A 243,793-nucleotide genomic window follows, 5' to 3' on the forward strand; every position below is an offset into this window, starting at 1 on the left:
GGCTGACGGAGGGGCACAAGAGCAAGAAAGGCCCTACCCTCTAGGACCACCCCTGAAACTAATTAACCAATAACCACTGATCGTATTCCTTCAGCAAAGGTATCAATTTAATCAGGATAACGGCGTCATTATGACTATGTCTTTACTTCATAGTGCTAAATCACGCTGACATGTTCTCTTTAAAAAATAACACAAGTCTACAAAAAATATTTTTTTGTAATCATCGCAGGTGACTTTGTTCTTTTCTAAATCATTTTTTTGTCCTATTTTCAAATATGTATATAGCTTTTCTGTAACACGTATAGTTTCCATGGAGCAGCATCATTATTATAAAGTATAGGAAATTGTCATGATCCAGGTTGGATATGACAGAGATAAAGCACAGGTAACCTTTTTTTCTGTGCTTAGGTTTGGTTTTTGCCCCCGGTGGCCATTAGGATTATTGCACTGTGGTGTCTTTTGTTCTAAATTTGCCCCCTGGTGGTGGTGAGCGTCATTGCACTCTGTTTCTTTAGTTTAGTGCACATGATTATAAAACAGGTGTGATTGCTCTATAAAAGAGTCAGGTGTGGTAATCACTGTTGGTGATAGTCCTCAGTTACAAGCAAGCCTGGGTGAAGGATGGAGCTGAAAGAGAGTCCCAAGCAGTCGTGGAGTAGCAGTTATGGTGTCTGCGAGGAGGGCTGGCAAGGCTTGGTGGAGTTGCAGCTATGGTGTCAGCAAGGAGTTCTTGCATGGCTTGGTGGAGTGGCAGCTATGATGCAGAGCTGCACTCATGATGTTGGACTCAGTTGCTGGAAAGCTGGACTCAAGATGCTGGACTCTTTTGCTGGAAAGCTGGACTCATATGCTGGACAGCTGCACGCAGGTGGTGGACTCTGTTTGCTCCAAGGCTGCACTATGGTGTTGGATCCGGTCGGAGGAAAAGATGCACAAAGGTGGTGGGCTCTGTTGCTGGGAACGTAAGCAACAGAGCAAAGCTAAGTGGTGTTTCCCTGTTTTGTCTCTTTTCCTTATGTGTGTTTTAGTGCAGTGGTGGGATTAGTTTCTGCACCGTCCACTTCACTAGTGAGGGTTTAGGTGCAGGGCGAGTCAGGGTTTTAGGTTCCTGATCGCTGCCCGGTGCAGAACCGGCCTAGGGAACGTTAGGAGTGTAGAGACACTGACTCAGGGGAGTGCAGGAGGTCTCCACCTCCCCGTTCCCTATCGCAGGGCCACTATTGTTATTGTTACCCAGGTTTTCCCTTTTATTGTTTAAGTTCGCCTTACTGGAGGCGGATTTCCGAAATTCGCCTGTTGGAGGCGGCGTATCCAGCTGCACGTTTTATTATTTAAATTCACCCAACTGGAGGCGGTGTATCCAGGGTCACGCGTGTCATCTAAATCTGCCCTGCTGGAGGCACTGTGTCCAGCCACGCGTGACCATGACATTATCACCAACCAATACATTTTTTTTCTGGTGAGCCTCAGGCCATGTTCAGACCTGTGAGCATTTGCTGCTGGGCATCACTGAGGTGAGTGAGGAACTGCATGGTGTGTAAGCAGTTCCAGCAGCAGTAATCAGGGTCTGGGGCCTTTCCTCTGACTCAACCGGAAAATCAAATAGCGGCTGGCAATGAAGCCCCCTAGAGTCGCTGCTGGGGAGCGGGACTTGCTCATACAGGCGGACGCACCCAGACAGGTGGGTGGAGTTGGTGTCCCCATGGTGCTGTCTGGGGTTCCCCGAGGTGAAGGGGTGCGTCCCGGTAGTGAGCAGACTGGTGTTATAGTCCATGGGGCTCACGCCAAATCTTCCATACCACCGAAGAAGCCGCCCCCTCCTGGTCGTGTGGAGGAAGGCGACCAGGGAGTCTATTTTTCCTCCATATCCCAGGCCCTTTCCTCTCCAGTGTGAGCAGCAGGTGCGCTGCGGGGGAGTAGGGGCAAATCTCAACCCTCGCCATTCGCCAACTCTGGGAGGTGCAGACCTCGTTGTGTAAAGGGTTGGAGGGTGGTGTTCCCTTGGTGAGTAGCGGGGGTGTGAGTGTGGTGACACAGGGGGACGCCTCTGCTGTCGATCCCAGAATGAGTTCACCGAATTATGATAAACGAATGTGTGGCAATAAACGTTCAGGTCCGGACCTGTGTGTGAACGAGCATGTATGGGTGGCCACCAAAAAACATCCTGTGGAAGTGTGTTGCAGAGTCTTACCAGCTCATACCGAACATGCACATACATAGCTCGTTCCCCAGGTCGACGCTTTGGAGATGTGTGATGCCTCCAGGACATACATTGCCTTTACCAGCGGTGCGTTTGTCATTAACCTGAAGTGTTATGAATGGGTCACCGAGGAGGAAAAAACAACACAAGCCAAGTCTCAGAAAACCAGAGAGGTTGATAACTATGCATATTGCAGATCCCTGATCTTACCACACAACTAGCAGCAGTCGTGGAGCGTACCTACGATGATCCTAGATGCCTCGTCACAACCGGAGAGCTACATAAGCCTAAAGCAGGAAAAGAGGAATACTAACTGCCCCAGAGCAGACCCCAAAGGAAAGACAGCCCCCCACATGTATTGACAGTGAAACAAGATGAAAACACAAACAAAGGCAGAAAAATAGGCTGAGCAAGCGATGGGGCCTGACTAACTAGAAAGGACAGGAAAGGAAAGACACTGTCTGCAATCTGCCAAAAACCCTACCAAAATAATGTCCAACCCTTCTGATAGCAAAATTAACCCTGAAGTCACTAGACTTCTCCCACTATATCAGCACTCTGAAATATTCTGAAACAGAGCAAAAAGAGGCCAATCTAATAAGGGACCAAAAGGCAAATACAGATAAATAGGAGTGGAAATTCAGCACAACCCCAGCAGTGGCTGGCTGACCACAAAAAAACTGAATTGACCAGCAAGAGCTAGTGTGAACAAAGGCAAAAACAAACTTAACTTGAGAAGACTGGAACAGAGCTGAAGTCCAAAACCTGAGAAGCAGACTGAATCACCAGCACCAGGATAGGGCGTTGGCTGTCTTATATCCAGTCTGAATCTCCAGAGATCCAATCGTTATCCTCCTCATCAGGTGGCAGATCACTATCAATTAAACCAACCTCACTACCTCCTGTCACCACCAGAGGGAGAATGGAAGGAGAACTCTCAACTGGAGGAGCAGAAAATTAGTTCACAACACTGAAGTGTCAGGTAGTGGTTGGGGTGGACTCTGGATCTGGGCATCCCCACTGTAGGTGGTTCCCTAATGAGGGTCCAGAGGCCCCTCATTAAGGGGAGGGTACTGTCATGATCCAGGTTGGATAAGACAGAGAAAAAGCACAGGTAACCTTTTTTTTCTGTGCTTAGGTTTGGTTTTTGCCCCCGTTGGCCATTAGGATTATTGCACTGTGGTGTCTTTTGTTCTAAATTTGCCCCCCCGGTGGTGGTGAGCGTCAATGCACTCTGTTTCTTTAGTTTAGTGCACATGATTATAAAACAGGTGTGATTGCTCTATAAAAGAATGTCAGGTGTGGTAATCACTGTTGGTGATAGTCCTCAGTTACAAGCAAGCCTGGGTGAAGGATGGAGCTGAAGTAGAGTCCCGGGCAGCTCAGTGAGAGTCCTGGAGTGGCAGCTATGGTGTCTGCGAGGAGGGCTGGCATGGCTTGGTGGAGTTGCAGCTATGGTATCAGCAAGGAGTTCTTGCATGGCTTGGTGGAGTGGCAGCTATGATGTAGAGATGCACTCATGATGCTGGACTCGGTTGCTGGAAAGCTGGACTCAAGATGCTGGACTCTTGCTGAAAAGCTGGACTCATATGCTGGACTCTGTTTATGGACAGCTGGACGCAGGTGGTGGACTCTGTTTGCTCCAAGGCTGCACTTTGGTGTTGGATCCGGTCGGAGGAAAAGATGCATACAGGTGGTGCGCTCTGTTGTTGGGAGCGTAAGCAACAGAGCAAAGCTAAGTGGTTTTTCCCTGTTTTCTCTCTTTTCCTTATGTGTGTTTTAGTGCAGTGGTGGGATTAGTTTCCGCACCGTCCACTTCACTAGTGAGGGTTTAGGTGCAGGGCGAGTCAGGGTTTTAGGTTCCTGATCGTCGCCCGGTGCGGAACCCCGATAGGGAACGTTAGGAGTGTAGAGACACTGACTCAGGGGAGTGCAGGAGGTCTCCACTTCCCCGTTCCCTATCGCAGGGCCACCATTGTTATTGTTACCCAGGTTTTCCCTTTTATTGTTTAAATTCGCCTTATTGGAGGCGGGGTTTCCAGACATACGTGTATTTCCGAAATTCGCCTGTTGGAGGCGGCGTATCCAGCTGCACGTTTTATTATTTAAATTCGCCCAACTGGAGGCGGTGTATCCAGGGTCACACGTGTCATCTAAATCCGCCCTGCTGGAGGCGCTGTGTCCAGTCACGCGTGACCATGACAGAAATATACTGAAGACATTAAGAAAACAGTAATCTACATATGAGAAAAAAAATGCTTTACATTACAAAATAGTTTTTATTGAACTAAAACAATTTCATATGCAAAATAGAAACCAAAATATGAGCAGATATTAGAAGTGCTTGACATTAGACTATCGTTGATACGATTTTTCAGGGTTGTCCCTATATACTGTAACATCCAACAGTAATCTGACATCATTGAGTCATTCCTAAAAGCCTGGTAGCGGTGTTCCATTACTTTAATGTCCTGGTGAAACCACTCGCCTTGTTCATCATTTACATCTCCAAGATATAGAGAGAAGAAATCTAAATGTGAATGCAAAGAGTTCATTTTCAGAGAAATACGACATCCAAGACACTGGTATGCACTTAACAGTTCCTCAACACCTTCAACATATTCTGGAGATTTTTGTTTTCACAGACCCACTTGAAGCTTTTCCAAGATCTCAATTCCTTATCCTTTAGCGTTCCTTCAAACACATCATCTCTCATAATGTTAGGCGTCAGGTTCCTGTCGCTGCACAGTAGGAATCCCAAACCTTGCATTCGGCAGTCTCCCATTCCCCTCTGGCCGCAGAGGAGGCTGTTTAGCAGACTCGTCGATCCAGGTGCTCTGCTCAAACCAGCTGTGTAGGTTTGGTTGCTGCTGCCACCTCGGGTCTAGCTATAGCAACGCATGCTGGTCAGCAGTTAGCTACTCCAGGGAGTAAGTCCTCCTTTCGGTCCACTGAGCATGCCCGTGGGATGATCTCTCTTGGAGATCGGAGGTCACATGCTCAGGTCCTTCTCCAGCTCAGATTTGACCATCTGGAAGGTCAGGAAGGTCCCGGAAGGACGCGGCTGTAAAAGGTTCGCATGGCCGCTCGGCCAAGTGCTAATATAGAAAAAGATTAGACCATGTGGAGTGAGTGTTGTATGCATGTATGAATGTCTCTGGTGAATGACTCATTATGAAACCCCTACCCTTGGTACGCATGTGTTGTGTAGCCTAGCCTGCTAGCGCCCAGGTTTAGGTCCAGGTAGACGCAGAGTCAGAGACTGGCATCAGCATCCACCGGTGGCTTTGTCTATACGCCACGGTGCACTTAGTCTGCACTCCATTGTGGTCAATGTTCATTAGAGGCGTCCGCAGGTGCGACGCCACATGCTCAGTATGTCTAGTGGGACTCAGACCTCGTGTCATTGGGGCTGAGTTCTGTGACCGTTTACTGAGCGCTCTCTTGCCGAGTGCTGTGTGTCTTAACAGGCTCTGCCATTTATGTTCCACGGTATGGCGGCTCTGTGACGCAACAGAGTCCGCTCCTGTTCACATCGGGTGACGCTAACCCACGTGTGACCTTTTGGATACCGCTATATCCATCCGCCATTACTAAGCAGCAGTTTACCACCTCTGCACGGTGGACCCCGGGCTGCGAATGCACCTTACCATTATTTTATTATTTGGTGCGTTCCGCCAGCCCTAAGGCTACGTGCACACACTGCAGATTCGTCTGCGGATTCATATCTGCGGAACCGCAGTTAAAACCGCAGGTAAAATGACCTGCGGTTTTTCCTGCGGATTGGCCTGCGGTTTTGCCCTGCGGTTTGCCACCTGGACAATGGAATAGGTGGCAAACCGCAGCAGAATCCGCAGAAACAATTGACATGCTGCGGAAAAAAAACGCAGCTTTTCCGAAGGTAAAAATCCGCAGCATGTGCACAGCAGAATGTTAATCCCATAGGATAATATGCTACTGTACACTGGCTGCAGAACTGCTGCAGTTCTGCTGCGGTCAAAACTACAGCAGAAACGCAGCAAAAACCGCAGCGTGTGCACATACCCTTACACATAAGTTTTTTGATCTGAGGACCAACAAATACCCCTTCCTTCAGTTTTTCTGGTGAAATGCTGGAGAATTTGGAACCCTGGTGAATGTGTCTTTGCCATGGCTTTAACAAGTTTTTGATCAATCCCAACTTTATATGTAGTGGAGGAAGAAAAATTTTTGTTGGAGCAACTAAAGAATTATGCTGAACATTGTCTCTACCTGGAGAATAGATGTTTCTCTGTCCCCAGTCACGCCGTACATAATGCTCTACTGTATTTCTACTGTCCCATAAACACAAGAAGCAACAATATTTTGTGAAACCTCCTTGCAATCCCATTAGCAGACCACTCACTTTCAAATCTCCACAGATATTCCATTGATGATGCTTATATTGTATAGCATCCAAAACAACTGACAGATTTTCACAGATTTTCATAACTTTCCTTTAGATGTCATGAGTGAGCAATAGGGATTGATGGTTTCATATTTCTATTGTGAAGCAACACTGCCTTCAGGCTGTGTGCCCACGTTGCATTTTTTTAAGCGTTTGTGCCGGATCAGACGTTGCATAAACTCTTAGCCGCTAAAAACGCAGCATGCTCATTATTTTCCGCTTCTGACTGCGTTTTTAGCTGGTTCCTATGAGTCCAGAAGACGCGCGGAAAAAACGCATCAAAAACGCGCGTTATTGGTGCAAAAAACAAGTGTTTTCTGGGAAGAAGTCCAGTTTTGTATCAGTTTTAAAACGCTAAGGCTATGTGCCCACGTAGCGTTTTTCATGCAGAATATTCCTGAGCGGAAACGCACACCCTCTTCCTGGGAAAACGCATGCGTTTTATGAAGCGTTTTTGTAAGTGTTTTTGACGCTTTTCTTAAGCGTTTTCGCATGCGTTTTCCTATACGTTTTTGCAATACAATTGAATGTACGCAGAAACGCGTACGTTTCCGCAAAATTAATAAACATGCTGCGTTTTTTTCCGCTTAGCGTTTCCGCAGCGGAAAAAAACGCACCATTAGCACAACATGTGCGGATTCCATTATTATTACATTGTATGCTTTTCTTAAGCGTTTCTGCAGCAGAAACGCTTGTCTAAAAGCACTGCGGAAACACTTAAAAAACGCAACGTGGGCACACAGCCTAATGTGGGCACATAGCCTCAAACTTCTCTGGGATGAGTCAATAAGCAATCGACAATCTGCAACAAAATAATCTTGATTCAGTTCTTCAAAGAGGCCATTCACATTGTTACAGTACACCATTGGTCCATCAACTGTGAAAAATTGTGTTAGGCTGTGTGCCCACGATGCGATTTTTAAGCGTTTTTGCCGCGATTTTCGGTGCGAAAACGCTGCGAAAACATTTAAAAATTGTGTACAGAACGCCCCTCATGCATTCCTATGGCATTCCGCACATGCTGTGCTAATGCTGTGCTTTTTTCCGCGGCAGAATCGCATCGCGGAAAAAATCGCAGCATGATCATTCTTTTGTGCGGAATCGCAAAGAATTGCCGCGAGTCCGCACCCATAGGAATGCATGAGAATCGCTTCCCGCATGTGGCTATGCCCACCATGCGGGAAGTTAAGCGTCTCATGTGCGGTTGGTACCCACGGTGTGGAGGAGAGGAGACAATCCTCCAGGCCCTGGGTACCATACTCTTGTTAAAAAAAGAATAAAAAATAAAAAATCAGGGTATATTTAACCTTCCGACGTCCCGTGCTGCATTCCCGGCCTAAGCGTTCCCAGTAATGCCTTGTGGCAAGGTCCTGTGATGACGTAGTCTCGCGTGACTCTAGCAGTCTCGTGAGATCGCTATAGCAACGCGAGACCAACGTCATCACAGGTCTCGCAAGGCATTACTGGGAACGCTGAGGCCCGGGATGGCAGCGCGGGACGTCGCAAGGTAAATATACACCGATTTTTTATTTTTTTATCATTTTTAACATTTTATCATTTACTATTGATGCCGCATAGGCGGCCTCAATAGTAAAAAGCTGCTCACACTTGTCAAACACTATGTTTGACGAGTGTGACCAACCTGTCAATCACTTTCCAAGCGATGCTTCAAATCGCTTGGAAAGTGCTTGAGAAAATCGCGGCAAAATCGCGAACAGAATCGTGGTAAAATTGCGTGGAAAAAGCTGCGCGATTTCTGGGAAGGAGTCCGGTTTTCAGTGTGCGTTTTAACACGCAACGTGGGCACATAGCCTTAAAGTGTTTCTTCTGTTTTAGTAATAACACACTTTCACATCATCAATCATGAAGAAGATTCTTCTATTTAAACCTAGATGCAAGAATTTCAGTTTTATCTTTTGACAATTAAAGATTTATCAAGCAGCATGAACCACTATGATGAACGAGATGATTTTAAGACAGTCTAGTCTAAGTTTGCACTAAGAATTAAAAAGTATTGATAAATATGCCCTGGTATATAAATCCAAGGCAGGTCATGTGTACTTAGACTGTGTGATGACATGTTGTACTGGGCACAGAATCAATTTCTGGAAGCAGAGGTGTGTTGCCATCCATTTTGGCATCGCAGCGGCAGCCAGTGACGTTCCAGTAAAGTATATGATGGCTCAGCTTAATTAAACATAACCTATAAGAGAACCCCAACACAAAGATTTGAAAAGTGGGTATATCACAATTTGCAATTTTTACGCATAAAAATATAAAATGGTCATTCTTATTTTCCAAAAAGTGTTAAAAACATCCAGTAAACTATATAAGGTGAACCCATATAAATTTTCTCTGTTTCCATCCTTGAAGTGACTAAAAATAAATGTAAAAAGTGAACACTACCTATATACTGTAGAAATGTGCAAGGATCAAAATCAATAGAACATATATTCTTTATTGGATAACATAACAATTAAAAACATAAAAAGAGACATACAAAGTCAGACATATAAAATACTAAAGGTAGGTAAGTGAAAATAACAAAACTCTTTGGTGTGAATACCACAAATATGTTCCTTAACAGTATTGAGGACAGATACTCATAAGGTAAAAGCAAAAATTGCAAGTGCTCTGTAAGGTAAGGAACTTTAAGGTACATACAAATAAACAGGAGAAAGTGATATCACATAATGATAGTAATACAAACTGGCATGACGTACATTTTACCTATCAAAGAAAATGCGCCCGATGCGTGTTTCGCATCAAGCTTCATCAAGGAGTGAAAAAGTAGTCAATCCTGGGTTTTAAAACTGCAGATATACTTCTTAAGATATTACATCAGCCTAAATGTTCCACTTCTCAATTTTTTGGCATAAGAAAGTCAATGGTACTTATTATGGTCTTAACTGTTTGGATCAAATATTGCAATGAGAATTTCCTCTGGCATTTTGCAATTATTAACTTAGAAATACGAATGGCTAAGAAAATAAAACTTGACAAACTTCTCAAACAAAGTAAATACGATTGCACAAAAAAGGAAGAATAAGATCCTCAAGGACTCAAAAGAAATAAGTTATGAATCATAGAATAAAGATTAAATGTCCTTGCTGTGCTCTCGCCCTTAGCTATAAATACTCCATCCATGGAAAAACTTTTCCTGTGTAGGCAATTTGCCTAAACAAAACATTTGATGAAAATATTAGTTGAACTGAAATAATAATTAATATGATTTTTTTGTTTAAATTGAAAATGAATTCTGGAGATATCTATAAATGGATTTACAAACTACGTACAACCGGGGAAGAGGGTTAAAAGGATATGGACTGTAGCTCACCTAGAGGTACCATGGCGAACTGACATATATACATGGAAGGCTTTAGAGAGGGGGCAAAATAAAACAAGAGAAAACTGTTATCCCCCCAAAAAGACAGCACACAATCTTCAAGCCACATAGGATACTGCAAAATACCTTCAGCCTATGTTATGTTTGCAACTGCATGATACCTTGAGTAGAAGAGGCCTGACACATAGGCATGCACGAGTGTCCATATGTATGTCTGTAAGGGCAGGGAATGTGTGAGGTCTATGATGGCATTGTAAGAAGTAATGCAATAGGGATACACTACCCCCATAGACGGAATATAGGGGTATTGGTTGGAGACTGCGGTTGTTTTAGTTCAGTACGTTTTTGTGGAATTTCTTGATCCAAATAAGGGTTCTTAATAATTATGGCACTAAGTAGTGAATTGAAGTGTTGCTTAGGTATTGTTGGTTGTAATGGTGACAATATACTGTAATATTTTTCTCATAAATTAAAGTACATATGATTTTTTTGATCATTGGTTAATGGAATCTGTCAGTAGGACCTGTAGCAGAGTGTATCTTTTGAGAATCCACCGGTACACAGGAGAACTTCACTAAGCAAGTTTTCTTCAATAAACAGTATTTACTTCTTATGGGTAAACATGAGATAAGAATTCAGAAGCACACAGCCCATGCTGCTGGTATAATACAGTCAAAAGCGAAAGTAAAACTAACATCAACAAGAGAGCTTCCCTCCCCACAATACAGCAAACATTTAACTTCACACTATCGCCATCTGCTGTCAGGCTAGTGTAAAGTCCTCCTTTACATAAACAATAAGTCTATTTCTGTTGCATATGCCAACACCCTTTCTCAACAGTAAGGACTTATTCAGTCAAACCCAACTTTTTTATTAGTCTCTGGTGTTTATCAGCATTCAACGCCTTCATGAAGATGTCTGCTGTCATTTCTTCAGTAGGATAATCCTTCAAGAAATTATACTTCACATTTCCCAAGTCTTTGATTTCGAAAGTCCATTTCTGTTGCATATGCCAACAGGACCAACCTCCTAAGCCATTTATATTGGCATGTGGGTCATAGAAGACTGAATAAAATGGTACCTTGATATGATGTCTTATTCCAGAGAAATCCACATTTTTCTTAATATGTAAATAAGCTGTTAAGGTCTATGGGCCGGACATAGATCTCCCAGATTATCTGCCTACAGGGCTTATTATAAATGAAAGGAGGCATTCCCAGTGTGAGCCATGTAATGATTAACAGTCTGCTCTCCTGATCTACATGTCTCACACTGGTAACTCCCCATTTCACATAAAATAAGCTCTGGTGATAGATTCTCTGGAACATCTGTATCTACAAATTAACAAATCAATTACCATATATACTCGTGTATAAGCCGACCCGTGTATAAGCCGACCCCGCTAATTTTGCCACAAAAAACTGGGAAAACGTATTGACTCACATATAAGCCTAGGGTGGAAAATGCAGCAGCTACTGGTAAATTTCAAAGATAAAAATAGATACCAATAAAAGTAAAATTAATTGAGACATCAGTAGGTTAAATGTTTTTGAATATCCATATTGAATCAGGAGCCCCATATAATGCTCCATACAGTTCATGATGGGCCCCATAAGATGCTCCATACAAAATACACCCCATATAATGCTGCACAAAGGTTAATAATGCCCCACAAGATGCTCCATAGAATAATATGCCCCATATAATGCTCCATAAAGGTTATGGCTCCATAAGATGCTCCATAGATTATGCCCCCATAAGATGCTCCATAGATTATTCCCCCATAAAATGCTCCATAGATTATGCCCCATAAGATGCTTCATAGATTATGCCCCCATAAACTGCTCCATAGATTATGCCCAATAAGATGCTCCATAGACTATGCGCCCATATGCTGCTCCATAGAATATGCCCCCATATGCTGCCCCATAGAATATGCCCCCATATGCTGCCCCATAGGATATGCCCCCATATGCTGCTCCATAGAATATGCCCCCATATGCTGCCCCATAGGATATGCCCCCATATGCTGCTCCATAAGATATGCCCCATATGCTGCCCATAGACTATGCTCCCATATGCTGCCCCATAGGAGATGCCCCCATATGCTGCTCCATAGAATATGCCCCCATATGCTGCTCCATAGGATATGCCCCCATATGCTGCCCCCATAAAATGCTCCACATATTATGCCCCCATATGCTGCTGCTGCAAAAAATGCCATATTCACCTCTCCTGCTCAGGACTTCACTTGTCTGGGGGCCATCGCTGCTCACCACTGTTTGCCATGTCGTCTGTCAGTGACGTTCAGGCAGCAGAGGGCACAGCACGCACTAACCACGTCACCGCACCACCTGCTGCCTAAACATCACAGACAGGATGCAGCAGACAGCGGTGAGCAGTGATGGACCGGGGGACAGGTGAATATCGCTATACTTACCTCCCCTGGCGCGGTGTCTGCACTGCAGCCTCGCTTCTCCACGGTCTCCCTTCCTGCCTTCAGCGGTCACGTGGTACCGCTCATTACACTCATGAATATGCGCATATTCATGAGTTTAATGAGCGGTACCATGTGACCGCTGAAGGCAGGAAGGGAGACCGTGGAGAAGCGGGGGAGCTGCAGAAACCGCACCAGGGGGGGTAAGTATGATCTGTGACACCCCCGGTCCCCCTCCCCCGCCGACCCCCAGGTATATGAATCATGTATAAGCCGAGAGGGGGACTTTCAGCCCAAAAAAATGGGCTGAAAATCTTGGCTTATACACGAGTATATACGGTATATATTAAGAAAAAGATGGATTTCTCTGGAATAAAACATCAGATCAAAGTAGGAGCATTGATCCTACTGACAGATTACCTTTAAAATTTTCTTAATAAAAGGAATGTCTAAATACAACCATAGAGTTATAATCTGTTGTGGCACGTTCTGCATGGCACAAGCATACTATTTCTAAACTGGTAGGGATACTGCTGTTAAAGCCTTAAACTCCACCTGTGCCATATCTGTAATGTTATTTGTAAAGCAAATATGGTATCAGACCAATCATGCAAACACTGCCAATGGTCCAGGTCTATGCTCTCCCACTGTGGACAAGAGTTGAGCAAGTTTCATGAGCTTCCAACATTTTATTCAAGGGCCAGTTGTGATGTCCTCTAAGCAGCTTGTGGTGGATAAGTGATGTCCGCCAGTCTGGCTAATCATAAGCCGAGCCTGGGATCCTGGAGGGTAAGGAAATTCGCACAGCCCTTGTCCACAGCCAGGGAGCACAGACCTGGATTATGGGCCAGGGTTGCATGAATTGATCCACTCATCTCTACTCCTAATAGCAATAGTTCCTTGGTACTTTGTTCCCTGCACTTTTAGGGGCAGCAAAATTGGACCATAGGTTTATCTGGAGAATGTCAAATTTTGCCGAGGTTGCAGCAATAAAAAGTTATGGACTCACCTGACAATTCAGCTACATTCGGTACTTTTTAACGCTCTGCTTGTTTAGTAAGCAGATCTCCAGTCTTTAAACACAATAGTCTTGCAAAGTATAGAGGCCGCTTTTCATCTTGCCTGTTGTTTGCTTTTACCCGAACTGATCATGTTCTCCTGTTCTACATTATATATTCATCCTGTGCAATTTTATAGTGTATCATCAGAAAGTGATCTCTTGTTTATATCAGGTTTTTTTGTGGCTTTTTCTCATATTATGATTGTTATCAAAAAAAAAGAAAAGTAAAGTTAGTAATCCTGCAATTTTCACATTGGCCACTAGGGCATTTTTAAACTTATAATTCCTGTTCTTTCAGGAAGCATTTACAGCAAGGCTCCTTTTTACTAAAGAGAGGATTGCAATGATGGGTAACACCTGTATACACAACTGATAGCACAGGATCCAGTAATCACAAAAGGTGCTGTCACAGCTCACCTGCTCCCCTCCCTATGCAATAATCTTTGCACACGCTCAGTAGATGTTTTAATATAAAAGATAGGGCCAGATTCTGAAATTGTGGCTATTCTGTTATTTCCTGAAACAATAGGAAGTTGAAGCCTAAAAAAGCTCCAGTGGTTAATGTTAAAATTAATGAATTATTTTCTCTCATTGTTAAAGGGGTTGTCCAGGACTTTAACATTGATGGCCTCCTTAAGACAGGTCATCAATGTCTGATTGGCGGGGAGTCTGATCCCTGTCATTCAGCTGTTCCCGGTGTCAGCAGAGGCTGCAAGTGATCAGTTACAAAACCACACAGCACAGCTCCGTCACCTGATTAGTGGCCATGGCTGAGTACTGCACATCTGACACTTATTCAAATCAATAGCGGGCGGATGTGCAGTACCTAACCGCGGCCATTATTCCGTTGACGGACCTGTGCTGTGTAGATTAGTAACTGTGCAGATCTGGCCGACACAGGGAGCAGCTGATCACAGGGATGCTGGGCATCGGACCCCCACGATCAGACATTGAACCAGTTGTTAAAAAAGCAGCTGGTTCCCCGAATCGGGGAGATCCAGAGCCGCGATCCGGCACTTTGTGCAGCGGCACCGGCGCGCAAGGGGAGAGGAGTACGAGGAGAACTCTCTGCTTCGGCTTCCTAGACGCTAGCCCCACCCGCTGGATACAGTGCGCGGCGCACTGATATGTCCGTGCACTCTGACTGAGCACACACCCTGCCGGACCCCAGCGGCCCCTAAGCACTGATACCCGGTGGCAGAGCTGTTCCGCTATTGGGTATCAGGAGGAGTCAACGTGTGGCGCTACCTACCCAGTGTGAGCTGTGCTGTGCGACCTGCGTGCCTCCATAATCCTCATCACCCCGGTCACCGGTGCAGTGGTAGTGTGCTGCCAGTGTGTGTGCAGCAGCACGGTGGAGCAGGACAGGCGGTGCGGGGCCTGGGGAACATCCAGGAGGCCTGGTCAATCGCGGGACTCACTTACTGCAGACGCGTCGTAGCCTGTCACTGTGTACTATACTCCAACGCCAGGTCAGTATGTCTGTGCTGCCTATTGGGGACCTGTGCTGCCTATTGGGGACCTGTGCTGCCTATAGGGAATAATGTTGCCTATTGTGGACCTGTGCTGTCTATTGGGGACCTGTGCTTCCTATTGGGGACCAATGCTGCCTATTGGGGACCTGTGCTGCCTATTGGGGACCTGTGCTGCCTATTGGGGACCTGTTCTGATTTCATTCCAATTTATTTTTTTTCAACTGATTGACTGCGCCTCTACTTGTATATGTTTGAGGAAAAGGTGTGTGCAAATGGGTGTGGCTTAATAATGGGTGTGGCTTAAAATGGGTGTGGCTTAAATGGGTGTGGTTTTCCTACACACAAACACAGAACCTGCTGTTAAAAATTTGAATCCCACCCCTGCAGGTACCATACCAAGGGTGCAGTCAGACGGCCATAAAACACGGACAACTATGGCATTGCAATGCTGGGACTGGACGGCGGCTCTACTGATCCAAGCATGTATTTCAATGCAGCTGTCACGCTTGGGTAAGGAGAGCCGCCGGCCAGTCCAAGCACTGTGATACAATTGTCATCCTTGTTATACGGCTGTCTGACTGCGCCCTAACATTATCTTTGCATTGCATGGTATTTTACTATTTTTATTTTAGGATTGTATTGTATTTTATTATTTTTAATAATTCTTGTTTTACGTTTTTTTTTTTTAATGTCATCTGTTTTTGCTTTAAAAAATATTACCAGGGACAAAATCTGGAATAGTCCCGTAAAAAGTACAATAGCCATGGAAATAGAAATGTTCTTTCTTGAAGTAAGTAGTTTCATGGCATGAATACAATTTGCTGGTTGAGGTCTATTTTACACCGTTCAGAAGTAAACATAGCTCCTAGTTTTTGTTTGCTCTGTTAGAAATGTTAGGATCTAGCGAGGAATCGGCATAAACACAACCCCAGACAGTGTTCATCTGCTATAAACAGTGGCTCCAGGTGCAGGGAACATGTTCACTACATGACAAAACAGACACATCTACAAGTAGAAAATATTGTATCTGTAGGGTACAAGTATATACTGCACCGATGATTGTTTTCTCCTACGGCCTGGAAACTACAATGGTGGAGCATCTACCGTGAGTCTTGCTAGGAGTCTTATTATGAGTCTTGCATGGATCTGCAGTAGAGGGAGTAGTACATAAGTTGTGACATAAAGCTCTTCTTTTCTACGAAAATGTGGGATCATAGTGGTCTAAAGAAAATTCATCAAATTTTGACATATGTTCAATATTCTAGCTAAATTACAAAGCAGGAAACACACAAGGCAGCTGTCCCAGGGCTGATACGCCGTCCAAGGACATGAAACCAGTCACTGACACTGGTCGGAAGTCATCTGAGACGTAGATAACACAAGAAGTACGGATGTTCCACTTGACATAGAAAGTTTTTGTCCAAACTGAAGATTTTCGTGTTAATTGGTGACTTATATGACTAAGTGAACACATCCAAACATGAACCATAGAGATGGGAAGATAAAGGCTGCTTATCAAAAGTGTTTAGGCCAAAAAACTAGAGTAAAAAACGTTGAAAAGACGCTAAATATTTGTGCAAGTTGCGTAAAAATGTTGCAACTTTTGGCATTTTCACACCAGTTCTTGGCATGGATGGGAGTAGTGGTGGCAATGCCCGCCTGTCAGATTCATGACCAGACATGGCGGGGACTGGAGTAAGATGTCTGGCGATGCGTAAAGAAGCACGTGCCACTTCTAAGATGTACCTGATTCATCAAAGGGGTTGTCCACTACTAGGACAACCCCTTCTCGATCTGAATGTTTGCCCCCGTTAAAATAAAAACTCTTATCCTCACCTCCCGTGCCAGCGCCGTTCCAACAGTGTTGACACTCACGCTCCTGGGGCTCACAAGGGATTGTTTTGTTTTGTCACAGGAGTCCAGCACCAAATGAGCACCAGTGTCACTGTCCCCACCTTCAGATGTATAAGTAATCAAGAGGAAAGGAGCGGACAGCCGCAGCCCTAACTTTTTCTTGAGTACTTATATATCCGAAGGTGGGGAGATTGGCGCCATCGCTGATTGGGTACATAACAACATCACGTGAGCCCAGAGAACACAAGTGCCGACACCACTGATACATGCCCCCAGTGCAAACTCTCTGATAATGTCCACTTGCACTTTAAATAAGTTAACTCATTAGGTGCTAAATATTCTCATTTCTAATATTTCCACAACGGAGAGGTGAAGTAAAAAAAAAAATGTTTTCGTCTTCTCTGTAGCCACTGTTATATCATGTATCCCGTTTAAGATGAAAAATCTGGTGAAAGGTCCTTAAGTGACATATATTTTCTCTAAAAAGTAATTTGTATTCTTCCACATTACCCATATACATGATATTTTCAAGTGAACATTCTCCTTTCAATATCAGTATAATGTAACCAAAATTTGCTAAAAAGTGTTTTCCCCCACTTTTTTCCTTTCACAAGATCTGTTAACCCCTTAACCCCCAAGGGTGATTTGCACGTTCATGACTGGGACAATTTTCACAATTCTGACCACTGTCCCATTATGAGGTAATAACTCTGAAACGCTTCCATGGATCCCACTGATTCTGACATTGTTTTCTCGTAACATATTGTACTTCATGTTAGTGGTAAAATTTCATTCAAATAACTTGCGTTTATTTGTGAAAAAAATGGAAATTTGGCAAAAATTTTGAAAATTTTGCAATTTTTCAACTTTGAATTTTTATGCCCTTAAATCACAGAGATATGGTACACAAAAAATTTAATAAGTAACATTTCACATATGTTTACTTTACATCAGCACAATTTTGGAACCAAAATTTTTTTTTGTTAGGAAGTTATAAGGGTTAAAAGTTGACCAGCGATTTCTCATTTTTGCAACATCAATTTATTTTTACGGACCACATCACATTTGAAGTCACTTTGAGAGGTCTATATGATAGAAAATACCCAAAAGTGACACCATTCTCAAAACTGCACCCCTCAAGGTACTCAAAACCAGATTCAAGAGGTTTATTAATCCTTCAGGTGCGTCATAGGAATTTTTTGAATGTTTAAAAAAATGAACATTTAACTTTTTTTCACAAAAAAATTAATTCAGGTCCAATTTTTTTTATTTTACCAAGAGTAACAGGAGAAATTGGACTGGAAAAGTTATTGTGAAATTTGTCCTGAGTCCGCTGATACCTGATATGTGGGGGGGAACTACTGTTTCGGCGCATGGCAGAGCTCAGAAGGGAAAGAGCGCAGTTTCACTTTTTCAATGCAAAATTGGCTGGAATTCAGATCGGACGCCATGTCACGTTTGGAGAGCCCCTGATGTACTTAAACAGTGGAAACCCCCCACAAGTGACCACATTTTGGAAACTAGACCCCCTCAAGGAACTTATCTAGATGTGTGGTGAGAACTTTGAACCCACAAGGGCTTCACAGAAGTTTATAACGTACAATTAAAAAATCATATTTTTTCCACAAAAATGATCTTTTCACCCCCAATTTTTATTTTCCCAAGGGTAACAGGACCCTAAAAGTTATTGTGCAATTTGTCCTGAGTATGCTGATACCCCATATGTGGGTGTAAACGACTATTTGGGCGCATGGCAGAGCTCAGAAGGGAAACAGCGCCATTTGACTTTTTTGGCTGGATTTGAGATCGGACACTATGTCGCGTTTGGAAAGCCCCTGATGTACCAAAATAGTGGAAATCCCCCACAAATGACACCATTTTGGAAACGAGAACCCCAATGACCTTATCTAGATGTGTGGTGAGAACTTTGAACCCCCAAGGGCTTCACAGAAGTTTATAACGTACAGCCATACAATTAAAAAATCATATTTTTTCCACAAAAATGATCTTTTCACCGTCAATTTTTATTTTTCCAAGGGTAACAGGACCCCAAAAGTTGTTTTCCAATTTGTCCTGAGTACGCTGATACCCCATATGTGGGAGAAAACTACTGTATGGGCACACGTTGGGGCTCGGAAGGGAAGTAGTCATGTTTTGGAATGCAGACTTTGATGGAATGGTCTGCGGGTGTCATGTCGCGTTTGGAGAGCCTCTGATGTGCCTAAACTGTTGAAACTCCCCACAAGTGACCCCATTTTGGAAACTAGACCCCCCACGGAACGTATCTAGATGTGTGGTGAGCACTTTGAACCCCCACGTGCTTAACAGAAGTTTATAACGCCCGGGCGTGAAAATAAAAAAAATCATATTTTTTCCACAAAAATGATATTTTTGCCCCCAATTTTTTATTTTCCTAAGGGTAGCAGGAGAAATTGGACTCCAAAAGTTGTTGTCCAATTTGTCTTGAGTATGCTGATACCCCAAATGAGGGAGAAAACTACTGTATGGGGACACGTCGGGGCTCGGAAGGGAAGTAGTGATGATTTGGAATGCAGACTTTGATGGAATGGTCTGCGGGTGTCATGTCGCGTTTGGAGAGCCTCTGATGTGCCTAAACTGTTGAAACTCCCCACAAGTGACCCCATTTTGGAAACTAGACCCCCCACGGAACTTATCTAGATGTGTGGTGAGCACGTTGAACCCCCAAGTGCTTCACAGAAGTTTATAACGCCCGGGCGTGAAAATAAAAAAATCATATTTTTTTCCACAAAAATGATATTTTTGCCCCCAATTTTTTATTTTCCTAAGGGTAACAGGAGAAATTAGACCCCAAAAGTTGTTTTGCAATTTGTCCTGAGTAGGCTGATACCTCATATGTGGGGGTAAAACACTGTTTGGGCGTATGGCAGAGCTTGGAAGGGAAGGAGCACCATTTGACTTTTTCAACACAGAATTGGCTGGAATTGAGATCAGACGCCATGTTGCGTTTGGAGAGCACCTGATGTGCCCAAACAGTGGAAACCCCCCATTTCTAATTCCAACCCTAACCGCAACACACCCCTAACCCTAATCTCAGCCCTAACCCTAACCCTAGCCCTGAAGCTAATGGGAAAATGGAAATAAATACTTTTTTTATGTTATTATTTTTCCCTAACTAAGGGGGTGATAACGGGGGGTTTGATTTACTATACATGGCGGGTTTTTACGTTTGGCAGCTGTCGCACGCTAAAAGACGCCTTTTGTTGTAAAAATAGTTTTTGCATCACCACATTTTGAGAGCTATAATTTTTCCATATTTTGGCCCACAGAGTCATGTGAAGGTCTTATTTTTTGCGGGATGAGTTGACGTTTTTATTGGTACCATTTTCGGGCATGTGACTTTTTTTATCGCTTTTTATTCCGATTTTTTTGGATGCAGAATGAACAGAAACTAGTATTTCAAGAATTTCTTTTGGGGGGGTGCGTTTACACCGTTCCGCGTGCGGTAAAATTGATAAGGCGGCTTTATTCTTCGGGTCAGTACAGTTACAGCGATACCTCATTTATGTCTTTTTTTATGTTTTGGCGCTTTTATGCAATGAACAATTTTATATAAAAAAGAATTATTTTTGCATCACTTTATTCTGCGAGCTATAACTTTTTTATTTTTTTGCTGATTATTCTCTATGGCGGCTCGTTTTTTGCGGGACAAGATGACGTTTTCAGCGTTACCATGTTTATTTATATCCGTCTTTTTGATCGCATGTTATTGCACTTTTTGTTCAGCAGTATGATAATAAAGCATTATTTTTTGCTTTGTTTTTATTTTTTAAGGGGTTTGCTAAGGGGGATAACTAATGGGACAGTTTTATAGGGCGGGTCGTTACGGAGGCGGCGATACCAAATATGTGTACTTTTATTGTTTTTTCTTTATTTCCAAAAAATGAATTTATTAGGGAATATTTTTTTTTTAATTTATTTGGCGATTTTTTATAAATTATTTTCACACTTTTTTTTTTAACTTTATTACATTGTCCCAGGGGGGACATCACTGTCATGTAACAGATCGCTGATCTGTCACATCACAGATCGCTGTGACAGATCAGCGATCTGACACAGGCACTTCACAGGCTTCCTCCCTCACGCCTGTGCTTTGCAGGCACTGAGGAAGCCAACTCTCTGCAGGCCCCCGAAGGTCCCCGCCGCCATATTGGATCAGGGGACCTGCAACGAAAAAGGCCCCCCGGAGCAGCGCAGCACATCGCGCTCCTCCGGGGGGCTCAGGGAAGCACGGAGGGAGCCCCCTCCCTGCTGATGCTTCCCTAAACCCCCGGTACACTGCGATCATGTTTGATCATGCCAGGAGTTAACATGCCGGGGGCGGTCCGTGACCGCCCCTGACACATAGTGCTGGGTGTCAGCTGTGATAATCAGCTGACACCCGGCCACGATCAGCGGCGCTCACCATGTGAGCGCCGCTGATCGCTATGACGTACTATCCCATCCCTTGGTATTAAGTCCCAGGGCACATGGACGGGATAGTGCGTCATATGGCAGAAAGGGGTTAAACCTGTTTGCTTAGGTTCTGTCCACAAAATACAGAAAGGATATCAGACACAAAAAAGAGGAAGCAAAAGTAAGATTATTAACCTGCTCTACTGAACCTGATAATGTCAGTTTACCTACAGTGTTCTCTGTTAGTTTCTTATATTCTGTTATTCAGTTAATAAAAAAAGACAATTTGTAAGCTTGTAAGGCAAGGGAATGTCAGTGGATGGCCAAAAATACCCTCCTGCGTAATTCCGTCTACCGGCCTGGGGGGAACAGATGAATGTCGGGGGCCTTGGGTGCACTCAGCCTGTGAAGCTAAAGGGAAAGATGGGCTCAGACTACATGGGGCAGAAGGTATTGCAGTCCGGGTGCACTGCTATTGGTGGAGAAGAATTCCTAGTGATACAGAAGATATCAAGAAGGACACTCTACCCATACCGAGAACCAGTGCTGAAGTTGTGTCCGGTACCCGTGGAAAGGCGACAACCCGTTGGGCCTTATCCTATATGCCTGTTTGTAAAGACTGTCAACTGTCGAGTAAAAGTTTGATTGTTTTTATAAAACCTATGTCCCCTTTATTGATTGCTGACAAGGTTCCAGAAGAGGAAAACCTGAAGCCAATGGAGGCCTGCAGGCCAAAAATAAGTGTGATGCACCCCACGCACAGCTGCACACCGGGACAGGGACATGCATTGTCTGTACACTGTCAGAATGAGTGGGATCAGCAACTCGCCCATGACTACCTCGCTTGGGTACTTTCCATGTGCATCTCCTTGATAGGTATATGTGCCTGAAAAGTCCTCCTACGGTGGCTGCTATAACAAGCCAATAGCAGCTTGTGAATAGGTGAAAAGTATTGGGAGTTTCCCCACCCGTAGAGCAGTTGAGCATATGCCCAAGAAGCAGTTGCAATATTTTGCCTCGGGTTATGAAATGTGACAGAACAGGAGGGAGATTAATAAGCACAGCTGCATACAGCATATTTGGTAGGTTAGTAAGAAGTAGGGGACTGATAGATGGGGCAGAGGAACATGAACAACCTTTATCAAAGCATAGGAGAATATATTTTGTGATGAAAGAACAATGTTTATCTTATACTTGTCTTTACATCTATTGTTATCTTCACTAATCTTTCCTATCACATTATCACTTTTTAACTCATTGCTCACTTCCTGGCACAAGTTCCCCTTTTACCTAATATTTATCAATATGGTTACTTTTTTAAAAAAATTTAGAATTTATAGTTTGTGACTTTCATTTTGGATATTATAGTTTTTTTTTTTGCATCAGAACGTAGGAGTCAGGAAAACTTTTTTTGCCTTTGTGGGTCTAAAAATTTATAGAAACACCTAAGCATATCCCTGAAGCAAAGCCATGAAGTAAACATAAACACATCAACACCAAACCACAAAATTTCAAACCAGGCAAAATGAGCTAAAAATAGTCTTTATTGAAAAAAAATTTCATAAAATGTAAAAACTAGGCAGGTACCACAGGTACAGGAAAAGAAGGTGGGTAACCCAAGGAGTGACCAGAAACACATATATACTGATGGTCATACATATGTATAACATACACATATAAATTTGAGAACCAATGTTGGTTCTATGTAACTATGCACAGAAGAAAGGGAACTGTCAACATACATCAAAAGATACCTTAAAAATATTATAATTAATATACGTTGTGACCCATTGTAAACCACCTAAGGACACATAGTGATAAATAAAGCATAAATTTGCCAAAATAAATATCAAATTACAAAAAACAACAATGTGTCCAAGGTAGCAGACAAATAGGTAAAGATATCATAACAGCACCAGGACCCTAACACCAACGCCAAAGGTACACATATATGTCAAGAGTACCAGTGTGTATACACATAAAGAAACATAGTTACATTTGAGGCCAAAAGTATTGACACCCCTGCAATTCTGTCAGATAATACTCAGTTTCTTCCTGAAAATGATTGCAAACACAAATTCTTTGGTATTATTATCTTCATTTAATTTGTCTTAAATTAAAAAACACAAAAAGAATTGTCCTAAAGCCAAATTGGATATAATTCCACACCAAACATAAAAAAGAGGGTGGACAAAAGTATTGGCACTGTTCGAAAAATCATGTGATGCTTCTCTAATTTGTGTAATTAACAGCACCTGTAACTTACCTGTGGCACCTAACAGGTGTTTGCAATAACTAAATCACACTTGCAGCCAGTTGACATGGATTAAAGTTGACTCAACCTCTGTCCTGTGTCCTTGTGTGTACCACATTGAGCATGGAGAAAATAAAGAAGACCAAAGAACTGTCTGAGGACTTGAGAAACCAAATTGTGAGGAAGCATGAGCAATCTCAAGGCTACAAGTCCATCTCCAAAGACCTGAATGTTCCTGTGTCTACCGTGCACAGTGTCATCAAGAAGTTTAAAGCCCATGGCACTGTGGCTAACCTCCCTAGATGTGGACGGAAAAGAAAAATTGACAAGAGATTTCAACGCAAGATTGTGCGGATGTTGGATAAAGAACCTCGACTAACATCCAAACAAGTTCAAGCTGCCCTGCAGTCCGAGGGTACTACAGTGTCAACCCGTACTATCCGTCGGCGTCGGAATGAAAAGGGACTGTATGGTAGGAGACCCAGGAAGACCCCACTTCTTACCCCGAGACATAAAAAAGCCAGGCTGGAGTTTGCCAAAACTTACCTGAAAAAGCCTAAAACGTTTTGGAAGAATGTTCTCTGATCAGATGAGACAAAAGTAGAGCTTTTTGGGCAAAGGCATCAACATAGAGTTTACAGGAGAAAAAAAGAGGCATTCAAAGAAAAGAACACGGTCCCTACAGTCAAACATGGCGGAGGTTCCCTGATGTTTTGGGGTTGCTTTGCTGCCTCTGGCACTGGACTGCTTGACCGTGTGCATGGCATTATGAAGTTAGAAGACTACCAACAAATTTTGCAGCATAATGTAGGGCCCAGTGTGAGAAAGCTGGGTCTCCCTCAGAGGTCATGGGTCTTCCAGCAGGACAATGACCCAAAACACACTTCAAAAAGCGCTAGAAAATGGTTTGAGAGAAAGCACTGGAGACTTCTAAGGTGGCCAGCAATGAGTCCAGACCTGAATCCTATAGAACACCTGTGGAGAGATCTAAAAATGGCAGTTTGGAGAAGGCACCCTTCAAATATCAGGGACCTGGAGCAGTTTGCCAAAGAAGAATGGTCTAAAATTCCAGCAGAGCATTGTAAGAAACTCATTGATGGTTACCGGAAGCGGTTGGTCGCAGTAATTTTGGCTAAAGGTTGTGCAACCAAGTATTAGGCTGAGGGTGCCAATACATTTGTCTGGCCCATTTTTGGAGTTTTGTGTGAAATGATCAATGTTTTGCTTTTTGCTTCATTCTCTTTTGTGTTTTTTCATTTAAGACAAATTAAAAGAAGATAATAATACCAAAGAATTTGTGTTTGCAATCATTTTCAGGAAGAAACTGAGTATTATCTGACAGAATTGCAGGGGTGTCAATACTTTTGGCCACAACTGTACCTAAGGAGCACTCCTGGGGAATCCACCACACCCAATGGGTCACAACGTATATTAATTATAATATTTTTAAGGTATCTTTTGATGTATGTTGACAGTTCCCTTTCTTCTGTGCATAGTTACATAGAACCAACACTGGTTTTCAAATGTATATGTGTGTGTTATACATATGTATGACCATCAGTATATATGTGTTTCTGGTCACTCCTTGGGTTACCCACCTTCTTTTCCTGTACCTGTGGTACCTGCCTAGTTTTTACATTTTATGAATTTTTTTTTCAATAAAGACAATTTTTAGCTTATTTTGCCTTTTTTGAAGTTTTGTGGATTGATGATGTCTAAAAATTTCTGGTGTATATTGGGTTTTGATGCTGCTTGCACAACAAGAACAGACATGCAATGATCCAGTGACGCCATTTACTCTCAGAGATTGATATATGTTGCTCATTGGGTACATGACAGAGAGCTATAAGGATAGATCGTACCCGGACTATAATATCAGGGCTCAGGTCCTCTAAGTGAGCCCACTAATAACCACCTCCCTCACAGGAAGCTAAGGATAGAAAAGCACATTAATAGAGGAGCATAATTATTTTTCGTTTTTCATAAATAAGATTTAGTTCTATAATTAGCATCTCTTAGACAGGGTTCACACGTTGCATATTTGGTGCAGAGTTTGCACGAAAAATACTCAATGTTACAATATGTTCAAAGTTGGATGAGTATTATCTTGATCTCTTCCACTTTGTTGAATTTTATTTTTGGTGCAGAAGACACATGGCTTTTGTTGTGGGTTTTTTTTAATTCGCATCATGTCAAATTCTGTTACAGAAATGCACCTTTTTGGTACGGATTTTACCCTTTTATATCAATAGATAGTGTAAATGCGCAAATTAAATAGCTGATCGAGTCTGGAATTGAGTTGCTGCCTTTTTGGTGCATTTCTTCAACAGAAAACACACATAAAAATGCATTAGGCTAGGTTCACATTTGCGGATGGCCGAGCTGCGGACGTCCTTCGTGAAGCTCCGCCCACTGCCTCACCTCTTCCGGTCAGCTCCACCTATGTTTGCATGCGGCTTGCGTACCTATCTTTAACATTGGGTACGCAGGTCGTGCGGATGTATGTGGATGCGTCCGCATGCGTCGTTTTGACGGTGCAGTGAAAAAAACAAATTCCAACACAAAGCATTCGACGTGGGTAGCCGCATCGTCAAAACAACGCATTCGGACGCATCCGCATACATCCGCATGGCCTGCGTACCTAATGTTAAAGATAGGTATGCAGGCCGCATGCAGACATAGGCGGAGCTGACCGGAGGAGGTGCGGCAGTGGGCGGAGCTGACCGGAGGCCGTCCGCAGCCCTCCGCAACTCTGAGGAATGCTAGTGTGAACCTAGCCTTAATATATGCGATAAATATAGTATGTGCCAGCTTTAGATGCAGAAATACTCCGGGTTTCAGTTTAGAACAATTTCATATAATTTGCGGATATAAAAAAACAGATGTAAGATCGCAAAAACAAGAGGGATTCTAGTCCTTATTTTTGTGTAGATTTAATAATTTCATAGGAATTGTTAATTATTTATTCTTTTTGTAATATTTTAATTATGGATATTAAAACTGGATGTCATATGGATGTAAAATAACACACATATGCACATATGGGTGACATGCGTACCACCAAAGAAATGAAAAATCATCCATTTTTTTTACAAAATACAGATGATATTTTAAAAATTTGTGTGAACTTAACCCAAGAACTCGTTCAGACAAGCGTACTGTACTGTTCATCCATGTGCTCTCCACATTTAAATTGGATAGCATATGGACAGCACAAAGAGCAATGCAAGTTAATGGTGTATTCCCATAAATATTTCTACAAACAGTCCAATTTCTTCAGAGTCTTCTCTGGGGCGTGGTCTTTCACCCCTCCCTCCTAGATGCTGCCAATCACAGCTCGGCAGCATCAAAGACTGAAAAGCTGCTAGATCAACTGCGGTGCTGCGATTGGCTGCGTCTGGGATAGAGGAGTGAAAGCGCAGGGAAGACTCTGAAGAAATGCATAAGCTGGACTGAAAGCAGATATTTTACATATTGAGCTGTAAAGGCAACAACAGCTGCATTAGAGTGACACAAAAAGGACAAAAGTGGAAGAATCAGGGGAGAAATTGATTTTTGCTACATATTTAGCTCAGTTTTTTATTAACAGATTTTCTTTAACACTTCAGAGAAACCTACATGAAACATGAAAGAGTCAAGAGACGAGGGTTGCATTGACAGTCCAACACAATGGGCAGCACTTTGAAGATTTTATAAGTGGTCATAAACTTGTAAATAACTCATGAAAGAAAAAAGTTACGTTAAAACCAAGCACATCATTGTTTTTCTTGTGCAATTCTCAATAAGTTTGATGTGTCACATAACCCTCTTCCCATTGGAAAAAATAAAGTTGGATCCAAAATGGCTGACTTCAAAATGGCCGCCATGGTCACCACCCATCTTGTAAAGTTTCCCCCCTCCCATATACTAATGTGCCACAAACAGGAAGTTTATATCACCAACCATTCCCATTTTATTCAGGTGTATCCACTCTCAAAATATGGTGATTGAAAAACTAGTTTTCACAATAAAAAGTGTCTTTTAGTGTGTGACAGCAGCAGAACATAAAAACCCGATATAAATCTGGTATCGCTGTAAACGCACCGACCCAAAGAATAAAGTTGCTAAATCACTTATACAGCATGAAGAATGGCGTAAAAAATAAATAAAACCAATTCTTCACATGTTGTTGAATTTTTTCATTCTGCCTCCCAAAGATCGCAGTAAGGCTTGGCGCACATTTATCCTGTGCTCTGCACTGAGCACTTACCCAGGGGTTTAAGTGTAAATCTCTGAAATATGTGATTTAGATAGAACACCCGGCAGAAGATTCCCTATAATGAGGCAGATGGAGGAACTGTGGACACCGTCTGACCTGTGATCCAGCGGTGTCTGTCTTTTTACGATTGCATAAAAGTGCCATAGGCCACAGTTTTGTGCTCTTCTGAAAAGGACACCGCTGAACAGAGGCCAGACGGAGTCCAGAGCAAATCTGCTACCTCATTATAGTGAATGGATCCCTCGGGGGTTTCATCTGTCACATCACTCGGAGATTTAGATGGAAACCCCAAAGTGCTCAGCGTAGAGCACTGGATAAAAGTGATCCCAAACGTTATGTAAAATGTTCCCAGTAAAAGCTTCAACTAAATCCCCCCAAAAAGCAAGCCCCCACTCAGATCTGTCATCTGTTAATGGAAATATAGGGGGCTTCCACACTACTGGTAGCACAAAGGCTCTGGAAAAGGTAAATGGCTTCACGCTCCCCAGAAGAAATTCAGCAAATTTTTTGCTCCCAAATCCAAATGCCTCCCTCCCTTCTGAGCCCCAGTGTGCCTAAACAACATATAGCGCCCACATGTTTGGCATTTCTGTAGTGATGAGAGGCCACCTAATTTACAGGTGCGTGTCTCCAGAAGCAGTTTGCAATTTTCACTCTGCAACATCCACTGCTGCCTGTTTCTTGAAAACATCCATGAAGTCAAAATCGTCACTACATGTGTAGATAAATTCCCCAAGGGTTATAATTTCCACTTGTGGGGGGTTTCCACTGTTGAGGCATATAACTGGGGCTCTCCAAATGCGACATGGCAACCGCTAATTATTCCAGCATATTTTACATTCAAAAAGTCAAAAGTCGCTCCTTTCCTTCCAAGCCCTGCCATGCACTCAAACAGTTGTTTTCCTCCATATATTGTGTATCAGCGCACTCAGGAAAAATTGCACAACAAATTGTATGGAGCAATTTCTCTTGTTACCCTTATGAAAATGCAAAATTTGGAGCTAAAAAGATTTACAGTATCTGGGAAAAATGTGATTTTTTTTTCACAGCTTATCATTATAAACTTCTGTGAAGCACCTGGGGTGTTCAAGGTGCTCAATACACATCTAGATAAGTTCCCTAAGGGGTCTAGTTTTAAAAATGGTGTCACTTGTTGGGGGTTTCCACTATTTAGGCATATCAGGGGTACTCCAAACGTGACATGGCGACTGCTAATTATGCCAGCAAATTTTACATTCAAAAAGTGAAATAGCGCTCCTTCCCTTCCGAGCCCTGCCATGCACCCAAACAGTAAATTTCCCCCACATATGGGGTATTGGCATGATCAGGAGAAATATATATGTATGGTCCAATTTCTCCTGCTACTTTTGCGAAAGTAAAAAAAAAATTATATCGAAAGGAAATTTTTTTGTGAAAGAAAAGTAAAAGTTTATTTTTTTCTTCCACATTCCAAAAATTCCTGTGAAGCACCTGAAGGTTTACTAAACTTTTTGAATGTGGTCTTGAGTACCTTGAGGGGTGCAGTTTTTAGAATGGTGTCATTTTGGGGTATTTTCTGTCATATAGACCCCTCAAAGTCACTTCAAATTTGATGTGGTCCCTAAAAAAATGGTTTTGCAAATTTTGTTGTAAAAATGAGAAATCGCTGGTCAACTTTTAACCCTTATAACTTCCTAACAAAAAAATTGTTTCCAAAATTGGGCTGATGTAAAGTAGACATGTGGGAAATGTTAATTATTAACTATTTTGTGCGATATGGCTCTCTGATTTAAGGGCATAACAATTAAAAGCTTGAAAATTGAGAAATTTTCAAAATTTTTGCCAAATTTTCATTTTTTTTTAACAAATAAACATGTCTTATCAAAGAAATTTTACCACTATCATAAAGTACAATATGTCATGACAAAACATTCTCAGATCCATTGAAGTGTTCTAGAGTACATCAAGCATCTCTGGGAATGTACCTCGATTAAAGAAACATGGAAAAAAGTGGAACAATTGATACTACGGATTACACACAATAATATAAGACTCTCTCCACAATTAACAATTCTAGCAAAAGGGATGAATGATATACCAAAAGAAAACATCTATATAGTCTCACGTATAATAATGGTAACAAAACTTTTAATTGCATCCCAGTGGAAAAGGAAAGACCCTCCAAAAGTAGAGGACATCATAAAAATAATGTGTACAAATTTAACCACGCCATAAATAGCAATAGATTACCCAAACACTCAAAAAATTGGGCCCCCTGGAATAAAGAATTCACAACGCCATTCACCTAGTCACCTCTAATCACCAGAGAGTAGAAAAAAGTAAGGGAAAAAGGAAAGAAAAATAAAAGAAAATCAGTATGAGAAGTCCTCAGGTGGCGGACATGGATCCCTCCTTTGCAATGAGAGAATTAGCAATTGTAAGGCTATGTGCACACGTATGCAGAAAATTTCTGCATGAAAACCTGACTCCTTCCCAGAAAACGCACGTTTTTTTCTGCGAGTTTTCCCACGCGTTTTCTGCACGTTTTTTGCGCAAAAAAGGCGCGTTTTTAATGCGTTTTTTTCCGGAGCGGTCCCAGCCTCAAAGAAAATAGCTAGAAATGCAGAATATTCCTCGAAATTAATGACCATGCCACGTTTTTTTCCGCGATGCGTTTTTTTTCGCAGAAAAAACGCATCAATATGCACAAAAAGTGCGGAATTCATTAAAATGAATGGGATGCTTCTTTTAAGTGTTTTTTAAGTGGTTTATTTGGTAAAACCACGAAAAAAAAACATATACGTGCGAACACAGCCTAAGAGAAATGTAGGCTTGGAACACAAGAATTTGTTTTACTAAGAGTAGAATTATTAGAAACGTAATTAGAAGTAAATATATTGTGTATTATTGGTGGATATAAAGTTGGTATAATTGTATTTTCTTTAATAATAGGTAACTAGCTTGGCCCGTGCGAAAATTTTGCACATTAGTCGTCGGGGGCGCAGGCAATTTCAGAAAAAGCAAGCTGGTCAAATGTAACTGTATTTCATGAGCTGATGAACACAGACAGGTATTTATATATCATACACCAAAAGACATGAGTCTAAATTGCCAAATGTACAAATTTTATTAAACACAATGACATAATATACATCACTAAATAAAGAACATGAATAAAATAGGAGTACTGCTATCCAAATAGGGAGCCTATATTGCACAATTGCCCAAAACAATATATGCTGGTAAGTGCATAAAGACTTCATACATATGTAGAACAGAGGTTATGACCATGAAAAATGCATCAAAACTAGAAAGAACCCTCCACAGTGGAAACAGGCATAGCCAATGAACAGGTTCATATAAATTCTAGGTATACATATTATACAACTCAGCTATCACTAAGTACTTCAACCATGTAGCATAGCGGTATGAGCCCTACCAAGGTTGCATGAATAAACGGTAATTATATCGAAGCACTTACATAATTAGAGTATGCAAACCGGTAGTCCTTTTGTTGCAGGAAGGTGACGTCAGCGGCACATGCGCCATAGGGCAGGAAGTGGTGACACGCATTTGGGATGCGCTTCGGCGCGACTTAGTGATGCGGACGGTTGTCCTCATATGATTGGCTGTCCACAGTATATAATGCCCGCTCTATAAGCCCATAAGACACGCCTCCTGACGAAGAAGCGAAACGCGCGTTGGGGCGACAGGGAAGCCAGTGCCACATACTCTAATTATGTAAGTGCTTCGATATAATTACCGTTTATTCATTCAACCTTGGTAGGGCTCATACCGCTATGCTACATGGTTGAAGTACTTAGTGATAGCTGAGTTGTATAATATGTATACCTAGAATTTATATGAACCTGTTCATTGGCTATGCCTGTTTCCACTGTGGAGGGTTCTTTCTAGTTTTGATTCATTTTTCATGGTCATAACCTCTGTTCTACATATGTATGAAGTCTTTATGCACTTACCAGCATATATTGTTTTGGGCAATTGTGCAATATAGGCTCCCTATTTGGATAGCAGTACTCCTATTTTATTCATGTTCTTTATTTAGTGATGTATATTATGTCATTGTGTTTAATAAAATTTGTACATTTGGCAATTTAGACTCATGTCTTTTGGTGTATGACTTGTATTCCGAGTTTTTGCCTTTATTATATTTACTGGGTTTGTTGGCTATTATAGGTATTTATATATGTAGGTTGGTAATACAATAAATTGGTTTGATAAGTAGAGGCCAAAAAATGTCTTCCGGTTGAGGTGCCACCTGCAGGTCATTGTGTCTTTCTGCTGGTTTATGAAAATGAATGTTTAAACTGTATTTAGTGATAAAATCATGGATGTGTGGTTTGCTTGACTGTTTTCTTGCTGAAGGGGGCAAGTTTACCTTTCAAATGGTGTATCGTGTGTGTGTGGGTGCAGTATGAACGGGAATACGGAGGAATCACTGAAAAACAGTGCTTAGAAATAATAGAATAGATTGTTTGTTTATACTTGTTTTTGTTTATTTGTTTTTTTGAGAAAATGAGTATTTACTCCTGCTTTTATCCTAGATTTTGGATATACCCATTCCTTTACCCTTCTAACCCCCTCTCCTTGCCCTTGCCCTTCCTATCTTTCCCATTACAAAAAAGGCAGCAATACGTGGTGAATTGAATCACAAATCTCAACGAAAATTAGAAGCCCTATTATGACCCTCTATCTTGAGGGTCAGATGTGGACTTCCCCTGTCAGGGCAGGAGTCATGAGGGTCAGAATATGGTAGCTCTTACAGGGCTGAATAGGGTGAATGTACTTCCCTTTTTCCTGACCACGCATGACTTTGATCGGACATCTGACGGGGGCGTCCTCCATATACACGTGGTGAGATCATTCCATTTTTTCATAATTGTGTTTATGGATCCTTTTGTACATGACGTTTCTATAAATATGCATGAACAGGCAATTTCCTTGATAACCTGAACACGGCAGAGGTATTTTTCTTTTCTTTATAGAAAACTTTTTAAATGCATAACCTTTAACAAGGAAGCTGTTCATTGGCAGTTTTTGGTCTTAAAGTTTTGTTGTCTCGGATCAATGGAATTTTGTCCAGTCTTCTCAAACTTTGGGACTGGGAATAGTCACATGTATATACGTTTTGTACTCTGTTTTGGGATTTATGCGGACACTCTCTATTATAGTCTGTGACATATAGATCTAGTGTGTTTTATCTTCACTACATCTTGTGGTAGCTTTTATCTTATTATATTAAAAGTTATGTTTTATGATTTTCTCAATTGCTGATTTTCTATCTTTCCAATTACACTAAATAATATATCTTAAGTATAGTAAAATACTGAAAGAAGATAAACTTGAAAGTTTTTTATTGGTAAAAAAAATTGTTTTAGTTTGAATTTTTATACTTTTTTGCTATACTTGTAAAAACATTTTTTTCACTTTTACTGTAATTTGTAGTCCCCTTAAGTGACTTAAACCTGCTATTGTCTGATCACTTGTACTTTATACAGCAATACCACAAAAAAAAATCAAAGTACGGTATCCAATGAAAATCAGCCATGGTCTGGATTTCATAGGCGTACTGTCATGACAGGCATGAGGTCATGGCAATCCATCGGCATCCAACGATAGTATAGCGGAGGTGCCGTTAGACTGTTAGAACTCCACTTGTGGCTGTTAGAGGTTGATGAAGGCTGAAAAATACAGCCAAGATATGCCGGCAAAGATAAGGGTTCTGGAACACATAATGTACCAAAGAAGGAGATCGAACATATGACGTACCATTACGTCGTACGCAGTGGCGGATTATAATGAGGTCAATTTGGGCAGTTGCCCCGGGCCCAGTGGGGTTAAGGGGCCCACAGCCCAGGCCAGTAAATTGCCCCATTATAATCCGCCACCGCGCAGGGCCGGATTATAGGCAGGGCAGGCGGGGCTTCAGCCCCGGGGCCCCCACCACAAGAGCTTCTAAGGGGGCCCCCACCACATTCCTGCTGGCTGCTGCAATGGCACTCCATCTTCTCCCCACCTAAAAGTGAGTGACCGTGGGGGCGGCATTATGTGCTCTGCTACCAGCAGCATCTACAAGTAGCGTGAACGCTGATGCTGCTGGTAGCGTGCAAAGGCTTGTGATGAGATCACAGGAGGTAAGGTGTCAGGGCCCCCGATCATGTGACCCCTGTCTCCTCCCCTCCTGTGACCTCATCACAGGTCCTGTGCGCACAGCACAGAGCACTGAGAGCAGCCATGTATGTGGAGTGCGGCTCTGCGGGTGGAGGTCGGTGCTGGAGGCTCCATTATTCTCTATGTGGAGTGCGGCTCTGCGGGTGGAGGTCGGTGCTGGAGGCCCCATTATTCTCTATGTGGAGTGCGGCTCTGCGGGTGGAGGTCGGTGCTGGAGGCTCCATTATTCTCTATGTGGAGTGGGGCTCTGCGGGTGGAGGTCGGTGCTGGAGGCTCCATTATTCTCTATGTGGAGTGCGGCTCTGCGGGTGGAGGTCGGTGCTGGAGGCTCCATTATTCTCTATGTGGAGTGCGGCTCTGCGGGTGGAGGTCGGTGCCGGAGACTCCATTATTCTCTATGTGGAGTGCGGCTCTGCGGGTGGAGGTCGGTGCTGGAGGCTCCATTATTCTCTATGTGGAGTGCGGCTCTGCGGGTGGAGGTCGGTGCTGGAGGCCCCATTATTCTCTATGTGGAGTGCGGCTCTGCGGGTGGAGGTCGGTGCTGGAGGCTCCATTATTCTCTATGTGGAGTGGGGCTCTGCGGGTGGAGGTCGGTGCCGGAGGCTCCATTATTCTCTATGTGGAGTGCGGCTCTGCGGGTGGAGGTCGGTGCTGGAGGCTCCATTATTCTCTATGTGGAGTGGGGCTCTGCGGGTGGAGGTCGGTGCCGGAGACTCCATTATTCTCTATGTGGAGTGCGGCTCTGCGGGTGGAGGTCGGTGCTGGAGGCTCCATTATTCTCTATGTGGAGTGCGGCTCTGCGGGTGGAGGTCGGTGCTGGAGGCCCCATTATTCTCTATGTGGAGTGCGGCTCTGCGGGTGGAGGTCGGTGCTGGAGGCTCCATTATTCTCTATGTGGAGTGCGGCTCTGCGGGTGGAGGTCGGTGCTGGAGGCTCCATTATTCTCTATGTGGAGTGGGGCTCTGCGGGTGGAGGTCGGTGCCGGAGGCTCCATTATTCTCTATGTGGAGTGCGGCTCTGCGGGTGGAGGTCGGTGCCGGAGGCTCCATTATTCTCTATGTGGAGTGGGGCTCTGCGGGTGGAGGTCGGTGCCGGAGGCCCCATTATTCTCTATGTGGAGTGCGGCTCTGCGGGTGGAGGTCGGTGCTGGAGGCCCCATTATTCTCTATGTGGAGTGCGGCTCTGCGGGTGGAGGTCGGTGCTGGAGGCCCCATTATTCTCTATGTGGAGTGTGGCTCTGCGGGTGGAGGTCGGTGCTGGAGGCTCCATTATTCTCTATGTGGAGTGCGGCTCTGCGGGTGGAGGTCGGTGCTGGAGGCTCCATTATTCTCTATGTGGAGTGGGGCTCTGCAGGTGGAGGTCGGTGCTGGAGGCTCCATTATTCTCTATGTGGAGTGGGGCTCTGCAGGTGGAGGTCGGTGCTGGAGGCTCCATTATTCTCTATGTGGAGTGGGGCTCTGCGGGTGGAGGTTGGTGCTGGAGGCCCCATTATTCTCTATGTAGAGTGTGGCTCTACGATTCGTGACCCCCGTCACGTGACGAGGGGGGCCCACAGAGTCTGAACTGCCCCGGGCCCTGGCTACCCTTAATCCACCCCTGGTCGTACATCAGTAGGGGGTTAATTTACCAATGGATGACGTTCACTAGATTCAGAGAGAAATTATGCAACTCCTATGTGGAGTCAGGAAGAAAGGAAAAATTTGCACGTGGTTTTATAGAGGCTGAACTTGATGTATATGTGTCAGTACTATGGACAAAGTGTTAATATTTTAATAATGCATTACAATAATTTTCAGTAACTCAGATATATGTAAACACATTTAATTTTTGGGGTACATAGGATGTTTAGACGGCTTCTCATTACATCCTTTTGCAGCAGCCAAAAACAACACCATTCTGGGGTTTTGAGATTTTTTTTCTTTTTAGACTTACTGTAGTTTGAATGCAAATACAGATGGATTTAAAGCTTTAAGGGCAGGTGCAGACGACCGTATTTTCAATCCAAGCGTTATCCAGCAAAACATCGGATCACGCTCGGACCAATGTTATTCTATGGGCCGAGCACATGTTCAATTTTTTCATTGGACAAAGTCTGTCCAAGGAACAAAAAATCGCATCATGCATGACTTGGATCCTATATTCGGATCGAACTCGGCCATGCAAGTCAATGAGTCCGCGGAAAAAAAATCGGACAACACTAGGATGGTTTTCACAGAATGGAGAAGATGGAGAATTTTTTTTCTCCATCTTCTCCTCAACTGAGAAACTCAGATCACACTACGATCAGAGTGTGAGTAGCATAATCGGACCGATATTCTCAGAGGAGAGAAAATACGATTGAGCGACCCTAGTCTAAAGAAGACCTGCCACCAGATCAAATGAAGTGAAAAGAGAAAGGGCTCTTCAAGTGTGTTACCCCTAATATAAGACACAGCGAGCAAGGGATTGTATATTTTCACCTGTCTGGGTCATGACCGGCACAACTCCGTAGCTGTAAGAATGAGGGGCTGCTGCCCCGACCTTTGACCCACAAACCGATCGGAAGAAATGTATTCAAACCAAACAAGAAAAAGAGCCGTGATTCCCGGGCGCTGCCTCAGAGTGAAGACAAGAGTGTATGTTCTCTGGCTCTTTATTCATACAACGCGTTTTGAAGATGGGTTGACTCCTTTTACTCTGTGGCAGCTCCCAGGAATCACCGCTCTTTTTCCTGTACTGTATGTCTTGAATACCAGGTCAAATGTGGCCAGAGTTTAGTCTTACTGTTTTCTCACTGCTCCCCTGAGTATTCATTTTATTGAGCCTTTTACATCTGCCATCCAGTTCCAGAGATATGGCACCTTTTATTTAGTTTGAATATTTTATCGTCTTTACAAAAGCAGCATTGCTCTCAGGGCAATAATTCAGAGCAGCCTAAAGACACAACCCCGGAGAATCCTATTAGTAACACCCCATTGGTAAAGACCATAAAAATTTGCACCAAATAAAAAGGTCCATATCTCTGGAACCATTTGACAGATTTTAGGAAAAAAATAGTTAGGACTAGGAGATCAGCTGCAATAAAATAAGAGCAAAAACTGGTCACTTTTGATCTGCTAACAGATCCTCTTTAAAGACAGCATGCAATAATTCTTAACACATATGAACACCATCACGTATTTACATTGTTACCGGACTGTGTGCCAGCATATAACAGCTTGTGTATCGATTGGGAATTAGAATGGCCTTCCTTTATCTCTGTAGTACCAGTCTCCACAATCGTGTCTCCATTTCTGGTTACAAGGCAGATGTTGACCAAACATAATCAGGACACTCCTAAAAATGATCAATAATTCTTAAAGAACATTTCCACGTAGAAGTAAAATGTCAGTGGTAAAGATATACCGGTTCCCAGAATGAAGATTTACTACAGGATATACAGTGGCATGTAAAAGTTTGTGCACCCCTGGTAAAAATTGTTTTTTTACTAGGAACAGTTAAGCAAGTTGAAGATGAAAAGATTTCTAAAAGGCCTAAAGTTAAAGATGACATGTTTCCTCTGTATTTTAGGCAAAAAAGAAAAATTATATATATATAAATAGTATTTTTTTAGAGTTTAAAAATTACAAAAAGGAAAATGGGTCAATGCAAACGTTGGAGATTTGTGTGCTCAGATATCTTTGACCAAGTTTTCAGACATTAGATTGTTTGGGTTATTGTTTGTTCACTATCATCGTTAGGAAAGTCCAGGTGATACAAATTTCCCAGCTATATAAAAACCCAGGATCCTCTAACCTTGTGCCAAAAAAACGCAGCCATGGGTTCTTCTAAGCAGCTGCCTAGCACTCTGAAAATGGTGGACACCCACAAAGCAAGAGAAGGTTATAAAAAGATGGCAAAGCGTTTTCAACTAAATAGTAAAGCCACTAAAGAAGACTCAGGTCTTCAAAAATTCATTTTTAAACAGCAAACAGAAAGGCAGCAACCCTTACCTGCCCAGGTCTAGGAACAAATGCACTGCAGGGTGCAGCCAGCCCATAAAGCAAGATGTTAGCAACACAGGTGCAAAATACCAGACTAAGCCCCCGTTACACACTGCGATATCGCTAGCAATATCGCTGTAAAGTCACCGATTTTGTGACGTTATAGCGATATTGCTAGCGATATCGCTGCATGCGATACTTACCTCCGACCGGCTCCCCGCTGGTTATCGCTGATCGCGCGAGAAGCTCCTGGATCATTCCTCGTCGTCAGCTTCCTGCTGCACTTCCTGTGGCGCCGATGAACGACGCGTGGAGCTGGGCGGGAAAATGCAGGATCGCCGCATCTGACAGGTAAGTAACGATCCCCGTCCCCAGCGATGTCACTGGTGAGATCTGCCTGTGTGGCAGCTCACTAGCGACCACCTAGCGATGCACCAGCGATCCTGACCACGTCATATCGCTGGTCAGGTTGGCTGGGGCATCGCTAGGTGTAACAGTACCCTAACATTCACTCTCCACCTACCCATTTCTGGAGGGGGTGACTGCCCAGTATACAATTGCACAATAAAGGCCCACATAGGGTGCTGTTCACACAAGGGAACTGCATGGTGTCTGGTTCACAGCCTATTAGTCACGCCCCTACTATTCGACTAGGCGGGCTGGCCAGCACACCCTCAATGCATCCCAATGTGAACACCCCTCACACGAGACCAAACGTGTCGGGGCTTGGATGCACCCCGAAAAATGTAGTGCAAAAAGTACACAATTAGTGAGGTATTAGCTAATATTTTGGCCAAAATACGTGAGCCCGTAAACTGCGCCAAAGTTCCCCACGCTTACGGGTCCCTACACTAAACTAAATAGCAAAGCCACTAAAGAAGACTCAGGTCTTCAAAAATTCATTTTTAAACAGCAAACAAAAAGGCAGCAATGCTTACCTGCCCAGGTCTAGGAACAAATGCACTGCAGGGTGCAGCCAGCCCATAAAGCAAGATGTTAGCAACATGTGTGAACAGCACGCTATGCGGGCCTTTATTGTGCAATTGTATACTGGACAGTCACCTCCTCCAGAAATGGGTAGGTGGAGAGTGCCTGTTAATCTGGTATTTTGCACCTGTGTTGCTAACATCTTGCTTTATGGGCTGGCTGCACCATGCAGTGCAAAGCGTTTTGAAGTTGCCATCAAATGTAATCAAGAAATGGCAGGTGAGGAAGAGTGGAGGTCAAGATAAGGTCTGGAAGACAAAGCAAAATTGCAGTGAGAGCTGCTCGTAAGATTGCTAGAGCAGCAAATCAGAGCCCCCACATGACTGCAAAAGACCTTCAGAAAGATTTAGCAAACTCTGGAGTTGTGGTACATTGTTCTACTGTTCAGAGACACCTGCACAAATATAGCCTTCATGGAAGAGTCATCAGAAGAAAACCTCTCATGAGTCCTCACCATAAAATTCAGCATCAGAAGTATGCAAAGTATGCAAAAGAACATCTAAACAAGCCTGATGCATTTAGGAAACAAGTCCTGTGGACCAAACAGAACTCTTTAGCCACAATGATCAAAGGTATGTGTGGAGAAAAAAGTGCACAAAATTTCAGGTAAAGAACAACTCGCCAACCATTAAGCATGTGGGTGGATCAATCCTGCTTTAGGGTTGTGTTACAACCAATGGTACGGGGGAACATTTCACAGGTAGTGGAAAGAATGGATTCAATGAAATTTCAGTAAACTATAGATGCAAACATAACACCAGCTGTAAAAAATCTGAAGTAGAAAAGAAGATGGCTTCTACAAAAATGGGTAATGATCCTAAACACAGGTCAAAATCCACAATAGACGGGATTTACAATGGCCCTCACAGTCCCCTGATCTGAACATCATTGAAAATCTTTGGCTAGACCACAAAATAGCAGAGTATGCAAGACGACCCAAGAATCTCACAGAACTAGAAGAATTTTCCTAGGAATAAATGAATGAAAATCCCTCAAACAGAATTGAAAGAATCTTGACTGGCTACAAAAAGCGTTTACAAGCTGTGACACATTCAAAAGGAGGCGCTACTAGGTGTCACGGCCGCCGCTGATACTCACCTGCAGGGTCCTGTGCGCACCTCCCGGCGCGCACCCGCTCCCCGGCGCGTCCCCGCTGCTGACCTCCGGCCTCCCCGACGTCGCTCCCACGCTCCTCTGGCCGGAGCTCTGACGGCGCCATGTGATGCGGTGGCTCCGCCCCCAACATGACGGCGCCCATCGCCTATTTCTGGCAGGCGTCTCCCCAGGTAAGACGCCTGTGTATCGTTCCCGGGCTGCTGTCCTTTTGGCCAGCGCTCTGTATGCTCTCAGGCCCTGCTTCGCTGCACCTCCTAGCCCCGCTTAGTTAGGTTTCTTCTGCTGTTCTCTCTCTGGGTTCGCCCCTCTGGCTGTTCTGTTTTTCCTGCCATCTTTCCGGTGTGCTTGCGCCCCTGTGAACTCCTTGTCCGTGCCCTCTCTTACCCTCTCTCTCTCTTGCAGCCTCCAGCCACTACCTGCTTTGAACCCTCCAAGTCTCTGCGTCCTTCTGGCTCCTACCACTGTTCTCCCGTGCCGCTGCTCCGCTGACTCTCCACCCTAGTTCCCCTGGTGCTCACCCAGTCGTCCCTTTGGCTCCGGCTGTCACGGTTCCATCCCTTGTGGGCCTGCCCCTAACACTCCCTGTATAGGGGGTGGCTCCACCTGGTCGAGCTCGTTCGCAGGGGCTCTGGAGCCGTGATCCAGAGGGTCCACTCCGTGTTGCTCTCCTTATTTTTGCCATCCGAAACACACTCCGTAACACTAGGTAGTAACCATGCAGGGTGTCCAAACTTTTGCATGGACCCATTTTCCTTTTTGTAATTTTAAAAATGTAAAAAATGAAAATATATATTTTTTTTGCCTAAAATAAAAAGGAAATTAGACCTTTTAGAGATCATTTCATCTTCAACTTGCTTAATTGTTCACAATAACAGTAATTTTGACCGGGGTGCCCAACCTCTTACATGCCACTGTACAGTCATGGTTAAAAGAGTTGCCACTCTTAAAATTGTTCTAGAAAATGAAGTATTTCTTCCAGAAAATTACTGCAATGACACGTTTTATTATACACATATTTATTTTCTTTGTGTGTATTAGAACACAAAAAGAGAAAAAAAAAAGGCAAATTGGACATTTCTCACAAAACCCCCAAAATAGGGCAGGAAAAATTGTTGGAACCGTTAACTTAATATTTGGTTGCGCACCCTTTGGAATAAATAACTCCAATCAATCGCTTCCTATAACCATCATGAAGCTTCTTACACCACTCAGCTAGAGGTTTGGACCACTCTTCTTTTGCAAATTGCTCCAGGTCTCTCAGATTTGAAGGCGCCTTCTCTCAACAGCAATTTTAAGATCTCTCCACAGGTGTTCAATGGGATTCAGATCCAGACTTAGGGTTTGTTCTATGGTCAGTATCCGGTAGTGCTTTGAACGCAGCACATGTCCGCTCCATCCAAAGCGCTGCTGACTTTTGAACGCTGGTGATTCCCCATGTGTTCATTGAACAGTGTGGAATCACCGCGTCCCATTACATTGTATGGGTGGCTTTATCTTACGGAGACTGAGCGTCTCCGCAAGATAAATAGACATACTGCGGTCGAGAAAGATGCGCCGCATGTCCGGTTACAAAGGGAAGCCGGGGTCGTCCCTGCACCCATATTGGAGATGGAATTTCATGAATTCCCATCCACTATGCTGTAACATCTGGTCGCTCCTGGTTGGACGCTGTGGATGTACGCAGCGTCCAACCCACAGTATTTACTGACCGTGGGAACATACCCTTATTGTTGGCCACTTCAGAACTCTCCAGCACTTTGTTTCTGTCCATTTCTGGGGGCTTCTTGAAGTATAGTTGCTGGTAATTGTGCTGTTATATATTATAAAACCTTTTCAGAGACGCTAGAACCCTATTTTCTTATTCTCTGTAATGAAATACTTCGAGGTAAACCCTTCCCTCCCCAATCCTTGGAAGCTCATATCTCTCTAATCCACAAGGAGGGCAAAGACCCAGACCCATATCATTACTGAACGTGGATCTAAAAATTTATGCCAGTATGCTTGCGAGGCGCATTGTGGAGTATTTACCTAAACTGATCTCCCCTGACCAGACCGGCTTCATTAGAGGTAGAGAAGGCAAAGAAAATGCATGGAGAGTTCTACATTTGATGCAATATTCTAGCTTACATAAGATACCCTTGGTGCTATTAGGCACAGACGCAGAGAAAGCTTTCGATAGAGTGGATTGGATCTTTTTGCCGGAAACCCTCCTTAATTTCAATTTTCCTCCTCTGTTGGAAGAGGCCATATTGCAAATGTATTCACACCCTTCAGCCAGAATTAAACTAAACAACTCCCTCACCAATTCCTTTGAGATTCATAACGGAACAAGACAGGGGTGCCCTCTCTCGCCATTACTATTCATAGCAGTGATGGAACCCCTCATCAAAGCTATAAAAATGTGTCAAGATATAGAGTGAGTGAACATTCAGGGTACTTCGCATAAAACTATGGCCTTCGCTGACGACTTATTAGTCACCATGACTTGCCCTCATAGAGGCATACCAGCTCTTATGTAGATCCTAGAGAGATATGGCTCTCTGTCCAATTTCAAAATTAACCCATCTAAGTCCGAAGCTCTGGGCATAAATAAACCTGTTAGCACTATAATTGACTTCAAATCTCAATTCCCCTTCCATTGGCCGGGCAATTATATAAAGTATTTGGGTATAAAAATTAGTTCGTCTTTTAAAGATTTATTCAGCTTGAATTATAAACCAATGCTTAACTTGGTTGCAGACCAGACTAAAAAATGGAGTCAGTTATTAACTAAAATTGACCAATTATACCATGCTGAAGAATTGGTACCACTTTCTACACATAACTTTTCCGCTTTCTTACATGTCTAGAGTCTTTGGGTATCGTACAGGAAATCAGAAAAACTCATTTCTTTGTATACACCTGACCCTACATCTTAAATCCTGGACTTGAGCATCATGTTTGCAGACCTCTCCCCCCCTCCCCTACCCAAATTGTTGATAGAACCCTATAGTTTACTCACTCCATTTTCTTGGGTCCTGACTGGGTTCTTACTAAGCTAATTGTTTCACTTGAAGGTTTATTATTTAACATTGGGCCCAAGTCATGTCCCAAATGTACGCGTATGTCTATTTTGTTAATGACAAGTAAGAATTAATCGTCGTTTTTTCATGGTAGCGATATTTCGACGACGAAGTGGGTGTTTACATCCCTGTAGACATGGACAACCTCTAGTTCTCATTTCCGTTCTTGAGACCAAAGCGTCCATTGAACACTGTATTGTTTTATTGTGCTGTAACATACCTGCATTGTTGGATCTGTTACGTTGCTGTCATGTTACCAAGACTGTTTTAATAAATAAAACATTGAAAACAAACAAAGCCCAGTTACTGGGATCACTGCTGGCCCCAGTGGTCGGACCCCAGCGATCAGTAAGTGGTCGGACCCCCAGTGATCACTAAGTGGTCAGACCCCCAGCGATCACTAAATAAGTGGTCAGACCCCCAGAGATGAGTAAGTGGTCACACCCCAGCGATCACTAAGTGGTCAGACCCCCAGAGATGAGTAAGTGGTCAGACTCCAGCGATCACTAAATAAGTGGTCACACCCCAGCGATCACTAAATAAGTGGTCAGACCCCCAGAGATGAGTAAGTGGTCACACCCCAGCGATCACTAAATAAGTGGACCCCCAGAGATCAGTAATTGTTGGACCCCCGCGATCAGTAATTGTTGGCCCCCCAGTGATCAGTAACTAATCCCCATACTATAAACTTCCCTATACTCCTCAATAACTCGGGGTTTTGTGTCCTCTGATTTATGGGCGTGGCCTGAGCGTGTGGGCGGGGTTATTCATAAATAAAAGTCCCCGAGACTGCCGGCTACTGTGTCAGGCTGCGGTCACACTACGGGGTGCGGCACTTTCTGCCGCAGTCACTGTCAGGTAACACAATACGTGACTCACAGCAAACACCCGAATACTCAGTGTTATTTGCTAAGAGCAGGCTATTAGGTGTGAGGCAGATAAGTCGCAGAGCCCGGAGTGAGGAGGCGCACAGGCTGCACGCCCTCATTACACAGCACGGACTCTGAGGGGAATCGTGGCCGCGCTCCCCGAGGACGAGCGCCCCTGTGTGACCCCCCCGCTCTGTGAGCCCGGGCGGGGGCGGGGCACACGGCCTCCCCGCCCCTTTCAGGTGTTGTTTCATATAATTCGGCCGTGCGGCGCCTGCGCACTGCGCTGCTCTCGGTGATGGCTCCGTAAGAAAAAGTTTTGCTGCAGTGAAACAAGTGATAGAAAAGCAGCGGGGGCGGGAAGCGGAAAAGACGCTTGGCCGGGGACGCGACACAAAGTGCGGGCCGAGAGACTGGACGAGCTCCCGGCGGCTGCATGGAGTGACTGACATGTGAGTGTCTGCCTGTGCTCGGCGATCCTTCCGCCGCTCCGGACCGAGCAGGGGGTCACGTCTGTCATTCCTCTGCCCGCACAGGTTGGTGGAGAGCTAAACGGCGACAAGGAAGAAGCCGGCGCTCGCCATGGATGAGGAGGCGCAGAACAGGGCGATGGTGACCGAGAGGAGGAAGGCCTGGGCGAAGAGCAGAGATTCCTGGCAAGCCTCGGAGGCAGAGGATGTCTCAGCGGAAGCCGGACACATCGCCCCGGCCGTGCAGGGGAAGCTGCAGCTGGGAGCGGGCTCCGGTCAGTACCCGCTCGTCCGCCACAACTTCTGCAAACTCTCCAGCCCCAGTCCTGTCAGAAGCGGTCAGGAGCCCGGCAGCCCCGGACTTCCACATTGTGAGGAGCCCCGGGTGCCGTCGGTGTGTGTCCCCCCCCCCCCCCCCCCACTGCCTTGCCCGGGTGCCGTCGGTGTGCCCCCCCCCCCCCCCCCACTGCCTTGTCCGGGTGCCGTCGGTGTGTGGCCCCCCCCCCCCCCCCCCACTGCCTTGTCCGGGTGCCGTCGGTGTGTGTCCCCCCCCCCCCCCCCCCCCCACTGCCTTGCCCGGGTGCCGTCGGTGTGTGTCCCCCCCCCCCCCCCCACTGGGTGCCGTCGGTGTGTGTCCCCCCCCCACTGCCTTGCCCGGGTGCCGTCGGTGTGTGTCCCCCCCCCCCCCCCCCACTGCCTTGCCCGGGTGCCGTCGGTGTGTGTCCCCCCCCCCCCCCCCCCCACTGCCTTGCCCGGGTGCCGTCGGTGTGTGTCCCCCCCCCCCCCCCACTGCCTTGCCCGGGTGCCGTCGGTGTGTGTGTCTCCCCCCCCCCCCCCCCCACTGCCTTGCCCGGGTGCCGTCGGTGTGTGTCCCCCCCCCCCCCCCCCCCCCACTGCCTTGCCCGGGTGCCGTCGGTGTGTGTGTCTCCCCCCCCCCCCCCCACTGCCTTGCCCGGGTGCCGTCGGTGTGTCTCCCCCCCCCCCCCCCCCCCCCCACTGCCTTGCCCGGGTGCCGTCGGTGTGTCTCCCCCCCCCCCCCCCCCCCACTGCCTTGCCCGGGTGCCGTCGGTGTGTGTCTCCCCCCCCCCCCCCCACTGCCTTGCCCGGGTGCCGTCGGTGTGTGTCTCCCCCCCCCCCCCCCCCCCCCACTGCCTTGCCCGGGTGCCGTCGGTGTGGGCCCCCCCCCCCCCCCCCCCCCACTGCCTTGCCCGGGTGCCGTCGGTGTGTGTCCCCCCCCCCCCCCCCCCCCCCACTGCCTTGCCCGGGTGCCGTCGGTGTCTCCCCCCCCCCCCCCCCCCCCACTGCCTTGCCCGGGTGCCGTCGGTGTGTCTCCCCCCACCCCCCCCCCCCCCCCACACCCTTGCCCGGGTGCCGTCGGTGTGTCTCCCCCCCCCCCCCCCCCCACTGCCTTGCCCGGGTGCCGTCGGTGTGTCTCCCCCCCCCCCCCCCCACTGCCTTGCCCGGGTGCCGTCGGTGTGTGTCTCCCCCCCCCCCCACTGCCTTGCCCGGGTGTCGTCGGAGTGTGTCCTCCACCCCCCCCCCCCCCCCACTGCCTTGCCCGGGTGTCGTCGGAGTGTGTCCTCCACCCCCCCCCCCCCCCCCACTGCCTTGCCCGGGTGCCGTCGGAGTGTGTCCTCCACCCCCCCCCCCCCCCCACTGCCTTGCCCGGGTGCCGTCGGAGTGTGTCCTCCACCCCCCCCCCCCCCCACTGCCTTGCCCGGGTGCCGTCGGAGTGTGTCCTCCACCCCCCCCCCCCCCACTGCCTTGCCCGGGTGCCGTCGGAGTGTGTCCTCCACCCCCCCCCCCCCCCACTGCCTTGCCCGGGTGCCGTCGGAGTGTGTCCTCCACCCCCCCCCCCCCACTGCCTTGCCCGGGTGCCGTCGGTGTGTGTCCTCCACCCCACCCCCCCCCCCCCCCCCCCCTGCCTTGCCCGGGTGCCGTCGGTGTGTGTCCTCCACCCCCCCCCCCCACTGCCTTGCCCGGGTGCCGTCGGTGTGTGTCCTCCACCCCCCCCCCCCCCCACTGCGTGTGTCCTCCACCCCCCCCCCCCCCACTGCCTTGCCCGGGTGCCGTCGGTGTGTGTCCTCCACCCCCCCTGCCTTGCCCGGGTGCCGTCGGTGTGTGTCCTCCACCCCCCCCCCCCCCCCACTGCCTTGCCCGGGTGCCGTCGGTGTGTGTCCTCCACCCCCCCCCCCCCCCCACTGCCTTGCCCGGGTGCCGTCGGTGTGTGTCCTCCACCCCCCCCCCCCCCCCCACTGCCTTGCCCGGGTGCCGTCGGTGTGTGTCCTCCACCCCCCCCCCCCCCCCACTGCCTTGCCCGGGTGCCGTCGGTGTGTGTCCTCCACCCCCCCCCCCCCCCCCACTGCCTTGCCCGGGTGCCGTCGGTGTGTGTCCTCCACCCACCCCCCCCCCCCACTGCCTTGCCCGGGTGCCGTCGGTGTGTGTCCTCCACCCCCCCCCCCCACTGCCTTGCCCGGGTGCCGTCGGTGTGTGTCCTCCACCCCCCCCCCCCCCACTGCCTTGCCCGGGTGCCGTCGGTGTGTGTCCTCCACCCCCCCACTGCCTTGCCCGGGTGTCGTCGGAGTGTGTCCTCCACCCCCCCCCCCCCCCCCACTGCCTTGCCCGGGTGCCGTCGGAGTGTGTCCTCCACCCCCCCCCCCCCCCCACTGCCTTGCCCGGGTGCCGTCGGAGTGTGTCCTCCACCCCCCCCCACTGCCTTGCCCGGGTGCCGTCGGAGTGTGTCCTCCACCCCCCCCCCCCCCACTGCCTTGCCCGGGTGCCGTCGGAGTGTGTCCTCCACCCCCCCCCCCCCCCCACTGCCTTGCCCGGGTGCCGTCGGAGTGTGTCCTCCACCCCCCCCCCCCACTGCCTTGCCCGGGTGCCGTCGGAGTGTGTCCTCCACCCCCCCCCCCCCCCCCACTGCCTTGCCCGGGTGCCGTCGGTGTGTGTCCTCCACCCCACCCCCCCCCCCCCCCCCCCCCACTGCCTTGCCCGGGTGCCGTCGGTGTGTGTCCTCCACCCCCCCCCCCCCCACTGCCTTGCCCGGGTGCCGTCGGTGTGTGTCCTCCACCCCCCCCCCCCCCCACTGCCTTGCCCGGGTGCCGTCGGTGTGTGTCCTCCACCCCCCCCCCCCCCCACTGCCTTGCCCGGGTGCCGTCGGTGTGTGTCCTCCACCCCCCCTGCCTTGCCCGGGTGCCGTCGGTGTGTGTCCTCCACCCCCCCCCCCCCCCCACTGCCTTGCCCGGGTGCCGTCGGTGTGTGTCCTCCACCCCCCCCCCCCCCCACTGCCTTGCCCGGGTGCCGTCGGTGTGTGTCCTCCACCCCCCCCCCCCCCCCACTGCCTTGCCCGGGTGCCGTCGGTGTGTGTCCTCCACCCCCCCCCCCCCCCCACTGCCTTGCCCGGGTGCCGTCGGTGTGTGTCCTCCACCCACCCCCCCCCCCCCACTGCCTTGCCCGGGTGCCGTCGGTGTGTGTCCTCCACCCACCCCCCCCCCCCCACTGCCTTGCCCGGGTGCCGTCGGTGTGTGTCCTCCACCCCCCCCCCCCCACTGCCTTGCCCGGGTGCCGTCGGTGTGTGTCCTCCACCCCCCCCCCCCCCACTGCCTTGCCCGGGTGCCGTCGGTGTGTGTCCTCCACCCCCCCCCCCCCCCACTGCCTTGCCCGGGTGCCGTCGGTGTGTGTCCTCCACCCCCCCCCCCCCCACTGCCTTGCCCGGGTGCCGTCGGTGTGTGTCCTCCACCCCCCCCCCCCCCCCCCCCACTGCCTTGCCCGGGTGCCGTCGGTGTGTGTCCTCCCCCCACCTCCCTTTCCCGGGTGCCGCGAGCGTGTCATCCCCCTCATTGCACGGGTGCTGTCAGCCTGTGACTACCGCCCCCCTGTCCCTTGCCCGGGTATCATCAGTCTGGCAACACATCCTCAATCTCTTGTCTGGGTACCATCTGTCCCCCCTGCCCTGTTATATTTGTCCTTTGTAGGTTTTGTATGCTTTATAGCCAATGTGAACATGTGTTTATATGCTGCATGTATAACAACTCAAACCAAGCTCCACTTTTTTTTGTTTTTCCTGTTATATGTAGCTTTTTTTTTTTTGTAAGTAGAAGGGAACATGTGAAACAGTATTTGTTGGTATTTGTAGCCCCGTAAATTGTTGCTTTTATACATAACGTGTGTGTGTATATATGTGTGTGTGTGTGTGTGTGTATATATGTGTGTATATATATATATATATATATATATATATATATATATATATATATATATATATATATATATATACACATGTATAAGCCAACCCCCCTAATTTTGCCACAAAAAACTGGGAAAACGTATTGACTCGCGTATAAGCCTAGGGTGGAAGATGCAGCAGCTACTGGTAAATTTCAAAAATAAAAAAAGATACCAATAAAAGTTAAATTAACTGAGACATCAGTAGGTTAAATGCCCCTATAAGATGCTCCATAGATTATGCCCCATATGCTGCCCCAATAAGATGCTCCATAGATTATGCCCCATATGCTGCCCCAATAAGATGCTCCATAGATTATGCCCCATATGCTGCCCCATGAGATGCTCCATAGATTATGCCCCCATATGCTGCTGCAGATAAAAAAAATAAACATGCCTCTTGTTGCTGGGGGGACAGGTGCTGATGTTGCCGCTGGCTCAGGGCCCTGGCACCTTAGATATTCACCTTTCCCCCGGTCCACCGCTGCTGCTCTGTCTTCTAGGTCCCTCTGTGAGTGACTGTTCAGGCAGAGGGCGCGGCGCGCACTAACTACGTTACCGTGCCCTCTGACCTGAACATCACAGCCAGAGGATGCGGAGGTCAGAGCGGTGGACCAGGGACAGGTGACTATGACATATACTTACCCCCACCTGGCGTGGTCTCTGCAGCCCCCCCGCTTCTCCTGGTCTCGGGCTCCTTCCTTCAGCGGTCATGTGGCACCGCTCATTAAAGTCATGACTATGTACCTATTCCGCCGACCCCCTGGCGTATGACTCGCGTGTAGGCTGAGAGGGAGACTTTCAGCCCAAAAAAATGGGCTGAAAATTATTTCGGCTTATACACGAGTATATACGGTATCTATATTATATCAATCTCACTAGCAAGGCAAAAAATAATGGGTGCAAAGCCTACCAGTCAAAATCAAACCTCAATATATGCAAAAAAGATGAAGGTAGCACAACAAAGCTCCAAAATAAATTGGTTTATTGACCCATCATGTCAGACGACGTTTCGTTCCAAATGTGGAACTTTTAAAAATGTTCACATTTGGAACGAAACGTCGTCTGACATGATGGGTCAATAAACCAATTTTTAATGGACCTTTGTTGTGCTGCCTTCATCTTTTCATACATGAATCCACATCCAGACCCCCAGTGCTGAATCTGTGACATTGTGCAGAGACCACTGACAACGACAAGCAGTTTTCAATAAATCTAAACCTGCGGGCTTTCTTTGCAGGTCGCAGCGGTTTCACATTGTTTCCTTACTGTATATACTGTACTTGTGCGGTGTAGGATCAGTGCAGTCCGGTTACCACCAGAAGGGCACAGTTTATATAAACGTGATTTAATAAACCCTGACCCCCCACCTATAGATGCAGTGATACAATATCTTACGTATATTTTTAGTTAAACTGGGCCTAAATAATGAGCTGATCAGCCCACATTGTATTGAAATGTCACTATCTAGGGATGCTGCTCTGCTCCTGGATGATGGGCAGTATGGATAATATATAGAAAAACAGAAAATCTGCTCTCCTGTTGATAAATTTGTCTTTCTGTAGATGAAGGTGTATAGAAATCAGAAATGCCATAATCATTCACCTGACATTTGTTTGACCCTCACAGGCACCAGTAATGAATTTGTGCTCATTTGCGCAGTCATTAGTCCATTATACCCCTTACATTCACAGCTTCTTGATGTTGTCCCCATACAAGTTGTTGTTGTTTCTCTCCTGGACTTGGTTTTGGTTGTGCTGCATCTTCTGTTTTGATGACAATGTATTAAGGTTGGCACAGCGTCCTGTAATCTGGATTAAACGACGCTTGTATAGTAGCAAAATGTCCCAATTTTTCTGCTGTTTGCAGTAAACCAATCAAACAAGAACAATACAAATGCCTCAACACAACTAATATAACAGGTGATTTCTGAAAATTCAACACAAAATGCCACTTTTACTGACTACTGCTATCTCTGAACTGGTCAGCCCCTTCATGGCGAGCGTTTTTAGTATTCAGTGGAGCCATGGCTGTTGTAACTTGATGCATAGACAGACTTTAGTTTCTGACAGCTTTCCTGAGGAATCTTAGCCCATTCCTCATAGGTTATGGCCTGTCTTGGATTTTGGGCATGGAGACCTTCAGTGTTTATGTACATTTGGACGTGTTCAGACTTCCAATGAGGTGGTGAGTGCATAATAAAAATATTTCTATAGCTCCAACATATTCTGCAGCACTTTACATTTTAGAGGGGACTTGTACAGACAATAAGACATTACAGAATAACCTGGTTCAGTCTAGACTTTCGTGGACCATGAAATTTGGCTGTCTGAACGCTGCCTTACTGTGGAAACCTAAATCTCCAACCCTGTTACCATTAAATCTCGCAGATCTTTTGCAGTTATTCATTGAGTCTGCTTCCTCAGGAATCTGGTGGCAGCCGGTGCTGGCTTCCTCTTTCTGCCACATCCAGGAAGTGTGACCGGTGTCCCTATAACGTTGAACTTGTGAATTATGTTTCCAACTGTATCTCCAGGTACACTCAATCACTTTCTGTCCTTGTTTGTACGGCGCAGTGATCTCGTCTCTTAATGTGCTGCACCCTCTCTTGATTTATGAAGCCCTCGCTTCGTTAAATCAGGTGAACTTAAGAAAACGTTTGGTTTACAAGTGTGTGCGCGCTCAGAAGTGCTTCCATCCCAAGGGGGGATTATTCCGAGACTGCAGCATCAGTATAAGTGGCACTATGTGCTGAATTTAAAGAAACCGCTTATGACATTAGTTGTGTTGAGCTATTAAAATTGTTCCCGCTTTACAGCAAACTGCAGAAAGTTTGTAAAAGCTGCAAATTTAATTTGCCATCGTGGCTGAATGACTGTCACTGTATTTGTGTCGCTTTAATTTATGGATCTTGTTGGTGAGCTCTTTAACCTTGACCATATCCCCAGCCCCTGGGGAAGATACATTTTGATACGTTACTATTTCTATATCTTTTGTTTTCTGCTATATACATGTACCCAAAGCATCACAGTAATTTATTTCCATAGCGCCAACATATTCCGCAGCACTTTACAATTAAGTGGGGACATGCACAGACCATATAGTTACAGAAGTGAAGGCCCTGCTTACAGTCTGCAACATCTTATGCCACAGTTGTGTTTTTTCTTGGAAGAAAAATTAACCGCTTCCTGACTAGATCCTCTGGATACCATGCAATGAAAAGATTTATTGACGTTTTAGGAAATGCCCCAATATTGACGGGATTGACTGACAGTTTGAGTACGGAGATCTCCCGACTCTCGGCGGTCTATCCTTTTATTCTACTTGGGGACAAGCTGCTGCCAGGTGATTGATTTGTAGAGATTACAGGAGTTCTCTGCCGAGCTTTATGTAAGGTCGAGTCGGCAGAAAATATGATGTCATGGGAGCTTGGAAGAAACTGATTATGGAAGGTGTATGATTCCTTCGATGAAGTGACGCCCACATGAAGCGTTGACATGCTGTCCTTTTTTTTTTTTTTTTTTTTTTTTTTTATCGGGTAGCACACAGATACATTGAGTCCTCCAAAATCTGATCCAAACAGGACATACTCTTGGTGCCATGGATCTTGTACTCAGATGTGTGAATAAATCAGGTCTTAGTGCTGTTTGGTCAGTTCACACAGTTGAGTGTAGCCTTGTGCCACGGTCAGTATTCGGTCAGTATTTTACATCAGTATTTGTAAGCCAAAATCAAGAGAGGAACAATCAGAGGAAAAGTATAATAGAAACCCGTCACCACTTCTGTATTTATCACCCACTCCTGGTTTTTGGCTGGCAAATACTGATTTAAAATACTGAACGTGGCCTAAGGCTGCTTAGTGTGCAGGTGGCATCCACAGACTTGATGGGCTTTTGCGTCTGGTCTAAAAAAGGACTACAGAGACTTGGTGATTGTGTACAGCAGAAGAATCTCATGGATCAGTTGCTTGACTGTAGGATGCAAGTGTCTCTCCTTAGACTTGTCCCCTGTGTTTCTGTACATAGGACATCTCAGCAGTGCTGGACAATAAGAGAAAGTCCTTATCTAAGATGACCAGAAATACAAGATTATATTCTTACTATTATTACTCATGGTAAAACTTTTGTGAGACATTTGCAAATCTTTGTCCTGCTTGTTTTTCCACAATTAAAATCTGGTTATAGTGTGGGAAAAGTTTGTAATGCCCACAAGTCTTTCACCAGACATTGACCTTGAGGCTGAGAATTTTTATTGCTAAGAGTTAAGCAAACAGTCATTTCTATGATCATCCACTGATCTGTTCTCATAAAATCACTTGTATTCTTAAGTCTGTCTGGTGTTCGGACATTTCCGTTTGCCTGTCTGCACAGACGCTGACGCACCTGACAAACTTCCTAGGGAAGCCACATCCTGCAAAAGCTGCTGGCCTTTTTTCTAAAGCGGTTTTTCCATTAGGCTGTGTTCACACCTTGCAGACTTGGTGCGTTTTTTTTTCCCTTGCATATTTTTTAGATAAACCTGAAACAATCCTGTTTGCCAGCAAAGGGAATGAGAAACCTGAAGTGTCAGGCACACGTTGCTTATTTGTGACTTGCAGATTTGGTGCAGAATATAATCTGCAGCATGTCAGTTCTGTGTGTCCTTGTTCTGCGACTTTCACCATTGACTTCAAAGTTATAGCCCAACTTTTTGTGATGACCTGATTTGAGATTTTATGTAAATAATGGGATCTTTATGGTCACAGCAGTTTTAACTCACAGGATTTTTTTTGCGACTCTCTAATGGGGTTGTATATTGATGACCTAACCTACTATGGGGTCAGACACCCAGCACCTCCATGTGCCACCTTTCAGTTCCTGCTGTGGCTGAATGTAGACAGTGCGGTGACCTAATGAGGTTGACCACTACAGTGTACAGAGCTGTGCTGTTCTGCCTCTCTACACTTTGTACACCTGACTGCAGCAGGAGCGGTAAACGGCTGATTTGTGGGTGTCGAACCCACCACAAACCAAAACTTTTGGCTCTGTTCATTACTGCATTTATACCTATTTTTGGCTCTTTTCAATTTTTTTTCCAAGTACTTCTAAGTTGCACCTAATTAGAAATTTACTTTGTACTTTTTTTTTTTTTTTTTTTTTTTTTACGCAAGAAAATTTTTGCACAAATGTTTGAGTTGTGAGCAGCGCTTTAACGGAGGATGAAAGCGTTAAAAATTAAAATAGAAATAAAGAGCATTGTTTTCCACAAAGTTCGAGCCTGCATGCCCCACTTTGTGCTAAAGCTGGCAATGATTACCAGAAAGGGGGGGGGGGGGGGGGAGTGGCTTAAACCCTACACATTATGAATTGAGCCATGTAGAGCTCATTTTGCAATCTGACTATTGCGATCTATCATATGCATATATGTTGGGCTATGTGTGCATTGAACTATTTGACAAAAGTCTGTCCTGAAACCTGCAGATTTTGATATGGAAATACTGTGTATTTACCACAAATGGCACACTTTAAGCAACACAACAATGTAATACATGCTAATTGCTAAGGATATACAGCTCTGGCAAAAATTAAGACAACTGCACAGTTTTATAAAAATCAGCTTCTATACAAGCCTGACAGCCATTCCATTCCAGTGTTAGTTGAATTCCAACCAGAGTACACCTCATTCTACTTAATGTGCTTCTGATTAGGTGTTCACCTGAACCAAATGTTTAACCAAGGAAAGTTTAAAAAAAACCCTGCTGTGGTGTTCACAATCCTCTTGCAATAGGACAAGCTGGAAGGTAATACAAGTGCTAATAATATCCCAAAAGTAATAGGAATGAAAAAATAACTTTTAACCATGCCAAAGGTGTTGAAAAGAAAAGTCTTGAATGAGAAAAGAAGGGCTCAATTCTGGCTTTACTAGCAGAGGGATACGATAAGCATCATGTTGCCTCCATTCTTAAAATTTCTAAGACTGCAGTCCATTACAACAAGGTCAAGCAGCAGACATTGGGGACAACAAAGCTACAGACTGGCAAAAGGCAAACACAGCTCTCCACTGACCGAGATGACCATCTTATTCGAATGTCACTCAGCAACCGCAGGATGACATCAAGTGACCTACAAAAGGAATGGCAAAAGGCTGCTGGGGTGAAGTCCCCAGCAAGAAGAGTTTGTAACTGGCTCCTAGAGGCAGGGCTCAAGTCATGTAAAGGTAGAAAAAAGCCTTTCATCAATGAGAAGCAAAGGAGAGCCAGGCTGAAGTTTGCTAAAGACCATAATGACTGGACCATAGAGGACTGGAGTAAAGTAATCTTCTGAGTCTAATTTTCAGCTTTGCCCAACACCTGGTCATCTTATGGTTAGACGGAGACCTGGAGAGGCGTACAAGCCACAGTGTCTTGCACCCATTGTGAAATTTGGTGGAGGATTGGTGATGATCTGGGGATTCTTCAGCAAGGCTGGAATTGGGCAGATTAATCTTGGCAAAGGACGTATGAATCAAGCTGCATACAAGGTTATCCTGGAAAAACAGTTGATTCCTTCTGCTCGGGCAATGTTCCCCAACTCTGAGGACTGGTTTTTCCATCAGGACAAAGCGAGGTCAGTTAATGTGTGGATGAAGGTCCACCACATCAAATCCCTGTCATGGCCTGCCCAATCTCCAGACCTGAACCCCATTGAAAATGTCTGGAATGTAATCAAGAAGAAGATGGATAGTCATAAGTCAACAAACAAAGTGCTTAAATGTTTGTACCAGGAGTGGCAGAAGGTCACCCTAAAGCAGTGTGAAAGACTGGTGGCAAGAATACCAAGACTCATGAAAGCTGTGATTAAAAATCATGGTTATTCCACAAATTACTGACTTCTGAACTCTTCCTGAGATAGAACATTAGTATTGCTGTTTCTAAATGATTATGAACTTGTTGCCTTAGCATTATTTGAGGTCTCAAGCACTGCATTTTATTTTTTTTTTAATTTATTTTGACCATTTCTCATTTTCTGAAAATAAATACAAAATGTATTGCTTGGAAATTCAGAGACGTGTTGTAAGTAGTTTATAGAAGAAAACGGCAATTTACATTTTACTCAAATATACCTATAAAGAAAAAAATCAGACAAACTGAAAATTTTGCAGTGGTCTCTTAATTTTTGCCAGAGCTGTATTTCTTATCGGCATCCTCAGCCCCAGACGGACCCAATTGACTTATCTTAGGGATGAAGGTACCTGTCATTTCAATTAAAAAAAAAAAAAAAAAAAAAAAAATCTGGAGCAGCAACCGAAGTAATTAGAATACATGCAGAAATGTTTTCCACCTCTCAAATGGTTAGTGTTTAAGCTGCTGATGAATGTGACCTTGTAGAAGTCATTGTAGTTTCCTTAAGGACCTCCACCCTGCTGAACAGTGTGCGTATAGTATAGGTTACACGGTGTGACTGATGTGGCACCATATTGTCTAAGCCTTGTATAAGCCTCTGTGTACAGTGTATCTGCATGGAGTCTGCTAATATTATTTAGGAATGCCTTTGCTGTGTTTTTTGCATGACCTGTGGGCAGAGCAACCACATTCCTTGTGGTGGTTCTCATATCATCTACAGACCTGTACAGAAGTCTCTCTAATGGATTTTTCTGGTTTTCTTTCTCAGTCCACTAACCGAAAATCACAAGATTAGCAGGTTTAAGGTGTCTGCAATCTGTATTCTTTAGTTATACGTCACAAATTTGTTTTTCTGGAAGGGCAAATATATAGTTGTGACAGTTTGTCCCCTTCATGATTTCCTATTCTTTTGCATGTTTGTCACAATTAAATTTGGTGATCGGAAACCTTTATTAGTCAATTATAACACAAAATGCAGTGTTTAAATAAAGGCCTTTATTAAGGGAAAGAGAAATCCAAACTTACAGGGCCCTGTGTGTGTGTGTAGGGGGGGAAGTGATTGGCTCCTAAACCTAATAACAGGTTGGGCCACCCTTGGTAGCAACAACTGCAACCAAGCGTTTGCGATAACTGTCAAGTCTCTTACAACACTCTGGAGGAATTTTGGCCTGCTCATCTTTGCAGAATTGTCGTAAGTCAGCCTCATTGGAGGGTTTCCAAGCATAAACCGCCTTTTTAAGGTCATGCCACAGCATCTGTCAGATTGAGGTCAGGACTTTAACTAGGCCACCCCAAAGTCTTCAGTTTTTCTTAAGCCATTCAGAGTTGGACTTGCTTGTGTGTTCTGGATTATTGTCCTATATTACCCAAGTGCGCTTCAGCTTGAGGTCATGAACAAATGGCCGGACATTCTCCTCAGGATTTTTTAGTTGACAGAATTCATGGTTGCATTTACCACAGAAAGTCTTCCAAGTCCTGAAGCAGCAAGACAGCCCCAGACCATCACTCTGCGACCACCATATTTTACTGTTCTTATTTATTATAGCGCCATTTATTCCATGGCGCTTTACATGTGAGGGGTATACATAATCAAAACAAGTACAGTAATCTTAAACGATACAAGTCACCTCAGGTACAGGAGGAGAGAGGACCCTGCCCCCGAGGGCTCACAATCTACAATTGGTATGATGTTCCTTTTCTGAAATGCTGTTACTTCTATGCCAAATGTAATGGGACACACACCGTCCAAAAACTTCACTTGTTCTCTCGTCAGTCCAGAGTATTCTCCCAAAAGTCTTGGGGATTATCAAGATGTTTTCTGTAAACTTGAGATGAGCTTTTATGTTATTGCTCAGCCGTGGTTTTCATCTTGGATATGTCATGCAGGCCATTTTTGCCCAGTCTGTTTCTTATGGTGGAGCCTTGAACACCTACCTTAAAGGGGTTGTCTGGACTTTTCACATAATCTCAGTGCATATCTGGGCTGCAGAATGCTGACAATAAGTAATTTACCTTCTGTGGCCAGTTTGCAGGGTTTCCAAGATATCATCTCTTGCTTCTTTGAAAAACGTCCAGGGGGGTGTGTTCTGGCATTGAAATGAGAACTGGTCGTTTCCTCCTACTCTACTAAAAGCATGCCCTCTTTAGCAACAACCCCACCCTCCATAGCAACAGGCCCTCCCCGACCACATGAACAAGCGTATCCCTCCTCACACAGTAACAGATCCTCCCCCTCTAGCAGCCTCAGTGCAGAGAGCAGAACCACCCAGCTGCTCCTCCCCCAGACACACGCTGAACAGTGATCTATGGAAAGTGAAACTATTGAGGAAACACCAGTTCTTATTTCAATGCCAGAACACACCCCCACTGGTTGTTTTTCTTACAAGCAAGAGATCATATCTTGGAAACCATGCAGACTGGCCACAGAAGGTAAATTACTTATTGTCAACGTTCTGCAGCCCAGATATGCACTGAGATTATGTGAAAAGCACGGACAACCCCTTTAAGTGAAGCCTGCAGTTCTTTGGATGCTGTTGTGGGGTCTTTTGTGACCTTTTGGATGAGAGTTTGCTGTGCTTTTGCGGTAATTTTAGCTGGCCTGCCACTCCTGGGAAGGTTCCCCACTGTTCCAAGCAGGGCTGTGGAGTTGGTAAGCCAAACCTCCCTCAATTTCCATGACACCGACTCCACCAAAATGGACTCTGACTCCAGGACTCCGACTCCACAGCCTTGGTTCCAAGTTTTCACCATTTGTGAATAATGGCTCACTGTGGATCGCTCCAGTCCATAGCTTTAGAAATGGCTTTATTACTAGAGATGGGTGACACCGAGTAAAGTTTGCCTTTGTACCGAACACGTATTGTTCGGGCATGGGACCGAACACTGACTTCACAAGGAAGTCAGTGTTGCTGTTCAGTTTTGCCCCCCAAACATCGGGTGATTGTCGCCCTGTCAAATGCCAGCGCGACTCTGCAGCTGTTATCGGAGTTAAAAAATTTTTTACCTCTGGTCACTGGCAGCTGATTGTACTACTGCTCCCATCAGCCTACTCTTCCGCTAATAACAGCAAGAGCAGGCAGCAGCTGATGGGAGTATTAATCAGCCTGCACTCTAAATAATAAATAAAAAAAGAAAAATCTGTGTGGGTTCCCCTGCATTTTTGATAACAATCTAAAGCAGACAGCTGGGGGCAGTTATTCTCGGACTGGTAAGGGGCCATGGATATTGCACCCCTCCCCCAGCCTAAATGGCAGCCTGCAGCTGTCCAGAAAAGGCACACTTATTAAATGCACCAATTCTGGTGCTTTGCCTGGCTCTTTCCACTTGGCCTGTAGCGGTGGCAAGTGTGGTACATATTTGTGTGGTTGATGTCACCGTTTGTATTGTCCAGTGACATCAAGCCAACGGGTTAGTTATGGAGAGGCATCTACAGCACACCTATCCATTACTAATCCTATAGTTGTATTTTAAATAGCCAGAATAAAGTTTTTTTTATTTTAAAGACAAAACACAGTTCATTTTTTATTTAAAAAAATAACAATTACTGTTAGGCGAGTATAACGCCCATTCCATTGAAGCCCTCGTCTGCAGTAATAAAATAAAAATAAGAAAAACAATATCCCTCACCTGCCCAACGTTCTATCCCACGCTATAAACCATGTCTGGGGATAAACTGTTTTAAACTTGGACAGTCCCAAAATGCCACTGTTCAGGTTGAGCACCACTGGGAGAATGAGCGGCTGCTTTAACTTGGCTGGATGTCAATAATGTGGGGGACCCCATGCCCATTTTTAAATTATCTAAATTTTAAAAAGCCTGAGGACCCCTCTCTTCTTGATAACCAGCCTTGCTAACGCTGACAGCTGAGTTGCAGCGCCAAACTGTTAGCTTTGCCTGGCTGGCTATTAAAAATAGAGGGGAACCTACGGTGTGGGGTTTTTTTTCCTCTTCGCCACGACAGCACCCACTGAGAGAGGGGATCCGCCCCCGGAACAGGAAACCTACAGAGAGATAAATGGGGCGGTCCCCCTCGCTCCCTCAGTTTGGTTTCCTGTTCCTGGAAAGGAACCCGCAGAAGAGGATACCTGGTCTGGTAGCCGCCTGCGTGCAGAATGAGCAGCAGGGGCCCCAGGACCGGAGGCAGCGTCGGGTGGAGAGGTATATTCCCCCCCCCCCCTAGAGCTGGTAATGCAGGTGAGGCCGGAGGTGAGACTGGTGCCAAGGCTCACTGGGGAGGACAGTGGAATAACCCCCCCCCCCCCCCCAAAGGGGGGCGCATTAGATACCAATGACCGGGGTTGATGGTGCCCCCCCCCCCCCCCAAAGGGCTCGAGCGTTTGTGCTGGGCAGCGCTACCGGGGGTCATACCTGCGGAGGGGAGAAGGACCCCGTGTGTTGGTGGCGGGGTGTAGATACCCGGGAGGCACAGCCGGACGGCCGCCGCATCAGTGCTCTGCTGTGAGCGAGCACTTCCCCAGGAGAGGCAACCCGGAAGTGGAGAGACTTCCGGGGTTAGGCAGGAGGCAGAGATCGCGGGAGAACGCATGCGCAGAAGCGCAAAAAAAAAAAAAGAGGGGAAGAGGAGCAGCTATAGCAGAGGCTATAAAAAGAAGCCACAGACGCAGCGCTGGTGCGCAGTCATGTCGTCCTTAGATGACCCAGCTTCGCTCCCGTTAGGTCAGCCAGTGCAATCCCCACATGGCAGTAGACAGAGCAGTGCTACAAGGAGAAGTAGTAGCACCAGGAAAAGTGGCAGCTCCAGGAAGGAATCTAGTGGACCTTCCAGGCAAGATGAGCCCTTGGAGAAAAAACGCAAAGAAAAGAAGTCGTCCCATGCCTCGCCTCAGCCTGGGTCGCGGACCCCGCAGCCGGTAGTTTACTGACGAAACTCACGGGTGAGTGTTTTGTGGTCAGAATATATAATTAATGGCCTTCTCTGTCTGGTCCATACCCCCTTTAGGCTAAAAGAACGGAGAAGGCGAAACATAGTGTGCCTTATGTTCTCAGCCCCTCCCAGATGGCCACCCTAAGAGATTATGCCAATCATGTATTGAGGAGGCCTTACAGGAGGAGTCCTCACGAAAGAAGGAGGATATCCGGGCAATGATAAGAGAAGAGCTACGGGCCTTAGGCGGTTCCAGTAGTTTGGGGGGTCACTCCTCCGCGAGAGAAATATGTTCGCCAAGAGGAGGAGCCTCGCTGGCGTCAAAGTCGCCATCTGAAACCGGGGAACTAGATTCCGACAAGTCCCAGGAATACCTTTCCTCAGAGGACGAGGACCAAACGTGTTTCCCCACGGACAGTGTCAGTAATTTAGTGAAGTCTGTCCGAAATACCATGGGGTTGCCAGAAAGTAAGGACCCCAAGACCCCACAGGACATGTTTGCAGGCATTTCCCGTAGAAAGGTCTGGGCATTCCCAGTGGTACCAGCTGTTAAAGAGCTAGTTAAAAGGGAGTGGGAAAAACAAGGTCAAAGAACCTTCCTCCCCTTAACGTCAAAGCGTAAGTACCCCTTTGACGATGAGGAGTTAATAGCCTGGTCGAGAGCCCCCCAAGGTGGATGCGGCAGTGGCCTCTACCTCTCGTAGATCCTCTCTGCCGGTAGAGGATTCGGGAACTTTGGCTGATTTTTTGGATCGTAAAACCGATACATTTCTTAAAAGATCTTGGGAAGCATGTACGGCAGCCTTTAAGCCCGCAATAGCAGCCACGTGTATGGCAAGATCAATGTTGGTGTGGCTGAATGACTTAGAGGACAATATTAAGAATGGAGTAGCTAGGAATAGACTCCTTTCCTCTATGCCCCTCATTAAGGGAGCAGCGGCCTTCCTCTCCGACTCCTCCGCAGACTCTCTCCGGTTATCGGCTAGAGCGGCAGGACTGACCAATGCAGGCAGGCGGGCCTTATGGTTGAAGGGATGGAAAGGAGACACACAAACAAAGACTAGACTGTGTGCTATACCCTGCCAGGGTAAGTACTTGTTTGGCACGGAACTGGATGAGATTTTGACAAAAGCGGGGGAGAGGAAGAAGGGTTTCCCTAACCCGTATGTTCCGTTTAACAGGAGGGCCTACAGGAAGCCGCCGTTTGGTAAAAAGGACTTTAGACCCCAGGACCGCTGGGGAAATAAGGACCCCAAACAAAGGGGCAACCTATTCGGGAAACGTCCCTTCAGGGGAGACAGATCCCGATAAAATCATTATACCGGTAGGTGGCAGGCTATTAAAATTCAGCCGCCAATGAGAGAAGGTGACATCTAATCCATGGGCCATGAATATTGTCATCAGGCCTGAAATTAGAATTTGTTCGGTATCCACCGAACTCCTTCCTATTGACTTCCATGAAGTCCCAGACACAGCAGGAAGCGCTGGAGATGGAGATTGCAGTACTGCTAACTAAACAGGTCCTAGTAGAGGTCCCAGAGGACGAAATAGGAATGGGCTTTTATTCTCTATTTTTGGTCCCAAAACCAGATGGCTCTTACAGGACTATAATAAATTTAAAGAAGCTTAATACCTTCTTAAATCAACAGCCGCGGAGACACCATCACATGTTTCTCAACGCAAGCAATGACTAGCCAGGTCTTTCCCCGGGAAGGAACAACCACAGGAAGGGCAGTCTCCAATGAAGGAAACCACCTATGCCAAAACATGGTATCCATCCACAGACAGCTGTTTCAGGGTATTGCCCCTCATCAGTGTGGAGTAGGAAACTGGCTAGTAGGAGCAATGCCTAGTGAAAGGCTATGAACATAAGGATGAGTGACCTCATGGAGATCAACATCCAACACTGCGGAGACACCATCACATAGGTGGCATAGGTGGTTTCCTTCATTGGAGACTGCCCTTCCCGTGGTTGTTCCTTCCCGGGGAAAGACCTGGCTAGTCATTGCTTGCGTTGAGAAACATGTGATGGTGTCTCCGCGGCTGTTGATTTACATGCTTTTGCATATTTCCCATACGGGATGGGGGCATTGCTCTAGATCACTGCGTTGAGAAACATGTGATGGTGTCTCCGCAGTGTTGGATGTTGATCTCCATGAGGTCACTCATCCTTATGTTCTTAATACCTTCTTAAGACTGAGGTCGTTTAAAATGGAGTCGATTAAGTCTGCAATAAAACTTTTGTTCCCCAGGTGTTATATGGCAGTCTTGGACCTAAAGGACGCCTATTACCATCTCCCCATATATCGAGGGCACCAGAGGTTCCTGCGGGTAGCAGTCTGGTTCAAAGGTCGGATTCAGCATTTCCAGTTTGCGGCAATGCCATTCGGGCTATCCATGGCTCCTCGGATATTTACAAAATTGATGCTGGAAGTGATGTCGTATGTAAGGCTGAATGACACCCTAGTTGTCCCTTACTTAGACGACCTACTCATATTGGGGAATTCTGTTTCACAGTGCGAAGCGAGAATAGCTAGGATTATCTCATCCCTACAAACACTGGGTTGGCTAATTAACTGGGAGAAGTCCAGACTAGAACCAGTGACCTGTCAGAGGTTTCTGGGCCTGCAAGTGGACTCCGTAACTGAGGAGTGCTTTCTGCCGAACGCCAATGTAATGGCCATAATCGATAAGATACAGAATACTACAGGAAGACCCGTAATATCATTGAGACATGGTATGTCCTTGCTGGGGTCTCTGATATCGTGCATTCCAGCGGTGCAATGGGCTCAGTTCCACTCCAGAGAACTGCAGTGGGCTATTCTGCAGGAGACAGACTGCAGGGGCGGCTGGAAGGGAAGATGTCCCTATCGCCCGAGGTGGTAAGATCCCTGAAATGGTGGTTAAATCCTTCCAATTTATTAAAGGGAGTGCAATGGTGGGTGACTCCCTCCAAGATACTCACTACCAGCCCCTTAGGTTGGGGAGCCCACCTAGAGGAGCACATGGTACAAGGCTGGTGGCGTAATGATGAAATAGAAACCTCCTCTAATGTAATGGAGCTAACAGTGATTTTCTATGCGATGTCTCACTTTCTTCCACAGTTAAGGGGCACCCATGTGGGAATTCAGACAGACAATACCACCGCAGTGGCCTATATAAACCGGCAAGGAGGCACGCGGTCAGGACCATTGATGTCTATTGCGGGAAAGATCCTAGAAATAGCCGAGGTACATCTTCTCTCCCTGTCAGCGCTCCATATAAGAGGAGTAGACAACTCCCAAGCAGACTATCTCAGTCGCCAGACCCTATATCAGGGCGAGTGGGTCCTCAGCAGGCACGTCTTCGAAATGATAGTATCAGAATGGGGCAGACCGGAGATAGACCTATTCGCGACCAGAGCCAACAGGCGTGTAAGAAGGTTTGCTTCGCTGTACAGGTCAGACAACCCAGACATTCTAGATGCCCTCCAAGCACCCTGGACTTTCCAGCTAGCCTATGCCTTCCCTCCAATGGTTCTACTACCAACAGTGGTCAGGAAGATAAGACAGGAGAGGGCGAGGGTCATCTTGATAGCCCTGTTTTGGCCAAAAAGACCGTGGTTTTCATGGCTGAGAGCCATGTCACTAACCGACCCATGGATCCTGCCGCTGCACCAGAATCTTCTCTCGCAGGGACCCTGCTACCATCCACAGGCCAAAGCCCTGCACCTAGCGGCCTGGAATTTGAAAGGGAGCTACTGAGGCAGAAGGGTTTCTCAAGGAACCTAATCAATACCCTGCTACAAAGTAGGAAAGAGTCCACAACAAAGATATATGCTAAGGTGTGGAGGAAGTTCCTGGCCTTTCACCCAGCAAAGCTAGCCGGTGAAGTACCCATTACGGCCATTCTAGAATTTCTACAAAGAGGCCGAGAATTGAGACTCTCAGTGAGCACTCTAAAGGTCCACGTATCAGCCCTAGGAGCCCTATTTAACTATAACGTGGCAGCAAATAAATGGGTGACTCGTTTTATCTCGGCTTGTCAACGATCAGAACCGGTGCATATGCCTCAGCTACCAGCGTGGAACCTTACTCTAGTTTTGGATGCCTTCACTCAGGCACTGTTTGAGCCCATAAGCTCAGCATCAGTAAAGTGCCTCTCATTGAAAACGGCTATGCTAGTGGCCTTAGTATCGGCTAGGAGGGTGAGTGATCGTCACGCTCTATCAGTAGACCCTCCGTTCCTATTAATAACACGAGACAGTCTAATTTTAAAGACGGACCCGTCCTACCTGCCCAAACGGGCAACTAAATTTCATAGATCTCAAGAGATATGCCTACCTTCATTCTATGAGAACCCGTCAACACAGGACGAGGAGAAATATCACACCTTAGATGTGAAGAGAGCTGTGCTAGCCTATCTAGATAGGACCAGTCCCTGGAGGCAGAGTAGGTCTCTTTTTGTCTCCTTCCAGGGCAGCAGAAAGGGGTCTGCAGTTACAACGGGCACGATATCCAGGTGGATAAGAGATGCGATCACGATGGCATATTTGGCAAAGGGAGAAGACCCTCCACTGGGGATTAAGGCGCACTCTACTAGAGCCATATCATCCTCCTGGGCCGAGAGAGCGAACGTCCCAATTGAACAAATATGTAAGGCTGCAACCTGGTCTTCTCCGTCTACCTTTTATAGTCACTATAGACTAGATTTATCCTCTACCGAGGATTTGACTTTTGGTAGATCAGTCCTTAACACGGTGTGCCCTCCCAAGTGATTATCTCTGGAAATCTCTCAGTGGGTGCTGTCGTGGCGAAGAGGAAAAACCGGATTACTTACCGGTAATACTCTTTTGTAGAGTCCACGACAGCACCCGCTCACTTCCCTCCCGTAAAGATTTTTTCACACATGGGTCTCCTTGGTGGTGGAGATTATGAGTTAAGTTAAATAGGTGATTAAACTTAGTAAACATAAAACTACATAGGGGTAAGATAAATGAATCGCCCAAACAAATTGACTAAAACATGTATGGCAGTTCCTCCGTTGTTCTCGGTAACACAAACTGAGGGAGCGAGGGGGGACCGCCCCATTTATCTCTCTGTAGGTTTCCTGTTCCAGGGACGGATCCCCTCTCTCAGTGGGTGCTGTCGTGGACTCTACAAAAGAGTATTACCGGTAAGTAATCCGTTTTTTTTTTTTTTTTTTGCCGGCTGATGAATACTCCCATTAGCCACCTCCTGCTCTTGCTGCTATTAGCGGCAGCAAGCGTAGACTGGGAGAAGTAGTCCAACCAGCTGTCGCCAGTGACTAGAAGTAAACTTTTTACCTCCGATCACAGCTGCTGGCTCACGCTATTGACGGCGTGGAAACCGCAGCTGTCTGACCGTCGGCAATGATTTATCCACCGAACATAAGTTGTGTTTGCCGCACTGTTATGCACATTGCAGCATGGTAAACACTAGATGTTCAGGCCCCCCCCATTCAAGTGAATCCCCATCAGGGTTCGTGTCGGGTACTGTTCTGGTTCCCGACCCAAACTTTTTTTTTTTTTTTTTTTCCTTTTAACTGTTCGGTCGAACCCACCGGGCCCGAATATCCAGGGGTCTGCCTATCTTTTATAACCTTTTCCAGACTGATAGATCTCAATTACTTTGTTTCTCATTTGTTCCAGCATTTCTTTGGATTGTGGCATAATGTCTAGTTTTTGAAGACTTTTTCTACTTTGTCATGCAGGTCCTATTTAAGTGATTTCTTGATTTGAGAACATTGGCAGTAATCAGACCCTGGGTGTGGCTAGGGAATTTGAACTCTGCTTCCCAAAGATGTGATAAACCACAGTTAACTAAAGGGGGTTTTACACTAGGCGATATCGCTAAAACGTCACCGGTTTTGTGACGTTATAGCGATATTGCTAGCGATATCGCTATGTGTGATACCTACCAACGACCGGCTCCCCTGCTGTCCATCGCTGATCGCGCGAGAATGTCCGGCTCCATTTCTCGTCGTCAGCTTCCTGCTGGGGCTTCCTTCTGTGATGACGAGCGATGTGTGGAGGCGGGCGGGAGGACGCCAGGATCGCTGTGTGTGAAAGGTGAGTATCGTGCGCTGTGTCGCTGCTGCATCGCTGTGAGATCTTTCTGTGTGAAAGCTCACTAGCGATCATTTAGCGATGCACCAGCGATCCTGACCGGGTCGGATCGCTCGTCGGATCGCTGGTGCATCGCTAAATGTAAAAGGGCCTTTAGGGTACTGTCACACTTAGCGATGCACCAGCGATCCCAACCAGCGATATGACGCTGTCAGGATCGCTGGTGCATCGCTAAGTGGTCACTAGTGAGCTGCCACACAGGCAGATCTCACCAGCGACATCGCTGGGGACGGGGGTCGCTACTTACCTGTCACACCAGGCGATCCTGCGTCCTCCCGCCCGGCTCCATGCGTCGCTCGTCGTCACAGCAGGAAGCGCCGCAGGAAGTGGACGACGAGAAACAGTCCAGCCTGTTCTCGCGTGATCAGCGATACCCACCGGGGGAGCGGATTGTAGGTAAGTATCACACACAGCGATATCGCTAGCAATATCGCTATAACGTCAAGTTATAGCGATATTGCTAGCGATATCTTGGTGTGACATGCCCTTTATGTTTTGGCAGTCACCTTTTTTCAAACAGGGCTCTCTAGGTTTGGTTTTCTATTTCCTGTAATAAGACCTTCGAAAACTGCGTTTTGTGTTATCTTTGTCTAATATTTAAATGTGTTTGATCTGAAACTTAAGTGTGACAGATGCAAAAGAATAAGAAATCAGGAATGGGGCAAACACTTTCTCACAACTGTATATTATTTTAGCCCTGTGTCAGATTTATTCTCTGGGGAAAATGCTAGAATTTTAAGACGCCCCTACAGTCCTTGAGGAATTGTGTGGGTCTCATTAATGTAATGTTTAGAATATTTGGTTTACAAAACTCCTATGCCAGATTACTGGTGTAATAAACATACAGTACATAGTCAGTTTGTAAGAAGTGGGGTGGACCCATGTTCTGGTGAAGAGATGTAACTTTTCAGATAAGTGCAACTTGCTGTTTTGTGGATATTTTAAAGCTGCAATTTTGCTGTAAGGCTACCTTCTCCTGATGAGCTTTTGATGCTGCACCATCTCTGCACCTCTTATTTAAATTGGGTTACTTGATTTTTTTTTTTTTTTTTTATTGCCATTTTTTTTTTCTTCATGCATTTTTATCTAGTTTGATACTTCCTGGTCGTTTACTTTGACAACTTTATTGACATTAGTGCTGATTACATACGTTTTTGATGCGTTTCTGCTGCGGAAACACTAAAAACACATGTTTTTTTTTTTAAACCTGCTAATGTTCCACGTCAATAGGGAAAATCCACACAACTCGCTGTACCTGCAAGAGAAATTGACACGTTGCAGGTTTCAGACACGCACCGTGGGTCAGTTTACGCTGCGTTAAAAAGACCCTACAAGCAGGATATTTCTATAAATCCCATCCACTTTGCTGGAACTGTAAGATGCTGTGTTTGACACAGCGAAAATATGCAGCATTAAGGCTAGTTTAACACTTGCGTTAGGAGGCACAGGGCATGGCCGCCGTGCAGCTCCGCCTCCTTCCACGCCCCCTCCTGTCAGCTCCTTCTATGGGCGCATAACGCTGCATGCGACCTGCGTACCCTATCTCTAGCATTGGGTACGCAGGCTGTGCGCTGGTATGGCTTTGCTGGCGCATGTGTCCTTTTGACGGTGCACCAAACGCACTGTTGCATTTTGGTGCGCTCGGCGCACCGTCAAAAGGGTGCATGCGCCTGCAAAACCATACCAGCGCATGGCCTGCGTACCCAATGCTAAAGATAGGGTACGCAGGTCGCATGCAGCGTCATGTGCCCATAGGGGGCGCGGCAGGAGGCAGAGCTGCACGGTGGCCTTGCCCTGCGCCTCCTAACGCAAGTGTGAAACTAGCTTTAAAAGGCAGCAAAAGCTCATCGTGGGAGCGTAGCCTAAAAGTTGCAGTTGAATGGGACTTGCATTAGTCTATGGCAGGGAAGTTGTGTGTGACTTGCCACCAGCCACAGAAAATGCAATGTATTTGGAAACCGTTGCAGTTGGACGTAGGTTAATTTTAACATTGTTTGTGACATTCCGTGTTTGTGAGACTTTTCATTGAACTCATTCAGTGATCAGGTTTGTAGGTGTTCCTTGGGGTGGATTACTGAAGGTCTGACGGAGATTATATATATATTTTCTATCCGTATATTTATTTTCCCTACGCTGATTTAATTTTGTACAATTAAACTAACGTGAGGATATGCAGTGGCGAAAAAAAAATGTCCTGGTTACATTAGCGACATCCTCCTGGTGGTCCTCGCCATTGGTTATCTTTTTCTGCAGTGACTTGGTGGCCTCGAGGCTACTGCTAGCTTGTATGGCATGTAACTGTCATGCCGCAGATAAGGGTATGTGCACGCAGTTTTTTTGTCTCTGCGGATTTTGTAGAGAAAACCGCAGGTAATCCACAGGACAAAAGTCCTGCGGTTTATCTGCAGTTTTTTCCTGTGGTTTTGCCCTGCGGTTTTACATCTCATAATGGATGAGGTGTAAAACTGCAGCGTTTCTGCACCAAACAATTGACATGCTGTGGTTTGTAAACCGCGGAAAAAACGCAGCATGTGCACAGCTTTTTTTTATTTCAATAGGAAATAAAGGTACTGTACAACGCAGTAGAATCTGCTGCGTTTCTGCAGAGGGCAAAACCGCTGCAGAAAAGCAGCAGTTTCCACTACCTGTGCACATACCCTAAAAGGTTCAGGCACTGGATATCTAAACACTCGCGCCTATCTATTTTCAGGGGTGATCAGCTGCTGCCAGACATCGCTGTTCTCCCATCCAATTGAAAATCCTTTACTTTTCATAACATGGGGTACTCTGGAAAGGTCCAGCTGATGTCTCTTTTGGGAATGGCTGGATTTATGCCTCTGTCTTATTCTGGTTGTAGTCATTTTGACTTTGTAATTTTGTAATGTTTTCCGCCAAGCACGTCTCAATCTCTAAAAGCAAGAAATGCAGCTTTAATGTTGTGTCTATTTATTTTTTTTTTTTTTGAACATTGAGCTTTCATCTTTGCAGTGTACATATGGTAATTAAATGCAGGAATTTGGTTCTGTTACACAAAATCTGCTCATCTGCGTCTAAAATACATTCCTGCCATACTGGTTTATCAACTAGGTGTCTGCCTTTTTTATTTTTATTTATTTTTTTTTCCTTGTCCATCCAGAATATAATATGCATATAAACATGCGAAGAACCTCAGAAATCCACTTATTAAGAAAATCCCATATTCATCACTTTTGTTGGGGTGGCGCAATGGAGCCACGTTTCATATACAGTGGGGGAAATAATTATTTGATCCCTTGCTGATTTTGTAAGTTTGCCCACTGACAAAGACAGGAACGATGTATAATTTTAAGGGTAGGTTAATTTTAACATTGAGAGAGAATATAAAAAAAAAAAATCCAGAAAATCACATTGTATAAATTCTATAAATTTATTTGCATTTTGCAGTGAGAAATAAGTATTTGATCCCTCTGGCAAACAAGATTTAATGGTGGCAAAACCCTTGTTGGCAAGCACAGCAGTCAGACGTTTCTTTGTAGTTGATGATGAGGCTTTCGCACATGTCAGGAGGAATTTTGGTCCACTCCTCTTTGCAGATCATCTCCAAATTAAGATTTTTAGGCTGTCGCTTGGCAACTCGGATCCTCAACTCGCTCATTACCCCCACTGTATAGTGTTCGTACACTTTATTAGGATGTCATCTCCATTCAACATGGCTAACGTTACATGGCACATCTGGTAGAATACTGCTCTAGGCGGCCTTTATTAAGAATATGGGCATAGGGTGTGGAAACCTCTCCAGTTTTAGCTTGTCATCTAATATTTTTGGCACATTCATAAAGAAACTGTAATAGTCTATGCCACTAAACTGCCAGCCAGTTTTACCCAGTGTACGATAAATAGAAGGATCGCAAAGAATATTAACTGTGCCAGATTCGCCATCTGCGTAGTATTGAGGGACAATCGATCAAGCTATATGATGAGAATCGTGTTTTGTTTACCTCAATCATTTATCATGTGTGTTAGACGCTGGGCTGGATTCACTGTTGCACACTACGGCCTACTGTCTCACAGGCATTACTCTTTCTCTTCCATAAAATCCCCATAAGCTAATCCTTGACAGAGATAAAGAAAAAAGATCAAAAATAAAATCTATATTCTCTTAAATCCATTTATATATTTTATTTTTATTTTGACATTGAAGGGAGGTGAGTTGAGTCTTGTGCTGTTTGCATGAATTTTGCATTTAAAAGTTGAAGGCAAAAATTAACCCCCCCCCCCCCCACCCCCATATGCGCAAAATTCACGAACAGTGTAGTGTGCGCACGTTTGAATAATACCAGTAGACAAAAAAATAGGTATTAGACCTACCGGTAATGATGTTTCCAGGAGTCCATCCTGACAGCACCATGGAGGACGTCCTCCTCCTCCTTACAGGGACAGGAAAGCACACGAGAGGTTAAAAGGCCATGTCCCACCCCCTTTCCCTCAGTGATTTGACAAGTACCACAAGGTGGATGATGCTAGTAACAGTTTACTGAAACAATCATATTACAGCATATGACATAACATAATACAACATAGTATAACAGGGAGGGAACTACCCGTGCTGTCAGGATGGACTCCTGGAAACATCATTACCGGTAGGTCTAATACCTATTTTCCAGGACGTCCACCTGACAGCACCATGGAGAGTACCAAAGCACCTCCTCAGGGTGGGATTACTGCCTGGAGAACTTTTCTCCCAAATGCGGTTTGTTGGCCAGCTAACACATCTAGTTTGTAGTGTTTGCAGAACGTATTAAGACTAGCCCAGGTTGCCGCTCGACAAATTTGATCAACTGACGCCCCCGCCCGCTCGGCCCATGAGGCCGATACCGCCCTCGTAGAGTGGGCTTTTAAGGAATCAGGCGGGCTGGCGCCTTCAGCCAGGTAGGCATCCGAGATTACCGAGGTAATCCAACGCGCGATGGACGCCTTAGAGGCCTTCTTCCCTTTATTCCTACCTCCAAAGAGAACGAACAGGTTCGGGTCGACACGCCAACTATTGGTGGCCTCTAGGTATTCTATAACTGCGTGCCTCACGTCTAGCGAGTGGAGCCGCTGCTCCTTCTCATTTCGGGGATTATCGCAGAAAGAGGGTAACACTACCTCCTGGTTCAGATTTCTTGTAGAGGCTACCTTCGGGGTAAATGCCGGGTCTAACCTTAGGATTATACTGTCCTCTTATCTGGAGGTATGGATCCTTAGTGGATAGGGCCTGGATCTCCCCTATTCTTTTGGCCATGGTAATGGCTGCTAGAAAGGCCGTTTTACGAGTGAGAGCAGGGATGGCTATCTTCTCACTAAGGGCGAAAGTGTCCGAGCAGAGGAACCGAAGCACCAGGCCCAGGTCCCAAGGCGGGGTGAGCTGCCTAATCGTGGGGCGCAGGCGCTGTGTGGCTTTTATAAACCTTATCACCCAGGGATGTGCAGCTAACTGATAATCGAAGAAGGCGCTGAAACCTTGACTTTTAGAGTGCTGGGCTTGAGGCCTTTATTAAAACCTGCCTGCAGGAACCCTAGTGTGTTAAGGAGATCAGGGGTGCCTGCCACGAGCTCGGACCTGCTACCCACCAGACAGAATCTTTTCCATATCTTCCGATAAACTGCCGACGTCACCGGCTTCCTGCTGGCCTGAAGGGTGGATATGACCTGCTCCGACAATCCTTTTGCCTTCAGGATGTCCCTCTCAGGATCCAAGCCGATAAATGTAGTCTTGCTGGGTCCGGGTGGTGGATCGGGCCCTGGTGGATGATGATCTCCCACAGGGGCAGTTCGACTGGATCTTCTACTGCCATGGCTCCCAGAAGGGAAAACCAGCTTCTCCTCGGCCAGTATGGCACTATCAATATCACTTTTGCGTGGTCCTCGCGTATCTTTCTGAGCACTGCCGGTATGAGGGCCAGTGGTGGGAACGCATAAGAGAGGGATTCTCCCCAAGTCTGACTCAGGGCGTCTACGCCTTCTGGAAGGTCCATCGGATTTAGGGAGTAGAATCTGGGAACCTTCGAGTTCTTCCGGCTTGCGAAGAGATCTATACTGGGGGTCCCCCAGCGCTGACAAAGCTGGTCGAAGATTTCTACGTTCAATTCCCACTGTCGGGTGGATCTGTTGTCTGCTCAGGTAGTCTGCCACTTCGTTTTGGGAACCCTCTAGATGTACCGCTGTCACGGATCGAACTGTCCGTTCTGCCCACGTGAATATCTTTTCCGCCAGTGCCTGTAGTGGTTGATGTCTGGTTCCTCCCTGGTGTTTCAGGAATGCCACTGTTGTATTGTCGGATAAAATGCGGACATGACGGCTCTTTAGTACCGACCGGTTTCTCCGCAACACTTCCCAGACCGCGAAGAGTTCCTTGAAATTGGAGGATCTGGCCTTGATGCTTGCTGGCCACTTCCCCTGGAAGATCTTCCCTTCTATGTGGGCTCCCCATCCCCACACACTTGCGTCTGTGGTGACTACCACGTATGGAGAGGTTGTCCAATGCACGCCCACCTGAAGGTTCCTGGACTGTAACCACCAGCGAAGGGACTCCTTTACTCGTCCTGAGAGCCTTAGGGGTTTGTCTAGCGACGCCTGACTCCTGTCCCACCTCGCGAGAATTTCTCTTTGTAACAACCGCGAGTGGAATTGGGCCCAACGGACGCACTGGATGCAGGCCGTCATGAGGCCCAGGACCTCCATTGCTTCCCTTATGGAGCATTGACGCTTCAACAGGCCTCTGGTTCTGGCCTGAATGGACTTCTGCTTCTGCCCGGGTAGCCAGGATATTCTGTCGGCTGAGTCTAGGAGGACTCCCAGGAATACCTTTCTGGTGTCTGGTGTGAGGTCCGACTTCTCCCAGTTGATCACCCAGCCTAGGAACTCCATCACAGTAGTTGTTCGGATCCTGTCTCGGATGAGCGCTTCTTTGGATCTTGCCACCAATAAGAAGTCGTCCAGGTACGGAACAATCACAATACCCTGATCTCTCAGGTAGGCCACCACCTCTACCACCAGTTTCGTAAAGATCCTGGGAGCTGAGGCCAACCCGAATGGAAGACCCTGGAACTGGAAATGGCAGGTCCGGGCTGGTGAGCTGATTGCGAACCTTAGTAGGCCTTGGGATGAGGGATGGATAGGAACCTGATAGTATGCCTTTTTTAGGTCTAGGGTGCGCATAACTGCGTCCCTGTCTAATGGAGGAATTGCGGATCGGATTGATTCCATCCGGAACCTCCTGTATTTGACCCAGGTATTTAGTGGCTTCAGGTTTATGATGGTGCGGGCCTCGCCGGATTTCTTTGTGATCGCAAACAGGGAAGAGTAGTGCCCTTTCCCTCTTTCTGACGGTGAAACTGGTATTATGACCCCTGAGTCTAACATGTCCTGAAGATCCGACCACATTGCGGAGTCCTCCCGGACGACAGTGGGGGTAATATATCTGTCGGGGGGAGGAGAATAGAGCTCTATCCTGTAACCTTCCCTGATGGTTCTGAGGACCCACTGATTGTTGGTGACTCGTGACCAGTTTGCTGCAAAGTGGCGAAGTCTCCCCCCAATGCCTATGGCGTCATTGTCTCCTCGATCTAGATGTCGATGCAAATGGGGGACCTCTGTTCCTCCCACTTTGGCTGAAGGAGCCTTTGTAGGAGCTTCTATTAGACCTCGCCCGACCCCTAAACTCCGACTGTCCTCTGAAGAAGGAGCCTCTCCGAAAGGACTGGGGCCGCCTGGGCTTTTCTTCCGGAAACCCCTTATTCTTATCGGACACCAGCTCAAAGATATTATCAAGGGCTGGCCCAAACACCCTCAGGCCCGAGAAAGGGATGGCACATAGCTTTGCTTTAGAAGGGTTATCCCCCGACCAGGATCTAAGCCAGACTGCTCTCCGGGCCGCATTAGAGAGGGAGCTGTTTCTGGCCGCAAACCTTACTGATTCCGCCGACGTATCCGACAGGAACGCCGTGGCTGATTTCAAGAGCGGAAGAGATGCTAGTATCTCAGACCTCGGGGTCTTGTTGGTTAGGTGTTCCTCCAACTGCCCCAACCACAGGAACATAGACCTAGCCACCGAGGTGGCTGCTATGTTGGCTCTAATCAGGGCCGCCGACGTCTCCCATGCTCTTTTTAACAAGACGTCCGCCTTTCTATCCATCGGGTCTCGAAGACCGGATGAGTCCTCGGCTGGGATAGCAGTCTTCTTAGTAACCTTGGCGACTGGGACGTCTATTTTAGGGATTTCTTCCCACGCCCGAGTTTCCTCGGGATCGAAGGGCAGTCTATTTTTAAAGTCTCGGGAAAGTGTCAACCGACGCTCCGCTTCCTTCCACTCCTCCAGGATCATTGCTTTGATGTGCTCGCTTACAGGGAACACCACCTGTTTGCGGGACACCAGTCCTCCAAACATTAAGTCCTGTCTGGACTGTGGCTTAGGGACTTCCTCCATCTGCATGGTATTTCTGACCGTGTGTACCAGCTCGTTCGTATCCTCCAGTCTGAATAGATACTTCCTGTTCTGATCCTGACTATCCCCCAGGATCTCGCCTTCTTCCTCCTGGTCGGAGTCCCGGAAATCGGAATCCTCGCTAGGGCTCGCTTCTGATACTGGAACTGATTCCCACCTTGGACGCTTGAGACTTGGCCCAGGGCTGGGGGACCGACGCCGGGTTGTAGCCTGAATCTCTTCCCTTATCAGCGACCTCATTTCGGAAAGTAGGGATGACTGTTCCTCGCCTATGACCCTGGAGGTACAGGGACCGCATAGGGTCTTGCTATAGGTGTCTGGCAGCTTTACTCTGCACACCGGACATCTGACTGATTTGGAGGTGGCTTTTGCCGGGTCCTTCCCCGAGGGGGACTCTGCCGGGGTTCCCTTTTCCTAATAACATAAGGGACACCTAATCAGATCTGGGCTGTGGGGAGGGTGGTCTGCGCTATGCGCACTTACCCCTCCGCCAGCTGCAGCGTTGCCTTCCATCCTGCTCCTGGCGACCAATGCAGTCACACAGCCTGGACCGACCTGTGACGACTCTGGAGAGCGCTGTGGGCCAGGAGCGCGCGCGCGCCCTGGATTTGAAACCGGCGTCTGACGTCACCGGAAGTGACGCTGGTAAGCCGCGCCTCCACTTCCTGCCTGGCTTCTGCGCGCGACCGCGCTCTGTTCCCCGGTCCCGCCGCCTGCATGGAGCCGCTGCTATGGCGTTCCGGCCTCCCGTGCTGCCAGCCGTCGGCGCCGTCCTGCGGGTACTCGGCCCGCCGCGGGGCCTGGCCTGCAGCCCCGATTGCGCCCACTTCTGTCGGTGCCCGCTCGGCCAGCCGCCTGCGGGGAGCCGACCCATCCTGGAGCCGAGAGCCCCCCCACCGGGAAGAACGGCTCCCTCCAGGAGCGTCGTCCTGCTCCTGGCCTTTGGAGCCGAGGGACTCCCCACCGGGGAGTTTCGGCCCCGGGACCTCTTCACAGGGGAAGGATTGGACTGGCCGCACGATCCCCTGGGCCCCTCCGGTAAGCTCTCGCGTGTCCCTCCGTGCAGGGACAGGAAAAACACTGAGGGAAAGGGGGTGGGACATGGCCTTTTAACCTCTCGTGTGCTTTCCTGTCCCTGTAAGGAGGAGGAGGACGTCCTCCATGGTGCTGTCAGGTGGACGTCCTGGAAAAAATACTTTAGATATAAACACAAGTGATGAAGCCGGGGTATGAATGTGCCTTTCCAGAGGCGGTGATAGTTTATAGGAAGGGCTTACCTGAAACACTGCTAAGTTGTTTTTTTTTTTTTTGTCTTTGTTGCAAATTTCTAGTACGCAGTAACCCAGTTAATAGGTGGTGTAAACGGCAGACTAGACTTCATAAAGATGCGCCATGTTTGTCCACAGCGTGAGCTGCTGCTAAATCTGATATATTCTAAGACTTTGTAGTCTAGGGCTTGTGCTGTCTAATTATAGTATAGATGTTTATGCCGCAGTGTAGAAATTGAACCGTTTTTGTAAAACAACTGTTGGTAAGATGAATCTGGATGTATGATGACACACGGTTCACCCTTCTCTCCTAGGACAGCTGCTTCTCATTTCCATATATTTGTGTAGATATCAGTAATGTTTGAGTGCGCTGATAATGTATCCACAGCAGAGAGTTGTGCAAGTACGGGGTCTATTGGTTATATTGAAATTTGCCCTTCATGACAATATAGTGGTCATTTCCTAGAAGATATTTTTACAGTAAAGGGCACCAGTCGACACTCCAAACATGTCACATTTTGTAAATAATGGAACGTCATTATTTTATTTATATTTTTTTCCTGCAATCTGCTGTTCCTGTTATTGTACCCTTACTCATAGTTATGGGGGGCAGCACAGTTCCTCCTAACATTGTATAGATTGACAGCTTGGCATTCTCATTCTCATTTTCGATAGGGCTTATCGGTGTTCTTCTGTAGTCTGACACTAGGACCGAGTTCTCAGAAAGGGTCCCATAGAGTTGGGATATGTGCACATGTGTCTTTGCCATGGAAAAATTCAGCATTTTACTGTCCAAAGTGAGATTTCTGAAAACCTCATTCACACGGTGCTTATTCTTGGCAGGTTTGACACAATATCATTTCGGAAACATGTCCATTCTTTCACTGTTTTTGTGTCCTTCACTCATTCTAATGACGGGGAAAATGAATTAAAATTTTTTTTTTTTGTATGCAGAATTTTCCTTGAAACACACTTTTTTAATGCACAGCTGTCTGCAGCACATACTTAGTGCGCACGAACCATTAGGTTCTGTGCACACGCTGCGGATTCTGCTGCGGACTTTTCCGCTCAAATTTTGATAAATCCGCAGGTCAAAAGACCTGTGGTTTGACACCTGGACAATGGAGTAGGTGTAAAACCGCTACGGATTCCGCACAAAGAAGTGACATGCTCCAGTTTTAGGCTATGTGCACACGTAGCGTTTTAAAACGCTCACTAAAAACCGGACTCCTTCCCAGAAATCTCGCGTTTTTTTCCGCGCGATTTTACCGCGATTATGATCGCGATTTTGCCGCGATTTTCGCGTGCGTTATTCAAGCACTTTCCAATCGATTTGAAGCATCGATGGAAAGTGATTGACAGGTTGGTCACACTCGTCAAACATAGTATTTGACAAGTGTGACCAGGTTTTTACTATTGAGGCCGCCTATGCGGCATCAATAGTAAAAGATAGGATGTTAAAATGCTAAAAAAAAATAAAAAAAAAATCGGGGTATATTTACCTTCCGGCGTCCCTAGCGTTCCCAGTAATGCCTTGCGAGACATGTGATGACGTAGTCTCGCGTTGCTATAGCGATCTCGCGAGACCACGTCATTACAGGGCCTTGCCGCAAGGCATTACTGGGAACGCTAGGCCGGGAATGCAGCGCGGGACGCCGGAAGGTAAATATACCCCGATTTTATTTATTTATTTATTTTTTTTTCCGCGATGCGATTCCGCCGCGGAAAAAAGCGCAGCATTAGCACAGCATGTGCGGTATACCATAGGAATGCATGGGAGGCGTTCTGTACACGATTTTTAAGCGTTTTCACGCCGAAAATCGTGGCAAAAAACGCTTAAAAATCGCATCGTGGGCACACAGCCTTAAAACCGCAGCAAATCCGCGTGGGAAATTCCGCACCGTGTGCACTGCGGTTTTTGTTTTCCATTTATTATAATGGTACTGTACACCGCAGCAGAAACTGCTGCGGATCTGCAGGACCAAAACCGCTGTGGATCCGCAACATGTGCACACACCCTCACTGTTTCAGTGGCATAATCAGTACTCACCAGAACAGTTTTGCTCCTTTATTTTTTTTATTTTTTGGAAGGTTTTTCATAGTATGGTGGTCAGAAACTGGTGAACGATGGTCGCTGAACTCCCCTTCTTACTAGCGCTATGTTCACACGTTGCGTTTTTTTTTTTTTTTCTCCAGCAGTAAAGAAGCCTCAGGGAAAAAAGCAGGTTTTGCTTGTGTTTTTTTTTTTTTTTTGGCTTTTTTTTTTCTTAGTTTTTGTCAAAGTAAATTTGTCTCTTGTGCATGCTGATAAAGTTTAGTGACACACAAAAAAAAATCATTCTACTTCACAGGGTACGTGCCCACACTCGGGATTTGCTGCAGGTTAGACACGGCGTCAAAAACGCAGCGGCCGGCTGTTACAGCACACTGGATGGGAATTCTAGAACTCCCATGTCCACTGTGGGCCTGCAGATCACCTGTGGAAACTGACATCCGGCATGGGTTTACAAGCAGCAGCATGTCTGTTTCTCTTGTGGAGGCGCTAGTTACCACAATAGAATGCATTTGGATGCGGTAAATCTGTATGGTTCAGTGATCACACGCGAATTTTCCTGCATGATTAGAACTCTGTAAAAATACGCTGCATCCAAAGCTCTGCTGCTTCCCGATTGTGGGAACGCACCCATAAGGTTTTGGCATAAAACACACCACAAAACCGGATACCTGCGTCTTTTCACCAATCATTACTTTCAATGGGTGAAAAATGCTGAAAGAACGGTGAAAGAAGCTGCATGCTCCATTTGTGCAAAAAGATACTCAAAATCCTGATGAGGGAAAAAACCAAGGTCTGTGCATGAGATTTCTGAAGTCTCAGACTCTGCTGGTGCTGTAAAAAATCAGCTGAAAATTTGCATAAAAAAACACGGTGTGAACATGCCTTTAAAGGTGAGACCTCTACTTTGTAGGAATTTATGGCGCATCTTGTGACTTTAGTCCTTTGATACTGTGGCGCACAAGTAACATTAGAGACATGGTTATAACAAGTAAATATCCTAGACAGATCAGTCAGGAGGTATATTGGGCTGCGTCCCCATGATCCAGAATTGCAGCGTTTTGGACGCAGTGCATTTATCGATGGCATTTATAGAGATCCCATGCCCGCTGTGCTTCTATTTAACGCTGCATACACTCCCCTGCGGTGCAAGTTGACGAGCCACAGCATGTCAATATGTGAAGTGAATCCGCATGTACTGACAAACCAGTATGGTAATAAGAAGGCGCAGTTTGGACACGGCGAAAATCCCCTGCTACTGTTCCCTGATCGTGAGGATGCAGCCTTGATGAGGTTAGATTCCGCTTTTGTAATCTGAAGCTTACTTAAGGGCAGAAATGGCTGTCGCGTATCCAATCTGTTTTCTTCTACCTTTATTGGCAATATCTTGCTTTTTTTTCCCCCCTGATGCCCTTTATCCCATGTCCACCTTACATTTCCTACTGTGAGCAATCTCCAGTCTATGGCCAGCCTGATGATGATGATTCCTCCAAATTCTTTTATAGATGACAAAGCTGAAACTATTTTATCTGGTGGGGTTGGTTTCTCTGTTTGTTAATTGGGTGTATCTTGTTACAATTGATTTTTCTATTTGCAGGTAATATTCCTAATGAAAAGATTACAATCTGGTTAAATGACTGCAGGTAAGGGTTTTTTTCCCCTTTTTCAAAATACTTTTTTTTTTTTTTTCCTTCTTGGCAAACTTCCTATTTCCTTCTCTCCTTTCAGTGGTTCTTCTAAATTCTGTGTCTTATTTCGACTCTGTCTTGACTTCCTTCCTGAAGTTTTCATGATTGTCCTGCTGTAATCTGCCTGCTTAAAGGTAACAGTGTTCAACCGCATGGAAAATGTGGAGGTGGAAAAATGGGTTCCGGCAGTGTGCGCTGATCTGTTTTCTTCACATGATGCCTCAAAATACACTGGGCCGAGTGTGTGACATTGTCAGTAAGATTGATGCTCATGCAGGTGTCAGAAGAAAGGTGTCCATGCATTTACATTTTCAGTCACTGCTCTTCCAAATAATTAGGATTTATACTTGCATGCAAGTGAGGTGGGGGGGGGGGGGGCCCTGCATACCAGGATGGGGGGGGGGGGGGGGGCTGCATACCAGGATGGGGGGGGGGGGTAGGTGATCATTCCTGCCAGGATAGGGATGAGGGGGGGGGGACATGTGTATCAGGATGGGGATGAGGGGACCATATATACCAGGATAGGGGGATATTAAGTACCGAATTGACCGCATTTTTTGCTTCAATTTTTTTCCCCCCAATTTCTTCCACTAAATCCTAGGTGCGTCTTATAGTCTGAAAAATACAGTAGTTGCTTCTTACAGGGATTCTCTGAGAAATGTGGAAATATGTTGAATATTTTAAGTACCTTTCTGTTTTACCTAGTGCACTGTCAGGATTACAAAGATGGCAACTGCTATCTTTATCATTGTGCAGCTCATCCTAGATTTCAGAAGACACGCAGTAGGATGGGCTGCATGACGAGACGCACACTAAAATGGTCAGGCTGACTGGTTGTTCATTCTCAGTCAGCTAAAGAAAGTTGTTTATCTTCTCCTTTAGTCCGGACCCCACTAAGTGTCCCCTCAGGTTGACTGAACAGAGGAATGTGTGTTCACGATACCTGACCGGACACTGCTCTTACCAGATGTCTCCCTGGAGCAGTTGTTCTTCATCTGCTCTTGTGCCCTCTGAAAGTTAGGATGGGCTGTGACTGACAGTGTACTAAATAAAGCATACGTGTTTGCTTAAAGTATTTAGAAGGATGTTTAATATGTAAATGTGTATTTTATTACTTTTTCTCTGAGATCCCCTTTAAGTACTCTGGCATGCCCAGGACACTTAACGTGTAATTTGCGTATCGGTTAAAATGCAAATTATTCTGGAATACAAGAACAAATTGAAAATCTAGAGAGAGCCATGGATTTTCCATTTTAACGCTTTTCTGTTAGCTGATGGGATAGTTCGTCAGCTGGCAGTATCCCCCGCTTTGATGTGGGCTTTAACGGTGAGCCCCGCATCAAAGCCGGGACATGTCAGCTATTTTGAACAGCTGACATGTGCCCGCAATAGTCGCGAGCGGAATCATGATCCACCCGCGGCTATTAACTATTGTTAAATGCCACTGTCAAACGCGGACAGTGGCATTTAACAAGCGCCTCTGGCTGTGCGGCCGGTATTCCGCACACCGCTGACCCCGTCACATGATCGGGGGTCATCGGTGCGTTGTCATAACAACCAGATGTCTCCTCGAGACCTCTCTGGTTGACTGATTGCTATGAGCGCTACCCTGTAGTTGGCGCTTATAGCAATGCTGTCATTCTGCTACATAGAGGTGATCTGTGCATCACCTCTATGTAGCAGAGGCGATAGAGTAGTGGCGGCTTCTCTTGAAACATGCCAAAAGTAAAGAAAAAAACCTAACTTCAAATCACCCCCCCCCCCCCCCCCTTCGCCCCATTCAGAATAAAGCAATTAAAAAAATCAAACCTACACATTTGGTATTGGCGGGTTCAGAATCGCCCGATCTATCAATAAAAAAAAGATTAACCCAATCGCTAAACGGCGTAGCGAGAAAGTCAACGCCAGAATTACGTTTTTTGGTCGCTGTGACATTGCATTAAAATGCAATAACGGGTGATCAAAAGATCGTATCTGCACCAAAATGGTATCGATTAAAAAACGTCAGCTCGGCGTGCAGAAAATAAGTCCTCACTCAACCCGAGATCACAACAAATGGAGACGTCTACGGGTCTCGGGGGGAAAAATGCGCAAATTTTTTTTTTTTTTTGCAATTTCACCGCATGTGGAACACTTTTCCAGTTTTTGAGTACACTACATGATAAAACCAATGGTGTCGTTGAAAAGTACAGCTCATCCCGCAAAAAATAAGTTCTCACATGGCCATATTGACGGAAAAATAAGTTATGGCTCTGGAAAGAAGGGGAGCAAAAAACGAAACTGGAAAAAAAGCTCCCGTCATTAAGGGGATAAATAATAAATTTTTATTTCTATAGCGCCGACATATTCCGCAGCACTTTACATTTCAGAGGGGACATGTACAGACAATAGACATTACAGCATAACAATAATCACATAGATTATAACAAATACCAAGAGGAATGAGGGCCCTGCTCACAAGCTTACAATCTATGAGGGAAAAAAAGGGGAGACACGAAAGGTGGGTGGTAACAGTTGCCCTGATTGTTTGGACCAGGTTAAATACCTGCATGCCTGTATATGTGGTTTGGGGGTTGATCTTGCTGACAGATTCCCTTTACATCCTGGCAAATGAAACGCCAAGGAGTCATATTATACCCTGTAACTCAACCCTATTTTTATGTTGACATTTTGGCAGGGTGTTGTAGTCTAAGGGCTCATACTCGCAAGAGACTTGCACAATTCTCGTGTGAGTCTCTCGCGTGAAAATCTGGCACTCAGACCGGAGCGTGTGGCTACATAAAAATACATGTAGCCGCACGCTCTGGTCCGAGTGCCGGGTTTTCATGCGAGAGACTCACACGAGAATCGTGTGAGTCTCTCGCAAGTGAGTATCGGCCCTTAGAAGAAGGTCCTAAAATCTATCCGATCACTCCTGGAGCCAATTTACCTTTTTACTACCGGCTGCAGATCTTCCACTGACATAAAAAATCAAAGGTTTGGCTGTAAATTTCTTGGGGTGGTGTATATGCTCCTATGCAGGATGGGACTTTTTTGTGTGAGTACATTTTATACACAGACTGTAAACTTGCAATGATTATGTTCACATGCTGCCATCATTGTGAGGATTTGCACTAGAAAAAAAACACTACTTTCTGAATCTGCAATAAAAGGCTAGCCTTTAGGATGACCTATGCATCTTATGAGCAAATGTTAAAGGGCTCTTCATCAGGTTATCAAATGTTCCCCCCCTATAGTATATTTTCTGAAAACCTGTTAACATGCCTTACACTGTAGTGCAATTTTCAGGGGGTTTTGGTGTGAATCCAACAGAGAAAAATGGATGCTGCCTCAGATGAAAATTCTCAATAAATGGCAATAAGGTGACGAACCAGCTGCACAGCAAAATGTGACTAAAATGGCCTCAAAAACAACTTTAAAACATATAGAAAAACAGCAGAATGTAAGAACACAATCCAAACAATTTTTCAAAAATGCTATAATTTACTTTTTGTAGACATTCCAGCCAGATGGTAAGTACAAGAAAAAACCCTTCAAGGATGTTTGCATGGACATAAGTAGATAACTCGCTGCATATATAGCCTTCAAAAACTGGTGCCACCAGCAAGTCCGGGAAACGATTCAAGGCGAATTTCTGGGTTTTGCTTCATATGTAAGCACAACCAGCATTTCATGGAGATGACATGGACAAGGAGTAAGCGGACGGATCCCTTTTTCATGCATACATGGCATGCAACTTATTTATTTTTCTCCCGTTTTCAGATTGCTCTCGTCTGATTTATATTCAAGTGTGAGCGAACCCTTAAAGGGAATCTGTCACCTCATTTTTGCCCTATAAGATGCGGCCACCGCCATCAGGGGCTTATCTACAGCATTCTGTAATGCTGTAGATAAGCCCCCGATGTAACCTGAAAGATAAGAAAAACGAGTTCGATTATACTCACCCCGGGGTCCGGTCCGATGGGTGTCGTGGGCCGGCGCCTCCATCTTCAAGAGATAACCTCCTCCTCCTTACTTCTGCCATGGCTCCTGCACAGGCGTACTTTATCCGCCCTGTTGAGGGCAGAGCAGAGTACTGCAGTGCACAGGTGCTGGACCTCTCTGACCTTTCCTGGCGCCTGTGCATTGCAGTAATCTGCTCTGCCCTCAACAGGGTGGATAAAGTACGCCTGTGCAGGAGCTGCGGCAGAAGTAAGGAGGACTGTACTGCATTGTGGTTTCAATTTATAGCTAACTTTGATGTGAACTGTGCCAATATCATTGCAGCACGAAAGCTCAGTGGTTAGCAGCACTGCAGGCTTGCAGCACTGGAGTCCTGGGTTCAAATCCCGCCAAGGACAGCATCTGAAGAGTGTTCTCCCAGTGTTTGTAGGGGTTTCCTCCCACACTCCAAAGACCTACTGGTAGGGAATCTAGATGGTCATCACTGTACCCATTGGGGCTTACACTGTTTGTAAATTGCTGCGGAATTAATGGCGTTATAGAAGTGGGTAAAATATAAAAAAAAATCTTGTTTAGTAAAAGGTGCCGTTGTGCCCATCAGGTGGGTGGCTCTGTTATACTAACCAGTTTATGGCTGCAATTGCGGCTTTTTATGCAAAAAATAATTATCTGAAAGCGCAGCTCCGTGGCTTTAGCTTTCCAGGACTGCATCTGGAAAAATAAATTGGGAATATTAGTTTGATTTATTTTTTTACATGCATCTTTTTGGCCAGGAAGGGGGGGGGGGGTGAAGCTGCTTTCAAGAAAGACACAAGATCTCCTCCCACCAGTCTGCAAGTGAAACGGATAATTGTTGCAGTTGGCCTGAGCTAGTGAAAGCCTGATGTGGCCTGGGGGTTTCATTTGAACCACATCTTCAGTCTGCCTCCACCTTTTACATGCACAGCAAGGTGACAAGCAATTCATGCTTTATGCCCTTGTTTTGTAAGTCTGATTTTCAGACCACTGATGGGTGTTTTTTTTTTTTTTTTTTTATTGTTTCTTTTACATTTTTTGGGACTTTATGCTTTCCTGCTACGTGTACAGAATGCCATAAAAAGTGGCACTTCAGAGCAGCCCACTCTTGGCCCCCCACAAATACATTCTGCATGGTCACAGATTAACTTTGGCACCTCTGAGCACTCGCAGTAGTGTCGCCCTCCTCACTGCTTCATGCATACATGCGTCGTGCTGCCGTCCTCCACTGCTGCATGCATGCACACGCTGTGCCGTCCTCCACTGCTGCATGCATACATGCACACGCTGTGCTGCCCTCCTCACTGCTGCATGCATACATGCACACGCTGTGCCGCCCTTTTCACTGCTGCATGCATAAATGCACACGCCGTGCCGCCCTCCTCACTGCTGCATGCATGCACACGCCGTGCCGTCCACTGCTGCATGCACACGCCGCACCGCCCTCCTCACTGCTGCATGCATACATGCACACTCCGTGCCAACCTCCTCACTGCTGCATGCATGCACACTCCGTGCCGCTCTCCTCCACTGCTGCATGCATGCACACGCCGTGCCGCTCTCCTCCACTGCTGCATGCATGCACACGCCGTGCCGCTCTCCTCCACTGCTGCATGCATGCACACGCCGTGCCGCGCTCCTCCACTGCTGCATGCATGCACACGCCGTGCCGCGCTCCTCCACTGCTGCATGCATGCACACGCCGTGCCGCTCTCCTCCACTGCTGCATGCACACGCCGTGCCGCTCTCCTCCACTGCTGCATGCATGCATGCACACGCCGTGCCGCTCTCCTCCACTGCTGCATGCATGCATGCACGCGCCGTGCCGCTCTCCTCCACTGCTGCATGCATGCATGCACGCGCCGTGCCGCTCTCCTCCACTGCTGCATGCATGCACGCGCCGTGCCGCTCTCCTCCACTGCTGCATGCATGCATGCACGCGCCGTGCCGCTCTCCTCCACTGCTGCATGCATGCACGCGCCGTGCCGCTCTCCTCCACTGCTGCATGCATGCGCCGTGCCGCTCTCCTCCACTGCTGCATGCATGCATGCGCCGTGCCGCTCTCCTCCACTGCTGCATGCATGCATGCACGCGCCGTGCCGCTCTCCTCCACTGCTGCATGCATGCATGCACGCGCCGTGCCGCTCTCCTCCACTGCTGCATGCATGCGCCGTGCCGCCCTCCTCACATGTGATGGGTCAACATTTGAGATTTATAAGGTCCAATTTGCATTTGAGGCCTAATATTCTGTTAGAAAGTTGACAGTTGCATTCGGGAACTCAGTAGTACGAGTTGAAGTATTGCAGATCTTTCTGTGCTTAGTAACAGGTACGATTGGGGACAAGAGGGACTTGCAGAATATCACTTGCAGCTCCATTGTTGACATCTTTAAATCGTTCCGTCGTTTCCCATCTTTAGCTATTTTGCATGAATTTCTCTTGTTTTAACACCTAAAACTGGGTAGCTATAAAGGAAAGGAAACAGGTCCAGAATTATAGGACTTGTACTTTTAGGCTGTGCCCATGTTGCAGTTTTTTAAGCGTTTCCGCAGCCTTTGTGTCGGCTCAGACACTGCAGAAACGCTTAAAAGAATCTGCACATTAAATTGCATGTGTTTTTGGCTTTTTGTGCCAATGCATGCATTTTTAAACATTCGTGAATCTCTTAGCGGCTAAAAACGCAGCATGCGCATTAATTTCCGCATTGCTGAGCATTTTTAGCCTTTTCCAATGTTCCCAGAAAACGCGCGTCTTTTGTGCAAGAAACGCGCAGAAATAAAACACGTGTTTTCTGGGAAGGGGATCAGTTTCCTGAGCGTTTAAAAACGCTAACGTGGGCACATAGCCTCAAAGATTCTGTCTGTTTGCAATTAGCAGAATTGTGAATGCAGCTCCTGTCTGTAATGCAGTCTGAGAGTATTTTTATACCATAATTTCTAAGAAGATCCAGTGGGACTTGTCTATGTAGCTATTTACTATCCTTTTTTCAATAGCATGATGAATCGCTTTTCCAACACCTTGTTTTGGGCCCGAACCGAGAAAAAAGATCTACTGTTGTCTGCTGGCATGGAGCGGCACATCCGAGCAGGTTAGGCTAGTTTCACATTAGCGTTTTTTTGCGCAGCGCATCGGGTGCATAAAAAACGCAAAGAAAAACGCAAAACAAACGCGCGTTTTTTTAACGTCATGCGCACGCTGATGCGTCAAAAAAACGCAGCGTTGCTTGTGTTTTACATGCGTTTTTGCATGCGTTTGCGTTTTTTTATGCACATGCGTTTTTAGGTGTGACATTTTTTCCATTGTCTAGAGAACATTCTAGACTTGTTTCACTCAAAAACGCATGCGCAAAAAAACGCAACCGTGCGCACGCATGCGTTACCATAGACTTCAATGTGTCGTTTTTGCGCATTCCGTGCGCAAGCGTGCGCATGCGTTTTTTTGCCGAGACAGGGCGCACCAAAAAATCCAACATGTTGCGTCTGGCGCGCCTGGCGCAAAAGACAAAAAACTCATGCGCACGAAAACGCAAGTGTGCGCAAGACCATGCGCACGTCATGTTAAACATAGGTGCGCACGGGTGCGCACGATGCGCTGCGCACAAAAGCGCAAATGTGAAACCAGCCTTAGTGTGCTAACCGAGTGACTTCGGCGCGCTCGAATGTTTGAGTCCCCGCGGCTGTAGGAGACATGCAGCCTCACTCTTAACATATTTTTCGAGCACGCCAAAGTCACTCGGTTAGCACAAGACTACTCTGATTACACCTTATCCCAGCACATTCATTCATCACTACTTTACATGCCTGTTATAGGTTTAAAAAAAATAAAAAAAATGAACACATGAGTGAAGTCATTCCTTGCATTTCATCTAGTAACAGAGTGTGCACGTTCCCGCGCGTCCTTGTGTGTTCATGGCGTCGGTAGATGCTTCCCGTGAGCTGATCGGCCTCCCACCCTCTCATATGTTTACTGTGTAACAGAGGAAGGATGTGAGACAATTATCAGCGCTGTGAGACACACTAAGTTGGGTAATCTTGTGGTTTTCAGAACGCCACTGGGAGCTTCCCTAGATGAACAGAGCGCCCCACCAGGCTTTCCAAAGGGTAAGTGATCGTCTGCTTATTGCTCGCTGTATTTACCCACATGCCCATTAATAACTTTTGTTCTATGTCTTATGCAAACATATTGTGGGATTATATCATCGGACTCATGCTGCCCTAGCACAGGTGTCTAGGATCTCGCGTCCAAAATATAGATGGTCACAAAGTTGCTTTTATTTATTAAGTTTGGTGACTAGTTATTTTAGATTGTCAATTTTTTTTTCTGTTTAAATGTTATCATTTTACGCCATATTTAATCTTCCGGTATTGGTGCTTCACTGTTAAAATCCTATTATTAATGCAGCACCATGGAAATGCCGTGCCCCTCACATCACCTGATTTAGGAAGTCTTTCTGTAATCGGCATTGCCAAAGGAGGCTGCCAGAAAAAAGTACATTAACAAGTGTGCCCATCTAACACCCACCTGTCAGGATGAGAGCCCCGCTCTGTCTGGTGAAGGGGAAGCTCTGAGCGTAAGAGCCATATATCATTACAGGAGGCTCGGCAGGAGGGGATTGTCTCGACTAGTATTCTATGAAACCTTTGCCAAATGATGACGAATCCTCATAAGTTTATATGCTGAAAGTTCATGCGGTGTCAGCACAAAATTTCATTCACTTAAAAAAAGCTGAATAAACTTTGGGGAAAAGTTTTGGAAAGAACTTTAGTGCAGCAAGGAGTAATTCTTAGAAGTGCACTCGATTTTTTTTTTTTTTTTTTTTTTTTCCAGTCTCATCATTCTTCACTTTAGCTTTACAATACGGAAGTGAAACATGTTGCATTAGCATTTCTTTTTTTTTTTTTTTTTTTTTTTTTTTCCCCTTGTTTGAGCTGCGCTTAGTTTAGCTGAACACTGACCTTCAGTACGCTGCAGGCATCTGATATGGTAGCAAGAAAAACATGTGGAACTTCTGGTTGAACAGTCATTTTACATTTTTTGTTCCTAGGAATGATTTTAAAAAATGGCAGCAGTTTTGAAGATGACTTGTCCCTTGGAGCAGAAGGTCAGTATAGCACCTCTGGTCGTAGGTGGGATCTTACACAAGAGGGGCTGCCGGCTGTTTAAGGCCTCTTCTTATAGGACTGTAATTTGGTAGAATTTCTGCATGTGTAGGGTTTTTTATTGTACAAGTTGGATTTGGACAAATGATATAAGAAGGTTTTGTAAAAACTTTTTTTTTTCCCTTTGACATACCGTAATATGCCATTTTATATACCAGCTGTTATAGTTGCATACATAAATATTTCCCAGTTTATGATTTTTTTTTTTTATTTACTTTTTCTCCGTGAGGGTCGTAAAGCCTTAGTCCCAACGTGACTTGTAGGAAGCCTCCTTCAGACATGTCATTAGCTTTTCAGTAAAGGAGGATTTCTGTAGATCTTCTTCCAGGGCGTAATTGTTCTGCATTGCACATAAAACGAAGCGTGGTGTCAAGTAATAGGTTTAATTACTCTTCCACGTTATAAAATCCTCCTGTATGGACACGCCAGGTGTATTCACTGTCAAAATAATATAGTCTTGTAATCCAGATACAGAGCTCAGCATTCGAGAGTTGGATGATACTAGAGGGGGGGGCATCACTTACGGTAAATGACATTATATTGTTATAGAAGTGTGTTTATTATGGGCTTTACTAATAAAATCCAGGTTTTTATCGTCCTTGGTATCGCATGCACGTTTCATCTTGATTCTATAGCCTTATTAATGCGTAGTTTGCTTTTAAGTGGCCTCGCCTTGTAAACCTACACGGGTGCATTATAGGAGTATATAAAGACGTGCGGCACTAACACGTCCGCAGCTTAGTTCTCCAGCAATAAATGTAACACCAATGGTAAAGCTGGATGATCTGTGGCCGCAAGTTGTGGCAGGCTCCGATATGGCGTGGAGCAAGGAGGAGAGAGTCTTCAGAGAATTAGCCCGTTGTAATGGTTGTTGTTTAGTTTGTGTATTAGCACAAGAACCAGATCTGTCAATTTTCTCCTTTTGTGTTCAGAGTTCACTTCCTAGCAACCTCACGGGTGCCTATTTACCCTGATCCGGTGTGCGACAAAGATTTAAAAGTTTCGCTGGTCGTCATGTCAAACGTGGGAGTTTGTGTGCACTTCTGGTCTAAGGACAAATGTTGGGAACAGAGTCGTGAAATGGTCATCGTTTACGGATGGTGGCCAGTGTGATTTGATCACTGGTAGCTCTTTTTTTTTTTTTTTTTTCTACTTGCACCTTTCTGTATTACTTGCTCTTTTGTGAACTACTTGAGCCTGCTTTAATTTATAGGAAAAAATGGTCTACAAACAGCAAGGGCACAGTGAGATGGATGTGTAAATCGGAGAGCACGGACCTGCCGGCGGCTCACAACCCGAGCGTGACGGCCTCGTGTATTTCTATGCAGCAGTCGCGCTCAGGTTGGGAGAGCCACCGGCCGGTCCGTACACTGCGTTCAGATCTCTGTCCGATTTATACGGCCATCTTGATTGCAAACCTGGCATAAACCAACTCGAAGACTTCGATTAAGGGAGCAAACTGTTCAGCTGTTAAAGGGGAGATACACCATAAGTGGGGAGAATATAGTGCAAATAGGGTCCTATCCACCATACAATAAAAATATTTTTATCAAATGATGCTGTACGTTTTAGGATTCGGCTGTTGCGGTTCCACAGGTTACCAAAAACCGATGAGCATCATGTCCGGAGAATTTGTTGGTATCCTCTGCACTTCCGGTTATTGAAGACATCGGTTCACAAATAATTATTAATAGTTGAGTTTTTTCTTTTTATTCAATGCTTTTCGAATGGATGAGCACTTTTTCTGTAGTTTATTTCCTGAAGTGCTTGTCACTTTGAAATGTGCTGAATAAAAGAAAAAAAAAAAATGAAAGTTTATTAATTGTGAACTGATGTCTTCTATAACCAGCAGCGCTTTAGGATATCCACAAATTCTCCCGATCCTGAAAGGGGAGGAATGGACATCTTAATTATAGACTAGTGATGTTTCATCAGTATTACTGTCTGGCTGGGGTTGACTGGTGTCAGGCCCTCACCGACTTAATATCGATGACCTATCCCAAAGATGGCTCATTATTGAACCCATTTTATGTTCTCTTTCTGGGAGTATGGAATCAAAGGATGTGCGCTCACTTATGGCTCTGGAGGACTCAACGGTTTATAGTTTCATCAACCACTCTTTCGCTAGGTTGCATACAGATCTGTATTTTGTAGGGGAACCGCATGACCTGAAGCCACATCTCCTAAGAGCAAAAAGCGCATGCAACGTAAGGCCTCACAAAACTGCAGCATTCTACAGTAAAACTGCGTATGGTTTTGTCGTGCCACTATTCATATAGGTAACTTAAGACCCTATTCACATTTGTGGTTAAACCGACATGCACCAAATGTAACACGGAACCATGTGTTGTTCATTTGGAGCGCTGTCCCATTCATTAGAATTAGCATTTTTTTTGGTCCTCAAATCAGACTGAAGGTAGTATATGGCGCTGTTCACATGTCTGGTTTTATTTGCAAACACATAGCCAGCAACTAAAACGGACCTGTGATATGGGCCGAAATGAGAAAAAACAAAAAACTTCAATGTCCTCTAATCTATGGTCATTTGTTTTACCCCAAAACTGTAATCTAAAAATTAGATGGTCCCCAGTGCTGATGAGCGAACCTTCTCAGATAAGGTGTTATCTGAGCATGCTCGAGTGCTAACCGAGTGTCTTCATCATGTTCGAATCCCCACTCGCTGCTGTTTGACAGCCACAACACATACCCGGGATTGCCTACCAGCCACGAGACATGAGGCCGCAGGGACTCAAACCTATTTTTCGAGCATCCTAAAGACACTCGGTTAGCACCCGAGCATGCTCAGATAACACTTCATCTGAGAACGTTAGCTCATCGCTACTCCCCAACACTGATGGTTATGTTGTGAAAGAGCAGGAGAAGCTCATAATTGGGCCATAAATTTAATGGAGATTCGCAGTACTGACAATTGCGTTGTAAAGTTCTTACTTTAAACCACCCGAAGCATAAGTGTCTATCTTTGCCTAATTCCATATATAGCGATTTACATATGCTGTGCGGCTGGAAGGCGCGCTTGTATGGGCACGCACGAGAGTGCTCCGCCGTGCGATGCAGAAGATGAGGAGGACGTGTATGCGGTGGATCATCCCGTAAAAGGAATTCGCTTTTTGTTAAATCAATTACAGGATTTATTTCTGAAACAAAAAACCCGACTATGGGAGACATGAGCCCGTCCTGTGAATAAGGCGGCTGCTGCTAATTGTTTAAAATCTGTAAAAGAATTTTCCCAGTGGCGTGTACCTGCAGATCTGACAGGTTGGGCACTCAGAAAGTGTTCTGAGATGTGCATCCTTGCCAGCAAAGATTGGCGTCGTACGTCCCCATCGTAACTAAAGCATGACTAACCTCTCCTTATTGTTTCTAGCTAATCATCTCCATCAAAGGTTCTTGCCAATGGAGCCCACCTTGTAAGTAGCATTCCTCGACGCCATGCGCCATCCTTCTTCCCTGATACCATTATCAATTATTCACGCTCGCATCTTTCTGCTTTTTAAAGCAATGGCATGCTGGCAAAAGATCGACGACTCCAGTTTCACCAGAAAGGGAGAAGCATGAACTCTACCGGATCTGGTAAAAGCAGCGCAACCGTCTCGAGGTAGGCATTGCTCGCCACACTTTCTGCTTGGATTGCATGTAACGCTAATCCGCGTCTTCACCCAGAGATTATTGTATGGAAGCAACTTTGTGTCGGATTAAATCTCATGAAAAAAAAAAACATACTAGTGTGAACTTTAAGAAGCTCTTCCTTTTCAGCCTACCTGCCTGCAGTCTTTGGTCTTGCCTGCTGTTCTGTGGCAAGTATTGGTAGTGGAAGATCATCTATGTGGCTCTTCTTTTTTAGAGAATTAAAGGATTTCACAAAGCACTTTAATAGGTTTTGGGATCTGTATTGTATGGATTTTGTAAAATCCTAATTAGTGCAGAAGAATGCATTCAGTGTAAAGGTGGTCTTCTAGTAGGGAGGGGTCAAATGTTCAGAAAGGGTGATTGGTAAACTAACTTTTGGCCTTTTTGTTGCAGATTTTTTTATAATTTCTTCTACTTTTTTAATGCTTTTAGACAAGTCTCACAACTTGTATAAAGCGTTCAGTTTCCTTGCAGTGCTCTTTCCAATCACTCTCCTCTCTAGCCAAATGTCGGGGGTCAAAAACAGAGGTCCCTTGTCTAATTACCATACTTGGTGTTACCTAATAAAGAATGTGATGGGGGATTGTGTAAACTAAACAATCCTCTTAAAATGTCATGTCTCGTTTCCTGTGAAATCTCTGCAGAAGGTGTCTTTCACCTCCATACAATTTTATGAGCACTAACAGCCATCTACTATCTCACTAATGGGAAAATCTGTCTTCGCTGAATGCAGATTTTTTTACCTGTGTTTTCAGTGTGAAAGATCAACCAAGGGAGAGAAGCGAGCAGATTTATCGGATAAGATGGTTGTAAAGTTGTATATTTATATGTATGATTTGGTTTATGAAATAAAATTAAGCCGATGGTCACTGCTGTTTTTCTTCCATACTTAGTGTTTCAGAGCTTCTAGACCTCTATGAAGAAGATCCTGAAGAAATTCTTTACAATCTTGGGTTCGGAAGGGATGAGCCAGACATTGCTTCCAAAATACCCTCCAGGTTTTTTAACAATTCCTCTCTTGCCCATGGGATCGATATCAAAGTTTTTTTAAATGCACAAATGCAACGGTTGGAGTTGGAGAATCCAAACTATGCCTTAACAAGTAAGTGTCGCGAAACTGTTCTGAAAGTCTGTTTATAATAAAAGAAAAAGGGAAAAAAAGAACCTGTAAGCTTACCGGAGTCTGTGGGGAGGTTCAGTGCAGTGCTGTGTGCGCACAAATGATGCCTCTAGCCATTGAATAGTCCATTGTTGTAGCCTAAAATTCCAGGCCTTCTTGGCATCAGCCACATGCTGCTTAGGGTAGAATGTTACTGGAGTCCCTGCCAAAGCTCAGGCTCTTGTTAATTGAATAGAAAGCATTTCCTTATTTATCCCAAGCATTTTATGCTCATCTGTAGAACTTGTGTAAAGTAACAAAATAACACCGCTTTCATAAACTCTTCATTTACTTGTGTTTTTTTTTTTTTTTTTTTTGTGCGTATAAATTAAAATAAGTGATTTGAACGCTTAATAACTTTCCACACTGGACAAAATTGTTTTTAAATTATAACTGGTCTCATTCATTGTTGCTTCCCTTCTTGGATTACGCTGTCTGGTACTTGCTTGAATGTAACTGAGCACTTTTTTTTTTTTTTTTTTTTTTAACCTTTAATTGTGAGATTTAATTTGTATTGATCTTTCTCTCCCACCAGGTCGATTTCGTCAAATTAAAGTCCTTACCGATGTTGCAAATGCTTTTTCCTCTTTATACTCTCAAGTTTCTGGAACTCCGCTCCAACAAATTGGCAGCTCTAAATCGTTAACCTCTCCTTCTACTACTGTCGAAGCCAAACCATCACCTCTTACCAGGTCTTCTAGCCAGACCGCAGCTCGTCTTATGGAGACCCTATCCAAACTTAATTTATGCGGGACACGATCCTTAGGGGAAACGAGCAATTCTCCGTCTCTGGAAGACAAGGGGACTCCTCTAAACTTTAATGACGACGAATCCGGCAAAAACGATCAGAAAGTGCCGAAAACTTTCAAAAAGACTTCTTCTCCGGCTCTCGCCACAGTTAAAGAGGAGGCGCCGAGTTTAGTCACCGACTCCAATGGCCTTGACGGATCTGTCGTTCCGAAAGAAAGTGGTGTTTTACAGCCTTTGGCAAATTCCAGCACAAATGCACAACAAACTTTACCAACCCTAAATAAATGTGATGTCTGTATGGTGGATTCCCCTACTAATAAGGATCTGAGTGTGCCTACTGATCAGGATTGTGAACACTACCTACCCGAAAAAGATCCATCCACATCGACACCAGATAGGGAGCTGAGTGCGACTATCCCTTCCATAGCCAATCTTAAGAAGCAAGATAAAGATTCTTTTGAGCTGGAAGAGGTATGTATGAACACGTCGTTTTTTTTTTACATTTTTTTTTCCTTTGTCAGAGCATATAACTGCACTTTGCATACTTTAGTATTCATAATGGGGTGAAAGTGAGCTCCTTGAAAGTTCAGTGACTAGTTGGATTTTTGGAAAGTAATCTAAATCGGCCATCAAGAGTGAACGAGAAAACATTATACAATTTCTACATGGTCGTGGATTAAGGTCGTATTCCCATGTTTGGAAAAAGTTTCTGCGCTGCTTTTTACTGTAGGTGTTTTGCACTAAAATATCCTGATGGCAATCAATTTTTCTAATACTTGCTGCATTTTTTAGGCGCTTCTTTAACCATTATTTTTTTTAAGTGTTTGCAGAATTCACCCTTTTTTGTACAGAAATGGTGATAAACTGCAATTGTAAGCACAGTTGTTTCATAGCCCTCCTCTCCCCAAACAGGTTCTCCATCGAAGCCTGTTACAAATGCATGGTATGAGTTTACATGCAATTGCAGCCACTTTGAGCAGTTAAAGGCAATATGTCACTAGGTTTTTTTCTTTTATCTGAGCGTACCATGATGTAGGGGCAAAGACCATGATTCCTGCTATGTAATTTATGGAGCTGCCTCCTGCCATTTTGATATCCTGGTTTTCTCCACTGCAGTTCTGTAAATGCTGTGCTCTGAATAATCCTGCCCCCACCACTGGGATGTGCATAGGCAAAAAGTAGCTAATCAGTGGTGGGGGCAGGATTATATCGAGATGATGACTATAGAAGATTTGCGTGGCAGTAGGGTTATTAGTCCTTTAGCTATTAAAACTACAGCAAGCAGCCCAGTAAGTGATACATCGCTGGAATCTTGGTCTTTGCCGCTACATTATGCTTCTCCAATGTTATATGGCAAAAACCTGGTAATTCCCTTTTAAATGTTGCTGGAGGAAAAAGTTGCACTACATTGGAGTGGCCCCAAGGGGTTTTCCCATTGAACAAATGTTTTACTGCATTTGTGCCCCAATTAGAGTTAAGTAAGAAACTGCATCTGTAATCCTAAAATATCGCTATGACACAATTGTCATGTAGACCCACTCCCTTTTCAGCAGCATTTAAAAAAAAAAAAAAAAAAAAAAAATTCATATCAAAGCAAGATCTAGCGCAGACACTAAAATCCCCAGCACGTGGCTCAGACTTTATATTTCAGGCAAGGTTCAACTCTGCAGTTTGAGCTTTTTTTTTTTTTTTTTTTTTTTTTGTGGATGCATGCATATTCATTCCCTCAAACTTTAATTTAACAATACTAATATTGTATTTGTCCACCTGATGCAGTTGACTGTAAAATATATAAATATTTTATGTGTAATCGATACTTTAGTGTCGCTCAGCATAATCTCATTGTAATGGCTAACGATTAACATTGGTAACTGACAAGCCAGTGAGGCAAAGGTAAAATGGTGATGACACCGGTTTCTTGCAGATGGGGAAGATTACTTGCTGTCATAAATGATGGAGCGCGCTCTTCTAAAGGCCCCGTCACACATAGCAATCTCGCTAGCGAGATCGCTGCTGAGTCACAACTTTTGTGACACAACTGCGATCTCACCAGCGAGATCGCTGTGTGTGACAGCGACCGGCCCCCCTGCCGGTATCGCTGATCGCTGCAAGAAGCCTCTGGACATTTTTTTTTCGTCGCTGATCTCCCGTTGGTCACCACGCATCGCTGCGTGTGACAGGCGGGAGACCATCGATCAGCTGTAAAATAATAAAAAAAAATATATTGTTCTCACCTTCCGGCGTCCCGCGCATTCTTCCCGCCTCTCTCCACGCTCCCGGTCCCAGTAATCCTTTGCAAGAATGACTGCGAGACTTCACGATCCCGTGAGAACGGACGTCATCGCGGTAATTCTCGCAAAGGATTACTGGGACCGGAGCGTGGAGAGAGGCGGGAATGCTGTGCGGGATGTCGGAAGGTGAGAATAACAATATTTTTTTATTTTAATTCTATTTTTGACATGAATATGGCATCAGCGCTAACTAACACAGCGATGCCGCGTGCTCGGCATCGCTGTGCTAATCGCTGGTGAAGCTGTCTGTTTGACAGCTCACCAGCGATCACATAGCGACTTACCAGCGATCCTGACACGTTGATATCGGTGTCGGGATTGCTGGTAAGTTGCTATGTGTGACTCCAGCTTAAGTTGCATGCTTTAGGCTGGATGCTTGAATTGGAGTTATTCCTATTAGATGTAGATCTAGATGAATTTCTGAAGTGTATGGACAGAATAAAGAGGCAGCAGTTCATTTCTATAGGTTTGTAATGTGTTGCAGCTTCAGAGACTGTAGTATTTGTGGGGTCTATGAAGGGTTCCCCCCCCCCCCAATCACTGGGATATGCCATCACATTTATTTGGAGGAAGTGGTGGGAAGGGATATAGAGTGGGGGGGCCGCTCCAGTCTCAATATTGAATATTGGTGCAGCGCTCCTGCATTGCAGCTGTGCAGGGAAATGCACTTACCGATGCCATCATTGGAAAAGGGGGGAAAAGGTGATGCTGAGCTACAGCCCACCTTCATTCTTGGGATCATCAAGAATAAGGTGCTGGACTTCCACAGATCTTAGCAGTGGCATATACAGTGTCAAGCCGGTTTCACACGTCCATTTGTTTCCAGTACCGGAGATGTCAGTGCAATACGTGCGGCACACATGTGGCAACCGTGTGCCGTATCAGTACCACACATTCTGCCGGGGAAGAAGTGCTACAGTAAGCGCTGTGCCCGGCGGCAGGTGCTGAAGACCACGCATCATTCTCCCCTGCTCTGCCAGCGATTGGCGTGAGCAAATGAGAATGATGAGTTATATTAAAGTCAGAACAATGACAGCAGGTGGGGGCTCTTGGAACGCTTACCCCCATCATCTGACACCTGCTGCCGCTAATAACAGTGACAGCAGGGGCGGATGATCGGGGTATTCCTCAGCCCCCACCTGCTGTCGTCGTTCTGACTTTAATATAACGCTCATCTTTCTCCTCTGCTCGTGCTGATCGCCGGCAGAGTAGGGGAGAATGATGAGAGCAGTCTTCAGCACCCAGCATTGGGGAACAGCGCTTACTGTAGCGCTTCTTCCCCAGCGCCGATGCGTGTCACACGGAGGACATCAATGTGTGTTCTCCGTCTGCGCATGTGTGGAACGTTTTGCTGTCTGTGCTGATGGTAAAAAACGGACATGTCGGAGTGTGGGGGGGCACGGACACATGGTCCCTGGAAACACACTGACATGTGTGCAGACCCATTCAAATGAATTGGTCTGTGTGTGATTTGTCTCCGGTATGTGTGAAAACTGTCACCACAAATGAGGCACAAATGTGTGAGGCGTTATGCTGTCCCCATATCAGATGGGGAAGAATACCACTCATTCAACAGTGTATTTCGCTTTACATTTGTAAGCCAAAACCAGGAGTGGGTCCATTGTTCGTTTTTCTGTATTTGTTCCACTCTTGGGTTTAATTTATAAATGCTAATATAAAATATAGTGTCTGTGACAGGAGTGTCTTTTATTGGGGTACACTCTGTTAGATTGAAGCGTCAAAATTCCAAAGCGTGCTGAATGGCTGTATATGATCATATGCCCAAATCAACGGCAATTAAAGGGGAATTTGTCACCAGGTTTTTGGTACCCTCATCTAAGGGCAGTATAATGTAGAGACAGACACCCCTGATTCCAGTAATGTGTCACTCACTGAGCTGCTTGCTGTCAATTTGATAGTCATGGTTTTCTTTAATGGTTATCTCTGTCTAGCCCCGCCCACATCACTGATTGTACATGGGCAGACAGCTGCCAATCAGTGGAGGGGGTGGGGGTTATACAGAGCTCATGAATATTCTTGACTAGCAGCAGACAAAGTAGTTCTCTAATGATCTCCTGTTTGATTAAATAGTGATTTTTATCAAAACTGCACTAAGCAGCTCCATAAGTGACACATTGCTGGAATCAGGGTCTTTGTCTCTACTTTATGCTGTTCTCCGATTACATGACCGATTCCCTTAAGTGATAGAACAAGGTTATACCTCTTTGCACATCACCGGTTCATGCGATCTGTCCTGATGCTTTCCCAGTGATGCAGATACACGTTATTCCTGGTTACTGTCCTCTGTTCTGCAGCATAAACCTCCTCCTATATCCGCAGCAGTAATGTCTGCATTATGCCCTAAATCTGTGCAGGATTATCACCCAGGTAGTAAACTTTTTTTTTTTTTTTTTTTTTTTTTTAAATCCCACTTGTTAGAAAGTTTATGGTCTGTGTGGATGGCAGACGGAGTTGTGGGTATGAATTGCTTATCACATGCTGCCACCCACTTGGCCTCCTCCCCCATAGTTACGGCCATTGTTTTTCCTCCCGTCTCGGGTCTTATCTGTACTTGCCATTACTCCGCCCTTCCTAAAAAAGAACAAGGGAGCTGGTTTCATAATCTTGGTAAATTTTAGCTTCTGTTTTCAGACTTATTATCTTCTTGTTAAATGTCACACACTTGTGGCCGGTGCTTTTCTGTCCATAGAGCAGCCCTCGAATTACACAAACAGGCAATTCAGGCCTTTCTTCAAACTGAGCAGAGAGGGCGCTATTCAGTTCCCAACATAGAAACATAGCCTAATAAGAACCTCCAGCAAGACAAGTGTCCGTGCATGTTGCTCTTCTTGTTAACCCTAACATCCGTAGCTTATTCTGAGTGTCTGGGGAGAAGGGTAGCAGTTCTTCCATGTGTCGCAGTCGCCATTGAGTTTATTGGGAGTAACTAGAACGAGGCAGGTGATGGCTACAAGACTAAATTAGGAACAGCACCCCCAGTGGTAGGGCCTCCACAGTTCTAACATTTATGGCACCTTCAGAATTCTATAAAAGAACCGAAAAGTGTTTATAGAAGCCCCAGAATTGATGATGCTAAATTTGCACAGTGGGTACCGCGATGGCTCAGTGGTTAGCACTGTTTCAACACTGGGATCCTGGGTTGATACCCTCCTCTCAAGTACATCCGCAAGGAGTTTGAATGTTGTCCCCTTGTTTCCATGGGTTTCCTTTGGTTTCTCGGGCTTGCTTCCACACCCCAGTGACATAGGGAGTTTAGATCGCAGTCACTCTGTGAGCCTGAGTTCAGGTCATGAGACTGCAGCCTAACATGGAGCAAACGCAGCTTGGAAATAAGAAATGTGCTGTTCAGCAGATTTTCTGGGTTTACCATCGGTCTGCTCATGATGAATCGTGATGTGTTGTATCATCCGTGTTTTATAGGCCTGTAATAAAGTGATCTGCAAGAAGAACAACTTGGCGCGATTGCCTTTAAAACTTTTTTTTCATGATGCTGGTTTCTGGGGAAATGTAGACTCGCATTTCATTTCCAGCTGCCGGGGGTTTTAATCATGGACATGTACATAAGGAAGACCGGGCTACCTGCTGTGGTACAATAAAGTAGATGAGGATGGATTTCTTACTGTACCTAGATAGGATCACCCTGATTATATGCTTGCGTAAGAAAAGTAAGCAAACAGTGACTGACCTAGAACGCCGCCTACGCAGTGTGGCAAGGAAAAAAAAATGTTTAAAGGGCAAGGAAAAGCGAATATACATCACTGCTCTAAAGAAGCCATTACCTTTTTTGGCATTTGAATTTTCAATTGATTTTACCATTAAGGGCCCCATATCCAATAATAACCATCACTTTTTCGATGGCCATCTCTCCCGATTCCTCCATACATAGGAGTGCTCACTCGGCCCAGCACTCCATTGTTCTCTGAGAGCCATTGCCATTCCTCAGTCAGCTTCTTATCTCGCCGAAAGCACAAGTCAGCAGTCTGAGATCGAACCTGCTTGATCCCTCCCGTCACACGTCATTTATCAGGGGAGAGGAGTCGGGAGACCCTCATACACATTAGTCTGTTGGCCCAACCTGCCGATATCTGGTATAGGTTGTGTATTGGTGACTTCAGAATAAACCACCCCTCTGACCATCGATTTCGTGTGCCTGATGTGGAGCCCCGTAGGAATGGTAAATTCATATGGTACAGTTGACTTCCCCAAAATTATCGTCGAGAAATCACAGCAAGATCTTGATGTCGCCCCATAAAGTTTGGAAGCTAGCACGCCACTTAGAGACTGGCCTCCTACAACCAGAAGGGTTTTCAAAGATCTGTAGAAAATTTCTTAGGGGAAATTTCATAATATATCAAAATAACCTTCCACCCACACTTTTGTGGTAGTCCCCCTGGAGCAGCAGCAGATTCATTGGTTCTCCTATACAGTTTCTCCATTTTGATCCCCTTTATGGTGCTCAAGTGGACTTTGTTTAAAGGGATTCTGTCATCAGCTTTGATAGCCCATCTGTGAGGGCTCAAGGTAGGGGCAGATACCCCAATTCCAGTGTTGGGTCCCTGCTTACTTTTTCTTTTTGATTTGCTAAACTATTATTTTTTTTTTTTTTTTTCTGCTGCAGTTCTTCTAGTCTTAACGATGAGGATCTGCTATATAGTCCTGTAGCAATGAGCTGCAGCTGTTCCCGTCCTTGCCAGTGATTGCTTGCTGCCTATGCAGTGGGGCAGTAGGCGATAATTGGAGCTCATAAAGGAGAAGACAAACTGCTGCAATACAAAGCGGTGCCTTTATCAAAACTACAAGAATCCCAGTAACAGATGCAACACTAAAATCATTCTATCCGCATTTTATGCTACCTTGCTTGGAATGAACAAACCTGCTGACCTGGTTCCCTCTTGTATTCAGGTTTTTTTTTTTTTTTTAAGATCTACAGTAGTTGATCACTTGTCAGTGCTGACACCCACACCTTCTTGCCTCCTTACACTAGAAAATGTAGGTGTATGCTTTAGATGGTTACTGTCATGTGATGAGCGAACGTGCTGGGATAAGGTGTTATCTGAGCATGCTCGGGTGCTAACCGAGTGTCTTCAGTGTGCTTGAATACTATGTTCCAGTCCCTGCGACTGCATGTCTTGTGGCTGTTCGATAGGCAATCCCTGCATGTGTTGAAGCTAACAGCCGTGAGACATGCAGCCGCAGGAACTGGAACATATTTTTCGAGCACGCCGGCGTCACTCATTTAGCATCTGAGCATGCTTGGATAACACTTTATCCGAACATGTTCGTTCATCACAATTAGTGTCCCCCACCATTATATTCAAGCATACTTTCTTTGAGTGTGGGTGTGTTCTCATAGGGAAAAGGAAATAAGCCGCTACCAGACACTCGGATCACAATTTTATCTTCAAGAGTAAAGGATTGGTGGATTTGAAAGTAAATTTACCTAAGCCTCCTTTCTCACATGTTTTGTTGTTTGGGGTATCCTATCTCATTGGCAGGTTTGACCAATGTTCATCTTAGGCCGGGGTCACACTTGCAACTGCAATGCGAGAAACCCTCAATACCCTGCCGGCACTCGAGACCAGAGCATTCAGCTGCAATAGAAATACTTGCAGCCGCACACTCTGTCCCGAGTGCCGGCAGCAGTGCCAGGTATTGAGGAGAGAGACTTGCGAATTTCTCGCACTGCACTCGCAAGTGTGACCCCAGCCTTATGTGTATGGCCACCTTAAATGTCACCAGGTTTCTGCTACCCCTTGTGAAAGAAATGTGATATAGGGACAGGGACTCTGATTCCAGCAATGTCACTTACTAAACTGACTCTAGCTTTGATAGATTTGCAGCAGAGAAAACTATCGGTTTTCTGAATGCTGAGCTCTGTGTAACCCCGCCCATATCACTGGCTGCTTTCTCTGTGCTGTGCATAAGCAGAAAGCTGCCAATCAGTGTTGTGGGTAGGATTATGCAGGGGTTCATGGCAGCAGGCTTTAGTCTTCTAGTGAAAATTGCAGCAAGCCACACAGTGACACATCGCTGGATTCTGAGTCTGAGAACAACATAATGTAGAAACAAATTAAGTCAAAAACTTGGTGACTGATTCCCTTTAAAGTTCAGGGAAGAGAAACTTATTCCCTTATCTCGCAACACTCGGATTTGTCAGTAAACACAGCTGTACTAGGGTATGTGCACACAATCAGGAAAGGCTCAGGATTTGATGCAGGTCTGCACCAAATTTGCAACTGAGGTCACTGGTGGGTCAACAGCGTTTTTGATGCATTTTTTTACATGCGTTTTTGCGCTTTTCCCGCATTCATATTTTATTAGTTTTTTCATTGCATGCGGTTTTTGTCACTTGAAATTAAGCTAAGTGAAAGTTGGCTTCTGGGAAGGGAAAAAAAAATATTTCCTGTTTGCAGATATATTGGAGTATGTTCCCACGGTCAGTAAACACTGCGGGTTGGACGCTGCATACATCTGCATCGTCAAACCCACAGCGGCCAGCTGTTATAGCCTAGTGGATGGGATTTAAAGAAATCCCATGCCCACTATGTGTGCATGGACGCCTCCAACTTCCCTGCGGAGACGCACATGCGGCGCATCTTTCCAGACTGCAGCGTGTCAATTTGTGTAGGGGAGACGCTCAGTCTCCGCTATGTAAATTACCCATAGACTTTCATTAGATGCCTTAAAACCACATTATCTTCCTAATCACGTGTATAAAGTGCGGGAATGCAGCTTACTAAACGTGTACTAATTTAAATGGTCTGCTTACCTTGGATGGTTAGCAAAAATAGTGGGACCCCTCCAAAAAAAAACAGCGTGTGGTCCTCTTATTTTTGTTAACCAGCCAAGGATAAAGCAGACATCTGCGGCCTTGTATTCCCAGGTTGGTGAGGCCCATGGATTTTGACCCTCACCAGCCTAAAAATAGCAGCCTGCAGCCGCCACACAACTGGTGCATCCAAAGATACGCCAATTGTAGCACTTTACCCATCTCTTCCCAGTTTCCCTGTAGTGGTGGCAAGTGGGGTAATTGTGCAGTTGATGCCACCTTTGTATTGTCTGGTGACATCAAGCCCACAGATTAGTAATGGAGAGGTCTCTATAAGACTCCTATCCATTACTAATCCTATAGTTACATGATGAATAAAGTCCTTTAATTGAAATAATGACACTCCTTTAATAGATATTAATTAAACCATACTTACTGCATTGCCTATTCCACCGATGCCCTCGTCGCGAGGAAGAGAATTAAAATAAAGCAACAATATCCTTACCTGTCTGCGAAGAAGATATACATACTGTCCCAAGAAGACTCCAGCTCTGCTACTTCTGGTTGCATAATGCCACCATTCGGCAAAAGGCCACCATTCAACCTGACATCCAGAACACAGTGGAGCTTGAAGATTATCACTGGAGGAGGTAACGTGGTCCCCGGCAGTCATGTGCATGGCAGTTCTCGCGCTCAGCTCAGCTCATCGCGATAAGTGCAGTGTAGGTGAACTTCCGGTTGAAACAAGGTACACCTTTAAATTGGTTTCAAGCGCAGTAAGCTGCGTTTCCGCACTTAATACGCACGTTACTAGAAAGATAATGCGGTTTTCCCGCAGCGTTTACTGACCGTGGGAACATACCCTTAGCAGTATTGTCTTGCTATCTTTCTTTCATTTTGTTGGTCTTTTTTCCCTGTATTTGAAGACTTTGTTCAAAGCCACAATTTGCAAACCACAGGTCTAGACATTGTGTAGAAATAATGCAGCATATGTAAAGAACAGGAACATATGTTGACTCTACCAGTCATAAAATACATTTCCACGTACACTGAATTTGAGGAAATGTGTGTAAAACTCCTTAGTTTGCACACGCCTTCCGGTTCGCTCTGCAATTCAACCGAGGAATGGGGAAGTTTTTGATTTCTCGAGAAATTTTTACATACTTTCTACACGTTCTTTACAAAAGCAGATATAAATCGTATCTGGGTTAATTCACTGCTGTTATAGGGCAGTCTAGTAAGTCTGTCTAAAAGTCTGGTACATTGCCAGGTTTTAAAGGTAACCTGTCATCTTGAGAAATGCTATTTACCAGCAGATTTGGGGTTAATCTGGTAAGTTTTTTCTTTTAATCATTATGTAGACAGCTGCAGGGATAAATGTGAGTTTTATTCTCCTTGTAGCCTCTTAGTCGCTAGGGCTGGTGCAGGCAGGTGGTTAGTCACTACTCTCCATACAGTGAGCATGGCTGTATATTGGTCAGAGGTGTGGTCTGCACCGCCCCAATGACTAAAGCAAGTGGCAACAGAGAAAATAATCTTTTATTTATTTATTTTTTTCTCCGTCAGGGCTGTGGAGTAAGCCAAACCTGCGACTCTGACTCCTCAATTTCCCTTACACCGACTCTGACACCACGACTCCGACATATATTGCTTATATTTAAGTGAAAATTTTATTGTAGTACAATGTGAACATCAGACATTTAATCATTTCTATGATCCAATAATCAAGATATTTAGATAGAACATAATATATATTTATTGGAATACAACTTTAGAACACAAAAAACTGTAATAAATTGTAAATATGTAATACACTGTATACATGTACATGTATACGGTACAGACCAAAGTTTGGGCACACCTTCTCATTCAGAGAGTTTTCTTTATTTTCATGACTATGAAAATTGCAGATTCACTCTGAAGGCATCAAAACTATGAATTAACACATGTGGAATTATATAACTAAAGTGTGAAACAACTGAAAATATGTCTTATATTCTAGATTCTTCAAAGTAGACACCTTTTGCTTAGATTACTGCTTTGCACACTCTCGGCATTCTCTTGATGAGCTTCAAGTGGTAGTCACCGAAAATGGTCTTCTAACAGTCTTGAAGGCGTTCCCAGAGATGCTTAGCACTTGTTGGCCCTTTTTCCTTCACTCTGCGGTCCAGCTCACCCCAAACCATCTCGATTGGGTTCAGGTCTGGTGACTGTGGAGGCCAGGTCATCTGGCGTAGCACCCCATCCCTCTCCTTCTTGGTCAAATAGCCCTTACACAGCCGGGAGGTGTGTTTGGGGTCATTGTCCTGTTGAAAAATAAATGATGGTCCAACTAAACACAAACTGGATGGAATAGCATGCCGCTGCAAGATGCTGTGGTAGCCATGCTGGTTCAGTATGCCTTCAATTTTGAATAAATCCCCAACAGTGTCACCAGCAAAGCATCCCCACACCATCACACCTCCTCCTCCATGCTTCACGGTGGGAACCAGGCATGTAGAGTCCATCCGTTCACCTTTTCTGCGTCGCACAAAGACATGGTGGTTGGAACCAAAGATCTCAAATTTGGACTCATCAGACCAAAGCACAGATTTCCACTGGTCTAATGTCCATTCCTTGTGTTCTTTAGCCCAAACAAGTCTCTTCTGCTTGTTGCCTGTCCTTAGCAGTGGTTTCCTAGCAGCTATTTTACCATGAAGGCCTGCTGCACAAAGTCTCCTCTTAACAGTTGTTGTAGAGATGTGTCTGCTGCTAGAACTCTGTGTGGCATTGACCTGGTCTCTAATTTGAGCTGCTGTTCACCTGCGATTTCTGAGGCTGGTGACATGGATTAACTTATCCTCCGCAGCAGAGGTGACTCTTGGTCTTCCTTTCCTGGGGCGGTCCTCATGTGAGCCAGTTTCTTTGTAGCGCTTGATGGTTTTTGCCAATGCACTAGGGGACACTGTCAAAGTTTTCCCAATTTTTCGGACTGACTGACCTTCATTTCTTAAAGTAATGATGGCCACTCGTTTTTCTTAGCTGCTTTTTTCTTGCCATAATACAAATTCTAACAGTCTATTCAGTAGGACTGTCAGCTGTGTATCCACCAGACTTCTGCACAACACAACTGATGGTCCCAACCTCATTTATAAGGCAAGAAATCCCACTTATTAAACCTGACAGGGCACACCTGTGAAGTGAAAACCATTTCCAGTGACTACCTCTTGAAGCTCATCAAGAGAATGCCAAGAGTGTGCAAAGCAGAAATCAAAGCAAAAGGTGGCTACTTTGAAGAACCTAGAATATAAGACATACAGTATTTTCAGTTGTTTCACACTTTTTTGTTAATTATATAATTCCACATGTGTTAATTCATAGTTTTGATGCCTTCAGAGTGAATCTACAATTTTCATAGTCATGAAAATAAAGTAAACGCTTTGATTGAGAAGGTGTCCAAACTTTTGGTCTGTACTGTGTGTGTGTGTATATATATATATATATATATATATATATATATATATATATATATATATATATATATAAAAAATGTGTGTGTATGTATATATATATATATATATATATATATATATATATATATATATATATATATATATTATACACATACACTCGCTTATCTCGGCCAAGATAAAGCCTAGATCCTCAGGCTACATCCACACTATGGGCGTAGCCAGGATCAAACCTGGGGGGGGCAGAACCTCATACTGTTCTGCAGAATTTCATACTGCACACCTCAGCTGCTGCAGAACCTCATACTTCACACCCCTACACTTGAAAATAAAGCCTGCACCTTAAGAAGATGTGATGAATGCAGTCTTATTTATTCCAACTATCAATTGATGTTGATGTGTTACTGAAGACGAGCAATGCCTGTCCTGGGCGTCCTTTTGGGCAGCTATGAGGTGTACCTGACTGGTGCTAAAAAAGTGTTACTCTGTGTGCTACCCGGCTTTCATTCTTTTTGGCACAGATATGATATGGATAGACAGATATGGATATATAGAGCAGATTTCTAATCTGCTTTTGCTATTGAAAACATTATCTATGAGCTCAAACCTTTCAGGTGATGCGGTTTTTTAAAAAGCTGATCTGCTTTTGCAGCTGAAAAACGTATCCTCAAAAAACGCAGGAAAAACGCTGTGTGTGAATGTAGCCTTAGATCAGGAATAGAACAGCCATTTATAGGACATTTCATAACTTTCCCAAATTCCTATGAAAAAATATTCAGCACATTCTGCATTGAACTACTGTACCCAATTTATTATATATTTTAGGAGTCGGACCATTTTATTCCGACTCCACGACTCCGACTCCACAACCCTGCTCCCTGTAGCTACCCTTCCAGCTTCCAGGGAGCCACGTGCACACACTAGTTTTAGGTAATGGTTTCTTCTGGAATACTGTTCTTCATGTGGATCTGTGTATAGATATTTGAACTGATATGTTCTTCTTTGATCCAGGATTGTATGCCAGCAAGCAGCTTTTTAAGTCACCCATGCCCCCTTTATATTTTTTATTTTTTTTAAATGAATTTGCAGGTTTCTTGTATCTTCAGAATTCTTGTTGATTATTTAGGAAAATCTTGCTTTTGCTATTAATAGGCTGTTACTCTGAAAATGACGAGTGTATTGGTGACAGGAAACAGAAGTTTGGGTTGGTAGTCGACTTTTAAACAAAGGAAGACTTCTCCCTTTCTGTGAATTTAATTTTTTCCAGAAACTGTAAATGTCACTTGTTTTTTTTCATATGGGTTTGGTCACTCAATGCCATGTGTTCCCTGCAGCATTAGATAAGCTTACATTTCCTTTTTAATATACCACCAAAAAGAAATGTTGAAAACTTGTTGATGTCACAGGCTTGAAAATGGATGGACATGAAGCACAGTGAGTCCTATGACTAAAGAAAATAATCAGGTTTGGTGTTCAGAAACGTGCCAGGTCTTCTCTGGCTTTTTGTCTCCACATTGTGCTCTTAAAGAAGCAGTCCCATCAATTTTTATCCTCTTAAATGGGTTGTCCAGTCTAAATCAAATCTGCTGTCATTCTCCCCCCAGCGCACACTGTGCAGTGCCTCATCCTTTAATTTAGCTTGTTAGGGTTATGTCTTGATGCAAATTTCCCAGCTTTATGAAAACTCGGCCTCTATTCTTGCGCCAAAAAACAGCAGTCATGGGTTCTTCTAAGCAGCTGCCTAGCACTCTGAAAATTAAAATGGTAGAGGCCCACAAAGCAGGAGAAGGCTGAAAGGAGATGGCACAGCCTTTTCAAGTTTCCCTTTCCTCAGTTTGAAATGTAATTAAGAAATGGCTGTTTCAGGACCAGTGGAGGTCAAGATAAGGTCTGGAAGACCAAGCAAAATTTAAGTGGGGGGCTGGTCGTAGGATTACTACAGAATCAAATTGGAACCCCCGTTTGCTAAATCTTTCTGAAGGTCTTTTGCAGTCAGACTCTGGACTTTTGGTACATTGTTCTACTGTTCAGACACCTGCGCAAATATGGCCTTCATGGAAGAGTCATCAGAAGAAAACCTTTCCTGTGTCCTCACCATAAAATTGAGCTTCAGAAGTATGCAAAAGAACATCTTGACAAACCGGATGCATTTTGGAAACCAATTCTGTGGACCGATGAGGTTAAAATAGAACTTTGGCCACAATGATCAAAGGTATGTGTGGAGAAAAAAGGGGCACAGAACTTCAGGAAAACCTCTCACCTACCATTAAGCATGGGGGTGGATCAATGAACATGCAATGCGTCTTTCCAGCCCGAACCATGTGAATTTATGTAGGGGAGATGCTCATTCTCTGCGTAAATTACCCATACACTTTCTTTAGATGCAGTAAAACCGCATTATATTTCTAGTCCTTAAGTGCAGGAACGCCGCTTACTACACATGTGTACTAATTTACATGACACAAGATGTGGAGGAAAGCACAGAGATCCCCTCCTTTTTTTAATAAAAAAAAAAAAAATAAAAAATGGCATGGGGTCACCCTTTGTTAACCAGCCAGAGTAAAGCAGACTACTGGGGCTGGAATTTCAGGCTGGTAATGATCCAATATCCATGAATGTTACCAGCCTGATAATACCAGGCTGTAGCAGTCTCCTTATCTTTGATGGTTAGCAAAAAGAGTGTGATTCCCTCCAAAAAAAAATAGCGTGGGGTCCTCCTATTTTTCTTAACCAGCCAAGGAAAAAGCAGATGGCTGCGGCCTGGTATTCTCAGGCTGGCGAGGCCCATGGATTTTGGCCCTCACCAACCTAAACATAGCAGCCCACAATCGCCCCACAATTGGTGCATCCAAAGATGTGCCATTTGTGGCACTTTACCTGGCTCTTCCAACTTGCCCTGTAGTGGTGGCAAAAAAATACCAGTACAGAGACAAAATAAAGTAACTAGCAATACTTTATATAACCTAGGGGATAGTGTAAATAACAGGGCTGTGGAGTCGGAGTCGGTGCTAATTTTGGTGGAGTTGGAGTCGGTATAAAATGGACCGACTCCGACTCCTAAAATATATAATAAATTGGGTACAGTAATTCAATGCAGGATGTGCTGAATATTTTTTCATAGGAGTTTGGGAAAGTTATGAAATGTCCTATCTAATCTAAGGCTACATTCACACACAGCGTTTTTCCTGCGTTTTTTGAGGATACGTTTTTCAGCTGCAAAAGCTGATCATCTTTTTAAAAAACTCCATCACCTGAAAGGTTTTTGAACTCATAGATAATGTTTTCAATAGCAAAAGCAGACTAGAAATCTGCTCTATCCATTTATCCATATCTGTCTATCCATATCGTATCTGTACCAAAAAGAATGAAAACCGGGTAGTACACCAATATATATTCTGTTCTATCTAAATATCTTGATTATTGGATCATAAAAATGATTAAATGTCTGAGGTTCACATTGTACTACAATAAATTTTTCACTTAAATATAAGCAATATGTGTCGGAGTCGGTGTAAGGGAAATTGAGGAGTCAGAGTCGCAGGTTTGGCTTACCGACTCCACAGCCCTGGTAAATAACTGTAAAGTCTCCTCTTTGTGGGATACATGTCTAGCAACAAACCTCCCTCTCTCACTATTGAGCATTTGTAGACCTCTCCCATGTTGTATTGTTGGACATCTTCAAGGATGGGAGGTTTTTTTTTTTTTTTGTTTTTTTTTTCAGGCAAAAAATGTTGGATTTCAGTAAACATATTGACTCTTTGGCTTCCTACAGGCGAAATGTGTTCCTGCAAATTATTTCATGAATGAGTTGACTAAGAATCTGTCACTATAGAAATAAGTGGGTTTTGTCGACGCCGTTTATTCTCTTATGTCTCTGATCTGTACTGTGCTGATTTATGATCGGACCGCATCAAAGTTGAGCTAAATTTTGTGACACCCCCCCCCCCCCCCCCCATCTTTCTTTCTGAGCTCGTTTAGGCTGTGTGCACATGCTGCGGATTTTGTAAAATCCGCAGGTGAAACCGCAGGTCAAAATACCTGCGGTTTTACCTGATACCTGTCAATTCTTTCTGCGGATTGAAAACCGCAGATAATCTGCGCTGAAAATTCCGCACCGTCTACATTGCGGTTTTTGATTCCCATAGGGAATAATGGTACTGTACACCGCAGCAAAGTCCGCAGCGTGTGCACACAGCCTTAGAGAGTTTCATGTGATAAAATGGATGTTGAAGCAGTTCACAGCTTGCTGCCGAATGAGTTAACTGAGTATCCATCAGTGTGCAGGGAAACAGCCTGTAAAGGCCAAAGGTGCGATGTGTAATTAAATCCTTGCTTTGAGGTCTTCTTCTTTTGGCCATTAAACTTGAATCCCCATGTGTGCTAACTTTCTGCAGTCACTGAGGTGGGACACTTGGCTGAAAGACAAGCAGACCAGTCCCCCAATCCCACCCAATGTGACATGATTGATTGTCCCTGTGTATCAAGCTTTGGGTGACATACCATCTCCTCCAAATCCAGGACCTACTTTAACTGCTAAAGTGTGCTACTTGCCTCTTCTTATTATATATAGCACCACCCTTTTGTGGGAGATTTCAAGAGATGTTGATGATTTTGTGTTCAGGATATCTAGCCTTTTTCCATGAGCTGCCAAGTATGCAGGAATTCGGCCAGTGGTGGTTTTTGTGATCAAAAATGCTGCCGGAAAGTTGCCCTTTAAGGGTTTGTCCACTGTTGTAAGCAACCTTTTCACAAGGGAGCCAGCTATCAATTTATTCATAATGTCTCAGAAGGATAACAAACGGTACAACACAAAGTTAAGATTCCTCAATTACATGTTCATGATTAAAGCAATTGTATAAAAGGGAATCTGTCACCCGGTTGTTGTTACCCCATCAGCCTTTTCATTATACTTCTGACACCCTGATTCCAGCCGTGCATCACTGGGCTGCTCCAGCCGTGCATCACTGGGCTGCTCCAGCCGTTTTGATGAAATTACTGTTTAATCGGCTGCAGATCTACCATTGCTGATATCGGTATGACCCCGCTCCCACCACTGATTGGCAGCTTTCTGCCTATGCAGTGTACCCAGAAAGCTACCAATTCATATTGGGGGCAGGGGTTATATAGAGCTCATGAATATGAGGCATGGCAGCAGATTTACTAGTTTTCTAGTGGTGAACTGATTTGTATACAAACGTCACGAAGCAGCACAATGACATATCGCTGAAGTGAGAGAACCTATCCGAGTGAAGTGTCGCTTGATGAGCTGCTGATAAATGGAATATACTAATAATTTCCTTTAAACTTTAAACAGGTTTACAGAGTCGACGCGTTTCGAGGTCTACGCAGGACCTCTTCATCAGGACTAAAAACCTTTTTTGTCCTGAGGAAGAGGTTCTGCGTTGACCTCAAAACGCGTTGACTCTGTAAACCTGCTTAAACGTTTTCAAGGAAAATATTCGTTTACTATATCAGCAGCGCATCAAGTGACACTTCACCCGGATAGGTTCTCTCCAAAGTCTGAGAGTCGTGTCCTGCAGCAGCTGATACATGCGATGTTGCTTAGGTGCAACACTACCAGGTGAGCAGATCCATGTGTCTGTACTTGTTTTACAGCTAAAACCCTATTTTGTGCTCTTTTATTTGCCAGTTCTCCACATTACTATATCGCTTAAATGGTTCTCTTGTCTACAAAGAGGGGCAAAAAGTTGGTGACAGGTTTCCTTTAATAAGAGACGTGATCGGGGTCGTGAGAGCTACACTTTGTGTTGTGGGATTTTTCTTTTTCCTTGTATATGTCCCCAATCAAGATGCAAAACTAGTCTATTGATACTTTATTTTTATTTGCTGGGGTCGCAGCAGTTCTTGCTATTTTTAAAACTATTATCATTTGGGAATCTTCCATCTGTCGGATTTATGTTCTGCTTGGAGTATTTATAGTAAAGCCGCTCTGATCTGCTGAACAAAGCTTACCATTTCCAGGTGAACACTGCTATCTTGTGGCTGTGATGTGGAAACTGGCTTTCTCTTATTTTGCTTGAGTGAACTTGGTATTAGATTTTTCTGTATTTCAGTTGGGCCTTCATTTTAGATATTCTATTTAGTTTCTTTATTATTTTTCTTTTTTTTTTGTGGAAGCATACACTTAAAGGTGGTGAGTCTCTTATTGTCTGAGTGCGCCTCCCATCGGTCTAAGACTTTTCCTTAATTTTAGGCTGGATCCCTTTAAAACTTAATCCTTGGCTCAAGATAGCTATATTTCAGAGTATCTTACTGCCTACAGTGCTGGTGGCAGGAATTGGACAATTTTTTCGCGCTATGTGCCACAGTTCTAGGCAGTGCTGCGGAGTCGGTGGTCATTTTGGTGGAGTCGGTATAAAATGGACCAACTCCTAAAATAATAAATTGGGTACAGTAGTTAATGCAGAATGTGCTGAATATTTTTTCATAGGAATTTGGGAAAGTTATGAAATGTCCTATAAATGGCTGTTCTATTCCTGATCTAAGGCTACATTCACAGTGTTTTTGCTGCATTTTTTGAGGATACGTTTTTCAGCTGCAAAAACAGATCAGATTTTTAAAAAACCGCATCACCTGAAAGGTTTTCGAGCTCATAGATAATGTTTTCAATAGAGCAGATTTCTAATCTGCTTTTGATATCTATCCATTTACCCATATCTGTCTATCCATATCTTATCTGTACCAAAAAGAATGAAAGCCGGGTAGCACACAGACGAACACTTTTTTTTTTTTTTTTTTTTAAGCACCAGTCAGGTAGCTGCCCAAAAGGATGCCCAGGACAGGCATTGCTCGTCTTCAGTAACACATCAACATGAATTGATAGTTGGAATAAATAGACTGCATTCACCACATCTTCTTATGGTGCAGTCTTTATTTTCAAGTGTAGGCGTGTGCAGTATGAGCTTCTGCAGCAGCTGAGGTGTGCAATATGAGGTTCCCCCCCCCCACCCCCAGGTTTGATCCTGGCCACGCCCATGTAGCCTGAGGATCTAGGCTTTGTCTTAGCTAAGTTATAGTGTTATATTATATAACACATACACAGTACAGACCAAAAGTTTGGACACACCTTCTCATTCAGAGTTTTCTTTATTTTCATGACTGAAAATTGTAGATTCACTCTGAAGGCATCAAAACTGTGAATTAACACATGTGGAATTATATACTCTAACAAAGTGGGAAACAACTGAAAATGTCTTATATTCTAGGTTCTTCAAAGTAGCCACCTTTTGCTTTGATTACTGCTTTGCACACTCTTGGCATTCTCTTGATGAGCTTCAAGAGGTAGTCACTGGAAATGGTTTTCACTTCACAGGTGTGCCCTGTCAGGTTTAATAAGTGGGATTTCTTGCCTTCTAAATGGGGTTGGAACCATCAGTTGTATTGTGCAGAAGTCTGGTGGATACACAGCTGATAGTCCTACTGAATAGACTGTTAGAATTTGTATTATGGCAAGAAAAAAGCAGCTGAGTAAAGAAAAACAAGTGGCCATCATTACTTTAAGAAATGAAGGTCAGTCAGTCTGAAAAATTGGGAAAACTTTGAAAGTGTCCCCAAGTGTAGTGGCAAAAACCATCAAGCGCTACAAAGAAACTGGCTCACATGAGGACCGCCCCAGGAAAGGAAGACCAAGAGTCACCTCTGCTGCGGAGGATAAGTTCATCCATGTCACCAGCCTCAGAAATCGCAGGTTAACAGCAGTTCAAATTAGAGACCAGGTCAATGCCACACAGAGTTCTAGCAGCAGACACATCTCTACAACAACTGTTAAGAGGAGACTTTGTGCAGCAGGCCTTCATGGTAAAATAGCTGCTAGGAAACCACTGCTAAGGACAGGCAACAAGCAGAAGAGACTTGTTTGGGCTAAAGAACACAAGGAATGGACATTAGACCAGTGGAAATCTGTGCTTTTTTCTGAGTTCAAATTTGAGATCTTAGGTTCCAACCACTGTGTCTTTATGCGATGCAGAAAAGGTGAACGGATGGATTCTACATGCCTGGTTCCCACTGTGAAGCATGGAGGTTTTGTGATGGTGTGGGGGTGCTTTGCTGTTGACACTGTTGGGGATTTATTCAAAATTGAAGGCATACTGAACCAGCATGGCTACCACAGCATGCTGTTTCAGTATGCCTTCAGTTAGACCATCATTTATTTTCCAACAGGACAATGACCCCAAACACACCTCTAGGCTGTGTAAGGGCTATTTGACCAAGAAGGAGAGTGATGGGGTGCTACGCCAGATGACCTGGCATCCACAGTCACCAGACCTGAACCCAATCGAGATGGTTTGGGGTGAGCTGGACCGCAGAGTGAAGGCAAAAGGGCCAACAAGTGCTAAGCATTTCTGGGAACTCCTTCAAGACTGTTGGAAGACCATTTCTGGTGACTACCTCTTGAAGCTCATCATGAGAATGCCAAGAGTGTGCAAAGCAGTAATCAAAGCAAAAGGTGGCTACTTTGAAGAACCTAGAATATAAGACATATTTTCAGTTTCACACTTTTTTGTTAATTATATAATTCCACATGTGCTAATTCATAGTTTTGATGCCTTCAGAGTGAATCTACAATTTTCATAGTCATGAAAATAAAGAAAACTCTTTGAATGAGAAGGTGTCCAACTTTTGGTCTGTACTGTTTATATGTAATCGATATTACATAGTGTATTACGTATTTACAGTTTATTCCAGTTTTTTGTGTTCTAAAGTTGTATTCCAATAAATATATATTCTGTTCTAAATATCTTGATTATTGTATCATAGAAATGATTAAATGTCTGATGTTCACATTGTACTACAATAAATTTTTCACTTAAATATAAGCAATATATGTCGGAGTTGGTGTAAGGGAAATTGAGGAGTCTGAGTCGCAGGTTTGACTTACCGACTCCACAGCCCTTGGTCTAGGGCGGCAAGGTGGTTCAGTGGTTAGCAGTGTAGCTTTGCAGCGCTGGGGTCCTAGGATCAAATCTCATCCATGACAACATCTGCAAGGAGCTTGTATGTTCTCCCCATGTTTCCTCCTACATTCCAAAGAAATACTGATGGGGAAGCTAGTTTGTGAGCCCCAAAGGGGACAGTGATGGCATTGTCTGTCTGTGGAATTAATTGCACTAGGTACTTGAGCAGAAGTTATGGAGAGTGAATAAATAAGGAGAAAGCTTACACCTGAGAGCCCAGTCTTAGCCTCTCACCCAGCCAAATCAGATCTCATACTTTGCACTGATGGGCAATACCCCCAAACCCTGTCTGCTAAATGAGATTCTGATTTGGCTTTTATCCTAATTCATATTGCAAGGCTTGTTAAAGGGCTGATATTAACTTTTAGGATTGCTACTTCCAATAGATGGCGCTAGTTAGTCCTCTTCCTCTCTGAAGAGACGACAAGATTGTGTCTATGCTCGGTGCAGTATGCGGATGAGAAATCCGATACTGCACCGATCAACCAACACGGAGCTTCAGACTCTCCATCACTAATGGACAGGGCCACCTCCTGTCACTGCTTCTCTGACAAACAATAGCTTGAATTGATGGCCGTTGAGTATGTGGTGTAGGAGAGGAGTGGAGATACCTCCCCTGTGTGCAGACATTCTGCTCAAGCTGAAAGCAGGAGGCTGTACTAACCAGGAGGACCAAGCAGCAGGGCTGTGGAGTCGGAGCCCATTTTGGTGGAGTCTGTGTCATGGAAATTGAGGAGTTGGAGGTTTGGCTTAAGCCTGTTTCACACTTCCGTTTTTTCAAATCCGTCAAAATCCGTTGTTTTCCGTAAAAAAACGGATCCGCCATTTTTGGCAGGATCCGTTTTTTTTGTCCCATAGACTTCCATTACGGTTACCGCGGATCCGTCAAAAAAACGGATCCGTTTTTAAAAAAACGGATCCGTTTGCATCAGTTTCCGTCAAAAAAACGGAAACGGATCCGTTTGGCGGACACAAAAACGGAAGTGTGAAACAGGCCTTAGACTCCACAGCCCTGCCAAGCAGAACGGGAACCCTGCTTCCGCACCATGCTGGGCTAGAGAAGGTAATGCTGCGCACACTGAGATGCAGGCACTGTACGTTACAATAAAATAAACTTTATTTAAAATGGAAACTTGCAGACCCAAGTGATTCGGGACAGTACTCTTTTGATTAAGGGCGCAGGGCCTAATCAAAGTGCTTAGCGACCTTCGCTGCTACCCCAACCTTGGCGCAGAGTTCCCCTGCTGAGACTCGCGTATGTGGAAATTGAAATCTGAAGTATTGTGGGACAAGATCCTAATCCCAAGTGTATTATATTGTGATAATGCCTTGCTGTGTGTGTATATAGGTCAGCTGGTTAAGTTTGTGCCTTATTGCTGTCACGCGGTTTCATATTTGCTTTATTCCTGAGTAAACCTGCTTTATCAGAGTGTGCAGCACATATTTTCCATTTGCATGCTGTGTAATGTTCTCTTGATTTTACTTTGCAGCTACAAGTTATGGATTTTGTTTTACTTTACTGTATACGCAGCGTCTGAAATGGCCCTATTTTAGGCTATGTTCACATGTTGCGCTTCAGCTTTTTTTTTTTTTTTTTTTTTTTTTTTTACCCCCCCCCCGCAGGCAGAACCTGCCCACTTGGTGGTAAACAAGTTTCTTAAAAAAAGCTGCCTTTTTGCTGGCGCATCACCCCCCCGGATTGACTTGGAAACTTCTGTGTTTTTACAAGGGGTGTAGAACACGGTGTGAACATGGCCTTACTGTTCACCTTATTTTTGTCTTTTTTTTTTTTTTTTCTTCATGTTGATAGCTATTCAGAGCTAAATTAAGATATCAAGTGTGCAATGATTTAAATGCCACACAGGACAACTAAAGCCTTTACTGCCCACAATGGATGTTTACCGCCCCGACCTTGCGCCTGCCAAACTATTGTAAGGCCTCTGTTTGCAGTACAGGAAGCCGGTGTGTGATTCATAGTTTCAGTTGCTGCTTTTTACAACAATGGGACCGCTTTGTTTAAAACGTGTCACAAGGTACTTCCTCTGTTCTCTGGAAAGTATTGTTGGCTTCTATTGTCATTTTTTTTTTTTTTTTTTTCCTTATAAGATTGATATACTTATTTTATTCCGAAGTTATTGTGCTCACATGTGCGCTGCTCAAAGTTTTGAGGCTTTATCACAAGAAAGACATCCTTGTTGCACAGCCCTGTCACATTTATCTTTGACGGCCGCATTTTCAATCGTCTTAAAATAGTTTGATGCTCCAGAATGTGTTTCCGTATTAGCAGATAAACACTTCTAACTGTTCTCTTCTTTGCAGTTGCAGAGCGCAGAGGAGGATCCTCACCAGTTTACCCCCTTATGTCATTTGGCGTTAGAAAAAATCGGCAAAGGTAAGTCACTCATGTTTCTACTTAAGCAGCACTTTAGAAAGGTTTTGTTTTCCTTGCTAGTGTAATATAGGATGCTATTAAAGAATGTAGAGGCTTAAACGTGTTATTTGAGGTGTCTGCACTGTTGATATCTGGTCTGAATTGGTTCCCTTAAAGCAGAATAAATTTCCCACATAAAACTGGAGGGGGCAAGCTTTAATCTTAGGACTCTGAGCAGAATGAGTACCAATCTAAGGACAAGTGATAGCTTACCTTGCATATTGGGATTAAGTTGCATCACACAGGATACACTAGCTACCCTGCCTGCCGCTTTTGATGGCTTTCTTCTTGTCAGCTGTCAAAAGCAGGAGGCAGGGAGACTGTTACAAAACTGTTAAGTAAGGCAGAAATGATCTTTTCAGCTGTATTGGCACAAACAGAAGCAAGAGGAATGGACCTCAGTTGGGGGGAGGTACATAAGAATTTTTTTTAGAGGGTTTTGATAGGTGATTATTTGATCCTGTAGTACACAGCAAATTGTAAAGTGACTTCCTGATACTTGTGAGCAGGGCTGTGGAGTCGGTAAGCCAAACCTGCGACTCCGACTCCTCAATTTCCCTTACACCGACTCCGACTCCCACACATATTGCTTATATTTAAGTGAAAAATGTATTGTAGTACAATGTGAACCTCAGACATTTAATCATTTTTATGATCCAATAATCAAGATATTTAGATAGAACAGAATATATATTGGTGTACTACCCGGTTTTCATTCTTTTTGGTACAGATACGATATGGATAGACAGATATGGATAAATGGATGGATAGAGCAGATTTCTAGTCTGCTTTTGCTATTGAGTAACATTATCTATGAGCTCAAAAACCTTTCAGGTGATGCAGTTTTTTAAAAAGATGATCAACTTTTGCAGCTGAAAAACGTATCCTCAAAAAACACAGGAAAAACGCTGTGTGTGAATGTGTAGCCTTAGATCAGGAATATAACAGCCATTTATAGGACATTTCATAACTTTCCCAAACTCCTATGAAAAAATATTCAGCACATCCTGCATTGAATTACTGTACCCAATTTATTATATATTTTAGGAGTCGGTCCATTTTATACCGACTCCGACTCCACCAAAATGAGCACCGACTCCGACTCCACGACTCCGACTCCACAGCCCTGCTTGTGAGAACATGTGATCTGCAGTTTGCTTATCCAGAACATACTTCTGCCAATACTGAAAAGTTAAAATATATAAGCATGCATCTTTTTTTGTTTAATATATCTTCTGCACACTCTGCATGATCGGTGGCCATCATGAATGAGCTGTGATCAGCAGTTTAGAGTATTTTTTTTACAATAGTCCCACAGACCTAGAGGTGGCCATACCTTTTCAGTAGTGGTTAGTTGAATTATCTTCAACATCTTTCTGCCAACCTTTGTACCCTTTAACCGAATGAGTATGTGTTCCAAATAGGGAGGTGCAGGCGAAGCCGCTTCCAGATACCTGTGGAGGCAACTTATCTAAATTATGAAATGCCACATGTCCGGTCCTTTCTCCCCATTATCTGCCACATTAAATGTCTACATCTTTCTAATGTCAATGCATACAAAATGATTGGCTGCAGTGGTGGTGTTTGATGTGTTTTCCATTCTATAGTCTGTGTATATCTGCACTCTACAATTTACATAAAATCTACAGACTTGGGCTGGTGTGTGTGTGTGTGTGTGTGTGTGTGTGTTTTTTTTTTTTTTGTGACAACCTGCTTTTTGCAGTAAAAACACAGATCAAAATGCCTGTGTTTTGCATTTGGATTGTGTGTAGCGGTCTACATATTTTCACCCACAAGCAATTAAAATGTTTGCAATGGTTTTTTTTTTTTTCACTTTTTCATTACTTTCTGTGATTGAAACAACACACAGAATTTGACGTGCTGCAGATATAAGATAAAACACTGCAGTTCTCATTCAGTCAGGAAACAGAAAAGCGTGTGCATGAGTTTTCTAAAGTCGTGTAGCTTTTTCTGGTACTGTAAAGAGCAGCTTTTAATTTGCATATAAAAGCAGCAAAAAAATGCAGAGTGTGAACTTGCTTTCTAACTTGCCTTACAAACGGGCACTTGGCAAGACTCGTAAGAGACTGCTTGCTATGAATTCCTAGATGGGCTTGTGGAAATACTGAAAAGTCTACTAAAAAGTATGTGTATAGCTGGTGAAGTATTGAACACGTCACCAATTTTCTGCCTAAAATATATTTTTAAAGGTGCTATTGCACTCACCAGATATCTGTAACAACCCAGCCAATCACATCAAGCCATAGATGTCCATAAATTAAGTTGTGTGATAATGAGAAATGACACAGGTAAAAAGTAAGAACACATTAAGAAAGAGGTGGAAAAAGCCTTGAAAAGTCATGACACCAGCTGAAATCTATCAGAAATTAGAAGGTAATCCTGCCACCTAGTGAAAAATATCAGCTGGTTCAACTGATGGCTTATCAAAAAGTATCATTACCAAGGTGAGATACAAAAAAACCTCTCATGATGGGTAAAACCAGTGAGCTTTCTCAAGACCTTCACATCCTTATTGTTGCAAAACATAATCATAGTAACATAGTTATTAATGTTGAAGGGAGACTTTTTAAGTCCATCTAGTTCAACCCATATCCTATCCTAACTTGCCCTAACATGTTGATCCAGAGGAAGGCAAAAAAAAACCCATGTGGCAAACAGTAAGCTTCACATTTGGGGGGAAAAAAATTCCTTCCCGACTCCACATACGGCAATCAGACTAGCTCCCTGGATCAACGCAATATTAAGGAAACTAGTGTATATACCCTGTAATATTATACTTTTCAAGAAAGGCATCCAGTCCCTTCTTAAATTTTAGTAGGGAATCACTCATTACAACATCATATGGCAGAGAGTTCCATAGTCTCACTGCTCTTACAGTAAAGAATCCGCGTCTGTGAGTATGCTTAAACCTTCTTTCCTCCAAACGTACAGGATGCCCCCTTGTCCCCGTCACAGGTCTAAGAGTAAAAAGATCATTAGAAAGGTCTTGGTATTGACATTGGTTACAGAAAAATTTTCCCGTATCCCATGACGGCACACATGAGAGAGGGGATCTGCCCAGTCAGGACAGGAACCCTACTGAAGATAAAAGGGCGGTACCTTTCCCTCGCTTCAGTTGGTCTACAGAGCATGAGAGGCCCCCCCGATAACAATGATTCCGATAGTAGTCTGGAAAATCGGGGAAGAACAAGCAAGAATAATTCTCATAGCTCCATTCTGGCCGAAGAGGCCTTGGTGTTCTCCCTTCTGAGACTCGGGTCAGTAACAGATCCATGGATCTAACCAGAGGTTCCAGACATTCTTTCCCAGGGACCAGTGGTCCACTCTCAGGTGAAGGGCTTCCATCTGGCAGCCTGGAATTTGAGAGGGTGCTACTGAATCGCCAGGGATTCTCACCAGGGTTAGTCTCCACTCTGTAGAGTAGGAAACCTATAACATCCAGAATCTATGGTAGAATGTGAAAAAAGTTCCTTGACTTCCTGAGGGAACCTTTAGGAGATGTAGCTCCAGTGGGACCTATCCTAGAGTTTCTACAGACAGGGCTGCAACTCTGGTTAGCAACCAGTACCCTCAAGGTCCAAGTCTGAGCTCTCGGGGCCCTATATAACTGCAACATAGCGTCCAATAGGTGGGTGTCCGGCTTCATAAAAACTTGTGGTAGGTCTAGGCCGGTCATCATCCCAAAGATACCACCTTGAGACCTGAATCTAGTCTTGGGGGCTTTAACCACAGACCCCTGTGAGCCATTACAGGAGTTGTCACCAAAACTACTCACACTTAAAACCGTGTTACTAGTAGCCTTAACATCGGCCCGTAGAGTGAGCGACCTACAAGCTCTGTCTGTACGTCCTCCATATACTCAGATATTTGAGGACACAATGGTTCTAAGACCAGATCTGGCCTGATCGGCGTGTCTCCCCAAGGTGGTCCTCAAGTTTCATAGGACTCAGGAGCTCTCCTTGCCATCATATTGTGATAAACCTAGAAACCCTGAGGAGCAAAAGTTCCATACGTTGGATGTAAGGAGGGCCATATTACAATATGTCAGTGGAGGAACGATCAGTCCCTGTTTGTAGCCTTTCAGGGTAGTAGAAAAGGATATGTGGTATTTATTATGCATTTTTCTCGTTCGCCTTATTGGGCGACAGAGACCATGGGTGTATGCTGCTGCTGCCACTAGGAGGCTGACACTATGCACAAAAAAAGTTAGCTCCTCCTCCGCAGTGTCCACCCCACCGACCGGCAGGAAGTTCCTCAGTTTAGCTTAGTGTCAGTAGGAGGTGGACACGGGTCTTTTATTAGACCCCTATCTACCTCGTCATGCGTCGTTCCTTTACAGGTTTCGGAGGGATACGGAGTGAACAGTCACATCCGTACTCCCACAAAGAGACTATGAGTACGGCGTGTACTGCCACCCCGTATCCTCATAGGTCTCCGCGGCAGGACCAGGAGCCTCGCACAGGTGCGTGCCAGCTATACGGACGGTCCTTGCCTCCCACCATCTCGCCTACCAGAGCCTGACGGTTGGACGAGGCGTGGATTCCATAAAGACGACAGACAGCGTGGGATTCTCAGGTACCTTTATTGTGGCCCCCGGCCTGGGTGAGTATGCGGTCTAGCGGTCCCCCGGCGTTTTCATCCTAAGGCGGTCGCCAGGGGACCACTGTAGGGCCTGCACGCCCGCTTCTCCCCACGGTCGCCGCATCCATGAAGGCCCCTGTTCTTTCGGGCCTTGTTCTGCGCCCCCCCCCCCCCCCCTGTTTTTTCTTCATCCCTGCAGGGGTATACAGGGGTCGGGCTGTGGGAAGCAGGGACGCGGCCCGGGGTTGCGGCGCGTCTTCCGCGCCGACCCCCTGCTGACAGGCGGCCGGCGCCATTAATTTAGGCCCCGGCTTCTTCTCGGGCCTACCGCTGCGTCGCGGCCACGCCCCCTGCCCCTTTCTTCTAAGCGGGCTTCTCTCCCGCCCGTCCTAGGCCTTCCCAGCCCCCTTGCCTCACACCAGCCTGCTATTGGACAGCGGGCGGTGCTAAGGGGATCTCTGCGGCGAGCTCCGCCCTTCAGCGCGCCCTTTCCCTGGTGGTCGCCATCTTCTCAGCCTGCCAGCCGGACCTCATTCCCTGCCGGATTTCGGTCGCTGGGCCTTTTTTTCAGCCGGATTGGCCTGGCCTCATCCTGCAGCCAGATCAGAGAGCGTCGCCCTTGGGGACACCGGACCGTGAGTAGCTCTGCACCTGCAGACTGACACCCTTCTCTGCCTTCTGTCCCCCAACTGGCCGGCACTGCCTCTTTTCACTATGTCCAACGCTAAGTCTGATCGTACCCGCTCTGCGTCCAGCCCGACGCCGCTCAGGAGCCATCCATAGCCCCAGGGGCGAGTGAGCCCCCCCCCATGCCGGGTTGGGCCTCCTCTCAATCACAGTCAGTGGCAGACCTCATCAAGGTGTCTCAGTCCCTAGTAGCCGTTCTGGACAAGTTGCCCTTGGGAGCTTCGGCGGGACCCAGCACGTCTCAGGACGTCCCATCTGAGCCAGCCAGCAGCAGTCGCAAGAGGCCCAGGCAGGACCTCCAGGCGGAGTCCTCCCCTCGTCCTACCTCACCCCATAGTCCCCAGCAGTCTCCCTCTCGGGCCTCCTCCCCCGAGTCGGCCGAAGCGCTTTCGGAATCGGAAGGGGTCTTAGAGCTGGATTCGGACCAGGATGCGAACATGAAGGTTACGGTGCAAAACCTCATTGCCGCGATTCACCATACCTTTGACATCGCTGACGCCCCTGCGAAATCCTCAGATCAGGAGGTTTCGTCCAGACGGGCGGAAACACCATCCAGGGTGTTTCCCTTCCATTCTGAGTTTGGAAAGATTTTTACAAAGGAGAGAGAAGATCCGACCAGACGCTTTCAAAGAGGAAAGCGTCTCGGCGTGCTGTACCCGTTTGCTAAAGAGCTCACGGACAACCGGGCCGCTTCTCCCTCGGTGGACCCTCCCGTGTCCAGACTTTCTAATAATACGGTCCTTCCGCTGTCAGGTGTGGCGTCGCTAAAAGATTCTGATAGGATCATAGAATCTCTAGCAAAATCTGCCTTCGAAGCGGCATCAGCAGCGGTATGTCCAGTCTTTGTTTCTTCTTGGGCAGCAAAGGCCATATCCACTTGGGCAGATGACCTTCGGCAGGGCATTCTGGATAAGGCACGACCAGAGCATTTGGCCGATCTCGCCAATCAGATTTCCCATGCGGGGGATTATCATCTTTCTGCCTCCTTGGATGCCGCATCTTGCGCAGTTCAGGCGTCAAGTAACATCGTGGCAATCCGACGTACAATTTGGCTCAAGGCCTGGCAGGCGGACTTGTCCTCTAAAAAGTCGCTGACCAATCTGCCTTTTCAGGGAGTGCGTCTCTTCGGATCACAATTGGATCAGATTATTAAGGATGCTACCGGAGGTACGAGTTCTCTTCTCCCCTCCAAGCCTCGCAGACCTCCTCCAAGGCGTCAGTTTCGTCCCTTTTGGACTCTCCGCCGTTTCAATACGGCGGAAAACCCTTCCAACCAGCAAAGGCCACAGGCACGTCAGGAAAGAAAGGTGGGTCCTTCAGGCCCACTCCGTTCTGGCGGTCCCACTCTTCCCAGGGAAGACCGTCCAGATCTACATCTGGACGGTCTACGTCCGCATGACTACCATCGGTCTCCCGTGGGTCCCTTCCAATTGGGAGGTCGACTTCTCTTCTTCAGCGACGTCTGGCTCGCCTCAGTAGAGGATGCTTGGGTCAGAGAGGTTGTATCAACAGGATACAAAATAGAGTTCATTTCTCTTCCACGGGATCGTTTCTTACAATCCCGTCCGCCGAGGGATCCGGCCTTGGTCCCGGGGTTCGGTTCGGCCATCGCCTCTCTTCTCAGTTCCGGGGTGATTGTGCCTGTTTCCGAATCGGAACGCTTCACAGGGTTTTATTCAAACCTGTTTGTGGTGCTGAAAAAGGACGGGACAGTTCGACCCATCTTGGATCTCAAGTTACTCAACAAGAGAGTTCGCCTTCGCCACTTCCGGATGGAGTCAGTTCGCTCGGTAATTGCTTCCATGGAGGAGCAGGAATTCATGGGTTCCATAGACATCCAAGATGCCTATCTACTTGTGCCCATATTTCCCGGACATCAGAAGTTCCTGCGGTTTGTGATTCTTCACGAACATTACCAGTTCGTCGCGCTTCCTTTCGGGCTCGCCACCGCTCCCAGAGTCTTCACGAAGATTATGGCGGCGTTGATGGCCTTGTTGAAGATCAGAGGTCTCGTTCTTTTTTCCGTACCTCGACGATATCCTGATCAAGGCCCCCTCCTTTCAACAGGCCCGCCTAAGTGTGGCGATCGTTCTAGACACCCTGTCCAGTTTTGGGTGGATCGTCAACCGGGAAAAGTCCTGTCTGGTCCCTACTCAACGCCTTGTGTTTCTGGGCCTTCTGTTCGACACTCGTCGGTCAAGGGTATTTCTCCCACAAGACAAGATTCTTTCCCTGCAGCAGGGCGTGCGATCATTACAGATCACACGATTTCCATCCCTCAGGACAGCCATGAGGGTCCTGGGGAAGATGGTGGCGGCGATAGAGGCAGTTCCCTTTGCCCAATTTCACGCCAGGCCACTCCAGCAGGCCATATTGTCCAGGTGGAACAGGTCGGCTCTGTCTCTGGATCGTCCGGTTCGCCTTTCCTGCCGGATCAGGCGGTCTCTCAACTGGTGGTTGACGTCTCCCCTCATTCTCTTGGGGCGGTCTTTTCTTCCCGTTCACTGGCAGATTGTCACTACGGACGCCAGCCTCATCGGCTGGGGTGCAGTGTTCTGCAATCACACTGTTCAGGGTCGATGGTCGACTCAGGAATCAGCTCTGCAGATCAATGTCCTAGAGATACGGGCGATCCATCTAGCTCTCGTCCACTGGGAAAGGCGCCTCAAGGGCCTGCCTGTCAGGATTCAGACAGACAATGCCACAGCGGTGGCGTATATCAACCGCCAAGGGGGGACACGGAGTGTCTCAGCCCTGGCGGAAGTGTCCAGAATTCTTCAATGGGCAGAGACCTTTGTTCCAACGATTTCCGCGGTTCACATTCCCGGCGTGGACAACTGGGCCGCCGACTTCCTCAGCCGCGAGGGTCTCGCGGCAGGGGAATGGTCCCTACATCCGGAGGCGTTTCATCTGCTCTGCCGTCGGTGGGGAACCCCGGATGTAGACCTCATGGCATCTCGCCTCAACAGGAAAGTCCCACAATTCGTGTCCAGGTCTCGGGACCCTCTGGCAGTGGGCGCCAACGCTCTGGCCGTCCCTTGGTCACAGTTCGTGCTCCCCTACCTGTTCCCTCCTCTGCCTCTTCTTCCCAAGTTGTTGAAGAAAATCAAAGCAGAGGGGATTCCAGTCATCCTCATCGCCCCGAATTGGCCCAGAAGGTCTTGATTCGCAGACATTGTCAACCTTCTCGCGGACGCCCCCTGGAAGCTTCCCGACGGGCAGATCTGCTGTCTCAAGGCCCGATTTGCCACCCCAATTCTCGGTCGCTCAATTTAACAGCGTGGCTGTTGAGACCGAGGTTTTGAGACGGGCAGGATTCTCTGATCGGGTAATTCATACCATGATCCGCGCCAGAAAGCCGCCTTCTTCGAAGATCTATTACCGTACTTGGAAAGCCTATTTCTCCTGGTGTGAGGCCAATGACATCGCGCCCTTGGTTTTTTCGCTCCCTTCTATTCTGGCGTTTCTTCAGGCAGGGCTGGATGCGGGGCTTGCTCTCAGTTCCTTGAAGGGTCAAGTTTCGGCACTGTCCATTTTATTTCAGAAAACGCTGGCCTCCCGGCCCCAGGTCAAAACCTTCCTCCAGGGTGTGGCTCACACGGTTCCTCCGTACCGAGCTCCCGTGGATCCTTGGGATCTTAATTTTGGTTCTTCAGGTTCTGCAGGGTCCTCCTTTTGAACCTCTCAGGGACGTTTCCCTTTCCCTCCTTTCTTGGAAAGTGGCCATTACCTCCATCCGGCGCGTGTCGGAATTAGCGGTACTTTCTTGCCGCTCTCCTTTTTTGGTCCTTCATCAGGACAAGGTAGTTCTGTGGCCTCCGCCCTCTTTTCTTCCGATGGTGGTATCTTCGTTTCACCTCAATGAGGACATTATTCTGCCATCCTTCTGCCCGAGCCCAGCTCACCCTCGGGAGCGGTCTTTGAACAAGCTGGACCTAGTCAGGGCATTGAGAGTCTATCTAGCCCGGACGACTTCCTTGAGGAAGTCAGACTCTCTGTTCATCACCCAGCCTCAAAGGCCACTATTGCGCGCTGGATCAGATCGGCAATTTTGGAGGCATACCGGGTCAAGCATCGAGTGGCCCCTCCAGGGATCAGAGCGCACTCTACCCGGGCGGTGGGTGCCTCCTGGGCGGTGCGCCACAGAGCTTCCGCGCTGCAGCTTTGCAAGGCTGCAACGTGGTCATCGGTTCACACCTTTGTGAAATTCTACAGGGTCCACACCTACGCTTCGGCGGACGCCAGCCTAGGTAGAAGGATTCTGCAGGCTGCGGTGGTGAGTCCACTGGCCTGATGGAAGTTTGTTTCCCACCCCAGGGACTGCTTTGGGACGTCCCATGGTCTCTGTGTCCCCCAATAAGGCGAATGAGAAAACCGGATTTTTTGGGTTGCTTACCGTAAAATCTGTTTCTCGGAGCCTTCATTGGGGGACACAGCACCCTCCCATGTTCTACAACTCCTGTTCTTATGTTTGTCGGTTTGTTACAGTTGAGGAGTTTGTTCTGTTTTCAATCTATTCTGTTACTTCTCCTACTGCTTTCTCACTAACTGAGGAACTTCCTGCCGGTCGGTGGGGTGTACACTGCGGAGGAGGAGCTAACCTTTTTTTGTGCATAGTGTCAGCCTCCTAGTGGCAGCAGCATACACCCATGGTCTCTGTGTCCCCCAATGAAGGCTCCGAGAAACAGATTTTATGGTAAGCAACCCAAAAAATCCTGTTATATAGCGCCTGCGAGGGCTCAGTCTACAGGGAAGGGTGAGGATACATTAGGAGAGGGTAGAGCAGGTCGTGCGGTGGTTCAGTAGACCGAGGATCATTGCAGGCTGTAGGCTTGTCGGAACAGGTGGGTCTTCAGGTTGACAAATGACACCTGAGCAATAGGTGACTAGTTTCTCAATACAGGAGGAATTTTGAAGCTGTCATCAACAAAAAAGGCTTTTGTACAAAGTGTTAAATTTCAGTGAACGTGTTTGGTATTTTTTCCCGGTGTCAATTTCTCATTATTACCCAATTTAACTTATGGACATCTATGGCCTGATTTCTTTGCCAGTTTGGTTTGGATGGGTTATTACCGACCTATGATGAGAATTTCATGTCCATTTTACCTTTTAGAAAAACCTTTTACTAAGAAAATGAGAATTGGTGATGTGCTCGATACTTCACCCATATGTATGGATCTATAATGGGTGAGATGTATTTGGCCAAGTCATGCTTTTTTGCTTATAAAGCATTTGAGATGTACGTTGAACAGTTATTCAATGGTAAAGCTAACGGTCTACGTGAATGGTTATGAAAGATCAGCATCATCAGCCAGAAGTAACACAAGGATGGAGTTTACTTTAGAATATGAAGAGATGAAGACTCCCTTCAGTATGATGATTGAAAAATTAGGTTTCTTATCATTCCAGATAATCTGCTGCGGACTGCGAGCCAGCACTCTGATAGCAGTGGATTTGCTGAAGACACATCTGGTGACTGTCTGACAAATTCTCTTCCGGTAAGAAGTTGTCAAGGTTTTTTTTTTTTTTTTTTTCTTGGAGAGAAGACTTTTACTGTAATACGCACAATTGTTCTACAGCTTGTGGCCAAATATTCAATTACAGGTCCCCACTCTTGAGAGAGGAGAGGTTGGCTTTGAGAAGCTTTGAAATTTTGCAATTTTCACACTTGCCATTGGAGCTAAGCTTTTACTCCTACTTTGTTCTTTCAGGAAAGCAACTTGTACAGCAATAGACTGACTTTCAATCTTTTTATGTATTGAAACCTCTAAGACATAGGTGGGGAACTTTTTTTTTTTTTTTTTTTTTTTTCTTCTGCCAAGGGCCATTTGAATATACCATCCTTCGGGGGCCGTACAAATCGCACACCAACTCCACCCACAAAGTACATCCCGACGCTGGCACTGGTGTCAGCATGTAATGGTTCATTGCACGCACCTTAGCATTCAGTAGTGAGCACTGTTCATACTCAGAGCGAGAAGAAATTAATGGGCTGGCAGCCCAAGCACTGCAGTCCCCGGGAAGCTGCCCGGGGGTTGGATAAACGGGCATTGAGGGCCGTAAACTGCCTTCGGGACTGAGGTTCCCCACCCCTGAACTAAGGTGTGTGTGTATGTGGAAAGGTCATTGTGAGGGGAGCAGTGATCTCATCTACTGTGATTGGTGGATCCTATGTTATCAGCTGTTTGTAGAGGGGTTCACGTGGCATTGTAATCCTGCCTCTGCACTTAAAGAAACTGCTGAAAATTCTTCCTGAAAAGATAGGAAGTATGGGTCTGAAACTGGCCCCAGTACGTATAGTATACATTACAATATTTCTAATAAGATGGCTATATGGATATAGATTGTGATATAAAAAAATGACCAATAGGTCATTTTCAGATGATACATTTCCTTCTTTTAAAACCTTTTTTTTTCACTACTGCACTTGCTGTGTGTTAAGTTTATGCCTGCGTGAGGGCCTGTATCCCGTCCTGTCCTCAAACATGAGCATTAAAAATTGTTAAATGGCCAGCATCCCAACAGGTTTTATACTTGTGCACTCATATCAATAGTCTCCTAACGATAGATTCGTTTTTTAAGTGTTTGCTGCTCCTTTTCTAAGCAGTTGCACATCTACTTTACATTTTTAGAATCTCAATCTTTTCATATTCAAGGTATTGTATCTGTGCTGACTTTTTTTTCCTGCTTTTATTAAACATGTGTTCATGTTCTTTCAGATCTACCACATTAGTGAGGGCCTTTCTCCTTCTAATGTTTGGCCTGTATTCCTTATGGTTATCTTCCCTTTACTCCTATTTCTGCTTTTTGTTCTTAGGCTCAGGATTCTTTGCAGGCCATGGGAAGCAGCGCAGACAGCTATGACAGTGAAACTACTGTAACTTCCATAGGAGAGGACCTAAGGACTCCACTAGCACTTGATCAGTCGGGATCCATTGACCTGGATGAGGAGTTCCTGACACCTATTGACTTGGGAAGAAAACCTTTCTTTTCTGAAAAAGATTTGGATGCATTTAATATCAAGGTTGAAGTAGCAAACGGTCAAAATGAGGAACTGAAGTCTAGTGAAGGCATTGGCTCTGCTGCCGAGGACACTCGTGACCTAAGTGAAGAAGACTCCGACTTACAAACGGAATGTACGGCTGATAGCGAGTTGGACGTAAACAGCGAGTATGAATCCATTTCTTACACCACTCATCATATATCAGAAGCAATGGACAGTTTTCCTCTATATGATAGGTTTCCTGGTTTGGGTAGTTCTGATTCTCGTTCTCTGGATCGTGTTAACGTGGCATTACAACGGGCACAGAAGAAAACGTTTGGTTCAGAAACGGCAGAATCCAGAACTGGACGCAGCATGATCACTTCAAAAGACTTGTTACATCGGAGGCTTAAGTTTTCCAACTCTGGGTACCCGCTGCGAAGGACTCAATCCCTGCCCTCCCCACTGCTAAGTCCTGTAAGAGTGATTTCCAAAGTGAACATAGTTTTAAATTCCGGGAAAGCAACAGTGTGCAGCCCCCCATCATTTTCTTACAAGTATACACCCGAGGAAGACGAACTGTCGGAACAAACCGAGGAACCTAACACTACAAGTAAATCTAGAGTCTTCACATCTCCTGCTTCTGATGCAAGAGACGCCCAAAAAAGTGGCATGGGACCAATCGCGGAGGATCCGATCCGTAGACCACAGTCATGTAATGCCCATGCACCATCCCACAGGTCACAGTCTTCCTGTTCACTTCATTCCCTACAGTCTGACTGGCACGAACGGCCACTGTGTGAACATGCAAGAGCCTGGAGCACCCACAGTGTCCCAAACTTTTCTGGTGCATCTTGTGGCTCGCTCATGTCCCCATTTTCCTTCCCAGTTAATCAGAGATTTGGCTACGGGTCTCTTCACCGATCTTGCTCTGGGTGCTCTTTACCGTTGAGTTCTCCACCGTCCACTACTGAAATGCAACTTCGCAGAGTACTACATGATATAAGAAGCTCCCTGCAAAATTTTTCTCAGGTAAGGGGAAGTGGTGCCCCCTTCATGGGTTACTATAGTGCATCCAGTTGTATGAAGTCAATACTAGGGAGGCTGATTTTAGACTCTTGTGCAGCCTTTGGTCCTAGTGCTTGTATGTCTGGTGACATAAGGAAAGTTTCCAGCTTGTTTCCTGCAGGATCAGGGGAAAAATAAACTGGAAGCCTCTATTTTTGTCTTCCTTGTAGAGGATCTTTTTGTGACCGTCACATTAAATAAACAACGCTTCTACTTGTAGATAATGGAGCCCACACAAGAGGCTGAAGGGAGCACAACCTCCCCCTACCCAAACGTTTTATTTATATTAAAATGTTTGTGTAGCTTATTGTAGCGCATGAAAATGGCAAAAAATATTAGATATATAGTGAGTGTATATATACTGTATCTCTTGTTATCCCAATCCTGTAGCCTTGAGATGCAGTAATGTATACAGACAAGTTTACTTTTATTTGTACATCCCGTATCGGTGCACTTAGCTGAATGCATGCGTCCTAGAGAAGCTCCCAGCATAATAGGCCCAGATACCGACGGCCAAGCGTCCCTTTTGGCCCCTGGCTGGTACGAATCGGTGTGAAAAAAGGCAGCACGTTCCCCTCCGTAGTATACCCCGTAGTATACCCGTATGCCTATTTACAATGGCAACCACCCATCTTAGGGCTGGAAGTCTCTGGCCTCCATCAGACTTGCGCCTCCATGAGTATATTTGGCTGACAGTAAGTGCAAGCGCTTTATGCAATCAGCCTAAATCTGCTATCTTTGGCAATAAAATAATCACCGCTTTTCTCTTTTTCAGCACCCTGTGATGCGTGGACATGACTTGACTGTTGGCAGTTATGGCCAGAAATCCTCTATTCTCTCTCTGTATGAAGTGAGTTTTTTTTTTTTTTTTTTTTCTTCCCTTTGACGCATTTCTATATGAAGGTTTTTTATGAAAAGTGTGTAATTGGACGTTGTCCTTCAGAATACATTCCAGGAGCTGCAGATCATGAGGAGAAGCTTAAATTTATTCCGGAGCCAAATGATGGACTTGGAACTAAACATGTTACGGCAGCAGACGATGGTTTATCAGCATCTAACGGAAGAGGAGAGGTGACTTTTGTTTTGTAAGGTTGTATGTGATCACCAATATGTCAGGGCTCGCTGTTGTAGATTTGATTTCCATTCCTTGTGGCAGAAATTTTTTTTTTTTTTTTCTTCTATTAATCTGCGTTTTGGTGGAACCACTTTGGCTGAGCTATAGATCAGAAAATGACTTTTGTAAGAGACATTCAGAGGTGCAATATATCTGCTTGGTGCTCTGCAATTTGTCATGTACAAGTCAAAGCTTATGTAGCGCTTCTATAGCCTTGTAGAGGAACTATTAGGTAAAGCTCTATGAAAACTATTCTAGGTTTAGCTGGCTGTTAAAAGGATGATTCTAAGGCAAAGTAATTTTTATTCTAAATCCCTGTTTAGTGGCATAATCTGAACTATTCTCTAATAAACTTGCATTAAAAAGTATTCTTTTTTTTTTCCCTTGTTTTTTGAGGACTCTTCATTTGCGAAGCGCAGTGCATGGTGGGACGCGCAAACGAAATCGGGGGAAAGAGGTTGTGGTCATTGCCCCTGCCTCCTGAATGAAACGAGGCGCTATCACACGTTTTGGGGGCTGAGCTAGTCCCTGTATAATGTGCACAGTGACAGCGCTCTGTTGGCTCTGATCAGCAGTAACGAGCCAGCAAAAGAGCGGTGTCAGAATACTTTGTCGTGGAGAGACCAGCGCCACCCCACAAGTGACGTCTCTGCACACCGGATATTCTGACAGTGCGCACTCCTGCCGCCTCGTTACTGCTGATCTGAGCTCGCAATAGAGAGGGCGCTGTCATTGTGCACACCACACAGGGACTTTCTCAGTCACTGGCGCTTTGTTTCATGGAAGAGGCTGGGGCTGCGACAGTGACCACAGCCTCTGCTCCCCGATGGTGCTTCGTTTAAGTATTCCAGCATACACTGTAATTCTCAAACGAACAGTCATCAAAAGAAGTGGAAAAATAAAAAAACATTTGTAAGCAAGCCGTTGGTGTAGATAAAGAATTTGTAATGAAGGTATATTAGAAAATAGTATAGATTATGGCATCAAATAGGGATTTAAATGAAAATGTCTTTACTTTCTGACCACCCCATTAAGCTTCCAAAACTACAGTATAGGCATAAATGCTTTTGTTTGTAATTGTATACAAAATTTCTTGGTAATGCCTGCAAGGGCCTGACTGACTTATGTATTAGATAAATGGATGCTAGAGTACACGTGCTAAAGTCTGCTTTCTGCCGTAGGTATGAAGCTGATCAATTGCAAAGTCTGAGGAACTCTGTCCGAGTAGAGCTTCAGGAATTAGAACTACAGCTGGATGAACGGCTCCTCACGCTTGAAGAGCAGCTCCGAAGTTTTCATGTTTCTTCTCCTTTCCAAAGACAAGCAGCAATGGTTTGTTTCTTTTTTTTTCTTCCTGATTTTATTATTTTTATATATTTTATATATTAATATTTATATATATTTTTTTTTTTTAATTATAGAAATGACCAGACCATTCAAAACTCTAATTCCCCTATTTCTGGAGATTTTTCTAGGAAATGAAATTTATTCTTTTAGAATGTAATGCACCTTATGCTCTGGGGGTTATCCAGACTGCAGAGCGTAATAAACATATGAGGAAAAATCCCTGCCAATCATTTTGAAATTCCCGCTGTGCACCATGACCTTGCCAAGTGAATGCACAGAACCTTATGGTTTTGAAATATGTTGGCCAGGGACCATTATTTTGGTAAATGCATATATTGGTGTTTTTTTTTTTTTTTTGAGTCGAATTTTTAATTTACCTCGTATTTAATTGTTTGCTAGATTTTCTTTTTTTTGTGTGTGAATTACATTAGTCATAAATGCAAACTGAGTTTTTAATCTTGTCTCTTTTTAGGGAATGTATGGTGGAAGAGGAAGCACAGACAGTTTGGTATTTTCCACTCCGCTCAATGTCATAGAACCAGTAATAACTTTTTTTTTTTTCCTTCTTTTAACTATTTGCTTATCTACATAAAGAGATTCTGCCATCTCCAAAATATATTTTAAACTTCCTATATAGTGATATAGGGGCCCTGAACCCTATAAAAGTCATACTATGTACCTGTTAGGGGTACAGTGCTGGGGGAAATAACTCTTAATTTGAATGCAGGTGATGGGTCTGTGGACCCTTGGTGTTGGACCCTTTGCATTTTGTGCGCGCTCGATTTCCAGAGCAAGAGCTGCCTCAACTCGGCCTGTGTGTATGCACACTGACACTGCATGAGCCTGGCTCACAATGATGCTGTGTCCATGTGTTGTCTTCCCTGGCTCCTTGCTGTGCTTTTGGCTATGCCAAGAATGCAACAAATCCCCCTCAGTTGCATTCAGATTATTTTTTCAGGCACTGAATCTGTTATTGGCAGTGCGATTTCTATAGCGACTTAGTCATACTTGTGTAGTGACTTTTTAACGTCTGTCAGCCCCAAAATGCATTTTGAGAGTTTAGCTGTCTCACACGTTTATGGCATGTTTATGGGTTCTCCCAAAAACATGTCCGGTGCTAGTCTCATCGCTTGCTCAACGGTTTTCGAGACTTCCTTCTAAAGAAAAAAAAGAAAAAAATGGAAAGAGCCAGGTGTGCATGACTCCTAGAGTTGACAAATACTGGCTGCACTTTGGTGCAGAGGCCATGTCTGCAGTGCTTGTTGCTCAACCATCACTCCAGTTTTTGGATGGCCTGTTAAAAGGCCTCATTCTCCAGGTAGGTGTGGGTTCCACCTCTGGACTTGCAATTATTACACTTGATTGCAAATCCTGCGTTCGTTCAGGTGTTAAAGTCAATATAGAATCACTGCACACAAAATATGCTTTAGTGAGCTTTTTTATTTATTTGACGGTGATGAAGCGACAGCTGACGTTTCGGCCTAACAACGGCCTTTATCACATAGTCGCCCTTTGGAAGTAGAGTTTTGGTAGTCACCGGTTAATAGTTTATCACTGCTAGGCAATATTTCAGAAAAATGCAGATTATCCAATATAGCCAAAAGTCCAGGTGCTAGAGGAGCAGAGATCCTGTTGGTGTGGCAAAAAAACATTGGTGGCGCAGTGGGGGATGCAGGCACCGCCGTGCCTCAGCAGGTGTTGGCAGTCACAATGTCCAGTGTCTCTTCCTATGATCTTTTAGACTCCATGCAGATATTTCTGTCCTTACGTATTAAACATTAATTTGTGTGTTCTGGTTTTTGTTTTCTAGGTGAATGAGCTGATTAGAGAGCAGAGCCATCTAAAATCAGAGCTAGGTTTAGAAGATTCAAGACTGGAGCATGGAGTTGATCGTTGTGAATCGGTGTTATCCCCAGCACCCTCTGATTCTTCCTCGGTTTGCTCCAGCTCACTTAACAAATACAGGAAAGGTCCACTAAAGCCTTCTGACTCTATTGATAAACCCAAACTCCAAACGCCGCCAGGAAAAGCTGTATATCGTGCTACTGTAGCTTTGACTCCAAGTCCTCCGACCAGAACTGGAGCCAGTGACAACTTGACAGAAGAGTCGTCAGAGGAACATGGGAGCCTAAATCTGGAGTCCACAGAAAAGCGAGAATCGGAATTTTACCAAACTGTTGCTGCAGCTGGTCCACGTTGGAGTCCTGAAGAAAATCAAGAATTGCAACAAGTAATTCGAGAGGTAAATTACTGTCTGACACAAACTCAAAATGGTTGCTTAAATAGTATGTGTAATCAGAAAATAACCAATTATTTTTTGTTTTATCTACACTAAAACTAATACTAGACTCGCACTTCTTGTTCTGTAAAGATGACTTTTCAATGGTCTCATCACACAGGATTGCAATGAAATGGAACGCCTCTATGTGCAGTAAATAACATGACCCACCATTCACAATGTTACAGCTGACCCTGCTCACCCTCTCATCTCAATGACCTTGGCCCAGAGTATTGCATGCTCCGATAATATTTCCATACAAGTAAATAGGGTCTGAGTCAAACGGCTGTAAAACTAGGATAGGGAGCGGGTCGCAAAGCAATGCTCGGACTGGCTGTCTGCTCTCCTGACCCGATGGTGACAGCGTGTATTTCTATGCAGATGTTATGTTCGCGAGAGCAGGTGGTCAGTTAGAGCATTGCGTTGCGATATTCGTATTGCGTTATACGACCCTCTGACTCATTCCTAATGCTGCTATCATCCATGTTTCAAAAAAAAAATCGCAAGGTTTCTTTATCTTTTAGTGAAGAGAAAAAATGTTATGAAGAATAAAAATAAATCCTGAGAATGAAGGTGCTACGATGCACTCCCCTGCAGTCAAGCGATCAGAAACTCTGATGTACAAGGGGAAAAACTTCAACATGTTTAGTGCTGCAAGCTCCTTCATGCTCAGGAATGGTAAGGGTACCAGGGGTTGGACCACCAACAATTAAGTGATGAGAAATGGTGGCATATCCTATCATTATGCGAATATGAGAATAAACCTTTCAATAGCAAAACGCCAAATTCTCCAGCCGGCTGTGGTTAAAATAGTTCCATACTTTTTATTTTATAAAGTTAAAATCGTTCTATGGGACTTTTTTTTTAATCTGAACCGGCTGGAGAATTTGGCATTTTGCTATTTAGATACCACGGTGAGAAGGAGTTGTCTCCACTAAGGATTCAAGCCAGTGTTGAATCTGACTCATATTAGGTTCTTTGCCTTTAACACATTGTACGAAGATTTCCAATGTAATTGTTATAAATGATAACTTGATGCTGCTGTGGAAAGAGGGCGCTTTAGGCCGGTTTCACATTTGCATTTAGGGCCGCAGCGTCGGCCTGCGCACGGCTGCCGCTAAGCCCCACCCCTGCCGCTCCTTCTCCGGTAGCTCCGCCTCTGGGCGCATGACGCTGCATGCGTCCCCTATCTTTATCACTGAGGATGCAGGCCGTGCGCAGTATGCGTTTGGCGGCGCCTGTGTCCTTTTGATTGCAACAGGTTGCGTTTGGTGCTGGTCGGCGCTCCGTCAAAAGGACGCAGGCGCCGCCAAAACACATACTGCGCACGGCCTCCGTCCTCAGTGATAAAGATAGGGGACGCATGCAGCGTTATGCGCCCGGAAGTGGAGCTACTGGAGGAGGCGCGGCGGCCGTGCGCAGGCCGACGCTGCGGCCCTAAACGCAAATGTGAAACTGGCCTTAGACTGTTTAATTTTGTCGAGATACTGTGCAGAATAGTTATTCACTGGCCGATTGCAAAACAGACTTGCTGTTGTGTAGTGGGAGTGAGAGTGGCATCATTCCTGGTAGAACAATGTGGAGGACAGATGACATTCTGTTCACTGCTGATGTGAATGTACATTTCTGAATAGAAGGTGACAGAAGAAATGTGTGGCCGTAGTTACTACTAGTCTGCTGGACACAGAGTCTTATTCATCTCCCTGATCATGTGTCTGTGTTTGGGTGGTACGCATGATGGTAATGTGACCTGGGCACTGCCCACTCTGTACGCTCCCACTGCTGAGGTCATAGATCGTGTACCATCCAAATTCTGACCGTTTATTCCCATCTATGCAGCGAGACCTCATTGGGCTGGATGTCATGTGGGCACATTATAGCATCTGTAGTAGCTTAAACTGGTAGCAATCTTTCTTACCAGGACTTATTAGGAATGCAAAGTTGTCCCCACATTACAGCTGCCTCCATGAATGAGGCTGTAGGAGAGCATTGGACAAGCAACGGTTTGTTGCTATGCAATAACTAAATTACATTTAGAACCTTTTTTTTTTTTTTTTTTTTTTTTAAGGCTCATAATCACCTGTGGCGTCGGCTGTAGTGCTTATGGCGTTGGATCAAAAGCTTGTTCTGCTCTGTACACAGCCAGTACCTGCTATTTAACCATTTAAATGCCAGTCAGTACAACTGAAGGCTCCTCTCACAGCCATCTTTCTGATTTCCTGAAGCACAACCTACGATTGGGTTTCTTGAGATTGCTTGTACTATGTGTTGCTGCATAGAGGAAAATTCATAATTCAAATAATCACACCTTCACGTCTCCTAGATAGACTAAAAAACATAAGTATTAAAAAAAAAAAAAAATCTCAAATCTATTTCCCAATATTAAAATAGAGGTTTTTGGTATCTTTTTGTCCTTGAGTGACAAACATTCTGGCGCTTTGTAGCTTTGTTTTTTGCCCTCTTATTAGTGTTTATCACCAGTCTCCACCACAAAAGGCAGTATAAAGGGATCAAAACATGAGTACCAAAAGAAAATACTGCAATTAATGACTTGCTTGCACAGGACAGAAATAATTACCAAATAAACTGCACAATTAATCATATCCTCTCTATTTTTAAGATAAAAGAAGCCATTGTTGGAGACATTCGGCGAGAAATAGTAAGTGGACTTCTAGCAGCTGTATCTTCTCCAGTGCGATCAATGGATGGAAAAAATGATGGGAGGATTTAAAGGGTAAGTTGTGGGGATCCTGAATGTCATTCACTTGAGTAGAACAAAACTGCAATACCCCTAAACGCAAACCATTGTGCTATACAAAGAATGTTACATGGAGATACCCAGCAGTTGTAGGATTTTCAGTTCCTTTAAAAGAGATAATCACTGGGGGATACGGAGTTGGACTCCACCATTCTTTTACTGGAGGCATTAATATTTAATAACTGTCTGATCCGTTTAACAGAAAAGAGGCAATGGGCAGACGTTAACCAAGATATTACTAGTTTTTTGCCCTTCATCACGAACAGTCTGCCTATAGTTGTTTTATAAAGCTGTTGTCCAGAACAGATATTGAGGAGTGATCCTCAACATAGGTCATCGATCTCACATTGTGCAAGGGGATAAAGTATCACCTGAAAAATTCCCTTGTATTGTACAAGGCGGAACTCTGCAGCGCCATACACTGCTTACTGCACTTTATTAGGGTGCTTTCACATTGTTTAGTGAAAAGATCATGGGTCCCTTTGTGGTTTGGCTCCGATCCAAACCCCCTCAAATCGGGATTTCGATGTATGTGCCAACGGGGCCATAGATTATAATGGTGCCGGCAGAGACAACGTGTCCTCTGTCATGCATCAATTTCATTCGTATATATGCCTGCTGGAGGCGGCCACCCAGATGCATCTACTACAGTTGAAAATGATGCACGGCCGAGCACACGTTCGCTGTCGGCACCATTATAGTGGAAGGCCCCATTGGCGCATATTTCCAAATCTTGTTACTCTGTCGCCTAATTGGGGGACACAGAACCTTGGGTGTTATGCTGCTGTCCACTAGGAGGCGACACTATGCATAATCTGAAAAAGATTAACTTTGGCTCCTCCTCTGCAGTATACACCCCTGGACGGCGTCAGCCTTCTCCAGTTTTTGCTTAGTGTCGCAAGGAGGCACACCTTTTTTCTTCGGTTTTTTTTTTCCTTTTTTTTCACGGAAATACAGATGAAGAAAAGTGGGTCTCCAGCGAGACTCCCGGCATGGCTCCTTCCTCGGTCCCCTATTAGGGGTACCCGGTTGAGGTCGAGGTGGTTTTTCCCCATGTCGCTCCCTCCCCAGTCCCTCGGGTCCTGGTTTGAGGTCAAGACCCCCCTCCTTCCCCAACCCCTTTAATGGGTCTGGGTTGAGGTTGAGGCGAGGATGAAGACCCCCTGACGGTGACAGACGCACCCTCCCTAATCCCCCGCAACAGCGGCGGCTCCATAGCGCTTCAGGGGTACCCCATACAAGAACCGCTACCCCCACCGCTATCCAGTTGACCATTCTGGGGGGGGTCTGGTACAAATCCGCCCCCCCCCCCCCCCCCGGACTACCGCGCCGCTCTGGAGCCCTCCTGGGCATCAGGCTTCTAATTTAGGCCGCGGCTTCGGCCTAGCTGAAGCCGCCGCCTTTTCCCCGCCCCCCCGGCCTGCCCCCGGCCCGCCCCCCGGATGACCAAAATGACACGCTGGAGTGTCATAGAAGGGGCGGATTGAGGCAGAAAGGGCGCGTTTTTACACAGCCCAGCGCCCCCTCCTCCCTCTCCTCAGAGCCCCGGTGGCCATTTTTTCTGGATGAGATCCAGGAGAGGAGCATCACAGCGGTCTCCGGGGGGCACAGAACTTGGATCTGTCGGCGCTGGACCTAGGGGCACACCGGTGGGGTAAGCTCACAGCTGCGTTCTCATTACTCAGCTGTGAATCTATACTTCCTATAAGGCTTTCTGTGGGTTCCCTCTGCGTAGCCACCCCTGTACGATCCCTTATAGCCAGCCTCTGTGCACTATGCCGGGCTCAAGGAAGAGAACCAGGCAGGAATGTTTCTATGCATTCTGTACAGCCTGCAAAGCCACGCTCCCTAGTGGCAGCACGTATCCGCACTGCCGGGACTGCATCCAGAACTCTGGGTCAGAACCCCAGAAGTCCCTACTGACGCTTCAGTGTCACAGGCCACGCCGGAATGGGCAACTCGGATGTCTCAGTCTATGTCACAGTCCATAGACAACCTAACTGCTACATTACTGCAAGCTCTGCAGAGTCGGGCCCCGGCTATGGACGGTACACAGCAAACGGACAGCTTGTCTCAGGAACATGCTGCTTCCGACTCTCACAGACGTAAGTGGACCCACAGGTCTCGATCACCTAAGTCGCACTATAGCACAAGGTCGTCCCCCTCTAGGGAGAGACAACGTCATTCCAGGTCTCCTGGGCAGTCCCCTGCCACAGACAATTTACCACAGGGATCCCCCACCACAGAAGACCCCCGCCCCAGGTCGCCCTCCAGGGATCACCTTAGCGAGGCACAGGATTCGGAGGGCATCTGTGACTCCGACTCAGATAATGAAACGGTCAGGTCCGTGGTACCTTCTCCCCCTAGCAATACAGCGCTAGTTGAGGACATAATTTCTGCCATTCATCGGGTGCTAAAAATTCCAGAGTCGCCCCCGGAAGTCCCAGAACATAGGATTTGCTTCGAAAGTGTTCAAAAACCACCTAAGGTCTTCCCTAATCACGATGAGTTTGAGAAAATACTTACCAAACAGTTTGCGCAGCCTGACAAAAAATTCGCTAATCGCAAATATTTGGAAGCGAAGTACCCCTTCCCACAGAAAGACACCAAACAATGGACAGATCCACCTGAAGTGGACCCTCCGGTTTCTAGGCTAGCAGCGCAGACTTTACTCTCTCTGCCGGACAGCTCAACCCTCAGGGACGCAGCAGACCGGCAAGTAGAACGCATGGCTCGTTCTATTTTCGAAGCGGCAGGCGCCTCTCTGGGCCCTGCATTTGCTTCAGTTTGGGCATCCAAGGCCATCCTGGCTTGGGCCAAAAAACTACAGGAGGGTCTTCAGGCTTCAAATCCTGAACTCTCGGACCAAGTGGTCCAGATGGCAGTGGTAGCAGACTACATAATTCATGCAGCCCTGGATTCCGCCAGAGGTGTAGCGGGAATAGCATCTAACGCCATCACGATCCGACGCATCCTCTGGCTGCGAGAATGGAAAGCGGATGCGGCCTCAAAGAAGTCCCTCACACGACTTCCGTATTTTACTGGAAGACTTTTCGGCGAAAAGTTGGACACCATGATAGCCAATGCCACTGGGGGTAAGAGTACCTCTCTCCCTCAACTAAAACCGAAACGCACGTTTAAACGAAGAAACCAGACGCGATTCCGATCCTTTCGGAATTCTTCAGGCTGGTCCGTTTCGCGCCCAGTGCAAAACCGCAACCGTTCTCCACGCAGAGACAACCCACGGACGCAGCAGCGACCGGACAGGGCTGGGCAGTCGAAAGCAGGCCAAGCGAAACCCAAGGGAGGAAAACCTCAGAACTTCACTTCATCATGACTCGAGACCTCCGGAAGACACCCCACCAGTAGGCGGCCGACTTTTACTCTTTCAGCAAGTCTGGCTGCCTATTACAGAAGACAGGTGGGTCAGGGAAATAGTGTCTTCCGCATTCAAGATAGAGTTCACTTCCGTTCCACCGAACCGGTTCTTCCTTTCTGTTCCTCCAACACCACAAGAAAAGGCTCGTGTTTTCCACCAAGCGTTTTCCTCTCTCCTTAAATCAGGAGTTGTGGTGCCGGTTCCCGTGAACGAGAGATTCCGAGGATTCTACTCAAATTTGTTCGTAGTCCCCAAGAAAGGAGGCGGCGTCCGACCCATACTGGACCTAAAACAGCTCAACAATTACGTACGGGTCCGTCATTTCCGCATGGAGTCCCTCCGGTCCATCATTGCATCCATGGAGCAGGGAGAATACCTCGCCTCCATAGACATACAGGATGCGTATCTCCACATACCAATTGCTCCCGCCCACCAAAGGTTTCTCAGGTTCGCGGTCAACCAAAACCACTACCAGTTTGTCGCCCTTCCGTTCGGACTCGCCACGGTTCCAAGAACGTTCACCAAAGTCATGGCGGCCACCATGGACGTCCTGCACTCAAGAGGCATCCTAGTCGTCCCGTACCTGGACGACCTCCTCGTTAAGTCTCCCACTTTCAAAGACTGCGAGGTAAGTGTCTCAATCACTCTAGACACTCTTGAGTCACCTGGGATGGCTAGTCAACCTACAGAAATCGTCGACCATCCCAACTCGGACTCTAACATTCCTGGGAATGCTATTCGACACCGCCAGGGGCCTGGTGGTCCTTCCCAAGGACAAGACACTGGCCATCTGTCTGGGAGTTCGCACACTCCTTCGCAGTCCTCCTCGATCTCCGGTTTGCCATGAGAGTCCTCGGCCGGATGGCAGCAGCAATAGAGGCAGTGCCATTTGCCCAGTTTCACCTCAGGGTCCTTCAACTAGCCATACTCAGATCTTGGGACAGGAACCCCTTCTCCCTCGACAGGGAGTTCAGGTTGACGTCATCAACCAGGAGATCCCTGCATTGGTGGCTCAAACCAACCTCGCTTACACGAGGGAAGCCATTCCTCTCAGGACAATGGAAGATCCTGACTACCGATGCAAGCCTGACAGGCTGGGGGGCGGTGCACCTACATCACAGGGCAAGTGGTCACCGAGGGAAGTGACATTGCCCATCAATGTTCTGGAAATCAGGGCCATTCTCCTGGCACTGAGAGCCTTTCATCACTTGCTTGCAGCCTCGCACATACGGATACAGTCGGACAATGCCACGGCTGTGGCATACGTGAACCACCAAGGCGGGACCCGCAGCGCCCAGGCGATGAGAGAAGTGGCTCATATCCTCCGCTGGGCGGAAGACACAAGGTTGGTACTTTCTGCGGTACACATTCCGGGTGTAGAAAACTGGGAAGCCGACTTCCTCAGCAGGCAAGGAATGGACTCGGGGGCGTGGTCTCTCCATCCCGAGATTTTTTACCAGATCTGTCAACGCTGGGCAACCCCGGATGTGGACCTAATGGCATCCCATCTCAATACCAAGGTTCCCAATTTCATGGCCAGGACACATGACCCGCGGTCGCTCGGAGCGGATGCCCTGGTCCAGGACTGGTCCCAGTTCCTACTCCTGTACATTTTTCCACCCCTCCCCCTAATCGCCAGGGTCGTGAGGAAGATCAAGCAAGAGGGAGTTCCGACCATCCTCATCGCGCCAGACTGGCCCAGACGTACTTGGTACGCCGACATCGTCCAACTTACGGCAGACGCCCCCTGGCGTCTACCCGACCGTCACGACCTTCTGTCTCAAGGTCCGTTCTTCCACCAGAATTCAGGGGCTCTCAATTTGACGGCATGGCCCTTGAAACCTGGATTCTAACCCAGGCAGGTTTTTCACCAGCAGTCATTACAACTATGATCAGGGCAAGGAAGCCTGCCTCCGCCAAGCTCTATTATCGTACCTGGAGAGCTTTCTTTTCTTGGTGCGAATCTCATGGACAAGTCCGACTCCCTTATTCCCTCCCGAAGGTACTAGGTTTTCTTCAATCGGGCCTAGATGCCAAGCTATCCTTAAGTTCGCTTAAGAGTCAGGTGTCGGCGCTTTCAGTCCTTTTTCAAAAGCGCATTGCTATTAAACCGCAAGTAAGGACTTTCATCCAGGGAGTTTCCCGATTGGTTCCTCCCTACAAACGTCCGCTGGATACGTGGGACCTCAATCTGGTCCTGACAGCATTGCAAGCTCCACCCTTCGAACCTCTTAGAGGAGTTCCACTCTCCATTCTGTCTCAGAAAGTGGTTTTTCTAGTGGCGATCACCTCGTTACGCAGAGTGTCGGAATTGTCAGCACTTTCCTGCAGACGGCCTTTCCTAGCCTTTCACCAGGACAAGGTGGTTCTCCGCACGGTACCATCCTTCCTTCCGAAGGTTGTGTCCAACTTTCACCTTAATGAAGAGATTTCACTGCCTTCCCTTTACCTGGTTCATAGAGTGGAGAAGGCTCTGCATACGCTTGACCTCGTCAGAGCATTGCGAATTTACGTGTCCAGGACTGCACCTTTCCGGAAATCTGATTCCCTCTTCATTCTTCCGGAAGGTAGTCGCAATGGGTTGCCGGCTTCCAAGGCTACCCTTGCCAGGTGGATCAGGTCCACCATACATGAGGCCTACCGACTTAACAGTTCCCCTCTTCCGGCCGGTATCACGGCACACTCTACACGGGCAGTAGGGGCCTCCTGGGCCATTCGGCATCAGGCTTCGGCACAATAAGTGTGCAAGGCGGCCACTTGGACTAGCCTACACACGTTTACGAAACACTACAGTGTTCATACCCAGTCTTCAGCGGATGCGAGCCTGGGTAGACTGGTTCTGCAGGCGGCAGTACCCCAAGTCTAGGGGACTGTCAGCACAATATTCGTCCACTGCTTCCCACCCAGGGACTGCTTTGGGACGTCCCAAGGTTCTGTGTCCCCCAATTAGGCGACAGAGTAAAGGAGATTTTTTTGTACTCACCGTAAAATCTCTTTCTCTTAGCCTTTAATTGGGGGACACAGCTCCCACCCTGTTGCCCTTACGGGCCGTTGTTTCCTGTTGAGTTCTCATATTGTTCTTTGAGCTCGTACATAGTAGCCTTCTTACAGGCATGGATGTTATTTGGTTACGTTCCTCCTTATGCTTTGGCACAAAACTGGAGAAGGCTGACGCCGTCCAGGGGTGTATACTGCAGAGGAGGAGCCAAAGTTAATCTTTTTCAGATTATGCAGTGTGTCGCCTCCTAGTGGACAGCAGCATAACACCCAAGGTTCTGTGTCCCCCAATTAAAGGCTAAGAGAGATTTTACGGTGAGTACACAAAAATCTCCTTTTTGCAGATGGGGAGGTGGAGTTCAGACGTATCCCCGACGAGGCCACCAAGCGTGTACTAAACGCAATGTGAAATCACACTTACGCATTTATGTGCATGGTGGCCACTGCAGAGTACTGCACAGCCATTTAGCAAGAGTGAGCAATAAAGCACCGTACATGGCAGCAGACACTACAGGTAAGGCCGGGATCACACTACCGTGTGTGATGCGAGAAATTCGCACAAGTCACTCACATCAACACCCATCCATACATGCAGCCGCATCTCCGGTCCTGAGTGCTGGCAGCAGCACCGGGTGTTGACGCGAGAGACACATGTAAGTTCCTTGCATCAAACATGGTAGTGTGATCACAGCCTCAAGATGAGGATGCAGAGTGAATTTCATGTGATCAGACCCCCACCAATCTTGATTGGTAACATATCCTTTCTTTTTTTTTTTCTTACAGATTTGAGTTCACACAAGTTGGTTTAACTCTTGGCAACCCGTGAGAAGAATTTGGATGAAGCTATTAAGCCAAGTTCCAGAACCCAGGAGGACTATCTGCTGCTGAAACGATCTACTGTTTATCTTGTAACACCCCCCCCCCCCCACCCCAGCTCTTAATGTTTGACCATGTACCTTGTGTAGTTTGGGCACTTTTCTTTTGCTTTCTGCCAATAAGAGAGCTGTGGATGTTTAAAAAAAATATTTATTTTAATTTACATATTTACTGTTTTTTGTTTTTTTTTCTTACTTTGGACTTTTTCCCTTTTTTTTTCTCCCCCTTATGTTGCCTACTCGCTATGTGGGGATATAAAAATGTGGCAAAGTAATGCATTGTTGGGTGAAATAAAATGACTAATATTAAAGTGCCTCCATGAGGTATAGACTGTGCAATAAGTGATTTTTGCTCTGAGCTTGTAAGGAACTTTTTTTTTTTCTTTTTTGTTCTATTGCTGTTGAGTGCCACTTAACTACCAGTCACCCGCACATACAGAAAACAGCCATGTTGGGAAGAACATTTGATAATACGAATATAACGGAGCCATTGAGCTATTTCTATGGCATAATGCAGAAGTGTTTAGGTGGCAAATTTACTTAAGTTGTACATGGCAAGAGCTGCCTAAGGCCTGTTTCACACTTCCGTTTTTTCAAATCCGTCAAAATCCGTTGTTTTCTGTAAAAAAAACGGATCCGCCATTTTTTGCAGGATCCGTTTTTTTTTGTCCCATAGACTTCAATTACGGTTACCGCGGATCCGTCAAAAAAACGGATCCGTTTTTAAAAAAACGGATCCGTTTGCATCAGTTTCCGTCAAAAAAACGGAAACGGATCCGTTTGGCGGACACAAAAACGGAAGTGTGAAACAGGCCTTAGCTGTTACCTTTTGTGGTGGATTCTATGCGGTTACCTTTTTAAGCAACTTTTTTAAAGGGGTTGTAAACTAACGTCTTATTGTTAAATTGAGCACACGGAATACTGGCACCAAGCGGCAAATGTGCAGCTTATATTGCAAAAAAAAAAAAACTGCTTCCGGAGAGTCTGGACTCGTTGCAAAATAATCGTTGCCTACAGCTCCAAGGGTGACGCTGCTTGGATTGTGACTACTCTTTTAGCAGCTTCATCTTCAGCTCTTTAACCATAAAATGCAATATCCTAATCCGGTAGCTTGTGCTGCAAAACATTTTGCTTCTGGTATTGTGAGCACTTAAAGGGTTTGTCCAAAACTTAAAAAAAAAAAAATTGCTAAAGGCAGGGGATGTGCAAAAATTAAGGGAAGAAAAAATTGCTTCTACTCGTCAATTCTCCTGCTGATCTGGTAGTCTCGCCTTTGACTTGGTTCTGCGGAGAACACATGCTGACAACAGACTCATGACGACCTCAGCCAATCGCTGGACTCTGCAGTCTTGTGCCACATTGACTACGGCATGATCATCAAAACGATTCATGGAATTATCAGTTGAGTATAAGCCACTTTTTTATTTTAGCACATCCCTTGCTTTTACTAGTGAGTTTTTTTTTTTTTTTATTGTGGATGATCCCCCTAATATACTCCTAAGGCTGCTAGACTCTACTATACCCCTTTTTATGAGTTTTTACACTGAAAGTCATTACTCTTCATATACCGGATTTCTCGAACATTAGCTGTCTGTAGCTCAAACTACCTTCATGTGCCATATCTTAACACTATGACTGTCTTCTGTAATTTACTCATTTCAGATACGTTTTGTTTTTTTTTTCTCCTGTGAGCCCTTTCTGGTTCTGTTTCCTTAACACCATCAGTTAATTGATGTTAAAATATTTATGCGAGTGTGATGTTAAGACCTGGTTTATTATGGCACATTGGAGCAGAAGTGTTTGTTTTTTTTTTTTGTTTTTTTTTGTTTTTTTGTCTCATTTAGATTTTTGTTCTTATGAGCTCTCATCGGAACAATAGTTGAGAGTATAACTGTTGTGGAAAATCTAAAATTATATACATTTGTTACTCTATACACAAGGGCTGATTTCTAAATATATTAATAAAGTATTTATTTTGCATATAAAATTGTTTCTGGATTTTCTCACTGGATTAAAGGTTCTTGCAATGTCATGAAACGCACAACAATTTTTACTAACCAGCTACAGTGGGGGGGGGGGGAATAAGTATTTGAAATGCTGTTGATTTTGCATGGTTTCCCACATACAAAGAATGGAGCGGACTGTAATTTTTATCGTAGAAACACTTCAACTGTGAGTCAGAATCTAAAAATAAAAACTAGAAAATCATTGTATGCTTTTCCTATAATTAAATTGCATTTTATTGCATGAAATAAGTTTTTGATCACCTACCAACCAGCAAGAATTCTGGCTCACAGATCTGTTTATCTTTCTTTAAAAGCCCTCCTACTCTGAACTCATTACCTGTATGAATTGCACCTGTTTGTGTGTCCAGGTGTCTTTTATACAGGTAACGAGTTCAATCACACTCCAATCTCTCTACCATAGCAAAGACCAAAGAGCTGTCTAAGGACGCTAGTGACAGAATTGTAGACCTGCACAAGGTGGGGATGGGCTACAGGACAATAGGCAAGCAGCTTGGAGAGAAGGTAACAACTGTTGATGCAATTATTAGAAAATGGAAGAAACACAAGATTATTGTAAATCTTCCTTTGTCTGGTGTACCATGCAAGATCGCGCCTTGTGAGGTAAGGATTATTCTGAGAACGGTCAGAAATCAAACCAGAACTACATGGGAGGACCTGGTCAATGACTGAGGAGAGCTGGGACCACAGTCTCTAAATTTCAGTCAAGTTTAAAATCTTTTAGGGCATGCAAGGTCCCCCTGCTCACGTGTACAGGGCCTTTTGATTTGAAGTTCGCCATTGACCATCTGGATGATCCAGAGGAGGCATGAGAGAAGGGCATGCGGTGAGATGAGGCCAAAATAGAACTTTTTGGCATCCACTCAGTGTTTGGAGGAAGAAGGATGAGTACAACCCCCAAGAACACCATCCCAACAGTGATGCATGGTGGGGAAAATATCCCTTGGGTGTGCTTTTCTGCAAAGGGGACAGGATGACTGCATGTGTTGAAAGGAGGATGGATGGGGTCATGTACTGTGAGATGTTGACCAACAACCTTCCCCCCCACCCCCTCAGTAAGAGCAATGAAGATGGCTTGTGGCTGGGTCTTCCAAAACAAGCAGCTAAAGCAACTGAGTGGCTCCATAAGAAGCATTTTAAGGTGCTGGGGTGGCCTAGCCAGTCTCTGCACCGGAACCCAATAGAAAATCTTGGGAAGAAGCTGAAACTCAATGTTGCGATATCTGAACAATCTGAATGGAGGACTGGACCAAAATCCCTGCTGCAATATGTGCAAACTTGGTGAAGAACTACAGGAAAGTCTGCCCTCTGAAATTGCAAGCAAAGGTTTTCCCATTGCATCAGATGCTGATTTCATGCAGTAAAAATTAAAATCATACCATGTGATTTTCTGGATCTTTTTAGATTCTCTCACAGGTGAAGTGTACCTAGGATAATTACAGATGTCTCCATTCTTTGTAGATGGGAAAACTTGCAAAATCGGCAGTATATCAAATACTTATTTTACCCACTTTATATGCTGAAATTGCACCCTGGCACATTGGCTGACAGCTTGCTATTCAGCACGCACTGCGGAGCAGACTGGCAAAGGGGGATTGATTAGAGCACTCGCTGATTGTACTGCTGCCTATCCCGCCCCAATGACTGGCAGCAAGCAGCTGCAGGGGAGAATAGAAGTTTATTTTCTCCATGTAGCTGCTGCTCCAGTAAGACAGATTAACTCTATATTTGCGGGTAAATGGTGTGGTTTTTTTTTTTTTTGGACATGGCTATCAACAAAAGTATATTAAATCTGTCATTAAGGGTATTTTCCATTGACATATCTTTAAGAAGGGTTATCAATTTCTGATCATGGGGGTCTTGGGCCTCTTTGCAATGATGTCGGTCAATCGAACACTGCTAATGGGGAGAAAGCTAGGAGACAAAGCATAATAGGGGCTTATCCGATGGTATGGAGAAAACAGAAATGAGACCACTCTCCTGAGGTTGCAGACTAGCAGCATGAGAAAGATATGTAACAGCTGCTGCAGGACATTGGTCTGAAATACCACTGGAAAATAGTGTGCAAAAGGTGGTGTCATTTAGTTGCGTTGCTGATAAAAGCTTGATGGCCAAGGTAAAATCAAAGGAGTTTAACCCCTTTCTGACATGACGTACTATCCCGTCCAGGTGACCCGGGCCCATATGACCGTGGACAGGATAATACGTCATCGCAATCAGCTGCGTTCACGGGGGGGGGGGGAGACGAGAGCACAGCTGACACCCAGCACTGTGCCAGGAGCAGTCAGGGACCGCTCTCGGCACTTTAACCCCTCGGCACACTGCAATCAAACGTGATTGCAGCTTTTCGGTGGCATAGAGAAGCATCGCGCAGGGAGGGGGCTCCCTGCATGCTTTCCTGAGACCCTCAGAACGTGATCACATTGAGGGCCTCCTTCCTGCAGGACCCTGGATCCAAGATGTCCGCGGGGTCCTGCAGGGAGCTGGCTTGTCTGTGCTCTGCAAAGTGTCAGATCAGCGATCTGATATAGTGATGTCTCACCCTGGGGAAAAAGTAAAAAAGTGAAGAAAAAGTGTAAAAAAAAAAAAAAAAATAAATAAATTCCTGAATAAAGAAAATCTCCAATAAATACACTTTTATGTAAAAAAGCAAACAAGTACACAAATTTAGTATCGCCGTGTCCTTAATGACCCGCCCTATAAAACTGTCCCACTAGTTATCCCCTTTAGTGAACCCTTTAAAAAAACAAAGGCAAAAAACCAAGGCAAAAAACAATTCTTTATCATACCGCCGAACAAAAAGTGCAATAACACGCGATCAAAAAGACGTATACAAATAACCATGGTACCGCGGAAAACGTAATCTTGTCCCGCAAAAAAAACGAGCTGCCATACAGCGTCATCAGGGAAAAAATAAGTTAGCTCGCAGAATAAAGCGATGCTAAAATAATTTTTTTATAAAAATGTTTAGTGTATAAAAGCGCCAAAACATAAGAAAATGAAATAAATGAGGTATCACTGTAATCGTACTGACCTGAAGAATAAAACCGCTTTATCAATTTTACCACACTCGGAACGGTATAAACGCCCCCCCCCCCCCCCCCAAAAGAAATTCATGCTTGAAATGCTTGTTTTTGTTCATTCTGCCTCCCAAAAATCATAATAGGCAGTTAAAATGTCATGTGCCCGAAAATAGTACCAATAAAAATGTCAACTTGTCCTGCAAAAAATAAGACCTCACATGACTCTGTGGGTCAAAACATGGAAAAATTATAGGTCTCAAAATGTGATTCAAAACTATTTGTTGCAATAAAAAGCGTCTTATAGCGTGTGACAGCTGCCAAACATAAAAATCCGCCATAAATGGTAACTCAAACCCCCTTAGTTGGGGAAAAATAATGAAATTTAAAAAAATTTCCATTTTCCCATTAGGTTTGGGATTGGGTTTAGGGGTTAGGTTTGTGGTTAGGGGTGTGTTGGGGTTGGAGTTAGAATTGGGGGGTTTCCACTGTTTAGGCACATCAGGGGCTCTCCAAACGCGACATGGCATCTGATCTCATTTCCAGCCAATTCTGCGTTGAAAAAGTCAAATGGTGCTCCTTCCCTTCAGAGCTCTGCCATGCGCTAACAGTGGTTTATCACATATATGGGGTATCAGCATACTCAGGACAAATTGCACAATAACTCTTGGGGTCTAATTGCTTCTGTTACCCTGGGGAAAATAAAAAATTGGGGGTGAAGAATCATTTTTGTGGGGAAAAAATGATTTATTTTTATGGCTCTGTTATAAACGTCTGTGAAACACTTGGGAGTTCAAAGTTCTCACCACACACATAGATAAGTTCCTTGGGGGGTCTAGTTTCCAAAATGGGGTCACTTATGGCAGGGGTTTCCACTGTTTAGGCACATCAGGGGCTCTCCAAAGGCGACATGGCATCCGATCTAAATTCCAGCCAATTTTGCATTGAAAAAGTCAAACGGCGCTCCTTCCCTTCCGAGCTCTGCTGTGCGCACAAACAGTGGTTTACCCCCACATGTGGGGTATCTGCATACTCAGGACAAGTTGCACAATAACTTTTGGGGTCCAATTTCTGATACCCTTGAGAAAATAAAAACAATTGGACTTGAAGTAAAATGTTTGTGAAAAAATTAAATGTTTTTTTAAATATTCCAAACATTTCTGTGAAGCACCTGAAGGGTTAATAAACTTCTTGAATGTGGTTTTGAGCACCTTGAGGGGTGCAGTTTTTAGAAAATACCCAAAAGTGACACCATTCTATCATATAGACCCCTCAAAGAGACTTCAAATGTGATATGGTCCCAAAAAAAAAAAAAAATTTGTAAAAATGAGAAATCGCTGGTCAACTTTTAACCCTTATAACGTCTTAACAAAAATTTGGTACCAAAATTGTGCTGATGTAAAGTAAACATGTTGGAAATGTTGCTTATTACGTATGTTGGGTGCCATATCTCTGATTTAAGGGCATGAAAATTCAAAGTTGGAAAATTTGCTAAATTTTTGCAAAATTTCCATTTTATCTCAAACGCAAGTTTATACAAAGAAATTTTACCATTAACCTGAAGTACAATATGTCACGAGAAAACATTGTCAGAATCACTGGGATCCATGGAAGTGTTCCAGAGTTATTACCTCATAAAGGGACATTGGTCAGAATTGTAATAATTGGTCCGGTCATTAACGTGCAAACCACCCTTGGGGGTAAAGGGATTAATAGTAATAATAAATTTTATTTCTATAGCGCCGACATATTCCGCAGCACTTTACATTTCAGAGGGGACTTGTACAGACAATAGACATTACAGCATAACAATCACATAGATCATAACAGATACCAAGAGGAATGAGGGCCCTGCTCGCAAGCCTACAATCTATGAGGGAAAAAAGGGGAGACACGAAAGGTGGGTGGTAGCAATTTACAAGTCAACGCGTTTCAAAGTTCTGCGTGACCTCTTCATCAGGACAAAAACCTATGGTTGCTGTTAGAAACATTCATCTTATAAGCGGGTTTTTTTTTTTTTTTTTAAAACCACCCAAAACCGAACACATGACCGAGTAGGGTTCAAACAGTCAATCTGGATCTATATGGATATTTGGCATCTGTTAACACAGTTATACACTTTTCATTAAAACCTCCATCATGTTAGTTAAAATATTGGGAACATTATTAAAGTGGAACATAGGGCAGAAACTGTACAAAAAGTGAAAATATCCAAGGAGAGCAATAACAGGGGGGGGGGGGGGGGGGTGTGGGTGTGTCAAACTGGACGGATAGATGTACTATTGAACTTCGATTCCCCCCCTCGGCCATTGAGCTTTTATCGGCAGCACAACTGAATAACACCACCTTTTGTACAATGTTTTTCCTGTTGAACACCGCTAATGGCATTCCTCTACATGGGGTCAGAATTGCATATTGCAGAATTGATTTTAGGCTTGAGATCAAGAAGAAAAGCAAGGAGAGGTGTGATACCTGAAAAGTGAACACTGTAAAAACAATGGCGCGATTTCAGATTTTTTTTTCACCCAAACTTGAAATGTATTTCCGCCTTACAGTACATTATGATATAAAGTGAATGGTAAAATTCAAAACTACTTGTCCAACAAATAAAAAAGAGCGAGACCTCAACCAACTATAGGTTGAAAAAAAAGACCTAGGTCCATAAAGTTTAACCTTGGAAACACAAAAAACGGAGCTGCCCTGGTACGGGTCAGGGCAAATATAAAATAAAACAGGAAGGCATCCGTGATGAAAAGATAAGTATAAAACTTTACTTTTACTCCTGGGATTTAAAAAAAATTGTGATTGACCTATCACAGAGGTTAGGGCAGACCAGTGCGTTTTGGCGTTCAAGTCTTTGTCATAGTCTGCATGATCATGTCCAACAAAAAAATAAGTCCTTATCCAACGGTCAATGGAAACATTAAAAATGTATGACTTAAAGGGTTAGTCCCATCACCAAGATTATGTCACAATATATATTAGGTGTAATAATAATATTAGCAATTACCTCCAGTTAGAACAGTAGTATAGTTTTTCTGATTTGCTAGGTCTCTTTCCTCATGTGCAGGCATTACAGGACCTTAGGTATCCATGCACATGAAAAGGGAAAAGTATATGCACACAAATAGGGATCACCACAAAGATATGAAAAAAGTATCAATTTTATTAATGGACACAACAAACAGACACTTTGTGGTTAAAAACAATTAAAAAGTCTGAACAACCAGACATTAGTAACAAAACAAAGACAATGGGTCATTTTAATAAATAGTTAAATGCTATGGGTCCCAAGACCAACCATACAGTATAATGCCAGGTATCTGCTAGTTACCATAACCTAGGGTCTATCAAATCAATTGTTATGACAATCATGACCTCAAATCAAAAAATACCATATTATCAATAACTACTATGGTTACATAGAAATTCTACATATACCATGGACAGAAAATTGAATGCTTATCCTCACAAGATCTCCTTCTCTACTCCCCTCTTATCTCTTCCCACAATCGCATACAAGATTTCTCTCGCGCATCACCCCTACTCTGGAACTCTCTACCACAACATATCACACTCTCACCTACCATCGAAACCTTCAAAAAGAGCCTGAAGACCCACCTCTTCCGACAAGCCTATAACCTGCAGTAACCACCGATCGACCAAACCGCTGCACGACCAGCTCTACCCTCGCCTACTGTATTATCACCCATCCCTTGAAGATTGTGAGCCCTCGCGGGCAGGGTCCTCTCTCCTCCTGTACCAGTTATGACTTGTATTGTTTAAGATTATTGTACTTGTTTTTATGTATACCCCCCTCACATGTAAAGCGCCATGGAATAAATGGCGCTATAACAATAAATAATAATAATAATGCTTATCATGTTGCCAACACAAATAAACATACATTAATAAGTCCCTTTCCCTAGCATGATATCACCTGGTTTCTGAGGATGAACAAGCTACCGGGTAGGTTACATGGGACCCCCAAACCCACGCGTATCGACACAGTGAGTTTGGGGTTTGGGGGTCCCATGTAACCTACCCGGTAGCTTGTTCATCCTCAGAAACCAGGTGATATCATGCTAGGGAAAGGGACTTATTAATGTATGTTTATTTGTGTTGGCAACATGATAAGCATTCAATTTTCTGTCCATGGTATATGTAGAATTTCTATGTAACCATAGTAGTTATTGATAATATGGTATTTTTTGATTTGAGGTCATGATTGTCATAACAATTGATTTGATAGACCCTAGGTTATGGTAACTAGCAGATACCTGGCATTATACTGTATGGTTGGTCTTGGGACCCATAGCATTTAACTATTTATTAAAATGACCCATTGTCTTTGTTTTGTTATCAATGTCTGGTTGTTCAGACTTTTTAATTGTTTTTAACCACAAAGTGTCTGTTGTGTCCATTAATAAAATTGATACTTTTTTCATATCTTTGTGGTGATCCCTATTTGTGTGCATATACTTTTCCCTTTTCATGTGCTCTAATCCATTTATATGCACCAGGTGATCCCACCTAAACTGATATTGTGGTTGGTGCCCGTTTACTCTATATCTTGTCAGACCTTAGGTATCCATGGTTACATCTACTGATTTGGCGTCAGCTAGTTGCTAGTGGTCGTAACCATGGATACCTAAGGTCCTGCAATGCCTGCACTTGAGGAAAGAGACATAGCGAATCAGAAGAACTATACTACATTTCTAATTAGAGGTATTTGCAAATATTATTACTAGATGAAGAGCTCGGCGTTGCCTGGGCATAGTAACCAACTGTGGTTAGGTATAACAAATTTTAGTGATTATATTGCACATAAAAACATTTCACATCATATATTCAACACTACAGATTTGCAACACAAACTAACTAAACGATTAACCAAGTATTGATAGTATTTTATTTTCAACTCATTCAAGATTTTTGGTTTTTCCTTTCGGTGCAAAGATGAACAGATTTTTGGCAGTTCCAACTCTTGAACAGACGTAAAGTTGACCATGAGAAAAGCATGGCGATTGCAAATCGATCCCTACTACTTTCAAGGACTGTCCCTGAGCATTGTTAATGGACATTGCAAATAGCAGTTGAACTGGAAACTGTAGGCGTTTAAAATCAAAAATCAAATCAGATGGAATGAGTGGAATTCTTGGAGTGAAAATGTCCTCTCCTTTGGCACATCTTGTTTCTGAGCTGTGTATCTAACCCTATCCTGTGTGATAATGTCTGCTGAGCTGTGTACCTAATCCTCTCCTGTGTGATACACAGCTCAGCAGAAAGTATCTAATCCTATCATGTGTTACTGACTGCTCAGCCGTGTATCTAATCCTATCTTGTGTGATACTGACTGCTGAGCAGTGTATCTAATCCTATCCTGTGTGATACCGTCTGCTGAGCCGTGTATCTAACCCTATCCTGTGTGATACTGACTGCTGAGCCGTCTACCTAATCTTATGTGTGTTACTGACTGCTCAGCCGTGTATCTAATCCTATCCTGTGTGATACTGACTGCTGAGCCGTGTATCTAATCCTTTCCTGTGTGATACTGACTGCAGAGCCGTGTATCTAATCCTATTCTGTGTGATACTGTCTGCTGAGCTGTGTATCTAATACTATTCTGTCTGATACTGTGTGCTGAGCTGTGTATCTAATTGTATCCTGTGTGATACTGTCTGCTGAGCCGTGTATCTAATCCTATCCTGTGATACTGACTGCTGAGCTGTGTATCTAATCCTATCCTGTGATACTGACTGCTGAGCTGTGTATCTAATCCTATCCTGTGTGATACTGGCTGCTGAGCTGTGTATCTAATCCTATCCTGTGTGATACTGCCTGCTGAGCCATGTGTCTAATCCTCTCCTGTGTGATACTGACTGCTGAGCTGTGTATCTAATCCTATCCTATGTGATACTGACTGCTGAGCCATGAGTCTCATCCTCTCCTGTGTGATACTGACTGCTGAGCTGTGTATCTAATCCTATCCTGTGTGATACTAACTGCTGAGCCGTGTATCTAATCCTATCCTGTGTGATACTGGGCTCCCCCTGCAGTCTGTGTCAGAGGGTGGTCTGTGTTGGCACAGTAATAAATGGTGTTATTTCCAGCTTTACAGAAGGACGATAACATCAGAAATGATAAGAAAAATAGGCCAAATTGGTGAATTGGAACGCATGGGGTTAAAATTTCACCTCACAACATAGCCTATGACGCTCTCGGGGTCCAGACGTGTGACTGCAAAATTTTGTGGCTGTAGCTGCGACGGTGCAGATGCCAATCCCGGACATACACACACATTCAGCTTTATATATTAGATTACACCTACAACCCCTGGCAAAAATTATGTAATCACCGGCCTTGGAGGATGTTCATTTAGTTGTATAATTTTGTAGAAAAAACATCACAGACATGGCACAAAACTAAAGTCAATTCAAATGGCAACTTTCTGGCATTAAGAAACACTAAAAGAAATCCAGAATAAAAACTGTGGTAGTCAGTAATGGTTACTTTTTTAGAGCAAGCACAGGGGAAAAATTATGGAATCAATCAATTCTGTGGGAAAAATTATGGAATCACCCTGTAAATTTTCATTCCCAAAACTAAACACCTGCATCAAATTAGATCTGCTTGTTAGTCTGCATCTAAAATGGAGTGATCACACCTTGGAGAGCTGTTGCACCAAGTGCACTGACATGAATCATGGCTCCAACAGGAGAGATGTCAACTGAAACAAAGGAGAGGATTATCAAACTCTTAAGAGGGTAAATCATCACGCAACGTTGCAAAAGATGTTGGTTGTTCACAGTCAGCTGTGTCTACAATCTAGACCAAATACAGACAACATGGGAATGTTTTTAAAGGTAAACATACTGGTAGACCAAGGAAGACATCAAAGCGTCAAGACCGGAACCTTAAAGCAATATGTCTCCAAAACAGGAAATGCACAACAAAACAAATGAGGAACGAATGGGAGGAAACTGGAGTCAACGTCTGTGACCGAACTGTAAGAAACCGCCTAAAGGAAATGGGATTTACATACAGAAAAGCTAAACGAAAGCCATCATTAACACCTAAACAGAAAAAAAACCGAGGTTACAATGGGCTAAGGAAAAGCAATCGTGGACTGTGGATGACTGGATGAAAGTCATATTCAGTGATGAATCGCGAATCAGCATTGGGCAAGGTGATGATGCTGGAACTTTTGTTTGGTGCCGTTCCAATGAGATTTATAAAGATAACTGCCTGAAGAGAACATGCAAATTTCCACAGTCATTGATATGGGGCTGTATGTCAGGTATAGGCACTGGGGAGATGGCTGTCATTACATCTTCAATAAATGCACAAGTTTATGTTGATATTTTGGACACTTCTTTTCCCATCAATTGAAAGGATGTTTGGGGATGATGAAATCATTTTTCAAGATCATAATGCATCCTGCCTTAGAGCAAATACTGTGAAAACATTCCTTGAAAAAAGACACATAAGGTCAATGTCATGGCCTGCAAATAGTCCAGATCTCAATCCAATTGAAAATCTTTGGTGGAAGTTGAAGAAAATGGTCCATGACAAGGCTCCAACCTGCAACGCTGATCTGGCAACAGCAATCAGAGAAAGTTGGAGCCAGATTGATGAAGAGTACTGTTTGACACTCATTAAGTCCATGCCTCAGACTGCAAGCTGTTATAAAAGTCAGAGGTGGTGCAACAAAATACAAGTCGTGTTGGAGTTTTTTTTTGTTTGTTTTTCATGATTCCATATTTTTTTCCCACAGAATTGAGTGACTCCATAAATTTTTCCCCACTGCTTGGTCTAAAAAAAAAAGTAACTATTACTGACTATCACATTTTTTGTTCTGAATTTCTTTTAGTGTTTCTTAAAGCCAGAAAGATGCCATTTGAAATGACTTTAGATTTGTGCCATGTCTGTGATCTGCTTTTTTTTCTTCAAAATTCAACAACTGAATGAACATCCTCCAAGGCCGGTGATTCCAGAATTTTTGCCAGGGGTTGTACTACATATTGGGATAGGATCTTGGAAATGGGAATGCTCCTTTTAAGGGAGGAAAAAAAAATGAAAATAAAAGCTTAAAAACAGAAAATTGTCCAGTCTCGAAGGAGGGGTTAATGAATTTAAGATTTGCTTAAAATAGAAAGGGAAGATCTAAAAATATGACCTAAACAGTTGTGGCTTTCTGCGACATCTCTAAATTGACCTTAACTAATTACTCGACTGATGTCTTGAATTTTCTCCTGCGCTGCTGACAATTAATATCAATTTGTTTGCCTTGTACAAAAGATGATGAACCTTTTTGTGTAAACATCAGGACACGCCAAAAGTGGTGGCCTAGATCCACGGCGCTGCTGCCCTCCTCATATTCTGATTTGTCACGATCAAATATTAATGGTCCATCAGCAATACTCGGAGGGAGCTTAGATTGCACTTCTGAGTAGACTGTTAGTGCTGTACGGTGGATCTATCCACTTTTCCAAATCCCAAGGCTCTAGGCCGTTCGAGGCTAGCGCTGCATTTTCAATTAAGCTCTGAGTGAATCCCTGGCATGTGCAGAAGCAGGACTGCTGCACAATTAGCTTATTGTTCTTTTAGCTTTGTGTGGAGAGGATCTGAAGGACTGAAGGAGGAAAAAAAAAAAGGCGAGCCAGTTACAAGAACTGCTATTGATGTGGAATAAGGGAGTTGCTCTTTTCATGCGGCAGCACTTGATAAGACCGAAAATACAGCTATCTCCATACTGCATAGAGGGTCATCTTAAAAGCGTAGATACTTGGACTACTCGGCTTTATCGGGGGGGGTGTCAATTTTTTTTTTCTTCCAACACCATCTGTGCAAAATGGAACCCAACAGTCCTAAAAAGATCCAGTTCGCCGTGCCGTTATTTCAGAGTCAACTGGATCCGGAAGCCTCAGAACAGGTAACATAGATAAATAAATATATATTAAAATATATATTTTATAATGTATTTATATTTATTGTTATTATTACCTTTATTGGGCATTTATTTATTTTTATAGCATATTAATGCGTAAATAGTAATTTTAATCATTTACATTATGAGGAACCGGGTCATTCATGTGCATGGTGCCTATGTATGGAAATCAGTAGTTTCATCGATCTAAGTAGTTACTACACAAGACCATGGACACATGGACATTTGAGGTCTATGATTTCCTTTTTTTCTCCTAGAAATGGGAAAAAAAGCAAGAAGGTGGAAGTGTGAATATATTTTCTTACGGAAATGGTTTCCTTTGCTAAGAACAAATCCAGTTTTTATTTTTTTTTTTAGAAGTCTCAAGATCCTGGACCACTAGTAGAGCCATGTAGAGTAGCCTGTAGAACATTTTGTGGTCTAGTTATCATAACATGAAAAAGTGTTTTCTATAGTGATGAGTGAACATGCTCCGGTGAGGTGTTATCCAAGGGTGCTAACAATCAGACGACCCCTGCATGTGGTGCAACTGTTGAACCGCCGCGAGACATGCAACCGCGGGGACTGGAACATAGTATTCGAGCACGCCGAAGACGCTTGTTTAGCCCCCGAGCATGGTCAGATAATGCCTTATCCCAGCATGTTTGCTCATCACTAGTTTCCTAGAAAGAGAACAATATTGTGAATGGTGTATAAAATAGGATTATAACACAACATCGGGCACTGGCATCAGTTTACCTAGAACACTGCACTTATTAGAGCACTCACTTACAAATGGAAATTTCCATTAGCGCTAATCTAGTTCAAATGTCTGGTGGTGGTACGGACGCCCGCCCGCTCTTCACGTTGGAGTAAGTATGCTTACATGTCCAACAGTACAATACTTTCTCAGATACCGAAAACCATTTCCCACGTCTCGTTCGCTGCTTTCATAATTTAGCCCAAAAGCACAAACTATATTACATAAACCGCAGTGCTGATCTCAGTCAGGTACCAATCAATTATTGGTGTGTCTTGGGTTATAGTTTGTTTGTGTGTAAACACTGTAACATCCCTTTACATTTTAATTTAAAACTCCATGTTCTCTTTTCGGCAAAAAAAAAAAATATTTTTTAATAATTTCTTTTTCTATAAACCTATTTTTATATAGGAAATGTTGAGAAAAAACAGAAATGGAAAAATAAGTATTCTTTTCTGTTTTTTATATATATTTTTGTTCAAAAAGTATACATAAGCCTTAAAAAATATATATTTTTATTAAAAAATGCCAAAAATATATTAAAAAACTAAAAAAATTCAGAAAAAGATATATATAATTTCCTTTGCTGTCGTTTTATATATTTTTCATAAAATAGATACAAGAATATCTATTTTATTTAATTTTTTATGTAGACATATTTAGACAAATATGAAAAAATATGAAGAACAGAAAAATATTTTTGTTTATATTTTTTGATATAGATTATAAAAATATATATCAAATATTCATGAATACGTAAAAATATAAACTGAAAATAAATTATTTATACAGTATATATACATAATTTTTTTAAACTTTATTTTTAGAAAATCGAAAGTGACTTTTTTTTTTTTTGTTTTTTTTCATTTAAAGGAGTTGCTGTTTCAGAAATTAAACCTACTTTGTAGATTGGAAAAAAAATTCTCCTTGCAGTTTTTAAAATCTGTAGTGAATATTTTTGGTCACCTTCCTCAGTTTCCTGACCCTTGTGCGAGTTATTTTGAAAGTTGTTTTGTTTTGATGTTCATTGTGGGGGAAAAAAGAGTTTTTAAAATCTCTTCTTGCTGTTATTATATAGTAAATGTGGATGAGAAGTATCATCCAAAATATTAGAAGTTTTAAGATAATCAATGACTTATGAAAACGTTAATTGCGACGTAACTTTAACCATCGGTAAGGGGTTAATTTAAAGGGGCCACCATTTTGGGAGGCTATTGAGGGCGATGTGCGCCGTGGTCTAGGCGAAGGGCCGCACGTTTCTGGGGACATTGCTGACATTCAGTGTCTATGTTTTAAACAGATCAGAAAAAGAAGGCCGACGCCAGCGTCTCTGGTTATTATAAATGAGCCATCACCGCCAGGTAAATGTCCTGTTGACTATCACACAAGGAATCTTCTAATATGCGCAGATCTGGTCGCTCCATCGGGGTGAGAGCGTCCCGCTTCCCAATGCTGTCAGTTGGATTGAAATGGTGCCTTAGGATGTGCATTTGCTTGTTGCTTATAATATGGCGTTTTTTTTAATTGTTTATTAGACTTGTGAAAAACAGATGTCAGATATGGAAAAATAAGCTAAATGTCCGTCTGATTGTGCATATGATGCATACACAGCTAATGCTATTCTAAAATATTTGTCATATCTTTCTTTCCTTTTATGCCGTTTCTGTTATTATTCAGCGCAGATTTTACTTCTGTAGTGTGAAGGCAGAGCCATCATCAGATTACACAATACAGCTGCACACATAATGGTGAGATCTCTTTGATCTGATGAGGCTGGAGTACTTTGAAAATCCACTTAAAAGGGTTGTCCTGAACCTTTACAGTGATGGCCTATCCTTTTAGGGATGAGCGGACCCGTTGAAGTTCGGGTTCTGGTACCCAAATCAAACTTTAGTCGAAAGTTTTGTTTGGATACCAGAACTGTACCTAAGCTTTGGAGCAGGAAAATATTCTATCTGTCTTTTACCGGACTTACTCCGGAACTCCGAACATTAAAACGGACTTGCGGGAGAAATTCAGAGTTTATCACGGGACACTAAATGTCCGGTACAAACCCCGAACTTTTAAGTTCGGGTTCGCACATCTCTACTTATGAAAGGTCATCAATATATTATCGGTGTTGGATTGACACCCAGCACTCCTGCTGATCAGCTGTTGCCAATGTAGGGGAGGCCAGGCGTGTTGGAGCGACACCCAGCACTCCTGCTGATCTGCTGTTGCCAATGTACGGAAGGCCAGAAGTGTTGGAGTGACACCCAGCACTCCTGCTGATCAGCTGTTGCCCATGCAGGGGAGGCCAGGAGTGTTGGAGCCATACCCAGCACTCCTGCTGATCTGCTGTTGCCAATGTACGGAAGGCCAGGAGTGTTGGAGCGACACCCAGCACTCCTGCTGATCAGCTGTTGCCAATGTAGGGGTGGCCAGGAGTGTTGGAGCCACACCCAGCACTCCTGCTGATCTGCTGTTGCCAATGTACGGAAGGCCAGGAGTGTTGGAGCGACACCCAGCACTCCTGCTGATCAGCTGTTGCCAATGTAGGGGTGGCCAGGAGTGTTGGAGCCACACCCAGCACTCCTGCTGATCTGCTGTTGCCAATGTACGGAAGGCCAGGAGTGTTGGAGCGACACCCAGCACTCCTGTTGATCTGCTGTTGCCCATGCAGGGGTGGCCAGGAGTGTTGGAGCCACACCCAGCACTCCTGCTGATCTGCTGTTGCCAATGTAGGGGAGGCCAGGAGTGTTGGAGCGACACCCAGCACTCCTGCTGATCTGCTGTTGCCAATGTAGGGGAGGCCAGGAGTGTTGGAGCGACACCCAGCACTCCTGCTGATCAGCTGTTGCCCATGCAGGGGAGACTAGATGTGCTCAGATGTGGCGCTATATAACACAGCTCCATCAGCGATATAGTGGCCACAGCCAGGTACTACACATCCGCCTCCTGTTAAAATCAACTGCATCTGAGCACTCTTGGCCGCATCTGAAACAGCTGATCAGTGGAGATGCCGGATGTCACACCCCACCAATCAGATTTTGATAACCTATCCTAAACATAGGCCATCAATGTAAAAGTCCTGGCCGACCCCATTTAAATTATGTTATCCCCAAAAAACAAATAATCCTCTATTTAATGACAATGAATGTGTAGCAGAGAGGCTCCTCCAGTACATTCATGATGGGGGCTGCAGAGCCCCGATTTCTAGATCACTGGGCGTCCCAGCAGCCAGACCCTCAGTGGTCAGCAAATTGTGCAGTATACTTTAGATATGAGATAGCTATGGGGTTTTTTTTTTAGAATAACACTTTAATAATGGGTGTTTTTATCCTATTTAATGGGTGTTTTTATCCTGCTAGTGAAATGGAATCCAGCTGGATCGGTACTCAGAAAATGCTCACTTTAATATAAGGATTAACCAGCCATTTTTAGGCTATGTGCCCACGTTAGCGTTTTTAAACGCTCAGGAAACTGATCCCCTTCCCAGAAAACGTGCGTTTTATTTCCGCGCGTTTCTTGCGCGGTTTTTGCACAAAAGACGCGCGTTTTTGACGCTTTTTTCTGGGCGTTTTCTGGGAACATTGGAAAAGACTAAAAACGCTCAGCAATGCGGAAATTAATGAGCATGCTGCGTTTTTAGCCACTAAGCGATTCCTGAGCATTTAAAAATGCATGCATTGGCACAAAAAGCCAAAACCGCATGAAATTTAATGTGAAGCTTCTTTTAAGCGTTTCTGCAGCATCAGAGCCGGCACAAACGCTGCGGAAATGCTTAAAAAAACGCAACGTGGGAACACGGCCTCGTATAGATTTTCAAAGTAAGTATACCGGCCTCATCAGGTCTCTGAGATCTATTTAATTATGTATGTAGTTTGTATGGTGAAATCTGGGGACAAATTCACTTTCACAAGCAAGTTAGTTGCTGTTGACAGATCTTATCAATTTGTGTTGCTAAGGTCTCATTCAGGGATCAGTGTTTTTTCTTGGACGCCAAAAAACCGACTGATTTTTATCACTGCTTTTAATTGGATTTTCCTAAGTGCTCGGTCATGGAGTTTGTGTTTACCCATCAGTGCTTCATTAGTGATTTTCTAGCATGCAAAAAAAAAAAAAATATGGGAAAGCTACTCCCAAAAAACTGGATGGCTCACGGATTGCATGCTGATGGCATCCATGTGCTGTTAATTATTTTTATAGACCCATAAAGTTGAATGGGCGATTTTGATCCGTGAAGCCTAAGAAGTCATTAATAGTGATAAGCGCATGTGCTGGGGTGTAAGGTGTTATCTGAGCATGCTCGAGTGCTAATCGGGTGACTTTAGCGAGCTCGAGAAATGGTCGAGTCCCCGCAGCTGCATGTCTCACAGCTGTTAGACAGCCAATGTAATAATGAAACCAAGGAGGGCACTACCAAATAGAAATTAGGGATCCTCCTGCAGTCAGTAAGAGCATGCACTGGAAAAAAGTAGAAAAGCTACTGACCAAAGAAAGCAAGGATCACCAGAAAATATTATAAATTTTTATTGGACAACCATAAAAATCACCATATAAAAACACTTAAAAGTCATAAAACATGACAAGGCATACACAAGGCTCATAATAAAGCCTACAAGAACATCCCCCACATAATAAGAGAAAGGCTAAACAGTTTAATATAGTATGTAAACCAATAATAGGTACTGGACACAGATTATAAATTCATATGGTACACTAATGAGGGTTTAAAGGTCAAAGTGTAAATAATATCACCATCCCCTATCTATAGCAACAGTGATAATAACTATTTGCCCGTAAAGGTAGTACATCAAGATACTATGGCGGTGTACAAAGGCATCTGAGATATTCACAGAACAAATAGTGAGCAATGAAATCAATAACACACAATTGGCAAAAAATGCCCTGAAAAGCGACCAATGAGTTAATTGAGATAATCGCAGTATAGGGAAATACCTTGGAGTTTTGTCCATAACAATAAATAAACCGTGGTTCTAATGAATACTAGCCATATCCAGCAATACAGCGACAGTGCGGAAAGAAATTAAAGACAGGCTAAGAGAAATCCTAGATAAATGGAGACCATACCCCGCATCACCTAGAAATAGAGAGATGCAATGTACTCCTGCCTGCACCATCCTGGTAACCTACATACATGGGGGAGCTTGTGGAGTGCCCGACGCATGTCGCCACCGCAAGGTGGCTTCGTCAGGGGCTGGAGAGTGTGTGCAATGGAAGTCCTATAAATATATTCCATAATAAACATAATAGATTGCAGCTGTGGCAAATTACCTGATCGGACGCATTGGATGGAAAACACGAGGACGCGCCGTCAGATGGAGACCAGAGGCATGACCCGTGACACAACTATACTTCCGGGTAAATGCACGTGAGTTCATTGGAAGTGCCCGACACGGCAAATCTTACTGCGCGTATGCAGGAGAGATGTTGTCACAGAAACCAAAAGACGCTAGTATTAAAGAAGGTCACATTCTCGTACAAGTATAGCGTGCAGAGTCATTAGACATATGTGACATAGCAATTCACCAATGCACAAGTGCAGGGAGAAGGTTATCACAGAAATTATAAACGCTATTACGTTGAAAGATCCAGTACTCACATAATATTAAATGCACGTGAGTTCATTAGAAGTGCCCAACATGGCAAAAAACCACTGCGCATGTACTATGTGCAAATGAAGCGGTTATTTTCTGTGCGTTAGCGCATGAGTGTTGGATTAATTTTCCCAACTTTAAATAACTAGCGTACTACATCATTCATTGCTTGAATATGCAATATTTTGTTTGAAGTCTGATTCTAGCGCATGCGCAGTGTCAACTGGCTACATTAGATTGACTTGAAGCAACAGTGTCATTGCTTGTGTACTAGGTGTATCTATGTATAGGAACATTAGCGCATTTCCATCCTTCAATACGTAATTTTTCGATCATGAAGCCTCTTTTTTGTAGGCGGTATCTTCTTTGCGCAACAAAAATGTTTTCTTACTATCTAATAAATGTATGTCTTGTTTATATTGCATTATCGCTGTCTCTCTCTTCAGAGATAATAAGCCTATGCTTTATATTTTTTCTTCTTGGATCATTTTACTGGTGCGCTGGATTTTTTTTAAAGTATCAGTGTCTATAGCTACTGTGATGACTACTCTCCCTGCACCTGTGCAGCGGTGAAGAGTCACGTCACACAAGTTCAATGACTAAGCTTATTGTCAGTGAAATGGGTCAGTTTATCAAAATTCACCTGGGAAGGCGTCTGACCACAGATGATGATATAGTGTTTAAAAGTTATTCTCAAGTTTTTTAATGGATAAAATTGTAAAGTGCTGGTAAAAGCATGCAACTTTGCAATGTATTACTTTTTAAAAATCCTCTGTTTTTAAGAACAGAGGCTTTTTTTTATTTTTTTTTATTCACCATTAATTGCCTAGGTTACTGCCACCTCTGCAGTCTATCAGCAGTGGCCGGTCTCCTACGGCAGTACTTACAAACTCTTTGTTATAGAGATTGCAGATGGTGCTTTGCCGCTGGCTGATCTAGCCAGATTCTGTATCCCTACACTCCTCTAATGTTGCAGAGGCAGGGGTGTAGTTACAATAGGTGCAAGGGGTGGAATATCACCCGGGCCCTAAAGCCTAAGGGGCCCAAAAAATCCTTTTCTCCTATACGGAAAGACCACTAATATTTAGGACTTTCAATAGTTGAGGCCCCCATTGGAGCTTTTGCATTAGGGCCCATGAGCTTCATGTTAGACCACTGTACAGAGCTTCCTGTGCTGCAGCATTGTAGAGAGCTCACAATTAGGAGCAGCGCTGCCGCCATGCCACCAGCCCGAATTGTCAGGCGCGCATCGCCCCCCGGCAAACAGGAACCTGGGAGATGGGGGAGCTGTGCAATCATAACACATGATGATAAAACCCCTTTAACAGGCACTGAAAGTAGTAAAGAGAAGCACAAAAACACAATAATTAGGGTTGTTCATACAAATACTCTACCTGTGAACTGTTTTCAGGAAGCAACAAGATCGTTCTTTTACACCGGGCGGGGAAATACCAATATACCAGTAGGCATTCATTATTGATAACGCTATATATATATATATATATATATATATATATATATATAAATAAAGTTTATACATTAACGAGCAAGTTTTATCCTTACTGTTTATATAATTACCATTGTTGGAAATGGCATAAATCTGCCAATCTGAGAAATGGACAGATGTTTAGAATAAGGAAAAACCAGAATTTATTCCAGTTTATCAATGTAAAACTCGAGAAAGGCCCAATGTAACTCAAGGGTTATGTATATATAAAGTAAATACATTATTGAGCTGATTTCTGCCTAAGAATATATTAAATCATTCAGTGGTGGCAAAGTACATGCCTAATTTGTTACCTTAGAAGACATGTTTCGACCCCCAATGCTGACTGAAATGATGGACTTAAAGGCAGTCTGTCAGCACAGAATGACTGTTCAAACCACGCTCGGTGCATCATGGCGGGGCCAATCATTTAAGGACACCTTCCCACCTGCTTGTTTTCCATGTCTCTCTGCCCTTCTCTGGCTCTACGAAGCCAGAGCTGTCGATCAAAGAAGAGGGGGTTGGCGATAGATGGAAATCATGTATGTGGGAAGGTGTATATATAAATGCTTGCACCAAGCACCTGTACTTGGTTTGAACAGTCATTCTGCGCTGACTTTAAAGGGTTATTCCCTTCTCAGCCTTTCAAGGCTGAAATAGGTGTTGCTCCATCCCGTCCTGATGACTGAACGTGGAGCACAAGGGCAACTATCCAAACCAATTCCATCAATTAGTGCGTAGGTGCCGAGAAAGGTCAGAGAGGTCCGGCGCCTGCGCACTGCAGTAGTCTGCTGTGCCCTCAACAGGGCAGAGTAAGTACGCCTGTGCAGGAGCCGTGGCAGAAGTAAGGAGGAGGATGTCATCGCTAGAAGATGGGAAGCGCCGGACCGGACCGGACGCCGGGGTGAGTATAATCTAACTCGTTTTTTTATCTTTCAGGTTACATCCAGGGCTTATCTACAGCATTACAGAATGCTATAGATAAGCCCCTGATGGCGGTGGCCACATCTCATATCGGAGAAATGAGGAGACAGATTCCCTTTAATTATTTGTTTAATCCCTTCCAATCCCTCCTTTTATTATGCACTTGGTCTGGAGAGACCTCAGAACATAATAAAGCACTTTTTTTTTTCTTAGAGGGGTGGGCAGTGGGGTGAGTTTTGACTCTTCCTGGTTTGCGGACCATAGTTGCCAGTCCCACGACTAATGTGCGCATTCCCTTACTCTTAAAGGGGCACCGTGCATCTAGTAAATGCTTTCAGCTTGTGGCTAAGAGATATTTAGTATAATTAGTACACCTGCAAGATGGCTCCCAACAAGATGCTGGGAGTCATCCTGCATATAAGACTGCCTCTCCCTTAGGGAGTCACCAAGCAACGAGTTGAGTCATTAGGTTGTTGGTGTTCTACGAGTGAATAATTAACAAAAAAAACCTGCAAAGGCTTCCTAAGCATTTAAGAAAGTCCCTTAGTCTGTTTCAGTAGTTTCCACAATCATGGGGAAGACTGCTGACTTGGCAGATGTCCAGAAGGCAGTCATCGACACATTCCACAAGGAGGGTGAGCCACAAAAGGTTATTGCTAAAGAAGCTGGCTGTTCACAGAGTGCTGTGTCCAAGCATATTAATGGAAAGTTGAGTGGAAGGAAAAAGTGTGGTAGAAAAAGGTGCATAAGTAACCGGGATAACTGCAGCCTTGAAAGGATTGTTAAGAAAAGGCCATTCACAAATTTGGGGGAGAATCACAAGGAGTGGACTGCTGCTGGAGTCATTGCTTCAAGATCCACCACACACAGACGTATCCAGGACATGGGCTACAAGTGTCGCATTCCTTGTGTCAAGTCACTCACGACAATAGACAATGCCAGAAGCATCTTACCTGGGCCAAGGAGAAAAAGAACAGGACTGTTGCTCAGTGGTCCAAGATGTTGTTTTCCGATGAAAGTAAATTTTGCATTTCATTTGGAAATCAAGGTCCCAGAATCTGGAGGAAGAGTGGAGAGGTCACAATCCAAGCTGCTTGAGGTCTGGTGTGAAGTTTCCAGTGATGGTTTGGGGAGCCATGTCATCTGCTGCTGTAGGTCCACTGTGTTTTCTATCAAGACCAAAGTCAGTGCAGCCATCTACCAGGAAATTTTAGAGCACTTCATGCTTCCCTCTGCCAACAAGCTTTTTGGAGATGGAAATTGATTCTCCAGCAGGATTTGACACCTGTCCACACTGCCAAAAGTACCAATACCTGGTGTAAAAACAACAGTATCACTCTGCTTGGTTGGCCAGCAAATTTGCCTGACCTTAACCCCATAGGGAATCTATGGGGCATTGTCAAGAAGAAGATGAGAGACACCAGACCCAACAATGCAGACGAGCTGAAGGCTGCTATCAAAGCAACCTGGGCTTCCATAACACCTCAGCAGTGCTACAGGCTGATCACCTCCATGCCACACCGCATTGATGCAGTAATTGATGCAAAAGGAGCCCCGACCAAGTATTGAGTTCATTTACTGAACATACATTTCAGTAGGCCAACATTTCAGATTTAAAATTATTTTTCAAGCTGGTGTTATAAAGTATTCTAATTTACTGAGATAATGACTTTTGTGTTTTCATAGGCTGTAAGCCATAATCATCAACATTAACAGAAATAAACACTTAAAATACATCATCATGTAATGACTATATAATGAGATTCATTTTTTTGTATTGAAAAACTGAAATAAATTAACTTTTTGATATTCTAATTTTGTGAAAATCACCTGTACATGATACGCCAACACACTGTGAATAATGAAATCATGAACTCCAATATTGCTGTAAACGTTAAACTAAAGGTACTTAGTGTTTTGTTTTTTTGATTAAACAGCATAAATGCCATACAACCACGTCATGGTGTACCTAAATATGGATGTTCCCTAAACACTAATGTCCTACTTCTCCAAGTGCCAAAACCTGCAATTAAAATCTTGTGCTCAGCACACCTATCCACCCATCTTTCCAACACAAGATTTTAATTGCAAGCTACACCTGGTCTACCTTCACGCCTCATTCCGATGGGGCTGGTTTGGCACATGGGGAGCTAAGACAGTAGTGTTAGGGATCATACATACGTAGGTACACCTTGACGTGGATGGATGGCTTTTGTGCTGTTTGACCAAAAAACACTAATCGTCTTACGTTTTTAACATTTGCAACAGTATTGGAGGCCATGTACTCGTTAGTCACAGTGTGCCGACGCACCATGTATGTATTCTGTATATTGGCCATATAATGTATTGGCCCAACAGTACATTCATTTAATGCTAAAAGTGTGCGAGTCCTATGTTTTCTTCTTTCTTTTTTTAATGGCCTCTCAATCATTCGTGTAACCAGTATCCTGCTTTGCACTGGTGAGTCGGACATCTGAAGATGGGTATTTCTTCCTTTTTGTATGAGTCTCTGGTTTGGCTTACATATGTACATATGCTGTATGACTTGTCAAAGGGTTATTCCCTTGATCCACTGGATAGGGAATCACTAATCACTGGGAGTCCGACTTCTTAGACACCCCCCCCCTCAGCAATCCCAAAAATGAGGCTCTGGAACAAGCATGATTTTCCTTTAAGACTGTTAATTGAACTGAAAAAATGGAAATCGTAGCCAGCTATTTATTGTTACCATCATCTAGGAAGCATTTTAGCAGCACTGTAAATTTATAGGAATGGAACATGTGGTGGTTAGCCAGTTGTTTTCCAGTTAAGGCCACATGCGTCCCGACTTAATGTTTCCATTGGAATATCACTATGTTCCACCGATATATAATGCAGAACACTACAAAATTATTTTTTTGCTGATTTACAGAAAGCTGAAGTCAAGTTAAGGTTAGCGATATTTTACAGTATGAGAATAAAATAACCTTAAACCCCGCAGTCAATGTTAGCATGCTCCCTAAAGACCATGGTCGAGCCTTGTATTGTGTGAATTGGCCATGCGCCAATTTCTGAGCTTTTATCCTTGGTGCTCTGCTTCCTCTTAATATTTTATGGCTGACAGTCGAATCTAACATCTTACTGTAACTCAAAGGAAGTTGACTTCTTAGAAGCAGATGAAAAAAAAATACAGCGCTCTGAGTGGAAACAGGTTTTGTTTTGCTTTTTTTCCCCACTTTTAATTCTTTAGTTGTTTACTGTATATTTAGCATTTATAGATGTTTTCCTTTTTAGCTCCTCCCATCTTGGTGTTTTACATTTCAAAAGTATTACATTTGGAGTGGTTTTGGAGATATTTCCTTTGTATTTACCCTGCATTTGCAGTCATCAGCTGATCTGTAGCTGCATCAACCCTTTCTTACACTTTATACTTGTAGATTTGGAAGTAGTGATGAGCGAACGTGCTGGGATAAGTTATTATTTCATTACGCTCGGGTGCTAATCGAACGACTTTGGCATGGTCAAATAATATGTTTCATCCATGCGCTAGCATGTTTCGTGGCTGTTCGACAACCCCAACAAGTACAGGGATTGCCTATCTCTTAACTCATAGCAAAGCCGCTTTGCTATAAGTTTACTGATAGGCCTCGCAAGTGTGAGGACCCGTGACGTGTGTTACGAGCTTGCATGTTTTGGCCAAAATATCGACCAATGCCTCACTATTTTTATCTATTTTGTGCACTATATTTTTCAGGGTGCAGACAAGCCCAGTACGTTAGGTCTTGTATACAGGGGTGTTTACATTGGGATGCATTGATTGAGTGCTGGCGTGACTAATAGACTGAGAACCAGACACTATGCATCACCCTATGTGAAAAGCGCCCTTTACAGGCCTTTATTGTGCAAATGTATACTAAGCAGTCACCCCTCCCTGAATGTGTAGATGGTGAGTGGCTATCTAGTTAGCATTTTGCACCTGTGTTGCCAACATATTGCTATATGGGCTGGCTGCATCCTGTAGTGCATTTGTTCAAAGACCTGGGCAGGTAAGCAGTGCTGCCTTTTTTCTGCTGTTTTTCTCATTGCCTATCTCTGAATGTGTTTTGTGGATGTCGAACTGCTGCGAGACATGCACCTGCGGGGACTTGAACTTATTTTTTTTAGCATGCTCGGTTAGCTATTTGAAAGCCAACAGTGCAGACCACAAATTAAATTCCATTTGTGTCCAATCTGACACTGGAATTATTCTTGACCATGGCTAAATTAAAATGTCTTACCCATAAAATAGCTCAATATTAATCTGCCGATGCTAATTTTTTTGTGAGTTTCTTTTAATGGTGTCAAAAAAGTTCCCCCCCCCCCCTGTAATATCTATTCACTTATTTTGGTTGGTACTCCTTAACCAACTATGAATATAGACCACCCATAACTTTATTGTACTTTCCTTGTGCCACTACAAAGGCAAGTGCCAAAGATGTGTCATATTCATACCAGGTAAAGACTCTTCCATGTCGGAGTTATATTAGTGATGGGACTTTGGTGCCTTGAGAGTTAAAGATGGCTTATATCCTGAAAAAAAAATACAACTGTAAATGAACTTACCTAACTGGTACAGCTATGTGTGGGCAGGGAAATGTCATAAAAGGTGGCAGAAATTTCTAACTGAATAGTACACATCTGCATTTAGTCATCAATAAAACTATTGATTACTGAATCCCACTGGCCAAGTTTTGGCAGCAGTAGCCCTAGTGTTTGGTTCATGGCTCCTGTAGTATTGAGGGAGATGTTTTGATGTGCTTCTTTTTCAGGACAACCTTAAGTAGGGTAGATGTAAAAGGTCTACCTACCCAGACCCAGCCTAGCAATCTGCCCTACCTGTCAGATGCCTACTGGGCTGCCGATACGCTGGACCACTTGGGCTTTTCATGTATAGAGCAGGTACAGTCCCATGGGCCAAATGCAACCTGACAAGTGGTTTACTGTGGCCCGCAGAGCTGTCCAGGAGATGACAGATTCCTTTCTCCTATATTCAAATGTATTCGTACCGCGCCTACCTCGTATCTTTGAGTACATTTAAATACTGTGGCTCTGGGTCAGAGGCATAGCAGCTCTTATCAGCCGCTGCCCCCACATGTAGCATTGTGATGGTGCTAGAGGCAGTGTGGGGGGTATTTTTCATAGTGGCAGTGTATGGGTGGGGTGGGGACATAGCTGGGCTTAATGTTTTTCTTTGTAAAAAAAGAAAAAAAGGTATCTGTCTTGCCACCCTACCCCACAGTCCAGACATATGAAGGATGAGGGAGATTATTGTCACACATAGTACATAACCGGTGTTTTCTAGAAATTTCTGCAGCTTCTTTAATGTTGCTGGGACAAACAGGTGTAGTTAATGTCATTGTTGGGCCAGTGTTCTATAGTATATTTTTGGAATTTTTTTTGTACCCTTCTCCTGACTAATTACTTTCACCAATGAGATCCTTTTGCTGTGTTGTAAGCTGTTTACGGACCATGGCTTTTGATGTAAAATGCAACAAAGAAAATGTCAGGAAAATCCTACTAGAACAGCTAAACTTTATACGGCTTTAATCAAAATCACTTTAAATGATGGAAGCCATGTACTTAGTGCTATTTAACATGAGTTTAAATGTGATTGGCTAATTCCAAACAAACCACAGTCCCAATGATACACAGCCACGTTATTTTAGTTTGGTTGTTTTATATTTTCAATATGATTTCAGATTGTTTCTCAATTTATTTGTGCAGATTATGGATGGCATTAAAGGTTGCAAAAGTTCTGAAATAATTGTTCTTGTTAGGATTTTTCCTACGTGACAAAAGCCTGGCATTTTAACAGGAGTGTGTACACTTTAGATATACACTTTAGATGTTGAAAGAACCTGATGGAACTAGATCTTTTTCGGAACTATCAGTAGATATACAATGCATAAAAACAATCTATCAAAAGTTGCTTTTAACACTGAATCCATTAGTTCTGAGATTATATAATGTAGTCTCTTGAGGCTGTTAAAAATGGCTACTCCTTCCACTTTACGCTGTGGTTGGCAATGACTGAGCTAATTTGTAAATAGGTATCCGTTATCCGTCTAGTCATTCCATTGCAATTTGAACTTGGTCTAAATGCAAAGTGTTGCTTTTCTGCTGTGACATAGCCTGAAGCTCATGGATCCCAATACACAATTTCCAACAGGGCACCTAATTATCATGTGTCTTTGATAAAATTAACCTTCTGTAATGGATGAAATGGACCTTTTGGGCCCCTCTAAGTTCCAGAGCCTGAGTAAGACTGCAACCCCTCCATCTTCTATAGTTTTACCCCTGTTGTTCCCCTATGTTCGCCAATCTAGACATATTCTTCACTAAATTATCATAAATCATAATATTGTACCATGTATGGTTAATTTGAGTGTTGCATATTTATGCTATCAATTCTGAACTGACATTTATCAAATCTCTGATAAACATATTAATGGCTTCTAGTGTAAAACCCCCATACCCGTTAAATAGATGTGCTGTAAATGTCGGCCAAATGATTGTTGTCCGCCATCTCCCCCGAGTTCTCCATACACAGAGATGCTCGGCTCAGCCAAATGAGAGCCGCAGTCAGATTCCTCTGGCAGCAGAGAACAAAAGGATGAGAATTCGGAAATCTGATGCCCCAGTTCCTTTTCTCGCCCAAAATTACTATCAATCTGAACCGTCATCTGAAATGCAGAAAAAATGTAATCTGATTATCAACACTTGTAGAATTTGCATTTTGATATTTAAATAAAACATGTCAGATCCCTCATCCTTTAGAAACTGCTCTCTCATTACCTTTTAGTCCTTTGTCTGGGAATTTCAGTAACGTTTTATTTTCTGGCCCTGAATAAATTTGGATAGAATTTCCTTATATACATATATACATAACTGTATTCATTTGATAGTAGTATTATACTTTCAGCTAAATATTATCATTGAATAATAAAAATCTATATACGGTAATTTTCCAATACAGTTCTCTATCATGATTTCCAAGATCTGTTTGAGTGAAAAGCTTCATTATTATCTCAGCTCCACCTTCTTATTTACTGATCATATGTGAGATCTTCACAGGATAGATTTTTATCCACTGAAATCTATCCTGTAATTATCACACTGTCATGAATGCCACTGTTGACTGCAAGCAGAGATCTTAAGAACTATGAAAAATGACAAATATAGTGAGTAAGCTTTACTTGTGTCGACCATTAAAGTAGGTATTCTTAATTTATTAAATTGCTTATTTAGACAGCATGGAAATAAGCAAGTTTGCATTTGACTTGCTTTTTCAATCTCTTGCTTTCTTCTGCAATAAGAGCTTTTATCTTTCATGATGTACAGCTGATATCCATAGAGTTCAACCTTGGCCATTAGCTGCTCAAACCCTGGCTGAGTATGCATAATAGTTACATTCCAGGAGAGAGGCTAATTCCTAATATTCCCAGTCATCTTTCCCCAGCTCATTGTTTTCCATACAACAGTTAGCTGCCCACCTCTCTCTCAACTCCTGACAAGCTGCTTTTTATAATGCTTGCAAAATCACAATCCCCACCAGGGGCGTAACTACCACAGTCACAGCAGTCGCCACTGCGATCGGGCCCAGGGGGAGTCAGGGGCCCGGCAGGTCAGACCATGATATCTCCCAACTGTCCCGATTCTCACGTGACAGTCCCGTTTTTGACCCCCTCTGCATCCCACCCGTGAGTCTATTCTTCCTGCACTGCACTGAGCTGCCACGCCCCCCCATGCACCGACCCCATCCTCTCCCTCCCAGATAAACCCACCGCAGCCCCCCACAGCCTGCATTGATGTCGTAGACTTTTCTTTTCTGTGCGTACAGGACCTGTGATAAGGTCACAGGAGGGGAGGAGTCGGGTCACATGATCAGGGGCCTCGTTGTCTGCAGGACTTTGCTGTGCTGGTCGTCATGGATGAGGTATAGTTTGTGTGGGGTCAGGAGGGGTTTACAGGGTTGATGTAGCAGAGCTGTGTGTGTACAAGGTGTATGGAGTGGAGCCGCGTGTTTATGAGGTGTATGAAGCGCAGCCGTGTGTGTATGAGGTGTACGGAGCGGAGCCGCGTGTGTACGAGGTGTACGGAGCGGAGCCGCGTGTGTACGAGGTGTATGGAGTGGAGCCGCGTGTGTACGAGGAGTATGGAAAGGAGCCGTGTGTGTACGAGGTGTACGGAGCAGAGCCGCATGTGTACGAGGTGTACGGAGCAGAGCCGCATGTGTACGAGGTGTATGGAGCAGAGCCGCGTGTGTACGAGGTGTACAGAGCAGAGCCGTGTGTGGACGAGCGAGGCGTATGGAGCAGAGCCGCATGTGTATGAGGTGTACGGAGCAGAGCCGCATGTGGACGAGCGAGGTGTACTGAGCGGAGCCGCGTGTGTACGAGGTGTACGGAGCGGAGCCGCGTGTGTACGAGGTGTACGGAGCGGAGCTGCGTGTGTACGAGGTGTACGGAGCGGAGCCGCGTGTGTACGAGGTGTACGGAGCGGAGCCGCGTGTGTACGAGGTGTGCGGAGCCGCGTGTGTACGAGGAGTACGGAGCGGAGCCGCGTGTGTACGAGGTGTACGGAGCGGAGCCGCGTGTGTACGAGGTGTGCGGAGCCGCGTGTGTATGAGGTGTGCGGAGCAGAGCCGCGTGTGTACGAGGTGTACGGAGCGGAGCCGCGTGTGTACGAGGTGTACGGAGCGGAGCCGCGTGTGTACGAGGTGTGCGGAGCCGCGTGTGTACGAGGAGTACGGAGCGGAGCCGCGTGTGTACGAGGTGTACGGAGCGGAGCTGCGTGTGTACGAGGTGTGCGGAGCCGCGTGTGTATGAGGTGTGCGGAGCAGAGCCGCGTGTGTACGAGGTGTGCGGAGCGGAGCCGCGTGTGTACGAGGTGTGCGGAGCGGAGCCGTGTGTGTACGGAGCAGAGCCGTGTGTGTACGAGGTGTACGGAGCGGAGATGTGCGTGTTTTTTGGCATGGGGGGGTCCCATTTGAAAGTTCACACAGGGGCCCATAACTTTGTAGTTACGCCACTGATCCCCACCATCAACTGCTTTCAGAGTAGGCATTCTAATCACACTCTCACTGAAACAAGATTTATTTACAAGCCTTTCTTCTTTACCCAATATGGCACATAACCCTGATTGCAATCCAGTACTGACGTTGTCCTCCTAGTACAGGCAGTGCAATGATTTCACTTCATTGAACTTCCTTCAATGGGAAGATGGAGGAGGAAGAAGCAGTTGCTCATCATTGGACCAGGGACTGATGAGAGGAATAAAACAATAAACAGAAAATACTGGTACTCACTATGTGAGCTATGAATACACTATACTGTAATAGCTGCTGGCAGGCCAGACAGGCCCAGTGTGTTGGCCTGTTAGTAGCCATAGTAAAGAAGGAATTATACGTGTCATTCTGTTGCGCTATTAGTGATTTGAAAACCTGAACGCATACAATGCGCTATGATTATTTGCCCACCATTTTGTACTTTAGATATATGCGATTAGTCTCAGTAAGGTGAGAGGAAGAGTTTTTTTTAATTTAAATGTAAAGAGTGCCACAGAAAGAGATATTATACTGTATGGAGTCATTATTTGGTATGGGGGCCAGAATGGGGGATATTATACTGTGTGGGCATCACCCAGGGGAAAACTGGTGACTCTATTAGGGCTAAAATTGGGGACATTATACTGTATAGGGGCCATTGAGGGAGAGATTGGGCACTATATTAGGGTTATAATGGAAGACCTTATTACTCTATTGGGGCCAGAATGGGGGATATTATACTTTGTGTGGACTAGAATGGGAAGCATACTGTGTGGGGGCAACAGAGGGGGACATTGGGGACTATATTTGGGTTAGAATTGGGAACATTCTTAACTATTCCTCTCACCTTACTGAGAATAATGAGTATTTTTTAATCGACATGTAAAGAGTGCCACCGACGGAGACATTATATTGTGTGGTTCAATTTATCAAAAAGGTGTCCAAATACCATCAGGCAATGGCACTTTGCATCAGTATTTAATCCATGAACCCCAGTATAAATAAACAGGGGACAATGAAGAGATCCATTAGAATAAAAACTAACTTTTATTAATGAATTAAAAGAACAAAATACATGAGCAATAATAAAAAAATAAAGTGCCTCACCGAGGAGATGGCCCAGACTTCCAATAGATGGCAATCTATAATTATGAAAATAGATGTAACACTATACTGTTAACAAAACATCTGAGGTCACCCAATAGACAAATGTGCCTGGATTTGAAGTAAAACCAGTAACAAAGAGTAACTTAAAGGGAACCTGTCACCTCTTTTCTGACCTACCAGCTAAAAATATCAGTTAATTGAGTGCAGGCTATGCCTTCCACAACTACTTCTGAAACCCCCAGACTCCTCATGTATCACCCATAAAAACCATTTTTGTTGCTCCTGCGCTATATGGTAATGTATTCGGTCTGGTACGATGGGTGTTGCTTCGGCGCATGCTCACTACTGCTTATCAGCTTTGCCCACAGTTGGGCAAAGCATACTGCGCACGTGCGAGATCCCATTTGACTGTGCATGCACAAAATCTCTAAGCGATCTGCGTTTTTCACATCAAGGAATGCATACAGCAAGTCAAGGAGAGGTGCAGTGAGGGAACCGAAGCAACACCCATTGGACCGGACCCAACACATTACCATACATACCATTCTGAAGGGGAAAATAATGACTGCAAATTCTTCATAAATTTCTGGGTATTAATGGCACATATTTTTCTATAAATGTGGTAAGTTGGGGTGTCCTGAGCAGGGTTACTATTTGTGATAGAAAATGAAAGAAGGTAGTAGTCAGAGAGGGGAGTCAGTAAAATCCTGTACTGATCAGAGCCAGGAGAAGATCAGGTTCAGTGTATTCCCATCTTCATGTTACGGAGAGTTAGTTGTGCTGAGAGAGGAAATTAGAGATAAAAATAAGTAGCCGAGAGGGGATCATCAATAGGGATGGTAAAGTCCCCCATGTTGAGAGTGGGGTTGTCACAGGATTTAAAGTGTGGAAGCCAGGTGGTAAAGTGATCATGGAACTGATGGAAGAGGCCCGGAGGGCGATATACAACTGTCATTCACAGGAAGAAAGGTCAGAAAAGGTTGACAGTGTGGACCTCAAAAGAAAAAAAAGATAAGTGTCCTGGGGAAATCACTTGAAAAGCACATTTTGATAAAAGGAGCAGATAAACACCTCTATCTAGTCTGTTCTCTGGTCTTGGGGTACAAAAAAAATGTAGGCTACCAAATAAGAGAGCAGCCGGGATGGTGGTGTCCAACTGAAGGATCCAGGTTAAAGTAAGAGCCAGAATGTTAAGGGAATTTGAAAGAATAAAGTCATGGATGTGGGAGAGTTTGTTACACGATGACCGTGAGTTCCAGAGGACCAAATTATAGGAGACAGGAGATGGCATGCAAAGAATGCTAATGAGATTAGCAGGGTTTCTGAGTATAACAAAGAAGAAGTTAAACCTTCTATTACAAGAAGGGCTTGGGTTAAGTGAGATATCTCCTCCGACTAGAAGAACAGAGAGTATGTGCAAACATTTCAGTGACTTTTGAGAGCGTCTCTTATGTTGCATGATGAGAGTGAATGGATCTGTGTGGTTTAAGATTATGGAAAGAGTATGATAGCTGTACATAGGAGAGGGGAGTAGGGAGGGACTGATATGGATGGTGTACACAGAGTGTGTAAAAGGGCAGTAGATAAGAGTGATTTTGCAGTAAAAATGAATTGGAAACTAGTTTGTTTGAATGTGTTGCATGTCTTACCTGTCTCCTGATCTGTAAACTTCCATGTTCCATGTCCTGGCACTTGGAAAAATATGGCACTTCGATAAAATCTGCACCAGAGTACCCTTGCATAAAGTTCCTTCACCTTGGCTCTTTGTTTAGATTTATAGGAAGATTTGTATTTAGATCTAGGTCTAATTTAACTTGTTAATAATCAGTCAACTGACTTAAGACAGTAGACATTAAGATGCAAAGACAAATAAACTAAATTGAAGACCAACATGGATCATAAAGTGTTTCAGCAAGTGAGATGACTTTACAGCATAAGTGCGCAAACTTAGTAAGGTGAAATTAATATATACCATTGATAGAGGCTTGCAGAGATGGAAGTGAAGATTCAGGCTTTACAAGGGATAAAACACGACCATATATCTGTATGAAGAGAAGAGAGATGAGTGTTAAATTCATGCCATGTTTAACTGCCCTGGTGAATGGCTTATGAATAGAGATGGGCGAACCTGAACAGTAAAGTTTGTCATCCATACCGAACACCTACTGTTCGGGCATGGACACCGAACACAGACTTTACCAGGAACTCCATGTTACTATTTGGGTTTGCCCCCCCCCAAACATCGGGTGTTTCCGCAAACACTGCTTCTGATCGGCGGTAAAATTATTACCGCCAGTCAGTCATGGTTCCCACGCTATCAAATGACAACGTGAGCCAGCAGCTATTATCGGAGGTAAAAAGGTTACCTCTGGTCAATGGAGTCGGTTTATGGGACTACTGCTCCCATCAGCCTACACCTGCTGCCACTAATAACAGCGAGAGCAGGCAGCAGCTGATGGGAGTATTCATCAGACGACACCTGCGATCTAAATAAATAAAAAAATTGTGTGTTTTCCCCTGTATTTTTGAAAACCAGACAGGCAAAACTGACAGCTGGGGGCTGCAACCTTGAGCTGTTAGCATTAGCAAGGCTGGTTATCAAGAATAGAGGGGTTCACATATGTTTTTTTAACTAATTAAATAAATAATTTAAAAAAGACATGTGGTCCCTATTTTTGACAACCAGCCAAGCAAAAGCAGACAGTTGGGGGCTGCTATTCCTAGGCTGGTAAGGGGCCATGGGTATTGGCCCTCCAGCCTAAAAATAGCAGGCATTAAGTGACTATAACTGTTATTTTTAAATAAAAATAGAAAATTGTTTTGTTTTTATTTCAAATAAAGGACTTTCTGGGTGTGTGTGTATTTACAAAATAACTATAGGATTAGTAATGGATAGGTGTCTTTATATACGTGTCTCCATTACTAAGCTGTGGGCTTGGTGTCACCTGACAGTACAAAGGTGACATCAACCCCACAAATATTACCCCACTTGTCTCCGCCACAGGGCAAGTGACAAGAGCCAGGCAAAATGCCAGAATTGGCACATCTAATAGATGTGCCTTTTCTGGGCAGCCACGGGTTGCTATTTTTAGGCTGAGGGGGCCAATATCCATGACCCCTTACCAGTCTGAAAATACCAGTCCCCAGCTGTCTGCTTTAACAAGCCTGGTTGTAAAAAATGGAGGGGACCCCAGGCCATTTTTTTTAAATGATTTATTTAAATAATTTTTTTAAAATAGAGCGGGGTCCCCTCTATTCTTGATAACCAGCCTTGCCAACGCTGACAGATGACTTTTGCAGCCGCAAACTGTCAATTTTGCCTGGCTGGTTATCAAAAATACAGGGAAACCCACACTGTTTTTTTATTATTAATTATTTAGATCACAGGCACCATCTGCTCTTGCTGTTAATAGTGGCAGCAGGCAATGGCTGATGGGAGCAGAAATGCACATGGCAATGTGGCAAACACTGGATGTTCAGGCCCCTCATTCAAGTAAAGAGGGTCCAAGTTTGAGTTCGGGACTGGGTACTGTTCTGGTACCCAAACACAAACTTTTTTTAACTGTTGTCCAAATCCACTGGGCTGGAACATCCATGGGTAAGCCCCTCTCTACTTATGATGAATTATTTATTATTATTATTTATTAATATAGCACCATTGATTCCATGGTGCTGTACATGAGAAGGGGTTACATACAAATTACAGATATCACTTACAGTAAACAAACTAACAACGACAGACTGATACAGAGTGGAGAGAGGACCCTGCCCTTTTGGGCTTACATGCTACAGGATGGTGGGGAAGGAGACAGTAGGTTGGTGGGTTGCAGCAGTTCTGGTGTTGGTTGAGGTGATATCACCGGTAGTGGTGAGAGAGAAGGAGGTAGCGGGGTCATTGCAGGCTGTAGGCTTTCTTGAAGAGGTGGGTTTTCAGGTTCCGTCTGAAGGATCCAAATGTGGTTGATAGTCGGACTTGTTGTGGCAAAGAATTCCAGAGGATAGGGGCTATTTGGGAGAAGTCTTGGAGGCGGTTGGGTGAGGAGCGAATAAGTGGAGGAGAGTAGGAGGTCTTGGGAGGACCGGAGATTACGTGAGGGAAGGTATCGGGAGACTAGTTCAGAGACATATGGGGGAGACAGGTTATAGATGGCCTTGTAGGTCAGAATTAGTAATTTGAACTGGATACGCTGAGGGAATGGGAGCCAGTGAAAAGATTTGCAGAGGGAGAAGCGGAGGAGTAGCGAGGAGAGAGATGAATCATTGCTTATTGTTACTAATGTTAATATACTAAGATGGTAGGTATGAATGATTGCTGCAATAATTAGTGATTATCATCTTGAGCAGGGGTGCTCAACATTTATTGTCCAAGGGCCCATTGATGTACCGATCCAATTCCAAAGTTGGCAAAAAATTTTAAAGGGGTATTTCTGATTAATTCATTTCACTCCTCTGTAAAATCTTGTGGGGAGCACCTGTTCATAGCCGGTTTATGATGAAATGATGTTCTTTCCACTTCTGGATTATGGCCCCAAGAGTGCTCACTGGAACCTTCAGTAGTTTACAATTTTTTTGTAACCATTGCCATGAGTATGTTTTGCAGCATTAAGGTGGCAACGATCTTGAGACAACTCACTGGTTTTACCCATCATGAAATGTTTCGTTTGTGGTACCTTAGTAATGAGAAACCGTTTTATAGACCATCAGTTCAGTCAGGTGATATTATTTTTCAATAAATGGCAGGATTGATTTCTAAATATTGATAGATTTCAGCTGTTGTCATGACTTCACATGGCTTTTTGCATTTCTCTTTCTTCATGTGTTCAATACTTTTCCCTCTGTCATTTCAAATTATTACACATAATTTATGGGCATCTATGGTTTGATTTATTTGCCTGTGTAGATTGGATGGGCTGTTACCAACATCTGTTGAAAATTTCATGTCATTAGGACCTTTAGAAATATTTACCTAAAAAATTGGTGACATGTTCAATATTTTTCACCCGATGTGTATGTAGATAGATGTGCCAAATTATTTGTTAGGTTCCTGACTTCTACAACCCCCATATCATGAAACACAGAAAAAGCACAGTATAACAAATGTGCAAAAATACTCTGTTGTAAAAAATATGTAAATATGTATAACAGTAAACAGCAAGTGCTAGTAAAAAGATAACAAAAACAGGGTATTTAGTTGATACGTTTTTTTGCAAAAAATGTATACTAAGTCACTCCACCAAAGTCACGGTATACCCATCTCGGAGCAGTTCTATCTAATGTATTTAAAAGCTGATCATGTGAACGGTAGCTATATGAGCAGGATTCAGAAAGGCGCAGCCCGATGTGGACACGCTGTGCAAGATGGCTTTTTATGTGCATGTCTCACAAGAGAGGGGCGGGAATCTCCCAAAACTTGCATAAGCAAGAAACTAATAGATTAAAAACACATGAGACATGCACAAACGTGAACAAGTCAGTAGGACAGTGTTCACACCACTCAAAGACTGAAGCACAGAAAAAAACACAGTATAACAAACGTACAAAAATACTCTGTTGTAAAAAATATGCATAACAGTAAACAGCAAGTGCTAGTAAAAAGATGATAACAAAAACAGGGTATTTAGTTGATACGTTTTTTGCAAAAAATGTACGCAAAGCCACTTCACCAACGTCACGGTATACCCATCTCGGAGCAGTCCTATCTAATGTATTTAAAACCTGATCATGTGAACAGTACCTATAAGAGCAGGATTCAGAAAGGTGGTGTTTTTATTATACTGTGTTTTTTACTGTGTTATACAAACAGAGTATTTTTGCACGTTTGTTATACTGTGTTTTTTCTGTGTTTCAGTCTTTGAGTGGTGTGAACATTGTCCTACCGACTTGTTGACTTTTTTGCATGTCTCATGTGTTTTTAACCCCCATATCATGTTGTTCTGCCTATTCTCTCCATACACCTAAGGGGATCACTTCTACCATTATGTTTCATAACAAAATGTGGGCAAAACATTCAGGATTACAAATTCCAAAAAGATGTTTCGGAATCCTCATTCTCAGTTTACTAGTAAGACATTCACTTTGTAAGTCTTTAGTACCACCCAAGTCATGGCCCAAGGCTCAAATCACTTCTCCCTCTATATTTCATAGATATGGATGATATTGAAGGGAGCTGGAGCTAAAAGGGGTTGTCACCTTTAAAGACAATTTTTTTTTATTAAATGCATGCATTTGGGGCTAAAAATCATTTTTGCCATTTGATTGAATTAAAAAAAAACCTGCACAGTTTGCCTTCCATAACCTATGTGATGTGTTGTTTATTGCTGGCTGTAGAATGAATTATATGAGAATCTGACAGTGAGCTTGGTCTGATGGGAGAGTTTGCAACGTTGACCAAAGACCACATCAATGTGCAGGGAAATAAAGGACATATAAAATCAAAATTATGCACCATTTTTAATGAATCTCAATTCCAAATATGGTTTTTACTCCAAATACATGAATTTAAGTAAAAAAAAGAACAAAAAATTACCCCAAAAGTGGACCTTTAATCGTAAGTTTGCCAGTAAGATCAAATGATGAGATATAAAAGTATTTGCTTACTTATGAAGTTTCATTATTTCTTTTAGTTTTGTACTGGTTTGTACAAGGTTTGATAAGTGACTGGTGACACACTTTGGACTTTTATTATTTTTTTAGGTCATGCTATTCTGGGATGCTTGTTCTGATCTGACTTTGTAGAGTGGCCCAACAGGGAATATTATATTTAGGCAGGTAGGTGGCAGGTTGCCAGCAGCTCCACATGAAATTGAGCCTTAGTAGCCAAAAGTTGTCTGCAACTTGGAGAGATGAAAGTATATCCAAATAAATGCCAAGGACGTCTTTCAAGATCATTGTCTCATTCCATAAAGTTCGATAAAGGATTGTAAAAGTACAGTCTCCATATAGAGAGGAAACTGTGACATGAAAACTTTACAGGTACTGTATATGGATATCCTGATATCTCTATTCTAATATGCAGAATGTTATTTTGAAATTCAAAAATTAATGTAACCCAATCCCATGGAAAACATGGTCAGTTGGTATAGATATTAACGCAGCCCAAAATGCCAAATCTGGCGTGCAGTGTATTTATACTTGGCAGGCGAGAAAATACCAAATGTCTACTAGAGCTGGCCCGCCGGTAGACAGGGCATGCACCGCTAATACTACAATTCCCACGTTTCCAGTCTGAAAGGCTTCCTTGTTACTCCAAAGCTGTTTACAACACACCCTGGAGTAACGCACTGCCCAGCAATGATACACCTCCTGACCGGCAGTTAACTCCTCTTCTTCCCTTGTGCTCTCCCACACATCTCAGCCCACATAGTACCTGCTACTGAGCCATTGCACTCATGCTATGATTTATTTTATTGCTCTATTTGGTCATGTATTCTCCATTTTGTCTTTTCTGTATCGTTATCTTTTCTCTGCCATCTTGACTCTGTGTGAATATTATTGTTTTAGTGCTGTTTATGTTCTTTTAATGTTCTCTACTTCCCTATATGTTCTTTATTTAAGATTACCCCAACACCCTTTTCACTCCCCTGTATACTATGATCTACCATCCGCACAACGCTAACTTCTCCAGCAGTATTGGAGTTCTCCCTACCTTAGGCAGATTCCCCCAACCCATTTTCCCCCCTCCCTCATCCCTTTTTTCCTCAATTCTAGACATTTTTTCAATAAATATCAAGGTCGGCCCCTGCCTTTGTCCAAATTTTTAATATTGGCCCTATGTGTATTTGAGTTTGCCATCCCTGCATAGACGAAGAGGAACACAATTTAACCCTTTCACGGCCTTTGCCGTATATTTACATCAAAAGTCGTGTCCCTGCCTTTGGCGTGGACTTGCACATGGCAAGCCTACATCTTTTCTCGCACATGACTGATTTAACTGACACGCAATTAAAAATATCACTGAAAGAGAGAAAAAGCAGCCATACTGTCTGGACATGGAATTGCAACTATGGCTGCTTTTTCTCTCTTTCAGTGATTTTTGTTTAATTGATTTTTAGTCCATTTTTATTGAATTGTTTTTCAATTTAGTGTAGGTATTTGCAAGATAATGAGGACCCTTGATGTGGGTTGCGAGCTTGTGAATTTTAGCCAAACTATTTCACCAATACCTCATGTATTATTTACATTTTTTTTGCATCTTTTTTTCTGCAGAGTGCAGGCCAGGTCCCTCCAGTTTGTGGCTGGGTAATGTGGGGTGTCTGACCTGTGGGTGCACATATGGTACTGGCAGCCCCCCTGATGTAATAGGAGGGGCGTTGGTAATAGGCTGTTATACAGATAGAGGTGCATCTCACGTGCGTGAATGACACCCTATGCCACCTGTGTGCAATTAGAATACTAGGTAGCCACCCCACGGACGTTTGGGTTAGTAAGTGGTTGTTTTCGGCATTTTGCACCTGTGCTGCAACCACCTTTATCATGGGGGTCCTGCTGCATCCTGGTTAATTTAATTAATGCATATATTTATTTAAAAACAAAAAAGTTCGCATTTTGTATCGCCATGTCCAGAATCAAAAATGATATAGCTGAAAACATCTTCTGTGTACTCAGGAGAAATTGAACAACAAATTGTATGGTCCATTTTCTCCTTTTACACTTGTGAAAATGAAAAATTTTAGGCTGAAGCAACATTTTTGTGAGAAAAATGTATTTTTTCATTTTCATGACACAACGATACAAAATTCTGTAAAGCACCTGGAGGTTCAAGGTGCTCACAACACCTATAGATAAGTTCATTGAGGGGTGTAGTTTCCAAATTTGTGCTACTTATGGGTTTTGTTTACTGTTTAGGCACATCATGGACTCTGCAAATGTGACATTGTATCCACTATCTATTCCAGCCAATCTTGCACTCCAAAAGCCAAGTGGCGCTCCTTCCTTTATGAACCCTGCCATGCACCCAGGCAGTAGTTTTCCACCACAAATGAGGTCGCGGCATAGTCAGGAGAAATTTCACAACAAATTGTATGGTCTAATTTCTCCTTTTACTCTTGTGAAAATGAAAAATGTGGGACTAAGGCAACATGTTTACGGGAAAGAAAAAAATTCATTTTCGCGGTTCAAGGTTATAAAATTATGTGAATCACCTGTGGGACCAAGGAGCTCACCACACCTCTAGATAAATTCCTTGAGGGGTGTAGTTTCCAAAAGGGGTCACTTATGGGGGGAGGGGTTTCCAATGTTTAGGTACATCGGGGGCTCTAATAAGAGCAAATGACAGCAAAGTGAGCTGGGTGAAATAATAAACTCCATAATTAGAGCTCAAAGTGCCAATAAAGGAAATAAAGACCCCAACTCATCTTAGGAACAGTGTAGGACACACTGCATATATTGATACCATACCACATAGAGAAAAAAAAAAGCCGTGCAAAGAGTCCAGCATATATATAGGTAAAAGATCAAATCTTTATTGAAATACCAGGTATAGTAAAATTGTGGGATAAAAAGTGACACTACAATAGCAAGCAGTGTAATGCTGAACAACACACCTCAAAAACAATTATAAGATGAAAAAGGTACATCCCTGGCAGAGTGAATAATGCTACATGAACAGAGAATGGAGTGGAAAGCACATAGTCAGAAATAGAGGGACAATTCCCATGCTAATCCATACCAAATTGTAATGTAACCCCCCAAAATCTCAGAATACCTAAGAGACACATACCAGGGGAAGAGGGAGCTGCGCAGCAAACACGGCTGACCCCGATGCGCGTTTCGGAAATAATTCCTTCCTCAGGGGGCGTGTGTACATGCTGCTCACTCAGCTATTTATAGAAGGATTCCAAAAGATATCCCTAATGACGCCAGATGCCCTACAACCCTCCCCCCATCACATCGGCACAAGCGCCGCTAGCGCTGACACACACACGGGGCCCCGTGAGGTCAGACGCCAGACGGCGGGCGGAAGTGAGGGGGGAAAAAGTCGCGTCATCCGGCGCATGCGCAGACAGCTAAACGGTAGCGGCGGCCATCTTGGAAGCTGGAAAAACATAAGGGCATAATTCCAGCAAGTATAGGTGATCAAAAATAGCCTACAATAAGGCGACATAATAAAGCATGGACATGTAACACCATATGAAACACATAATAATAAAAATTAGTGAAAACCGAATAACTATAAAGGCCACGTCATCCAGAATATGCGCAAACATAGCGAGGTGACAGTGGCCATAATAGAGGTTGAAAAACAGATTTCAAATCAATACAAAAAAAGGTCCATAACCATATGTATCGGATCTTCAGCCAGTTCTCCAGAATCTTTATAGGGAGCAGAACAAATGGTGAAAGGTTCATGTCCATGTGAAGGGTATAATAACATCCACCCAGGGAATGGGCAAGCAGCAGCAAATAAATCACATGAATGCGTAGTCACTAAAAATTAAAAATAATATATTAAAACACACAAAATAGCAACACTTATAACACAGCAGACAGAAAATACAGAAAAGGGGCAAATGACAGACATTCATTCAAGCCATATGGATGGACAGTCTTGAGTTACCAAATCCACCTTGACTCAAGTTGGCCAAGTCTCTTAGATAAACCCCCACCCCTAATATCTATTCTCAGGGAATTAATGCCCCTGACTTTCAAAAGAGAAGCATCACATTCATGGTGGTCCTTAAAATGATGCGGGATGGTCCTGAGCGTGGAAGAATCCTCGTGTGCCCGAGCCGCCTGAATCCCCAGCACATGTTCTCTTACGCGGACCTTAAATTGACGTGTGGTTAGACCAACGTGGATAAAGCCACAAGGGCATGTGGCATAATAGAAAATATATCTTGTGATTAGAGTTGAGCGACTTTTGTTTTTTTAGGGTCGCGTTTCGTTTCGTGAAACCCGACTTTTCCAAAAGTCGGGTCGAGCAAGATCGTCCGATTATAGGGAAAAGTCGGGGTCGTCCCGAAACACGAAACCCAATGTAAGTCAATGGGGAATAAAAGTCGGCAGTGAGAGGAGGACAGGAAACACACCTACAGTGCCCATTTGAATGCCAAAAGCATCAATTCTTCTTTCTTAAGCTTGTCAACCTTAATTAACTTCATAATACAAGTTACGCACTGAAAAATGGGGGTTATTTGGCTACAAACTGTGGGGGGGGAGGGCTGGCTCCAGGTTTTCATGTGCCCTGGGCGAAAGAGCGCCCCTTTAACACATACCACAACTCATCATGCTCCGATACGGCAGAGAAATAGCGGTATAGTACAATGAAAAATACCTCACTTTTTACATCTCATGACGAGGCCCATCTATTTCTCCATACAGAATCATTGGTCCCATATAATGTTTGAAACAGTATATGATGAGCTCCACATAATGCTACAGTATATGTTGGTCCCCATGGATGAAGCTCCACTGTCTTATGGGCCCAAATAATGCTCCAAACATAATGGGCCCCATTTCTAATGCTCTAGTGTATAATGGGCCCTGTAAATGCTGCTCCAGTGTCTGATGTCCACCTTTGGAATGTTCCAGTGTATGGTGGGCCCCATCTATCATTCTCCAGAGTATAGTGCTCCCCAAAAATTGCTGTCCCAACATTGAAAACAATCAAATAAGTCTCCTCGCTAGGGAATCCCTGTACTTGTCTGGACAGGTGCTGTAGCTTGCTTAACAGCTCGCCAGCCGTTCTCACGCCCAGTATGGATTACACGTGATTGCACAAAGGTGAGAAAGGGTACCGTATCCCCAGATAACATGTATGGATAGCGTACACATTCAAAATATATGTCTCAGGAGGCAGGCTCAGACGGTGTTAGGCTCAGTATGGATTGCACGTGATTGCACAAAGGTTAGAAAGGGTACCGTATCCCCGGATAACATGTATGGATAGCGTACACATTCAAAATATACACTCACTGGCCACTTTATTAGGTACACCTGTCCAACTGTGTGTTAAGACTTAATTTCTAATCAGCCAATCACATGGCGGCAACTCAGTGCATTTAGGCATGTAGACATGGTCAAGACAATCTCCTGCAGTTCAAACCGAGCATCAGTATGGGGAAGAAAGGTGATTTGAGTGCCTTTGAACGTGGCATGATTGTTGGTGCCAGAAGGGCTGGTCTGAGAATTTCAGAAACTGCTGATCTACTGGGATTTTCACGCACAACCATCTCTAGGGTTTACAGAGAATGGTCCGAAAAAGAAAAAAAATCCAGTGAGCGGCAGTTCTGTGGCCGGAAATGCCATGTTGATGCCAGAGGTCAGAGGAGAATGGGCAGACTGGTTCGAGCTGATAGAAAGGCAACAGTGACTCAAATTGCCACCCGTTACAACCAAGGTAGGCAGAAGAGCATCTCTGAACGCACAGTGCGTCGAACTTTGAGGCAGATGGGCTACAGCAGCAGAAGACCACACTGGGTACCACTCCTCTCAGCTAAGAACAGGAAACTGAGGCTAAAATTTGCACAAGCTCATCGAAATTGGACAGTAGAAGATTGGAAAAACGTTGCCTGGTCTGATGAGTCTCGATTTCTGCTGCGACATTCGGATGGTAGGGTCAGAATTTGGCGTAAACAACATGAAAGCATGGATCCATCCTGCCTTGTATCAACGGTTCAGGCTGGTGGTGGTGGTGTCATGGTGTGGGGAATTTTTTCTGGGCACTCTTTGGGCCCCTTGGTACCAATTGAGCATCGTTGCAACGCCACAGCCTACCTGAGTATTGTTGCTGACCATGTCCATCCCTTTATGACCACAATGTACCCAACATCTGATGGCTACTTTCAGCAGGATAATGCGCCATGTCATAAAGCTCGAATCATCTCAGATTGGTTTCTTGAACATGACAATGAGTTTACTGTACTCAAATGGCCTCCTCAGTCACCAGATCTCAATCCAATAGAGCATCTTTGGGATGTGGTGGAACGGGAGATTCGCATCAGGGATGTGCAGCCGACAAATCTGCGCCAACTGTGTGATGCCATCATGTCAATATGGTCCAAAATCTCTGAGGAATGCTTCCAGCACCTTGTTGAATCTCTGCCACGAAGAATTGAGGCAGTTCTGAAGGCAAAAGGGGGTCCAACCCCTTACTAGCATGGTGTACCTAATAAAGTGGCCAGTGAGTGTATGTCTATACAGCATGAGGCAGGCTCAGACGGTGTTAGGCCCAGTATGGATTGCACGTGATTGCACAAAGGTTAGAAAGGGTACCGTATCCCTGGATAACATGTATGGATAGCGTACACATTCAAAATATATGTCTCAGGAGGCAGGCTCAGATGGTGTTAGGCCCAGTATGGATTGCACGTGATTGCACAAAGGTTAGAAAGGGTACCGTATCCCCGGATAACATGTATGGATAGCGTACACATTCAAAATATATGTCTATACAGCATGAGGCAGGCTCAGACGGTGTTAGGCCCAGTATGGATTGCACGTGATTGCACAAAGGTTAGAAAGGGTACCGTATCCCTGGATAACATGTATGGATAGCGTACACATTCAAAATATATGTCTATACAGCATGAGGCAGGCTCAGACGGTGTTAGGCCCAGTATGGATTGCACGTGATTGCACAAAGGTTAGAAAGGGTACCGTATCCCTGGATAACATGTATGGATAGCGTACACATTCAAAATATATGTCTATACAGCATGAGGCAGGCTCAGACGGTGTTAGGCCCAGTATGGATTGCACGTGATTGCACAAAGGTTAGAAAGGGTACCGTATCCCTGGATAACATGTATGGATAGCGTACACATTCAAAATATATGTCTATACAGCATGAGGCAGGCTCAGACGGTGTTAGGCCCAGTATGGATTGCACGTGATTGCACAAAGGTTAGAAAGGGTACCGTATCCCTGGATAACATGTCTGGATAGCGTACACATTCAAAATATATGTCTCAGGAGGCAGGCTCAGACGGTGTTAGGCCCAGTATGGATTGCACATGATTGCACAAAGGTTAGAAAGGGTACCGTATCCCCGGATAACATGTATGGATAGCGTACACATTCAAAATATATGTCTATACAGCATGAGGCAGGCTCAGACGGTGTTAGGCCCAGTATGGATTGCACGTGATTGCACAAAGGTTAGAAAGGGTACCGTATCCCTGGATAACATGTATGGATAGCGTACACATTCAAAATATATGTCTATACAGCATGAGGCAGGCTCAGACGGTGTTAGGCCCAGTATGGATTGCACGTGATTGCACAAAGGTTAGAAAGGGTACCGTATCCCTGGATAACATGTATGGATAGCGTACACATTCAAAATATATGTCTATACAGCATGAGGCAGGCTCAGACGGTGTTAGGCCCAGTATGGATTGCACGTGATTGCACAAAGGTTAGAAAGGGTACCGTATCCCTGGATAACATGTATGGATAGCGTACACATTCAAAATATATGTCTATACAGCATGAGGCAGGCTCAGACGGTGTTAGGCCCAGTATGGATTGCACGTGATTGCACAAAGGTTAGAAAGGGTACCGTATCCCTGGATAACATGTATGGATAGCGTACACATTCAAAATATATGTCTATACAGCATGAGGCAGGCTCAGACGGTGTTAGGCCCAGTATGGATTGCACGTGATTGCACAAAGGTTAGAAAGGGTACCGTATCCCCGGATAACATGTATGGATAGCGTACACATTCAAAATATATGTCTCAGGAGGCAGGCTCAGACGGTGTTAGGCCCAGTATGGATTGCACGTGATTGCACAAAGGTTAGAAAAGGTACCGTATCCCCGGATAACATGTATGGATAGCGTACACATTCAAAATATATGTCTATACAGCATGAGGCAGGCTCAGACGGTGTTAGGCCCAGTATGGATTGCACGTGATTGCACAAAGGTTAGAAAGGGTACCGTATCCCTGGATAACATGTATGGATAGCGTACACATTCAAAATATATGTCTATACAGCATGAGGCAGGCTCAGACGGTGTTAGGCCCAGTATGGATTGCACGTGATTGCACAAAGGTTAGAAAGGGTACCGTATCCCTGGATAACATGTATGGATAGCGTACACATTCAAAATATATGTCTATACAGCATGAGGCAGGCTCAGACGGTGTTAGGCCCAGTATGGATTGCACGTGATTGCACAAAGGTTAGAAAGGGTACCGTATCCCTGGATAACATGTATGGATAGCGTACACATTCAAAATATATGTCTCAGGAGGCAGGCTCAGACGGTGTTAGGCCCAGTATGGATTGCACATGATTGCACAAAGGTTAGAAAGGGTACCGTATCCCCGGATAACATGTATGGATAGCGTACACATTCAAAATATATGTCTATACAGCATGAGGCAGGCTCAGACGGTGTTAGGCCCAGTATGGATTGCACGTGATTGCACAAAGGTTAGAAAGGGTACCGTATCCCTGGATAACATGTATGGATAGCGTACACATTCAAAATATATGTCTATACAGCATGAGGCAGGCTCAGACGGTGTTAGGCCCAGTATGGATTGCACGTGATTGCACAAAGGTTAGAAAGGGTACCGTATCCCTGGATAACATGTATGGATAGCGTACACATTCAAAATATATGTCTATACAGCATGAGGCAGGCTCAGACGGTGTTAGGCCCAGTATGGATTGCACGTGATTGCACAAAGGTTAGAAAGGGTACCGTATCCCTGGATAACATGTATGGATAGCGTACACATTCAAAATATATGTCTATACAGCATGAGGCAGGCTCAGACGGTGTTAGGCCCAGTATGGATTGCACGTGATTGCACAAAGGTTAGAAAGGGTACCGTATCCCTGGATAACATGTATGGATAGCGTACACATTCAAAATATATGTCTATACAGCATGAGGCAGGCTCAGACGGTGTTAGGCCCAGTATGGATTGCACGTGATTGCACAAAGGTTAGAAAGGGTACCGTATCCCCGGATAACATGTATGGATAGCGTACACATTCAAAATATATGTCTCAGGAGGCAGGCTCAGACGGTGTTAGGCCCAGTATGGATTGCACGTGATTGCACAAAGGTTAGAAAGGGTACCGTATCCCCGGATAACATGTATGGATAGCGTACACATTCAAAATATATGTCTATACAGCATGAGGCAGGCTCAGACGGTGTTAGGCCCAGTATGGATTGCACGTGATTGCACAAAGGTTAGAAAGGGTACCGTATCCCTGGATAACATGTATGGATAGCGTACACATTCAAAATATATTTCTCAGGAGGCAGGCTCAGATGGTGTTAGGCCCAGTATGGATTGCACGTGATTGCACAAAGGTTAGAAAGGGTACCGTATCCCTGGATAACATGTATGGATAGCGTACACATTCAAAATATATGTCTCAGGAGGCAGGCTCAGACGGTGTTAGGCCCAGTATGGATTGCACGCGATTGCACAAAGGTTAGAAAGGGTACCGTATCCCTGGATAACATGTATGGATAGCGTACACATTCAAAATATATGTCTCAGGAGGCAGGCTCAGACGGTGTCAGGCACAGTATGGATTTGACGGCCCAGATTACACAGCGGAGGAGCAGGGAGAGGTAAAGATTGCAAATGCTGGGGCCCTGCCCAAGCAAGGGGGGCCCACTCGTGGGCGTAGGTACTGGCACTGGGCCCCTCATAGTACAGCGGTGTGTCTGACGGCGGGTGTGCACCACCACCGTCAGAGACACTTGATTGCACTATGAGGGACCCTGTGCCAGTGCCCGCGCCCAAGAGTCGGCCTACCCACCTGTCCAGGGCAACGGCACTCGCACGGTGTCGTGCGGTAGGTGGTGACCCCGGCCATGGGGGGGGAGGCAGCACAGTTAGGGAGTTTTAGAAAGTGGCATATGTTGATGTTGGACATTCAGCTGATGCAAAAGGCGAAATAGGTGAAGTACCAGGAAGAGGTGGACCAAAGCAAGCCATTTTTCTGTCACCCTATGTGTCATCAGGGGAAGGTGGGACAAAATCCTTGGAAACCCATGCGTGGTTCATTTTAATGAAGGTTAGATCATCCACATTTTGGGTTGACAGACGGGTCCTTTTTTCTGTCAGGATTGATCCAGCTGCACTGAAGACTCTTTCCGATAGCACACTTGCAGCTGGGCAAGCGAGCTCCTGTAAGGCATATTGGGCCAATTCAGGCCAGGTGTCCAGTTTAGCGGCCCAATAGTCAAAGGGGAATGACCTGTGTGGGAGAACATCGATATGGGAGGAAAAGTAGTTTGTTACCATAGTTGACAACTGCTGTCTCCTGTCACTTTCCATCGATGCAGTATTACCAGTTGTGTGAGCGGTATTTGAAAAATCAGTCCACAACATTGTCATGAAACCCCTGTCTCCAATGCCACTTCTGCTGTGTGCACCACGAACACCTCTGCCAAGCTGACCCCGGCCCGTACGGCTCGTGTGAGAACCATAACCGCTGCTGTGTGCTGGGAATGCCTCAAGCAACCGATTTACCAGAGTTGCTTGTTTATTAGCCAATATTAGGTCAAGGTTCTCCTGTGGCATGATGTTTTGTAATTTGCCTTTATAGCGTGGATCCAGGATGCTGGCCAACCAGTAGTCGTCATCGTTCATCATTTTGGCAATGCGGGGGTCCCTTTTTAGGATCCGCAAGGCATAATCTGACATGTGGGCCAATGTTCCCGGTGTCAATGATGCACTGCGAGTGCTGGGTGGAGGAGCACTTTCTGGCAAATCCACATCCCTCCAGTCACGCACAAACCCTGTACCAGACCTTGCCACGCCAACATTTTCACTTGCCCCACGAGATGCATCCTCCTCCCCTAAGTAATCATCCCCATCATCCTCCTCCTCCTCCTCTTCTTCCTCCACCTCGTCCAGGAGAGGTCCCTGAGCAGACAATGGCTGAATGTCATCAAGGATTCCCTCCTCCTCTTCCTCCTCATCAACATTGGCTGCAGACGCCTGCTCCTTAAGGTGCGTCAAAGTTTGCATGAGCAGAAGCATAAGTGGGATGCTCATGCTTAGGATGGCGTCGTCTGCGCTTACCAGCCGTGTGCATTCCTCAAAACACTGAAGGACTTTACAAAGGTCTTTCAGCTTCGACCACTGCACACCTGTCAACTCCATGTCTGCTCTCAAAGTGCCTGGCCGTGTATCCTCCCACAAATGCATTATGGCCTGCCTCTGCTCGCACAGCCGCACCACCATGTGCAGGGTGGAGTTCCACCTTGTTGCAATGTCGATAATGAGGCGGTGGTTGGGAAGGTGGAGCAATCGCTGCAGCTTCTGCATACGAACGGAGTGTACAGGCGACCGGCGGATGTGCGCGCACAGTCTTCGCACCTTCTGGAGCAGGGCTGTTAACTCCGGATAATTTTTGAGGAAGCACTGCACCACCAGGTTCAAGGTGTGAGCCAAGCAAGGTATGTGGCTGAGTTTTGAAAGGGCTACGGCTGCCACAAAATTACGGCCGTTATCACTAACTACCTTGCCTGCCTCAAGATGTACACTGCCCAGCCATGACTCAGTTTGTCGCTTCAAGTACTCGGCCAGCACCTCGGCGGTGTGTCTGTCGCCCAAACACATCATCTGCAACACAGCCTGCTGACGCTTTCCACTAGCTGCTCGATAGGGGGACACATCGTGTGCAACAGTGGCAGCTGCAGATGGAGTGCTCGTACGACTGCGCTCTGTGGACGAGCTTTCGCTTCTGGAGGAGGTGGAGGAGGAGGAGGGTCGAACGCCTACAGCCAACTGTTTCCTATACCGTGGGCTAGGCAGCACTGTCCCACCACCGCTGTCCCCTGTGGACCCTGCATCCACCACATTAACCCAGTGCGCAGTGATGGACACGTAACGGCCCTGGCCATGCCGACTGGACCATGCATCAGTTGTGAGGTGCACCTTTCCGCTCACTGACTGCTTGAGTGCATGGACAATGCGGTCTTTCACATGATGGTGGAGGGCTGGGATGGCTTTGCGAGAGAAGAAGTGGCGACTGGGTAGGTCATAGCATGGTACTGCATAGGCCATGAGTTCGCGGAAAGCTGTGCTTTCCACCAACCGAAAGGGCATCATCTCAAACGAGATTAGTTTGGCAATGTGGGCGTTCAAACCCAGTGTACGCGGATGAGAGACTGAGTACTTTCTTGACCTACTCATAGTGTCTGGGAGGGTGAGCTGGACTTGAGAGCTGCATATGGTGGAAGTAGCGGTGGACAGGGCGGACTGAGAGAGGGTTGATGATGGTGATGGAGTTGGTGTTCTTTCTGATGGCCTAGAATCAGTATTTCATTGATATAACAGTGGGATTCCCTGACTGCTGTGGTCTTGCAACGACACCTCAACATTTGCTGCTGTGCTAACAGGTGGGCTTACAGTGGGGGAAACAATGTAGCGTTGCTGACTACCTTCGTTGTGATCAGTTGCACATGTGGCACTTGAGGTTTGGTGTTGTGTCCACGCTTGCAAGTGCATGCTGGTTAAATGTCTAAGCATGCAACTGGTATTCAAATTTTTCAGATTTTTCCCTCGGCTAAAGGTCTTTGCGCACTTCTTACAGATAACCTTGGCCTGATCATGAGGATTTTGTTCAAAAAAGTGCCACACTGCACTCTTCCTACTTTGGCAGACATTTTGCGGCCTAGCACGCTGTGATCTTTTGACCCTCTGGACAAGCTGTCCAGCAACTCTTTTGATGTTTGGAACCTGTCTTTCGAGTGCTCCGGGCCTGCCAGATAACAGCTGTTGCGATGTCGATGTCTGCTGTGGATGCTCCTCATCTGAGCTATTGGAAGCAGCACCCTCTTCCCCCAATGGATGCCAATCTGGGTCAACAACTGGGTCATCCATCACCTCCTCTTCTATGTCATGTGCACCTTCCTCTGTGTCACCGTGTATGGTGGTATAGTGTGCGGGAAGGGGCACCTGAGTCTCATCAGGGTCAGAATCTGGCTCTGTACACTGCGAGGACAATGTAGTGCTCTGAGTGAATGTACCAGCAGAATCATCCATCAGCGGCTGTGCATCAGTGCACTCCATGTCAGATTCATCTTGGCCTGGGTAATTCACCATTTGACTTGATAATCCAGGCATGGTATGTGAAAACAGCTCCATGGAGTAATCAGTAGTATGGCCTGCGTCATCCTTCAATCTTGGTTGGGGTGAAGGACACAAGGAAAGGTGTGGTTCATGAACATGAGCCTCCAATGACGACTCAGTGCTTTTACTTTTTACAACTGAAGAAGAGGAGGCGATAGAGCTGGAGGCTGAGTCAGCAATGTAAGACAAAACTTTTTCCTGATGCTCTGGCTTTAAAAGCGGTTTGCCAACTCCTAGAAAACTAAGCGTTCGAGGCCTTATGTAGCCAGACGATGACGCAGGGTCAGCACCTCCTGCATTCGGTCCTATTTTGCTCTTGCCACTACCATCAGATCCACCACCAACACCATCATTACCAGCTGCCAACCCCCGCCCAATTCCACGGCCTCTTCCACCAGCCTTCCTCATTTTTGGTAGAAATGTAGACAAAATCCAACAAACTATATAGTAATGTAAAACAAGGTACAAGGTGTCTATAGGGCAGGGGAGATTTTGAATTTCTGCACACACTTTTGGACACTGGACACTTTTGGATTGTGTGAGGCCCAATGATATCTGAGCGCTATGTGACAGGCTCGATGGCACAGCTGTGACAAAAGTGACTAGAGGATAAGGGAGATTTTGAATTTCTGCACACACTTTTGGACACTGGACACTTTTGGATTGTGTGAGGCCCACTGATATCTGAGCGCTATGTGACAGGCTCGATGGCACTGCTGTGACAAAAGTGACTAGAGGATAAGGGAGATTTTGAATATCTGCACACACTTTTGGACACTGGACACTTTTGGATTGTGTGAGGCCCACTGATATCTGAGCGCTATGTGACAGGCTCGATGGCACTGCTGTGACAAAAGTGACTAGAGGATAAGGGAGATTTTGAATATCTGCACACACTTTTGGACACTGGACACTTTTGGATTGTGTGAGGCCCACTGATATCTGAGCGCTATGTGACAGGCTCGATGGCACAGCTGTGACAAAAGTGACTAGAGGATAAGGGAGATTTTGAATTTCTGCACACACTTTTGGACACTGGACACTTTTGGATTGTGTGAGGCCCACTGATATCTGAGCGCTATGTGACAGGCTCGATGGCACTGCTGTGACAAAAGTGACTAGAGGATAAGGGAGATTTTGAATATCTGCACACACTTTTGGACACTGGACACTTTTGGATTGTGTGAGGCCCACTGATATCTGAGCGCTATGTGACAGGCTCGATGGCACAGCTGTGACAAAAGTGACTAGAGGATAAGGGAGATTTTGAATTTCTGCACACACTTTTGGACAGTGGACACTTTTGGATTGTGTGAGGCCCACTGATATCTGAGCGCTATGTGACAGGCTCGATGGCACTGCTGTGACAAAAGTGACTAGAGGATAAGGGAGATTTTGAATATCTGCACACACTTTTGGACACTGGACACTTTTGGATTGTGTGAGGCCCACTGATATCTGAGCGCTATGTGACAGGTTCGATGGCACAGCTGTGACAAAAGTGACTAGAGGATAAGGGAGATTTTGAATTTCTGCACACACTTTTGGACACTGGACACTTTTGGATTGTGTGAGGCCCACTGATATCTGAGCGCTATGTGACAGGCTCGATGGCACAGCTGTGTCAAAAGTGACTAGAGGATAAGGGAGATTTTGAATTTCTGCACACACTTTTGGACAGTGGACACTTTTGGATTGTGTGAGGCCCACTGATATCTGAGCGCTATGTGACAGGCTCGATGGCACTGCTGTGACAAAAGTGACTAGAGGATAAGGGAGATTTTGAATATCTGCACACACTTTTGGACACTGGACACTTTTGGATTGTGTGAGGCCCACTGATATCTGAGCGCTATGTGACAGGCTCGATGGCACTGCTGTGACAAAAGTGACTAGAGGATAATGGAGATTTTGAATATCTGCACACACTTTTGGACACTGGACACTTTTGGATTGTGTGAGGCCCACTGATATCTGAGCGCTATGTGACAGGCTCGATGGCACAGCTGTGACAAAAGTGACTAGAGGATAAGGGAGATTTTGAATTTCTGCACACACTTTTGGACACTGGACACTTTTGGATTGTGTGAGGCCCACTGATATCTGAGCGCTATGTGACAGGCTCGATGGCACTGCTGTGACAAAAGTGACTAGAGGATAAGGGAGATTTTGAATATCTGCACACACTTTTGGACACTGGACACTTTTGGATTGTGTGAGGCCCACTGATATCTGAGCGCTATGTGACAGGCTCGATGGCACAGCTGTGACAAAAGTGACTAGAGGATAAGGGAGATTTTGAATTTCTGCACACACTTGTGGACAGTGGACACTTTTGGATTGTGTGAGGCCCACTGATATCTGAGCGCTATGTGACAGGCTCGATGGCACTGCTGTGACAAAAGTGACTAGAGGATAAGGGAGATTTTGAATATCTGCACACACTTTTGGACACTGGACACTTTTGGATTGTGTGAGGCCCACTGATATCTGAGCGCTATGTGACAGGCTCGATGGCACTGCTGTGACAAAAGTGACTAGAGGATAAGGGAGATTTTGAATATCTGCACGCACTTTTGGACACTGGACACTTTTGGATTGTGTGAGGCCCACTGATATCTGAGCGCTATGTGACAGGCTCGATGGCACAGCTGTGACAAAAGTGACTAGAGGATAAGGGAGATTTTGAATTTCTGCACACACTTGTGGACAGTGGACACTTTTGGATTGTGTGAGGCCCACTGATATCTGAGCGCTATGTGACAGGCTCGATGGCACTGCTGTGACAAAAGTGACTAGAGGATAAGGGAGATTTTGAATATCTGCACACTTTTGGACACTGGACACTTTTGGATTGTGTGAGGCCCACTGATATCTGAGCGCTATGTGACAGGCTCGATGGCACTGCTGTGACAAAAGTGACTAGAGGATAAGGGAGATTTTGAATATCTGCACACACTTTTGGACACTGGACACTTTTGGATTGTGTGAGGCCCACTGATATCTGAGCGCTATGTGACAGGCTCGATGGCACTGCTGTGACAAAAGTGACTAGAGGATAAGGGAGATTTTGAATATCTGCACACACTTTTGGACACTGGACACTTTTGGATTGTGTGAGGCCCAATGAATATCTGAGCGCTATGTGACAGGCTCGATGGCACAGCTGTGACAAAAGTGACTAGAGGATAAGGGAGATTGGATTGCTTTTAAAAAAGCAGTTTGCGGAGCAGTGGGTAAACAGCAATGCCAGCCTGTCAGGAAGCCTTAGAAGGCAGCCCAACAACCAACACCACTGATACACCACTATATAGCCTCCCCTTGCACTGCACACACAGTGACTGGTGTGTTGTGCAGGCCAAATTGCTAGCAGCAGAAGCAGTTTTTTTTTCTTCTCAGCAGGACAAAAAAAAAAAATTGGGATTGCTTTTAAAAAAGCAGTTTGCGGAGCAGTGGGTAAACAGCAATGCCAGCCTGTTAGGAAGCCTTAAAAGGCAGCCCAACAACCAACACCACTGATACACCACTATATAGCCTCCCCTTGCACTGCACACACAGTGACTGGTGTGTTGTGCAGGCCAAATCGCTAGCAGCAGAAGCAGTTTTTTTGTCTTCTTCCCTGCCTAACGCTCTCCCTACAGAATCAGCAGCAACCTCTCCCTATACTAAGATCGGCAGAAGTAAGATGGTGGACGGCGTGCACGCCCTTTTATACCCCCTGTGACGCCCACCAAAGCAAGCCAATCACTTGCATGCCCTTCTGAAAGATGGTGGTGACCCATGCCTATGTCATCACGTTGCCCACAGTGTCCGTGGATCCTGGTTGGCTGAAAAAGAGCGCAAAACAAACTTTTGAAACGTGACTTTGGCGCGTAAGTCGCCGACCTCGTGGCCGACCTCATCCTAGGGTCGGGTTTCGTTTCATGAAATCCGACTTTGCCAAAAGTCGGCGACTTTTGAATTTTTTCGACCCGTTTCGCTCAACTCTACTTGTGATACAAGTAATCCGTTGTCTAATAGTGAAACTTCTACTGCCACTAGTATCATTAAAAGAGTCACTACGCACAATGTTGGGGCAGGCTACGCAACGGCCACACGGGAAACAACCACCCCTAGGGATAGAGGTATCCAAGAATGTAGGTGGCTGGCGAAAGGAGTAATGACTAGAAACTAAATGATCTTTTAGATTCTTAGCACGTCGAAAGGACATAGAAGGCCTCTCCGTAATAAATTTGCTGATAATCGGGTCTATCTGGAGGATAGGCCATTCTTTTTGTAGGGCCCCCCGTACAGCATTAGACCTAGAATTGAATGTAGTAACAAATCTTATAATCTGACTTTCATTAGCTGGCCTAGACAAATTGGATCTATACAGGAGATCCTGATGGGAGGTATGTTTGGCCCTATTAAAAGTCTTCTTAATAGACCTTCGGCTGTAACCTCGTGCTAAAAAACGTTGTCGAAGTAATTCTGCCTGCTGAAAAAAATCATTATCCGTCGAACAAATGCGGCAAAGCCGCAAAAATTGTCCCACCGGAACAGCTCAAATAATATGACCAGGGTGACTAGAGGTGGCATGAAGCAACGAGTTGGTGGCGGTTGTCTTCCTAAAGATGTCAGTCTGCAGAATCCCAGCATGATCCCTCCTAATAGTAACATCCAGGAAATCTAAGGATTGAGCACTATGAGTAAAAGTTAAAAGGATGTTACGGTCCTTGTCATTCAGGAAGGCAATCAGCTGCTCAAGGTCGACGGGCGTGCCATGCCAGACGAAGAATATATCATCGATGTATCACGTCCAAAAGGGGACACGGCACATCGACGTACCCTCGTCTGACATAAAGAGGTCCCTCTCCCACAGCCCCAGGAATAGACCAGCATAAGAAGGCGCATAGGCAGCTCCCATTGCAGTCCCCTGGAGCTGCAGGTAGAAGGACCCCTTAAACACAAAGAAATTGTCTATTAAAGGTCTATTAAGAAGGCTATCCTCCAGATAGACCCGATTATCAGCAAATTTATTACGGAGAGGCCTTCTATGTCCTTTCGACGTGCTAAGAATCTAAAAGATCATTTAGCTTCTAGTCATTACTCCTTTCGCCAGCCACCTACATTCTTGTATACCTCTACCCCTAGGGGTGGTTGTTTCCCGTGTGGCTGTTGCGTAGCCTACCCCAACATTGTGCGTAGTGACTCTTTTAATGATTCTAGTGGCAGTAGAAGTTACGCTATTAGACAACGGATTACTTTTACCACAAGATATGTTATTTATTATGCCACATGCCCTTGTGGCATGATCTACGTTGGTCTAACCACACGTCAATTTAAGGTCCGCGTACGAGAACATGTGTTGGGGATTCAGGCGGCACGGGCAAACGAGGATTCTTCCACGCTCAGGACCATCCCGCATCATTTTAAGGATCACCATGAATGTGATGCTTCTCTTTTGAAAGTCAGGGACATTAATGCCCTGAGAATAGATATTAGGGGTGGGGGTTTATCTAAGAGACTTGGCCAACTTGAGTCAAGGTGGATTTGGCAACTCTAGACTGTCCATCCATATGGCTTGAATGAATGTCTGTCATTTGCCCCTTTTCTGTATTTTCTGTCTGCTGTGTTATAAGTGATGCTATTTTGTACGTTTTAATATATTATTTTTAATTTTTAGTGACTACGCATTCATGTGATTTATTTGCTGCTGCTTTCCCATTCCCTGGGTGGATGTTATTATACCCTTCACATGGACGTGAACCTTTCACCATTTGTTCTGTTCCCTATAAAGATTCTGGAGAACTGGCTGAAGATCCGATACATATGGTTATGGACCTTTTTTTGTATTGATTTGAAATCTGTTTTTCAACCTCTATTATGGCCACTGTCACCTCGCTATGCTTGCGCATATTCTGGATGACGTGGCCTTTATAGTTATTCGGTTTTCACTAATTGTTATTATTATGTGTTTCATATGGTGTTACATGTCCATGCTTTATTATGTAGCCTTATTGTAGGCTATTTTTGAACACCTATACTTGCTGGAATTATGCCCTTATGTTTTTCCAGCTTCCAAGATGGCCGCCGCTACCGTTTAGTTGTCTGCGCATGCGCCGGATGATGCGACTTCTTCCCCCCTCACTTCCGTCTGGCGTCTGACCTCACGGGGTCCCGTGTGTGTGTCAGCGCTAGCGGCGCTTGTGCCGATGTGATGGGGGGAGGGTTGTAGGGCATCTGGCGTCATTAAGGATATCTTTTGGAATCCTTCTATAAATAGCTGAGTGAGCAGCATGTACACACGCCCCCTGAGGAAGGAATTATTTCCGAAATGCGCATCGGGGTCAGCCGTGTTTGCTGCGCAGCTCCCTCTTCCCCTGGTATGTGTCTCTTAGGTATTCTGAGATTTTGGGGGGTTACATTACAATTTGGTATGGATTAGCATGGGAATTGTCCCTCTATTTCTGACTATGTGCTTTCCACTCCATTCTCTGTTCATGTAGCATTATTCACTCTGCCAGGGATGTACCTTTTTCATCTTAGAATTGTTTTTGAGGTGTGTTGTTCAGCATTACACTGATTGCTATTGTAGTGTCACTTTTTATCCCACAATCTTACTATGCCTGGTATTTCAATATAGATTTGATCTTTTACCTATATATATATGCTGGACTCTTTGCACTGCATTTTTCACTACATCGGGGGCTCTGCAAACATGTTGTCCATTATTTATTTCAAATTTTGCGCTCCAAAAGTCAAACAGTGCTCCTTATCTTCCGAGCTCTGCCATGCGCCTAAACAGTAGTTTTCCACCATATATGGAATATCTGCATACTCAGGATAAATTGCACAACATATTGTATGGTTCATTTTTATTTGCTACCCTTATAAAAATGTAAAATTCAGGACTAAATTAATATTTTTGTGTGCAAAATTTAAATGTCCAATTTTTCCTTTTGCAATGTTTTAATTCTTGTGAAGCACCTGAATAGTTGATAAACTTCTTGAATGTGGTTTTGAGCACCATGAGGTGTGCAGATTTTAAAATGGAGTCACTTTTGGGTATTTTATTTCACTTAGTTTCCTCAAGGTTGCTTCAAATATGATGTGGTTTCTAAAAAATGGTTTTGTAAATTTTGCTGGAAAAATTAGAAATTGCTGATAAACTTTTAACCCTTATAACATCCTAACAAAAAAATGTTTTTAAAAAATGATGCTGATGTAAAGTAGATACAGTATATGGGAGATATTATTTATACATTTTTAAGGATATAAAAATCGAAAATGTGGAAATTTGCAACTTTTTCAAAATTTTAGCCAAAGTTCTGATATTTTCACAAATAAATGCAAAAAAAATTGGGTTTAAATTTGCCACTAATATAAAGTAGTCATGAAAAAAACCAGTCTCTGAATCAATGGGATGCATTAAAATATTCCAGAGATATTGCCACATATATATCAGGTAGGACTCTATTTTTCACAGTTTACAGCAATTATTGTTTTTAGTATGTGCATTGCGTACATCCTTCTAAAGTCCACTTCTCCTGGGATCAGTATTCATGTTACTTTTGAGATGCTATAAAGAATGAAAAACCACTGAGTTGTAACTATTATGCAATGTGTAAAACAATGAGACGCAAGAAAAAAAGGTTAACTGTGCCTTTGTTTGCTCTTTAAATGTCACGCACTGTTACTACATTGCAGGCTCATATTGTTCTTCAGAGTAATATTTTCACAAATATTCAATGGTAGGAGAGCTTTTCTATAAACTTCCCATTTACCATCTCTGTTTGTGAGATTCCGGATCATGTTTCCTACCTAAAGTGGTATAAGAAATAATAATGATTATGGGTCTCAGAATCAGTGTCCGACACTTCTGTTGTTTTGTTATTGGGCTATATTGTATTTCCTACATAGCGGACAGGTGGCATCACTGTTAGGCCGGAGTCACACTTGTGAGAAACTCGCACGAGTCTCGCATCTCAATACCCAGCACTGCCAGTGGCACTCGGGATCGGAGCGTGCGGTTGCATAGAAGCTCCGGTCCAAGTGCCGAAACCAGAAACTCGTGCGAGTTTCTCGCAAGTGTGACCCCTGGACTTATTAAGGGAAAAATTATTCTTAGGCCTCATGTATTTTTTTGAGTATACACCATGTCTGTTTTTCACAGATAGAAGCCGTAACTACAATAGTTAATGGGGTCATTCATATATCTGCAATTTTTCACATAAAATCGCAGAGATATGTCTGACTTTGATCCAAGTGTTTGATTGTAATCGGCAAAGCAAGTCTATGGGTCCACGAAAAAATTGATCTGCACTCGGATGACTGTTAGATAGGAGCAAAGTCAAGAAACTTTTTTCTTTTCTGCACATGCAAGAAAAATTGATGACATTCGGGGCCACACTCTGATGAAACTCTAATGAAGCTTGGTGATATGTGAAAAAAATGTCTTGTAAATGAGGCCTTATGATCAGATCTATTGGCTATTTCCTTTAGACATGATCTTGCCATACATCGGCCACGCTTGATCCTTTTGTCCCTAGACATCATCTGTTGGGGGAGCACATAAACATGAGACTGCCATCTGAAACTCTTGATATCTGAGGGTTCAGGCAGCATTTCTCTGATATGAATGGTGGCCTTAAGTCCATTGTGGATATTTTAGGTCAAAGTTCTGACTCCTCTTTTTCAAATCTCTGACTTCAACCCAACTCCTCCTAAATAAATGTCTCATGTATATTAATTAGTAATCACTAGAGTTGAGCGAAACGGGTCGAAAAATTTCAAAAGTCGCCGACTTTTGGCAAAGTCGGATTTCATGAAACGAAACCCGACCCTAGAATGAGGTCGGCCACGAGGTCGGCGACTTACGCGCCAAAGTCGCGTTTCAAAAGTTTGTTTTGTGCTCTTTTTCAGCCAATCAGGATCCACGGACACTGTGGGCAACGTGATGACATAGGCACGGGTCACCACCATCTTTCAGAAGGGCATGCAAGTGATTGGCTTGCTTTGGTGGGCGTCACAGAGGGTATAAAAGGGCGTGCACGCCGACCGCCATCTTACTTCTGCCGATCTCAGTATAGGGAGAGGTTGCTGCTGATTCTGTAGGGAGAGCGTTAGGCAGGGAAGAAGACAAAAAAACTGCTTCTGCTGCTAGCGATTTGGCCTGCACAACACACCAGTCACTGTGTGTGCAGTGCAAGGGGAGGCTATATTGTGGTGTATCAGTGGTGTTGGTTGTTGGGCTGCCTTTTAAGGCTTCCTGACAGGCTGGCATTGCTGTTTACCCACTGCTCTGCAAACTGCTTTTTTAAAAGCAATCCAATCTCCCTTATCCTCTCGTCACTTTTGTCACAGCTGTGCCATCGAGCCTGTGACATAGCGCTCAGATATCAGTGGGCCTCACACAATCCAAAAGTGTCCAGTGTCCACAAGTGTCTGCAGAAATTCAAAATCTCCCTTATCCTCTAGTCACTTTGGTCACAGCTGTGCCATCGAGCCTGTCACATAGCGCTCAGATATTCATTGGGCCTCACACAATCCAAAAGTGTCCAGTGTCCACAAGTGTGAGAAGAAATTCAAAATCTCACTTATCCTCTAGTCACTTTGCTCACAGCAGTGCCATCGAGCCTGTCACATAGCGCTCAGATATTCATTGGGCCTCACACAATCCAAAAGTGTCCAGTGTCCACTAGTGTGAGAAGAAATTCAAAATCTCACTTATCCTCTAGTCACTTTGGTCACAGCAGTGCCATCGAGCCTGTCACATAGCGCTCAGATATTCATTGGGCCTCACACAATCCAAAAGTGTCCAGTGTCCACAAGTGTGAGAAGAAATTCAAATTCTCACTTATCCTCTAGTCACTTTGCTCACAGCAGTGCCATCGAGCCTGTCACATAGCGCTCAGATATTCATTGGGCCTCACACAATCCAAAAGTGTCCAGTGTCCACTAGTGTGAGAAGAAATTCAAAATCTCACTTATCCTCTAGTCACTTTGGTCACAGCAGTGCCATCGAGCCTGTCACATAGCGCTCAGATATTCATTGGGCCTCACACAATCCAAAAGTGTCCAGTGTCCACAAGTGTCTGCTGAAATTCAAAATCTCACTTATCCTCTAGTCACTTTGGTCACAGCAGTGCCATCGAGCCTGTCACATAGCGCTCAGATATTCATTGGTCCTCACACAATCCAAAAGTGTCCAGTGTCCACTAGTGTGAGAAGAAATTCAAAATCTCACTTATCCTCTAGTCACTTTGCTCACAGCAGTGCCATCGAGCCTGTCACATAGCGCTCAGATATTCATTGGGCCTCACACAATCCAAAAGTGTCCAGTGTCCACTAGTGTGAGAAGAAATTCAAAATCTCACTTATCCTCTAGTCACTTTGCTCACAGCAGTGCCATCGAGCCTGTCACATAGCGCTCAGATATTCATTGGGTCTCACACAATCCAAAAGTGTCCAGTGTCCACAAGTGTCTGCTGAAATTCAAAATCTCACTTATCCTCTAGTCACTTTGGTCACAGCTGTGCCATCGAGCCTGTCACATAGCACTCAGATATTCATTGGGCCTCACACAATCCAAAAGTGTCCAGTGTCCACTAGTGTGAGAAGAAATTCAAAATTTCACTTATCCTCTAGTCACTTTGCTCACAGCAGTGCCATCGAGCCTGTCACATAGCGCTCAGATATTCATTGGGCCTCACACAATCCAAAAGTGTCCAGTGTCCACTAGTGTGAGAAGAAATTCAGAATCTCACTTATCCTCTAGTCACTTTGGTCACAGCAGTGCCATCGAGCCTGTCACATAGCGCTCAGATATTCATTGGGTCTCACACAATCCAAAAGTGTCCAGTGTCCACTAGTGTGAGAAGAAATTCAAAATCTCACTTATCCTCTAGTCACTTTGGTCACAGCAGTGCCATCGAGCCTGTCACATAGCGCTCAGATATTCATTGGGCCTCACACAATCCAAAAGTGTCCAGTGTCCACTAGTGTGAGAAGAAATTCAAAATCTCACTTATCCTCTAGTCACTTTGCTCACAGCAGTGCCATCGAGCCTGTCACATAGCGCTCAGATATTCATTGGGCCTCACACAATCCAAAAGTGTCCAGTGTCCACTAGTGTGAGAAGAAATTCAAAATCTCACTTATCCTCTAGTCACTTTGGTCACAGCAGTGCCATCGAGCCTGTCACATAGCGCTCAGATATTCATTGGGTCTCACACAATCCAAAAGTGTCCAGTGTCCACAAGTGTCTGCTGAAATTCAAAATCTCACTTATCCTCTAGTCACTTTGGTCACAGCTGTGCCATCGAGCCTGTCACATAGCGCTCAGATATTCATTGGGCCTCACACAATCCAAAAGTGTCCAGTGTCCACTAGTGTGAGAAGAAATTCAAAATCTCACTTATCCTCTAGTCACTTTGCTCACAGCAGTGCCATCGAGCCTGTCACATAGCGCTCAGATATTCATTGGGCCTCACACAATCCAAAAGTGTCCAGTGTCCACTAGTGTGAGAAGAAATTCAAAATCTCACTTATCCTCTAGTCACTTTGCTCACAGCAGTGCCATCGAGCCTGTCACATAGCGCTCAGATATTCATTGGGCCTCACACAATCCAAAAGTGTCCAGTGTCCACTAGTGTGAGAAGAAATTCAAAATCTCACTTATCCTCTAGTCACTTTGCTCACAGCAGTGCCATCGAGCCTGTCACATAGCGCTCAGATATTCATTGGGCCTCACACAATCCAAAAGTGTCCAGTGTCCACTAGTGTGAGAAGAAATTCAAAATCTCACTTATCCTCTAGTCACTTTGCTCACAGCAGTGCCATCGAGCCTGTCACATAGCGCTCAGATATTCATTGGGCCTCACACAATCCAAAAGTGTCCAGTGTCCACTAGTGTGAGAAGAAATTCAGAATCTCACTTATCCTCTAGTCACTTTGGTCACAGCAGTGCCATCGAGCCTGTCACATAGCGCTCAGATATTCATTGGGTCTCACACAATCCAAAAGTGTCCCGTGTCCACTAGTGTGAGAAGAAATTCAAAATCTCACTTATCCTCTAGTCACTTTGGTCACAGCAGTGCCATCGAGCCTGTCACATAGCGCTCAGATATTCATTGGGCCTCACACAATCCAAAAGTGTCCAGTGTCCACTAGTGTGAGAAGAAATTCAAAATCTCACTTATCCTCTAGTCACTTTGCTCACAGCAGTGCCATCGAGCCTGTCACATAGCGCTCAGATATTCATTGGGCCTCACACAATCCAAAAGTGTCCAGTGTCCACTAGTGTGAGAAGAAATTCAAAATCTCACTTATCCTCTAGTCACTTTGGTCACAGCAGTGCCATCGAGCCTGTCACATAGCGCTCAGATATTCATTGGGTCTCACACAATCCAAAAGTGTCCAGTGTCCACAAGTGTCTGCTGAAATTCAAAATCTCACTTATCCTCTAGTCACTTTGGTCACAGCTGTGCCATCGAGCCTGTCACATAGCGCTCAGATATTCATTGGGCCTCACACAATCCAAAAGTGTCCAGTGTCCACTAGTGTGAGAAGAAATTCAAAATCTCACTTATCCTCTAGTCACTTTGCTCACAGCAGTGCCATCGAGCCTGTCACATAGCGCTCAGATATTCATTGGGCCTCACACAATCCAAAAGTGTCCAGTGTCCACTAGTGTGAGAAGAAATTCAAAATCTCACTTATCCTCTAGTCACTTTGCTCACAGCAGTGCCATCGAGCCGGTCACATAGCGCTCAGATATTCATTGGGCCTCACACAATCCAAAAGTGTCCAGTGTCCACTAGTGTGAGAAGAAATTCAAAATCTCACTTATCCTCTAGTCACTTTGCTCACAGCAGTGCCATCAAGCCTGTCACATAGCGCTCAGATATTCACTGGGCCTCACACAATCCAAAAGTTTCCAGTGTCCACTAGTGTGAGAAGAAATTCAAAATCTCCCCTGTCCTATAGACAGCTTGTACCTTGTTTTACATTACTATATAGTTTGTTGGATTTTGTCTACATTTTTACCAAAAATGAGGAAGGCTGGTGGAAAAGGCCGTGGAATTGGGCGCGGGTTGCCAGCTGGTAATGATGGTGTTGGTGGTGGATCTGATGGTAGTGGCAAGAGCAAAATAGGACCGAATGCAGGAGGTGTTGAGCCTGCGTCATCGTCTGGCTCCATAAGGCTTCGAAGGCTTAGTTTTCTAGGAGTTGGCAAACCGCTTTTAAAGCCAGAGCATCAGGAAAAAGTTTTGTCTTACATTGCTGACTCAGCCTCCAGCTCTATCGCCTCCTCTTCTTCAGTTGTAAAAAGTAAAAGCACTGAGTCGTCATTGGAGGCTCATGTTCATGAACCACACCTTTCCTTGTGTCCTTCACCCCAACCAAGATTGAAGGATGACGCAGGCCATACTACTGATTACTCCATGGAGCTGTTTTCACATACCATGCCTGGATTATCAAGTCAAATGGTGAATTACCCAGGCCAAGATGAATCTGACATGGAGTGCACTGATGCACAGCCGCTGATGGATGATTCTGCTGGTACATTCACTCAGAGCACTACATTGTCCTCGCAGTGTACAGAGCCAGATTCTGACCCTGATGAGACTCAGGTGCCCCTTCCCGCACACTATACCACCATACACGGTGACACAGAGGAAGGTGCACATGACATAGAAGAGGAGGTGATGGATGACCCAGTTGTTGACCCAGATTGGCATCCATTGGGGGAAGAGGGTGCTGCTTCCAATAGCTCAGATGAGGAGCATCCACAGCAGACATCGACATCGCAACAGCTGTTATCTGGCAGGCCCGGAGCACTCCAAAGACAGGTTCCAAAAATCAAAAGAGTTGCTGGACAGCTTGTCCAGAGGGTCAAAAGATCACAGCGTGCTAGGCCGCAAAATGTCTGCCAAAGTAGGAAGAGTGCAGTGTGGCACTTTTTTGAACAAAATCCTCATGATCAGGCCAAGGTTATCTGTAAGAAGTGCGCAAAGACCTTTAGCCGAGGGAAAAATCTGAAAAATTTGAATACCAGTTGCATGCTTAGACATTTAACCAGCATGCACTTGCAAGCGTGGACACAACACCAAACCTCAAGTGCCACATGTGCAACTGATCACAACGAAGGTAGTCAGCAACGCTACATTGTTTCCCCCACTGTAAGCCCACCGGTTAGCATAGCAGCAAATGTTGAGGTGTCGATGCAAGGCCACAGCAGTCAGGGAATCCCACTGTTATATCAACGAAAGACTGATTCTAGGCCATCAGAAAGAACACCAGCTCCATCACCATCATCAACCCTCTCTCAGTCCGCCCTGTCCACCGCTACTTCCACCATATGCAGCTCTCAAGTCCAGCTCACCCTCCCAGACACTATGAGTAGGTCAAGAAAGTACTCAGTCTCTCATCCGCGTACACTGGGTTTGAACGCCAACATTGCCAAACTAATCTCGTTTGAGATGATGCCCTTTCGGTTGGTGGAAAGCGCAGCTTTCCGCGAACTCATGGCCTATGCAGTACCACGCTATGACCTACCCAGTCGCCACTTCTTCTCTCGCAAAGCCATCCCAGCCCTCCACCATCATGTGAAAGACGGCATTGTCCATGCACTCAAGCAGTCAGTGAGCGGAAAGGTGCACCTCACAACTGATGCATGGTCCAGTCGCCATGGCCAGGGCCGTTACGTGTCCATCACTGCGCACTGGGTTAATGTGGTGGATGCAGGGTCCACAGGGGACAGCGGTGGTGGGACAGTGCTGCCTAGCCCACGGTATAGTAAACAGTTGGCTGTAGGCGTTCGACCCTCCTCCTCCTCCTCCTCCAGAAGCGAAAGCTCGTCCACAGAGCGCAGTCGTACGAGCACTCCATCTGCAGCTGCCACTGTTGCACACGAGGTGTCCCCCTATCGAGCAGCTAGTGGAAAGCATCAGCAGGCTGTGTTGCAGATGATGTGTTTGGGCGACAGACACACCGCCAAGGTGCTGGCCGAGTACTTTCAGAGACAAACTGAGTCATGGCTGGGCAGTGTACATCTTGAGGCAGGCAAGGTAGTTAGTGATAACGGCCGTAATTTTGTGGCAGCCATAGCCCTTTCAAAACTCAGACACATACCTTGCTTGGCTCACACCTTGAACCTGGTGGTGCAGTGCTTCCTCATAAATTATCCAGAGTTAACAGCCCTGCTCCAGAAGGTGCGAAGACTGTGCGCGCACATCCGCCGGTCGCCTGTACACTCCGTTCGTATGCAGAAGCTGCAGCGATTGCTCCACCTTCCCAACCACCGCCTCATTATCAACATTGCAACAAGGTGGAACTCCACCCTGCACATGGTGGAGCGGCTGTGCGAGCAGAGGCAGGCCATAATGCATTTGTGGGAGGATACACGGCCAGGCACTTTGAGAGCAGACATGGAGTTGACCGGTGTGCAGTGGTCGAAGCTGAAAGACCTCTGTAAAGTCCTTCAGTGTTTTGAGGAATGCACACGGCTGGTAAGTGCAGACGACCCCATCCTAAGCATGAGCATCCCACTTATGCGTCTGCTCATGCAAACTTTGACGCACCTTAAGGAGCAGACTTCTGCAGCCAATGTTGATGAGGAGGAAGAGGAGGAGGGAATCCTTGATGACATTCAGCCATTGTCTGCTCAGGGACCTCTCCTGGACGAGGTGGAGGAAGAAGAGGAGGAGGAGGAGGAGGAGGATGATGGGGATGATTACTTAGGGGAGGAGGATGCATCTCGTGGGGCAAGTGAAAATGTTGGTGTGGCAAGGTCTGGTACAGGGTTTGTGCGTGACTGGAGGGATGTGGATTTGCCAGAAAGTGCTCCTCCAACCAGCACTCGCAGTGCATCATTGACACCGGGAACATTGGCCCACATGTCAGATTATGCCTTGCAGATCCTAAAAAGGGACCCCCGCATTGCCAAAATGATGAACGATGACGACTACTGGTTGGCCAGCATCCTGGATCCACGCTTTAAAGGCAAATTACAAAACATCATGCCACAGGAGAACCTTGACCTAATATTGGCTAATAAACAAGCAACTCTGGTAAATCGGTTGCTTGAGGCATTCCCAGCACACAGCAGCGGTGATGGTTCTCACACGAGCCGTACGGGCCGGGGTCAGCTTGGCAGAGGTGTTCGTGGTGCACACAGCAGAAGTGGCGTTGGAGACAGGGGTTTCATGACAATGTTGTGGACTGATTTTTCAAGTACCGCTCACACAACTGGTAATACTGCATCGATGGAAAGTGACAGGAGACAGCAGTTGTCAACTATGGTTACAAACTACTTTTCCTCCCATATCGATGTTCTCCCACACAGGTCATTCCCCTTTGACTATTGGGCCGCTAAACTGGACACCTGGCCTGAATTGGCACAATATGCCTTACAGGAGCTCGCTTGCCCAGCTGCAAGTGTGCTATCGGAAAGAGTCTTCAGTGCAGCTGGATCAATCCTGACAGAAAAAAGGACCCGTCTGTCAACCCAAAATGTGGATGATCTAACCTTCATTAAAATGAACCACGCATGGGTTTCCAAGGATTTTGTCCCACCTTCCCCTGATGACACATAGGGTGACAGAAAAATGGCTTGCTTTGGTCCACCTCTTCCTGGGACTTTACCTATTTCACCTTTTGCATCAGCTGAATGTCCAACATCAACATATGCCACTTTCTAAAACTCCCTAACTGTGCTGCCTCCCCCCCCATGGCCGGGGTCACCACCTAGCGCACGACACCGTGCGAGTGCCGTTGCCCTGGACAGGTGGGTAGGCCGACTCTTGGGTGCGGGCACTGGCACAGGGTCCCTCATAGTGCAATCAAGTGTCTCTGACGGTGGTGGTGCACACCCGCCGTCAGACACACCGCCGTACTATGAGGGGCCCAGTGCCAGTACCGACGCCCACGAGTGGGCCCCCCTTGCTTGGGCAGGGCCCCAGCATTTGCAATCTTTACCTCTCCCTGTTCCTCGGCTGTGTAGTCTGGGCCGTCAAATCCATACTGGGCCTGACACCGTTTGAGCCTGCCTCCTGATGTATAGACATACAGTGGGGCAAAAAAGTATTTAGTCAGTCAGCAATAGTGCAAGTTCCACCACTTAAAAAGATGAGAGGCGTCTGTAATTTACATCATAGGTAGACCTCAACTATGGGAGACAAACTGAGAAAAAAAAATCCAGAAAATCACATTGTCTGTTTTTTTTTCATTTTATTTGCATATTATGGTGGAAAATAAGTATTTGGTCAGAAACAAGCAATCAAGATTTCTGGCTCTCACAGACCTGTAACTTCTTCTTTAAGAGTCTCCTCTTTCCTCCACTCATTACCTCTAGTAATGGCACCTGTTCAAACTTGTTATCAGTATAAAAAGACACCTGTGCACACCCTCAAACAGTCTGACTCCAAACTCCACTATGGTGAAGACCAAAGAGCTGTCAAAGGACACCAGAAACAAAATTGTAGCCCTGCACCAGGCTGGGAAGACTGAATCTGCAATAGCCAACCAGCTTGGAGTGAAGAAATCAACTGTGGGAGCAATAATTAGAAAATGGAAGACATACAAGACCACTGATAATCTCCCTCGATCTGGTGCTCCACGCAAAATCCCACCCCGTGGGGTCAGAATGATCACAAGAACGGTGAGCAAAAATCCCAGAACCATGCGGGGGGACCTAGTGAATGAACTGCAGAGAGCTGGGACCAATGTAACAAGGCCTACCATAAGTAACACACTACGCCACCATGGACTCAGATCCTGCAGTGCCAGACATGTCCCACTGCTTAAGCCTGTACATGTCCGGGCCCGTCTGAAGTTTGCTAGAGAGCATTTGGATGATCCAGAGGAGTTTTGGGAGAATGTCCTATGGTCTGATGAAACCAAACTGGAACTGTTTGGTAGAAACACAACTTGTCGTGTTTGGAGGAAAAAGAATACTGAGTTGCATCCATCAAACACCATACCTACTGTAAAGCATGGTGGTGGAAACATCATGCTTTGGGGCTGTTTCTCTGCAAAGGGGCCAGGACGACTGATCCGGGTACATGAAAGAATGAATGGGGCCATGTATCGTGAGATTTTGAGTGCAAACCTTCCATCAGCAAGGGCATTGATGATGAAACGTGGCTGGGTCTTTCAACATGACAATGATCCAAAGCACACCGCCAGGGCAATGAAGGAGTGGCTTCGTAAGAAGCATTTCAAGGTCCTGGAGTGGCCTAGCCAGTCTCCAGATCTCAACCCTATAGAAAACCTTTGGAGGGAGTTGAAAGTCCGTGTTGCCAAGCGAAAAGCCAAAAACATCACTGCTCTAGAGGAGATCTGCATGGAGGAATGGGCCAACATACCAACAACAGTGTGTGGCAACCTTGTGAAGACTTACAGAAAACGTTTGACCTCTGTCATCGCCAACAAAGGATATATCACAAAGTATTGAGATGAAATTTTGTTTCTGACCAAATACTTATTTTCCACCATAATATGCAAATAAAAGGAAAAAAAAACAGACAATGTGATTTTCTGGATTTTTTTTTCTCAGTTTGTCTCCCATAGTTGAGGTCTACCTATGATGTAAATTACAGACGCCTCTCATCTTTTTAAGTGGTGGAACTTGCACTATTGCTGACTGACTAAATACTTTTTTGCCCCACTGTATATTTTGAATGTGTACGCTATCCATACATGTTATCTGGGGATACGGAACCCTTTCTCACCTTTGTGCAATCACGTGCAATCCATACTGGGCCTGACACCGTCTGAGCCTGCCTCCTGATGTATAGACATATATTTTGAATGTGTACGCTATCCATACATGTTATCTGTGGATACGGAACCCTTTCTCACCTTTGTGCAATCACGTGCAATCCATACTGGGCCTGACACCGTCTGAGCCTGCCTCCTGATGTATAGACATATATTTTGAATGTGTACGCTATCCATACATGTTATCTGGGGATACGGAACCCTTTCTCACCTTTGTGCAATCACGTGCAATCCATACTGGGCCTGACACCGTCTGAGCCTGCCTCCTGATGTATAGACATATATTTTGAATGTGTACGCTATCCATACATGTTATCTGGGGATACGGAACCCTTTCTCACCTTTGTGCAATCACGTGCAATCCATATTGGGCCTGACACCGTCTGAGCCTGCCTCCTGATGTATAGACATATATTTTGAATGTGTACGCTATCCATACATGTTATCTGGGGATACGGAACCCTTTCTCACCTTTGTGCAATCACGTGCAATCCATACTGGGCCTGACACCGTCTGAGCCTGCCTCCTGATGTATAGACATATATTTTGAATGTGTACGCTATCCATACATGTTATCTGGGGATACGGAACCCTTTCTCACCTTTGTGCAATCACGTGCAATCCATACTGGGCCTGACACCGTCTGAGCCTGCCTCCTGATGTATAGACATATATTTTGAATGTGTACACTATGCTATCCATACATGTTATCCGGGGATACGGTACCCTTTCTCACCTTTGTGCAATCACGTGTAATCCATACTGGGCCTGAGAACAGATGGCGAGCTGTTAAGCAAGCTACAGCACCTGTGGTTTGCACACGTAAGTTTTTCATTTTTTCAGGAATGATGGTTAGGCCTAATTCCGGAACTGCGGTTGACCTGCACTTACTGGGAAATCATCGTTCGCGGGTAATAATTGTAATCACAGATCCCCATCACTAACGTTGTTCAGCAGGTTATCTGCACCTGTAAGCGACAAACGCTGGCCTTTTCAGTGTAGCGCACATGCAGCTACGGACATGTAAGGGCATGACACACCAGTTATTGGCCAATCTCATGTGCCAGAGCCTCACGTGTCCCTCTAGTAAGCCAGACTCGGACCGCGGGGCATGACGGAGTCTCGTTCGTTAACGGAATTAAGCTTGCAATGTGTGCATCTGTTCTGTAGCTTGCATGGTTGAGGTTTCCCAGGTGGAGTCGAATTAAACCGTAGGCTCCACTCCTGGTGGTGCCCTTCTGGACATTCCTTTAAGGTTCAGCTTTGCAACCATACTGCCCACATAAAACAAACACTTTGCCTTCATGAACGCTGTTTGGAGGTTCATGACTCATGGGAATAACGCCGCCAAATCAGTTAACCTGCTAGAGAGATCCTTCGTTGCTCCCAAGCATGACATCACACTCCCTAGGAGGAAGCTAATGCCACTGTGGCGACTGTACTCCTGGGGGCGACACAAGTGCACTGATGCCCAGCCACTGCTCGATGAATCTGCTGGTACATTGACCCAGACCACTACATTCCCCTCGCACGCTACACGGCCTGAATCTGACCCTGATGAAACTCAGGTTACCCTTCCCATATACAGTTCCATCTTACATGGTGACAAAGAGGAAGCTGCAGATGAAAGTGCAGGTTCGGACCACCCGCCATCAGACACACCACCGTACTATCAGGGGCCCTGTGCCAGTGCCGTCGCCAACGAGTGGGCCCCCCCTGCTTGCTCAGGATCACAGCACTTGCAAGGTTGAAATACTGTGCAGTGAGATGGAAGATGGGAACGACGAGGAGTCCAGACTAGTACAGGGATTCCCTAGCGAGGAGACTTATTTGATTGTTTTCAATGTTGGGACAGCAATTTTTGGGGAGCACTATACTCTGGAGAATGATAGATGGGGCCCACCATACACTGGAATATTCCAAAGGTGGACACTGGAGCAGCATTTACAGGGCCCATTATACACTAGAGCATTAGAAATGGGGCCCATTATGTTTGGAGCATTATTTGGGCCCATAAGACAGTGGAGCTTCATCCATGGGGACCAACATATACTGTAGCATTATGTGGAGCTCATCATATACTGTTTCAAACATTATATGGGACCAATGATTCTGTATGGAGAAATAGATGGGCCTTGTCATGAGATGTAAAAAGTGAAGTATTTTTCATTGTACTATACCGCTATTTCTCTGCCGTATCGGAGCATGATGAGTTGTGGTATGTGTTAAAGGGGCGCTCTTTCGCCCAGGGCACATGAAAACCTGGAGCCAGCCCTCCCCCCCCCCACAACTTTAGCCAAATAACCCCCATTTTTCAGTGCGTAACTTGTATTATGAAGTTAATTAAGGTTGACAAGCTTAAGTAAGAAGAATTGATGCTTTTGGCATTGAAATGGGCACTGTTGGTGTGTTTCCTGTCCTCCTCTCACTGCCGACTTTTATTCCCCATTGACTTACATTGGGTTTCGTGTTTCGGGACGACCCCGACTTTTCCCTATAATCGGACGATCTTGCTCGACCCGACTTTTGGAAAAGTCGGGTTTCACGAAACGAAACGCGACCCTAAAAAACCAAAAGTCGCTCAACTCTAGTAATCACCAATGTTCTGTCATTTACATGACTTATCGTCGACATCAACCGCATCATTCCTAAACTGCCATGACAAAAATATATGCAACAAGCTAGGCATTTAATAAAGTGATATATTTCATATCACAGTTTTTAATCCAATACATTTCTTTCAACTCTACAGCATTGGCTCTAAGTATAAAAAAAAAGGCGTTCTATCAAAGTTCTGTTTTCAATTTGCAAATGATGTCGCCAGGCTGAACTATTGTGAATTGTATCTGCAAATAAAGCATGCATTACCTATAATGTTGTTTTTATTATCCAGAAATCAATGACAACAGGACAAGCTGTACGCATGAGGAGGTGAGATCGGTTGTATATGTATTCGAGATTAAGGTTAATAATGGGCCTAATCTATCAAAACTGTAATTCTACAATTGGAAAGCTTAGATAAATAGGTCCCATTGTGTCAGCCCTTCCTTTAGTTCAGTGTTCCAAATTCATTAACTGGGTGCATACATCATTAAACCCGTTGCGATATTCACCGTATTAGCAGATGTATGCGCTACATGTTTAGAGAGAGTTCACAAGCTGAGACTGTTTGGGATACGTGTCGACTGTATTATGCAGTTGACCTCCAAGTGTAGCTGCTAAATCTGCAATCCACCGCTTAGATGCAACTGCTAAATGTGATGGAAGCATTTAAACAGTTGAGAACCTGGGCAAGAGGGTCATTTGGTCATTCTTCCCAGTGGCTGGGCTTCATAGGAGACTGTCATGTCTCTCTTTTGAAATCACTGCACCTGCTGTGCTGTCACGCTGCTGGCACTTTTGCACTTGCTGTCAACTGTTCAACATTAAATGAAAATTAAAAAGGACTGAATTATCTTCAAAAAGAAGGATGAGTGCTGACTTTCTTCATTATTTGTTACTGTGATCAAAGTTACCAGATGATTTTGCCAGGTCATACTGAAAAGTAAATTTGGGAAAAACAAAACCCCAAAAAAGCAAATAGCGGAATTGTTGTTTTTCTTCTTTTAAATCTACCCTGCTTTTTGTCCAATTTCTCAGTTCTATTGTTTTTTTCTCCTTATGCCGTTTGCCAGCGGATTGATTTATTTTATATTTTGATAGATCAGATTTTTACTAACACAGAAATATGTGTATTTCCTTTCTTTTTTAATTCTTAATGGGGGAAAAGAGAATGATTTGAACTTTCTTTTTACATTTTTTATAACATTTTCCTGTTTTTAGTTTCCTAAGGGCCAATTGTGCTATATACTGCAATAAATACTGTCAGGAACCGAGGTTGTGGGTTGTAATAATCGCCTAGGCAGGCTAACAATGCAACTATTTTTGTATTCCTTATGTTCATGGTCTTACATCAACTCTGGGTAGATGGCTACAATGCAGTGCCCCCAGTCCACAAGATCCCAACCCGAGGCCAGTAGTTCCACTGCCTACATACCAGGCGATACCCACTTTCTCCCAACTTTTGGTTGACCCACAGCTTTTGTATCTCCTGCCAGTATAGTCTACAGTCACAGACTATGCTCCTCCAGATGATGGATACCATGACCGTAGCATGTGGATCCAACTACAGCCGGCAATAACAGTCATTAGGATAATTCCTCAAATGCAGACAATAATATAACACAACCGTAGCACATGTGTCCAGCTCCAGCTGGCAAAAACAATCCTTAGGATAGTTCTTCAAAGCCAGACAACAGATAACACATCTGTAGAAGTTATATACAGCTCCTGCAGGCAACAACAGTCCTTAGGATAGTTCCTCAAATGCAGATGACAGATACCACAATCACAGCCCATGTATCCAGCTCCAGCCAGCAACAACAATCCTTAGGACAGTTCTTCAAATCCAGATACTACAACCATGGCATTTATATCCAGCTCCAGTCAGCAATGGGCACATTGTTGCTGCTGCTGTAACAGATTGGAGCCAGATTATCACAGATGCAGTCTAGGGTTGCAAGCCCACATGAGACTTGGAGTGAAAAGTGGATGTAAACCTGCTTTGCTGAGGATCCAACATATGATAATAGACCAGATGCAGTATGAATACGGTTTTATTTGTCAACGCATTTCAAGGTAATCAGGGCTCTTCATCAGGACTACCCACAATGATGGTGTACAATTTGCAAGAATGTGAAAATGGACAACATATTGAAAAAAGAGGCAAGCAGAAATGGTCTTCTGTGGTCATATGACTAGCATATCACATTATCTTGTCAAAATAATGCATGATATCACAATTATAAAAGCTTGGAAAATAAATGTAAAATGACATAAAAACAAGTAAATATGAAAAAAATAAAAATACTAGTTTCCAGAGATAAAAAGGAGCAGAAATAAAGGTGAATAAGGGTTGTTTGACAAGAATGAAAAAAGAGGGCGATTGAACCAAATATTGCGGTAAATGTGCTGGATGCATATAGACAAAGCTTTAGAGGTCTGAACCTCTGGATATGGAGAAACATGGTAGAGAGAAAGGAGAGAGAGCAGCTGTCTTTGATTACCTCGAAACGCATTGACAAAAAACTGTATCCATACTGCATCTGATGTCTCATCATATGTTGGATCCTCGGCACCGTAGGTTTACATTCACTTTTAACTCTAAGTCTGTACCTCATCTTTTTGGTGGATCTGCAGCAGCCGTTTTCATACACACTAGCAAAAGGGTTGTGACTGTCACAATCCCTCCAGGTGAGCAAATCCCATTTCAATTTTTCTCTTGTTTTCCAGATAAGACACTATTGTATTTATTGTCTTTATATTTGCATCTATACACAAGCCCGCATAAGAGGCAGGGAATCAGCTTATGTGTCGTTAAGGGGTTAAAGCAAATAGAGGTGATGGGATAGCAGGCACCAAAACTCCCCCGTCTCTAACCACCTTCACCACTTACCAAATAAATGACTCGAAACACATGGTGTGAAGATAAAAGGCCACGGTATTTATTAATGGTTACTCAAAATTAAATATATTCAACCAATAAATAATGGTTATCCAAATATTAAATACATTAAACCTATAAATAACAATAAGATTCATTACTCCATAGACAATAAAACCATCCAGTCTCCACCCAGAAAGCTGGGCGAGCACCATCTAATAAACACCACGACAACATTAACTTAGGGAGGGCGGGCGGGAAGCTGTAATTAAGATCCCGGCTGCTGTAAATCTTCTGACAGGAATGCAGTGTTTAAGAAGTTCTTCGCCTTGGCGCCGAAAGCTGTTAACTCCTGTTGCTCATTTCTACCTGTCACCTGAGGGCTAGAAGAACCAATCACCAAAAGGTAAGTACCATTAACATAAATCAAAGAGGGAGGAGTTATGAATAAACCTTAAACATTGATAGAACTAAGAGAACATACCAAAGCTGAACTCTACTCCAATTAGCCAATAGAAAACATGGGGGAGGTGGTGTCGCAATCCCATGAAGCCCCCATCCTATTTGCTCTAAAGGGGGGCCCCCCATCCTATTTGCTCTTTAATTAAAATGTTGAACTCTTTTGCACTGATTGGACATAACATTTAAAACAAAGACACATGAAGTGAATATCCCTTTAATATGGCACCTGTTAAGGGTGCTGTAAATTAGGCACCATTGTGTTTGAAGCTGAAAAAATGAAAAAGTGTAATGATCTGAGCAACTAGGTCAAGGAACAAACTGAGATGGATGAATGACTTGGTCAAATCACCTCCAAAATGACAAGTGTTAGGTGTTCCTAAAATGTGCACTGGGTAGTACCCATCAAAAGTGGTCCAAAGAAGGACCACTTGTAAACCAGAAAAAGATCCATGGGTCTTCAAAGGCTGAAATAATCAGTTCTGCCAGGTATAGAAAGGTGTCAGAATACAGTGTTTTGCAGCTTGCTGTATATGGCAGTGTGCTTAACTTGACCCTGGTCCTACACGTGAGCATCAGAACTGGACCATTGAGAACTGGAGAGGTTGATTACGGTGTAGTATGTGTGCTCAGCGTCTCAATTCAAGTCTACTTCTTATTATCGCTCTTAATACTAATGTGTTATGCAAAACTGTGTGAAATATACTTTGTAATTCCGATGACATAATGTGAACAAGTTTTTTATTTCTTATATCTCATACCTAGAATGTTTCCCCCAAACAGAGGAAGCAAAGTGTCTACTCGGCCCCTGCCATGAAAGGTACTGTTCAGGTACTGTTCCATGTTCTAATGTATTAACTCTGTTCTAACTAAATGTGATTTATATCTAAATTAATCTGTGTGTTTCTTGTTTTTCAGCTGATAACAAGTATTAGGAGTATATTCACATTTGTGGGTAGCTTGTCCAACAAACAATAATTTGAAATGCTCTCTCAAGGGACAGGTAATAGCTTGTAGATCATTGGATCTATAACCACTGGAACCCCTCCGATTGCCAAAATATGGCACTTTTATTCCCACTAGAATGGAGTGGCAGTGCGATAAATAAATGCATAGATACACAGACAGCCAAATAGGTATGAGAGATGGCAGATATATGCACATGAGGTAGATAGGAGGTATTCTATGAGGTTTTGCTATATATATACATATATGTATGGTTTGGACCGTGAAGAAGGCGGATTAGGCCGCCGAAATGCGTAGTCCCATTTGCGTTTATTTCTGCCACGCACTCTGGTTCCTGATCCTTGTGGGTCGTCTTTTTAAACTTTTTGAAGAAATAAAGAAAAGTATTTTTTACTCCAATCCTGGTTTGCTGAGTCCTTGCTGGATTTCTTCGTTGTTCACATATATGTATAGTATATATACAGTTCTGCTCATTGTCATTGGCACTCATGAAGCTTAAGTAGATAATGTGGAATATATCCTGAAAAAAAATAATCAAGTGAAACAGTTTTTCTGTACAGAGCACTTGTGTTAAATACAAAAGAGCAAATGATAAACAATAAGTTAAAGCAAAAAACAATGGGAGAGAAAAATACAAAAACCTAAAACCTGCTGTGACACTTGTATTGGCAACCTTTACATTAAATTAGTATGGAAACACATTTTGACTCGTCTGTTGTACATCATAAATGGGAATCACCTGGGATTAATTGTTGGTGCCCATGTGACATGAATTAGCCAATGTATGATGACTTCAGTGTTTTAAAAAGCCACATGATAGGCCCGATTCCTTTGTCACAAAGGTGAAGACAAAGGAGCTGTCTGAAGACATCAGAACTGCTATTATTAGCAAGCACAAGACTTCCAAATGGTATAAGGCCACCTTCAAAGACCTTGGTTTCCCAGTTCCAACAGTGTGCAATGTTATTAAGAAGTTTGTCAAGCATGGAAGCATCAAGAACCTCCCTGGACATATGGGAAAGATGAAAATTAACAAGAGATGTCTTCAAAGGTTGGTGTGAATGGTGGAAAAACACCATGTCAAACATCCAAAGACCCGAAGGCCAACTTGGAACAGTGTGCAGTCATGGTTTCAACAAGTACCATACACTGCACACTAAATCAAGCAGAGCTTTATGGGACAAGGAAGGAAATCATTTCTGAAGAAAAGACAAAAAGGAACGACTGATGTTCTACCCAGTGTAAGAAAACTTGGTTTCAGTCGAAGATCATGGGTCCTCCATCAAGACAATGACCCAAAGTACACATCCAAAAGTACACGGGAATGGTTGAAAAATAAAAAATGGACTGTTTTAAAATGTCCAGCAATGAGTCCTGACCTCAATCCCTTTGAACATCTGTGGGGTGAGTTGAAATCTGCCATTGGGAAAAAGAACCTTGCAAACATTTAAGAGCTTGAACAAACTGCAAAGGAAGAGTGGGAGAAAATACCAGCTGGGACAGGCAAGAAGCTTATAGATGGCTACAAACAATGTTTGGAGGCTGTCACCAATGCCAAAGGGTGTGCAACCAAGTATTAATTGGGGGTGCTTTTATTGCTGCAAATGCTGTTTATTCTATTTCTTCTTTGAAATTGCAACATATAGGTTGAAAAACAATGTTTTATTAATGCATTAATTTGGACCAGTAGTTAAAAAATCCTGAGGATATAACTTTGGTATATTTCCATTTATTTCTGAAAATATTGTACAGTCTATAAAAGAAAAAATGAAGGGGTGCCAATAACGATGAGCAGGACTGTATAGTTTAAGATTGCTTAAAGTCTATCTAACCTCTTAACCCCTTATCTCACTCCTTCCTTCTAATTTTCCTATCAATCCATCACATGTTCTGGTTTCAGTAACTTACAGGTGTTTCTCACAAAATTAGAAGAGTGATCTATTTCAAGTATTTATTTCTGTTAATGTTGATGATTATGGCTTACAGCCAATGAAAACCCAAAAGTCATTATCTCAGTAAATTAGATTACTTTATAACAACAGCTTGAAAAATGATTTTAAAAACAGAAATGTTGTCCTACTGAAATGTTTGTTCAGCAAATGCACTCAATACCTGGTCAGGGCTCCATTGGCATCAATTACTGCAACAATGTGGCATGGCATGGAGACGATCAGCCTGTGGGACTGCTGAGGTGTTATGGAAACCCAGGTTGCTTCCATAACATCTTCTTGACAATACCCCATAGATTCTCTATGGGGTTAAGGTCAGGCGAGTTTGTTGACCAATCAAGCACAGTGATACTGTTGTTTTTAAATCAGGTATTGGTACTTTTGGGAGTGTGGACAGGTGCCAAGTCCTGCTGGAGAATGAAATTTCCATCGCCAAAAAGCTTGTTGGCAGAGGGAAGCTTGAAGTGCTTAATAATTTCCTGCTAGACGGCGTCTCTGATTTTAGTCTGATAAAACACAGTGGACCTACACCAGCAGATAACATGGCTCCCCAAACCATCACTGGAAACTTCACACCAGACCTCAAGCAGCTTGGATTGTGGCCTCTCCACTCTTCCTCCAGACTCTGGGACCTTGATTTCCAAATGAAATGCAAAATGTACTTTCATCTGAAAACAACACCTTGGACCACTGAGCAACAGTCCAGTTATTTTTCTCCTTGGCCCAGGTAAGACACTTCTGGCATTGTCTATTGGTGACGAGTGGCTTGACACAAGGAATGCGACACTTGTAGCCCATGTCCCGGATACATCTGTGTGCGGTGGCTCTTGAAATAATGACTCCAGAAGCAGTCCACTCCTTTTGATTCTCCCCCAAATGTGTGAATGGCCTTTTCTTAACAATCCTTTCAAGACTGTGGTTATTCCGGTTACTTTTGCACCTTTTTCTACCTCACTGTTTCCTTCTACTCAACTTTCCATTAATATGCTTGGATATAGCACTCTGTGAACAGCCAGCTTCTTTAGCAATGACCTTTTGTGGCTTACCCTCTTTGTGGAGTGTGTCAATGACTGGCTTCTGGACATCCATCAAGTCAGCAGTCTTCCCCATGATTGTGGTGCCCACTGAAACAGATTAAGGGATGTTTTTGAAGGCTTAGTAAGTCTTTGCAGGTGTTTTTGTTAATTATTCTAATTTACTGAGATAATGACTTTTGGGTTTTCATTGGCTGTAAGCCATAATCATCAATATCAACAGACATAAACCCTTGAAATAGATCACTCTGTTTGTAATGACTCTATATAATATGTGTGTTTCCACTTTTTGTATTGAAGAACTGAAATAAATTAACTTTTTGATGATATTCTAATTTTGTAAGAAGCACCTATATATTTATACATCCATAAACACATTTTTTAAATAAATCTAAAGGTTATTGTCTTTAGTTTTATGAACACATACAAGGAGGCACTATAGTAAGCATAACCCCTCCAGTATAAAAAAAAACCTCCAAAAAAACGAAAATACAGAAAAATTCAAAAATAATAAAATAAAATCTTTAATGAAAAAAAAGAGAAAATACATTGAAACTGCCAAAGGGCGAAAGCAAGGAGAAGGAAATAAGAGAAGAATCTGCACTTGAAAAGAGGTTGACCTCAAACATTAGTTCATCTGTATATAACAGGGGGGGTGGTACCTGTGGCCGAGGATCACTCACATTCAAATGGTGTGTTCTTGGCTGGGTGTGTGTACTGCTGTTACCTTGTCGATACGCCTCTGAAGACTGTATGCTACCTCACTGACATAGCAGGTCACGACCAGGTGAGGTAGAGATTAATGAGGGAGACCAGAATCCAAAAAGAAACTTTTCTTGGCTGAACAACTTGCCGAGAAGTATTTACATCAGATAGCAGGCACAATACTTAAAGAATACTACTTCTGCATAATTCTGAGGCAGGAACTTCATGGTAGATTTGGAGGCACATTACTTCTTTTACATGTTACGTTAGACCAGGAAACCCCTCTGGGAATTTTCATCTTCCCTTCATGTGAGGACCTCACCGGCTGAGGTGCAACGCTATGACTCCTCACCACTATTCTTGAAGTCCATTTGATAAGGGCCACACGCTCCTTCCTGTGTCACAGCATCTTCAGTTCCCTGTAGGAGAACACGTGTCCCAGCTTGGCAATCTTCTCCTCTATGAACCTCAGGTCTGGCTACACTTTCACTTCTAAGAATATGTTCACTTGTCAAGTATTCATCCATTAGAATGGATCCAGCAGCAATCCATTGGCAAAATAGTTGGGTAGACACAACTTTTTTGTCCTTTTTTTTTAAAGTAAGGGATCCATTAATTAGCCATCCGTTTTCTTCCATTTAAAACTGATCCAGTGTGCTGTACTTCTGCTGGTCACGCTTACAAATCAGGACCACAACAAAGAGAGAAATGGCAAAATCACCGTAATAATACAATAACTAGTGATGAGCGAGTGTGCTCGTTACTCAAGTTTTCCGAGCATGCTCGGGTGATCTCCGAGTATTTGGATGTGCTCGGAGATTTAGTTTCTGTCGCCGCAGCTGCATGATTTTTGGCAGCTAGACAGCCTGAATACATGTGGAAATTGTCTGTTCATTAGGGAATCCCCACATGTATTCAGGCTGTCTAGCAGCCGCAAATCATGCAGCTGCAGGGACTCATGCTTGGAAAATTCGAGTAACAAGCACACTCGCTCATCACTAACAATAACCAAACTGTGCTGCTTGCAATAACTTTCTAATTTATGGCCAACATTATGCCTTGGGTTGGAAATGCTTTTTAACAGCTGGAATTTTGGGTGGAAAAATCAGACTAAGCTAATCTTATATGTAAAGATTTCCTCACCTAGTTGGAAGTGCAGCATGCATGACAAGGTATTTCCTACTGTTTTTTAAGCAGCCATGTTTTTATCTAATGCTGAAAAGCTATCAAATTATTTTGATAAATAAAAAACATCTTTGTATCTAAAGTCACATCTACGAGTTGTTAACATCATTATATTTTCGGTTTGAGTCCTGTCCATCGCAAAAAAACCAATCCAATGTTATTCAATGGGGCAATGCAGATGATCAATTTTTTTCACTGATCGAGCCTGTGTGTGAAAAAAATCACAGCCTGCGATAATTTCTTCCATAAATTGGATGTGACGTCTCCATTCAAGTCTACAGGTTATCCTTAAATTGGATGTCATGCAGAGCCATGGTATAGCAGCCGATTTTCATTTCTGTAACGTAGGAAACTAAATGGTCCTGGAAATGATTAATAGTCGCTAAGTCAAAAACGGATTGCCCACGAATGAGAAGTGAGAAAAAAAAACTGTCTGTGTTTTCTGGATGAAACTATGAACGATATTTTTAGACGCTTGTATTTCACCGATTTAATTATTTTGCTTTTATAGAAAACTCAGATTAGGTTGGATCTTTGATTTGCCGTGTTATGCTTTTTATGTTTTAATTTGCTTTATTGCATGTGCAGGAATCAATGAGCAGTCTAAATCTTTAATTTATACTGATGACAAACAGCAAACAGTTAATGAGAGAACTGAACTGCTTAAGAAACCAAGACGAAAAGACACTCCATACCATCTTGACTTGCCATTATTTGCAGGTAGGGGCTATAAACTAGTGGGAAATTAGATGTCCACTGTCATTTCAACAAACTTTGCATAAATCAATCGTACATACGAATATAATTAACTTTTTTTTATATATATAGCTTATCAGAGAGATGTTTCTTTCTCCGCTTCTGAGCCAATTCTTTTCCTCCCTACTGACTTTTGAACTCATCATTCACTTAAAAAAAATCATTTGAAAAACTGCTAAAATATGCCTGTCAAAACAGTACAGATTGAAGCTGCCTATTGAGGAGGAGAAGAAGAGCAGCAACTTAGGCACAAACTGTGGTTTAGTTTGTAGCGTTTATCTCACCCCAGAGCTGGCGTCACAGATACATTGCTTAGTACTGCTGCTGCTTCTTAGCATGTGCTAAATAAGACTGAAGAAAAAAAACAATAAATCAAAATGAGCATATACCTTGTAGTAAGTAAATACCGTAAGTGAATAGTAATAGTACATGTAAATAACATAGGGTACTTAGTTAACACTATTTTGATCAAAAAGTGTAAAAGCCATCCCACCGGGACAAGGTGTACCCAGGCTGGATGGTCCTATCCTGTCTCTAGAATGAAAACCTTACCTTATGTCAGCCGACCTCAGTGTGAATAAGAGCAGAGCAGGACAATGACCCGACTGTACAGCCACTTGTCCACGGGAAGCTATATAGATTAAATCCCTTGCTAAAAAAGGGGGCCACAACTTTGTTTGTGCAAAGTACAAGAAACAACAGCAAAGCCAAAGAAATGAGCCGGAGCATAAGTAGGGTATACGGGCAATGTGTAAGCGTACATTCACATTATGGCCATTTCACAGACAAAACACAAAAAAAGAACAAAAAAACAAAATGAGCATATCACCTGTAGTAATTATATAAGTAAATTACTAGCTCAGAGACAACTGAACATTAGATATGGAGGCTGCAGAGGGTAAAGCTGGAGAAAATAAAGGATACAAGCCATATGATGGCTTGAAATAGTGCTATTCTTCATGTGAACACTTGATCGCTTGTGTTATAAAAGTCATTTCTAATTACAAGGGCTCTCCCCTAAATCACCTCATAGGAGTATCATTTTCTTTGAAGTTCATCTTCACAAGTGGCAGAATAGTTACACAGATTTCAGAAGTTACATGTCCATTTCAGATTAAGTTGAAAAGAATGATGGAACGGAGAGCCACTGGCAGCAGGTCCCCATGACGTGCAGGCCCCATTGCGGCCACATGGCCCGCTGCTATTAGCAGTAGGCTGTTTAGTATTTCGATATTTTGGCGTTTGGTACTGTATTAATAATACATGAGCTGCATATATGTGCAGGTTTTTTTTTTCCTATAAAGAAGCTTACAGGAAAACCTTCAAAAAATGTCACATGCAGAGCATGCTTTGTTTTAATCAAGAACACCATGGGCTCACAAGGTGTACTAAAAGTGCAAAAGAAAATACAAAAAAAATGCACTATGTTCATATTTTCCTGTTGACTCACAGTTAATATCTGGCACTTTTTGCCTAAAAAATATGACAAAAAAGCTGCAAAAAGTTTATTTTTTTCCCCCAATAATGCTGCGTGAAGATGCCATAAGGGTACAGTATTTACATAAATAGTATTTTTAGGAAATATGCCATTTTTATGCAGTATTTTTCCCTGTCTTTGTGTTTTCAAAAAGTAAAGTAAGATTTTTTTATTCTAACAAAGTGCACTATCCCCTTCTTATTGAAACCTTAGACTGTTGTCTTTTGCATAGCCTGCCTCCCACTGCTATTTTTCACATGTTCAGTGGGGTTTTTCAGCCCCTTATGTATTGCTCACTGACATGGGAAAGAAAAGGAAACTCTTTCATGGCGTGCCAAAAGGATGAGTGGGGCGCTGGGGACCGGCGCTGACAGCGAGATATTGGTGGGGCTTAGTAAATTATATACATTTTTTTCAAATTCTGAACACATGTAAAGCACCTATGCACTCCTTTTATTAGTTTAGTTTGTTTCTTATTTAAAAACATCAAAAATCCGGACTTACATATAAACCCTTGCCGAAATAAGGTAAAGAGATCCAGAGAGAATAATTAAAATTATCACGTTTATTAAATACACATAAAAACACGAACAACTGAAAACTTCCCAGTAGAAGGCACAGTGTACCCTAATAACAAATACCGGTGGTTTAAATTCGCCCCCGGAAGAAGCTTGTTGCGAAACGCGCGTTGGGGTGGAGGAGGCTGCGGTGCCCATCGCCATTTGTGTCTACCATCTTCAGGTATTGTTACCTTGTTTACACAGTTTACAATTTATTTTTTTTCTTTCACATTGGAGCGGTTTACTCATAAGGATTGATTAGGGGACTTAGACTGGTTAGTCATGTTGCTGCTATATCTTTTTTGATATGATATTTTCAGCTAAATGAGATTCATGATCTGTATTGTGGTCTAGGACCTTTTTCTTTTATTATTTATATTTTTTGCATTTGCAATTATTTTTGATATATAATGGATATGGGGTCTTATACTTGCAGATCATGTTACCGCTATATGTGGATATATGTAACTCGTCATTTGTGATTTTTCATGTATTCTGTGGCTTGGAATTTAAACCACCGGTATTTGTTATTAGGGTACACTGTGCCTTCTACTGGGCAGTTTTCAGTTGTTCGTGTTTTTATGTATATTTAATAAACATGATAATTTTAATTATTCTCTCTGGATCTCTTTACCTTATTTCGGCAAGGGTTTACATGTAAGTCCGGAATTTTGTTGTGTTTACATTTATCTTGAAAGTGCCAGATTCTAATAATTATTATAGGACAATATTGGTATATTTCTTATTTAAAAAGTCTAATGAAAAAAATGGGAAAACATTTTGAGTCTTGCAGAGCAAAGAAAATATAATATTTACGGTATATAATAGAAAAGAAATGCCTGGTGACAAGTGCTCTAGATAATTAGGAACAATGGAAATTTGACAACACGTATAAAATAAGTCAGAACGGCCATGCTACATGCCAAAAATGCCCTCGAATCAGAGAGCAGCAATAGTCACGCACATATAAAATCTGAACAAATCTTACAGGACAGGGTGACCCCTTGTTCTTGCCAATAACATTCAGTAAAAGCAAAATGTGGAATACACAAAGAGAACAAACAATAAAAGGACTTTGTAAGATGCATTGTAACATCGAGGCTCAAAGCAATATGGCATTGTTTACCAAGGGAAAAATAATTAGATTAACATTTGGACCATGTATGGGAAGACGATGGACGCTTTTCCTAATAAAATCTCACAATGTCATTCAAAAAAGATTTTATTAGATGCTGCAAAAATATTTGCATGATTGATAAATTTAAACTTCTGCTGATCCAGCGATGCAATTGATGGTTTAGAGCAGGGTTCCCCAACTCCAGTCCTCAAGGCCCACCAACGGATCATGACTAAGGAAATCCTGAAAACATGATCTGTTGGTGGGCCTTGAGGACTGGAGTTAGGGAACCCTGGATTAGAGGACTAAGGATTAGCAAAAGAACTCTAACTACCGTTCTCTGGTTTGGCATTCCGGCGATCAGAGCAGTGTTTAATCCTCTGCCCGGCAAACCCTGGCTCCCCTGCCGCTAACTAGGTCGTGCAATGTCAAGATATTACTGGGGTCTAGTAAGCAGCAGATGATTACCAATGCAGAAGTGAGATCTTCCTTGGCCCAGCTCCTACAGAAGACTAAATTGTGTGCTGGACCAGGGTAGTGTAAGTCTTTTTGTCCTTCTCTAAAACTGATCTCTAGATAATCAGGAATGCTGAAGTTAATTCCTTTACCAACCTAGACCACCAGGAATATTCCCTTTAATCTCTTTACTAATGTAAGTCGCTGGCCATGTTGTTTTTACATCTAGGATCTTTTTTGCACAGGCCATATTGAAAAACAGGCACCTCAAAGATACATTCAGCCATCAAATCCTATTTTTCCTGTAATTAACAGTGTGCATTACATGTTCCCATGCACTATTTATGTGCCTTGTATATCTTCACCTATATTTAATATGGAGGAGATGGCAGGAGCACTTACCGTGTTTCCCGGAAAATAATACACAGTATGCTTTTTTTGCTCCAAAAGATGGCTTAGCAATTATTTTCATGAGATGTCTTACTTTTTCCATGAACAGCAATCCAGATTTATTCTTGAACAAAAAAAATCGGCATTTATTCAAATATAGTCATGTCATCTCACACAGACACTGCACACACACACACATGTATATAGACATACACTGCACATACGTACACACACTGCACATTCTCATGTATATTCACACATACTGCACATAGTGAAGGAAATAAGTGTTTGATCCCTTGCTGACTTTGTAAGTTTGCCCACTGACAAAGACATGAACAGTCTATAATTTTAAGGGTAGGTGAATTTTAACATTTAGAGAGAGAATATCAAAAATAAAATCCAGAAACTCACATTGTATAAATTATATAAATGTATTTGCATTTTGCAGTGAGAAATAAGTATTTGATCCCTCTGGCAAACAAGACTTAATATTTGGTGGCAAAACCCTTGTTGGCAAGCACAGCGGTCAATTTTTGTAGTTGATGATGAGGATTATTTTGCTCCACTCCTCTTTGCAGATCATCTCTAAATCATTAAGATTTTGAGGCTGTCGCTTGGCAACTCGGAGCTTCAACTCTCGTCATAAGTTTTCTATGGGATTGAGGACTGGAGACTGGCTAGGCCACTCCATGACCTTAATGTGCTTCATTTTGCGCCACTTCTTTGTTGCCTTGGCTGTACGTTAAATTATTTCCTTCACTGTACATGCACACATACATTGCACATGCACATTTATATACACACAAAAACTGCACATACTCAGGTATGCACACAGACACACACTGCACATACACATTGTACATATACCTACCACCAGCCTGTCTCCTCTTCAGCTCCTCTAGACTCCCATAATGAAAGGACCTTTGTTGACATTATGGTCACATGAATGTGAGGTCACAAAAGGTCCTTAAGCAGTCTTAAGCTCAGAATAGAAACATTGGAGGCCCATAAGAGAGTGGGGGCCCAGCTTGCCCCTAATACCGGTCCTGACTGTAACGTTTCAATATTTTTTGGAGTACGGCTTAAATTTTATGCATACTCCCAAAATCCCGTAAAATAATGCTAGGGATTACTTTCGTGGTAGGTCATATTCTCGGGGAAATACGGAATCTGCAGATTTGTGTTTGGTCAGTTGGCTGTTGAGATCTGATATGGCTGATAAGATGTAGGTTGCTCTTGTGCCAGAATTTAAAGTCAGTATTGGGGAATAGCCAACAGCTGAGAAATGCCACATGCTGTTATTGTGCATACATGTTCTCAGTTTTAGCTAGCGAAAAACTTAAAGAAATGAAAACACAGTTTCACAGTTTTTAATGTTGAAGGTCGACCTAAATCCATCAGATTCATCCTATAGCCCAGGGTTCCCCAACCTGTAGCTCAGGAGCCACATGTGGCTTGCGGTCCCATGAATTGTGGCTCACGGCTGTCTGCCAGCTTGGTGCATTAGCTCCAGGTCTAGCAAACAGGTATGGAGAGCACATCTCAAAATGGTGAATTTTGTGAGTAGCCCTGCACAGAAAGTCAGATCTTGATTCACATTTACTGGTCTTTGGGGTTTAGAGATGTTTTAGGTATGGTAGGCTGAAGGATGGTACTACCTGTTAGAGGAGGTGCTCAAAGCTGGATGTGACAGTGTGTTGGGAGTCCTTGATGGGAGAATACTGAATGGGGTATTGTGGGAACCCCTAGATCTCAGTGTACTGTTTTGGAGTGATTTATGTGGAAAAACTTTGGTTATCATTAAACCTATAATGGGGCTTTGATTGACACTACTTTGAAGGGGGTGGGAGCTGAATGTGGCACGCGACCCTCTCGCTAAGCTGATTGTGGCTCTCAAGGTCAGAAAGGTTGGGGACCACCACTATAGCCTAATATGTTGATCCAAAGGAAGGTAAAAACCCATGGTGTAGATGATAACAGCTTCATATTAGGGGAAAATGTATTCCCCAACTCGACATCTGTCAATCAGACTAGTTCCCTGGATTAATGTCCCATCACAGAATCTAGTGCCCATAACCTGTAATATTAACAAGGAAAAAGAGAGAAAAAGGATCCATATGGCCGTGTAGATTAAAATGTTCTAATCTTTATTTCGCATGATTCTCATTTAGTCATGTGAAATAAAGATTAGAACACTTTAATCTATACGGCCATATGGATCCTTTTTCTCTCTTTTGTCTTGTGAATTTTCCGGTGGTCAGCGGACTTTGATCCACGCTGTACCAGTGAGGAGCAACTATTTGTGCATTACACGGTCAGGCTGGTTTCCACCTTTTTTGTGTGTGTTTTTTCTAACCTGTAATATTATATTTTTCAAGAAAGGCATCTAGGCTATTCTTGCACTTTTCTAGTGAATCAATGATCACAACTTCATGTGTCAGAGTTCCATAGCTGCTTTTACAGTAAAGAATCTGTGTCTGTGATTACTTTGTTGTGCTTACTTCCCATCCTTGCTCAGTTTTGGCTATATTATTATACTCTATGACTGACAGCAAAAAACAGCATTTATGGAGAAACCATCAGTAACCACTTAATTGCTGATTGCATCGGTCAACAAGAAATGTTGTCAGCCAGGTGCTTGGTAGAATTGCACAGCCTGAGCACACGAAACTAATCTACACATCATGGAAAAAACAAAACCCATTTGAATAACTCCTAAAGCCCCCGTTACACACTGCGATATCGCTAGCAATATCGCTGTAAAGTCACCGATTTTGTGACGTAGCATCGATATTGCTAGCGATATCGCTACATGTGATACTTACCTCCGACTGCTCCCCCGCTGGTTATCGCTGGTCGCGCGAGAACGTCCTGGACCATTTCTCGTCGTCAGCTTCCTGCTGTGACGACGAGCGACGCGTGGACGCGGGCGGGAGGACATCAGGATCGCCGCGTCTGACAGGTAAGTAGCGACCCCCGACCCCTGCGATGTCGCTGGTGAGATCTGCCTGTGTGGCAGCTCACTAGCGACCACTTAGCGATGCACCAGTGATCCATATCGTTGTCGGGATCGCTGGTGCATCGCTATGTGTAACGGTACCCTAACGGTGAATATAACCCACTACTGAGCATCCTTCTGCTTGTCCTATGCCAACAACAACAGCATGTTAGATACCCAGCACCTCTAATTGTGGATCTGACTTTTCTTCAGTTTGTGAGAATTTTTTTTTTCGGCACCCAGAAAGAATTTTGGGTTAAATCAGTGTCTGGAGGATCCGCCAGACAGAGAGAAAAACGTTGCAAGCTCCGTTTTGAAATCTTTGAGGATGGTGACGGACAGCAACTTTTGGCGGATCCGCAAAAAAACGGATGCAACGGCCGGCAATCCGTCACAATCCGCCAATAATGGAAGTCAATGGGGAAAAAACGGATCCTCAAAAGAAAATTGCGGATCCGTTTTTTTCAAAACCTGGCGGATTGTGACTGATTGTAAAAAACTGAAGTGTGAAAGAGGCCTTAAGCAGCATCCATCTGATACAAATTGTATCGTCACCCCATTCCTCTCATACCTTCTTGACTTAGTTCCATATAATACATGTAAATAGTATTAATATATTGACAATAAAGTAAATACTGTACTTTCCAAAATCCTGGCCATAAATGTCAGATATTTTTAATAATATATTATAAGGTCGGGGTCATTGGCTCTCATTAACTAAGCAGTTTATACATTTTTTTCATAAAATGCCCCCAACTATACATAGTATGAAGCAAATAGGGAAGTTCTACATTTAGAGTGCCTTGAGAAAGTATTTGGCCCCCTGGAACTTTTCAACCTTTTCCCACATATCTGCTTCAAACATAAAGATACCAAATGTAAATTTTTGGTGAAGAATCAACAAGTGGGACACAATTGTGAAGTTGAACAAAATTTATTGGTTATTTTAAATTTTTGTGGAAAATCAAAAACTGAAAAGTGTGGCGTGCAATGTTATTTGGCCCCTTTACTTTCAGTGCAGCAAACTCACTCCAGAAGTTCATTGTGGATCTCTGAATGATCCAATGTTGTCCTAAATGACTAATGATGATAAATGTAATCCACCTGTGTGTAAGCAAGTCTCCGTATAAATGCACCTGCTCTGTGATAGTCTCAGGGTTCTGTTTGAACCACAGAGAGCATCATGAAGACCAAAGAACACAACAGGCAGGTCCGTGATACTGTTGTGGAGAAGTTTAAAGCCGGATTTGGATACAAAATGATTTCCAAAACTTTAAACATCCCAAGGAGCACTGTGCAAGCGATCATATTGAAATGGAAGGAGTATCATACCACTGCAAATCTACCAAGACCCGGCCATCCCTCTAAACTTTCATCTCAAACAAGGAGAAGACTGATCAGAGATGGCAGCCAAGAGGCCCAAGATCACTCTGGATGAACTGCAGAGATCTACAGCTGAGGTGGGACAGTCTGTCCATAGGACAACAATCAGTCATACACTGCACAAATCTGGCCTTTATGGAAGAGTGGCAAGAAGAAAGCCATTTCTCAAAAATATCCATAAAAAAAAGTATTTTAAAGTTTGCAACAAACCACCTGGGAGACACACCAAACATGTGGAAGAAGGTGCTCTGGTCAGATGAAACCAAAATTGAACTTTTTGGCAACAATACCAAATGATTTGTTTGGCGTAAAGGCAACACAGCTCATCACCCTGAACACACCATCCCCACTGTCAAACATGGTGGTGGCAGCATCATGGTTTGGACCTGCTTTTCATCAGGGACAGGGAAGATGGTTAAAATTGATGGGAAGATGGATGGAGCCAAATACAGGACTATTCTTGATGGAAACCTGAGACAGGGATGGAGATTTGTCTTCCAACAAGACAATGATTCCAAAACATAAAGCAAAATCTACAATGGATTGGTTCACGAATAAACGTATCCAGGTGTTAGAATGGCCAAGTCAAAGTCCAGACCTGAATCCAATCGAGAATCTGTGGAAAGAGCTGAAAACTGCTGTTCACAAACGATCTCCATTAAACCTCACTGAGCTCGAGCTGTTTGCCAAGGAAGAATGGGCAAGAATTTCAGTCTCTCGATGTACAAAACTGAAAGAGACATACCCCAAGTGACTTGCAGCTGTAATCGTAGCAAAAGGTGGCGCAACAAAGTATTAAGTTAAAGGGGCCGAATAATATTGCACGCCCCACATTTCAGTTTTTGAATTTCCACAAAAATTTAAAATAAGCAATAAATTTCATTCAACTTCACAATTGTGTCCCACGTGTTGTTGATTCATCACCAAAAATTTACATTTGGTATCTTTATGTTTGAAACATGATATGTGGGAAAAGGTTGAAAAGTTCCAGGGAGCCAAATACTTTTGCAAGGCACTGTACTAATATCCCCTTTAGATGGGCCAATCCAGGCAATTCATCAACCAACAATTGCACATCCCACTCCATCAACCACGGCAGTGCTTGGTGGCTGCTGGATGGAAGAGGAAGTACCATCTCTTATCTGACAGTATATCTCCTTTTGATTAGCCGGTCTGGCATCAATCATCATGCCTGGCTGGCTAATCAAAAGAAGAGCCGTGGTCATCACTGGGTAAGAGGTGGTACACCCTCTTCCATTCATTGGCCATGCTGTGGTTGATTGAATGTGATGTGCACATGAATTCACACCAACTCTAGTGATCACCTATATTCACGTGCTGATGAACATGTGCACGGAATGATCTTTCATATGATCATTCTGTGCACATAGAATATCATGTTGGCAGCACGTCACAGTTTACTCAGGATGATGTGCTGCCCATAACCATGATTTTTACACCGTCTTAAAAATCATCGCACCTAAAGAATGAATATTTTGATAGGTATTTGCCGGCTGGTTAGATAGCATTGGAAGTCAAGATCAAGAATTCTTATGAACATTCAGTCACTGATTATCGGCTTGTCTAAATGGACCTTATGCCGGTAAATGCTTGCTATTCTAGGTAGTTTCGTAGTTTTTAAGGCTTAATGTAGACTTGAGTCCATCAAGTTCAACCATAACCTGTTGAGCAAGAGGAAGGTAACATGTCAGGCTAAATGTAGAAGACTAAGATGCAGAAATTACAGCTAGACCCACATCACATTTATATCACTAAGACTTTCTGATATTTACTAAGATAGTGGTATGTTGTGAACACTTTTGACCTGGCTTCTGAGTTTGGGCTCCCTCTGGTGGTTGCTGCTGGCAATGGAGCTGGTCTGGCTGACAGAAGTCAATCACCTGAGGATTATTGGAGGTCAGGTGTTACAGACTGGAGAGATTTAAGTGAGCAACCTTCCCTCAGTTGTTGCCGGTGATTTGGTTTTCTTCTTGAGCATTTTGGAAGTCTGCTTACCTCCTGCTTTGTACTGCATCTTTCAGATAAGTTATTTGTCTGCTTGAATCTTTTTGCATTTGATCCATTTTTTGCTTTTCTCTGATTTCTGCTTTGCTGGTGTGAGTAGAGCCTTGCTCCCTGCTGGGACCTGTACTTGACTCTTCTGCATATGCCACAGCTCATGTCAGTCTTTTTCAGTATTTCTAATTCCCTGTTATATCAGTATTTTTAGTTTTGCATCCAATTCACACCAGAGTTCTGATTTAGTGGGGGAGAGGTCGCGTGGCCTCAGCATTTTTGCATATCAGACGAGTTGGATTTTTTCTTAGGGTTTTTGCATGATTGCAGACAGTATCCTTTCCTGTCCTGTTCTATCTAGACAGTGTGGGCCCCATCATTTGCTTACTCTATTTTCTGCCTGTTTTTTGTGCCTCATCTTGTCTCACCGGCAATATATGTTCGGGGGCTATCTGTTCCTTTGGGGTTCTACTCCGGGGCAGTTTAGCTTTCCCCTTTCTCTCTTTAGGCTTAGTGAATACTTTGGCTGTGCAGAGGTGTCTAGGGCATCATAGGTCCCACGGCTAATTCTAGTTGCGCTGTCAGTTTAGGGGTCTGCAATCTGCTAAGTTACCAACCTCTCTGGTTATCTGGTTGCCCAGCCTATTCCCCTGCTATCCTCCTTGGTTACCTAATCATAACAGTGGTAGTTTCAGTTGACCCCTATATGACGCATATAGTGACACTTTTAGATATACTGTGCCATTGTGCATTATACCTGAAAGGTTGGTAATGGATAAATTAATACCCACTAAATGCTAGACAGTTCCCTTTATGGAGTAGGTATCGGAAGATTGGTGGCACTGTTAACCATTGTCTCCTCGCCCACTCATCACTAGACCACCAGGTCATGGCGATCTTTTACTTAGCTTGAGAAATACTTTTTTATGTATTGTTTTCTATCATAAATGATAAGTATAGAATGGAAAACCCAATGATTTATATTTTTCAGTCCTTTTGGTTTCATATTGAGAAACCTCCTGCAGTATTTTATTTCTTTAATTTGTGAGGGTCAGATTGACTTTACAAGGAAACCATTGATTTATATAAGACAGGACCGACAGTCAGTCTGCTTGTAAAGACAATTTAATGTGATCTATATCCGTTCATTTACAGGGGTTACACAGATGAAAAAACAGGAGGAATCTGCTTTTCTCGAGGAAGAAGAAGAAGATGCTGAGGATGAAGAGTGTGACCACTGAATACATACGCGGCCATTTTTTATTAGAACTGCAAACTATTTTGTCATCTGATAACATATTGGGAGGTATTTGTCTCTCAGAATTATAGCGGATGGTTTTTTTTTATAAGAGAGAATTCTTCCATGAACTGTAGAGTACTGATACACCACTTCATCATAATCAGATACAGAATGAGCTCATACACGATGTCACAGTGTCCAGATTATTTGTATTACTAGATTCATTTTATTATTCCTACTAAGCGGTTAACAAATGTGTGCAGTGAGAAGACAGTCATCTGTAAATAGGATAAAATAACAACCAATGTATAAATAAAGATTTAGAGAAAAAAAAATAATTGTTTTTATGATTGGACACACAGATCTCAGTTTTTTTACAGAGGCCCACACACCCAAATTCTTTGTTGCACAGTACGAGTTTGATCTACTGAGTCTTTTCCCATTATACAGCTGCATTATAAAGCTTCGGACACCACTAGGAGGAACATACTGGATAGTGATTTTTTATTGGGCTACATATATCCATGCAAAGAGAGCTCTTCCTAGTGGTGGCTGCAGACTGGCAAAATCCTACTTTTTTTTTACTGTTGTAGTAAAGGGGTTTTCCACTACTCAAATAACCCCCTTGTCAGTCACCATATTTCCCCCATGTAAAATAATAACAGATATACTCATCTCTAGTGCTGGCACTATTGCAGCAATGATGGCACCTCCTCTACCTGGGCTCACGTGACATTATGTCACAAGAGACCTGCAGCCAGTTAGCGGCCGATTCACTCTCACTTGATTTGGACGGAGCTGTCACCTGGAAGAAATGAGAGTTGTTGCTTCCTTCTTAGTTCATCCGAATGTCAGTTACATCTGAAGGAAGTGTCATGCGAGCACTGGGAGAACCGGCGCCAACATTGCTGGAATGGTGCCTGCACTATAGGTGAGTACAAGTGTTACTATTTTACACATATAACCCCCATTTTCCCCAAAAAAATTTTGGGAAAAAAAGTGCGTCTTATAGTCCGTAAAATATGGTATATATATATATATTTTTTTTTTATAACTCAACTGAATATCTGATGTAAAATTTTAATTGATATGTTTGCTACCTTTTTTTACCACATTGGACAGAAGTTAGTTGCGCCTTTGCAGATGAAAAGTATGTAAGTAAAGAACATGTGTTTAAAAAAACAGAAATACTGTACCTTGTTAGGGAATTTTAATTAAATCGAGGAAACCT

At 44.4% G+C, this 243,793-nt stretch overlaps 2 protein-coding genes across 3 annotated transcripts; both read left to right on the forward strand.

Moving 5' to 3' along the window:
- The first annotated feature begins 44,184 nt into the window (after positions 1-44,184).
- Positions 44,185-146,973, forward strand: ITPRID2 (ITPR interacting domain containing 2). Of its 2 annotated transcripts, none has more exons than XM_073577493.1 (19): positions 44,185-44,363; positions 44,448-44,656; positions 79,859-79,904; positions 87,950-88,005; positions 88,950-89,006; positions 92,450-92,492; positions 92,582-92,680; positions 93,606-93,814; positions 94,407-95,092; positions 118,446-118,518; positions 129,256-129,344; positions 130,664-131,860; positions 132,672-132,746; positions 132,840-132,967; positions 134,192-134,342; positions 134,830-134,898; positions 136,168-136,599; positions 139,256-139,369; positions 146,553-146,973. In XM_073577493.1, the coding sequence occupies exons 2-18, from the start codon at positions 44,494-44,496 to the stop codon at positions 139,364-139,366; spliced, it is 3,684 nt and encodes a 1,227-aa protein (XP_073433594.1). In that variant the 5' UTR covers positions 44,185-44,363; positions 44,448-44,493; the 3' UTR covers positions 139,367-139,369; positions 146,553-146,973. The 2 variants fall into 2 exon arrangements, with proteins under 2 accessions (XP_073433594.1, XP_073433595.1); XM_073577494.1 differs by having other exon boundaries at positions 134,830-134,865.
- A 13,164-nt stretch (positions 146,974-160,137) lies between these two features.
- On the forward strand, positions 160,138-243,133 carry PPP1R1C (protein phosphatase 1 regulatory inhibitor subunit 1C). The gene is made up of 6 exons (XM_073577495.1): positions 160,138-160,623; positions 162,678-162,738; positions 221,283-221,320; positions 225,096-225,150; positions 230,758-230,889; positions 242,478-243,133. Exons 1-6 carry the CDS (start codon positions 160,543-160,545, stop codon positions 242,561-242,563), a joined length of 453 nt encoding a protein of 150 aa, XP_073433596.1. The 5' UTR covers positions 160,138-160,542; the 3' UTR covers positions 242,564-243,133.
- The last annotated feature ends 660 nt before the right edge of the window (positions 243,134-243,793 follow it).

Source organism: Dendrobates tinctorius, unplaced genomic scaffold (genome assembly GCF_039654945.1).
Source record: "Dendrobates tinctorius isolate UK_male_01 unplaced genomic scaffold, ASM3965494v1 ptg000056l, whole genome shotgun sequence".
In the NCBI taxonomy this organism is placed as follows: domain Eukaryota; kingdom Metazoa; phylum Chordata; class Amphibia; order Anura; family Dendrobatidae; genus Dendrobates; species Dendrobates tinctorius.

Bases quoted from the DNA above. Each gene is read 5' to 3' on its own strand.
- ITPRID2 (XM_073577493.1), top strand. From the start codon at position 44,494: ATGGATGAGGAGGCGCAGAACAGGGCGATGGTGACCGAGAGGAGGAAG. The intron at 118,519-129,255 runs GTAAGTCACTCA...TTATCATTCCAG, and splicing joins GTTAGAAAAAATCGGCAAAG to ATAATCTGCTGCGGACTGCG. The intron at 131,861-132,671 runs GTAAGGGGAAGT...TCTCTTTTTCAG, and splicing joins CCCTGCAAAATTTTTCTCAG to CACCCTGTGATGCGTGGACA.
- PPP1R1C (XM_073577495.1), top strand. From the start codon at position 160,543: ATGGAACCCAACAGTCCTAAAAAGATCCAGTTCGCCGTGCCGTTATTT. The intron at 160,624-162,677 runs GTAACATAGATA...TGTTTTAAACAG, and splicing joins ATCCGGAAGCCTCAGAACAG to ATCAGAAAAAGAAGGCCGAC. The intron at 221,321-225,095 runs GTGAGATCGGTT...TCTCATACCTAG, and splicing joins CAAGCTGTACGCATGAGGAG to AATGTTTCCCCCAAACAGAG.